General features: G+C 36.7%; 1 protein-coding gene and 1 pseudogene across 4 annotated transcripts; both read right to left on the minus strand.

Annotated features, from left to right (window-relative positions):
* Positions 1–51,468: 51,468 nt before the first annotated feature.
* COL21A1 (collagen type XXI alpha 1 chain) lies at positions 51,469–233,328 on the minus strand. Of its 4 annotated transcripts, none has more exons than XM_059178292.1 (29): positions 232,861–233,322; positions 174,223–174,348; positions 170,132–170,683; positions 155,791–155,959; positions 155,479–155,695; positions 152,936–153,109; positions 151,557–151,643; positions 149,485–149,568; positions 141,343–141,405; positions 129,507–129,560; positions 129,362–129,415; positions 113,734–113,787; positions 112,802–112,857; positions 111,723–111,774; positions 111,547–111,600; positions 91,397–91,450; positions 74,308–74,352; positions 72,014–72,067; positions 70,369–70,422; positions 66,429–66,482; positions 64,760–64,831; positions 62,959–62,994; positions 60,006–60,050; positions 56,789–56,821; positions 56,091–56,237; positions 55,947–56,001; positions 55,269–55,469; positions 54,426–54,503; positions 51,469–52,747 (listed from the first exon to the last, which is right to left on the minus strand). In XM_059178292.1, exons 2-29 carry the CDS (start codon positions 174,308–174,310, stop codon positions 52,560–52,562), a joined length of 2,874 nt encoding a protein of 957 aa, XP_059034275.1. In that variant the 5' UTR covers positions 174,311–174,348; positions 232,861–233,322; the 3' UTR covers positions 51,469–52,559. The 4 variants fall into 4 exon arrangements, with proteins under 4 accessions (XP_059034275.1, XP_059034276.1, XP_059034277.1 ...); XM_059178293.1 differs by lacking the exon at positions 232,861–233,322 and adding an exon at positions 202,718–202,737; XM_059178294.1 differs by lacking the exon at positions 55,269–55,469 and having other exon boundaries at positions 232,861–233,328.
* Positions 142,260–143,210, minus strand: LOC131834125 (proteasome subunit alpha type-5-like; annotated as a pseudogene).
* Positions 233,329–274,277: the final 40,949 nt, after the last annotated feature.

Raw genomic sequence — 274,277 nt, forward strand, 5'->3', positions numbered from 1 at the left:
CTTGGGAAACAACAACTTTTTTTTTTAAATTTTATTTATTTTTTTGGCAGACAGAGATCACAAGTAGTCAGAGAGGCAGGCAGAGAGAGAGGAGGAAGCAGGCTCCCTGCTGAGCAGGGAGCCCGATGTGGGGCTCTATCCCAGGACCCTGGGATCATGTCCTGAGCTGAAGGCAGAGGCTTTAACCCACTGAGCCACCCAGGCGCCCCGAAACAAAAACATTTTAACATAAAAGGAAAGGTGACTGAGAAAGAGTGATCAAAGAAGTGGGAGAAGAATACAGAGTAGAAACCAAGGAAAACTTTGAATAAGCACAGAGCTCGTGCTTATGAACCAAAGCTGAAAAGAATGCAATATATTCTTATAACCACTGTCTGGATTTGATCTTCAAGAAGTCATTTGTGACCTCAGAGACAGTCTTGTTAGTCAGTGGTCCGGGTGACAGCAGAGTGCTGCAGGCTGAACAGTGATGGGAGCTTGGGGAGTAGAGTTTGTGGTGGTGTCCACGTGTTCACCTTCTTTTGAGAAGATAAGGAGAAAAAGAGTGAAATACTTTTAGGTTTGGTGGGAGAGGCTAATCCCAAGAGAAGCTGTGGGTTAATAATAAGAAAAATCTGAAAATTTGTCCTCTGGGAGGCTACCCCCATTGGAAACCCAAACGTGACCTCTAGCTCTTGTCTTTTCTTGTTCCTTCTTGACTCCCACCTGACCGTATCCATCCTTGAGTGGCGTCAGTTAGAAGCCAAACACTAAAAAAAGGACAATTTTCCACCCACTGGTGTAGGTTCTCTTCTACGAAGATTAATGTTAAGTACTGTTTTTATTAATCAACACCAACCATTTTCTTAGAATGTTTATCAAGTAGATAAAGTCTCAATTTAGACAACTTCATCTACTAAGCAGTAAGTACTACACTGATAGGCAAATTTGGTAATAAAGAGTGAAAAGCTAATAGAAGAATCTTTTTAGAAGCAAAAAAAAAAAAAAAAGTAGGCTACCCAAAGTTACTTTGTTTCATTTGGCATGCTCATTTTGGCTTTAATTTCTATTCTTATGATTAGAATTATAAATAATAAAGATTTAGTATTAATTTATGCCAATTTGGACTTGAATAGAGTCATTATTGGTCTAGTTCAAACATCACTTCCCACTCTTCACAGAGTTACCGTCTGTGGGCGCCTACTGCAAGCTCCCCTGTCTTGCTACTCTTTGTTCTCTTCTTTTCATACCCATCTCCAGCCAAGAGCCATTGTTGGTTGAGCTCTTTCTATCCTGTCACTGCCCCCCACCTCCGCCGCAAAGTCCCAGGAGTAGGCGCTGCTGTCTTTATGTGGGAGCCAAAGGAAACAAGATGGCAAACTACATATACTTTTATCGTCCCAGGGGAGAATTCTAAAAAATTAAGCCCTACTCTCTTCCTCATTTTTTTGGTGTACTCTCCAAAATAACTCCTTCTTGGATCCCCTATGAGATTCTCCATCATATTTTTCAAAACACCCAATTTCCTATTCACAATATCTTACCACTCTGCCTACCCATTCTCAACCTAGTAGCACAGGGCCCTAAGTCTGATTCATTCTATCTGCGTAATACTCAAGGAAGGACAGGAATATGGCTAGTGAGAAGCATGGCTCTTCTTTCCCAAACATGGTGCTTATGTGAGTTGGAGCCAAAAGCCAGGTGGTACCCCAAGTCACACAGGGCCCTTATGTCCCAAACAGACTGTTGGAAAAAGGACAATCCTCCCCAGTGCAAAGACAAATTCTCGGACTTTTTTACAGATAGCTTGAATTCATAAAGTAGGTACAAAAGTTTCCCAACTACCTCCTAAGCTGCTTTATAATTTACGTGGTACTTCTGCCCCTTCTGATAGTGACATTATCAAATTATCATATAGAGCATATCACATTATTAAATAGAGCAGTAACTTCTTTGCCAAATACCCTTGTTCTCAACTTCCATCTAGGGGAGAGGAAGAGGGTGGTTTATTCTTCAGTTACTTCTGCTTATTTCATTTTGGAAGAAGACTAAAATCCATTGTAATACCAACCCCAGGATGCCAACCAACCCATTCATTAGCCTTATGGAACTATCTATTTTTATGACCAAAATTGTCTCACAGCATCTCACGATGAGCAAGAATAAGTTTTTCCAAGTTATTCTTGTGTATTTCTGTAGCACTGTGATTCAAGTTTTCCTAAAAGAATTAGCAACATCCATTCAGGTATTCATTCAGGAAAGCTATTCTAGTGTCTTGTGGCAGGTGCAGGTATTGGGACTGACCTTGGGGATGGAAATGGGAACAAGATGAGTCCCTGCCCTTAAGGAGTTTACAGACCATAAGTTGTCAGCCCCAGTAGAATGTGACTAGTGCTATGATCCAAGAGGCACAAGCTGCTATGAGGGAAGTGGAAACCCACTCCAGTCTGAGGAAATCACAGATGGCTTCCTGGAGGAAGTATCACAAAAAGCCGAGCCTTGAAAGATGCGTAGGGTTATTATGGCCCAGAAAAGACAAAAATGTGTTGAGGTAGAGGGATGGACCGAGGATAGTAAGAGCCTAAGATAGCCTGGCACAGTGAGAGAAACTGAAAACAGTTTACCATGACTGTGCTAGAATACAAGGTTTATTTATTTTTTTTTAAGATTTTATTTATCTATTTGACAGACAGAGATCACAAGCAGGCAGATAGACAGGCAGAGAGAGAGGGGGAAAGCAGACTCCCTGCTGAGCAGAGAGCCTGACGCAGAACTTGATCCCAGGACCCTGAGACCATGACCTGAGCCAAAGACAGAAGCTTAACACACTGAGCCACACAGGCGCCCTAGAATACAAGGTTTAAAGTAAGGAATTTTACTTGAATAAGTCAAAATGTGTAGCAAAAGTTTTAGTTTGTTCACATCCTCACATTAATATAATACATTTGTTAAAATTAATGAACAAATACCGATACATTGTTATCCAAAGTCTATATACTGTATTCAGATTTCCTCAGTTTTTACCTTTTTCTGTCCCAGGATCCCAACCAGGATACCATTTTACAGTTCTCTGTTATATCCCCTTAAGCTCCTCTTGGCTCTGACAGTTTCTTAGTTTCTTAGCTGAAGACCTGTGAGAAGCACAGCTGTGATGGGTCATGGTCATTGAACAGTACTTCTTGGTTATTTTTAGAATGTCATTCAATTTGGTTTTGTTTGGTATTTTTCTCATGATTAGACTGAGGTTATGTGTCAGGGGAGGATGTATAAAATTTGTAATAGAAAATCTAATGGATATAAGGTCAAGGCTGACCTCAAATAAAATTGAAAAGTTTTGATCCATTTCCCCACTACAGGTACACACGTTTCCGCCCCACATCCCCAGATTCAGCAATCAGTGGGATCTCTCCTCCACTTCTTCCAGCCTCCTAAGTTCTTCCTGAAAGGAAGCTCCCTCTTCCTCCCTCTCCCTGTCTACTCACATTGCTGTCATAGCTTGCATCTCCCTCACTTCCCAAAGACACTGCACATGTTATTCTCTGCCCAGAAACTTCTCCACACTCTCCACAGCCCTTGATGCCCATCTCACCCCATTCCACACCGCATCCACCTAATAACCTCCCATTTGTACATCTCAGGCAGCTTCCTCAGCAAGGGCGTCTGTCAACCTTGGCCATACCTGGCCTCTCAGAAGATTAAATTCTTTCACTCTGAGAGCAGCCTGAGCTGTTCCCTCCTAGCATGTGTCTCTGATTGTAGCCAGCGGTTCATGTGCTTCTGTGATAAACACCCACTTCCCCCTATCTGGAAGCTACCTGAGGGCAGAAAATAATTCTGTGACTTCTCACCCAATATTGTCAGTGCCTGGCACGAGCCCTGAAGGCCAGTAGATACAGAAGTCTCCAGATCAACATCCTCTCCATATCTTAAGCTATTTCAAGCACTGTTACCTAACCAGGTTCATGGAAACCAAAATATATTAAAGATGACTATTATGATAATAACATTTTCTGATTATCAGAAGCCATTATATACAACCCTCAGCTCTGCCTCTAACCAATAAATTCCCAATTGATGTTCCACCAGAAATCGTAAACTTGAACTCACGCACATGTACAGATGTGTGGGGATGGAGGGGGCTATCTCCGAGGGAAATGATAGCAGCAGGATCCAGCATTAAAGCCTCTTTTAAAATCAAGAAGGATATAAGTAAACAATTAAATAGTAGGGACTAGAATTCAGTTTTCATATTAAAATGTTAACAACCAATAGGACATAAACAAGATTGCCCAGGAAAGGAGTGAATAGCATCTAAATGAATAGTGTATTTTAGATGAAACCCTACAACCATATATTCTATTATGGCTGCTCTCTAGAATATGTGCCAATGCAAGGACTGCATCATTCTTTTCATGTTTTTTCTGTTTTGGGAACAAAATGCCTGAGCTGACCAACAACTCACACCCTCAAAATCATGCATTTTTTCCTTACACGTGCACACCTTCCTAACTGTTGATTGACAAAGGACGTTTTCTGGAACTGAATCACTTAGCGATTGTTTGTTTGCTCACAACTGATACAAACGTGGAAAATGTGACTGCCCCACAGAAGGGAAGGTTATTCATTAGCCATAAAGTAGCAACTTAGATCATTTCATGCATGTCATGAAAAATCTAGCAGGCAAGCCTCTTATATACTTTTTTTTTTTTTAAGTCCTATTTTCTCTCCCTTTTCTCCTCCCAACTGCAGCAGAATGGTTCTCAAATAGGTCAACTGACATAATGTTATCCTTCATTTCTCAGACAACAAACTTTTGTTGAAAGCTTGTTAGGTCCTTTTCACTGTACTAGCAACAAAGAGACAGATGAATACAGACACAATTCCTGCTCTCAGGGAGCTTACACTTTAGAGGCAGAAGACAGACTAAGAGAATATAAATACACAAATATACACCATTACAATTTCAAATCGGAAGAGCCTCTTTAAGCTGGAAGTGATCTTCAATAATAGGAAAAATCCAGCCCTGAAATAGCCCAAGATAAACATATTCAAAGGGAGAGAAGAGAAAGGACATGAGGCCCTAAGTTGGCACCAAGTGAAACTCGTTCAAGAAATGAACCAAAAGCTACTGTAGCTGGAGCATCCAGAGTGGAGGGAAGAATTATAGAAGATAAAGTTAAGAGGAAGTCAGGGCCCAGATCTCCCAGTGATTTCCAGACAGCAAAAGGAAATCAGATTTTTATTCTAAGCAAAGTGAAAGGCTATTGGAAATATTTAGGCAAAAAAGTAGAACCAACAACAATAGCCAAACTATGGAAAGAGCCCAGATGTCCACTGACAGATGAATGGATAAAGAAGATGTGGTATATATATGCAATGGAATATTACACAGCTATCAAAAATTGACATCTTGCCATTTGCAAGGATGTAGATAGAACTAGAGGGTATTGGGACGCCTGGGTGGCTCAGTTGGTTAAGCAGCTGCCTTCGGCTCAGGTCATGATCCCAGCGTCCTGGGATCGAGTCCCACATCGGGCTCCTTGCTCAGCGGGGAGCCTGCTTCTCCCTCTGCCTCTGCCTGCCATTCTGTCTGCCTGTGTTCGCTCTCTCCCCCTCTCTCTCTCTGATAAATAAATAAAAAATCTTAAAAAAAAAAAAAAAAAAAAAAGCTGTCTTTAAGGGCGCCTGGGTGGCTCAGTGGGTTAAGCCGCTGCCTTCGGCTCAGGTCATGATCTCAGGGTCCTGGGATCGAGTCCCGCATCCGGCTTTCTGCTAAGCAGGGAGCCTGCTTCCCTATCTCTCTCTCTCTGCCTGCCTCTCCATCTACTTGTAATTTCTCTGTCAAATTAATAATAAATAAAATCTTTAAAAAAAAAAAAAAAAAAAAGAACTAGAGGGTATTATGCTAAGTGAAATAAGTCAATCAGAGAAAGACTATTATCATATGATCTCACTGATATGTGGCATTTAAGAAACAAAATGGAGGATAGAGGGGAAGAAAGAAAAAAATAAACCAGAGAGGGAGACAAACCATAACAGACTCTTGATCATAGGAAGCAAACTGAGAGTTGCTAGAGGCGAGGGGAGTCAGGAGTTGGGGTAACAGGGTGATGGACGTTGGGCAGGGTATGTGTTGTATTGAGCACTGGGTATTATATAAGACTGATGAGTCACAGACCTGTACCCCTGAAATGAATAATAAATTACATCTTAACTGAATTTAAATTTCTAAAGTTTAAAAAAATTTAAAAAATAATAAAAACAAAAAAAGTGGAACCAATCTATGATTGGCATTTTTAAAATATGATTCTATAAATGAGTCAACACTGTTTTTTTATTATTATTATTATTTATTTATTTATCTGGCAGACAGAGATCACAAGTAGGAGAGAGGCAGGCAGAGAGAGAGAGGAGGAAGCAGGCTCCCTGCCGAAGCACAGAGCCCGATGTGGGACTTGATCCCAGGACCCCAGGATCATGATCTGAGCTGAAAGCAGAGGCTTTAACCCACTGATCCACCCCAGGTGCACCTTAAAATATGATTCTAATCCAATGTGGTGAATGGATTATAAGGGTAAAATTAGAATCAGAGAGGATAATTGCAGTAATCCAAGTAAGAGGTGAGGATCCCATGAACTGGGATTCCAATAGTGGAAACATAGAGAAATTGATAAACCAGAGGTATCATTGGGATGGTCAGCTGGGGGAACATGGTGAGGCCCAGATGTGGAAGATGAGGAAGACAGGAATGAGTGCATGACTGGGTTTCCAGAAGCTTGAAGGTGACACTGTTCCCTAAAAAGAGGCAATGACCAGAAGCACAGGGAGGAGAAGGGAGAAGGAATCGAGTGTTCCTTGCAAAGCATGTTAAGTATGGAACGCCTCATCAAGCGATAAGTTACAGACAAGGAACCCAATGCCAGAGTTTAAGTAACTTGCCCAAGATCACACAAGATACACAGCTGGTCCATGTCCATTTGAAGTTCAGTCCTTCTTATTCCAAAGTGAGTTCAGATTTGGAGGGGACGTCCAAAATTGTGTTATTCATCTTGTACCCACATACAGACTCAACCTGCTGACAAGCCAAATACAGAGTCCATCTTCTCTGTGTCATTCTGGATACTTGCCGAATGGTATTCCAGACAGTAAACACAAAATAATGAAAGCATTATCATAGGCAGTTCTTTCTCAAATCTGCTTAATGTTAAAAATCACTTAACACTTTGCTTGTTCATGACTGACTTAGGCAAGTGAAATTGGATTGCAAGAATTTGCAGATCTTCAGAGAGAAATTCACTAACAAGGATAAATGGTCTAAATATAACTTTGATTGGATCCTGGAACAGAAAAACAACATTAATGGAAAAACTGTTGAAACCCAAAAAGAGTCTGTAATTTAGTTAATAGTACTGTACCAATGTACAGTACATTGGTTTATTTCTGAGTTCTGACAATGTTTATTTCTGAGTTCTGACAATGGAGCATAGTTCTGTGAGACGTGGATGTGAGGAAAGAAGGCTGAAGGGCACACAGGAACTCTCTGTATTATCTTTGCAACTTTTGGGCAAACTGAAAATCATACCAAAGTAAAAGATTAAAACAAACAAATAGACAAAAGGAGATGATGTATCTTATTGATTCCATCCATATTGATGGAATCTGAGTGTTTGGAATGCCACACAAGATATTAAAACCGTAAAAGAAGAATTAAATAGTGCTGATGACTGGGCGCCTGGGTGGCTCAGTGGGTTAAGCCTCTGCCTTCGGCTCAGGTCATGATCTCAGGGTCCTGGGATCCAGCCCCGCATCCAGCTCCCTGCTCAGCGGGGAGCCTGCTTCTCCTCCTCCCCCACTTGTCTCTCTGCCTACTTGTGGTCTCTGTCTGTCAAATAAATAAAATCTTTAAATAAATAAATAAATAAACAGTGCTAATGATCATAAGCAAAATCTTCAACTTCACTTGCAGTTGAAGAACCACAAATCAACAGGAGACATAATGTGCTTCCACTGAAATCAGTGGAATTAATAATTAATAATGACAACCAATGTTGAATGGATTTGGGGAAAATTACCCCCTTATATACTGTGAGGAATATTCATTGTATCAGGATCTTAATATTACAGCTAATAGAAAACTTACCTCATAATGGAATAGTAGAGAATTTGTCAGCTCACAGTAGGCCCAGCTTCAAGTAAGAACTAGACCCACTGTACAAAAATCAGATTCATTCTGACTTGTCTTTGCTTTCTGTGCTGTTAGCTTTCCCTTAAAGCCGACTCCCCATACACAATTCCCATAGCTGCATTCTTCCTCTTTCCATCGGGAAGCCAAGAAATGATTTTCTCAATAGTCCTGAAAATGTAAATATTTCTCACCTCAATGGCCTGAATTAAGCTATAAGTCCATTCCTAGGTCATTCACTGTGGCCCAGAAGAAGCACTTCACAAGTGGGGCCAATTCCTCCAACACCTTTTGGATGAGAATATCAGAGGGAAGGTCCACTAAAGGAAATGAAAAGGGGTATGAGTCAAGAAGATCTTTAAAATGGAGAATTTTAAGGTGCCTGGTTACTTCAGTTATTGAGCATCTGCCCTCAGCTCTGGGTGTGACCTGGGAGTCCTGGGATCAAGTCTCATTTTGGGCTCCCTGCTCAGCAGGGAGTCTGCTTCTCCCTCTGCCCCTGCCCCTGTTGCTCGTGTTCTCTCTCTCTCAAATAAATAAATAAAATCCTTAAAAATAAATAAAAAATAAAATAGAGAATTTCAAATAATTCCATTTTTTGAAATTATTTCAAATAATACAAGAAAAGGAGTCATGAACAAAAGGTGTTCTGGCAATTTTATGCATGCAACAAAAAATTTGAAAAAAATCTGAATTCCCAGCAACAGTATGCTTGCTACAGTTACAATACACTGCCACGCTGCCTTAAATATGATATTTTCAAAGAGTATTTACTTTGAATAAAAAAAGAATATTTACATGAATGAAAGTCATACCATACCAGTGAGTTCAACAAATAATTGTTGATGGCTACTATGTGTCAGGCACTGGAATATGTCAGGGAGCAAAACAAAGATACATGATCTCCTGGAATTAAGAAATAATAATAATAATAATAATATTATTATTATTCTATATTATTATTCTATATTCTTTTTGTAATAATAATATTATTAATAATAATATTATTATTAATATTATTATTAATATTATTATTACAAAAAGAATATAGGTCAATTTTTAAAAGAGCAACAGTCTCAAATGCATACACACACAAGTATCTCCTAAGTACCAACATTTTCATATATACACATTATATACATTATACACACAAATATCTGAAAAGTGATACATCAGTATGTTAATAGAAGTTTTCTCTAGCTGGTGGGTTAAATGAGATATTTTATACCCTTCAGTTGTCTAACATAAACAAATTGTCTATCACAAATATGTGCTTCCTGTTAAACCAGAAAAGAAGTAACAAATTTGTTATTTTTTAAAAGAGTGGATACTGGCTTCTGTTGATATTCTTGGCATTTGCAGAACAATTTACTAAATGTTTAATTCATTTCCTTTCACTCCTACATAGTTGGGGGGTTGGGTAATGAGAAAGGAAGAAAAAGGAGAATGTTGAACTTATTTTTCTACAAGATCTAATTCTATCTAATTGTTTTAAATTAAACCCTTCTTGTAGCAAATCTATAGAAGCAAAACTTCTATAGAAGTATGTTCTATAGAAATGTTGATGCTGAATTTATTTTTCCCAAGACAGAATTGCTGTTTTTAGACTTGTGAAAAATAAAGATTGGATACAAGGAATGGACTTTACCTATTTTTATTATCTAAGATATGATTACAGAGAGAATTATTATTTCACATTTAAGATTTCCCACAGCATGACTTCTGTCATGTGTTAAAAATAATTCTAATGCTGTCCAAGACATTCTGTCTTACCCTGGTGCGTGAATTCCTAAGCCATTCCCAGAACAGAGATGTTTTTAAAGAAATTTCCCATGAGAAAACATAGCATCCGACTTTTGGTGATATGAAAAAAATGTCTCCTCAACCAACTTTTCCGTTTTAACTACCTACTACCATATCATCAGTGGTAACAACCTCCTTGGCATGTACGGGCTAAAAGTAGTTCTTTGAGGAAGTTTGTTCTATAGAATTAGCTGCTATACACAGTTCCTATGACATATGAAGCTGAATGTGTTCAACCTTGACCTTTCAGGATTGAACAGTTGGTCAAACAAGACTACAAAGCTTCCTTGGAATTTGTTCAGTGAGTGATGAGTGAATTCAAATGGATTCTCAGGAGTGTCATAATTAAGTTACTATTCGTTCACATTCTGAACAAAAAATTTCTGAAACCCCTGTATAATCAGGAAAATTTAAAGAAGTCTCATGCATGTGAGGTATTCTCTGAACATGCTGACATCCTGGTCTGAGGAAGAAATGACTCCTTCCTAATTCCCAGAAGAGTCTTTGCAAAAGTGACCTAAGATTTATACCAGAAAGAAACAAGAACAATTTTCTCATTAGATCTTTGGTACTTGTCCTTACATTATTTTTTTGAATACCATTTCAAGAATCTTGATTCATCAGAAGTACTATATCAGGTATATCAATTATTTTCATGGAGAGGCCCCCAATGAAGTTATACAAGTATCAGATACTATCAGATACTTCTCATTTCAAAATGTCTTTGTAGATCTTTGGTAATAACAGATTATTGATCTATAACATATCCAAAATAATTTAGTATAGGTGACTGCTCAAAATACATAGACTGAACCCACCACTTTCCAGAAAGTTGAAGTATTCATTTATAAAAAATCAAAGAAGTCTGATTTTTCCCTAAGAGAAGTAGCCTCTTTGATGAAAAGAATTATTAAGTGACAGAAGCCAATGACAGCCCATTGTGTGTTTGATAGCTGGTATGTTCTGGAAAGAAAAGAAGAGAAGAGAAGAGAAGAGATAAGAGAAGAGAAAAAAGAAGAAAAGGGAAGAGAAGGGAAGGGAAGGGAAGGAAAAAGGAAGGAAAGAAAGAAAGAAACTGAAAGAGAAAGAAGGAGGGAGTGGGGAGAAGGAAGGAAGGAAAAGCAGAGCTAGGGAAGGCACAGGAAGGGAAAGAAAGGGAACCGAGGGAAGAGAGGAATGAATTAGAAACAATATCAGGTATCAACAGATTAACATTATTCCTAGCCAGATTAATATCTTATAAATTTTATTAATATGTTTTATGATTTTCTCAAAAATTTTAAATTTTTAGTAAGCTATAACCTCAAATGAGATTTGGAGAACAAATGTAAAGACTCTTGAGCACTTTCCAAAATCAAAGTCCATAGAATGAGAGCAGTAACAACATCTTAAATGTAGTTTTTAAGTTCTTCTGCAAAATATCCTAATGGTACTGCTCAGCTGTTTCATCTACAGGCAAACATAGAAATACAGAATTGACATTCATGACTCAGTATTAAGAAATTCATTCATCAGAAAACCATGAAGAGTTTCTAATGCCTAATACAAATCACAGCACACAAATGGGAATTAAAACTGGAAAACAAACAAAGTAAAGTGTACTTTGGCAGTAAAAAAATCACAAATCCTCCTTTTACTCCTGTAACAGAATATGTTATTTGACAACAAAATACACAACTGTTTGGCTTTGAGATCAAGAAATAGAATAAACTAATTAAAATAATAATATTAGGTAAATACTTGCTAAGTACCCACCAGAATGAGTACTGTTTCTGCAACTGCCAAGGCTAAACTAAACCACGGTGGCCAGGTTCTTCAGGAAATCACACTCTGGGGCAGTTCATGTTAATCTGCATTTTGCACTTGGAATTATCAAATTCTGCTATTTATAGCTCCCTACCCCAAAATATATTTAATATAACACAGTAAACCTTGAACTTCAGGATCTTTCCTGTACATGGGCCTCTTTCAAGGCCCCTGCAGGGACTCCAGTAACGTACTTATATGGTATATGATTTTGATAATTTAACTGCAACCAGATAACTCCTCTTTCATCCCGCACAGACTCCTCTCCACGGTTTTTCTCTTCACAGTGAGCATTTTGTGGATCTGGCTAGAAGGATTTGCCCTTGGGAATCCTTTTAGTTTTGCTTTGGTGGGCTATATTCATGTAGTTGCAGTTACTCTCATGTAGCGTTAAATACTTGCTAACTATCTCAGTATACCAATGATGTGTCCAGGAACTGCCCTACTGCTCCAACTCACCCAGCCTTGAGGCATAAAGATCAAGACACAAAAGTTAACGATGCAAAATGCCTTATGGCATCTTGCCCTGGAAGTATGTGAGTAATGCAGGAGAAACAGAATTACTCAGTTTACTTGTGATCTGATAAATGGATTTCAGATAAATTCATCCACATCATCTAATCTAATGAAATGGTCATATGGTTTTAAATTATTCCTGCCAAAAAATGTCAAAAGATACACCTTACTAATGCAAACCCAGGAGAACAATAGGAAAGCGTACAGTTCTGTTCCTAGTATGAACTCACAGTCAGCCACATTAAAGGGTAAAATAATGATGCTCTGATGGTGTGTGCCAAGAAGCTATCTACCGTAACAGGTTTACAAACTTGTCCTTGAGCATACGTTATGCCTTCGGATATTAATTAACACTACTTAAGAGACATTCTTCACAACAGGCAAAATATTTAAAAGCAAACATGCAGAATAAGAAGATTAAACTCTACTTCTAAGAGCATGAATGTTTTATGACATTAATAAATTTTAAAATATTTTAGACTATCTTAATGTACTATATCATATGTTTATAAAGTACATAGTATGTTAATATTTGTAGCTAATATTTACATTATACCGGGCACTATTCTAAGTATTTTATATAAATAGAAATAGAAATTTAATTAATTAATTAATAATTCTCAAAGCAAATCTATGAATTCGTATTATTATCTCATTTTACAGGAGAGGAAACTGAGTAACTTACCTTGCCCAACATCATCCAGCTAGTACAAGATGGACTTGAATTTGAACACAACTCCTTTCCTTACTGGCTGGCATTTACCTTCCCCATTCCTATCCACTCTCTCCTTCCACAGCACTTCTCACTTCACAACGTTAGAAACAAAAGTAATAAAGTCATAAAATCAGTAGAAAGCATTCTGACATTGAAAAGGATGGATTTTTTTAATGAATCAAATATAATTTATTTCTAAATGCCAAAAATAAAATAATAGAGCCATAGGAAGAGATTTCATGTTAAAAACATTTTAATTTGTCTTTTTATGAAATTTAGGGGGTTTATTGAATAATTGATATCCAATATTATGAAAAGAAATTTTTAATTTAAAAAAATTAGATCACCCATGGTCTACACTGCTATAGACAAACTTCTTTACCATCTTTTACCCAGTGTGTAAATTTCTTCTTTCTAAGGAATTTGGCTTATCTTGAGATTTTAGTTTCAGCTCCATGCTTGGCATGACCATGATCTCCCATCCTCTCATAGATATAATGACCTAAGCTAGGGAAGGGCAGAATGGCTAGTAGGCAACATGAATTTGGAGGGAGAATAATGAAAAAACACTGCTTTAAAAATGTTAAAATTGTATTCTTTGTGGTAGAGGCTGACTAGATGCTCTCTGATCCTGTTGCTGCTTCCTCGGCAGTCAAGAAAATGACATTTCCCAGTCATCCTTTGCATTAGGCTGAGACCATCTGAGTCATTTCCAGGGAATGAGATGTGGAAGGAGGAGAAGAACAATACTGCCAGGCCTGGACCTAAAACCTCCAGGGCCCAATTGAAGAATGCTGCACTCCTCAATTACTATCTGAAGGAAACCAACAAAAGTGCTACTTGACCCTCATGATATTGGATTTCAGCAGGGAATTAACTTTTATTGTGCTAAGTTACTAAGCTTTGAGGGTTGCTAGCATGAATTATCCAGATAAATATAATCTCATTTTTAAAATAAAACATTTATTTATTTACTTATTTATTTGGGCGGGATGGAGGGAGAGGGAAAGAGAATCCTAAGCAGACTCTGTGCTGAGTGCAGAGCCCAAAGTAGGGCTTTATCTCAGGAGCCTGAGATGACAACCTGAGCCAAAACCAAGAGTTGGACGTTTAACCAACTGCGCCACCTAGATACTTCAAGCATATTCTCTTTATAGCTTTTTGAAACCTATGGTTTTAGGGTGAAATGTGACCTCACCAAAGTAAAAATATGGTCATGATTAAACTGAAAACTAATTTTTCAGTTTAATTTATTGTAGTTTTGTGTATCAATTTTTAATTACCTGATGGTTTATTCTAAGATGTCAAAATATTGATTGTGATGATTTTTGGAAGCTATACATTTATTCATGCATTAGCAATCCCAACATGTTCATTGTTAAAAAATAAGGCTTTTTTGAATCTGAAGTAAATGCTGAAATCCCCGAGTCAATACCAAAGAAAGCAGAGAAGTGAATGCCCACCCATTCCCAACTGGATTTTATGCAGCCCAAGGTATGTGGATAGGTAGACACTTCTCTTTACATTCTTTAGAGAAGAACTGATATAAATGCTGTCGACTGCATGCATATAAGGTCTATTATCTGACTAATGTTTCTAACTAATGTTTATTATCTGTGAATTTACAAATTGAATTGCTGTGTGTTTTTAACAAAAACAAAATGTTTAAAACTGAATTCATCCTTCATTAATATTTTTATATATTACAATATCTAGAATTTATTAGTTCTAGAAATATTTATTCATGGGAAATTTATTTATTTAAGTTTCAATTCAAAATGAAGACTATAAACTTCTCATTTTGGTTTTCTCACATATCACCATGACATGGTAATTGTTTGAAAGTTGTATAACATTTTGACTTTGTTGACAGCTATGTTTTATTCCTTTGCCAAGACTTTTTTTTGCATAATGTTAGAGAATTTTCTAACTGGGAGGGAATTAAAAAATTATCATTTTAAGAATGTAGAAACAAAGGCACAGATAAATTAATGGCCTTACTCCTAAGCCTTAGAGACAGCCAGTGACAAATCTGGGAAGACAATCTACCATTTCTCTCCTGATAACTTCTTATTCCAAAAGAAGTGTTAACCTTTTTTGTTTGTTTGTTTTAAGTTTCAACAACTATAAAATAATTTTGTATTCTGCTTTTTGACACACATAATCATCATGTTTCGAGCAACTTTACACATCAAAATGTCTAGGGGATTTCCTAAATAAAATACCCACTATTATTTCCCTTAAATGTATACTTGTAGAAAGCCATGAGTATCATTTCCTAATAGAATCACAGTCATGAAGTCTTTAATTCAGTGAGAGAGTTCCTGATCTAACCCTTTCCACAACAAAAGTGTCATGATTTAATACTAAGATGAAATGTGACTTTCCAAATGCAGTGCTCATTGTAACAAGAAACAAGCTGGATTTTGTAAGCCAACTCCTCTGGAAATTCTTTTCAAAGGGTTTCAGTTAGAGTCCTCAAAGATCACTCACACTCAGAAGCTGCTTAATTGTCATCTGAATGTAATTTCTTTCTACAGTTCAATAAACTGCATGTTGTTTGGCTGCCAAATGGGTGACTTCCACTGTTTTATCATTAAATCAACATACATTTTAATGACTACCTAGTGGTTATTGATGAGGCTTCCCAAGAAATGAAAATACACTCAATATTAAAGAAAGAAATGTGTTGGGGTTTGAATTGATTATTTCAAGGGCTAAACTAATTTGCAGCTTCAAGTATTAATAGTTTAAGAAATCAGTTGTGGCCCCATAGTGTAATGGTCAGCACTCTGGACTCTGAAATCAGTTGAAGGCTTTTTGTCCGATAGGATACACCTCATCTGTTTCTTATCTCTTGGATCATTGCCTTTTGTTGCCTCTTATCTATGATCTTGAAAATCTTTGTTTTATATATTTTGTCTGTAACTTGTTGCTTTGGGGGAGGACAAATAGGATCTCTATTCCTTCTTCTAGACTAGAAGCAAAGTGTTTGAACTGATTTTAACAAGAAAGGATTTGTGAAAAGTTTTTGGAAGAGAGAAAGTTCTGTTGAGAAAATCATAGAAAATGACATACCAGCCACTGTGGAACAGCATGGAAAATAATGAATAAAAATTTAATTGATTAACTGTTTAACCCAAGCACAGGGAAACTAATTTCGTCTACTCCAGAAAATATGTGGAAATTGACCATCTTAATTTTGGTCAACACAGGGTAATGTTTCCTGCAGAAACAAAGAAATCCCTCCATATTTTAGGTAGTGCTCCATCATAGGACCAGGGCTGGTGGAGTAGCCTGCATCTGGGCTTTCTAGTTTGATGGCAGAAGTTAACCCAATAAGTGCTGAAACCTCAAAATGTTTTATAGCTTCTTCTCAGATATGGCATACATCACATTCACCCATAATTTGGGGGGGTCACATGCTTATGCTTGTCTGGAGAGAGGGCCCTATAAGGAAGGCCCTACATGTAAGGTTCTTAAATATTTTCAGCAATAGTAAAATCTACAACAATCAATAAAAATTAAAAATTAGTTAATTAAAAATATGGATATGAAAAATATTCATATAGAAAAATATTCATATAGAAAAATTTTCTATATTTTTCATATAGTAATATCCTGGGCTCTGTGAACTCCTGTGGTTTACCCAAGGACCAGACTCCATAGATTCTAGGTTAAAAACCTCTGATTATATAGCTTTGATGTTCTAAATATTTGGGGCCAGGAGAAATCTTAGGTTATTATAAATTTTACAGAGTGGAAAGGTCATATGTTGAGAATGGACTCCAATTTTATTGATTATAAATTCAAATCTGCCTATAAAAATATTCCACAGAAGATAAATTAACATATTCAATATTATCATACATGAGAATTAGAAGGTCATTTAATATCCCAGGACTTGTGCTTTATTTTCAGACGTACTCATTGAACCTCTTAACAAAAATATTCTTTAGACTGAAAAAGATTTGCTAAAGTTCATTTGAACTTTTAACTCCCTCACGTGATTGGGCCTGTGAGAGTAACAAAACACCTGTTGGTCAAGCAGAGTTACTTCTGTTTAAGAAGTCTTGCCAGATTTGTCAGGCTGTGAAACTACACATGCTCCATTAAAAGTCAGAGAATACCATAATAACATTGAAATAAGAAATAAAAGAAGTATTGTTTCATTTCTGTTTTGAAGAATGGAAAAGGAATAAATCAAGAACAAGAAATACCAACAAGGCCAAAGAGTGAAGTATTTCTGTTTAGGCACAATTTTACCCCATCTCATTTTGTATGTGAGATCTGTATTTTTGTTTATACTGCTATAATTATAAAACATATGAAAATAGGTCAGAAAATATTTATTGGTTTAAGGAAAGCATATTATTTTTATGTTTGTTTTATTTACTTAAATTCCAATTATTTGAAAATTATAATTGTATATCTAAAAATAGTAAACACAAGCCACAAATTATTTAGGTGTTTTTTGTTTTGTTTTGTTTTTAGAACAAGTCAAGAAGCAAATAAATAATTTTATTAATAAATGAAACACAATAGGGTGACTGAACACTATAATAATCAGGGCCCCAATACTCAAGATAGAAAAATTCTAGGCACATTTATTTACAAACTAATTTTTGTTTGCTCAGTGTTGGACAGACCACAGGAACATTGCAGCACTTAGTGTAACACTAAAGCCTGAGCAGATGGGAGCTCAAAAGACAGAGATGAGAGCACATGATGGAGCCCAGCATCAGAGTCTTGCAGAGAAACCCACCTAGAGAAGAGCCATGACTTTTGGTGGAAGGGCACCACCATCCCAAGATGATCACCTAAGGAGGAAGGAATCAATGTGCTGACTACTTTTCTGCCTCCTTCTGATCTGCTCAGCCTTCCCTTTGGTAAAACCCAGCTGGAAAGGCCAGAAATCGAGGAAACCATTTGACGCTGGCAATGGGTCTTGAGGGGCAAATGAAAGGACTTTGGCCCAAATATATAAATACAATATTGGATGATTTTGAGAAAATTAAATAATATGATCGTGAGTGGATTATACTCCAGATATATCTTTTAATTGCCAAACACCATTAAATTTTGCTTTATCATTATTTTCCTCTACTGCTCCCATAGGGCAGAGGAAGGGATGAAGAGGAAGAACAAGTCTCCTTAGAGAATTATTGTCTCAATGTCTATAAATTGCCACACTTATAAATCTTTTAATCCTAAATAGCTAGCACATATTTAGCACACAATAAGTATTTATTGAATTAATGTAATGAGTAAGTGAATGAATCATGTTTAAATGGGAAGGAACTGATGTAAGTAAGTCCCAACAGTAAAAATGGAAATCTATATAACACAGATTGTTAATTCTAAATGTAACTCCAACGGTGGTTTCTCTTAAATCTATGTGAAACCCACATTCTTTAATTCTCTAACACCCTGGTCTAGGTTTCAAAATTATTCCTTTAGGTACTCTCCTACAAGTCTCTGTGTATCTAAACATATAACGGGCCCTATGTTTTCAATTTATTTTATGGTGCAATGGCTCTTGAAATATATCGTTACTAATTCCTCCAGTTTTCTTTGGGTGTTATATGGTAACATATTAATCCCTAAATGAAAACAGGGTGATTTGTGGGAATGAATCAGTACTCACTTAGGCCACCCCAGAGAAATAAATCTCAACACTTTCAGGAGAGGCAGGGGAGTCTTGTTCTTTTGGCCTCAACGTGGCTCACCCAGAGAGCGATCATCTTTAAATAGCATAAGTAAAATCAAAGTCCCTTAGAGACCTAAAACGTGTAGCTTAATCTATTTTCAAGTCAGTTTTCACTTGACTGAAACACTGTGCCTATGTAATTCACACTCAGAAAGGCTATATCCTCAAGCTAATTATGAAGTCATTCTACTCTGTCCTTTACTTTCCTTCTCTCTTCTTCTATCCCAGGTGTAAAACATTCCCAAGAGATATAAACAATTATATAGAAAAAGAAGGAGGGCCAAAGTATATGCCTAATTTGCCAACTTCTTTATTGACTTTATGATAAAACCTGATGGGCTTTTTGTTCAAATTTTATGCATTCTACCTTGAACATAGATGGCCAAAAAAAAAATTCTGTAGGTGGAGGAAAAAACTGAAAAAATAGGAAAAGAGTAAAGGGAAATAGGAAGAGAAGGAAGGAGAGAGGAAGAGAGAGAAAAATAATTTTCTTCTGCTTACTCATTTGTAATTCTTGAATCAGATGCTTCAGATCACAGTAAGTAACAAAGAAAAAAATGGAAAAAATGTGTAAAAGAAACAATACATGTCACTTCAAGTTTTTCAGAACCTTAAATATATCATGGTCACAATTTGATGGACTATACACTAGAAAAGAAAAGGAGCTATTATAATCCAGAAAGATCTCATTGACTCAGGTGAACTTTGGAGATAAAGACAAAGGAACTGAGGGGAGAAGACATAAACTCCAAATAAAGAAAGACCATGGGTTTTTGAGCTAGAATATGTTGGTTTTAGTGTGTCTATGATTTCAAGTGTGTCTTTTGACAAAGAAAAAAGGATTCTGATAAGTAAGTAGCAATGACATGAGCTAAAAACAAGCTAAAATCAGGAGAACTTCTGTGGTTGCTTTATAAGAAGCCATTATGTGATACAGGAAAGAAAAACACTGAACAATAAATGACATTGGTAAATATAACCTATAAGGATCCTTCCAACTCTTGCACAGTATCCCAGGACTTTGAGGTCTAGTTAAGTTACTTCTGGAAATCAAAACATTCATCTGTGGAAAGCTGTGTTCAGCAATCAGCCAGTGTATAGCTAACAGTCTCATAAAGCAATTCACTGCAGTTCATTATCAAAGGGTACATTTTGACAACTAGTTTATCTTAGTGGTCAAAATATGAAATTATATTGTTTAAAGCTAGACATTCTTTGTATGATTGAGGTTTTAATGGTGGGAATTCAATGACATAATTTTTTAAAGTTTTTTCTAAGTGTTTTCAAACATACACGTGTCCTAGGATTTGTCAGATGCTAATGTGGGAAGAACATAGTGGAAAAGTGGAAGAAACCCAAGGGGAGGATGTCAAAGCAGCTGAGGGCTAGATAATACAGGGTATGCTGAGGTTCGATGAGAAATTGTATTTTAGGCTCAGAGCAACATGAAGCATTTTAAAAAGGCTTAAGAAGAGGAAAACACAGTCTGAACTATTATTTCTATATTATTTCTATATTGTTTTGAGTCTATTGACTAGAGTGGAAGACTACTTATAACAGCCATGGGAAGAATCTTGTCTTTTTCTTAAATCCCCAGTCATTTAACACCTTGCCTTATGTGAGAGATACAGCACTTGCTGATGTAACTAAAATGTCTTTATGGTTGATTAAAAATGCTCATTGTAGACAAGGCTCTCAGTGATCCCTCCTTGCATAATCCTCTCCCTTTGAGCATAGATCGAACCTGTGACTTGTATCTAACCAACAAAATACGCCAAAGGTGATAGAATATCATTTCCATGATTAAGTTAGATAAGATTATGACATCCGTCTTGTTAGCAGACTCTTTATGTAGCCCTCTTGGCTTGTACACTGTGAGGAAGCAAGAGGCCATGTTGGAGAGATCCACATGGTGAGTTATAGCCAATAGCCAGCTAGGAACTGAGACTTTAAATCTAACAGCTCTTCTAAAAAGTGAATTCTGTCAGTTTTTCCATCTGGAAGTAAGCCCTCCCTCAGTCAGGCTTTCAGATTAGACCTCAGCCCTGCCTGACATCTTGACTACTGCCTCATGAGAGACCCTAAAACAGAGAAGCCAGAGAAGCCATGCCCAGACTCTTTAGCCACAGAAGAATACAATAATAAATATGTTGTTTAAGTTACTGCATTTGTAGCAATCATTTACAGAGCAATACATAAATAGTATTATGAGGAGGAGATACTCAATTCACATTAACTCATTCTCTTCTGAGCATGATTTTTGCATACAAGTGTAGGTGTTTGGTCTAAAAGACCAGGCACTCTGGTCACACTATTAATTAATTCATAGGTAGTTTCCTGTCTTGAACCAGGCCATTTGGAATATTTCTCTCAAGAATTTAACACTTGGAAAAGAGAAATAACGGGGTAGAAGTAAGTCACATTACTAGTGCCACTCTAGAAAAAAAGGCTGAAGAACTCCTAATGCTGAGGGTACAATTCAAAAAACCATGTTTATGACAATGACAATGGCAAAATAGGTAGATTCTAAAGAATCTCCTGCAGACTTAGGTTAAAAAAAAAAAAACTAGAATTTATCTATTCAAGCTTTCAAGATCATAATACAAGTTTTGAGAAAATAAGTTCAGAAATTTATAATCCTAAAGCCATAGACCTTCATTTTATATTAGGGGAAGACTGAATTAAATTTGTGGACACCATTTTTTTTGTGTATCAGCAATTTTCATTGTGGACAATAAAATTTAGGAATACAGGATGTACATCCCTAATCACGGCACCGTGGTTAAAAAAAAAAACAAAAAAAAAAAAAACCAAAAAAACAAAACAACTAATTGGTGATAAGAGCTTGAGCTGGAAGTGGAGAATGAATGAAATTATTTATAATTTTGAGAAGGTAATACGCAAAATGCAGAGGTACCATTTTTCTTTCAGGATAGGGAAGATAAGGGAAGGATAACATGTGATAAAATCCATATCTCTATTGGTAAAACAAATACATTAGACAGAATGTATCCTAACCTCCCTTAAAGGTATAAATTTTATGACCCTACAAAGAACTCACTGTAAGAGGGCAGTAAAAAAAAGTGAGAGAATTCTCACATGTATACTGCTGCCATGCCAACCTCTTCCAGAAGAGGACAGTACAAAGGAGTAGACGGAACACAACACAGTAAGGCCTTTTAAGGTCCTGGGAACTCAGTTACATTGACTTTCATAAATAAACCAAGTTAAAAGAAAGAGATGTTTTGATGCAAGAAAAACTCAGATAAAACATTTATAAATATGGTGGCATAACAAAAAGGAATAAGCTTTAATTATTTACCATGATTGATAATTAATACTACATCATCCATCAACACAATTACTAATACACAAAAATCAACAATCTAATGGGAACTTAATATCGGTTTCCTTTATAAAAGAAGCAGTATTTTTGGTTCATACGCATAAACTGATAACTCAAAATGTCAATGTTAATTCAAGGCACCAGGAGGCAGCAGGCTCTCCGAATCTAGAAACTGTAATCTAATTGATGGTGAGTGCATGGAAATTTGAATAGCTACTTTACTTGTCTTAGATGTGTATGCATGATCACAAGAGATGGAGAAACTGACTTGTAAAGTTTGAATAAGATGCAAGATTGTTTTTTTGTGTGGTCTCTCTTCTTGAAGTCTAATTTAAACTATTTACAAAGTCTACCAAAACATAGCAAGAAACAATAGTGGAACTCTGAATTATTCCAAATGCCTTCTTTTTTCACCCCTCAGGCTGTACACAGGCATAAACCACTGAGATCTAAATTCTGCCCTTAACTGCAAAGAGGATGCCTTACAGAAAGTCTCGTGTGTGGATTTATGATAGAACTTGGCCCAAAATCCTGTGGTAGGCAGATCCAGTTTTGTTTGTCACACTTATCTGGTTCAAGAGCCATTAGCCATTATTTGTTAATGTGTCTGTTAGCACGTTCTGAAAAAGACTAAAATTACAGAAAGCATTTTGAAATAGGAGATATTAAGAATTTATACAGTTTGAGGATATTTTTCTATTGTGTAATGGGTGTGTATGTATTTAGCCATCTCATGTTATATAAATCCATTTTACCTGTGGGTAAATGTTTTAGGATATGCACTTATTTAAGTAATCCATTGCTAAAATAACCCAAGAAGAGAAAAATAATTGAGGAACAAACAAAGTAATTCAAGTGTAATATAATTTAAGTATAAAAAGTGTGAGGCAAAATTCTGAACCTTATGACTCCTACCTAAGAAAAAAAGGAGAATTTTTATCAATGAAATTATTATGCTTGGAAAAGTGTGAACGGTTGACTCTATGGACATAACAAAAGTAGTTTGACTTACATAAAAAATTCATTTAGTCTGCTCTAAAATAAAATATCTAAATTATTGGTAGAACAGTGAAAATAGAAGCATAGTAAATATAAAGATACTGGACTAGAATTCAAGAGACAAAGAATTAAACTACGGCTGGCAAATAATTTCAACTCAAGTATGAATTCCAAATTACATCATCCACTTAAAACACTTTGTTGAGAATGAGTTATGGGCCACTGCTGGGTTCAGCAGGAGAAAATGCTTATTAGCAATTTTTAGCATAGGTAGGTATGGAAGGAAGTGTGTTTGGGGTGGAGGGAATGGTGAATGTGTGGGATCTCTGTCCCCGGCAATACTGCTGAAATGATGACTCCAATTTTTTAGCCCCAACTTATTTATAGAATGGGGTTGAGGGGAGGTATGTGCCTCTATCACTTTGATCTCTCTTTTTTTGTTTTCTCTCTTAGTTCTTTTATCTCTGAAAAGAGAAGAGTATGTGAAAACACCACATTTTTCTACTTAAAAACTGTTTTATTCAAAAATGTTTTAATATTCAGAGGGATGACCACAAATATTGAAAGAGAAAAATCTGTGCTGCACAAACTAACTTGTAGAACAGCTGGAATTTTGCTTCAGCAAACCCTTACCTTTATTTAAGCATGGACAGGAATTAGGATTAGTTAATTTTGGGGTGGGGGGGGAATGACACACTGTTGCCATGGTAACCTTTCCCTACTTCTGAGAAGATCTTCACAAGTTCTAACATACAAAGGAAATAATTTTCTCCTCAATCTTTGCTATGAGAAGACAAGTGAGAACATATAATTGAAAGGTGAATTCAAAACCAAGCCAAACAAACAAAAAACAAAAGAAAACCAAGCCAGAGGAGAGAAGGCACTTGTGCAGTGGACCATGAAGTTTCCTCCTGGAGAGCTTTGGTCAATAATGGCAAGAGATGCAATGAAGACTTATGAAAGCTCTTAATCCTTTTTTTTTTTTTTTTTTTTAAGTAGACTGTTAACTCACATGAAGTCCTTAAGCCCACTAGGAGCCAGACACACATACTTTCTGAAGTTGTTCTGTCTCAGATGCAGAATTTACTTCTGAGGTAAGATTAAATGGAAGCCGATAACATTTGTAGATTTGTGAGAAGGAAGAAAATTGCACTTAGGTCTTACTAAATTTTATTTTTCGTACACAGCACTCCTAAAGTCCCTTTCAAAAAGACTGCTAGTTTTTCATCAAAATGCATTCCTCCTTTCTTTCACAGCAAGAAAGTTGTAACTGGGCACCTCATCTGTCTAGGAAGTGCTTGGAGCCTGGTCTGACAATAGATATCAGTTTTTTCTACCAGTAAGTTAGTAGAGGTAATGTGAGCCACTTCCTGGCCTTGGCCTTATTTTAACCTTGCACATTCTTGCTCCCTTTCTAAGAGCTGGGCACACACACACCTGTGACCCAGTTTTTACCATGCAAATGAGGATAATATTCCAGGGGGAAGACAGAATAATAAGGGAGGAAGAGACCTGAGTCACTGAATGACAATATGGAGCAGATCTACTCCCAAAACCTGGATTTTCTCTCTAAGGATTCTTATATGAGGGAGGAGTAAATAAATATTTTTCCTGGAGCTCGACTATTTGGGAAGCTCTGTTGTAGCAGGTTAAGTAAGCACTAAAAGATTTTCTGTAGGTATTTTTACATGTCATGATAAACAAAACATTGTCATATGGTTATGGTCCTGTGTGCTCTTTACCTAGCAAAATTCTTCCTTTCTCCAACCTCTAAAGTAAATATCAGGTAATCTTGAATTTGATGCTTATTATTCCTCAACATATTTTTGTATTTTACTAAATATGTATGTTTCCTTAAACAATATATAGTTTTATAACATTATATAAATTTTGTCTTTAGCAGCTGGGGATCTTAGTTGCAAATACGAAAGAATCTATTTTGATGAGTTTAAACAGAAAAGGATTTTATGACAGAATACTAAATGGTTCACAGAATCTCCTGGATTCTCAAAAAAGCAGTCTGAAGCCTACACAGTCCAACCACATCACAAAAGTTTCTCTAATGAAAACACCAAGGCTTCTAACCAGCAACTGTGATGCCGTGGGATGTAGAGAAAATAGTTCTGTGTTTCTGTACTGTCTGGGCCTTCTGAATAAATTTTTTCTGAAAACTTGGGATCCTGGGGTAACATGCTTAGAGAACTCCAGAGAGATTTACCTAATTCTAGAGGTATGTGTTTACATTTCAAAAGAAAATGAGGCCCATGCCCTTGGAGACATCCGTAGGTCATAAAAAGCCAGAGAGCTGAAGGAGGCCCATATGGTTCCTGGAGACAGGGATGTATATTGCAAAAGGCTCCAATGAGAACCCGGGTCCTTTGCATCCCATCTCCACAGAGCAGAGCTTTCTCTTCTTCCATTCATGGCAGCAGAGGGAAGATAAGAGGGAAGAGAAGTGTCCTTTGTATAAGGATAGAACCCATTTTCTCCTGTCTCTCACCAGGGCTTTCCTACCTGGCTTTCATCACATCACCTCAGGGGTAAGAACTCAGGTAGGGAGGAGTCATATGTTTATTAGTTATAAAGTCACAAATACAAAATCTGTTACTGATCTCGATCACCTCATATATACATTCAGAATAAAATAAAGATGACTATTCAATCCCAACAAGTGCCGGGGCTTAAATGTTAGACATGCCAACACACCGCTTCCCCCCAAAACACTGTACATCACCACTGTACTAACTAGAGGCCCTGATTAGGGGGTTGGGAAACAGCCTCTGAGGCAGAGATTTCTGTAGAGTATATTTATTGGGAATATTCTTAGGAACAATGTCTATAAGAATTAGTGAAAGAAGTAACGTTAGGTAGACAGAGAAACTGAACCATAATACACTTGTAACGGAGGCCTCAGTCAATGACGTAGAGAGCTCTGAACATTTAGTTGTCCTAAATTCAGACTAAGAGTTTAGATCCCTAGAAGTGACCAGTCACTTCACAGAAGCTGTCTCTAGGGAAAGAGCTACGCTCCAAGAGCAATTCGTGGAAACAGACTCAGCTGACAGCTATCAGTAGCAACATCCTGGCAACTTCAAGATGACTCCCTTAACCTTAAAAGGAAGATCTGAGCAGTGAGCCCTCCAACACCTAGCACCAGATCACTTCCTCCAAATACAACTGGCTCTTCAGAGAGCTCACTTCTGAATCTAAGACCTGAATGGATATATCTGATGGGAGAAAACTTTCAGAAGTATGATGCTCAGGAAAAACATACCTACATCCAAGTATGTATTCCGTTAAGGACAAAGCTTCCCTGTCCATGAGAGAAGGTATCCACTGTATACTCAGTCTGACATCGGTTGGCTGCCAGTTCTTTATGGTATGTGATTGCATTTTCACAGGGCAGAGATGGGGGAGCAAGTAAGGGGCAGAGAGAGTTATGTCAGGGTGCTGCTGCTAGAAACCTAAGCACTTAGCAATAGCAGTAGCCTGGTGAGGTTTCATGAAGACACATGCATGTTGAGCTATGAAACCACCACATTAACAATGACCAGTAGTCATTTCAGCAGAAGCAGACACAAACACAGTATTGGTATGTAAAATAAAATTTACTTATCTGAGTAATGTATACTTATCTTACTATAGAAAGAAGTTAGAGGGATCAGAATACTGCAAATCAGAACGTAAGATTTAGAATATTACAAAGATCAGCAACATGATCCTTGAACAGATTTTGTATGAGTTTTCATGTTCTCCTGGAAAAGGGAACAACTGCAGGTGAAACAGCTTATTGAAAGTTATATCAAACTTTCTGGAAGCTCAAATGCTCCCCTTCCAGCCCAATGTCCTTTATTTAAACCTAGAAAAGTTCTTCACACAGGCTCATCTGGCTCTGTGCCAGAAGCAGCTTCCTATAAGGCAGGTTGACTTCATCAATCTAGGTGCTACACAACATAAAAATATAATAATATAGTTCAGTTATAGAGGCCATTATTAAGGGTTCATTGACCACCCCTGGCCTCCCTGGTTTAAGTGCTCTCCTGAAATGAAAGCTAAGAAACTGGAGCAATGATTCTATCTGGGATCATGCTAATAGATCCTATTTCTGTTGAATATGAAGGTGTACAGTCATCTCCACATAGTAAAATCCAACTCTTTAAGATCCAATTACTGAAGTGAGGGGGAGGCAGGATGTGTGTTCCAGATCAATAGTACCCTATCAAGCACCAGGGCTGTGTTGATTGGCTCTAGTAAAAAAAAAAAAAAAAAAAAAAAAAAACTACATCTTCAATGTAGTCATCACTTTATAAATCTGATATTCATAACCCTTATTCTCAAAGGACTCAGTACAACAGGTACCATAAGTGAGCCTGTAATAAGATTAATCACACCTGTATCTTCCAAGTTTTCCATAGAACTAACCTCTGATTTCTTAGGGATACAGTATTTCTATGGCTTATACTTTGGTAGGGAACTAGAATTCCACATCCACCATTTAGCTCTTCTTCCTTGACAGTCTTCTTACCATTTTGGAAATTGCTAAGTATGTCTAATCCAATAATATATTCAGGAAATAAGACAAATAATGGGAAGACTGTGTTTTCATGTCTGAGAGACCTACTGAGACATTGTCTTAGGCCAAAATTCCATGTATCACCTGACCCCAACTCTCCTCAGGCCCACCGTAACCAGTGAACCACAAAAATGTTCTGGCTGGCAGTACTGGTTTTTTCCTGGTGATATAACCAAAAAAAGAAAAACAAAACAAAACACCCCCACATATTTAGAGGCTTAAAACAATGCCATTTATTATCTCACAAATGGTAGGTTAGAATTCTAAGGGTCTCCTCAGGCTAAAATCAAGATGTTGTTGTTTCAAGGATGAACTCAGTTCTTGGCAGATTTTAGTTTCATAGATTTGTTGGACTGAGGTCCCCATTTCTTCACTGGCTTTCATCCAGGGTCATTCCCAGCTTCTAGTAGCCACCAGCATTCTCTGGCTCATGACCTCCTCACCTTCAAACCCAGCAATGGCTGATCATCTCCTGATGCTTTGAATCTTTCTGATTTCCCCTTCTGATACAGCTCTATCTTCCTTTTGTGGTAGCACTGACATGTACTTTGTCTAGGATTCCTGATGTTTTCTCATTTAAAATGGTCTGGGTTTGTAAACCATGGGTTGGGAAATTGGTAAGATGACTTATGTGGCCCAAAAGATGTTAGACTATTGGAAAATGGCTTCATATAAACTTGGTTAAAAGAAATCTCTGATCCTAATGAAGTTTTCAGATACCAGTTTCCTGTCATAAAGTAATATTTCAAGTGCTGTTTATAATTTATAATAATTTAATTACACACTTCAATGTCTTAAATGGGCATTGTATGCATTAAATAGAGATAAGACTATATATAGGCTATTTTACATTTTCATGCATATGTGTGTGATAAGTGCATGATGTGTATATGAGGGTTAATATATAATTAACAAGCCAAAGGTATGAGAGTGGACACAGAAAATGTGTTTAGTGTTATATTTAAACGAAATAATGACCCATGTTTAAAAATGCACACATATTATTTTCATTCTTGTAAAATATACTATGGTTCACATGAAAGAATAGCCACTATTATTTGTGTATTGACAAACCAAATACTTGGTAGTTAATCTGGCATTTATCAGATAGAAATAGATTCAGTAGTATATAATAGATTTCTAAACTAAGCTAGAAAGTTATTTCTCTGTCTTGTAAGAGGCTAGCCATGAATGGTCCAGAGCTGCTATGAAGAATCTCTTCCACCAAGTCACCTTATCTGATGTCCCTATCATACTTCCCTTCTCTACATAGTCTAAGAGGACTTGCTACCGTGTCCACATTCCAAGAGGCAGAATAGGAGAAAGGGACAAGAGAGGACAGTTTCCTTCCTTTTATAGACCAACCCATAAATAGCCCACATCACTCTTACCACATTCCATGTGGCAGAACTGGGTCACATGGCCACACCAAGCTGCAAGGCAGATGTGAAATATAATCAACACTGACATAGTTTGCATTTATTAAGCACCTACTTAGTGACTGTAATAAATCCTAGATGCAGAGTTTTATTTTTTCATTCAATCTTTACAACTATCATTAGGCCCATATTATAACTGACTTGTCTGAAGTCACAGATTTGGAAAATTAGGACTAGAAGTCAAGTTTCACAGTTCCTAGTTCTTTTCCCTTTTCACTCTATTATGCATTAATGACAGCCTGATGACTTTGCAGCCTAGGGCAGAAGGGTCATACACATGTAATATGATGTAATCTTAAGAAACAGATAAGCCAAAAAGAAATCATGTCTTTTCTACCAAGTGCTTTAGCCAGAACACAATTTTAGATATTTTTAGACTCTTGGAGAAGAATAAAAATGGGAGGTCTTTTGATGGGAGGCCATCTATAAATGATGCTGCTCAGTGTGAAGATTTTTGCAACTGAATTCCACACAGGAGAATGAGCATCTCTAAATTTCATGACCCAGTGTAGACATGAAGCCAGCTGCAATTTCCCCTGTGGTGGTACCATTTACCCCGATGATTTCCCTCCTCCATGCAAAACAAGCTTCCACTCAATCAGCTCCATTTTGGTGGCAGATTAGCAAAACATTTAATAACAACAACAAAATACAGTTCTATCATAATACAGAAAGAATTATGGTGCAGAAAGATGGTTTTTGGAATTAATGGTATAGTGCAGGAGTTGAAACAGGTGACAGTTTATAAAAATAATCATAGATTTTTAAGTACTTACATCAAAAATTTGGGATCCCTGGGTGGCTCAGTCAGTTAAGCATCAGACCCTCAATCTCAACTCAGGTCTTAATCTCAGAGTCGTGAGTTCAAGTCCCACACTGGCTCCATTGGCTCCACACTGGGTATGGAGCCCACTTTAAAAAAAAAAATCTAAAACAACAAACAAAAAACCCACCGTGAGCAACAGCACTTTGTCACGTTTGTATCTTTTATAATAAGAACAGAAAATTTAGCTAAACATCAGAATTCACCTAGGAAAACTCAGTAAAATGGAAATGGGAAACTCATGGCTCTGTGTAGAGAGCTGATGTTAGAACTACATGCAAAAGCCCATCTTCCTATTTTTTCTTTCTTTTTTTTTTAAGATTTTTATTTATTTATTTGACAGAGAGAGAGATCACAATAGGCAGAGCAGCAGGCAGAGAGAGAGGGAAAACAGGCACCCTGCTGAGCACAGAGCCTGATGGGGGGCTTGATCCAGGACACTGAGATCATCTTAAAGGCACAGGCTTTAACCCACTGAGCCACCTAACACCCTGCCCACTCTCCTCTTAACAGAACTCTATCACTTTAAATGCCTTTAGATATAGAAATGATTCCACATTTCCAAGTGGCTCCTTCTTCAACTTTAAAAAGGGAAGACAGAGAGGAATAGCAGACTGGGACAAATTATGTTCCAAGGAAGGAACTGTTGCCATGTGACATATCATTGTACTTTGGTAGCCCTAACTCTCATGGCAGAAGGGAACATAACTAGAAGCAAAAACAAGATCTCTCATAACTCCATTTCATGGGAGCATTTCCTTCTTTTACAACACCTTACCTTCAAATAGTAATTATCAAAAGTGGTGAATGCGGTTAAAAATTCATCCAGGGACACAAAAGCCTTCTAGAATGAAATGGAAGATGGAACATTTCATGAGCCTGACTTCTCAGAGTTTATTGGCTTCTTGTGTGAGAGGCATAAAAAGACCAAAGAGATTTTGTGGTCTCTTAACACAAGGTCCAAAAGTGTTTTTTTAAAGAGAAAGAGAAAAACAAATGATTCTGTCATGAGCAGAGCATGCTGGAAAGCTTCAGATACACAAAGGGCTGCTCAAAAGCCTTGTGTATTCTGGTTTTACATCTTGAATTAAAATGTAAGTTCAGAATTCATCTTCAGAGGACCGACATGGTCTTCATCACATAAATGCTTCCATGCCAAAGGCTCTTTAATGGAGAGCAGCTGTGTCAGCAAATGGTAAAGTGGTAGAAACCGAGATGCTGTGACATTATCTTATCTCTGTGCCTCCTTTCTTCTAAGGAAATAGGAGACCCTTTTTTCTCCATGAACCATTTATAGTCTAGGGCAAATACAGATGAGGGAGAGGGAGATGGAGAAAGGGAAGTGCCCCAGGGTGAACAAACCAGTTTAGTCTCCACGATTTTGCCTAAGTGGGGGTAAAGTGGCCAGCATGTAGCTAGGGCCAGCCAGCCCCTCCCCTTGCTTTGAGGCCACTCTGGGCAGCCTTATAAAGCTTAAGTTCTTGGTTATTTTGGAAGCAATGCTTGTGACGGCTGTAAAAATGCCAATACTTACTTAAACAGAACTGTGTTGAGAGAGCTCCATGGTAGTTTGCACACCTCTGTCTTCCACTGCCAGAGGTCATCATGGTCCTACCAGCTGCGCATGCCTGTTCTTGTTTCAGTTTACATAGGCCAATATCCCTCATCAGCTGCTTACACCCCATGACATGGAGATTTCCATATTCCATGGAAGGTGTGGTCAACAACGTTAGCCTCTGTAAAGCCATCCATCTGTCATCCATCTATCCATCCATCCTTCCATCTTCCCAACTTGTATCCCTCCTTTCTTCCCCCCTTCTTTTCATTACTGTCTCAGCTGCCCACCACATGAGTTTGGAGCATCTCCAATCCATCTGTGCTTTCAGGTTCATTTAGGTTCCTTCTGGCAAACCCAGAACACATATTTCTATATCTAAACTTGAAGCTATGTTTGTTGAAGAAGGTCCCAATGGCCTCTTGCATTATGGAAATTTTAAATATACACATAATTAGAAGAGTATAAAGAGTTTCCCTCACATATCTATTATCTATCCATCAATAATTATCAGCATTTATATAATCCATTTTTATTTCATTCATAAATATTTCAGTCTGCATTGTTAAGTACTATTTTAAAAACACAGAAGCCATACCATCATCAAAATTAACAAATTAACAGTATTATATAATACCAATCCATATTTAAATTTCCCAGTTGCCCCAAAGGTATTTTGTTTCAGTCAATATGTCTGAACAAAAGTCCAAAAGGTTTGAAGAAGTGATAATTATTGATTTACCTTTTTATCCTAGCCTTCAACCTTAATTTTATTTAAAAAACCTAATGAATTATAAGAATTTCAGAGCAATTATGAATGCATGTTCTATGAAAGCAAGAAACTGAAGTAAAATTAGTTCCAAATATGATCTTCTTACAATATCATGATTATATAGACTATTTGTTGGAATACAGAACTATAGATGATGTGCCAAGATTCTCATATCTTGAAAATCCAAGTAAAAAAATAGTTATAATCCCCAGAGTGGAGAACTTCACAGTTCATACAAATGTGGTACATTATCAAAAAATGTCAACAAAAATAATCAAGTATGCTGTGCTACTCATATTAAAAAAGAATATAATGAAGTCATAATTGAGAAACAAGATTATTTCAAGAAACCAACTAATATACCTAAAATAAACAAATTCTTATTGTTCAAATCCAGTGACACCAAGATGTGCTCCAGCAATTCAAAGACTATTAAAACTACCATGTTTATTGATACTACCTTGGACTCCAACATCAACATAGATTTAAGCAGAATTTGCTGTTATTTTGCATGGTACAGAGTGAAGCAACAGAGTTGAGCAAAAAATATATTGCCCTGATAATTAAGAGGTAAGAGTTCTGGTATATTTTTTATTCTCAATTAGATACTTGATATTAGGGAAGTCAATAGTTATTTTCCTCAGTGTCTTTCTCTAAAATGAGATAAAAAAAAAAAATACTTGTTCTACTTAATACACAGGGTTATGAGCTTTCTGTGTGCAGTAAGACTACTCTAAAGATACCAATAATATTCTCCTCCCAAACATACCATCCTTTTGACAGGTTGTTTTAAACAAATGTGTCTTAAAGCTTACTCCTTTCCTCTCCTTTGTAAAAAATGGAAGCCCTACAGATTTCATTTTGAACTTAAAATAGGATAATTGTATTCTGAAGCTCATATGGTCGAGTTTTCAAGACATGATGAATTTGGTGGATATGAACATTGAGGGAACCGTGGCCTTCTAAATGGACTAAGGTCATTCTTTCCAGTCCCAGCCACATCGAGTGGATTTCACCGCTCTGTCCACACACTGATTGAAATACAGTGGTACAGTACTTGTAGCAACTTGAGAGACACCACTGTCCTCGTTTCAAAGTTCAGCCTACTTCTCTGTTCCTAACTGAAGTCCACAAATAGGATGGTACTTAACTTGACTTTTAAAAGTACTTCCACATACATGTTATTCTTTTCCCTTTTTCTTTCACAATCAACTTTCTCTTCTCTCTTTTCTTCCCTTCTCTTCTCTTTCCTTCTCTTTTCTCTTTTCTTCCCTCCCTTTCACTTTCCTTCCCTCCCTCCACTCCTCTCCTCTCCCTCTGCCTCCCCTCCCCTGCTTCCTTTTTTTCTCTCTCTCCACCCCCCTCCAATTTTCTCAAAAAACCTGTAGAAGAACAAGCAGCTGGCTCTTATACAGCTCCCTTAGAAGCAGTCCTGAAGAACACTGTTAGAATGTGATGATAGTATCTGACAATCCCAGTGTCCCTTTACAAATCAATCTTTCTCTGAAATTTTGTTTTAATCATGCACCATCATCTGGGATTATACCGTTTGTACATTTATAACCTGCTAGGCAATGTAGTATTGCATTTGTCTTCATACAGCTCAAAACTATCTCTTTTCAACAGTACAAGATGAGATCTGTTGTAAATAGACACAGAAACCATCAGAATATATCCAGGCTTTAATTTGGGGAAGATGAACCGATGCATGCTGGGCTAGAAATAGGATGCAAATTCAAGGGAAAGACGGCAACTGAAAATTCAGCTTCCACTGCTGGCTAATTTGGTGTGAGACTAAAACCTACTCATTCAACAAATCCAGGGATTCTTTCAAAAGAAAATCAGAGAACTTTCCTTCACATTTTTCAAAAAGTCAGACACAAAGTCTCAACTGAGTCTCTCTGCCAGTTTTTTCTTTTTTTAATTATTCCTGACTTCTCATTTTATAAACATGATCACCAAGTAGACTTACTGGATTTGGTATCATATTTCTCATTTTGATACATATAGGTAAAGTTTTCATCATGACCTCTCTTATCTAAGAGAATCTTCTTCCTCATTTCTTTAATTTAGGATTATAACAGCCTTATGCTTTGTGGTGTTCTCTAACCCTTATTAATATAATCTCCATTTAAAGATTCTTTTCATTACTTTTTCATTGTTGCTTTGCTATGTATAAAATATGGAAACCAATTGTGAATATTCAATAACATTTTCAAATAATCTGTAAGCTTGCTGTAGTTTTTTTCAAATATCTACTTTTTAAATTTTCTAAATTAAATAACTATAAAATGAATTTGGCCTTTTTTTATAAACTTTAAATAAGCCAAGACTATTAATTTTTAAAAGAGGTAATACATATACAGAACAAATACATTCTTAAGAAGTACAGATGATTGGATAGATAGATAGATAGATATAGATACAGTAGGCTTTTCTCTGGCTTAACAAAAGAGAAATAGATAGATAGGTACATAGCTAGAAAAAAAGAAAGAAAGAAAAAAAAAAAGAAAGAAAGATCCATGTTCTAAACCCTAGAGGTACTACTATAATAATAAATTACATAATAAGTATAGCCAATAATTCAATAATGGAGATTATATGGAACACCAAAATATGCTAAATCCATTAGAAGATAAAAATAAAGAAAAATGTAATAAAGAATAGATGAAACTGACTGAAAACAAATAAAAAGAGGGTAACTATACACCCAACCAGATGAATAATAACGTTAAATTAAAATAGTCAAAATCAGGGGTCAGCAAACCAGGGCCTATGTGCTAAATTCAGCTTGTTATTTGTTTTGTCAACAAAGTTTTACTGGAACACAGTACTCCTCATTTATTTATCCATTGTCTATGCATTCTTCTGCACTGCAATGATAAAGTTAAGTAGATGCAAGGAAAAAATGTACGACCTGCAAAGCTTAAAATATTTACTATCTGGCTTTTTATAAAGAAAGCTTGCTGAGGGGACCCTGGGTGGTTCAGCTGGTTAGTCATCTAACTTTGGCTCAGGTCGTATCTCCGGGTCCTGGTACAGAGTCCTACCACCATGGCAGTGGGGAGTCTGCTTCTCTCTCTCTCTCTCTCTCTCTCTCTCTGCCCTTCCCTCTATTTATGCTCTCTCTCTCAAATAAAATAATAAATAAAAGAAAATTTACTGACCTCTGATCTAAACACTCTAACTGAAAATAGATTGGATACAAAGCAAGTTCCAATTATATACTGCCTATAGGACATCTTTACATGTCTGATGCAAAGATATAGATAAAAGTCAAAATAAGAAAAAGATATCATTATGCAAATTATTTTCCAAAGAGTACTGAGGGTCTGTATTAACATCAAAGTATATTTTATAACAAGACTATTACCATGAATAAAGGGAAGAAATTATGATAAAAAAGAATCAATGCATCAAGAAAACATAATATTACTAAACGTGTATGCACTATGTAAGAGAGCTACAAAATACATAAAGCAAAAAGTAACAGAACTACAAGGAAAGAAAACCACAGTGGTGGCTGGAAATTTCTAAACTCCTCTTTTAGCATTGAGAGAACAAGTATGCTGAAAATCATTAAAAATAGAGAAAACTTGACCAATGCTAATACCCAATATGGCTTAATTTATGGAATACTCCATCTGAGGACAGCAGAATGCATATTATTTTCAGGATAGATGGTATATTTCCAGAACAGACCACATGCTGCTCAATAAAATAACTCATTAAATTTAAATAATCAAAATTTTCTTCTGAAAATTGAATTTAATTAGAAATCAGTAAGAGACTGAAAAACACCCAAATATGTGGAAACTAAATAACACAATTTTAAATAATCCCTCTATCAAAAAGGAATCACAAGAGGAATTATAAAATATTTTTACTTTGGCCATTCTAACTAGTGTAAGGTATCTCAATGTGGTTTTGATTTGAAATCTCCCTTATGGCTAACGATGATAAACATTTTTTCATGTGTCTGTTAGCCATTTGTATGTCTTCTTTGGAGAAGTGTCTGTTCATGTCTTCTGCCCACTTTTTGATGTGATTATCTGTTTTCTGAATGTTGAGTTTGAGGAATTCTCTATAGATCTTGGATATCAATCCTTTTTCTCTAGTATCACTTGTGAATATCTTCTCCCATTCCATGAGTTGCCTCTCAAAATTAACAAGATAGTAAACAACAAGTGTTAGAGGATATGGAGAAAGGGGAACCTTCTTACACTGTTAGTAGGAATGCAAGTTGGTATAGCCACTTTGGAAAACAGTGTGGAGAGCCCTTAAGAAATTGAAAATAGAGCTACCCTATGACCCTGCAGTTGCACTACTGAGTATTTACCCCAAAAATACAGATGTAGTGAAGAGAAGGGCCATCTGTACCCTAATGTTCATAGTAGCAATGGCCACAGTCGCCAAACTGTGGAAAGAGCCAAGATGCCCTTCAACAGACAAATAGATAAAGAAGATATGGTCCTTATATACAGTGGAGTATTATACCTCCATCAGAAAGGATGAATATCTAACTTTTGTATCAACATGGACAGAACTGGAGGAGATTATCCTGAGTGAAATAAGTCAAGCAGAGAGAGTTATCATATAGTTTCACTTATTTGTAGAACATAAGGAATAACATGGAAGACATTGGGTGAAGGAGAGAAGTGAGTTGGGGGAAACCGAGGGGGAGATGAACCATGAAAGACTGTGGACTCTGAGAAACAAACTGAGGGTTTTGGAGGAGAGGAGGGTGAAGTGTTGGGAGAGTCTCATGGTGGGTATTAAGGAGGGCACGTCTTACATGGAACAATGGATGTGGTGCATAAACAATGAATCTTGGAACACTGAAAAAATAAAATAAAACTTAAAAAAATATTTTGAACTTAATTAAAATGAAAAATAGCATATCAAAATTTTACGATGCCCTTAAAGCAATGCTTAGAGGGAAACTGATAGCTTTTAATGCTTATGGTAGAAAATAAGAAAGATCTAAAATTGATTAAACAGTATCTACTTTAGGCAACTAGTAAACAGGGAGCAAACTGAGTCCAAAGTAAGTCACAGCAAGAAACAATAAAGAGCAGAAATTAATGAAGTAAAAATGGAAAAATAAATAGAAAATTTATGCAACCTACCTCTGAGTTTTTGAAATTCTAACAAATTTTCAAAAAAGCTACTTGAACAAATAATAACAAGTACATTTCATGGGGTCCCAGAATAAAAGGTCAATTTAAGAAAAAATCAACAGTAATTCTATAAATTGTATTAGCAAGGAACAAAGAAAATTGAGGTTTAAAATAATATATTTACAAAAGCATCCAAAAACATGAATTACTTAATGATAAATTTTGCTAAATAATGTGTACAAGACCTATATAATGAAAACTACCAAAAAAGTCTCTGAGAGACATAAAACAGATAAATAAATGAAGAAATATACATGCTCAGGGATGGGAAGATGACTTTTTTTTAAATGTCAGTTTTCCCAAAAATAGCCAATAGATTCACTGAATCCCAGTTATAGTTTCAGCAGGGCTGTTTTTGTAGAAATTGACAAGTTGGTTCTAAAATTTTATGGAAATGCAAAGCGCTTAAAATTGTCCAAACAGGGGCGCCTGCATGGCTCAGTGGGTTAAGCTTCTGCCTTCCACTCAGGTCATGATCTCGGGGTCCTGGGATGAAGTCTACATCTGGCTCTCTGCTCAGCAGGAAACCTGCCCCCCTGTGCCCTCTCCCTGCCTCTCTGCCTACTTGTGATCTCTGCCAAATAAATAAATAAAATCTTTTTTAAAGAAATAGCTGAAACAACTTTGGAAAAGAAAAATAAAGTTGGAAGACTCAACTACCTGATCTCAACACTCACTCATAGAAGTATATAAAGGTAGTGTGATATTGGCATAAGGATAAACATGTTCACTCAAACAGGGAAATACCCTATGTTTATGATAAACTGATTTTTGACAAAAGTGCCAAAGTAATTCATTGGGAAAATGAGAGTCTTTTCAACACACAGGACTTAATAGCTCTTCTGGGAAAAAATGTACTGTGAACCTTACTTCTCATTTTTTTATACAATTTAACTCAAAATAAATGGTAGACCTGCCTGAATACAAAAGCTAAAAAAAAAAATAAAAACTTCTAGACTTATGTTGACCAATATAGTAGCATGAGATACATGGTGGTAATTTAAATTTAAATAAATTCAAATTCATTTAAAAATTCAGTTCCTGGGGTGCCTGGGTGGCTCAGTGGGCTAAGTCTCTGCCTTCAGCTCGGGTCATGATCTTGAGGTCCTGGGATCAAGGCCCGCATCAGGCTCATTGCTCAGAGAGGGACCTGCTTCCCCCTCCCCTCTGCCTTCTTGTGATTTCTCTCTTTCTGTCAAATAAATTAAAAAAAAAATTCAGTTCCTCGGTTGCACTAGGCACATGACTCAGTTGCTAAATGTGGTCAGTGGCCACAGTATAGATACAGAAGTTTTCCAATACCAGAAATATCTATCAGACAATGCTATTCTAGCAGAAAACAAAGGAAAAAAACTTCATGATCTCAGGATATGAAAGATTTCTTAGATGAACACAAAAAGCGCAAACTATATAAGAACAAATTATACATCATAAACATTTTAAAATTCTACTCTTTGAAGGACTTATTAAGAAAATAAAAGTACAAGCCATAGACTTGAAGAAAATATGTGCGTTAGAGAACAAAGGACTTATGTTCACAAAATACAGTTGCTTATAAAGTTAAGAATATACTTATAATTCAAAAATGCTACACCTAACATTCAAGAGTAATGAAAATGCTTCTCCACATAGACTTGCAAATAGGTGTCCATTGCAATGTTACTCACAACTTTCCCAAAGCAGAAATAACCCAACTTTCCACAAACAGGTGAATGAAAAATTGAAATGAAATTGAATCATACCAAGGAATTCTATTCAGCAACAAAAAAGTAATAAATAACTGACAGAGATAAAAGTGAGATGGATCTCAAAGACATGCTGAATCAAAGAAGCCAAAAACGAAGGATTACATAAGTGTGATCCTATGATCTGTTTATACAAACTCTAGAAAATAAAATTTTAATCTTAGAGTGACAGAAAGCAGATCAGGGGTTTCCTAGGAAGAGGAGTAAATTATCTGGGGAAAGGCACAAGAAAACTTTACAGGGATGATAGCAATGTTCTATAAATCCTAACTGTAGTGATAATTTCATGAGCACATACATTTGTCAAAACGTATCAAAATATACACTTAAAAATGGATGTATTATATTATATGTAATTTACACTTCAATAAAGTATCTTCTAAAGATAGCCTATTATATTTATTAAATATACACATTAAAAATCAAATTTTAGATAATATTTTGGATTTTATGTAAGCAAAAAGGAAGAAAAGGAGAGAAAAGAGAAAGGCAGAAGATAGAAAAAATAAAATACAGATCAATTTTAGGCAATTTCAAAACTTTGAAAAGAGGAGAATGGTTATTTGATTTGTTTATTTATTTTCATCTTTTGTGTAAATCAACAATACAAAACTGTTGCAATTATTTTTGCCCTCAGAATATTCTTTCCCCTGAGTAACATGATGCACAGATTTCATTTCCTAGGCATTTATACAGATATTCATGTAAATAATATTATTGGGAAAGAATGTTTCCTTGCCAATTTCCAATGCAGAAATTAGATAATTCTAGGCAAAAAAAGTTATGTGGCTGAATACTTTCTTTAATTTCCATGCCAAAAGACCAGAATCCCTAATATTCAACAAGCTCTTATAATTTCATCGGCAGTTAGCCTTGTGGAATGCAGAATTTGGCACCAGAAAACCACATTATTCCACTGACAATTGGATAATGTGGTCATGTCCTTAGAAAGCACCAATATTAAATTAGTGGATCAGAAAAAAATGAAACCGTAAATTATGATTTTCCTTAGCAACATATGTATTTTTTCCTATTGTCTCCTCCTACTTGCCCCCCTAATTTTCTATCAAGTGCTCAGTATTTTCAAAGCATTAAGTTAGACTGAATGCTTAAAATTCTTCAAAGCCTCATTTTCCCTATTGCTATAAAATGACATGGGATTTGGGGATGTGAAAAAAGACAACACAGTGCTTGTTTTCTACATATCTGAAAATGGAAAAATATGTTGAGTACATTATTTATTATATAGAGTAAACTTCATCAAAATAATAAAAGTCAGTTTTGCCAGAATCACAGAAGAATGTAAATACTTTCATTTCCTTTCAAAGAGTTAGTCAGTGATTGAATTTAATACATGAGTAGATGAAACAGGAGCAATAATTTACAAAGGATACCTTAAAAAGTCCTGAAAATTCAGTTAGTTGCAATTCTCTGCAAAAATGAGGCCTGATTACACAGTATCTTAGTCAGATGAATTTATTCAAGAAAAAGATGGTAGGATATTCCAATGAAGAGGCTTCACTAATTCTAATATAACCTCTGATAATATTCTCCTAATATAAGACTAGAAAAAGATTTAGGATCAAAGTTTGAGGTGAGATCTGGTAACTGTCTACATGGGCCAAATTTATTAGTACTTTGTGGTGATTAACCACACACAACAAGGAAGTAGCTAGCCTGAGAACACCAGCCTCACCGGTAATCATAGTGGCAGCTCACCTCTACAGGGTGCCTACTGGGTGTTGGGTACTTGCTGGGTATTTTAAAGTTAATGATCACATTTAAAAACAAACCTCTGAGATCTCATTGTCCTTCTCATTTCAAAGATGAGACTGCTGGTGCTAATCATGACTAGATTCAAGACCACACAGCCAGGAAATCACATTTCTGTCCAAAACCTGTGCGGCAAAAGAAGTTCCTGGTTCCCCTGTGTTTTCCTTGTCATCACTGCAGAAGTTTAAAAGAGTAAGCCAATCATCAGAAAGTTCTAATAATGATAACCAGTAGTTATGGAGTAGTGTGTCCCAGATACTCTTCTAAGAATTTTACTCAACTCACCAACATTCTAGTTTTCTAGATAACACCATTACCCTTCCTTATATGATCATGATACTAGCAAATATGGTTCAAAAAGAATTTCAAATCAAGCCTTGGCAAGAGGTGTACTTGAAAACATATTTTGAAACAGTGCGGGAAGCTTGCCTTTAACAAGCCCACATACTCATTGGGGAGAGTGACAAAGAAAAGTAGCAAAACAAGGTTAAAAACAAACATGCTACCATGAGGAAATGCACAGAATATTAGGGGAACACCTGGGAGAGGTCTCAAAATTGACCTAGGACCGTCACTCTGAAAGAAACCTGCAAATGACAGTCCAAAGGACAGAATAAAAGCAGTGCAACATCTTCCAACGGAACGAGATAAATTGTAAGGCTGTGCAAACCTGTGCCAGACAAACACTGTTGTAGAATATTAGATGGCCTCCAGTCACCAACGAAACGTTGTATTGCAACACAGACTATATAGTGAACACATTTTAGTTATACCCAGACTGAAAACATGAGACTTGGAGCCTGGCAGATCTGGACTTAATCTTGGATTCATCACTGTCTACTCATACGAAGCTCAGCATTTTCATTTATAAAATGAAAATCATATTACCTAGTTCTAAGGAAGCTATAAATACTAAAGGATGGATGTTTTGAAGTCAATGAATCAATGATAGCTGTTGTTATTAATGTCTCTCTTCTGGCTTCCTAATGTAACTGTCCTTGACAGAACCCAAGAATTCAACAGATCCCTGTTTTTTCCCCTTTTGGCTTCCAGAACTCTAAAACATGCCTGGGGACATTAACATTTCATGGAGACAGACAATAGCATTCATCTTTACTCTGTGGGTGTTACTAGAGACAGTGATCATTCCTTATGTGAGCTAATGCCTCTAAAATTTTAACTAGTTTGCTTTAAAATGAACAATGGAATCATGGTATGATGTGGCATAAAATTCATCAGAGCCAAATGTCTTTTTTTCCTCCCCTTTTTCCTACATGGATACAACTTATTCTTATGAAGGCTTGAAAAGATCTTCCCCATCTCCCATTTCTTTTTTTTTTTTTTTTTAGTATTTTATTTATTCACTTGAGAGAGAGAGAGAGAAAGCCGGAGCAGGGGAGAGGGGCAAAGGGAGAGGGGAAGCAGGCTCTCAGCTAAACAGGGAGCCTGACATAGGGCTCGATCTCAGGACCATGACCTGAGCTGAAGGCAGAAGCCTAACTGACTGAGCTAGCCAGGCACCCTGCATTCCTCCCACCCCCTCACCCCTGCCATCTCCCATTTCTTGGTAAGGTGTGAAGGAGTGTTTGTTAATTAAATGAAAACCAGGACAGCTGCTGATACTTAGGTTCAGAGAATCTTTTAAAAAAGGAAAAGTTTTCTTAAATGGAGATAAATATATTAATATCAAAGAGATCCCTGGACAGATAGATAAAAGAATCTTAGTTGTTTCTGAAATTTTAAAGAAAATAAATTTAAAAAATGTCTGCTCGGTTTTACCATTCTTTCCTTTTATCCTCACAAACACCATCTTTAACCATGGACTTCCTTTCTCTTCTGCATTCCTCATTTGCATAAACAAAATGCTAATTAGCACTAACATTTTGCATCTAAAAATGGTAAGTTAACTCCCAAGATGTGTGATCAAAGCAATCCCTCAACATTATACTCTGTTCTTTACCCTTTTCTACTCTCTTCATTTTTTAGAAGATTTTATTTATTTATTTGTCAGAGAGAGAGAGAGTGAGCACAAGCAGGGGGAGCAGCAAGCAGAGTGGAAAGCAGACTCCTTGCTAAGCAGGGAGCTCAATGCAGGACTCAGTCCTAGGACCCTGGGATTATGACCTGAGCCCAAGGCAGCCGTTTAACCACCTGAGCCACCCAGGTGTCCCTCCCAATTTTTTCTTAACTAAACCTTTTGTTTCCCTGGACCCACACAGAAACACAACATGAGAGAATATTAACTATCTTTCAATCTTTTCACTTCATGTGGTATAAAGGGGTTCGTCCTATGAATACATGTGCACCCACTGCTATGATGAAAACCTATTCTCCATGGCAAGGCCATCTCAGCCCCAATCACTAACATTCTGTGTCCTCACTGTTCCTTTCTGAATAATTTGAATAATTTGAATAATTTGAAGTGAACACTCCCTGGCTATGGTTGATCCTTGCCCGAGCTACCTGAGAGAATATACACTTCCCACTGAGTCATGTGCTACTGAAAGACCAACCCCCCCCCTGTCGTTAACTAATTAACTGCTCTTTTGTTGTGTAAAAGTACCCCTCCTCCCCTTGCAATGAAAAGACCCTTCCCCCAGGGTTGAATTCAATGTAACTGCTCTTTTGCCTTTCTGTAACCGCTTGGCTTTTAGGGCATGACACTTGACTCCTGTTTGAACAAGATACCCTCTCCTAATAGCTGGGGCATGGTCACGTAGGCAAGGGGGCTGCATGGTCACATAGGTCACGTAGGCAAGGGGGCTGCAAGGTCTCGTAGGTCACGTAGACAGGATGTCTTTCTGCTGAGTAATAAGGTCAAACTTCCCCTCTTTGTTTCCCCTTCCCGCCTCTCTCTTCGCGCGAGGGGGTCTTCCAGGGCCAATCCACTAACACCAAGTATGCCTTTTTTCAAATGTTCAAATTGTCAGCCAATCGGCCCCGTCCCATCCGGGACTTGTTTGTACCTGTCTATAAAAATCCTGCACCACCCCAGCCTGGTGTGCTCAGCTAGCAGGAGCTGCTGACCACCCGCAGGCGCGCGCTGACCACCCGCAGGCGCCTGTGTAACAATAAAGAACCTCTTGCTGATTGCATCCAGTGGCAGTGTTGGATTCTTGGATAAGGGGATCCGCGGGTCTTTCATTACCCCTGCCATATTGTGTCTCAGTTGTATAAGGACCAATCTCTTTTTTTTTGCTTTTGTTTTTCCCAAAGCTCTGAGCAATCCTCAAACATTCAACTGTCCAATAAATTCTTTCTTTTACAAAATGTAATGAGTCCTGAGAAAAGGGGATATATTTCTGACAGCATTTTTTAATTACATCTAATATTCCTGATTTTCTTAGTTTCTATCACTTTTTCATTTGTTATTTAGACTGAGTTATTACATTCATTTCTTAATCTCTGGATATGGAAATATTTGTTTGAAATATGGCCAGAGAAAGAAGTTTCCATTAGGAGCCTTATGGGTTAGCCACTGTTAAATTAATTAGACAAAGAGACCATTAGATTGAGATCTAGATTGGTTTCGTAGCCCACATAAGCAAACCAAAATCTAAAAGTGAAATGCCTCAAGATTAAGAAATTGAAACCTAAGGACAACCAGTCACAACGAGCCAACTAACCTTTCTCAAATAACACACCTGGGTCAGCTACAGCCATTTAAATATTTTTCTTGCTTTGCTTCCACCTCTGTCTATAAGTCTTCCTCCAGCTCCTGCCCAGTGGAGAACTGCTAACAACTTTCAGTTAGTTACAGATTACAACGTATTTTTGTTCAAGTCTTATCATTTTTACTATGCCTCAGTTTACTTTTTAACACACCGAAGATCTGCCCAGTCTCTGCCTCTTTTTAATAATTCGTAAGGAAATACAGAGATAAATTTTATTTTAACTATTTCGGTTACCACTAAATTCATCATGAGGAGAATAGGGGAAATCAGTTAAAATAAACAGGTGAGTAAAACACTTCTAACAATTTAGTTTTTAATTCTCATAGGAGTGGACAATATGATGGAACATGGCCTTGTCTTGGAGACAGAAGAATTTAGGATTGAGTCATTACTGTTCTAAATCCTATGTAACTGTGAAAAATCTGCACCTGCGTTTAATATGCAGAAAGCATAAAATTCATAGTTCATAGAGTTAATTCTAAGATTAATAAAGGTATTATTCAAGTTTACAGAATTCAAGTCTGTTTCTGAAAAGTCCCTAAGAGAGGTCAGAGATGGAAAAACAAAAAACAAAAAACCACGGTTTCAAATTGATTTCCCTCTAAATCCAACCCACATGCTCAGATACTCCTTTGTCTACTCCCCAACTCCCTTGACCTTACCACATCAGCCGAAGGCAAGGAAAATCACATCTAAATTAGATTTTGCTTTCCTCCAGGCAATCATTAACAATTGCTGGGATTTGGCTCTAAAAACTTCCATTTCCCATTTCTGGTTTCAGGGCTTTTTTCTCCGCAAGGTGTTTCCTTCTAGAATTTAGGCTGACTGCAGATGACCTGGGGAGACTGGAGTACAACATTTTATCTAATCAGCTCTGTTGATTTATGGAGCATTTCCAGACAAGATGACATCTATTTCATAGACTTTCAGCTCCTCATCAAATAGGCCCCTCTACCTTAGCATCCACATGTTTTGCTTTGAGGCAGCAAATTAATTCTGAGACTGAGTTTGTCTTTGCCAGCAGTTTATTTAACACAAGTTCACTGCAGAAATTCCACAGCCCATAGCATATAGGGTAATGTCCCTTCAAGAGCCAATGAAGAAATAACCTACTTCAAACCAATGACAGGTTAATGGCACTGTTGTCCCACGTAAGGGGAGGTGAAAAGAATAAAGCCTACATTTAGTTGAGGTCGACCCTTGTAGGAGTTAGTGCTTGAGTGAGCCGGCTTAACCAACCGAGAACTTATGTGCAGCTGTCACCTCAAAAAGTTGCTAGAGCACATTGCTAGGGAATGATGGCACCAGTATTGATGCGCAGAGTAAAAGTCCCCTGTTGCTAGAGCACATTGCTAGGCAATGATGACGCCAGTGTTGATGGGCAAAAGAAGTGCTCTATGGTTTTCTGCACTACTAAGACAGTCATCTTTACTGCAGTGGTAGCTAATGGCCCTAAGCTCTTGGGTGAACTATTTAGATCAGCGGTCACCTTACCTGGACTAAATGATCTCAGGAAGTCCTCACAAACACTTTTTATAGTCTACAAGTCCCTTGGCCACAGTTGTACCTTTATATGTTTTTTATTGGTAAACCCCAGTGGGGCCCTCAGCAATTGAGCTCCTGAATGCTTATCAATGACAACAGATGAGATGAAACACCCTGACCCAGTCTACTTCATCAAAACTTTACTTCTAAAATCAACTGCATTTTCTTTTGGTCTTTGTCATCAACACATGGATTTGAAATTATGTCAAACCAGTAGACACCATGCCACTTTGAAATAATGTCAAACCAGTAGACACCATGCCACAGCAGTTATAACATCAGATGTTCCTAAAGGGTCACAGCACAAGTCACCTTTTCTGGAATCCTGAGGCATCAGAGAGAAAAGAAAAACAGAGTTTTTACTCCCGTTGTCAGTGAAAGGCTGGTATGAATAACACATAAGTGTGGAGACTTCTTGTCACAGTCAGAGCCAGTATCAGAAACAGGCTGGCATGTTTTGCCCCAGTGGAAGCCTGAAACAAATACCTTTCCATTCACATTCTAGACCATGGTTCTCAGGCTAACCTTCCCAACGCTTGCAAGAGAGGCCCCTAGAAGATGCAGCTCGAGCTCTACACACAAGCTTGGCCTATGTCAACAGCCAAGTGGAAGTCTGGAAAGTTTGGTTCATACCCTAACTCGCACTGTACCAGCAAGACCTCACTTTCTTGGTGTTACTGGGTGCATTCTGGAAGTTATCCGTGATTACCGTAGAATAAATTAATGGCCTTTTATTTTCCCATCCCCTCTGCTTCTGTCTTATCTTCTTTTATCTTCACCTTTATCCTCAGTGCCATGGTGTTGGCATTTACTTAGCTTCTCCACTTCCAGTCCTGCCTGGTTTCATCCACTCTCACTCTTGTTAGAGTGATCCTTCTGCAATGCAAATCTCTTCCCGCTATTTCATCCTTAAAATCCTGCAAGACACTGTAATATCCTCTCCTTCCCTCTCCATCCCTTTTCCCATTCCCAATATCTCCACCTTTATCTTTTGCCACCTTCTACCATCAGCCTTCTAAAACCCACAAATAGAGACTTACTTCTACTCTGGCCCCGGGCCTCTGTACATCTCCTGCCTCTGCTTGGAAGACAAACCAATTACACCAGAATCTATCCATAAAGCCAAAGTAAGGAAACTTTTTTAAAGTTGCCTAGGTGATTGTGATGTACAGCCCAGGTCAAAAAAACACAGTAATTTAAACCCTTTGTTTCAGAGATAAGAAAACAAATTCAGGGTAATTATCAGATCCGTCCAATATCACATGTCACAGGACTCTACCTTTTTTGTTGTCAAAATGCCTTATTTCAAAATTTTACTTTGAATTTCACTTTGTAAGATCCATAGACACTTTTCAAATTTAATATTTTTCATATTATTTTGAAATGTTAACCAATCTGGGGACATGATGGAAAAACACTATCACTGTGTTTCAGTTCTCCAGATAGGATCCTCCAGTCAGCGATTTCAAAGGGTCCTTTTCATCTAGGACACCAATATGGGACTTTTAAAGTCTGCTTATTCAAAGTTCCTTTGTGAAAACCTACTTTTAGAAAGGCGGAACACAAAAATAATTTAGTGAATAGAAACAGCGATGTTCTTTATTTCAAATGTGTTCCTTGAAGCAAAATATAATTTTTCTACATACCTTTTAAGATAAGGTTTTGTTGAGACATTCTGGAGAAACATTTACAGCTCAATTTAACTAAATTATGGGCTGATTTCTGGTCTTTTCCCTTACTTTTTTTTTTTTTTATTAATGTATAATGTATTATTTGTTTCAGGAGTACAGGTCTGTGAATATCAGTCTTACACAATTCACAGCACTCCCCATAGCACATATCCTCCCCAATGTCCATCACCCAGCCACCCCAAAGTTACTTTTAATTGGACAAACTTTTAATTGAAGTTTCCCTTTTGTGCTACCCATCATGTCCCACAGTCCTTGGAGAGTAGGCTCTTAATGCTTTAGTCACAGTACTGATCATCTCTTGTGCTGACATTTTATAAAATCTACTGTTCCACGATTCTGGGATGTGTGGTTTACCCACCTGTAAACTCTAGATAGTGCTAAGGGCAGCTGTCTGCCCTGGGCACAAAAAAGCTAAAACACCAGCCAGTTGGCCAGATCTGTAACTGAGAAAAACCAAGTCTGAGCTTCAAGCCTCTCCTTTGACAACAGAGTTATCAGACTGAAGTTATAATCAAAGCTCCAAGCCAGAGCACTTTAATTAGATGACCTGTATCATACAAAGATAAAACAGATAAGCAATACATCGGATATAAAGAGCTTCATTAACTGGTTTAGGAGTTCAATTTACAAAAATGTAATAATTTTTTTCTTCTTTGGAAGCACAGTTTTGAGGATATAAATCTAACCAAGCTTGCAAAACTGAGAAAATTTTCACGTTAAATATATGTAGTGATTGTTTATCATGGCTTGGTTCTGTATGAGCAGATATATGTATTTTGCTGCCCTCTACTGGGGATTAAAGAATGATTTTTTTTTTTCATTTCCACCTCAATTAAAAATTTCCTCATGATGAAAATTAAATAATTACCTGGTGAAGTTCTAAGAACTAGGGAAAAAAGAGCTCATAAAAATACAGAATTAATAAAATACAGATAAAACACCCCAAAACTATAACCCCCCAGGGTTTGTTGGGTTTTTCCCCTCAATTGTTCCCACTTTACATTTTTGACCAAGATGGCCAAAATCTGGTGGACAGCTTTTACTGAGAATTATTTTTACCCTTCAGACTGAGAGTTTCATTCTGAATTGCAATGAGGCAGATTAATCAGTTTTAACAGTTTGAGTTACACAGATACAAAATCTTTTGACTAGCTAAAATTTCATCAAAAGATTGCTAACCTCACATTATTTGTATGGTTCTGGTAAATTAGCAGACTTTATTCCATGAAGTAATTTTTCATTTCATCTCTTTTAATCCTCAAAATACTCATTCTTACTATTAGGTAAGTACTATTAATATTCTCCATTTAACATATGAAGAAATCTTGGCATGAAGAACTAGATAAATTTTCTGAAGACTCACTGGAAAACTAAGGTGGGGGGGTTGAACCCAGGCAAACCCACTACAGAAGCTATGCTTCTGTAATGACAATAAAAGGGCTTTGCCTGTAACAGGGTGCTGACACACCATTATAATGCAGAACAAACTCATTCACCTGCTTATTTGTGAAAGTCAGTGTAAAACAGTTAATCTCAAATTTGTCCAACGGATAAATACATTAGGACAAAACATATACCACGATATATTACAGAAATATTTCACCTTGCAATATTAAAGTAAGGATACTAAAAGTAACATGGTTTATTTTTCACAGGTTTTACTCTCTGAATTCTCCACGTTTTTCTAACTCCCCCAGCATTTGCTTGTTTTCATTATCTTGACATGACTTGGTTATGCTAATGCCTCCTAGCCTTTCAAATCTCAGTTTCTAATCTTTGCTTGCTTTAGAGAAGTTTTCCCTACCCTCACCTCTTTCCTATGAGCTTGGGCAGCAAATAACAAAATACTATTTTGTTATGGCAGCATAAGACTGGCAGGCTTAAACAACAGAAAGTGATTTTCTCACAATTCTGGAGACTGGAAGTCCGAGATCAAGGTGGGCTTCCTTCCTGGCTTGTTGACGGTCATCCTATCTCTATGTGCTCCCAGGACCCTTCCTGTATGCATGTAGAAAGAGAGAGACTTCCCTCTTGTTCTTCTTATAAGGCCATCGGTGCTATAGGATTAGTACCCTACCCTTACGACCTCATTTAACCTGCATTGCCATCCATAAACCCTGTTTCCAAATATGGTCACAGGGGAGTTAAGGCTTCTACATATGAATTTAGGTGATACACAATGTAGTCCATAGCATTTTCTCCTTTCTTAGAATGACTGTGTTGGAATTACCTGTTTACTTACCTGCATCTCATTACACAAGAGCAACCTCAGGCCAGAAAGTGCCACTATATTACCATTTTATCCTTGGCACCCTACCTGCCACTTAATGGCCACATAGTGGTTGAATGAATGGTGATATTTACTACCCTGTTCCACTCCTTTACCACTGTCTTAACAGATATTGTCATAATTAGCTGGGGGTTAGGTGTAAGCAGATACCCAGGGCTTTGCTAGAGATAGAACAACAAAACCAGCCTTATGCTATGGCTGGAACATAAAAGTTAAAAAACCAAACCAATACAAACAAACAAACAAACAAACAAACAAAAAATATGTGTTGGCAAGAATGCGGAGAAAAGGTACCCCTCTATACTATTGGTGGGAATGTATACTCGTGCAGCCACTGTACAAAATAGTATGCAGATTCCTCAAAAAATTAAAAATAGAAATACTGTATGATCCAATGATTTCACTATTGGATATTCACCCACGGAAAACAAAAACACTAATTCAAAAAGACATATGCACCCCGATGTTTACTGCAGCATTATTTACGATGACAAAATTATGGAAGCAGCCCAAACATCCGCTGACAAATGAAGGGATCAAGAAGTTGTGGTGTACATATATACAATGGAATATTACCCGGCCATGAAAAAGAAAAGAATGAAAGCTTGTCATCTGCAACAACATGGATGGGCCTAGAGAATATTATGCTAAGTGAACAGACAGAGAACAACAAATACCATATGGCTTCATTTACGTGTGGCATCTAAAAAACAAACAGAAAGCAGAAACATACCCATAATTACAGAGAACAGGCTGATAGTTGCTAGAGGGGAGATGGATAGGAGGATGGGAAGAATGGGTGAAGGAGAGTAGGAGATCCAGGCTTCCAGTTATGGAATGAGTAAGTCGCACCGATTAAAGGCACAGCATAGGGAATATAGCCAATAGTACTGTAATAGCATCGTAGGGTGACCAATGGGAGCCCCCCTTGTGGTGAGCACAGCATAACGTATAGAATCATGATGTTGTACACCTGAAACTAATGGAACACTGGGTGTCAACTCTACTTCAACAACAAAAGCAAAAACAACACAAAACAAGCCTTGCACTAACTCTGCTACTGAACGTTACGAACATCAGTCTCCCCTGAGGTCCTCACCAGAGTGGTAGAATGACATGTCAGTTAAGCTGAACACTGATCAACAACCATTCCTGGGCCAGGAAGCAGGTTGTGCCCCTCTTTATGTGAGTAGCACAGCAACTGAATTTCTAAGTTCTTATTTCAGATGAACAAGTTCATAAAGAATAAAGTAAATAACTCAATAAAGTATATCTATTGAATAAATGACCATGGGACATCATACTATACTCAACTCTCAGTTAAAATTATATATAAAAAAGAAACCACTGCAAACAGGCCTGTACAAAACTTTATTATACTTTGAATAACAAGCATGTAACAAAATATAGAGCACGATTAGAATGAAATATCTCAAATATGTTCCTTACAAAAGCAGTAAGTACAGTACACAAAGACTGTCCATAATATTTTAATGTCTGCTAAAAATATCAAGACATACTAGGAGCTGTAGAGTTACCTTCCCTTTCAACTAGAGCATTTATTCCCATTAGCTTTGCTACAAATGAAAGTTAACATATAGGAACATACACATAAAATAAGTGGAATGGAAAATGAAGGCATACAACAGACGTTCCAATTACTAAGCAAATGTGAAGAATGAAGTCTTTTTAGAATTCCAAAAACTGCATTTCCTTGGAACATACTGACCAGGTATAATGAAACTTTTTTTCTGACATGTTTTTAACATGTTTTTAACAACAATTTTGTCCATGCCCAATGTAATCAATACTCTTTCTTAGCATAATTCAAGGATTTGCAAATGTACTTAAACACATTCGCCTCATTGAGAGGTGATATTCAAAACCCTGAATGCCCACCAGTCAGTCCACTGTCCCTCCCCAGTAAGCACAGACACTGGAGTAAATGACTGGTGTGGCAACACGGTCTGTCCTAGCTGAGTATCAGCCCAATATTCTTTCCAGCGACACCAGACACGTGTTTTGGCTAATGGACAAGCATGTGCTAGGAAATATGAAACATGAAATTCACACAGACATGAAATTGAACTCAATTACTCTGCTGCATGGAGGCTGAATGTGAAATATTTCACAGTGACTGAAATTGACTGGCTAACAGGCAATGGTGGTTTTTTAATATTCAACTTTGATTAAAATAAATGGACTTACAAGAAACCCTTGAGATTTAGTTAATGCTACTAATCTAAAGGCTCTGAATTACTGCAGAGCCTTTAAAATCAGTATATGTGACCTTTTATATAGTTTTCCTTAAGAAAAAAAATAATAATAAGAACACCGAGGTACTTTAGTTTCTTTCAAGGGATTACTGTTGTTATCTTCCTGAGATGCAAAAGACCATAAGAGAAAAGCACCATGCCTAGGTTGCTGAATGAGGCATCAGACACTAATAGTTTGGTCCTTTTCTAAATGGGTCTCTTCCGACAATTACACTAAAACATAGTGATGGATCGCAGATGCCGGGGGGTCCTGGTTGGCCTTGGATTCCGGGTTTTCCATGATCTCCATCTTTGCCTGGGAGACCTGGGTCTCCTGGAGGACCTTCTTTGCTCATTCCAGGAGGACCCTCTGGACCTAAGGTGGGACATGAGCAATATATGAACAGAGGAGTTTGGTTTTTGATGACAGAGCTGATTCTGTTAAAAAACTTAAACTGAAAAAAAAAAATTTAAGTTTTACATATTTGCACCTATGTGAGAAGAGGAGGGACTCTTTTGCTAATCCTGTATACCTTCCATGGGGAAAGGACTATCCAAAAATAATCAGCAATTTTTATAAAACTGGGCTAAGCTTATTAATACAGCAGTCATGCTGCTGATTGAGACACAGAGCTAACATTCTAACATTTCAATTGGTGGGTTGCCCAAACCCATTTCTTCCTTCCAGCGTATCTTCTGCCAATATTATTATAAATTAGCAAGTGAATAGACCAGTAAGCTAAAACTTTACTGATGTCACTTTTGTGCCATATTTGCAGTGAAAGGACTATTTCCATTAGACACATTTCTGAGTTTCCACATTTAAATACACTAAATACACTCATTACCATGCAAAATTACACAATGGTGTAACACCTCTCATTTGTGAACCACTGCAGAATTAGTTCAATGAGCATGCTCAAAGGAAGGAGAGTTAACTTAGGGTTTTGGCCTTCTAAGAAGTTGATGACTCCGGATGCCTGGGTGGCTCAGTGGTTAAGCGGCTTCCTTTGGCTCAGGTCATGATCCCAGGGTCCCTGCTCTGCGGAGAGTCTGCTTCTCCCTTGGCCCCCTGAATCTCTTGTGCTCATTGTGCTCTCTCTCTCTCTCTCTCTCAAGTATTTAAATAAAATCTTTTAAAAATATATATATAAAATAAAATAAAAAGTTGATGACTCAAAAGAACAAAATAATTCAGCTTTTGAAATGGAGCAGAGGGGTCTGAGGTACTTTCTATGAGTAATGATTCCTGCAGCTACTACTCAGAAACATTTATTTAACACTAACTACAGCTGTGGATATACTTCCAAGTATTTTACACAAAGACTGCTGAATCCTTTAACCCACCCAAAAGCTTCTTGAGGTAATAACATCTAGAATGATAACAGGGGCCATCTGGGTGGCTCAGTCATTTGAACGTCTGACTTTGGCTCAGGTCGTGATTTCAGGCTCCTGCGATCGAGCCCTGCATCAGGCTCCTTGCTCACCAGGGAGTCTGCTCTCTCAACTTCTCTCTCTCTCTCTCAAATAAATAAAGTCTTTGAAAATAATAGTACACATTTAATTGAAAACATGATTGTTATGCACTATTCCAAACACACTACAAGTATTAACTCAGGTTATTTTCCAATGTCATGATGCACGTACCATCTCACCACCATTTCACAAATGAGGAAATGGAGGCCTCACAAAGTTAAATCACACAGTAGCTGAGAGTGACTTAAAGAGTCCACTGTTTCAGTTACGTTGCTTCCTTGAGAATCATAAAGATGGAACAGTGATATACACCAGATAAACATGGGTGACTAAGACCAGTAAAAAACTACTCTACAGAGTCGTCTTCTAAGGCTTGCCAAACAAAAAACAAGAGAAAATCCCAAGTGAGTTGTGAATATGACAGAGGAAGAAAAATCTAGGAATTAGAGCTCAATGTGTTGAATGTGATTCATTCAAAAAAGTAAACAAATGTCTTGATTTTCAATTTTTTGACATAGGTTGGTGATCATCTTAAAGCCAAATGTACGGTACACTTATGAGCATATAGCAAGTCTTACCTGGGGGACCAGGAGGACCTTGATCTCCGGGGTACCCAAACCCTTGGTTCCCCTTTGCCCCATTTCTTCCTGGTAGACCTGCAGAGTGTCAAAGACAGGAACATGCTTACTTTTCCTATAAAATCACTTCCTCCTGGATCATTTCTTTCAAATTTGTTAATACACACATTGAAAGAAAAATCTTTTAAAACAGCTTGCCATTTATTATTTCTCATGGGAAACAGAATTTTTGAAGGAAAAATTTCCAAAATTATCACTGATCTAGAAAGATGTAACAAGGATTAAATATTAAAAAGGAAAATGGTTTGGGATTATTAGCCCTTTCTGTTAATCACAGTTGTTTATTTATCACTGTGATTGAACATCTAAATTGTTCATATAATAGGAAATAAAAAGGAAAGTATTATCAAATGACATTTCATATAAACATTCAAAGAGAAGTAAGCTGTGGGCCATTAGTAAGTTAATTTTTCCTATAAGAGGAAAAAACCTTTCCAATAAGGTAACAGAAGTTACTGATGTCAAAACAAAGGAAATAGTGTCTGTGACTACTTAAAGACCTTCTTATTAAAAACTCAGTCCAAATCTCTAAGTACAATGTCAACTTTTTCTAATTTGTCATTTCACAAGCTTCGGACTTCAACCTTGCTTTAGTTTAGAATATTGCTTTAAGATAATAGAAAACTTGCTTTTTAACTAGTTGACAAATTATTTAGAGACTTAGGTATACAAGAGCTTTTTGTCATCCTAAAAACAAAGATGAACCCATGCCTATTAATTTAGAGAATGAACACAAAATATACCCTTTTTTATCGTTTGTTTATGCACATAAAGTTGAAGTACCTTTTAATCCTCTGGCACCTGGACGTCCAGGAGCACCCACTAACCCAGGAATGCCATCTCTTCCCGGCAAACCAGGAAATCCTCGAGGACCCTCTGGGCCTATGGGACCAGGCGGTCCAGGAATGCCAGGGGAACCGTGTTGAGACTGGCAATGATCACAACTTTGAATTCTTCCACTCTGAAGTAAGACTGGTAGCTGAGCTTAAAAACAAAGAAGTCCCACCCCTTATATTTAAATGGCAAATGAGTATTAGTAACATCTTACTCATGTTTTATAACATACAGATGTCAATCTGTTGACCAATAATTTTGCTTCTAGGAATTTAACTCATTGGTCTGTGTCATCATTTTTTTGTAGCAATTGCTTAAAATGGGAAGGAAAAGTGAAAGCAAACCCCAAAAAAGAAACTGGTAAATTATAGACATCTGTATTTATGAATTAAGTTTTCAGAGTTATGTTAGAAAAGAAAATTTAATTCATGGTGAAATAATGATAAACTTCTTTATTAAAACGATTACAAAAGAGTACACATAACTTTCATCTTCATAAGCATACTCACCTAGACAAAAACAGGGATTTACAAATGTCCTTTCTTATTTTATGTCTTTCATAATTTCTACCAAGAATCTGTATCACTTTAGTAATTTTAAAGTTATTAAAATCTGTTTGAGACTTACCTCTTAATACATCGGTGCAAACTTGTCGAATATACTGTTCTGAAAATTCTCTCCCCTGCATCAAATTATTAGGGGTTATAACGTGTACATACCAAGTAAAAAGCAATGAAAATGCAAGAACTAAGGAAGAAGCAGAATACATACGGGCTTCCCATCCAGTCCTGGAGGTCCCTGAGGACCTGCTTCCCCACGCTGTCCCTGGGGACCCACAGGCCCCATTAGGCCGTCCACCCCAGACTCTCCTTTTGGTCCTGTGGCACCTCTGACACCAGGCTCTCCCTTTTCACCTCTCTAAAATCAGAAGAAACCGTTAAAAGTTCTATTTAAATGTTTCGGAAGGCAAAATTGCATCAAAGACTTCCTTAGAGATGTGCATATGACTATATACATACATGTACATATAATGTACATTATACAAGGAAACTTCATGTCATATTCAAGGCCTACTCATCCATCCATCCACCCATCCACCCAACTCCACAAATATCCTCTCTTCATTGAGCGTATTGTGTAGGTAATACGTCTAGTGCCAGGGAAACAGCAAACATGACACAGTCCTGTTCCCAAAGAGTTTGCATTCTAGAGAGACAAATACAGAAACACAGTGTTCTTTGTTGAAACACAGACAGAAGAAAATTAGCTCTTAATCTAGAAGGAGAACCATTGACATTCACAAATATGTAACATTTCTTAATTAATTCAATGAGTCCGCATATTACGAAAATCACTATTTAAGAACTGAAGAACATGAAAGGCATTTTCTGTTTGGGATGCCTATAGCTAGATTTATACAGCACTGAAAACTCAAGCAATAAGGACTGAAAAGAGAGCATATGACATACCTCTCCTTTTGCACCCTCATGGCCTTGAATTCCCTTTGAAAATTAATAGGAGAAAAAACAATAATAACTGTGCAAGGTATACTACTAGAAATGTGGCATGCATCTTTTGCTATATATTTAATTAGACTTTATGTTTTTTAAAAAGATTTATTTATTTATTTGAGAGAGAGAGAGAGAGAGAGCACACAAGTAGGCAGAGAGGCAGGCAGAGAGAGAGGGGGAAGCAGGCTCCCCGCCAAGCAGAAAGCCCAATGTGGGACTCAATCCCAGGACCCTTAGATCATGACCTGAGCTGAAGGCAGATATTTAACCCACTGAGCCACCCAGGCAATACCAAATGTCAGCTTTTAATTTGAAAAGTACTGACAGAATCAGTGAAAGAAGTATTTTTGATACTTTTTTTTGCCATTTCAAAGGAGACTAAGGACAATGCAATATGTTAACTAGATAATAGAAAAATGTGAATTTATGTAACTGTGTCATTCTTAGATATGAGTATTTTTACATGAAGTTCAAATATGTAGGTTAGAAAGGGATTCCAGTTGAATTTTATTTAAATTCTATTCTGAATTTTAAATACACTACTATTTTAATGGAAATTAAGCTCAAATCAGGTAAGATATATTTAGTCTTTTATTGGGGTGATTAAATACTCTATTTTCCCAAGTTTATGTCTTTAAAATTAAATTTCAATTGAGTGCTACTTATAAAAGATGAGTTAAAGCAATGATGCCTTTCAAAGTGATTAACAGGGAAGAAAATACTCATCTGTCCTATGCCTAAACCACTCACGGGTGGTAATTCAGAGATTAGAAAAGCAGTGTGAGGTATAAATGGTATTTTTCCCAAGTGATACGCACACTGCGGAGCCCACACAGGGAATTCACTCACCATTAAAATCATTGAGTGCCTCTGAATGGCTATATTAAATTATTTCCCACTCATCTCTCATGTATTCATTGCAATGACAAATTACAGGTGATAAGAACTTTCAGGAAAGGCATTAAAATTTCCCATTTTTGAAATTCCTCATACACTCACCCAGTACCAGTTCAGGGATCAGGGTAAAGCTTGTACGCACACAGGCAGGATTTCATGATTCAACTTTATAATTAGCAACTGGTATTCCGAAATCCAACACAAAATTTAGTGCGTAACACTTCACACTATGAATTTTGAGTTTGAATATTTATTTAGCATCATCTCTAGGTTTCTTGGACACGGATACCCAGATTAGACAAAGGGGAAGACAAGTTAGGTAAAATTCATGTATGGCACAGAGAAAGGGTGATTCTCAAATTAAAATGAAAGCATAAAAACACTAAATTTTCATACAAAAATATATTAGTGAGTAAAATACTGTAAGACTATTTTTTAAATATTAGGGTTTCTGAAGAAAGGCAGGGGTGTTCCCTACCAGACATAAGCCTACAACTAGAGCTCATACAAGAGGAAAGACAATGGAGTTAAGTTCTCAGGGCTAGAACTGAATTAGAGCTGAAACTGAAAACAGCTGTCCTCTGAGAATCCACCAGGATGATTTCATGAGCAAAACACAACACGAAGGCCAAGAAATCACACACTTGCAGCCCTTGGTAGGATGACAGGTAAACTAGGACTGTTTATTTAAAGAGCTTGGGACAACTATTCAGCTGCTGAAAAGCAATAGTTGCTTTGACCCCCAGGTGCTCCCCAAGGGCTCAGGGTTCCTGGTGGTGAGAAATGCAGCATCTGACAAATTTAGGGCAGAGGCTTTCTAGGGAACTCAAAACCTGCCTGGGGAGATGATTATTATTTTCCTTGAGAAGTGTGGGAAAAAAAAAAAAAAAAAAGACACGTTAGGGGCACCGTGTAAGCCAGTGACTTGGCAAGGTTATGAGCTCAGACTCCACAGGAAATAGCCTTCTTTTCAGACAGTTATTGTAAGAATTTGGGGGTAAGGCCGGGGTTGCAGAGGTTGAATGGATGAAGAGGTGAAGGTCCTCCTATGAGAACAGCTGTTTATATATATTGTGTGATTAACTTAGGGAAATCAAGGGGGAGGTGGTCTGTGCTGCCAGTGCGAAGAATGGGGACAGGGCTGGCTGTGTCATCAAGAGTATTGGAGTCAAGCGGAGGAGCATTAAAATTAAAAGACATGATTTACTGAACATACTTTTATGCAGGCAAACTCGGGCCATTTCTCATTTTAGTTACTTTTGTTCTTCGTGTTAGCTTCTAAATTCTCAACTCTTCCTAATAGCAGCACTGACCTTCCACCTTCTACTATAAACAACCTTTTGACCATATGCTTTCAGATCTCACTCCCATGGTCTCACAGATTTCTCCAGGTGAGGGAAAGAGATCCCTCTCCTCAAAGACATCACTCACGTTTTTCTCCCCCTCTCTCCAGAACCAGTATAATTACTGAATCTCTCTTGAATGTCACATTTGAAAAAGGTCTACCCCACCAAGGGTCTCCCTGTACAGTCTGCCCTTCCAAGGGTGGACCGAGTTGGATCTGAGCTTAATTATTGGCAAAGAAGCAGCACATAAGCTACATTAGGTACAAATCACTTGCATGCCTCTTTTGGTCCAGTTCAGCTCTGACTGAACTTGCAGGCCATATGGCAATCTCACTGGAACACTATTTAATGAGGAGAGTTTAGTCAGGGAAGAAGCAAAACAATTTTATTATGAATCTATTCCATAACACAGTACCTCAAGATAGCATTTAATGAATCTCTATTGTAGGAAATTCTATCTCTGAACACATAAGAGGGAAACAAGTACATTTCTCCACACCTAATAGACTTCACCTACTCACGTTTCGAGAAAAAAAAAAAAAAATCAAGACTGATCAGTAGATAAGGAAATACTGCCACTGTATGGCTGCCTTTGGCCAATAACTATTCTAAGATATAGGTGGAGTTGCCTACCTTTAGCCATTCATTTGACCAGAAAAAAGCATGGGGAAGGAAGTTTCACAGTGTAGAAAAATGAAAACATAAGGCAAAAGATGAAAGCAAACCATTATCAAAAAAATGAAAACATAAGGCAAAAGTTTAAAACAACCCATTATCACCATCATCACCTGACATTTTCTTCCTTAGGTGCTTAGAATGCATACTGTATCTGCCCTCCTTCCTTTTCTTTTCCATATGCAGGTAACCCCCTCCAAACACCATCCAGTTATGTGATTCATTACTTCATCGACTATCAGAGAAAACAAAAATACCTGTTGCCCTGGGATCCCTTGTCTTCCATTTTCTCCCTTTTGGCCCTTTAAAATTTAATAAAAATTACTGATTAGCTCGCACACATAGAATACCACCACATATAAGAAACAAGTGATGTATTAACCTATGGTGAAGAAAAAATGTCACCAAAGCAATGATGCAAATATATAAAATGATATAAGAAAGAAGTTAGTCTCTCAGAGTAAGAAAAAAGAGTCAACCCTCACATTAACAACATGAAAATAATTTAAAAATCCAATGGCTGTGGACATTTGATTAATTTCAGTGACATAACCATGTTCAGGGCTAGCTATAAACATGCAAAGACAAGAAGACATATTTAAAGGAATTTTTAAAAATTAAAAATAGACTGCAAAAGTGGAATACTATTCATACATTTTGAAAAATGGAATCTTGCCATTTGTGACAGACAACATGGATGGAACTCGAGGGCATGACACTAAGTGAAATAAGTCAGAGAAAGACAAATATTGTATGATTTCACTTATATGTGGAGTCTAACAAAATCAAACAAACAAACCAAACCAAAAAATTTAAGATCGTAGATAGAACACAATAATGGTTTCCAGAAACCATAGGGGGTGGGTGAAATAGGTGAAGGGGTTCAAAAGATATAAACTTCCTGTTATAAAATAAAGAGGTCCAGGGGATGGGTGTATAGCAATGGTTACCACAGTGGTAGTATGGTAATACTGTATATTTGAAGTTGCTAAGAGAGTGATTCTTAAAAGTTCTCCTCAAAAGAAAAAAATTTCTAACTATGCACGGTGATAGATGGTAACTAGACTTATTGTGATGATTGTTTCACAGTGTATACAAATTTTGAAGAGATTATGCATAACAAATTTGTACACCTGCAATATAGTTGACTCTTGAACAACGCAGACGTTGAGGGCACCAACCTCCCTCAAAGTCCAAAATCGGTATATAGCTTTTGACTCCCCCCAGATTTAACTACTAATAGATCATGGTTGACTAGGAGCCTTACTAACAATATAAACTATCAATTAACCCATATTTTATATGTTACATGTAATATATTCTATATTCTCATAAGTAAGCTAGAGAAAAGTAAAAGTTAAGAAAGTCATAAAGAAGCAAAATACATTTATGATACTGTACCTTATTTATTGAAAAAAAAACTGCATATAAGTGGAACTGGGGAGTTCAAGCTGACATTGTATAAGGGTCAGCCATATACTGTTATATGCCAGTTATACTTCAACAAAAGAAGTACCATAAAAACATTTTTCATGAAGACATTTAAGTCAGGAAAAATAAGAAGAGAAGAAAAATAGTAAAGACATAAACACATTTGTCCATTTAATAAATATTTTTGGATATCCATCATATACAATGCATGGTCCTAGCCCCTAAAGCCCTACTTCATCCCTATGTTGGACAAGATTATTAGCAATTTCTAGGAAAACCAATACCTAGATAATATAATCAATGAATGATCTAGTGACTTAAATTTTGAATCACTCTTGCATTGTGATTTATTCATTAATTTACCTAAGTGGACTCCCAACATTTATTGAATGACACCTATTTGCTATCCCACAGAGACACTGAAACAAAGATACGCTAACCTGCAAGTTGCTTACTGTGTGGTGGGAAAGATAAGCCATTAAATCAAGAATGATGAAAATGCATACTGAAACATCTGGGCTGGATACCACCAGAACAGGAAGGTGTATCTGAGAGAAAGGGGTCCTGCAGGGTAGGGAAAATAACTCTACCCTAAATGACCAAAAAGAGTTAGTCAAACAAGGAAGGATTTTCCAGGACAGACTTTATCTTGAAACATGTGGGATACCACGGAAGAATTCCTGAGTGGGTCTGTAGTTTCCTTATTGCATGCTGGTAGGAGCATGAGAGGAAGAGAGGACAGTGCACTCAAGGGGACCAGGGAGGAGGACAATGCAGAATTTGAGACCCATGACAATGGGTCATGGGTCTGATCAAGAAATGATCAGGACACTGTGAATAGGAAGAAGGGCCCAAGTTCTAGACAGGCTTAGAAGGGAAACTGCAGGTGAAGAGAGAAGAGAATGGGTTTTAAGATAACTTCCTAGACTTTTTCCTTAGGTTATTACATAGTGCTACCAATTACATAGTGCTACTATGACAAAGAACAGAGTAGGAGATGGTTTATGGGGAAAGGTGACAAGTTCTGTTTTGGACACACAGATGTGCACATGAGTCATCCAAATTCAGTACAAAGAAGGGAATTGGAATATGTGGGTCTAGAGCTCACAGATACTTCCTTAAAATTCACCTCACTCATTTCAAAATTAACTTAAAGAATCATAATAATGCTTGAATATCTCAAGTAAAACAAATGGAATCAACCGTAGAAAAGCAATTTTTGAGACTCTAACATTAATAGATTCTAATTCCACTCTTACTTCAATTTGTAATTTCCTTTTATACCTCCAGAAATTCTAGAGCTCCTCACCTTTGTTTCTAAGACACCCAAATGAAACGTCCTTCTAAATCATTAGATGTCTTCAGCCTGATTTCATTTTTTGGTATAATTCTCCTTCCATCTGTTAGTTTGAACATGTCTTATAATTGGTGTTAATGGTTTCTTATCAAATTTATTTTTGCTATAAGCCATTTCTAATCATTTCTGGAAACATACATACTTTCCATAAATATATAAAGATATTAGAAGTATATAGTAAAATCTGTATCTGTCTTGTTGAACCATTTGGTTCCCAAGTTTTCTACAACACTGGAGTGGAGAAGAATCTTAAAATGAGATTTGACATTGACCAAACAGTTTAGAAGACAAGAAGAGAGCTGGGACTTAACAATTAGAGACTGATGGCAAAACTGGAAGGAGCTGGAAAAGCCATGTGAGAACTAAAAAGAGCAAAGCCCTGATTTTATTGCAAAGCAAAAATAAAAAAGCCAGCAACATACCTGAATGCCTCTTTCACCTTGATTTCCTTTGTCCCCCTGCAAAAAAGCAGTTAAATATCTATCATCAGAAGCTGAGTCCAAAACAGTATTTGGGAAGAGAGTAAAATCATATTATATCAAAATGATGTTCTAAATGAACTCTGTCTTGTGCTCTTACATTTGAGAAGAAAATTGACTACAATTTCTATTTTACCAGGAATAAGACAACTTTTCTATATCAATCACCATCTGACGGTCAACAAACATGAGAAAACTCATTTTGACAACTGCACTTTTACGAAATCAAAGTGAAAATCTTCCATTGAGCCAGTAGCAGCCATGCATTTATAGGATACAGTGAAGTAGAACATAACGTTAAAATGGTATTTTAGAAAACATATGCTTCAAAAATGAATTTGGGGGGAAAAATCCATATTCCAGGATCAAAACGTTCCTAGGATTTTTCAGCTAGAAGAGATATTCCTGACCAACTCCTTTAATGCTCTGGTTCTTACAAGGACCTGAATATTAATATGAATGACTATAATGAATCTGCAAATCAAGGAAGATAAGCACTTGCCCTGAGATGAACTTGGACACTGTTTCCAAATTTCTTTTCTGCCTTACCATGCTCTCTAAACACAGAGAGTTTTGTGTTTACAGCAAATAATATATAGGTGATCTTTAAAAAGGCAACTTTTGGGGCACCTGGGTGGCTCAGTGGGTTTAAAGCCTCTGCCTTTGGCTCAGGTCATGACCCCAGGGTCCAGGGATCAAGCCCCACATCGGGGCTGTCTGCTCAGCAGGGAGCCTCTCTCTCTGCCTGCTTCTCTGCCTACTTTGCAATCTCTGTCAAATAAATAAATAAAATCTTTTAAAAGGTGGGGGGCAACTTTGCACAAGAAATTTCTCCAATTCCAAACATATATTCCACAGGTTTACTTCATGTGCACTAAGTTTCTAATACTTCATTGCTGCTATGAGGGTCATTCCTGTCTCCACAAGTGTTACCGGCTATTCAGTGTAACAAAAAGGTCGAGGATCATACCGGTTCTAATAACCTAGGGAACAAGTATATAATACATGAGAAACAGAAAAATGAAATGGTAGAAAAACTAAAACAACAAGGGATGTGAAGATGAAGACATGTGTCTACCCTTACCAGAATAAAAGCCAGTGTATTTACTTATAGCCTGAAATGTGTATATTTGCAGTGGCATTGACTTCTTTGATGAACAAGCAGTCAGTTGTGACTTAAGATCCCACCCAAAATAATATTTATATAGTTACAGCTTCAGGGTTCCTTTACTTGAGGAGAAAGAGAGAGAGAATATGAATCTTAAGTGTTGCTCTCTTCTCTCACCAAAACATTTATCAGTATACCTGACTTGTATTTTAAACTCAAATTCATTTTAAATGAAATTCTATATAATATCATCTTTTATAAATAGCAACTTCATGGTCAAATTTTTACCTTTTTTAGACTTTTGCCCCAGTTTTGATAAGAGTTATATTCACATTTTGGTAAAAGTGCCTGACATGGAAGACTCTTCCTATAAAATTCCTGTGGAATTTAATCCACTCATGTGGATTGACTGCAAAAAAATCTGAATTTATAGGATATTACTTTTCTGAGCTGCATGTTTCATCCAAGACCTTCATCTAGGAGACCACACCCATGTAGGGACCACAGCTATGGACATGGGGTAGGTCAGCTTATCCTTAAAAATATAATCAGTCCTGCTATAATGCTTTCACAAAAGGAAGACTTACATGCTAAAAGATGATTAAAAGTCAATTATATCTCCTAAACAATGCGTACCTTTTTTCCTTGAATTCCAGGTAAACCCAGGTATCCTGGTTCTCCTGGGGGACCTACTGCTCCTTGTTCTCCCTAGGTAACACAGAAGTTACATAAGATTGCAGACTTATTGCTTATGAAAAACACCACTGTTTTCCTCTACCTATATCTCCAATTTATAATCCATGGTTTCAAAATTAGTTGACACTTAGAATTATTACTTCAGATACAAAAGAATGAAAAATTTACCAGAGTCCTGATAAAACTTCTTATATTTTTCCTATCTTTGCTAGTTAAACTATTCTGATAGCATATGTTTTAAAATTTTATAAATATTTCTCATTTTTATTTTATTTTATAGCTTCAACAATAACGTAGATAGTAAGGTAGTGACAATAATAAACATAGGTTTCTTTTGTTTTCTTTACTAACTTTCCCTTCCTCCTTGAAACTGCTTATTCTTATATTGCTACCTTAAAGAACTGATTGTTAAAAACTGATGAGTAAATAGAACTAAAATCACTGATAATCTCATTACTCACTGCTTTTACTTTGTTACAGATTTTCTGTCTACCTCTCACAAGCACACAATAAACGATTCAGTTACTAAGATTTACTCAGTATGCATGCATCATTTTAGAATGTCTTTTACCACAAAATCTATCAGTACTATGATGTTCTTCACATGCTGTTTTGTTTTTAAAATGTAATTTTAAATTACAAAATAGTACTTAACTGTATTGATTTACCATATTTGTTTTAATAAAATGCCAATTGTTAAACATTCGTTTTCATAGTTTTTACTTTTATCAACAATATTAGGGTGAACATCTTTATAGCTAAATAGTATACATATTTACAGGTTTTATTCCTCATACAAATGGAATACTGTTGTCTTAAAAGTGAATTCTTGAGCTATTTCCAGTACAGGTAATATTCCATGACTTAATTCCTCCACTCTCCATCATCCCATAGAGATTATTCTCTTAATGAAATAAAGATTTCTTAAAAGTCTTACATAAGGGAATTTCTGAAAGTTACAGTAATATAGAATGGAATCCTGAACTTGCTTCATGGTTTTTGGTTTGAGTTTTACCTTTAGTCCCTGATTCTACCACATTAACTAAAGCCTACTCTCTTTTGTAGAAACAGTTTTGTCCTCTTTACTTACTACGCCCATTCCTGAGCTATGGAATATTACTGCAGATTGTTAAAGGCTTGAAGAGAATTGAAAATCCTATTGAAATAAACATCAACCATTTGGTTTGGAGGAAAAATAAAATACAAAAGGCTGTGAGAGCCCACGCTAAAGTCCCATCAATCAGCAAAGAGAAGAATAGCACTACTTGTGTGGGAGCCACACCCACTTTCCCTCAGTTATGGAAGACCATAGAGACCAAAGAGAGGTTCATGTTAGCCTTTGGCTTCTACCATTTCCAGGAAAATCAAGCCAGAGGATATTTTATGTCTGTTACCCAAACTATGATAAAGCATCCAAAAAAAAAAAAAAAAAAAAACAAATGAAACCTTGCATTAGGCATTTTCTTACGTGTTTGTTATATCTGTTACATAGATCATCCTTCATTTCATGTAACTTCTCTTAAGGGATGCAAAACAGTAATCTTAACAAACAACGAAGGAGACTTATAATTCTTTGAATATATTTCCAAATGTCTCAAATGATAATTACCTTTAGTCCAGAAGCCCCAGGCATCCCTTGTAGTCCAGGTTCACCTTTATTTCCCTGTCAATGCATCAAACCATTAAATTTTTTAAAAACGCAGTCACAATATATCTGATATAGACACTTAAGGGAATTAACTTAAAATAATTTTTACATTTTCAACTCTCCAACTGTATGAAACATAGACTCTGTATGTTAAGTCTACTTATTCAGAAAGAATGAATCCTCATATTCATAAAGCTTTCTGAAAGCATGTTTTAAAGCTAGCAGATACAAGTAAGGGACGAGATTCGAAACCTCAGAAACAAGTGCTAATTGGCTGGGACTCCATACTCTATAGGCAAGAGCCATGTATTGTAACAACATCCCATATACCGAGAATCTTCATCTTTGCCCAGTTTCATTTTCTCGGGATGACTCAGTTTCAGCATGCAAGGAAAGAAAATTAGCTTCAAATGTACAGTGGCTTTTAAAAAATACATATATATGAATCAGAAAATGTTTACTTTGTGCTCTTTTTCAGAATTTGAGTGCCATCCTTTCTAACAAAAGCTTGGAGGGCAAAACCAACTTGACAGGGCAAAGAATATAAAAGTATAAAAGGGGTCAGGCATATAGCGAGAGAGCACGTCTGCTGGCTAATAAGGAGTGACTGTCAAAGACAGTCCTGGTTTTCAGAACTACAGGGTATTATGCTAAGTGAAATAAGTCAATCAGACAAAGACAATTATCATATGATCTCACTGATATGTAGAAGTCGAGAAACAAGACAAGAGGATCATAGGGGAAGGGAGGAGAAAATGAAACAAGATCAAACCAGAGGGGGAGACACACCATAAAAGACTCTTAATCTCAGGAAAAAGAGGGTTGCTGGAGAGGAAGTGGGTGAGAGGGATGGGGTTGCTGGGGGATGGACATTGGGGAGGGTATGTGCTATGGGGAGTGTGGTGAATTGTGTAAGACTGATGACTCACAGACCTATACCCCTGAAATAAATAATACATTATATGTTAATAAAATAAAAAAGACAGTGCTGGTTTTCAAATTTACCTTGATATCTAAAATCCCAATCTAGTCAATATCAGACAAAAGCAAGGGCCGAACTGGGTGTACTAATAAGTAAAGGTAAACAACTTCATTTTCAGCTTTTGAAAAGTTTTCTAGGTTACTCATGTTGAGAAACATATGAACACGATACTTGGACATAATTAAAGCATTCAGCACGTAACAGCATTATTAAGCCATAGGACAATGGTTCTTTAAAATTGGGGCACTTGGGTGGTTCAGTGGGTTAAAGCCTCTGCCTTCGGCTCAGGTCATGATCCCCAGGGCCTGGGATTGAGGCCCACATAGGGCTCAGCAGGGAGCTTGCTTCCTCCTCTCTCTCTCTCTCTCTCTCTCTGCCTGCCTCTCCGCCTACTTGTGATATCTCTGTCAAATAAATAAATAAAATCTTTAAAAACATAATAATAATAAATAAATAAATATATTTTTTTAATTCTATAAGTGACTAAGCAGAAATTCACAAAGGTGACAAAACTTGCTGCAAGCTACTTGATTATGTTAACATAGCCTAATGTCATTTAGATAATAATTTTTAAAACTGCAAACTAGTATGGTTTAATGGCTTAAAAAAAAAAAGTATCATAAACCAAGTTAGAAGTTTTCTGAAGATCCACCACAGAGTTTCAGCCTCATCCTTGCCCTATTTAATACAGTTTTTTTTGGTCCCACCCTAAAATTCATACTAATTGACACTGAAAGCATAGTTCACAAACTTATCACAGTTGACAAAACAGGCAGAGAGGGCACCTGGCTGGCTCAGTGGGTTAAGCATCTGCCTTTGGCTCAGGTCAATGTGGGACTGAGTCCCACATTGGACTCTCTGCTCGGCAGGGAGCCTGCTTTCTCCTCTCTCTCTCTCTCTCTACCTGCCTCTCTGCCTACTTATGATCTCTCTCTGCCAAATAAATAAAATCTTTAAAAGAAAAAAAAAAAAAAACAGGGAGAGAGAAACTAACATAGAGCTAGGTAAACTATAGCTCACGGGCTAAATGCAGCCCAGTGCAGAGTCTCGTAAATCAAGTTTTGCCAGAACACAGGCACAACCCACACAGTCCATGGCTGCTTTTGCAATATAATAGCAGAGCTGAGGAGCTGCAACAGAAGCTACATGGCCTCTAAGACTGAAATATTTACTATCTGGCGATGTGTAGAACACCTGAGCTAATATACTACATGAGAAAAGAGTTGAAGTGTCTCACTGAAAAGATTACGTTCAAGAAGTATAATATCAACACTCTGAATCAACTTTTAACAAAATAATTGCACAAGTACAGGATGAGAGAAAACAAACTTTACAGTAATTCATGTAAAAATAAACTGATCCTGGAAACAGCCACCTGCTTTCCCAGCTCTAACAGTAGAAACTACTCAACTGGTGGATGCCATAAGGGATCATTCTAAAACATTTTATGGAAATTCCATCAGATTTAAAGACCCCCAGCTCAGTGTGAGCTAATGATGTGAAACAGCTGATAAAAACAAGGTGAGGAAATCGTAGGCTGAATTCGTAAGAATTAGAACATCCAGAACACCGTGGCGGGAGTCCACTGTACCCCTGTTCCTTAGGAGTATATGACTACTCTGTATCTTCTCAGAAAGTGACTTTGAGGGGCACCTGGGTGGCTCAGTTGGTTAAGCGTCTGCCTTCAGCTCAGGTCATGATCCCAAAGTCATGGGATCCAGCCCTGAATCAGGCTCCCTGCTCAAATGAGAACCTACTCTGCCCCTCACTCCAGCTCATGTTCTCTCTCATTCTATCTCAAATAAATGAATCTTAAGAAAGAAAGAAAGAAAGAAAGAAAGAAAGAAAGAAAGAAAGAAAGAAATTAATTATGCAGAATCTACTTGGTAAAGGTTTTATACCAATTCAGTACTACTAATTCAGTACTAATTACTACTGTAGGACACACAATACTCCAACAATTCACAAGGGTTCACCACTGATGGAAGGGCAGTAGCTACTTTTCTCTGATCACTGGGTTCCCATGATGCTTTATCCTATTTCTTTCTCTAAATAGTTTTGAAACTGAAAGCAGAATAGATTAAGTCATCTCCTCATCCACTCATTTTGTATGCCAGAGTCTATTCCCTTGGGACAATGTCTAGTTAAAGGTTTAATTCTTTCAAACAGGAATTCCATCATTTCCGTTTGGAAGGTTGTCCTACATTCTACTCATTAAATACTTGAGAACAGTCTGAGTCTAGCCAGAACATACTTGATTTGAGCCTCCAATAAACCAAGAAAAAAAAAAAAACCACAATAGTTTTCTTAGCATGGGATTCTATCACCTAGAATATGGTCAAACCATGGTATTCAGAGTTTCAGTTCTATCTTGAGAATAACCTAACCTGACATTCTAAACATATTTGTCAGGCTTGCCTGACATTTCTTAAAAATGAAAGTAAAGATCAAGTACTATCTTACCCACAGTCCTGAAGGAGAAAACACCTAATAAAACTCATGACAAGCATTTTACAATAAAAATTCCATATACATACTACCAAATAAAAATATCAAGACGATGACTTAGGAACTGGTAAAAAGTTATCCTCAATCCTAACTACTAACCCACTCCATTGGTGGGGTTTGGAAGCAAACCCCGTGCAACTCTACACAGTCCTTGGTGCTCCTGGGATGACAAGAGAGGAAGAGGGGGTCAAGTAGTCAGAGATTATGGACACTTTCCAGCTCACACCAGACCTGCTTTACATCATCCTGTTTTTATATGTTTAGTTTCTGTCTAACATTTCATTCTTACAAATGACCATCCATAGAATTAAAACCACATTTTAAGTAAAATCAGTAGAGTTAGGTTTTACTGAGTACATAAGTGGTCATTTTCCACAAAGTTTTCTATCTTATGAATTTCATTTTATTTACCTTAGATCCTGGTGTCCCAGGCTGACCGGGCGAGCCATCACGTCCCATCAAACCCTACATTTTTAAGTGGAAGTTTCGAGAGTAACTTAGAAAACATTATTTAAAAAATATTAAACCCATTTCCAAGGCACACATTCTCATAATAATTAATCTGCTAGAAAATAATACAATATGAAGAAAAGTTCCCCACAGAGATCCAAATAAAGGATAGTGAAAAAAGCAAAGCCCTCCTAACATGGTTGCTCAAATAACTTACAAATAGCAAAAATTCCTGGAATGCTAGTAAAAGACAAATGTAAACACAAGTTGGTTTTCTTTCCTACATTCTTACTTTCTCCCTTTTGTCAAGATGGCTAAGAATTGGGTTTCTTCACAGATGTCATCCTGGTTAACTTTACATTCAATTTCTGTTTTCTTAAACGATATTTTGAAAGAGTTACAACCTAATAAATTCCCTGAATATAACAATCTCTCTTCAAGTTACAAAATGGTCATATTTGTAACTAACCATATAATTCAAAATATGACAATAATTACTCTAGCAACAAGGAACTAACTTAATTTAGATTCTACTTTAAATACCGTTACGTACATTGAAACATTTGCTTTCTCTTAAACATAGCCAAGAATACTTGATGAGCAAAAACTATGCAATTAATATCATCAGAAAACGTTATTCAGTAGGATCATCCTGAAGATTCTATGTCATCACTACTATGCTTTGCTATTAATTTAGGATATTGTTGTAACTATAAAATGTAAAATATACTGGTTCACTGAAGCATGTATGAAATATTAGATATAATAAGTGTACATATTCTCAAAGTTCAGTGAAGCTCTAGCTAACATAGGTCCTGGTAAATAACCAAGTATATTATTTCAATGAACAAATGATGTGGTAGTGACAGTGGAGACAGATTACTCCATTTTAAAGGAAAGAATCTTCTTTCAAAACTCCCCTAAAGTCAAATTCATATCTCATGCATAATATTTTTCTTCCTTACTCTTATGTGCAAAATTCACCAACTCTTTCACCAAACAATGAATAAAATATCTGTGTTTTTAATTGACATAAAGCCTTTAACTGTTAAACATTAAAGATAACCATTTTACTTAAAGTTATTATAGGCAATTTGATTCATAGGTTAAAATCAACATCACTTCTAGCAATTTTTATACAATCTTGCACACATACAATAGGATTTTCATAATTTCTAATACCAAACTCATATGTCCCTTCCACTCTCAAAACTTCCTAAAATTATTTGTTCACTAATTTAGGATCTTGCTATACTATGTGTTCTGAATATATTCTCCATCATTAGTGTAAAAATATGTAGTTTTAAAAAGTGAAAAAAATTATTATATTTTAGACCTTTTTATGGTATGTAGTTTTTTAATGAATAGATAGAATATTTGTTTTCTGATTTATCTACATTATGAATTCTTGATCTTTATTTGGGTGGGAAGAAATGTGGAATCCTCTAGAAAAATGGATATAATTATTTTCATACAAATGGATTTGTGGATCCCCCAAATATCACTGTTGAATTCCCACCCCCAAGTTTTATAAACTCCAAAATAAGAACTCCTGGTACATCAAAACTGTATTTCAAACACCCTGATAATAATGACATTAACATACAGGAATTCCCGGAGCTCCTTTTTTTCCTAGGGGTCCTGGAGGTCCAGTTTCTCCCTAAAAATCAAATACAGATCAAATTTAAAATTTTGAATTATAAATCCATTTCCAGGAATTCCCTACTGAAGCATTATGGAATGAAAATCCACTACCAATCAGCCCAGTCTGCCTTCTCTTTCTCTACTGTAAACCAGAAGCAACATAGGATAGAAAAATCAGGAATAAAACACCTTAAAGATTTGGGCATAGGGTCTGTGAAATCACTAAGTCCTATATCTTTACAAGAAAATCAGGAGTGATACTATCATTGTTTCAAATGAAGACCTGGAAGTTCACAGAGAGTTGGTGAGGTGAGAGAACAGTTGGCGGGGGTGGGGGGTATCACATGAAAAATTTTCTTTTATTTATCATAGATTAAGAAACATGATAGTAAACATAAATTAAGAAAATACAGGACATAGAATAATAGCATTTATACTTCAATTTCTTGGATTGTGGCTAACTAGGTATTCCAAGTGAGTCTTTGAATTCTTAACAACAAGAACAAAAACCTGGAAAGACCATTCTCTGGGATAGAGTGCTGTCTTATAAGAAGTTGGAGAGATCTTCAAAGATCCCTTATTTTAATAAAATATACTTTGTGTTGACACTGTGATTATGAGGATTTGGATTGACACTGTGATTATGAGGATTTGGATCTATGCAGAAACCTTGCCAGAGGTAGAGATGCAGGAGCCAAGAAGGCTGGAGGTGTCTACAGTGCATCAGAAAGTGAATGGTGGACTAGCCATGGAAAGAGGGTGGGAATCCTTAATCCCTATGAACACCCAGGACGGCTGACCTGATATCCATGGTTACTAGTAGGAGGCAGCTCTCCATGGCCTGATTAGGCTGCCAGAACTCACGCCAATTAACATGAAGCAATGAACTCATATTTATCAAGAAAGAAAGAGGCATCAAGCTACAAGACTGAGAGTTAACAGAAATAACAATTGCAGATATTGGAACTGTTAGAAAGAGAATTTAGAACAATATAGGAGGTCTTTACATATTAAAGAATGGAATCATGAATGATGACTAGGACTGTAAGGAACAAGATGCTATCAAGAATAAAAAGATGTAAAAAAAAAAAGAATAAAAAGATGTTATTAAAAAGTTGAACTTTTAGAAATGAAAAGTATGATTGTTTTGTTTTAAATCAATTGCTAGTTTAAAAAACAGCAGACACAGTAAAGGAAGAATAAGTACAATGGGAAATATATCTAAAAAATTTAACCAGAATGTTAGAATCAAGAATATGAAAATAAGAAGCTCTTCAGAAACATGGAGTACAAAATGAGAAGGAATAAAATTCATCTAACTGTAATTTTAATCTTTGTTCCAAAGATTGGAAGAGATATAATTTGGAAATAATAAGCGATATCTTCCAGAATTAATGGAAATAATTCCATAGAGTCAGGAAGGAAAGTGAATTCTCCTCAGAGTAAATAAAGAGAAATACACAACTAGATTCGCAGTAATGAGCTTTAGAACATGAAAGACAAAATACCTTAGAAGAATCCCAAAGAAAGGGGCAGACCACTTACAAAAGAACAATAATTAGAATGAATTATTAGAAGAAAATAGTTTATATAGTAATAAGTTAGTAGGAACCCTGAGGACATAGACGAAAATCCTCCAACGTGTCAGTGTAATCTACCTACAATGATCCCATGATCCCTGAACCAAGAATCAAGAGTCAGATAAAATCTGAAAACTTGTTACCTAGATATGTGTAATAAGAACTGATAAAGAGGGGCATCTGTGTGGCTCAGTGGGTTAAAGCCTCTGCCTTCAGCTCAGGTCATGACCCCAAGGTTCTGGGATCGAGCCACACATCGGGCTCTCTGCTCAGCGGGAAGCCTGCTTCCCTTCCTCTTTCTCTGCCTGCCTCTCTGCCTACTTGTGAACTCTGTCTGTCAAATAAATAAGTAAAAATCTTAAAAATTAAAAAAAAAAAAACTGATAAAGATATAGTTCAGGAAGTAGTAAAATTATCCCAAAAGGATAGTCAAAGGGCATTAGAAAAGTAACCACGTAAAATCAGAAAGCACATGTATAAAACAGAAAGCACATCTGTATAAAACAACAAAAGCTAATTATAAGGATAAAATAATAGCTTCTGAAATTATATAATATTTGAACAATTAACTGTTGCTACAAAAGTGGGAAGAATGTGTTCTATGTGAAGTCATCACCACTTTGCCCTTTTAATAAATAGATCTAGCCCCAAATTTTCAAGTTTCATTAATACTCACCTTTTGTCCCATTAATCCTTGGTTTCCAGGAAATCCTGGCATTCCCTAAAAAGTAATAAAGTAAAATTTCAATTTTAAAAAGTATGGACTGTATCATAAGGAAGAATAAGTCATAACTGGATTTTTTACTTATAAATAATGCATAATTTCAAACTTCTGTCATCCACTTACAACATAACACTGCTACTGATAATCCAATTTGGAAAAGAGAAAATTTATGAGAGCCAATATTATATGAACATCTACTGATAGTTCAAATTTTAAATACAGTCTTCCAAAAAGAAAAACTTACTAAATATTAACCTGGTTCTTCTTTCAAACCAACGTAAGTGATAAAATAAGAAGGATACTTCATTTGAATATATTCCTTTACTATTTAAAATGAATAATGCAAGAAAACCTGTAAAGTCATAGGAGTTCAGATTTAGTACGATTCCAAAGGGCCCCACTGCCTCACAACCATAATTAAAAACTAATAAGATTAACCAATATCCTCCAAACTGAGCCATGAGATACCCAGGAACTTATTTCCTTATCTAAAATACAATCATTCTCCTAATGATTCCCTTATTGATAAAACCACGAAGAATATGCAGGTCACAGTTTCAGGACAGAAGGAGAGAGAACTCTTTCACATGGTTCAACCTAGATGTACAAGTTCTCCAGCAAGATTATAGAATATTAATGTTCATTGTATAAATTTGAGAATAACATTAGCACATTCATTAATGGGCAAGCAGTTCTACTGTTGGTCCTTCAGTGCATTTACCAAAATAATCTTTTACCAGCCAAAGCAAACAGTGATGGTACTAATCAATTTTCATTTTTTATTCATTCTTCTTGGCTTCTTTCTCGATGGCACTTCAGTTAGAATAAGCAACATAGACAGATGGCAGAAAGAGGAATTTGAAAGATGAGGAAACAGGGCCCCATCAGTATTTCTTTGAAAGCCCTCTGCACTATCATGGCACTCAAAGAACAGCAGCACTCCTGAGTAAATCAAGGCAGGTGGTAGAGAGGCCACTGACAATGAGATCAAGTTATCTTCTATTACAGGGAGAGTAGGCCATTATTTTGATTTTCACATCTTGACTTTATTAACACAATACTGGTCAATGTGTTAGCCACAATTATAATGCAAGACACATGCATATAGTTCTGGTTTTAAAATATGAACTTGAATCATAAATTGGATTTCATGTTGATTTTATTTGACTCCATTCATTTTGCCATGGCACTACACCCTTTGCAGAGAACAAAGTTTGTGTGTGAGCAACGACTATCAACGGAGGGATTGTAGTCTAGTTGAAAACACAAGCTTTCATAAACATATGAATTAGAAAATAATAAAAAACCATGTAAATTTTAAAGTAACATTATAAAACATACCATAGTTTTCTTTAAGACATACAGAAAATTAAAATAACTGAGTTCTACATAGAAAGAACACAGAATGATATAAATTGTATCCTTCCAAGGCAGAAAATGCATATTCTCAATGCAATCAATTAAGATCAATAAAGTTCCAAATAAAGCCCTCCAGTTCATAGACCATAACTTGGCATGAAACCATCTGTAATCAGCTCCCATTCAAACACACATATACACAAACTCACTAAATGTCTACATTAAGTCCGGAATTTAAATAAAACCTGCCTGTAAAATCTTAGCAGATACAAGACAGACATACATTGTTCTATGCTGAAAGTGGTGCTAGACACTGGACACTAGTGGACACTAGACAGTGCTGTGGCCATGCAGTGTCCCTTGGGTCCAAGAATCTCTAATCAGGGTCAAACAGTTGCCCATGATACCATCAGACCTGAGAAGCTTGATTTCTTGCTGCATTCTGTCTTTTGTTGCTTAGAGTTTCATCACGATTCAAGTCTCTACGCCCTCACACAATGTGACATTAGTACAAACCAGTTAACAGACATACTGCCTCAACTTCTGTTTCTGAAGCCAATTCCAGTGTCAGATAGGCAGTGTCTTCACTGTGGGGGCAAATAGAGTTATGCCCAGGCACCCTGACATCCACCTCCCAGGAGCCCTTGAGAGCCTCCACAGTTCACTCCCTGGATCTGATGTCTTATTATTTAAATAATTATAATACTGAGCTTGGTCTATATTTGGACATAGTCCAAATCTTATTTCAGCATATCAGATATTCAGAGTGTTTGGGGGGAAATTTCAGATTTGAGAAAAAGAAAAGATTCCTCTTCTTATCATCTTAACATGTTAGTAAAACATGAAAATGTATTTCAGAGATATGAAGTCATATATTCTATGTCTAATTATGCCAAGAACTATTGCTTATTTTATAAATATAAACAGAAATATATAAAACTACATTATATTTAAAAAGAAGATGTAAAACTAATTTATAAAAGCAATTATTGGCAAAACTAACATGATACCATGGGTATGCATGGAATAAAAGACTGCTGAGAAAGAAATTAACCAGAACTGAAGTCAGTCAGTGCTATATTAGTTAATAAAATTCTGCTAGATTTTATTTTTCTGGGCTCCCATTTATTGAAATTCACTAAACTTTGCCAATTTTACACTAGCAGAAGTATTATTCAAAACCATTTGAAATTTACCAGTTTGTCGATCCAAAGTATTTAGTGACAATTACTTCATACAGCAAATGTTTTCCAAGCAAACTATTTTATATTTCACTTTTGGCCTGTGTGGTTTTGGATTCAGTCAACTGTGAGAATGTGTAAATAAAGAAAGAAACAAGCATTTTATCTGGTAAGAGTAAAGGGGTATATTTCCCCCACTTCTGTGATTTCAGTTTGGGTTTGAGAAAGAGCAGAAAGTCAACTGGAAAACCCTGCATAATGTTGTGGTGAAAAAATGTTGACATAAAAATGTTCTAGAATTTTCTCCGTAACCATTAAACCATTGATGTGTAACAAAAAGTCATTAAGAATAGAAATACATAATTTGGTATAAAGGGTTTGGTCTCTATTTCCTAAAGTCCACTTTGCAATGAAGGAAATGTGCCCATGATACATTACTTAGAATACACAAAAAATATTACTTGATACTTTCTCATGTCCAAAGAATTCAGTTATCTTATCCCTGAAATCAGAGCATCTTGGAGCCAATCTGCCTGTATGTAATGCACTATTTTCAATGTACTAAAAACAAATCTAACCCATTAATGGTATTTTTATATCAAAATTTTTAACCTTTCCATACAGTGGTATAGATATTTAATATACAGTTATCACAATATCAGAAGAATGTTACGTTTTCTATTGTATCAAGAAGTGATTTGTTTGTTCCTAAAGATTCATGAAGAAAAAGCACCTATAGGTTGGAAGTACTGTTCTTATTAGCTACAAAAATTACAACTGTTATTATAGTGATTAATAAAAGCCCAATGCAAGCAGTTACAGGTTTAGACAGTGAAGTCAGCCATCTCATTATCCAGGGGCTGATGGACTCCAAACCTGTTATTTAAACTGTGGAATCTCAGTATCTCCATTTTATACGGGGCAAAATAAGAAAATCTACCTCAGAGAGTTGGTACATTATATCAATTAACTCTCACAAGTGCTTAGCTCAGTGCTGGCACTTTAATGAACAAATTTTCATGACTGTCTTTTCACAGCTCCTCCCTGACCTTTGAAAGTTGTGAAATAGATGAAGTCAATTCCCCCCACCCGTCTCAAAATGTGTCCTCCTCCTCCGTTTAAAGGACGTCTTTTTTTTTTTTTTTCTTTGGTGGTGGTTGGGGGTGGGGGGAGGGGTGGGGTCTTTCTACCTTGCATCTCTCTACCCTTGTCTCCAAAACATCCCCTTGCACCCAAGAGGACTCCAGCAATCTAAGGCTTCCCACTAGGCGGCATCATATTGGCAGTGCCCTCATCCACTACCTGTTTTTTCCTATTTGGCTAACTTTAACTACAATGATTTTTGCTTTTTAAACATTCACATGTATTCCATCACAATTCTTTCAGGAAAATATAACCAAAAGTTTCAAATGTACTTTCAGTTGAACCCCACGATGTTTTTCAATTCTTTTTTAAAATTCCACACTAACTGACAGATCATTATGAATGATGTATAAAGATTACGCTGTGGTAAGAGAACGCTAAAGAGAAGTAACTCACAACCACAGCTGCCAAACCTAAACAAACCAATATATAAGTATTTTCAATAAACCCATAATAAGGAAATCCCCAGCTTTACTATTCCCTTTAATATTTTAACACAGTTTTACTACTCCCTTTAATCTTTAAGGGGGAAAAAAGGTAATCTGAGTAACACTGTATGAATTTCTTCTTCCCTAGGCTACAGATCAGGACTCACATGGGACTGGACCCCAAAGTACACAAAGGTAAGTAATTTCAATAGAAAATACTTTGGTAAATATTTCTGTGCTACTTATGTTTATACACAATAGAAAATGTCACCAGTTTGACATAATAAGTTACAGAGAGAGATCAGGGATGGCATCAAAAGGAAAAGCTACCTGCAAGCCCTTACAAAGTTGTTTCAAGTTACTGGCATTTCTCTTCAGCACCTAAAAGCATTTCAACATTTTTTAAAGGCCAAAAAGATACTCTAAACAATTTTGCTGTTGTCAAAGTATCTTTTTCAGGACAAAACAAAAAAAGACAAACGTTTAGCAAATTAAAATAACATACCTGAAAACCCAAAAGAGGAGGGGAAGACAAGATTTCAACCACGGATGGTCTCGCACCACCACATCATGGGACATCATGGTATCATGGCCTCATAATGTGAATTTAAATCATCTCCATCTTTAATGCCCTAGAGATGTTTAAATAACAAAGAACTATCTGGTCCTTGGATATTAGGTAATATTTCTGTGGTGAACCCAGGAATCCAGAAAATAACCTGTCCCTCTATATTAACAAGTGAGATCATGCACAAGAAATATATTAGGGGGATAAAGAAATCTTTTTAAAAATTTTTAAAGAAGATTTTATGTATTTATTTAATAGCGAGAGACACAGCTGGAGAGGGAACACAAGCAGGGGGAGTGGGAGAAAGAGAAGCAGGCTTCCTGTGGAACAGAGAGCTTGATGGGGAGGGGGGCTCTACCCCAAGATCCTGGGATTGTGACCTAAACCTAAGGCAGATGCTTAACAACTGAGCCACCAGGCTCCCCATCAAGGTCAATAATTTTAAGCACATCTGCCAAGTCCCTTTACAATAGTTGATATTCTGAGAACTAGGATGTGGATCTCTTACAGGGCAAGAGAGGAATAATTATTTTGCCTACCACAGAAATATTACCTAATATCCAAGGACCAGATAGTTCTTTGTTATTTAAACATCTCTAGGGCATTAAAGATGGAGATGATTTAAATTCACATTATGAGGCCATGATACCCTAATAACAAATCCAGTCAAGAATAATACCTAAAATGAAATTTATAAACTAATCTAATTTGTCAACACAAATGCAAATGGCTTTACCATAATGTTAGTAAATCAAATACTGCTGTGCATTAGAACAGTAGAGCATGATTAAGAGGACTTGCTTCAGGGTGCAATGAGTGTTTGATGTTAAGAAATATACCCATATAATATGTTCATACAAGTTATTAACAGTTTAGAGGAGGAACTATACAGAGTCATCTCAATATCAGGCAATATTAAAAAGTCATATGATTCTAAATCTAGAACTTTGTAAGCCTGAATCTGAATCCATCAGAAACCAACTGTAAACATAGTTGGTGAAACACTAGACATTTTTGTTTAAAATCAGGAATAAAGCATAAGCTGGATTCTAAAGCAGTAATTTCACTTAGAGGAAAACATCCTTCCCTCCAAATATTGCATAATACATGGAAATATATGTAACTTCAATAAGGGAAGTTAGATGAAATATATCCATAAATATATAAAATGAAATGAGATAGAGGTTATATTCTTTCTTATAACCAGATATGGTAAAACATATATAATACTTTTAAAGTTAAATAGAATTTCAATGGACAAGACTTTTTACTTTAAAAATCTGTATGTGTTCTGTTTATGTATTTGTATATTCAAGAATATGTTTGGAAAGAATCTTAATAAATGAATAATGATTATCTCTAGGGATGGGATTGGGATTCAGGTAAATGAAGGCAGATTTTGAAATTTACAGCACAGCTTCTACTTTTGTCTATTTGAGAGAAGTTAAATAAAATGTATAATAAATTACTACATGAAGTAATATAATAAAATATAATTAAAATATACATAAATAATACATTAAAAAGTTGGCCCATGGGCTTAAGTGGGTATGAGAAGAATAAATGAGGGAAGATGGGATTGGGTGGGAGACAAACTATAGGTGACTCTTAATCTCACAAAACAAGCTGAGGGTTGCTGGGGGGAGGGGGTTTGGGAGAAGGGGGTGGGATTATGGACCTTGGGGAGGGTATGTGCTGTGAAGTGTGTAAACCTGGTGATTCACAGACCTGTACCCCTGGGGATAAAAATATATGTTTATAAAAAATAAAAAATTATTAAAAAAAAAAAGTTGGCCCATGTAGTTTTAGATTTCAAAAATTTCTCAGAAAAAAAATCTTAAGATTTTTCTCCCCACATTTTAGTCATTCAAGAAACTACTGCTAAATACCTGTATTTCAAAATAAAAAAAGTAAAGATATTAATGGTTGTGGCTATTATTTCACTAAAAAAATAAAACAACCCTAAGGGGTGCCTGGATGGCTCAGCTCATTAAGCATCTGACTCTTGATTTTGACTGAGGTCTTGATCTCAGGGTTGTGAGATCAAGCCCCACATCAGGCTCCCAGCTCAGAAGGGAGTCTGCTTGAGAGTCTCTCTCGGTCTCTCCCTCTGTCCCTCCCCCCATTCTCTAAAATAAATAACGAAATCTTAACACACACACACACACACACACACACACACACACCTAAATCAAGAAAGAAATATACTGCAACCTCACAGTTGTTACCTCAGAGGGTTTTGCTTAGTTTTCATGCCTTGGTAGGTTATTCTCACAGATAATTCTTTACACATTGCTAAGGATATACTGTTAGACAAAGGCATCAGTCTTTCCATCTAGAGAAGAACAATACTGTGTTTTAGAACCAATTTCTTTGATAAAATAGCCAGGAATTTGGCATTTGACAAGATTTGCCATACATTTCCCTGTAACAGAAGGAAAATAATAATTTTATTTCTAAAATAAAAATGGTAATAGGTCAGATCTAAAAATTGATTTTAAATGCACTATATATATTTTCAAAGTACATTTCTAGGAAAACTAATAACCTAAAAAATTCAATGAAAATGTAACAAAACGAATAAATTCAGTGACCAAATTCCTATCTTTGTGAGGATTTATTAATCTTCATATAAACAACTTAGTCTTGTTCAACTGTAGATGCACCTTTGTTTTCCACAATAGGTTTGCTTCCAAAATTTTGTCAAAAAATAATACAGTATTTCAAATACACCAAGAACATTGCCTCTATTTGGAAATATAATTTCTTATCATTCATGGCAATATTGAAGTTTATTTAGACAGAGAAAGATACTAAAGCACATACAGTCTTAAAGAATAAGGTAGCTAATAAGATGATAATTCTACTTTCACTTACCAATATCACTAAAATTAATTGTTCTCAAATAGGTAACTTTGTCTTTTTCCTACCTTCATATTCCTCTATTTTGATCAACCTGTATTGTAGTCTCTATGTCACTGGTTATCAAATTTTATATCAGACACATATAAGGGCAGCCATTAAAAACACAGTTTCCTGGGCTTTAGGCCCTAATTCTGATACATTAGCACTGGGATGGACCAGGAAACTGAATTTTATAACCATCTCTGGTGATTCTGGTTAAGGTACTCTGGATCAGAGTTGGAGAAACACTGTTCTATATATAGTAAACCAACCAACCAAGCAACTAACTCTTGAACATTATTTGCATTGGGGTATTAAGCTAGAAAAGTCATCAAGAAGTTTTTATGATTATCTACCAATTAAATTTTCATATAATCCATTTTAAGTCTCTTTACTCAAAAACAACTATAGATCATTTCCCCACCAATTTTTAACCCTTCACCAAAAGTCTTAATACTCAGCTTCTCATGATTAACTTCACTTTGATGGCATTTAAGAATTTTGACCTACCACAGGTTTTTTAAATAAACCTTTGAACAATATGTTTATTGAGTAAATGTTCTATTTCTTCTAACTGCAGAGAAACTACTCTATCTAAAACCACCTGGTACAATATCATATGTTCTAGGATTCTTGGCAAATATTAGCACCTGACTCCACATCTCAGTAAGAATCTGCAATAATCTTAAAGCTCTCTCATGGTAGTTTCTCCTTTTGTCTCATTAGTAATTCCATTCTTAAAATGCATTGTTCATAAGTTTTTCATACTTCACTAAATCCATCAAGTAAGTGCACTCTTTTTATGCAGACATCATAAAATTCCTTTGCCCTTATTAGTATTAGTTCATCAAATCACTAAACTTCACTTGCAAGAAAGAGATCTTCATTGAAAAATACCAAGGCCCTATCTTCTAATAAAATTATTAAAAGAAAGTTATATGCCAATCTCACTTGATCATTTTCAGTAGATTAAATTCATTGTGAACCATTAGAGTCATACATGACTTCTAGAACATTCTCGATACTAGTCTACTCATGATTAATAAACTCTTTTGTTAAAAACGTACTTTTTTCCCCTACAAACTCAGAAGTGTGAATCTATGCCGAAAGAGTTTCAAAGCCACAATCTTTTAAAGAAACCAAAATTAAAACAGCAAAGCAGCTATGACTTAAAGTATATTTGTTTCAAATAACAGTTCAGTATTCAAAATTACAAAAGTAATTTTTATAAACCATCTGACACTATTGACAATTACCTATTAGGTATTTACCTGATTATCAAAAATAAAAATGCATATTGGTATAAACAAATATTTTCAAGTGCTCTTTCTCAGATATTACCCATCTGTATGTACCCATCTGTAACACACCCTAACATACGGAGAACATAAATGATTTTATGATGTTCTCAGAGGCATAAAACATTTGTCTAGTGTTCAATGTGGTAACCACACTCAAGCATCTTGGAAATATTTTTTAAAGACAACAACAAAAAAAGAGCTCATCAGAATGAAAAAATCTCATTACCAAAGTGTGCACTCCAGATCACATAAAAAATATATTAGTTTCCACACTTAAGAAAATAGAACGAATGAAAAACATTCTCATTTCATCTACTAAAATAGCCTTTTTATGGATCATGAACCCAGTATTAAAATAAATATGCCTTGTCTTGAATAACACTGTGAATTCCATATTTTCATGCTCTGAAAATGGAGAATGTATTTGGACTAATTCAAAATGATCATATGATACCTTACAACAAAGATAAAAAGTACACAAAACAACCCCAGCCTCTGTATGACTAAAGAACATAATTTGAAAGTCAAAGTCTTGAAATCTTTGAAATATAAATATCCTTTATAGATGGTGTTTCCTCTCACCCCTTCTCTTCAAAACTGAGGTGGATGTAATCAATCCATATGTCAATGGGAATACCGAGCCTCTATAAGCAACACAAGATTCTCTTTACCCACAGGTCGTGCTACCCATTCTGAGAACTAATCATGCAGCATTTCAAAGTTCAATTACATTCATTGCTCTTATCATTTCAGAGTTCAATAAAGCCTTTTTTGAATTATAAGGAATGAATAAATGAGAAAAATGGAAATAAGTACATTTTGATGCTTATCCAAAACTTTACAATGAACATATTTAAGAGATTTCTTCAGAACAATAAGAAAAATGATCAGTACCATAGACACAGAGTCTCTAAATTTAAAATCTATGATGTGATAAAGGTGTTTGATGGTGGTCTTGTTTACTATGCCAGCGAAATCGTTTGTAAGGAAAGAATTAAACAGATGCTTTCTTAAATCTGGTGGGATTTTATTAACTAACTTATACAGATAATGGGCCAACATTTGCTTTTCATGTGTAAAGAAAAAGATACAATAGTTTCATAGTCATTACAAAACCAAAAGCCCTATTTGAGGAGACCAAAGTGTTGCACACATTGCTTACAAATTCAGTCACTCCTGCAGACAAATCAGATGTGTACATAATTTGATTTAGATAAAACCTATTTCAAAATGTATTCTAAGGATGACTCTCAATCAGGTTTTAAAACATAACCCTGGAATTTAAATAATAAATACAAGTGTTTCAAACATTCTAAGTTGTTTGATATGAGTTGCTTTCACACTGAGAAATGCCATGGGAAATTCTTAGGAGACATCAGGTTAAGGTTGTTCCACTCAACACATACCAAGGATGTGCCACTTCTCATGCCTGAAAGAGGAGTGGGGGGGAAATTGTTACAAATCTGTATAGAAGACCTATACAAAAAGCTTGCCGTTCAGTTGCAAATCAAATAGGAAAAATAATAGAATTCAGGTTTTTCCCCTTTTAACCTTTCTTCTTGATATAAATAAAAAAATATAATCAAGTAGGTAAATAAAGATCTTACCACATTATGAAGATAATGAAGTGAATTATACTTCATGGGAAACCACCATAGCCTTTCAACATGAAATTTTCCCGAGAATTTTATGGATGTCTTTGGCTTTATAAGCATAAAAATGACATGTCAAACAGCCCAGAGAGAAGTTGATGAAACAAAAGGCCTACTTGTCTCTTAAGAACATGATGACTTGGACCAGTTCACCAGCTAACATTACACCACAGACACAAGCACCACATGTGGTTTAGCAAGAATTCGAAAGACATGAAGAAAGGAAACTAAAACCTCTATGAGCCAATGTCCTCAAATACAGTACAGTGACCCCCACATCTTCACCCCTATAAACATGATACAACAGACATTTTCTCTTATTTAAGAAACACATGCTCACCTCCATAGGTCCAGGAAATGTGTCATCCTTTCTCTCATCCTCATGGAGCTCCAGGAATCTTGGCTCAAGTAGTGGAATCCAGCTGCTGCCTACCCATCTTTGCTCTGAGCCACCTGGGGCTGGTCAATTATGAGAGAACTAGCGAGCAAATGGCTCAGACTAAGCAAAAGTTTAGCACTAGATACAGCAGGTCATCAGGATTGAGCACCAGGACAAGTACAGCTGTACTTGTCATAGCTATGACAAAGAAGAGTGAAAACATGGAAACTGCAGATAGTTTGGCCAGCAACAACTGGTTATGGCGAAGTAGTGGGTCAACATAATTTGATCTACAAACTCATTTGGTCAAACATGAATGTTCCAGTTTTCGTTTTTCAACTGCTGGTGAATTCTAGTGTGCAGCTGCCCTGTCACCCCACCTGCCTCAACTGCCCAAGATAAAAGCAAAGTTATTGGTGAGAAGTTCAGAAAACACACTTCCAACAACTAAGGATTCCTTGAAGCAATCAGACTGTTCTTTATCCCTTGGTACAAAACTGAAAATGTAGTCTGACAAGCTTAAGATCTTTTTTAAAAAAAGAAACACTGTAAAACACTCCAAATCCACCCCCTTGTTTGTTTGTTTGTTTTATAATGGATTACAAAACAATGGTACACTTAGGGAAGAAAATAAAGTACTGATAAGTAAAAATGGAACATAACAGACATCAAAAACCACCTTGGAGAAAAAATAAGCAAAGTGATCCAAAACAGGATTAAACCATATGCTTACCATGTAGATTATTTATTATACATACACATTTATAAAGTATCTCATTTTAAACTATGCTTAGGTATGTATACATTTTATACAGTTTATATACATAATATATTTAGTATCAGACATTAAATCTGTTCCAACTTTGCAAGACAATGAAGACTACAGAGAAGACATATGGGCTAAAATTTACTAAGCAGAATGATGTAAAAATGCAGAAAAATAAGAAGTAGATGAAGTAAGTTTTTAAAAACACAGGAGAGGTTAACAAAATTTATGAATCAGAAAATAGGGGTGGCTGAAGAGCCTTTCTTTTAACCAAATTGTCACTTAAACTTGCTGACTTGCTTTAATCCCAAATATGTTTAATCAATACAGGTGCTGCCTAGTGTTTGCGAGATATCAGTATGTGCTTCCATGGCCTTTTTACATGGGTCCATTGCTAAATAAAATATCACTATATTAAAGCCTCAGTGTACTAGTTTCCTGTGACAGTTGTTAAAAAAAAATTTCACCACAAACCTGGTTGTTTAAAACAATGCCATTTTATTTTCTCAAGGTTCTGAAGGCTAGAAGTCTGAAGTCCGGGTCTTGATAGCACTGCACTCCCCACAGAAACTCTAGGGGAGAATCCATACCCTGTCTCCCATCTTGGAGCTGCCAGCACTCCTTGACTTGGGGCCATGTTGCTCCAGTAGCAGCTGCCATGTTCTCAGGGATGCCTCTGAGAAACTTCAGTTCAGCTTTTAGGGCCTTTCAACTGGGATCAGCCCCCCTCCTCAGATAACCCAGAATAATTTCTTCATCACAATATCATAATCACATCTGCAAAGACCCTTTATTCATATGAGATAACATTTACAGGTTGCAGGCATTAGGGTCTGATGACCTAGCGTGGGGGAGGGTAGTATTTTTCAACCTACTACCCACAGTATTTGCAAAATGCTAAAATGTCCTTAGAATCTGACCCACTATTTCTTATTAGAATTTCATTAGCTGTGTCTATCCTTTGTTCATTGCCCAAAGCATAGGCCGCCTATTTAAATGCTTCTGTTATTATCTAGATAGGTTCCATTTGAAAATACCTTAGGGTCACCTCCCCAGGCCAAACTAATGCTTCTTACTCTCTTTCCTGTTTATTGCCTGGTTGTCTGTGTCATCGTCCATGCAGTAGGACTTTGAAAATCAACCTTTTTCATCTTAAGTGCCACATCCAAACAATCCTCAAGCTCTGCTGGTCCTGCTTCAGTTCATTTCAGATCAGTCCCACTCGCCCTGCCCCCTCTCCCATCGGTCCCATCCTGGTTGCAACTGTAGGGGGCAGAACTCAGCTAGAACTCTGCCAGGCTCTGTCCTCTACCTTGGCTCACCTTTATCCATTTTCTATTCTACGATCAGAGTGATCTTTTTCCAACTTTCTGAATCTGATCAACTCACTCATCTAATTGCAACCTTTGAAAAGGTCCCACTATTCTTGGATTTAAGTTTGAGCGGCACAGACCGGCTGCTATCTACACCCACAACTTCATCGCATATTTCTACCCCATTCCTTCTGTGTCTCTTAAGCAGCCTGAACTCGAGTCAGCTTTTTCTAAAATATCATGACTTTGTTTTTACTTCGACATTTGGGAACATACTCCAGGTTCCTGCCTTGCCAGGCCAGACAACCAGCCAACTCCGATTTATCTTCCAGAATATGGCCAAGAGAGTACCTTGTTTAGGAAAGTATCTCTATACACTTTAAACAAGTGAACCATACAGTATACTATAGTTCAATAAGGTTATTACTGAGAAGAAAAGAAGAATGAATCAGGCTCAGTGATAGTCCCGAGTGCATTTAGTGTTGTACACATCTTCTCCAAGACCCCCTGTGCCTACCTAACATTTGTACTATGCTGTCATCTCCTGGCTTGTGTGACTGCTTCAGGACATGGCCGTGACAAATTAATCTCCACATTCTCCTGGAGTAGGATCATGTCTGACAGAATGTGGACACTCTGTAAATGTTTGCTGAGTTAGTGACAAGATTATATAATCCATCAACAGAGCATTACAGGCTTGAAACCAATCATCGTAAGTCCAGCATGTGTTAGAAAGGAGTCTACAGTCACCTGGATGGAAGTTAGTTTTATGTAATTCGCCACTTCGAAAATAAATCACCATTGGGGCTAAATTCCTACTAGGAATGACCAATACTAAAATTCAAGGTGTAGCCATTAGAATATAATAGTACTTTAGACAATATAACCCTTCCCCAAGGAAATAGAGTCTTTGTCCTCAATTTACATTCCAGGCATTAGTGTTCATATTTACCAATCTGCTTACAGGGATGAGTCATCAACCAGCTGCTATAAGCTGTGTTTAATTAGCTTTAAAGCATTTTTCTAAGAGCTTCTGTCCTTCCAACTTAAGCTCCATTAATTTTCTTGGCTGCCACATTATGGAACAAACAAGTGAACATGTCCTTTTTAGTGAGGCCAAATCATTCATTATAAATACTTATACGCAGTATCCACACATAATGGAAGAGTATTCATTTCTTTGCATCACCAAATACAAAAACTTTCATTTTTTTTCCTGTTTCCAAAGCTTTATCTACACATGGTAAAGACCAAAGCCTTATCTACACATGGTAAAGACCAAAGTTTTCATTAATGGCCAAAAGAAGAGAATCATTCTCAATTCCGTTCTTCACTATAAAAGAATACAGACCATAAGAATTCTATCCAGATAATGTGGGCCAATTTTAGATGCTCAATCTATTAACTGCTTTCCTAAGAGAGTATGTCTTCTGACATAGGAAACTTGGCTTCCTCTCCAGCGGCTGGCAGGAAAGAGAGACAGAGGGCCAGAAAGGGCAAGGGACCATTCTTGCCTTCCTTGATTGGTGGGATGGAGTAGGAAAGAGTCTGCAGAGTTTCTCTTGGTAACTCCCGGTTTTCTACCTGATTGGTTTAGAAGAGATCATATTCTAAATACCCCCACTATTGCTTGCCTTTTTTAGAACTCTGTGATTTAGCTTTTGCTTCTTTATCTTTTCACTGTCTCTCTCCACTGCGAGGGTGTAAGCCTCCATGTCCAGTCCCTCTCGCTAAACTCAATGCCTTATGCATTCTGGGAATGCGGTGAATGTTGCAAGGGAGCAGAGAGAGTCAAGTCTGAAATCAGGAGGGCCTGAGATGGAAATTTATACTAGTGAGAAAGTTCTATACAGAGGTCAATCTTGAGTAAAGTGGGGGCAGGCAGGGCAGAAGAAAACACATCAGCCTCTCCTTCTGGCTGCCGTGAGGAACAGGCAGCCTTGGGAGAGGAACACGGCCCCTTGAGCGCTCCTAATTCCCTCTTTATTCTATTTGGTTTCATTAACAGGATAGCAACAGTATTATTTTTCAAGTAAATATATGCTGTTCCTGTCACATTATGGTTCATGTAGACTTGCTGGTCAGTCGGCTTTTTCTAACATTGTTTCTGTGGGAAAATGAGCCACAAATTCCAAATAACTGACTCACCAAGATTTATAATATAACCAGCTCAAATTATAACCTGGTTTTCATTTCAGCTGTCCCCTATTTCCCTCTTCTCTTTCTTTTCATGTTTCTCATTCTCTCAGCTGTCTTCCCTCCCCCGCCTCCCCCCCATGCTCATGTACCTGCACGCCCATGTGCTTACATGCACACACCTTATAGTCTCTAGAAATAAGAACATAAACAAACATACCCGGTCTCAGATCCAGTTACCAGGTCTCAGAATTCTTAATCATAAAAATTATGAGTCAGATATATGGAGCTCACACTCCAGTCCAAATCACATGCTTGTTGAGGCTTTATCAAATAGCCAGTGGGTTAGTGTCCTGATTGCAGTCTCTTCTCCTTTCAGTCTATCGTGAATATACCAGTAGCTCTTCACTGCCTCTACAGCACGGTTCTGCATCAAGTTAGCTCTTTTTCTTCCCATAGCACTTCCATGCCAAGTACAGAGAGTTTCCTCCCTGAATTCAGTCGAGGACTGCTGTGTCACAATCCTATCCCACCTTCCCAACTTCACTTTCTATCACTGCAGCCCCAGGACTGCATTTAGATCATTTCTTTATCTCTTAAGCACACACTTAACCATCGTACCTGGGTGTCTTCACTCATGTTCCTTCTCCCTCTGGTCTTCCTTTCTTCCCCCATCATCCTTTTATGATCCAATCAAGCCCTAGATCCTTGGTAAAAATTTCCCAATCACCCCACGATACAAGGTTCCCTTTCTAAACTCTTTCTGTGTTTCAGAGAACTCTATGCATTTGTGCAACGTTTTCATAGCTTTTTTCCCCATATGTTTCCTAAGACAGCCTCACAACAACACAGCGAAGTGGGTACTGTTAAGGATGTACAATTCACAGATAAGGAGAAAGCTTTTCAGAGATGTGAACTGATTTACCTCAGCTTGCAGAGCTGGAATGTGGCAGGAAATTATCTTTAAACCCTGGCCTTCTGATTTCATGTGAAATCCCCCATTTGGCACTTACTATAAACCTCTTTGGGTTGGTCATTATTTGCGTCATTTTTCCGCAGTCTTCCAAACTAGATTATAAGCTCCATGAAGGCAGTAGCTATGTAGAGAACTTGTCCCAATGCATTATAATACACAAGATGAGAACTCAATAAATATTTGATTGAATGATTCTATGAGTAGGTCAATCCACTCATTCACCCCATTTAAGAAGCTTCTGTGATTCCGCTGTCTTTTGTCCAATATTTGGATTCTGAGTGCTCACCTGAACGCTCTATGAAAAAATGCAATATACGTTGGCTATTTTCAAACTTCTTAACCTACTCATCCCCAAAACAGGCTGCAAATTCCCCTAAATTTAAATTCCCCATAAGACCCTTCGATGAATAAAATGAGACCAGCAGGTGTTTCAATCTTGGCCAATGTTGGCCAGGAGTTGTAGGAAGAAAAGGTGGGGAAAACGGTAAGTGAAGTTGAGTCATCTGGCACACTTGCTGAAAACACATATATCCAGGATTCAGATCCATCACTTTCTCAATCATGTTTCCTTACCCCACGTTATATTGAACACATGACCCCAGGGAGCATATTACCCAACGAGCCAGTGGCAAAGTGATGCTGGCTGAAGGCTCAGCAACAGACTAGGCTGTGTTCGGCATTTGTTTGTGTGGGCAGGAGTACTCATGATTGTAATTCATACTGCTGGTGAATTTTCTGCTCGTGACATTCTCCCCGTTTTGTAAAAAAGGGTTAAATAGTTCAATATCTTATAATGTTCCTCAAAGAGCAGCTGTAGCATGTGAATCTGGAAGTCACTGAACAACAACAGGTTACCTGATAGGTGTATTTAAATAGAGGATTTTAGGAGAGGAAAAGAATTTCAGTATTTAGAGCTGAATTCAGAAGGTACTCACAGGCTCTCCCCGGGATCCATCCTGCCCTGGAGCACCTGGAGGTCCTGCTTCTCCCTTTTGATGATTTAAAAAAAAAAAAATAAGAAAATTACATTTTCAGACATGTTTATAAAATAGTGATATATAACACTGAGTATTAAAGTACCTTAGATACAACATAAACATTACTTCTACATTATTATTATTAATAATGTTATGTGGCCACTATACTTATGAGTACAGCATAACATATAGAATTGTCGAATCACTATGTTGTATGCCTGAGATTATCTACAGCACTTTAACAAAAAAATGTAACACCGTATGCCAACCATACTTCAATAAAAAGTAAATATTCAAAATTTTGTTTGCTATTTTATCATTTACTTAATATCAAAGAAAAATTCTAGTAAGTGTACAGGATTTTTTAGGTATAATTATAGATTCTATTAACAAGTTAGGTAAAAGGCCTAAATAAAAGGAGATATATATCCTATTTATGGGCAGAAGAACTCATTCATAGTCATGAAGCTATAAAGTCTTTGTAGCATAAAGATGTTAGATGTCTCCAAATTAATCAAAATTTAATGCAATTTCAAAAGAAATCCCAAGAAAATATTTGTTGTAATGTGGCAAAATTATTATAGGATTTAAGTAGAAGGAGAAATTACCAAATGGCCAAGACAATTTAGGAGAAGACCAAAACGGTGAAATGAATTTGTTCCTGAACACACATCTAGCTATGGGAGTTAAGAATTTATAGCACCACCCCAGGGAGAGAGAGAAGATCACTGGAACAGAAAAGGGAGTCCAAAACTGCTTTTAATAAGTTCAGTATCTGGAAAGGAATCAAAACTGCAACAAATGGTACTTGGACTATTAAATACCATTTAAAAAATTAAATGATATTTTTTATTTTTTAATTAAATTTTAATTTTTTAATTAATTTTAATTTAATTTTTAAATATCATTTTAAATATCATTTTAAAAAATTAAAACTGAATAATCAAACACATGCACACGCAGAGGAAATAATACCAAGGTATGAAAAGTAGAATTTTAAATACTTTTGAAGGAAACAGAAGAAATTATATTTATAAGCTGGGGGCAGAGAAGAATTTTTAAAGTAAAATGTAATAAAACAAACCATAATAAATTTTGATTATCTGACTGCACTAAAAACATAATGGCTTATCAAAAGATATATCAAAAGTTTAAAGACAGACCACAGAGTAGAATAATAAACTTGCATGTAATAACAAAGGGTTAGCAAATTAGTATCTAGAATGTGAAAGCCTTCTAATACTTAATAAGAGAAATAAAAAATAAAACCATATTATAAAAATAGATATGAAATTTTAAAATTCCTTCTGTATTACTGATTTTAACCCTTCCTGACATCAGATAACTCATTATGAAATTCATGAAGTGACTATATAAATATCCAATCTATTATGGCAGCAGATAATGGAGTTAATTTATAAAATAACTCTGATACTATACACTCATGAGAGTAGGACATTACATTTATTGCCAAGGTAAATGTGACCAAGGTTTATATCAATCCTTCCATATTTATTTTTATTTAACTTTTTACTTTAAAGTTGATCATTCTGTTGGAATGGAGCCACTGGACTGGATCATTCTTCTGGATCTATTTGAACTAATCATTCTAATTTGACCTTGCCTCCCAACAGTTACGTTTTAAAACCAAAATAAAGTTTTCATTAAAAATGGAGTTACTTATAAGTTATTACTTGAAATTATTTGAAAGTTTAAGTTAGTATCCACCTAGTTAAAATTAACACCTAAAATGTTTATTTTTAGGTGACTATAATGACTAGCATAGTTTTTAGTTATATGCCTTTAAAATCCTATGCTTAAATGATTTAAGCATCTTATTTTCTATCCACCCTTTCGCATCCTCAAAACTTTCCCCAAATTGCCAGTGTATATAACAGTATCTGATACCACTTTACAATAAATATTAGTGGAGTTTATTCCTAAAATGTGTAATATTGACAGGTCAGTACAGCTTTAAACTACCAGAGGCAGTGTCATAAAGGGCAGGGGTGGAAAGAAGCCTCTTAAACACACAGACACACCCTCTATGCTTTTTGAAGCCTTCTAGTCATCAGGAGCCATGATTTTGTTTTCTATTCAGCAAAGTGTTGCATCATAACCATGTTCTCTGCAATGATGCCACATTTTGTTTCATACCAGAGAAAACACTTCATTCTACTTGAGATAAAGAAAGCAAAGCAAAAATCATTTTTCTTGTAAATACTTCAAATGCCTGGGTTGAAATCAGTCTAAGGGTGAAAGAGTCTCAGAATACACGTACTGATGCACATGCCAACGTGGTTTTCCACAGTTTCATATTCCAATGAATTTCCCAAAATTGTAGAAAAGGAATCACAGAAGGAAGAGCCAATAAAACCTGGCTAACATAATCAACACTTGGGAAAAAAAATTCAACCATATCACATTATGGAAACACAGATTCTCCCACTTTCATGAATTCTTGCATTTCATAAGGACAGTGAAATACCAACTCAAGCCAAATAGTTCATCTGGTCCAATTTTATTTACAAACACTTGCTGACAAGCTGACAGCGGACAACAGAGGGAGCAAAGCACAATGTTTTCCTGTAAGTTAACCAAACTGGGAGGTGCTGCTGGCCCAATGGTTCTACAGAAAAGCTTATGAAAACACCAAAGAGAAACAAAGATATATGTAGGATTCACTAAGTCTAAAAGCTCTAGGTCAAAAAGTCTGAAAAATTGAAGGGATGTGTCAGGACCTAACACAACAGGGAAACACTGCAATGACTATACCTAAACTTAACATTCATGTTAACATTCAGGAGGATTCACCCAAGCCATTGGTGCTCTTGGACAGCCCCCACGTCAGCCAGCTCAGCTTCAGTTCATGTGGGAACTTCAAAGGGCAAAATTTCAGGCTTTCCTGCAGACCTAATGAATCAGACACACCAAATGGTGGAGCCCAGCATTTGGCTTTAACAGCTGTCCAGCTGATTCTGACGATCTGAGGACCATGGCATATCTGTAAGTCCTCAGGTCACTGACCTTCCCATACCTCCGGGTACTGTCATATGTGACTTGCAAGCAAATCTGCAGTTTAGCTCTTATATATATATAAAGGGAGGAGGGCAATCATCAAATAGTATAGTAAATGCTATTTACTATAAATAAATAGTATTTATTTATCCCAATAAATCTGGGATTACCTAACTATTCTGCCTGGTAAAAATTTCTCCATTTACTTCTCTGATGACCCAATCTTATTTTTTTCTAATTAGCAGGATGTTTTTTAAAATGCAACTAATCATCATCAAGGTTTATCAATAACAAAGTCCCCAAATTATTTGAGGATTTATTTTTATTCCTACTTTATGGACATGATGATACATAATAATATGAATAAAATATCTAGTCTTTATCATCTACAGCAGTAGTTCTTATACTAGCTGCATCAGAATCTTTGGGAGAATTTGTTAGACTGAAAATTGTGGACTCCACTCCAGAGTTTCTGATCCAACAGGTATGGGGCAGATGCTAGGAATTAGCATTTCCAATGGGTTCCTGAAAAGTGCTGATACAGTAGACTTTGGGACCACTGCTCTAGCCCAGATATCCAGATGCTTACACATCCTTTCTGTTCTTACCAACACCTCTCTACAATGACACTGTTTATTTATTTATTTATTTATTTATTTATTTTAAGATTTTATTTATTTATTTGACAGAGAGAGATCACAAGTAGGCAGAGAGGCAGGCAGAGAGAGAGAGGAGGAAGCAGGCTCCCTGCTGAGCAGAGAGCCCGATACGGGACTCGATCCCAGTACCCTGAGATCATGACCTGAGCCAAAGGCAGCGGCTTAACCCACTGAGCCACCCAGGCGCCCGACACTGTATATTTAGCTTCACACTTGGCACCGAGTTTTAGGATGGTCAAGCTATTCAACAGGTATCTTGTTAATATAGGTGCTATTTTCCTGACACGCACATTCTTTAAAGGCAAGAAATATCTTTTTTGCTTTGTTTTTTTTTTTTTCATTACCTAGAATACTTACAGTAACGCTGAACAGAATGTAAAACTATATATAAGGTTATATGTCCCCTTCTTCATTAAACACTAAAACATATCAAGGAAGGAGGAATGGGTTGTTTATTCTTAAATGTTTAATTTCAAGGGGATAGAGGAAATGGTGAAAAACACTGACAGATGAGGCGACAGCATTTGCTGTTGTAAAATTATGCACACTGGTTATGAAAAGATTCTACCTCAAAGTGTCCTCTTGATAGCCTGAATAATGTTTCACAGGGAAATGAAGAATGGTTTTTTTGGGGTCATTTTCCATAAAATAATTAAATGCAATACACAACCTGTGAAATTCAGTATTATGATCAGAACCTAATCTGATTATTTGATTGCTTTCATGGTCTGGAGAACCTGGTGCATATATATTTGTTTGGCTGGTAGATAAAGGCACACAGCATGCCCCCGGCTCTAATTTATCATTTTGCTACCCTATTATTAATTTCTTTTTTGATATAAAAGAATTGAAAAAAATGGTACGCTAAACATTATTTCTAAATCCAGTTTCTACAGCTAATGTCAAAGATGATTTACTCCACAAAAAGCAGCTATTTTTAAGAAGGAAATTTAACCAAAAACAGACATGTAAAACTTGCATTGCATGTGTATTTCCTTTCATGCTATGGTCTCTGGTACTTACCCGCAAGAAATTAAAGAACGAAGAGTAATTTAATTTGTGGCCATAGCAACCCTCAAAGTCAGGAGGGTGACCATTAAAACATAATTTAATTTTGAGGAGATTATTTTATTGTTAAATGAGTAAAAAATACAGTTAATATTTTAATATTTTAAAATGTCATAAAAACAGTAGAGTCAATAGTTTCATCATCATGTTCTATAATTGAGAAAGATTATTTGGGTGTAACCTGATTTTTCAACAATTTGGTGAAAGAAATTTTCATTGGTTATTAAATTATGTCTATGTGATCTTGGACAAGCTATTAATTTTCTCCATTCCTTAGGTTCTTCATCTGTAAAAGGATAATTTTTTTTTTTTTTTACTTATAGTTCAGTGACTTACGAGATTTAATGTGAGAATGCATATAAAGCGCTGGGAAAAGAGCCAGGCCTGTAGTAAGTATCCAATAAATTATGTCTCTTGCTATCATGTGTCCTGTCCTGTGTTCACTTCTCACACACCCAGTTTAAACACCATTTTACAGTATTTTAACTGCTAACTGGAATTCTTATCCCTCTACCTCACTGTTATCTGCCACACTTGCCTAGGCAAACCTCAATATTCAGTAAATCAAACTGAAAGCTTCCTCGGACCCACACTTAGGCTTTGAAGTATAGCCTCAGGAGGGGGAAGTACTATCATACTACAGTATTACAGTCATCCAGGCTGTAACTTTCAGCTTCAGTGAGACATCAACGCATCTTCTCTATTTCCTTAATCTCCTCTGGGCCACATTTTCCACACAGCTAAATAAGAGGTGCTCCAATCAACAAAAACTACCTCTTCCTTGTCTCTTTCCTGTCTCTCAACTGGTAACAACTTCATAAGAGAGAACGGAAGTCAACCATCTTGTCACCAAACCAACACACTCACCTGAATTTTCATCCACCCACTTTTTTTTTTTTTTTAACCTTTCTCTCTGTCTTCAAAGATTTTATTTATTTGGCAGAGAGAGAGAGATCATGTCCATGACAGCACAAGCAAGGGGAGCGGCAGGCAGAGGGAGAAGCAGGCTCTGTACCTTAAAGGACCCTGGGATCCTGATTTAAGCCCGAGGCAGACGCTTAAAGGTCTGAGCCACCCAGGTGCCCCTCTCCCCTGACTTTTGCTTTTAACAAAAATAGGTATCCCTCCTACAATGTAAGATAATCCTTTCCAGTTCTGTTCACTCTCCCATTCCTCTCCCACTCCTTCTCTCTAAATGAGACAGAGCTCCTTATCAGGATTTAACTACTTGCTGGACATCTACTCTTAAATGTGTCACAGAAATTATATATGCACACACTGTACTTCTCACTTCCCCACCTCTGAACAGAAGACATAGTTAACCCATCCCAATAAATAATTCCATTAAAATAAACATCAAACTTCACTATACATTAAAAGGAGATGCTCAAGAAATTAGAAGCCTAGTAAGCCACTCCAACTTTTATACTCCTATTAGTAGAGGTCTAAATACATACAAAACATTTCAAATTGAGAAAATTTGCAGACAATATCCAAACAAAACTACTAAATGAAAAACATAAAATGAAAATCCAAACATTTCAGTAAATTTCCCTCACACAAAAACAAACATGAAGCAGGAAAAAAAAAAAAAAACCTGCAAAAAATGTCATAACCTGGATTAATATTAAACAAGCAGTTTTAGATGTAAACAAGGATGATATAAAAATAAGAATCCAGGAAATAAACTGAAAATACAAAATAATCTCAGATATTACAATTAAATTACTAGAAACTAAGGGAGAAAATATTTAACTTTAAATTTTTAAAGCTACCGAGGAAAAAAACTAAACATAGCCAATAAAAATGACATTTTTAAAAAGATAAAAAGGATCAGAGAAGTGGTAGAAGACAGTCAAAGAAGTTGCAACAGATCTAAAATTAGAGTTCTCAGATATAAATTCAAACAACGTAACAGAACTTCTTATTTATTTATTTATTTTTATTTAATTGTATTTTTTTTTCAGTGTTCCAACATTCATTGTTTATGTGCCACACTCAGTGCTCCTATTTATAACTATATTCCAAGGGGCGCCTGAGTGGCTCAGTCAGTTAAGCAGCCAGCTCTTGATTTCGGCTCAGTGATCTCAGGGTTATGAGATCAAGTCCAGAATCAGGCATTGTGCTCAGCATGGAAATTCTCTCTCCCTCTCCTTCTGCCCGTTCCACTCATGTTTTTTCTTTCTCTAAAATAAATCAATAAAAATTTTTAAAATATATATTTATTTTAAAAACTATAATCCAAGATAATACTCCAGAATTACAATAAGCCTTGAATCTACTTATTCAAAGGATTCTGGGATAAGTGGAATTCTTAAATCTGAGACATAAGTTATGCTCTTAGACTTCCCACAGAAAGGTTTTTGTTTTGTTCTGCTTTAACTCTCCAGGCTTCCATACAAAAAGAAAAAGCCACTTACAAAGGAAAGACAATCAGGTTGACATCAGCAGCACATATGAGAGCCCTACAGCAACATCTCAAAGAAATTCAAAGAAAAACAGTGATAAGACAAGAAGTCTTAATGCTATAATGACAGCAACAAGACAGTGACAGCCAAATTGTCATTCAAGTAGCAAGAACAAAGAAAACATGCTAAAACACAAGAATTCAGAGAATACTGTATTCAAAAACACTTCCTAAGCAATACACAATAGAAGAAGTTTCATAAACCAAAATGATGGCTAGGAATTATTGGTTAAAGGGGCTGATGAGAAACACCATACTTAACTGCAAATTTGAAACAAAGGTGGAGAAAGTGTAGAAAATAGTTTATAAATATTACATAATCTGACCAAGTAGAAGTAATAGCATTAAACAAACAAGAAGAAAAGGAGGAAGGAAAGGAAATAGAATAAATTCATTAACTGACACAGAAATGATAAAGTATCATTTGAAGCTGCAATGCAAAGCATATGTCTAAGGGAGGCAAAGGGTTGCTAAAAGAATTCTAAACTGTATTTGTACAGACTACTAGAGGTATTTGTATAAAGACCATTAGTAGTTAACACTGCTGTACTGTGTATTTGAAAGTTGCTGAGAGACTAGAGATCTGAGTTCTCATAACAAGAAAAAAAATTTTGGACCTATATGAGATGATGGATGTTAACTAGAGTTTTTGTGGTAATCATTTCACAATAAAAGTAGGTCAAATCATTACAATGTACAACTTAAATTTATACAGGGCTGTATGTCAATTATTTCAATAAAACTGGAAGGAAAAAGAGTACTGGAAAAACATAAACTTTCCTAAGTCCTAAAGAAAGAAAAAGTAGAAAGACATTAAAAACTGACCACAATGAGGAAAAAAAAATAAAAAAGCATAGTAAATAGAACATAATGTACATAGTAATATAACAAAATTATAACATAAGCATTATGATAAATGTAAGACCAAACCTATTAGTGAATAAAAACAGACTCAATCTCTTAAAAGGAAAAAAATTCAGATTGCTTTTAAAAGCAAAAACCAACTCTATGCCTCAGATAAAAGAAACAACTAAAAATTATTGAAAAAGCAAACAACAGAAAAATGTGCAAAGGTTTAGCAAGCAAATAAGAATAATCAAAATGAAGAAATGCAATTCTTCTAAATAAGGCAAAGCAAACTTCCAACTAAAAATTATTAGGGAAGACAAAAAAGTGATAGTTGATAATGTCAAAAGCCACAATTCAAAATGAAGATGTAATAGTTATGAATATCCATGCAATAAATTAAAACCACATTCATGAAACAGAGGATAGAAGAAGCATAGATGAAAATGACTAGAGTTCACAAGATAGGTAAAACAAAACAAAAATTAAGTATATAGAATATTTAAAGAAGACATTCAATAAGAAAATTTTACAAATGTATACTGAGTTTCACATTCTCAAAATAGAAATTTACCTTCTTATATGACAGGAAACAGTTGAACATATAATAAGTATAAGAAAGAATTTCAACAAATCCCATTAAGAAATGAAACAAGATGGGATCAGGTGGGAGACAAACCATAAAAGACTCTTAATTTCAGGAAACAAATGGAGAGTTGCCGGGGGGGGGGGGGGGGAGGTGAGGAGGAGGGATAGGGTGGCTGGGTAATGGACATAGAAGATATGTGCTATGGTGAGTGTTGTGAAATGTGTAACCCTGACAATTCACACACCTGTACCCTTGGGGCAAACAATACATTATATGTTAATTAAAATTAAAAATAAATAAATAAATAATAAATTATACAAATAATATTTTCTGATACAGTATAATAAAGCCAGAAATTGACAAGAGAATCACATCCTCGGTCCTAAATCAGGACTCAACCGGTATCAAAAGATTGGGATCATTCCCTGCATATTTTCAGACCACAATGCTCTAAAGCTAGAACTCAACCACAAAAGGAAGTTTGAAAAGAACCCAAATACATGGAGACTAAACAGCATCCTTCTAAAGAATGAATGGGTCAACCGGGAAATTAAAGAAGAATTGAAAAAAGTCATGGAAACAAATGATAATGAAAATACAACGGTTCAAAATCTGTGGGACACAACAAAGGCAGTCCTGAGAGGAAAATATATAGCAGTACAAGCCTTTCTCAAGAAACAAGAAAGGTCTCAGGTACACAACCTAACCCTAAACCTAAAGGAACTGGAGAAAGAACAAGAAAGAAACCCTAAGCCCAGCAGGAGAAGAGAAATCATAAAGATCAGAGCAGAAATCAATGAAATAGAAACCAAAAAAACAATAGAACAAATCAATGAAAGTAGGAGCTGGTTCTTTGAAAGAATTAATAAAATTGATAAGCCCCTGGCTCGACTTATCAAAAAGAAAATAGAAAGGACCCAAATAAATAAAATCATGAATGAAAGAGGAGAGATCACAACTAACACCAAAGAAATACAAACTATTATAAGAACATACTATGAGCAACACTACGGCAATAAATTTGACAATCTGGAAGAAATGGATGCATTCCTAGAAACATATAAACTACCACAACTGAACCAGGAAGAAATAGAAAGCCTGAACAGACCCATAACCAGTAAGGAGATTGAAACAGTCATTAAAAATCTCCAAACAAACAAAAGCCCAGGGCCAGACGGCTTCCCGGGGGAATTCTACCAAACATTTAAAGAAGAACTAATTCCTATTCTCCTGAAACTGTTCCAAAAAATAGAAATGGAAGGAAAACTTCCAAACTCATTTTATGAGGCCAGCATCACCTTGATCCCAAAACCAGACAAGGATCCCACCAAAAAAGAGAGCTATAGACCAATATCCTTGATGAACACAGATGCGAAAATACTCAAGAAAATACTAGCCAATAGGATTCAACAGTACATTAAAAAGATTATTCACCACGACCAAGTGGGATTTATTCCAGGGCTGCAAGGTTGGTTCAACATCCGCAAATCAGTCAATGTGATACAACACATCAATAAAAGAAAGAACAAGAACCATATGATACTCTCAATAGATGCTGAAAAAGCATTTGATAAAGTACAGCATCCCTTCCTGATCAAAACTCTTCAAAGTGTAGGGATAGAGGGCACATACCTCAATATCATCAAAGCCATCTATGAAAAACCCACCGCAAATATCATTCTCAATGGAGAAAAACTGAAAGCTTTTCCGCTAAGGTCAGGAACACGGCAGGAATGTCCATTATCACCACTGCTATTCAACATCGTACTAGAGGTCCTAGCCTCAGCAATCAGACAACAAAAGGAAATTAAAGGCATCCAAATCGGCAAAGAAGAAGTCAAATTATCACTCTTCGCAGATGATATGATACTATATGTGGAAAACCCAAAAGACTCCACTCCAAAACTGCTAGAACTTATACAGGAATTCAGTAAAGTGTCAGGATATAAAATCAATGCACAGAAATCAGTTGCATTTCTCTACACCAACAGCAAGACAGAAGAAAGAGATATTAAGGAGTCAATCCCATTTACAATTGCATCCAAAACCATAAGATACCTAGGAATAAACCTAACCAAAGAGACACAGAATCTATACTCAGAAAACTATAAAATACTCATGAAAGAAATTGAGGAAGACACAAAGAAATGGAAAAATGTTCCATGCTCCTGGATTGGAAGAATAAATATTGTGAAAATGTCTATGCTACCTAAAGCAATCTACACATTTAATGCAATTCCTATCAAAGTACCATCCATCTTTTTCAAAGAAATGGAACAAATAATGCTAAAATTTATATGGAACCAGAAAAGACCTCGAATAGCCAAAGGGATATTGAAAAAGAAAGCCAACGTTGGTGGCATCACAATTCCGGACTTCAAGCTCTATTACAAAGCTGTCATCATCAAGACAGCATGGTACTGGCACAAAAACAGACACATAGATCAATGGAACAGAACAGAGAGCCCAGAAATAGACCCTGAACTCTATGGTCAACTAATCTTCGACAAAGCAGGAAAGAATGTCCAATGGAAAAAAGGCAGCCTCTTCAATAAATGGTGCTGGGAAAATTGGACAGCCACATGCAGAAAAATGAAATTGGACCATTTCCTTACACCACACACAAAAATAGACTCAAAATGGATGAAGGACCTCAATGTGCGAAAGGAATCCATCAAAATCCTTGAGGAGAACACAGGTAACAACCTCTTCGACCTCTGCCGCAGCAACATCTTCCTAGGAACAACGCAAAAGGCAAGGGAAGCAAGGGAAAAAATGAACTATTGGGATTTCATCAAGATCAAAAGCTTTTGCACAGCAAAGGAAACAGTTAACAAAATCAAAAGACAACTGACAGAATGGGAGAAGATATTTGCAAACAACATATCAGATAAAGGACTAGTGTCCAGAATCTATAAAGAACTTAGCAAACTCAACACCCAAAGAACAAATAATCCAATCAAGAAATGGGCAGAGGACATGAACAGACATTTCTGCAAAGAAGACATCCAGATGGCCAACAGACACATGAAAAAGTGCTCCATATCACTCGGCATCAGGGAAATACAAATCAAAACCACAATGAGATATCACCTCATACCAGTCAGAATGGCTAAAATCAACAAGTCAGGAAATGACAGATGCTGGCGAGGATGCGGAGAAAGGGGAACCCTCCTACCCTGTTGGTGGGAATGCAAGCTGGTGCAGCCACTCTGGAAAACAGCATGGAGGTTCCTCAGAATGTTGAAAATAGAACTGCCCTATGACCCAGCAATTGCACTATTGGGTATTTACCCTAAAGATACAAACGTAGTGATCCAAAGGGGCACGTGCACCCGAATGTTTATAGCAGCAATGTCCACAATAGCCAAACTATGGAAAGAACCTAGATGTCCATCAACAGATGAATGGATTAAGAAGATGTGGGATATATACACAATGGAATACTATGCAGCCATCAAAAGAAATGAAATCTTGCCATTTGCGACAACATGGATGGAACTAGAGCGTATCATGCTTAGCGAAATAAGTCAAGCAGAGAAAGACAACAGAATCAAAATAAAAGGATTTTCAACCTAAATTTTTTTAAACTTTCAAACAATTTCTAGGAAAAAGAAAAATATAATAAAAAATTACAGAATTTCTGAAAAGTAATAGTTTGAAAACATTGCACATTAAAATCAAGGTGACACAATTGAAGCAAAAATTTAAAAATATATATAATTTAAATACTAAAAAATAAATAGTAATGCAATGAAAATAAATGAATTCACTTCCCAATTGTAAAATCTAGAAAAATGTGAGAAAAAAGGAAGTAAATAGTACAAAAATAAAAACAGAACAAAACCCAGAAATGGAAAAAAAAATAAATAAAGTTAATAATTAACTTACAATATTGGATCTTTGGGGGAAAAACAAAAAGAACATAATAGAGAAGCCAGAACCTCATTTATAATCAAGAAAAAAAAAAAAAAGTAGAAAGCAAAAGCATAAATAGTCTAAGAAACAACAAAGGGAGAATAATCACTGAAACCAAGAAAACTTTTTTTAAAAAAACAAAAAAGGACTGGCACCTGAGTGGCTCAGCTCTGCCATTCGATCAGGTCATGATCCCAGGATCCTGGGATGGAGCCCTGCATCCGGCTCCCCGCTCAGTGGGGAGCCTGCTTCTCCCTCTCCCTAGGCAACTCCCCCGCTACTTGTGCTTTCACTTACTCTCCCACTCTCTATCAAATAAATAAATAAAGTCTTTTTAAAAAAATGAAAGGAATTTGCACAATTCTGTATAAGTTATTTGAAAAATGTAGATGGAATGACTGATTTTCTAAGAAAATGAAGTATACTATTATTGGCCCCGTGAGAGACAGACTGCTTCAGCCAACCAATTTCCATGTAAGAAATAAAAGCTATCAAGAAGCTTTTCAACACAAAGAATATCAGGCCCAGATGATAATGGAGAAGAGAAGGAAAAATGCTCTGGTGCATGAATTCAATTGTAACCACCAATAATAAATGATTATTATGTAATATAGAAAATCAAAAATGAAAAACATTAAAAATGGTACATTAAAAAGACAAGAATACAGCATAAAAATAGGCAAGAGATCAATGTAATAGAATAGAAAACCCAGAAATAAACCCACATGTATATGGTCAATTAATCTTTGACAAAACAGTAAAGAATAGCCAATGGGAAAAAGACAATCTTTTCAACAAATGGTGTTGGAAAAACTGGACATGAAAAAGAAAGAAAACTGGACTGCTGGCATACACCAAACACAAAGATAAATTCAAAATGGATTAAGAACTTAACTGTGAGACCGGAAACTATAAAAATCCTAGAAGAGAGCACAGGCAGTAATTTCTCCCACATTAGCCATGACAACTTTTACCTAGATATGTTTCCTGAAGCAAGGGAAACAAAAGCAAAAATAAATGATTGGGACCATATCAAACTAAAAAGCTTCTGCACAGCGAAGGAAACAATCAACAAAACTAAAAGATAACCTTCTGAATGGGAGAATGTATTTGCAAATGACATCTCTGATAAAAGATTAGTATACAAAATAAAGAATTTATACAACTCAACAACCAAAGAACAAATAATCCAACTTAAAATATGGGCAGAAGACATGAACAGAAATTTTCCAAAGAAGACATACAGATAGCCAACATACCCATGAAAAGATGCTCATCATCATTTATCATCAGGGAATGCAAATCAAAACTACAATTAGATATCTCCTCACACTTGTCAGAGTGGCTAAAATAATGAAACACAAGAAACAAATGTTGGAGAGGAAGTGCATAAAAAGGAATACTTTTGCACTTTTGGTGGGAGTGCAAACTGGGACAGCCACTGTGGAAAACAGTATGGAGGTTCCTCAATAAGTTAGAAATGGAACTATCGTATGATCCATAATTTCACTACTAGGTATTTACCCCAAGAATACAAAAACACTAATTCAAAGGGATACATGCACCCCTCTGTTTATTGCAACACTATTTACAATAGCTAAATTATGAAAGCAGCCCAAGTGCCCATCAATAGATGAATGGATAAAGATGTGGCATATATATACACAACTGATTATTATTCAGCCAAAAAATGAAATCTTGCCATTTGCAACAACATGGATAGAGCCGGAGAGTATAATGCTAAGTGAAATCGTCAGAAAAGGACAAATACTACATGATTTCATTCATATGTGAAATTTAAGAAACAAAATAAAAACAAAAACAAAAAAAGAAAAGGGAGAGACAAACCAAGAAACAGACTCTTAACAATAGAGAACAAACTGATGGTTACCAGAGGAGAGGTGCATGGGGGGGGATGGGTGAGCTAAGTAAAGAGGACTAAAGAGTACACTATTCATATGTACATTATTCAGTGAGCAATGAGTAATGGATAGAATTGTTGAATCACTATACTGTATACCTAAAATTAATATAACACTGTATGTTAACTACACTGAAATTAAATTTTAAAACAATAAAATAAATTAATAAATAATTTTAAAAGGACAAGAAAAATGCAATGTTATAAATAAAATATGCCAACAAACTGAAAATGAAATGAAATGAATAAATCCCTGCAAATGCACAAATTACCAAAATGTACTCAAGAAGAAAGAGAAACACTAAAGAGCCCAAAATGTAGTAAAAGAATTTAAATAGTAATTAGAATTTTCCTTACACTTACAAAACTGAAGTCCAAATGGTTTCACCGGTAAATTCTACCAAACAAGGAAAAAATGAGACCAATCTACACAAACTCTTTCAGAAAAGAAAAGCTAGTATTACCTTGATACAAAAGCCACACACACACAAAAAATCACGAGAGAACTACTGACCATTATCTCTTGTAAACACAGAAACAAAAGTCCTTAATAAAATATTTTCAATTGAATCTAGCAGTATAAAAGAATAATATAAATGGCTAATTGGCATTTATCTGAATAAAGCATGATTAGTGTAATCATGATTAGTGTATAAAAAGTCAATGTTATACAACATACTAAATAAAAGAGGAAAACAATATAAATCAAGAAATGCTGAAATTTTTTTATAAATTCAACACCTAATCATAATTAAAGGGAAAAACTCTCAAGAAACTACAAATAAAAAGGAACTTCCCAACTTAATGAAGGAATTTCAACTAACAGTTACTGGTAAAAGACTACCTATGATTAGAAACAAGGCAAAAAATGTCACTACTTCTATTTGAGATTGTACTGGAGGGCCTGTACAGTGCAATAAAATTATTACAATAAATTTAAGTCATATCGATTAGTATAGAAGAAGAAAACAGACTTTACCTCTAAATAATATGATCTATGCAGAAAAATCTAGGGAATTTACAAAGAAAGTTGCAGGAATCAATAAGTGAGTCTAGCAATATTGCAGGATATATGATAAACCAAACTAGTTCTTTTTTTTTTTTTTTAGGTTTTTTAAAATTTATTTGACAGAAAAAGAGAGATCACAAGTGGCAGAGAGGCAGGCAGAGAGAGAGGGGGAAGCAGGCTTCCCGCTGAGCAGAGAGCCAGATTCAGACCTCAATCCCAGGACCCTGAGATCATGACCTGAGCCAAAGACAGAAGCTTAACCCACTGAGCCACCCAGGTGCCCCAAACTAAACTAGTTCTATTTTCACAGGTTAGCAAAAAAAATTTAAAAATCTTCAAAAATATCTTCACAAGAGTATTTTTAAAAAACATAATATTTGGGTATGAATTTTACAAAAGACATAAAAGATCTGTACACTGAAAACTACAAAACATTGCTGAGATAAAGAAAAACTATTAGTGGAACATTATACCATATTTATGGATTGGAAGATTCATTGTTACAACCATAACTCTCCTCAAATAAATGTAAAGATATGTATATATTCTCCTGTCTAAAAGTTTAAGCTTAATCTCAGCCCTTCTGCCCCATCTTGAATAGAAGCTGAACTTGGTAACTCAATTCCAAAAACAAATGTGCCAAGAAAAAAGCAGTAACTTCACAGTGAAGAAACATGACAAATATTACCATAACCAAATCATAAAATTTAATATAATCAGTGATTAGTTATATGGATAGTATATAATCTGATATGATAAGATGGGCACTTCACCTTTGTGTTATCCTTCCCTCCCCACCAAATAAACAAGCAAACAAAAAAACGAAAAAACAAAAACAAAAACAAAAAACCCAAACCTGTAATTCCAGCCTAATCATGAGGAAAACATCAGAAAAACCCACACCAAGTGACATTCTACAAAATACCTAACCAAAGCTCTTTAAAGCTGTGAAAGTCATGAAAAACAAGAAAAGAATGAAATTATCATAGATTACAAGAGACTAAGGAGGCATAATAAAATAATGCTATGTGGTATCCTCAATTAGGTCATAGAACAGAAAAAGGACAGTCCTGATAAACTAATAAAATCCAAATACAGTATGGAGTTCAATTTACAACAGTGTATTGCTACTGATTTCTTAGTTTCGACAAATGTGCCATAGTAATATGTTAACATCAGGAGAAACTGGATAAAGTGTGTAAAGGAACTCTGTATACTGTATCTGCAACTTTCCTATAAATCTAAAATTGTTACCAACTAAAAAGTCTACTTCATAAAACTCGGGAGGCTTCTCTGTAAAATTTTTCAAGCTGACATTTATGCTTATATGGGATTTGCTACACTTAGTATATTCATTACAATTTTAAAATGAAAAACAAATTTAGATACACTGTCAGATTTCAAGACTTTACAGCTATGATAATCAAGACAGTGCATTGTTTACAAAAGGATGGAGATAGATTACTGGTACAGAATCAAGAGTCCAAAAATAGTTTCACATGTATCGGTGAAATCTTATTCAGCAAAAATGCTCATATAATTTGGTGGGATATGATAGTCTTCTTAATAAATGATGCTGAAAGAATTGGGTGTATTAATGGAAAAAAATCAATCGACTTTTTCCTCATGTCATACATAGAAATTAAAATCATCAAAAATGATTATAGGCCTAAATTGATAGGCTAAGATGATAAAGTTTTAGAAAATATTATGTTCTAAATCTAAGTATTTAGAAAAAATTGACTTTTTTTCTCTTTTAGAAGAAAAGACAAGAGAAAATCTTATAACCTTAAGTTAGGTAAATATTCATAAATATGACATAAAAGGCATGAACCACAAAAGAATTTAAGAAGTTGGACTTCATCTAGATTAAAAACTTTTCTTATCAAAGATACAGTAAGTGAGAAAGCAACCCAAAGATGGCAAGAAAGTATTTTCAAACATAGATCTGATCAGTGATTATTGAATAACTATGTAAATATACTCAAAACCACTGAATTATGTATACAATAAATTAAATAGGTAAACTGTATAATGTGTGGCTCATTTATGAATAAAGTTGTTAAAAAGTAAAGTAAGGTTTACACATTTAGGTATGTCCATGCAAACATGCTACCCAGATTAATATCAAAAAGGGAAATAAACTAGAAGTGCCTGGGTGGCAAAGTCAGTTAAGCACCTGCATTGGGCTCAGGTCATGATCCCAGGATCCTGGGATCAAGCTCTGTGTAGGGCTCCTTGCTCAGTGGTGAGACTGCTTCTCCTTCTATCTCTGCCTCTCCCCCCTCACGTGTGCTCTCTTTGTCTCTCTCTCTCTCTCTCAAATAAATTTTTTAAAAATCTTTTTTATTTTTCAATAAAAAGGGGGGCAAAAATTAGGAAAAGAAAAACTAAGCCCAAAATTAGGTGGAGGAAGGCTATAATTAATATTAGAACAAGAATAAATGACATACAGAATATAAAAACAAAAGAAAAAATAATTAAAGCTAGAGTTGATCTAAAAAATTTTGGATTTTTTTTTAAAGATCTAAAATATGGACAAATCCTTAGCTTAACTAAGGAAAAAAGGTAAGACTCTAATAAAATCAGAAACAAAAGAAGAGACATTACAATTGATGCCACCGGAAAAAAAAAAAAACAAAAACACAAGGGACCATTCTGAATAATTATATGCCAACAAATTGGACAAACTAGAAGAAATGGATAAATTCCTAGAAACGTAAAACCTAACAAGACTGAATTAAGATGAAAGAGAAAGCCTAAACAGATCAATAACAAGTAAGGACACTGAATCAGTAATCAAAAATTTCCTAGAATAAAGAAAGTCCCAGGACAGGCAGAATTCACAGGTAAATTCCACTAACCGTTTAAAGAATTGATATGGATCCTTAAAATCTTCCAAAAAATAAAAAAGGGAACAGTCACCAAATCATTTTATGAAGCTAATATTAGCCTGATACTAGAGCCAAATAAAACACCACAAGGAAAGAAAACTACAGGCCAACATCCTTGATGAACATACATGTAAAAGTCCTGAACAAATAGTATCAAACTGAATTTAACAGTACATTGAAAGGATCATCCACCACAATCAAATGGGGTTTATCCCTGGGATGCAAAGATAGCAGTATATGCAAATCAATGTGATATACCAGATTAACAGAAAAAAAGATAAAAATCATATGATCATCTCAAGAAATGTAGAAATAAAAAATTAACAAAACTCAATGTCATTTCACGATTAAAACTCTAAAAATCTAGGTATAGAAGGGATTAAACACAACACAATAAAGATCATACACACACGTGTGTGTGTATAGATATATATGAAAAACCCAAAGTGAACATATTTAATGATGAAAACTGAAAGCTTTTCCTTTCAGATCAAGAACAAGACAAAGATGCCCTGTCTTGCCACTTCTTTTCAACAAAGTACTAGAAGTACTAGCCAGATAAATTAGGTAAGAAAAAGAAATAAATAACATCCAAATTGTAAAAGAAGTAAAATTGTCTCTGTAGATGACATGATCTCACATATGGAAAAACCTAAGAACTCCATCAAAAAACTGTCAAAAATAATAAATTCAGCAATGTTGCAGGATATAAAATTAACATATGAAAATCAGTTGCATTTTTATACTCTAACAGCAAACTATACAAAACAGAAATTAAGAAAGCAAACATATTTCTAATAGCATCAAAATAATAAAATACTTTGAAATAAACTAAACCAAGGAAGAGAAAGACTTAAACACTAAAAACTAAAAAACACTGATGAAAGAAATTAATGAAGACTCAGATAAATGAAAATCCCTAGGTTTATGGATTGGAACATTTTTTATTGTTAAAATATTCACACTACCACAAATGACCTACACATTCAATGTGATCCCTAGGAACATGATGACATCTCTAAATCAAATTTTGACCAAGTGACCTCACTGGTTGATGGATTACACAAATCCTCTCCTTAGGTATTCAAAAAACTTACAGCAGAACAATTACGTGGGCTGCTGGCACATTCCAGATAGACTGACAATATATTCATAGGATTGATACCCATTTATTTAACAAACTACAACAGAGGAAGTCCATTTCTACTTGATTATTAGTGAAAAAAGTTTCTCTCAGTAAGAATATGAGGTGCAAACCCATCATCATAAGGGCATGTGCCTTTTGAGTTTTTTAGGGGTGTGAATGACAGGCACCTTGCAGTTCCTCTTGCTCTAATTCTCTCATACTAATACCACCACACAACTAATAAAGAAGTTGTTGAGGTTAAGGATGAAGTCCCCCTACCTCCCACCCATGTACCTCCCTTATTGGGAGATAAGAGCATGGTACCTCTTCTTCTAACCCACCAAACAAATCCATTTGAATGACTTAGCAAAGAAGTTCAAACTTCTGATATCCAGGGATTTTATTTCTAACTCCTAAGAATTCTCAATAGACTCAAAAGAACTTCACTACCATTTTTAAATTACAGTAAAATAACTTTCAGCTCATTATTTTATGCCATTGTCATAGTGTAAAAAAAAAAGTCATATATCAGTACATTTTTCTAATGTTCACTCACAAGTTACAGAAATCTTTTGAGTTTTTTATGTAAATACCTTGTAACCAGGACTACCCATTAATCCATCCTTTCCATGTCTTCCCGGTTCACCCTAAAAAATAAATACAGATATTATAATACATTTTTGTACTACTTTTTCTTTCTAAAAGAAGACAGTACAAGATAATTTTTATTTAGTGTAAAATACTCAAAAGCTTCTTCTGTCAAACTCACAGCACGTCCAGGAAGGCCAGGAAAACCAGCATTCCCTTTTTCACCTTTTGCACCCTATATTAAAAACAAACACTTAGAAAACAATCCATGCAATAATTTAAATTTTTGTTTTTATTACTCAAAAAGAGCTTCATTTTTTGTTTGTTTGTTTAGCTTTCTGAATCTGTGTTTGTGCCTTTGACACTTCCACAGTGATTTTCTGCTCAATAAAGAAAGCATGCTTGACCTTGGTATGGGCATATTTAGCACACATGGAACCACCATGGGCCCTGTTGACATGTTTTTCCATTTTAGGCAAATTCCTAAGACTTTAGGTCTCACAGCACAAATTCTTTGAAGTTGGCTTGGGCACACACATGTGGATCTTGATGGTTTCTCAACTTTCTTGGTATAAAGGTAAACAATTCTTTTACTAGAGTTTTTGGACAGCCTAGTTTTGCTAGCGAGTTTTGTAGGCTAGCCTATGATGATAGCTGGACGATTGGGAATGCCCCAGATACCATCCCTAGAGGAAGTACAACAAGGATTTAAAAATTCCAACTCAAACTTCTGTTAAAAAGTAAGTCAACATCTTTATGTAGTGACAGAATTCATGAAACGACGGCTAGTGTTGGCTCTACAACTCCTGGCAAAACATTATTTTACCAGGCCAGCCGACACAAAGACATTAAAAAAAAAAAAAAATGGTGAATGCAGGATTATTACAAATGTCTAAACACAGAACCACATCTTGGCAAAATTAAAAGGCAGAGAAGGTATAATCTTCCTACAATGTGAAGAAATTAGAAGGCCCAGAACAGTGATTCTCCATGGACATGATGTCAAGCAGCTCCCACTTCCTCCCAAGGAATCTCTCTCTATAAATACTTTAAAAAATCAGAATGATCAATAACATGATGCTTTCTTATCGAATACCACATACCAGGTATTATTCTATATTTTCATTATTCTAAATAAATTTCCTGAGAAAGGTAAACAAAGCTAATTGCTATAATGGAGAGCTGGGACTGAAACATGAGTTTTCTACTTCCATGACATTCAAAGTTCCATACGGATATTTTGTTTTATAACTCATACTTCCCTTTTTGCCATAAAATCCAGTTGATCCTTTATCTCCTTTGGGGCCCATTTCACCCTAAAAGCGAAAATACAAACACTGAATTTTATTTTTATTTATTTTTTAAAATCTTTATTTCAATTCCAGTATTTGTTATGTCTCTTTTTATGTGATTTAACCAGGGAATTCTGTGTGTACCTGAAGAACATGTGTATTCTATTTCTCATGTTTTATATACACCTTTTCAAACCATGTATTCTGAATTATGCTTCAAGTAAAAAATGTTCTTGTTGAAAAAAAAAAAGAACTTTAACTGAGGGTATTCGTTGAAAATAAAGTCTATCAGACGGGAGGTGGGGGATGGATGAAATAGGTGAAGGGAATTAAGAGTAAAATTTTGATGAGAACCAAGTAATGAGGTATAGAATTGCTGAATCACTGTATTGTGCACCTGAAACTAATATAACACTGTATGTCCAGTAACTGGAATTAAAATAATTGACTTTTAGAGAAATACAAAAATGTCTCTTTAAGTTTAAAGGAAATAAACACCAATTATAAACAAGGTTTAATGGCCAACATAAAATAAAATAGGAATAAAATAATTTAAATTTTATTTACAAAAGCCCTACATTTGAGGCTTTATGAAGAAAAACAGGAAAAATAAGGATAGCTGGAACTTTCACAGGGCCTAAAGTACAGGGCTTAGAATTAAAAGAATTTCCATATATTAAAACATACTTGTCAGTGTTTAAGTACCATAAAATTTGTGACTGGAAATTTTAAAGAAAATTTGTAAAAAGCTTTATGTAACTATGGTAGCAATCCAATCATTTACTTTATTATACTGCATATTTGAGCATTTACTTATAACACATTTGTAACATAAAGGACTTCTAATTTCAAATAAAATGCAAAATTAGTGAATATTAAAAGACTAGATTTTTTTTCAACCTTTAATCCTGGCATTCCATGAAGCCCAGGAAAACCAGGAAGTCCACGGTCACCCTGAAAATGAAACTAAAATTAATGGAAGAAAATATATTTCAGCCTAAAATATAACAAATTCTTTAGCTTCACCTTTGTCAAAATCTACTGGAAAAAAAAATCTTCGAACAGTTAAACACATATCTACATTAAAACCTTATCTCTATGAAAGATCAATCCTCATTTATCAGGGTTTCCTTTAGGATTAGAAAAAGAAAGTATTTTTGAGACTTAGGTGAAGTTTTTCCAGTTCTGTGAAAAATATTGTTGGTGTATATATATTTATATTTATATATTACTTATATATAAATATATTTATATATTTATTTAGATATCATTTATTTATTTATTTTGCTGTGCTTGGGGAGTGCAAGCATGAGCAGGAGGGAGAGGAGTAGAATGAGAGAGAGAGAGAGAGAGAGAGAGAGAGAGAATCCTAAGTAGGCTCAGGCTCAGTTTGGAGCCTAATGCAGAGCTCCATCTCAGGACCCTGAAATCATGATCTGAGTGATCAAGATCAAAATCAAGAGTTAATTGCTTAACCAACTAAGGTACCCTGTGCCCCAAATGCTCTTGGTATTTTAAGGAATTCTACTGAACCTGTAGATTGCTTTGGGTAATGTGGGCATTTTAACATTAATTCTTCTAGTCCTTGACTATAAAATATCTTTCCATTGTGTCATTATGAATTTATTTTATCAGTGTCTTATAGTTGTCAGAGTAAAGGTCTTTTATTTCCTAGGTTAAATCAAAAAACTTGAAAACAAATGAAAATGAAAACACAATGATCTAAAATTTTGGAGATGCAGCAAAAAAACTAGTAGTAGTACATGAACTCAATAGTGTTGTAGAATATAAAATTAATACCCAGAAATAAGTAGCATTTCTGTGCACTAATAATGAAGTAACAGAAAGAGAATTAAGAAAAGAATCACACAGTTGGACCAAAAAGAATGAAATACCTAGGTATAAACTTAACCAATGAAGTAAAAAAATCTATACTTTGAAAACTGTAATTCAATGTAATCCTTATCAAAATACCATCAACACTTTTTCAGAACTAGAAGAAATAATGCTAAAATTTGTATGAAACCACAAAAGACCCCAAAGATCCAAAGAAATCCTGAGATAGAAGAAAAAACCTGAAGATATCATACTTCCAGATTTCAAGATATACTACAAAGCTACAGTACTCAAAACTGTATGGTAGTGGCACAAAATAGAGAGCCAAGAAATAAACCCATTCTTATATGGTCAATTTATCTATAACAATGAAAGCAAGAATATACAATGGGGAAAAGAGAGTTTATTCAATAAATGGGGAAACCAAATAATTAACATGCAAAATAACGAAACTAGAATCCTTTTCAACACCATACACAAAAAATAAGCTCAAAGGATTAGAGACCTAAATGTGAAACCTGAGACCAGAAAAATTCTAGGAGAGCACAGGCAATAATGTCTCTGACACTTGTCATCACAACATTTTTCTGGATATGTCTGCTAAAGCAAAGGACAAAAAAGCAAAAATAAACTATTGGGACTTCATCAAAATAAAAAGGTTCTGCACAGCAAAGGAATTATCAATAAAACAAAAAGGCAACCTACTTAATGGGAGAAGATACTTGCAAATGATATATCCAATAAGGGGTTAATACTTTAAAAATATGAAGAACTTCAACAACTCAACACCAAAAAAAAATATGATTTTAAAATAGGTAGAGGACTTGAACATACATTTTTCCAAAGACATCCAGATGGCCAGCTGACACATGAAAGGATGCTAAACATCACTCATCATCAAGGAAATGCAAATCAAAACCACAATGAGGTATCACCACATACCTGTCAAAATGGCTAAAATCAAAAAGGTAAGAAATTAAAAGTATTGGCAAGGAAGTAAAAAAAAAAAAAAAAAGGTGGGGAGTGGAAATTGGCACAGTCACTGTGAAAAGCTTCCTCAAAAATTTAAAAAGAGAAATACAATATGATCTAAAATTCCACTACTAGGTATTTGCAGAAAGAAAACAAAAATGTAAAACAAAAAGATATACAGACCCTATGTTTATTTCAGCATAATTTATAACACCCAATATAGGGAAACAGCCCAAGTGTTCATCAATTAATGAATAGATGAAAAAAATGTGGCATGTACATATATGTACATACAATGGAATATTATACAGCCATAAAAAGAATATCTTGCCTTTTACAACAATATGGATGGACCTAGAGAGTATTATGCTAAGTGAAATAAGACTGAGAAAGACAGATACCATATGACTTCACTCAGATGTGGAATCTAAAACAAAACAAATCAACAGAAAGATGAAAGAGACCTATAAATTACAGAGAACAAACTGATGGCTGCCAAAGGGAAGAGGAATGAAGAGATGGTCAAGTGGGTGAAAGGCAGTTGTAGATATAGGATTCTAGTTATGAAATGAAAATGTCAAGGGAATAAAAGGCACAGCATAGGGAACAGAGTCAATGATATTATAATAATGACGGATGACAGCTATGCTTGTGGTGAGCACAGCATATCATACACAGACACCAAATTACTATATTGTACACCTGAAATTACTGTAGCAGCTATACTTAAGTAAAAATTTTTTAAATCTAAAATCTTATTTTTTTTAATTATTCACATATTTTAAAGAATGACCGAGTTATTGAATGGATAAAATCCTCCAAAGGCAGCTTTTTTCATTCTAAGCTTCCATATCTCTATAAACTCAAATCACCAGACCCCATGGTTACATTGCTACTGCATTTTCAGTTTCCAGCATTATCTACTGGCCTCCCACTGTGAAAGAAGGGATCGACCTCTAAAACCAACCAGCACCCTCTCCCCATCTCCACTTCTAGGAAACACAAATTCCCTTAGCTTTCTATGACAACATTGATTAAATCAATTGTTATCATTTCTGATACTAAGATTGACAACTAAACCATAAATATGCTGATTGTTTGCCTTTTCTTGCCCTACAAGTTAAAAATTGCCTGTTTTGGAAGGTGCAGGAGGTTGACTACTTATTTTCTTATAAATTTATTACAACATTGATCTCCAATCTCCAACTGTCAAAATCACTGAGAAATATACTCATATACGTTGAAACTTTGATATTCTTTGCCTTTTCTAGAGGCTTCTCATTTGTTTCAGTATACATTTGTTCTCCTGTTTATTTCCTTGTTAGGGTAATACATCATCCCATAGCTTCCTGAAAACGAATTCATGGAAGACCACTTTCTGAAATTTAAATTTCTGAAAACATCTTTATTCTGTTCACTTATGTAATTAATAATTCATAGACCTTTGAAGGCTCTGCTCCATTCCCTTCTTGACTTTAGTGATACTAGTGAGATATCTGAAGCCTTTCTGATTCTGATCACTTGTATATGACATTTTCTTTTGGTGGTTGTAGGGTTCTTCCCTCTCAGAAAGCATGTAGGATCTTCTGTTTTTAGTGTCTTACAATGTAAAATTGTACAATATTAAGCATAAATATGGTCATAATCATCCACTATGCTAAAACTATGGAAGACTTTTCATCCCTATGACCCCATGCTTACACATGTAGACTCCCACCACACACCCAAACTCCATCCACTTTTCACATACACAACCTTCCCTTAGCTACCTCTAAGCTACCTCTAAGTGCCTCTTTATTGGCTCTGAAGTCCCATCACTTCCTACCAACGAACACAATGGAAGCACCATCTATCAGGGGTTCTCCCTCCCTGAGGGCACTAATGACACTTTGTCCAAGTCTTCTGCTCAGGTCTTTTGCCAGTTTCTTCTGAGATTTTTTGCTGATCTTTAATTTTCCTAAGATCATTTTCTGGTTCTTGATGATCAGTTCATATGGAAGCTGATGATAAACTCTCAGCGAGTACAGTTCAATGACTGAAATTCTCCATATATGGTGTGGTTGGGTCATTTACCTAAATAGCTCTGGCTATCAGTGGATTCCCCATAGAAGGATCTTCTTTGCCTATAGTTGTAGTACAACTCCACCCTTTCTTTCCAGTCTAGAGACGTTCAGCTTTATACTCTCCAGATAGTAAACCTGTGTATCTTGCCAGGGTAGAAGAAAAGAGACTAACTTAACCACACAGAGGTTAGGAAGGAATAACAGGATCTCACTATTCTTAAAGAAATATTCAACCATGTTTCCATTTTTAATTTTTTTAAAGATTTCATTTATTTATTTATTTGTCAGAGAGAGAGACAGAGAGACAGGGAACACACAAGCAGAGGGAGTGGCAGGCTCCCTGCTGAGCATGGAGCCCAATGCTGGCCTAGATCCCAGGATTCTGGAATCGTGAACTGAGCCAAAGGCAGATGCTTAACTGACTGAACCACCCAGATATCCCCATGCTTCCATTTTTAGCTCTACCTTCTACTCACTTCCATTTTCAGAAATACTTGTATTACCATTTCCTAAGCCTTAGGGATGTGTGCACATGTGCACACATGCAAAAGGGATTCTCTCTCATATGAGTCATATCACTTTTTATTTTAAGATAGAGCTTCCTTGGGTCCTTTCAGATTCCAAAAATGTAGAGCTATTATCTTCTTTTTTTTATTCTGTCATTTAAGTTTTATTATTATAATTACTATTTCATGATTGTGGCTTTATGGGAGTTTAAGAGCAGAGAAAGTTAATGTGTATATTCTGCCCTTCACCTTCATCAAGAAGCTGCAGTAATTTATTGATGCTTAAACAGTAATATCCAGAGCACCTTCCACTGGGAGGCTTTAAACCTCCTGGACAGGGTTATTTCTATGACCTCTTGTGTAGGAGCGCTAATATTCATTCACTTATTCTGTTTTATCCTAAACCAATTTCATTCTTTATCCACTCTGGTTAATTGTAGGAAAATCTGGAAAGGTACTTATCTAACTAGACCAATACATTATTGACCTTCTTAATTTAAAAAAAAAAAAAACTTAATTTTAACAACTGATCTATTCCACATTGAGATATTCCTTTCCATTAGTGAAAGAATGGGAGGTATTATAAAATAAATTTTTACAGAGAGGGAACTGGGGCTGTGAGCCCAGGAATTCCCTCATCTTCTCCTATGATAACTGATGTCAAATAAGGAGTAAAAATGACATTATATTTTAGATTTATCTGTATTATGTTTGGTTCCTTTAATTTATCTATAAGTGTATGTAATATAAAAAGTATGCTAGGCTCACGGTTATATCCAAAAATCTGTTCACCTTATACTACCACAGAGAATTTTTTCTGGGCACACAGCTTCCCAAGTAGAGACTCTACTTCCCAGACTACTTTGCAGTTAAGCATGGCCACCTAACCAAGTCCTTGCTAACAGAATGTGTGTGTAGAGGACTGCAGCCCACAACTTCCACAGAATTTATTAAAGGGAGAGTTACTGCTACGACTTCTCTTTCCTCCTTCCCATCAGATTAGAATGGAAGAGAACACTCTAAGGGAGATCAGACCAACAAGAAGGAAAAACGAGAGTCTCTGGATAAGTACATAAATAACATGACGGGAGAAATAGACACTTCTTTCTCATTTACACCAGTGAGTTTTGGGGTTTGTTTCTGGTCTAAATAGGAAGAGTATGTTTTGTCTTGTAAAGAATGTCCTTCTCATGGGTAATAACTTTCCCTTGACCATCTTAATTTTCCACTAAGGATTAATAACAATCTGTGTATATATGAGGGAGACGGACAGAAGATCCACTAAAAGCCCTAACATTCTAGAGTTTATTAATCCCAAAATTCAGTAGTTTAACCCAAGAATATGAAAAAATAAAATAAAATTCAGGGGGAGATCAAGAGGTGCAATAAGAAACTGAATCATATTCTTTCCCCTACATGTAGACTCCCAATATGAGAACAAAAACCACTTCTTGATTTTTTTTTTTCCTTTTTGCTTGGGGCAGGAAGGAGTGGTAACCGTTTCTATAGAGAGAAAAGATTAAGTTAAGAAGACTACCTGAGCTAACTTTTTAGAAGCTGTGCTAAAATAACCTATTGATGGTGGGACTAGACAAAGATATACTCTTAATAAAATGGAATGTAGCTGGACAGTAAATACTTGATAGAAATACAGAAGGAAGAGGACAAACCAGGATTCCTTATTAAGGCTGAACAAAGTCTAAGAACTCCACTTTCTGGGTACATAGTACAGAAAACAGAATCTTCACATTTTAATTTACCAGAGATAACAAATCTCAGATGAAGTGAGAAGACTGGGAGCATTCATTCACACTGGAACAGAAAAATAAAAACCTGGACAAAGCTATCCTTACGTGCATAAGCAAGATTTCTAAGTAAAATACAAAAGCATGGAATAGATATTAACATGGAGAAAACTTTAGTTAGAAAATTTTTGAGGAATACTGAAACAATATCTACAAAATACAGAACACAAGAAAGTGTTACCCAAATACAGTAAACCTCTGAAGAATTCAGGGGTTGGGGGCTGACCTCCATGCAATTGAAAATCCACATGTAACTTCTCCATCTCCAAAAACTTAACAACTAATACTCTACTGTTAACTAGAAGTCTTATGAATAACACAAATGATTAACACATAAATTTTATGATATGTGTATTATATTGTCTTCTTATAATGAAGGAAGCTAAAGAAAAGAAAATGTTATTAGGAAAGTAAAGAAAATATGTTTACAGTATTATGCTGTATTTTGTTGAAAAAAATCCAGATATAAGTGGACCTGTGAACTTCAAACTCATGTTGTTCACTCAAGTTATATCCAAGGTTTAAAACAAAGAAGTGGTAAAGTTAAGCCAAAATCTCCACAATGAGTATATAAGGCAAAAGGCAAATAAACACTCCTGTGTTGGTCATCTGCTACTGTAATATAGCTTCAACTATGTTAATTAACACAAAAACTGGTATGCTAGAAAAAGGAGGCTGCCAAAACAACAGTATTAAAAATTATATATGGCAGTGGCTTTGGGGCTAGGTAGTGAACAGGGAAAACAATAATTAGATGTTTGAAAAATGATGATTCATTTAATAAATGGTAAATATCTTAAAAAAAAAAAAACTTTGCTGGTAATACTTGCAAAGGCAAATAATGCATCAAATGGACTTAGACCTAGAGGTAAAGAACTGAGAAAACAGAATGTTGGTATCATGAATTGGTTACTATCATGAATTGATTGGTATTGGCTGCTTGCAAAAGGCACTATAAAAGAAAGAAGCCCAGAAAAGAATCATTTGATTTTCAAGTAGTAACTAAAAGGAACAGACGAAGTACAAAAGTCCTGGGATTGGAAGACACAACTTTTTTTTTTCCTCATCTTTAACAGATAAATGATGAAACTGGAGAAGACATTTAAAAGAAGTTCAATTAAAACAACCTCTGGGAAGAACCAAATCAAAGATGTGGCCACAAATACTATTTTTTTTTTTCACAAATACTGTTCTTAAATCCTCTGAATCAATGATGGTCGGTCCAAAAATCCTTTCAAGATGGACAGAATGGCTCAAGGAAAAAAAAAAAAAAAAACCCACACAACAACAACTAAGAGTGCAATGGATGTCTGATAAGTTTAAGTCACCTATCATTAATTATTAGTAGTTAATAAATTAGTGTATAGAGGGCCATAACTAAAACAAAGGCTATGGGTGCTGCTATTGGCTGGAATCAAAAGTCAAAGATACAAAATCACAAATATCCACCTGCTGTTGAGAGAGTTGTACTACCAAAGCAGCCATAAACCTGTAGCTACAAGAGACTGTGCTTGAAACTTAAAAAAAAAAAAAGTCACCCAACAGCACCACTACTTTTCATGTTTTTCTAGCCAGTTTTGACTAGCCAATGAATTTAGACAAAATGTAGAAATAAGAAGTTAAAAACTAGAAGGAAGAAAAAGGACAATCTTATGTATGTTCATACATCTACTATGCCAATATACCTAATACCCTAAATCATAGATTATGTAGTCAATTCCTGCTTTAAAAAAAAAAAAGATAATATGCAAAAATGTTTTATATATAAATAATAACCAATATGAAAATATATTAAAGAAAAGTTTCCATTTATAATAGAAACAAAGGAGATAAAAATTCCCAGATATAAACTTAGGTAATATTAGAAGACTATGTGAAAAAAAAATCAATGCTATTTCACTGAGTTTCAAGACTGAAATAAAAAGGTAAATAAATCATGATCTTAAATGGAAAAACTCAGTATTGAAATTATGTCAATGATTCTATAACAAATCCATAAAAGGAGTCCTAATCAAAATATGAGTAGGAATTTCTTAAAAACTAAAGAAAAGATACTGAGCTTTATCTGGAAAAATAAGCATATAAGAATAGCCAGGAAAATTTTGATTCTAAAGAATAATGAGGAACTACTAGGCCTGCCAACATTAAATCATATTATGAAGTGACAACAATTAAGAACAATTTGGTGTTGGAGAGGATGTAGACAGATAAATGGAACAAAATGGAAAGCCAAAAACACAAACCCATATGAAAATGGAAATTTAGGGGTAACGAGGAGATTCCAAATATATGGAGAAAAAAGTGATGATTCCATAAATATTGTTGTGGCAACTGACTATCCATTTGGGAAAAGAGAGGGAAAAATATAAATGCTCATATAACTTCACTCCAAATACCAAAGTTATAAAGATTAAAACATAAAATAACAAAAGTCTAAAAGTAGAGTTATTACCTACAAAATGTTGGAATGTGGAACCCTTTTACATAGACACAGAAAAGAAAAAATGAAAAAATCTACACATACATAAAAATTTAAACCTTATGTATGGCTAAAATTTCCAAGACCAAGTCAAAACACATAATAAAAACCAGGAAAAAATATTTTCATACCATATAGGAAATCTATAAAAATCGATTTTTAAAAAGATTAATAGCCCAATACAAAGCCATAAAAAGATATGACTAAAAAGGAAATGATAGAGAATTAACAAAATGCCCAAAACTCACATAACAAGGTACTTTACCTTACTAATAAAGAAATGCAAACCAAACCAATACTATTTTTAACTGGTACTGGTAAAAATTAGAAACTTTAATGAAACTCAGTGCTGATAAGAGTGTGAGGAAAGACATTTTCACATGCTTGTTGGGAGAGTACAAACTTACTGGAAGTTAAATAGGCAATTTGTATCAGAGTTAATTATGCATTTTACCCTTTGATCCTATAATCAATTCCAGTTCCAGAAAATATTCCTATGGATATACTTAGAAAAATTTACTAACACATACACACACACACACACACACACACAGTGCAACATCTTAAGAACCACAGCATCCCTAAATTATAGATTTCTTAAATTGGTTAGGGACAGCCCATATAGTATATAGATGTGATTAACCTGCTGAAGGTTACTTTCTTGAGGCCTCTTTCAATTTTGCACGGCCCTACAGCTTAGAGAGAATTTTATTCAACTTCCTTGGCACTTAACAGCTATGTTTTTTGTTGTTGTTGTTGTTGTCGTTGTAGTATTTAAGATTTATTTATTTATTTGACAGAGAGATAGAGAGATAGAGCACAAGTAAGTAGAGCAGCAGGCAGAAGGAGAAGCAGTCTCTCCACTGAGCAGGGAATCTGACGAGGGGCTCAATTCCAGGACCCTGGGATGGTGATCTGAGCCGAAGGCAGGCACTTAATGGACTGAGCAACGCAGGCACCCCAACAACTGACTCTCTTGACAACACTGTGTACATGTTATGTGTTTTATTAGATCCCAACTTCTTGGAGGAAAAATCCATTCTGATTTTTTTCCAATTTTTATTTAGTAGATATGACCACCATTTACCAATACCCCAATTCTCTCCACTTCCAAGCATATAGGGGAATCATACATTGCTGACTCTTGAACTTGGTGTGGTTTATAAAATTTGCCCTGGCTAATTAAAGATGAATAGAAGTAGTTTAAAAACCACTGTCTGATTCTCCACATACCTGCTCCTATAAGTAGTTATGATCTAGATGGTGGAACTTCTATCAGCCTAAGTCTCCATGTGAGGAAAAGAGGGACCTGTCACTGCTGCTAATAAATGCGTAGCCTGATGAGCAATAAACTTTTCTTTATTTTGAGATACAGGCATTTGGAATTTATTTGTTACTGCAGAATATACTACTCTATCTTCAGCCGGTGCCTTGCTTGTGATTAATGATAACTTGCTGAATATGCAAAATATTTTCATTTTCTAAAATACAGTAAACACTTTTGAGTCTTCCAAAATATTTCAACTAAACAGTTATTTTGAGGAGTCACACTCCTGGATCCATCTGACCTCACAAGAGATTAGAAGCAAAGCTAATCCAAGATTTACAGGGAGATGGTTTCATTTCCACAGATGCCTCCAAAGCTTTCATGACTGATGAATATCCTTTACCAGCTTATCTATCCCATGATTTGGTCTAGAATCATAGTCTCCAAAGTAAGGTCAAGTCAGGACAGTTGGGTGGCTCAGCTGGTTAAATGACCGACTCTTGATTTCAGCTCAGGTCATGATCTCAGGATCATGAGATCAAGCCCTGCATGGGGCTCCCCACTCAGCAAAGAGTCTGCTTGAGATTCTCCCTCTCCTTCTGCTCCTCCCCTTAACTGGTGCATGTATGCTCTCTCTCTCTCCCTCTAAAATAAATAAATCTCTGAGAAGCAAACTAAGGGTTTTGGAGGGGAGGTGGGGGTTAGGTAAGCCTGGTGGTGGGTACTATGGAGGGCATGTATTGCATGGAGCACTGGGTGTGCTGCATAAACAATGAATGCTGGAACACTGAAAAGAAATAAAATCAAATGGAAAAAAATAAATACACGCCTAGAAGACTTTTACTACAACGATTCTACAATTCAAATTCACCTAACACATCTTAGTTGTTCTTTCTCCTTTCATTTTGAAACAAATATTAAGTCTTTCGAGGCTCAGGCAATGATTTATTGGGAATTATTTCAATTTACTAAAATGTTTCCTCTCTTTAATGCAATGATGGGCAATCCCCTTGGGTTTGGAGATCATCGCTGAATTATTCAGGCCTAGAAAACAGGTAGATTCCTGAGCTTCCAGAACAGGGTCACTCCCATAGCTTCTTAGTGACCACAGACAGAGTCTATCCAAAGTGAAGATGAGAAGTGGAATTTAGAACCAACAAAATATGAAGCACTCTCTAAAAATTCAATGAAAGTTTTAAGTTTTCCAGTGATGCCAGTAGAGAAAAAGATAACAGGACAGAAAAAGGCATAGCAGCCAACAAATGAGTCAGGACATGGAATTAATGTTTCTTTTCCATAGGCTAAGATGCTGAATCCATTACAGATCCTTAAAAGAAAAGAAGTTGAAAGATCAGTGGTTACCAAGACATTGTAAAAGTACTCACCGAAGTAATAAGCACTTGGGTACACATAGGTCAGCACCCCATGGACAGAATAGACACTTAACAAAACTTGACTTCAGAGACTATTCAGGGAAGGCACAATTAGTGCTGCTTTGGAAGAAAAGCCTCTGAGAAAAGGGTAGAGGAAAGAAGGAAAATGTGGTACTACCCCTTCCATAAAAAGTAGAAGTTCTTCTGAAAATCCCTGGCTTCAACAACAATTCCACAGTTTCTTCAGATTCAAATGCAGCGAAATATTTCATCAGAAAACAGAATGTATATGTATGTGTCTGTATTTAATATTTTTATTCTATTAACTATAACTGGTTATATCAATATACTACTATTTTTAAAGATGCCTTTTACTTGTTTGTGAGAGAGAGAGAGCATGTGCACGCGCCATGTGGGAGCCAGCACAAGTGGAGGGAGAGGCAGAGGGAAAGAATCCCAAGCAGAGTCTGTGCTGAGGAGGCGCAGAGCCAACACGGGGCTGAGGCAGGGCTTGATCCCATGACCCTGAGATCATGACCTGAGCTGAAACCAAGAGTCCGATGCTTAACAGACTGAGCTACCCAGGTGCCCCTCAATATATTAATAGGCTTAACACCAATATTTGTATTTATATATTTAACACATAAATTTATATTCATGTAAGTTTATATTTAATAATATAACAAATAGACTCTATTAAGGAAGGAAAAGAAGGCATAGGACTGACTGAACCCTGAAATACTCCAACATGTAGAGAACGGATAGAGAAGATATAAGTAAAAGGTGAATTCAAAGGCCAACCAATAACCTGTAACTTTATTAAGTCTCCCTTTCTTGTGCCCCTTAAACTCCAAGCACACCCACACCAGCATTTGGGCCTTTGCGCTGCGGTGTTATCAGAAAACTACATTACCCTCCCTTTTTGAGAAGGAAGATAAAAGTGGCCACTTTACTAAGCCAATTCTATTTCTTCCTCCCATGTCATTCTTGGCTTTGTTTTAATTTTTTAAGGTTGTTTTGTTGTTGTTGTTGTTTGTTTGTTTTTGTCTTCAGACACTATGGAAATAAAACCACTGATACTAAGTTTAATAAGTTAATAAGTTAATACTAATATATATAATACATATAATTTTATATATAAGTTAATACTAATATATATGATATATGTTATATATAATATATAAGTTAATACTAATATGTATAATATAATATATATAATTATATATAATATAAGTTAATACTAATATACTAAGTTTTAGCATATTCCCTAATAAAACTTTCAGCTTGGTCTTTTATTACTGTTCTCTCAGCATGTACACTGGAATTCCCTAATTATAACTGACTATATAAATCACTGTCATACCACTTAATCTTTGGACTTCAGAAGTGCAACAATGAAAATAAAGGATTTACTTCAGTGAGGAAGCCTCATTTATCACATCATACTCTTGTATGTATGCCAAAGACAATGGGAAACAGATCTTGAAGGAACAATTTAAATGGTAAATGATCTAATGAGGAAATTAAACAAAATGTGTAGTTTGCTCCATAATGAGACCTTGGATATATTAGCGTATTTTATTTCTTAATCCCAGAAAAACCAAGTGATAAATTTGTACAAAGTCTAAAAAAAAATTATTACTACCTCCCATGTGTTCAGAATTGAATTTCCTATAAAAAAGGTTTCATAATCAACTCAAAAACCCATAAATGCATGCCAGTTATTCAACTCAGCCTAAGTAAATTTTAACAAAATATATTTCTTTCAGTGATTTAAATATATGGGTTTCCTTAAAGCTGAAGAAGTGTTTTGAAGTACTTTTTCTTAAATTCCAAATAACTTTAAAACATATTATAAAATGAGTTACCAACTGAAGACCATTTGGTGAATAAGTGCTCCTTTTTAATTTTGTAAATTCAGGAGGGGGGGGAACCTGCGAAACCTATACACATTTTATTGTCTGATACGTAGGAACAAATGTTGAAGTCAGCAAGAAAGTGCATGTAGTTTTAATTATCTTAAGTGGAAACTCCTACAATGGGAGTGTTCAGAAGAAATCCACAAGATGGAAATGATTCTGGGAAAAGATCCTAATGGAGAACAGCGTGTGGAACCATCTCTGAGAGGCCACTGTGTGATGCCTGGAAAAAATGTCCTGCATTGCCCCAAGTCAAAGTCTCCTCAGGGGTCTACTTTTCAACCCTCCTATTTCTGAATATGAAGAAACTATATCCTAGAGGAAGAACTGAGGAAACATCTCTAACTTATTCAGTGATTGCAATCCAGGTAAGGAACGTTCTAAAGCCGCATGGAATGTGAGGAGGAAATGTAGATGGCACAGCGCATAGTGATTCTGGGCTCACAGTGACTCTGCCAGATCAGACTTTATGCACTAAGAACAAATTTCAGAGAAAAAGCAACTCTGGGTGAAACTAGACTGAAAACAGAAACCTTCATAGAAACATACACTTTATTTTATTCAACAAAATGTATGCCTTTGTAAAACTTAGGCACTTCTGTTCTGGAGAGAGTACAACGACCCCAAAACAAGAGAGCAATTAAAGATGTGACTAAGCAAATTGCTGTTATTCCTTTACTTTCAAAGAGACACTTTACTCTTATTCTTTTTAAGGTGAATAAAAACCCTCCTTTTTATAACTGGTCTCTAAAACCCAAGTAAAAGGGAAAAATAGATAAATGTATTCATTTATCCATTCATAGATATATTCACTCATATACACATACTTTTATGAAACCCCTGCCATCCCCCAATCAGGGTAAGTGAGAATGTTAAACAGCAGTGATCCAGGGTGCCTGGGTGGCTCACTGAGTTAAGTACCTGTCTTTGGCTCAAGATGCAAGGGTCCTGGCATGCCCACATCAGTCTCCCTGTGCAGGGGGGAGCCTGCTTCCCCCTCTTCCTCTGCGCCTCCCCCTGCTCATGCTCTCCTCTCCTCTCTTTCTTGCTCTGCACACTCTCTCTCCAATAAATGAATAAAATCTTAGAAAGAAAGAAAAAGAAAAGAGCAGTGGTCCCGTAGACTAGAATTTAGGTGAGGTGTCTGACACATGGTCTCCTCAGGACAGATATCCTCATGCTCCCAGGGACATCCCCAGTTCACCTGGCAGAGGTCAGGCAATCTCTCTCAACATCCCCACAGCATGAAAATATAAGACGTCTGCCATTCCTGCATATGGGGCAAGCTCCCTATCAACTCTCAAGAGGTATCTCCATCATTTAAAATAGGCAGATTTCTCTGTGGCTAAAAAAAGACTCCTTCACAAGAAACCAATGAAGGAATCACCATTGTGTCGATGAAAAAAATAAGACTCAAAGACATTAAGCAACCTGCCCAAGAACAAGTAACTTCAAAGTGGCAGATACATCATTAGATCTGCCAGAGATCCAACCTTTCAAGATTACTTTACCAGCTACAATTTTCTGCAAACAACGTAAGCAGCCACAAAAACCTAAAATGGATACAGGTTAGGATCAGAACTTCTCAGATGTGAAAATAGTGCACACTATCTTAAAAAGGTAATATTTAGCAAGGATTAATTAGAAAATTAGTACAGGCTTTTATCAGGAGCAAACACCAGAATGCCTTCACAGACCTTATAAACACAACTGTGCTTTAAGCTAACAAATCAACATGGGATCTGAGCAAACAGAGTTGGGCATCTTGGATGTGGACCAGCTACCAGGGCCAGTAGGTCTTGATGGCTCTGGATCCTTGGGGAGGTACTGATATATTGAACATATTTAAAGATGATGTACTTCAATAGGAAGCTTGCCAAATCTCAGAGTTGTGAAAAAGGAGAGTCAGCAGTAAATATACCCACTGAAGCCCTAAGGAAAAAGCGCAGTAAGACTAAGCCAATAGACCACCTGCCAGATGAGTATCCATTATGGAGAAGGACACATGGGTATGGGGCTACCCGTGGCTAATAGGAACACATTTCATCCACAAGGGAGAGAACATAGCATCAGAGCAATGTCAATACCTGTTCTGTGTCACGGTGGTCATCCAGTGACAATCAATTTCATCTAGTGATAAAAGCCCCGCTATGAGCTTTATTGGCCAATGACCACCGACCATGAGCCCACAAATCTTGGAATTCTCCAAGGTGAATGCTACTGAATGGGAGTCACCATAGGTGACATTCTTGGTTTTCCTTGAATGAACCAAAGCCAATTGGACACATTTTTGTTTGTATGCATTTACCTTTTCACCATCTCTCCCTGGTTCTCCTTTGTAACCTGGTGGTCCTGGAACTCCCTAAATCAAACACAGAATAAAATTCTGTTAATTATGTTTTTTGGTTCACTAGAAATGGTGATTCTTTAGTGTGTGTCTATGAATCACATACTTGTATTCCTGGAGATCCTGGGACACCTGGTGATCCTGCAACTCCCTGATATCCCTAAAGAAAAGCAAACACAAAATAATTAGTATTTCAACATACAAAAAGCAGTCTTCCGTTTCAGGATTCACCCTTGACTGTCTTACACTTAAGACTTCACTGGGTGACCGCTTAAGAAACAAAAATAACAAAGTTTCAAATGTTGAATGTGGAATTAATATCTTCGGTCTTTAGGAAAAGGTCTTAAATATCTCCAGATTAATAAAAATACCCAGATATGTTTCAGTGACAAGGAAGGCTCTGGGATGCAAATACAGAGCCAATATTCTCAGCTCCTAAAAAAATGTTTTGCACATAGAAACATATTCAACATAGTCAAGAGAAAAACATGCAAGATTGGAGGATTACACTAATGTAATCCATTTTTAAACTACCAGACTAATGGCCATTTGAGTTAATCTCTGGAATAAATTAAAACTTGATAAATGTTATTCTTCAGGGTAAGTCTATAACAGCCTTTGGGACTGCTCCTTTTGGAAAGCAGCTGCTGTTAACCCCACGAGCGTGGTTTGACATGTCTCCTCCACCTCCCAATGCTGAGCTGTCTGCTGAAGTGAGGGTCCCTTTCAACTTCACTGCTTCTTACATATCCCTCCAGACAGTGGACCTGTGGTACAATAGCAAGGCTTCTTCAGACAAGGCAAGCTATTCATTCTTCACTCAGCATATGGCAATTAAACTCCCAAACAAACTTGCAGGCCCAGAACATTTGTCTAGGTTACTCAGGGTCATGTCAAATTGACTTGAACCACCTGGCACCTGCAAATACATTTCTCTCTCTTATTTAGATTCCCCCCGTCTCAGATCTTACTGCTTGGATATGGCTTTCTGTTGTCAGCCGTATAAAACAGATCTCGTTAGTGTTTCCAATTACATCTTCATTGTTAAATCCAAAAGCTTAATTTCCATGTGGCTATTTATGGCTGGTTTTTGTATTCACCCACTTGCTTGTCAGCACATTTTTAGCTGTCATTTTAGACACAGCACAACTCCCTGCTTTCCCACTCCCATTTTCAAATACTTCTTTTACTATTCTTTGCTAGCTCTAATAACACCAGTAACAATAATCGTGTTTGTCTCCGCAACAGCAGTCCTAGATTGTTTTTCTCCTTTTACACTCACTCGTATTTCTTTCTTTTTTTTTTTTTTTTAAAGATTCTATTTATTTATTTGACAGGGAGAGATCACAAGTAGGCAGAGAGGCAGATAACGAGAGAGGAGGAAGCAGGCTCCCGGCTGAGCAGAGAGCCCGACGCAGGGCTCAATCTCAGGACTCCGGGATCATGACCTGAGCCGAAGGCAGAGGCTTTAACCCACTGAGCCACCCAGGCGCCCCCACACTCGTATTTCTTATTCTGTAAAATGTTCCCAGTTACTCTCCATATGAGAGACTATATAAGTTCCAGCACCAACTACGATGCTTTCCTTCATACCCCATTCAGTTTTTCACAGAGTGTATCATTACCCTTTCTCCAGGATTTCTCACACAAATACTCCTGAGTCCATTGCAAATGTTAAACACTTTATTTCATCTGTGAATGAGTCTCAAAATGAATCCCTCCATACACCACATGCCATACAAAACCACCTGCAGTATTCAGACCCAAAATCTGTCTCTGGGCAGCCACTGTCTCTGTGTCCTGGGATTAGGTGATAGGAAAAACCCAGTCCGATTCATTTCTATATTTCCAACACTGAACAGAGCATTCGGCAATTTTTTGTTAATCAAACTTTGGACAAATTTACCTTTGAGTCATGCACACTGCACTGAGAAAAATCTCTTTCCCCAAGGAACCAGGTTATGTTTATGCTGCTACCAGTAGCAAACTGAAGCTTTTAGTAATGCCATGTGGTTCCTGTTCTCAAGATCAAAGTCAACACGGTTTGCTCAGCCTTTTATCTTTATGACTCCAGTAACCACTGAATCTCTTTCCTTCAACCACTTCGCGATCAGATAGGTCTGGAATTAAATGGCAATTCTGTCGCTGCTAGGATATTGCCCAAATGGAGTATGGTTACTTATAATTGCCACCCCTTAGGAATACACTGGGTCTTTTGAAACCCTGTAGGCACTCTCTTGATAGTCTGACATGATACACAACAGGCTATTGTAATTGGGAGAAATAATAAGAGCAATGATTTATACAGTATTTGTCATGTTCCAGATTAAGTACTTCACATATATTAATTCACTTAACCCTCACAACCACCCTAATGCAGGGTCTATATTATCCCTATTTTCAGATGAGAAGTTACTTAATCACATAAGATTAAGTAACTTGCCCAAAGATAGACAGCTAGGAAGTTGACAGAGCCAATGGGAATACCCTCTATCAGAAAATGCTTCATGGTAGATCCTATCTTATGATTCTAGAATAATTAATGAGATCTTTCAAAGCACAAAATGCAAGGCTTTTAAATTGCTTAGAATCCTGAGTGCCCAAAGAAAAGGAATGTTCATCTAATTCCTCAAAAGAAAGTTACCATGGAGATTGGCTATTTACCAAAATGACCGGTCATCTGCAAAGTTCACTGTAATGAATTGTTCTTTTTCACAATTTTTCAAAAGTTAAGCCAAATGTCATATCAGCTTTATTACTTTGTTCACAAAACGAATCTTTTGTAGAAGATCAAAAACTGTACTCTTCTTCGAAGTTAATATGATCCATTTGTTAGAGAGGACACATCACATTTCAATGGATTAAAGCAACGTGGAGATACCCCAGACTGTGTTCCCAGCTCACCTCTGACTCATAATGTGACCTCAGGCAGAGTGATCAAATCCCCAAATCCTGGGAGGCAACTCAATAAAGTGGAAAGACAATGAATTTTGAAATTGGAAGACCCTGGGCTGAATTTTTGCTCCTCCCTTTACTTTCTACAGAATTTTGGCTAAGTGACTTTGCCTAGTTAAGCCTCAGTTTCTTACCATAGACCAGGATAACAGTGCCCACTTCACTTCTGAAAACAAACAAATGAGAGTCACAGGTGAAAATGCCTGTCAGAGGCTAGGAACTCATATGTGAGCCTCTTTGTATCTTCTTCAGACTCAATGACTTTCGTACAAAACCATGAGAACTCTCCTGCAAACTCTTATTCTGTAGCCTTAATGGGCACCATTAGTACCTGAGGAATGGCAGATCCAGTCATCAAGATTTTGATTTAACTCTTTTTCAACATTCATATAGATCTAATGGCGTATATGTGAACAAGTCTTCAGTGTGCTTTAAAAAGGCCATATTTGTTTGTCTTTGGAAGAACTGCAATAATAAATGCTTCTCACAATCAACCAGGTTGATTTTTTTTTTAACTTACAATGAGATGCATTCTTGAAAACTTAGTTATATATAGAAATTCAAAGATTTTTTTTAGAAGCTAGGGGAAGCATGATTAGCAACAAAATAAAGAAAAACCAAAACCACATCCAAGCTGGGGGATCCCAGGGCAAATCACCAGAAGAAACTGGATGAAATTCAGAAAAACAAATTTTGGACTAAAAATCAGGAAAATAAAGGTTAATAGGGAGGAATATTACAGCACAGAACAATTTCCAAGAGGTGCAAAAACTAAACACTGGCTGACTCATAGCAGGGTACACTTAAACAAGAAAAATGCCCTGAAACAGGAAAAATGATAAGCTTTCCTTACAACTTACTGAGTTTTTATTTTTCTTAATACACATGCTTCTGTGTTTTCCAGTAGGAGTGCCATTTTCACATGATCTTTGATCAATACTGTCTAACACTGATTTTGCTATTTTGCAATTATTAGCAGATCCAAATACCCACCCTACCCCCATGTGCAAGACTTCTGACAGTAAAGTCTTTTCCATGTTCACAGAAAGTTTCTTTGTAAATGAGTCATTTTTTAGGAAAAAAATATTCTCACTGCCAAATTGTAGGGTTGAAGAATACAGAATCAATTTAATTTTCCTCCATGATTCATAGTTACAATGCTCCAGGAAAGATGTATAGCATTGAAATGGAAATTAAAGAAATAAAACTTATCCTGTGAGCAAGGGTCACAGTCTCTTCTGAGCCCAATTCTAATCAGACCATAAATTATCCTGCCAACCTCAGTATATAGATCTTCTTAAGTAGCAAGGAAGATAAAGTAATTGATTTCCTTTAAGTATTCTAAACTCTAAAAATGATTATAAAATCCAGAGAAATCAGTTTGGATGTCACTCTTCTTTTTGAAATTTAAGAATGTGATTCAAAATTTATTCTATTACATAATTTTCTTTTAAGTTTTCCAAAATTCCCACAGATACCCTTCAAACACAGCCAGGGTAACTAAGTAACCAAAATCCAGTGTATATTTTTAATGTTCACTGTGGATTCTTCTTGCCATTGGCACTCTTTATAGCCCTACACAACCAAATCCCCAAAATATTCTTAAATCTCAGTCTTTTCATGTATAGCTAATATAGAAACTAGTTTATTTACCCCTAACCCAACTGTTAATCAAGTAGTGTGTGTGTCTGAACTGACTGCTCAAATTACTTGACTAATAATAGATCCCAGTAACAGAGGTAAAATTATACCTGAGCTAAGTTCTAAGAAAGACACTATGGGAGGCAAAGAGCAGACAGGGAAGCTTTCTGGAACGACAAGCACAAAGGAACACTCAGGAAGCACAGTGCAGAACAATTCCTTGAAGAATTTAATGTACAAATAGTACTATGTAATATCTACACACACACCATTATTATATATACTATCTATACTATATTTTAAAAAATAAGTAGTCTATTTAAGAGGCCCATGAGGAAAACATGGAGAAATTCATACATGAGATTTACACATAGGGAGGGTTGGGGGAAAAAAATTAGTCAACTAAGCTTTGTCTAGGAAAGCTTTACAGGAAAGTTTTAAATTATACTTTGTTATAGAAAAGATAAAATGCCCAAGTATAAGATGATTCATTTGAGGCAAATGGCCCATATTTCAGTCTACCAGTGAGCCTCTCATGAGGGATGTATGCGTCCGTTTGTGTAAGTTTTATGGTACTGGGAGACAATAAGACAATGAAGCTTTCTGCTAAAGGAATCCAAAATGAGGTGAAGTGAGAGCTCAGGTAGAAACTGTTTTCTCTAGACAAATGTTTCATACACTTCATCATTAAGCCACCTCTTATAATTCTATTTTCCAAGTTAAATAACAGCCATTCCTTTGGCTTGTAACCTCATGTACCCCATTTTCCAGGTCTTAATCTTCATGGCACTCAGCCCCAAACTCCCCACAGCTCTTAAACTGTTGAGTCCACAACTGGCACCATATTCAGTTAAGAGTCTGAAGGAGAAAAACATAAAAACTTGTCCCATGAGTCCTATTGGTCTACTATTAATTATTCACCTCCTGTCAAGCTTACTCTGCAAGCCTAAATTCTAGTTTTCTTCCCCTTCTTCTTTTTCTCTACCATCATTCTCAACCATTTTGAAACAGCATCTTTCACTTGGCTTACACCTAAGATTTAGTCAATTCTCCCCCCACAGACATTCTTTTGAGTTCTTACTCTTGTCCCCATTTCTCTCTTCTAAATGAAATCCAAGTCCTACAAATCCCTAAGGTATAGCAGGTTAAACCAAATCTAACACTTCAGAAGAACGACTGTCATCTTGCTTAATATAGATGTTATATATTTACTAACAATGCCAAAAATTGCATCAGCCCTTCAGGCAGCCCCATTAAAAATGCTGGTCCCTTTTCACCAATGTTAAACTTAAATAACATGTCCCAGACAAGTAAGAACCATACGTTCATTTGGGTTGAATTTCACTATATTAGAGTAGCCATTCTCCAACTTTGCCAAATCCGTTTGGATCTTCATGTCACCCCAAATGCCAAAATAAATTTCAGAAGTGAAATCGAGAATTAAAAATTCTTAAAAATCATATTAAAGTAAATGAATAGAGTAATAGTAAAAAAAAAAAAAAAAGAAAAAAGAAAAAAAAGAAAAGAAAAGAAAAAAAACACTAGAAAAAATAACCAAGCATTTAACTGTAAGAAAATTTTACATTGCTACAAGTTAAAAACTATAAACCAAATAAATAATTAGAAGAAACATTTACAACATATATGTCAAAGGATTAATTCTTTTAATCCTTTAGTGTAGGAAGCTCTTACTAATCAACTGATTAACATTCAAAATACTATCACTCATATAGAAAATGGGTAAAGGACAAGAAAGGACACTTTATAAAAAAGGAACTCACCCTGAATGTCAGACTTCTATATTCAACTACCACCTAAAATTTCTACCTGAACAGGGGCACTGGGATGGCTCAGTGAATGTTGCATGCAACTCTTAATCTTAGGGTTGTGGATTTGAGTCCTACATTGGGTGTAGAGATTACTTTAAAAAAAAAAAAAATCTTAAAAAAATTTCTCTGCTTAGCCATCTGACAAAAATTTAACATATCCTAAACCAAACTCTTGATTTCCCTTGCCCAAGTTTTTCTATTCTTCCTTCCACAACTCACTGAGTCTCCTTTGACTCCTCTCCTATAAACTCGTGCATTACATCATCAAACCCTATCATATCTAACTTCAAAATACCCCCAGGAAGTCAGCAGTTCTCTTTACCTCACTACTTACCATCCTGATTCTAGCTGCAATCATCTTGTTCCTGGATTATTTCAAGAGCTTCTGGACTCATCTCTCTGGTTTTTGTCCTCATCGCCCCAAAATCTATTCTCAACTAAGAAGTCAGAGTAATCATTTAAAAAATATAAGTTACATCACTTCAATTCAGACCCTCCAGTGGCTTCTGAGTTCACTCCAACCAAAAGCCAAAGTCATCACAATGGCCTAAAGAATTCTACTCCATCTCCCTTCCTTTCTCCCTCTTACCTACCCAACTTCACCTCCTACTAACCTGCCCCACCCCTCTCTCTTTGTGTTTGATAAAATCATCTACCTTTGAAATTCTCCCATCTGTACTGACTACCACTTTTGTATGGTTTAACCATCCACAGAGAAAGCTAGCCACTTTCTGGAATCTCTAGACTAGACGGGGTACACCAAGGGGTGTGGGAACAAAGAGAGTCACTGCATCACAGAGTGTGGCCCACTGACCAATCTACACTTCTATCTATCCTATCAGTAGCAGTGTGGTATCAGTCTTCCAGAATCACTTAAGGGCAATAACATGAAAATTCACCTCCAGAATCTGACAGTTTTAATCTAGCTTACCTTTCTCCCTTAGCAAATATGATGGCTTTAATGGAATCTTAGAAAATTAGCACTGGAGAGAACATGGGCCTCATCTGGCACCATCTTCTCATTTCCCAGACAAAAAAACTGAGACCCTTGAAAACAAAGCAATTTTTAAAAACAAAGCAGAAGGCAAAACAACCCCTGATCTCTCTAACAACCAGTGAGGCCTTTGGTTTGAGAAAAGTAATTTAGTTCATGAAGACTAATTAATAATGACTAAAAACAGAAATAAGCACTACAAAAATATAATCTTCTACAAAATCATAAAATAGTTCTAGTATATGTTTTCATATACTAGATGGCCTTTAAAAAAAAAAATCAATGCCATAACAGTGCAATGCTTTTACTAATAGTACTTTCTCCAAATTACCTGCGGGATATATGAATATTTCCCCTGCCTCTCTCTCTCTATAACGATATAATAGCAAAACAGTAATATTCTCAGACAGTGCTGTTAGAAATCATTTCACTGATAAAGAAATGAGAAAGGACAGGAAGAATTTGAAACTAGCTCTTTAATTTTGTTTGAAGGCATTTTCCTTGTGAAAATTAGTATTTCTCCAGAATGGAATAATTTCCTATTTAAAGCTTCAGTTGACTTGGCCTGGTTATAATGTGAAAGAGATTCAAACTGCTTATTGAAGGGGATTGCACAGAACCAAATCCAAACAAAGCAGAATTCCCTTCGAATTGTTCCATCCAAGTTTCCCTGGTCCAGATGGCTTCAATAGCCAGCCAGAGACTCCACCCACACCTTCCCACTCCCGCTGTGCACTGGCCCTGGACACACACTAATGACCCTCAGCTGTTCTGGCTCCCAGACTCATTTTCTTTTCCTGCCTGGCCACCCAACCTCCTATCTCCTACAGAGACAAAGGAAAGAGGGAAAGGGAGACACTTAGGAAAAATCATATCTTTGGGTAAATGGGATTTGCACTAATGAATCAGTTTCTTATTGCTGCTGTAAGAAATTATCCCAAACATAATGGCTTAAAACGACACACACATTCTGCTGGTCAGAAAGGCAACACAGCCTTAGGGAGCTAAACTCATGATGTCAATGGGACTGCATTCCTTCTGGAGGTTCTAGAAGATGTGTTCCTTCCATTTACCAGCTTCTGGATACTGCAGACATTCCTTGGCTCATGGTCACCTCATCCTGATCTCTGCTTCTGTCATTACATCTCCTCCTCTGACTCTGATGCTCCTGCCTCCCTCTTATAAGGATCCTTGTGATTATACCAGGCCACTCAGATAAATTTCTACACAGTAATTTCTGTATCTCAAGATCCTTGATTTTAGCATATATGCAAAATTCCTAGTCTAACATATTCACAGGTGTTAAGATTAGGAGGTGGACATTCTCTTTGCTCTTTCTCTCACATCAGGTATGCCTAATAGCATCTAACATCTAATATCAGGTACTACAAAGCTATACCTATGTCAACAGGTAAAATCATATACACAAACACATATATATGTAGTGAATACGATGAGATAACAAGTCTATTATAGATGAAATAAAAGTCATAGAGTAATATCCATGATTATTATATCAGGCTTATTACAACTAAATTCCAGTACTTTGTTCAGGCAAAATATTTAAGGAGGAAAAAAAAAAAAAAAAAAGCACATTAGAGCCAATGGCCTATGAAGGGCTTGCTCACTACTCACTGCCATATACTGCCCAAAACTTTTCACCTCCAAGACACCCAAAGCCTAAATAATTTAGTAGTGCTGTCAGAGGAGGTCTTCAGGCAGGCAAGGGCTCACACTCGTAAAACTCCTCCCACCCAGAGTGATTAGGGGAGAACCCACACAGGGCCTCAGGCAGTGTCTTCAGTGGGAGGAAGGAGGTGCAGTGAGAGAGTCTAACCAAGTCACATGACACTTCAAGTTAAAGTGAGAAAAGGATGAGATATAAGGAACCACGAGGAAAATGCTGGCAGGAACAGGAAGTTAAAGATAAAGGCAAAGAGGAGATGTTAGTTTAGAACCTATTTGTTTCATTCAATTCAAATAGAAGTAGTCTGATAATAAATTTTTCTTCTTCTTTCCTGCAAATCACTACCTGGCCACTTCCACCCTTATCCGCTTGGCCTTTTACCCCACATAAAGGTCCATATTATACCAATGCCCTCCAACCTGCCCCAGGATTTTCTTCCTGAAAATGCCCCTAATCTCCCAAATTACTGATTTTTTTCCCTTCTGCCTCATTGTCACCATCATAAAACCGTGTTATAACATCTCCCATTTCTTAAAAGACCCTCCTTTTATCCCACATCCAAATCATGCAACTGCTCCATATAGCTGATCCACATTCTACCCCTCAGAGAAAGCTTCCATATTGACAGTCATCATTTTATCTCATACTCTCCCTTGAACCTATTTCAATCTGGTTTTTGTACCCACCCTCCCTACCCCATTTGTCAATGGCTTCAATACCTCCATAAAGCAAATCCAGTGGTCTATGCATAGAGCTCATTTTTCTCAATGTCTTGGCAACAATGACACAACTGAGCACTCTCTTCTTGAAATGCATACTTTACCTGGCTTCACGGATGCAGCTCTCTGTTGGTTTACCTCCTACTTCACTGGTCTTTCTTTCCCAGCTTTTTTGGCTGCATTCTCACCCTCCTTTTCTCTTTTTCCTCTGAAGACAGCCTGAAGTTCAGTCCACTGCCCCCTTCTCTTCTCCACTTTTCTGTGGTTGCTCTCTAAAGGATCTCATTCACTCTGGTGGCTCAGATAGTATGATCTACACACTAGGAAGTCCCAACTATGTATTTTCATTCTCAAACATATTCCTGAACTCAAGATTCCTTTCTCTAGAATCCCAGGAGATACTAGGGGCACTCCAGGAGACAACAAGGGCTCACACTCGTAAAACTCTGTCTAGCTCAGTAAGCTGTTCACACAGAGATGTCTAGCTCACTGCTGTCTAGCTCAGTAAGCTGTTCACACAGAGATCCTCTGAGTCTTCCCTGACTCTTTCTCTCGTGCCTCACATCTAATTTGACAGCTAACTCTGGCCAGCTTTACATTAAAAAAATAATCCAGAATACGACCTCCTATTTTCCCTTTCATATCTCTCTAGTCCAAGCCACTTTTACTTCTCCCTTAGAATCCTAAAATAACCTGCTTCCACTCTTGCCCTACATAATCTACTCTCTGATATTTATATGTATCTTTCTAAAACATAACCCAGGTCAAGTCCCTTCCTATCCCCAAATTCCCAAAAGTACTGCCATCACACATAGACTGCACTGTCTCAGGGACTAACAAGCTCCTGTATCATGATGGTTGGCGTACTGATGGTTTAACATTAGTCTGTGGTTCCTTCATTCCTTAAACTTTACTGCCTCAGAATACAAACCTTTCCATATTTTATAGCAAGAGGTTAAATGTCTCATGATAAAGAAAATTCCTTAGTGGTGCCTGGGGTGTTCAGTCAGTTAAGCATCCAACTCTTGATTTTGCCTCAGGTCATGAGTCCAGAGTTGTGAGATCAAGCCCTGCATCTGTCTCCACACTGGGCATGGAGCCTGCTTAAGATTCTCTCTCTCTCTGCCCCTCCCCACTTTCTCTCTTGAAAAAAAATATCTTAGGAGATACTTTTGTGGTGACCATTATTTAGCATTTAAAGGCAAACTCCTAATGTTTATTTACTGTTATAAACATGTTGAGAGCTAACCTGAAAATATTCACCTAGAAAGCCCTAAAGTGTATGTGCTTTATGTTTCCTTAATTCAAAACTGTTCCTAAAGTTCTCTTGAAACTTAGAGGATACTATTTTTGTTCAGATTATAAGCATATATGTCCTCACAAAATATCTTTCAAAAAGAATTTTTTGAAAACTTCCATAGACATGAAGGGAAAAGGTAAAAGATTCCTGAACCTAGCTATTCAGCAACACTCACTGGACAATCTTTAAATGTAACAAAGATGTATGCAATTTTGGAGTAACTCACCTTTTAAGTGACTAGAACACTGATTCTATTGACCAAGCTAGGCTTAATGTTCCCTTCTGCTTAACTAAACTTCAGTCTTCTTCCTGATTCTAGGTGCCTGATTTCCCTTCCCTTAGAACATTTACTCTAGAAAATTTCTAATTATAAATTCTTTCTCTGACCCTTTGAGTGGCAAACCTTTTTAAAAGCTTGTTAGTTTTACAACTAGCAGGGTATGTCTTTCTCCAGGACCTAGGAGCCATCCCTTTGAAAAAACATCCAGAAAAATAAGTACCCAGACCTTCCAGGCTCTGTGGGATGGTAGTGCCCTATCTGTCATGAGCGCCAATTAGCAAAGACAGATGGCCTAATCACAGACGACAACATGTGTCAAACTCAGGATGACTCAATTTGCTCCATCCCATTGATCAACCACCCAAGTCCGCCAGGACGTTTCCACTAGCTCCATTTCTGTTTCAGTGGTGGAGTTCAATCTCTCTCCTTATTATGGTAATCTTAAAGTCATTCTTGCCTGTATAACTTTGCCCAGTGCAATTTCAACTTTGACACCATAATCCCAGTACTGGAGATGACTAAGCTTTCTGTACTCACAGGCTTACCATCTTGACCAGATTGTCCAGGGTAGCCAGGGTTCCCAGGCTGTCCAGGTTCACCCTAGAAAGGGAAAAAAAGAAAAAAACTTCTCAGTACAAAACAACCAACCACACTGTTGCTGTCAGAGACCTTCAAGGTTCAAGCCAATTCCATGATTTGTAGATCTTTGTATATTTTTTAAAAATAAGAAGAACAACAACAGACATCTCAAAACAAGGTTAGAAAAACAATGGCATATTTTAAAAGCTAACTTTACCAAAAAAAGGCTTTTTATTACATAAATTTTTCAGTGATTTATTTCTATGATCACACCAGGTATAACAACTAAAGTACTCTTCACCAATGTAAAATGTCAATATTTATGTCAGGATACATTTTTAGAATTCTGAACAAGCTGAAGTGTCATAGCAATATGGTCTCAATGATAGCTATCTTTCTCTCATAATTCTATTTAGACTTAATTCTATTCTCAGTATTACACTATAGATATCAATGACCTATGATGTAATAATTTGATTTGCAATTATTTATTTAAAAAAAAAGTTTGGGGCACCTGGGTGGCTCAGTGGGTTAAAGCCTCTGCCTTTGGCTTGGGTCATGATCCTAGGGTCCTGAGATCAAGCCCCGCATGGGGCTCTCTGCTCAGCAGGGAGCCTGCTTCCCCTTCTCTCTCTCTGCCTGCCTCTCTGCCTGCCTGTGATCTCTATCTGTCAAATAAATGAATAAAAATCTTAAAAAAAATTTTTTTAATAAAAAAATTTTTAAAAAGTCCACAGGCTATACAATCTTTCACACAAGATTCAAGTTTAAAGCAGCATGACAGTCATTTCTTTTATTCTAGTCAATGTGTTTCTTTGCCTATATTTGTAACTTCATTTTAACATAATGTTAAAAATTTTTTTTTCTGTTAACAAATTTTAAAGTTTTCTTTATTTCAGAACTGTCTTTATGTACAGACATCATTTAAAAAAATGCACATATAATGGAGATCTTCCAAGAACAGGAACTGAAATTAAAAGTTAAAAGCATTTAGGAGAACTGAAATTGTCCCAGAGAAGTTCTGAGGCTCATGCTTCTTTAAATGACCTTGATAACCTCTTCAAGTTCTTCCTTTGTGAACATGTGGAAATTCTGGCCGGGCTGCACCGTGGCCAGCTCTATATTAATTGCATTCAGCTTCTCCTCCATTACTTGTTTGAGGATGATGAGTGAAGACTTGATGGCTTCTTTCAATGTCATAGACTGGTGGTAAACTTCAAGGAGCTCTGGGCACCCTCTGAAGCAGAGCCAATTGCTCGAGCATCACACTGTACAAAGGTCCCAGATGGGTCCATGTGAAACAGCAGGGGTCCTTTCTCATCAACTCCTCCAAATAACAGTGCTACTCCAAAGGGACAAGACATGACACCTGGATCTGCATCTTCTTCTCCAAACTGAAGAGCTAGATTAGACACAGCCTGAGTCACACTCTCCACAGTCATTGTCTCATTGTAGGTGAACCAATAGTTCTGTGTCTCCACTCTGGCTTTATCAATTAAAGTTTTAGCATCAGCAATTAGCCCACTCATGGCACAACCTATGTGAGCATCAATCTCTACAATTTTCTCAATGCTGCTTGGCTCCATGAGTGAGGAGGTAATTCTCTTCTCCACAGCTAGGCATACACCCTCTGATGTCTGGATCCCAATGGCTGTAGAACCAAGCTTGATAGCTTCAATGGCATATTCCACTTGAAATAATCTTCCTTTAGGAGAAAAAGTATTCACGCCCCTGTCGTACTCAGACCGGGCGAGGAACATGGCGAGGGCAGGAGAGGGCGGCAGTGGCTACGTGGGGTTTTCAAGGGCCAACACCTTAACATAATGTTAAAATTTTTAAATCTGAATATTTACATGAGAGCGAGGCCCAAGCCAAACAACTCTACCCAACCCCCATAGTCCTTGAACACAAGGACTAATAAATGAAGAAATGACCTTTGCCCCCACAAACCAAGGATCTCCAAAGAATATTATTCCATACAATATGACAATGAGCTCAGGCACATTCTAGGAAACTCTAGTTTGTTGCCCAATGGCCAGTACTGACCATTTGATTAGTCACCACCCATGAAAAAAACCAATGAGAGTAACACTTTTTGTGAGTTGAGGATGTTGCATAATCTAATTCTAAAAAAACCTTCAAAATTAGTATCATATTAATCTATTGCTGAATCCATGAGAGCCACATGGGCCATCTTACTTAAAAACATGAAGTCTCAACGATCAGTATCAGTAAACTCCTGCACAGAGGCAAGGCAGCTGATTTCAGTTCATTAAGTCATTATTTACATTAAGAACTCATTCACACAGGACCCCAATAATTTTAAATTAACTAAACACCAATACTAAGGTTACTTTCACAAAGCCAAATCTGCAGATCTGAAATACTACTTCAGGCTACTGGCTACAGAGAGTTGTTCCTGAAACATAACAGGAAAACTGGAAAGAACTATGTGAACTCTATTAATTAATAGTGGCCAATGGAGAAGGGTTGGGCTTTTCACATAGGAGCTGCCCAAGAGACATAGCATGAGGAAGGGTTGAGAAGAATGGAAATGTTATTTTTAAAAGAGAGAAAGAGAAAGAATAACTGTAAATACAGGGAGAAACATATCCTGTCTTGCTGAAGAGACAGAATTTATAATTCTAACCCAAAGACTTCCAGTGTTAGCTGGGCATTAAGGAGTAACATTCTGGTTCTCTAGGAAGTTAGTTTTTCTCTTCTTATTTTGAGAGGATCGACATTAATCTCTAGCCTCTCTACCGTCCTTTAACCCTGTTCAAACTGAACTTGTTATGCTTTCAACAAACTCCATCTTTTCTTCTCCTGACAAGCTGACAAGAAGTTTTTCTTCCTTTTCCACTTAAGAATCCATCATTCCTTTTTTCCTTACTGTCTTTTTCTATTGAAAGGCTAAGCAGCTTCTATCACTTATCCCTTACTCATAAGCAGAGTTTTCTCAGTCTTCCCTTGATTAGTCTTCATTTATCATTTGGATTGAAAACAGAGTCTTTATTTTCTCCCTTTTTTTGAATGGTTGGGAGGGTTGATAATGCTGGGTATCAAGCAGAGATTCAATAACTATTTGCGGATTTACTATAAATCTTTTTTCCTGTTAATGACCCCATTTACTTGCAGAGTACTATTATCAGCAAAATCTAGGATATCAAGGACCTGGGATTTATCCTCTACTGTGATAAAGCTGGAATACAGCTTTGATAAAAGAAGAAATTAAATTTGTTTTTAGCACTGTGTCAAAGTATAAAACATATTAACATTTTAAATAAATAAAAACTAAGTTTCCAAGACAAAAAAAAAAAAAATCATTCACAAGATAAATCCAATGCGACTTTAAAAGGACCATAACACTGGTGAAGAGCCCCAAGAGAGAACATAATCTTTTGCAGGTTCTATTATTGCTGGTAAATCTTACTGGTTATTTTGCCTATTGCTCTATTGATTTATTTGCAAAAACCAGGAAGATTTCGTGGTGTTTCCATTAAATTGGAAAAATAAGGACAGACACTAATTTTGGAGAGAAATCCAATCAGAATAAAAATTCAATTGTATTACTGTAATAAAAGTTGATGCTCTACCTGGATTGTTTATTATATGCTAAGCATGGCTGTAAGAGATTTACATATACTAAATTACTTAATCCTCATAATAATCCCATGAAGCAAGTAATTTTATTATTCTCATTTTTTATATAGGAAAACTGAGGCGCCAAAAGGTTAAGTCACTTGCTCAAGGTCACACAGCCCTAGCGGAGATGACACTTGAACTCAGCCAATTCAGCTCCAGAGTCCCTGCTCCTAAACACTACTATCCCTGCCCATAATTAACATGTTAATTAGAACCAGACCTGGGGACTGGTAGTAAACTTAACATAGGGAACAATTTCCAAATACATTAAATGAGACATAGGAGCTATTATTATACAACTGTGACTAAATTCCCAATCCACTTTCTTCTAATTTAGTTGAAACATTTGCACATTTTGAATTTTTAAAAAGTATGTGTTCAGCTGAAAAGCAGGACTTATTTATATTCAACTGAACTTGTGCCACAGGATTTTTGAGTTGTTGACAGGAGTGGAAATGTCATGGACTAAGCTGAAACATCTCTGAATATGGCCTCTCAAGTCGTATAAATATGAATAATCAAAGTAAGAAACAGTTGTGCTTGCAAAAGCAAGCTAGTATTTTCAGTTGCTCATCTAAAACAAATGTCTTTGGAACTCTTCGCCTAGGCCCAAATCCTGTATGTTCAAGCCCTCTTCTCAAAACTCCTTGTGGCTTCATGCAACTCTCCAGACTCCACAGGAGTATCTGACCTAAAACCTGTCCTCTTTTCCTAAACCAACTCTTCCCTCCCTCAAAACTCAAACACCCACACTCTCAGGCTAGAAGGAATCCACTTAGTCTGGGAAAATTAACATAAAAATGTGAATGCCCAGTGGCCCCTGAAATTTTCCGAAGGCTTTTGTATTTTAAACAGAGGATACTTTGATAGCCTGAATGAATCTCTAATGGTGGTATCTGGAGGGTGAAACAAAGGAAATCAACAGAAATACAGTGGTATAGAGGGTGGTATTTCAGAGAAAAGGATTAGTAAGAAATTGTTCCTTCCTAAAAAGAAAAAATGACTTCTTTCCACTTCTGAAACAAAAGACCTAACATCAAGGTTAGATCAAATGTGGGGAGTTTGGCCTCACAAATGTTCCTACGACTGAAGTGGGGGAAGAAGTTGCCATTTATATGGAAAAGTTTTTTGCAAAGGGGGGTTGTAAGTTGGGGATTGCCTGGATCTTTCATATCACAACAAAGCCATCCCATATAGGTTAACTGGGAAGAGGGGTGAATCTTATTTTTTCAACGACTTCCTAACTCATTAAATAAAAACTATTACCATTAAGCACTGTGTTAGACACTAAAATTCCAAGGGAGAATTTATTTGTATTAACCTTCATTATGAAGTGCTTGCATATAAAAAGTATTCCAACAGATTTATTAATTTGATCACTCCCTATGTTTGACATTAAGAATACAAAATGAATTAGCTATTCTTCAAGGAACTCATACTACAGTAACATAAATATATTTCTATGACTATAGAGTTATAATGCCATGGTGAGTCTAAGATACCATAGTTAATTTGACCTGGTTTTTCCAATAGGGCTGTCATGTCTTTTGGAAACTCAGACAATTTTAAACAGATGAGTTTATCTTTGAATAAGCACTGACCCACCTATCCACACAAGAATTTCTCCTGTTTCAGTCTGAGAACTCAACTCTCAGTTCCCACAACTCTATTTCTGGCTAACAAGAAGATGAGATCTGTTCTTCACAGGTAACTCTGTTTGATGGACATCTGCAAAACCTTCCAGAGAACATCTAACAAAAATGGCCAATAAGTCTCAGTTGGAGCTACAGAAAATGGCTTTCTCTATTTTAGTTCCAGTTCTGTTAATCTAATTAAAACCCTCTTAATTCCCCAAACCAGAAATTCTCTGAAGGAAATACAACTCAGAGTGTTGCTAGGGTTTCTGTTTTTCACATACAGGTCCCTGATGTGAGTAAGGAACCACCTCCAGGGGAAAGAGCCCTAAAAGTATGGAAGAGTGTGTGTGTGTTCCTGTCCTCTGGCCAGATTTTCTGAAGAAAATGGAAAGCAGATCAAGAAGGCACGCCAACTTAAAAGATTGGTGGAAAACTGCAATTTCACTTAAAGAAGTAGGTGGCAATAGCATGAGATTATGACTAAGAAAAGAAAATGAAAATGAGGAACACATGAAACTTGGAAATACTTGGTATCAGAGGCTTGACCAGATAAGACAAAGGGTGTACTAAAAATCTGCTGCAGGAACATACACGAATAAGAATTGATGTCACTTCAAGACACCTAATAGACCACTAGTAAAGATTCAGAAAACAACAGAGATATCTCATGCCTCCCCAAAAGTAGACAGCCCTTTTAGAGATCCTGAGGGTGGCCTGAACCTCCCTGGGAGTCAGAAAAGCAAAGGAGGTTTTGAGAGGTCAAACATTATACACATCTGATTTCCATATTTTATCTCTTACAGATTAAATCACTTTTATGTGTAATATTTCAAGTTGAATAAACTCTATATGTGTGTGTGTGTGTTTATGTGTGTATATAAATATATATGCTTTAAAAGAAGTCTGCTGGTAGGTCACACCAAGTTGTCTTACAAGTTATATTCTCCCAGGAGTATCCTATAGGCATTTCTTCTTTATGTCAAGGCACCCTAAATAACATGCAGTTGCTTTAACTAAAGAACAAAGAACACCTGGATTAACTTTCCTAAATGCAATCTAAAAATAGTTTGTAACAGTAAATTGTTTATAATATACTAAAGCCAAATTCCAAGCCAAACAGATTTACTGTGAACGAAATAGTGAATGTACACTTTATTCTTAAATTGCATTTCTTTCTTGATTTTTTTGAAGATAATTTATTTGACAGAGAGATCACAAGTAGGCAGAGAGGCAGAGGCGGGGGGGGGGGGGGAGCAGGCTCCCTACTGAGCAGAGATCCTGATGTGGGGCTCAATCCCAGGACTCTGGGATCATGACCTGAGCCGAAGGCAGAGGCTTTTAACCCTCTGAGCCACCCAGGCGCCCCTCTTTCTTGATTTTAATGTGAGGCCTGAAGTAGGCCATGAGCTACCAAATAAAAATGGGATGAGCACTGGGTATTACATGCAACTGATGAGTCACTGAATGTTACATTAGAAACTAATGGTGTACTATATGTTGGCTAATTGAATTTAAATTTTAAAAGTGGATGGGAGAAACATGCATAAAAGATGGTAGGAAACAAATTAGATGAACAGTTTAAAAGCTAAAATTTTCAGTCATGGTGACTGAAACACTAAGGAAATTCCATCTAAATGAACATTACAATTCATATTCAACAAAAATTAATAAATGTTGTGTGGACACCTAAAGCAATAAATGATCAATACTCTTTTTGGCTAGGCAGCCATATCCAATTCCAAGTTAGGCATTATTTTTATTTAAGTGATATTTTAAGATGATATCAAATGAATAAGATTTAGTGGTGCCTGAGTGGCTCAGCTGGTTAACTGAACAACTCTTGATTCTGGCTCAGGTCATGATCTCAGGGTCGTGAGATCAAGCCCCGTGTTGGGCTAAGTACTTGGCACAGAGCCTGCTTAAGATTCTCACTTCCTCTCTGCCCCTCCCCCCACACTCATTTGCAGGCTCTCTAAAATAAATAATTAAATAAATCCTAAAAAAAAATGAGCAAGATTTATATATAGTAGACAAACCACTTACTATCTCGGTATCAAGCTAAGTCTAAGTGATCCCACAGTAAGTATTAACTTAAAAATAGTCATTCATACTTAATAGCACAGAAGCATATTCAGACTTTTTAGTTATATAAAAAGTAGCTGGTTATAAAATGGTATGCACATCAAGGCTTCAATCATATAAAGATGTATACACAAATAAATACGTAAATGTTTATATACACATACACACAAACTCTATTCACACACAAATCAACAGATGGAAGCAGAACATGTGCATATATGAACATGACTAACAGAACATACACCCCAAAAGCAATTACTACATGATTAAGTAAAATTAACTAATATATATGCCTCAGTTTTTAGAATTAGACATCAAACATAACACTGAAATCAACTTTAACACTTCTACTCTTCTTTTCTACCTGGAAATCATTTTGAGAAAATAAGGATTTAGAAACATAACTTAATAAGTGCCATTTCTTCATTTTTTATGAGGTTGTAAGGAGATACCATTCTGGGAATCTGGCAGCAGTGTTTGGAAAAAAACAGACCAGCAAATAAACTACTAATACTGCCTCACTGTACTGTGGCTAGGTGGTATCAGTTCTAGGTTCGAAGGCAGTATAGATTAGAATACACTCTTAAAAAAAAGTCACTAAAACTTGGGTTTTAAACTGTTCCAAAGCATTAGGTAGAAATTTCACAACAGCGTCAGTGGTGACTAGGAATTCTGTGCATTTGCTCACCTCTAGTTTGTGTGTATTAACAAAAAAAGCAAGTTCGGTATTACTCACTTTGGGGCCTTGCAGTCCTGGTTTTCCCGGAGGACAAACACAGGGAGCTGGAGTTGAACCTACATCACTGGGACCATTGAGGCACTACAGAGACAAAAATGGAAATCAGCAACAAACATGGAAAGACACATGTATATCTGTATTATGCTAGTATGTATAGGTGTCTGTACATATGTGTGAAGCTGGAAAGATATCTTACGTCTACTTTCCAATATTACTTAGCATAATCCATTAAGAAATTCTGAATCACAAAAAGCTATGAAAACTAAATGCACTCAAAATACATAAAAATAAGTTCTATTTATCTAATATACTTACAGTTGATAGAAGGAAGCAAAACAACCCACAATACAAATATTACCGTAAGGAGAATAATAGCTTCCAGGCCTACCTCACCATTCTGAAAGAAAAACAATGAATGTGTTTTAAAGGACACTTTTAAATTTCTAAATTATCATCCTAATTTATAGTTATTTCATTGTCCAGGTTCTAGATACATGAAGTATCAAAACCAGCAAAACCTAAAACATGTACGTGCAACTCCCCTAAAGAAAATGACATTAATATATGTTATGATGACATTTACAGTAGGATAAAGTAAGAGCATGAACAACAATGAAGAGTGGAAGAAGAAAATGGAAATGCCAAAGCTGCTTGGTATCATGGCCACACAGGAGCAAAAATACTTCAGGGTGAGATTTATATGTTCTCTTGAACTTTCTGGAAGTCATTTGAAAACCAAAGGAAAAAGTCAAAACACATCTAAGAAAGTCACAAAGCTCGTGCATTAAATTTTCTGCATTTTATTTTAGGAGACCTCCTCACCAAAAAATATGCTTCTTACTGAATAATACACAATTTTTAAAAGGTTAATAATCTTTCCAGATAATAACAAATTAGATCAAAAAAGGAGAAAATGGGAATAAACATGCAAAAGGTAAGCTACATGAAGTCACACCTGAGAGTAAGTAAGGAGACATAAAAACTCAGAAAAGTGAATGTGAGAACTCAAAATCTACCATCTATGCCTGTGCTTTTATGATGTGGGAGGGAAATGGTCATAACATCGATGCAGAAATACCAACAAATAGAGTATACAGAATGGACTCTCAGAATGTAATCATGTATTAAGACTTTTAGGAGAGACTAGAGGTCTGTATTTCAAGTTATAAGTATCTAATATAAAAGTTACAGTGTACAATTACCTCTCTAAAAAACAAAGAATGAATCATTTCTAAAAGGTTCCATGGTTGATATTATTAGAGAGCCTTGAAATGCACTACTCTACGTCCTCAAGGTTTAGGATTTGTAGGTTATCCAGTTTTTTAGGAAAAAAAGATAATGGTAGCATGACTCTACAAAATAAAAGAATTATGACATGAGCTCAAATGTTACTGTGAATCCTCACTGCAAAAAGTTTAAAACATTCTTATTTGCATTATAAAAATATGGCTTTTTATTTTTTTGCCCAAGGGAGAAAGGATTACACACACACAAACACACAAGCACACATATGTCATCAGACTCAAGAAATAAACATTTTAGCTTATAATTTTTGCCTCCTAACACAGTAATGAAAATAGCCACATAAAGAAAAGTTACTTATATCTTCGAAATACAAGAAAGTCTTCCTTAGGTAACAACAAAAAGAAACCTGTATATTCATTATGGTTTGAGAAAACGTGCTGTGAACAGGAAAATTCATCACTTCCTATTCTTTAGAACTGTGCTATGTAGGATATTCTGTCCACACATTTAATTAAGTATAGAAATGTATTTTATGCTCTGGATATTCAAAGAATCCTAGATTTTCCTAGAGCAGATCCAGCTCTGTTTCACTTGAGTGCCAGAAACATCACACTCCGAGGGGTGAAAAAAACATTTCCTTGTGCTCTTCCATTTACACTTGCACAGTGAGACATTATCATTTCACTTCAATTATGAACCTCAAAATAGGTTTTAATCGATGTAACTTTAACTGCACTGACAACAAACAAATTAACTCTGTAATTAAATTAAGGCTCACATATTATCTTTTATTTACTGCTCTGAAAGTACTGAAGGGAATTCACCCTACTCACAAATCCAGGAATCTCACATGCTGTCTCCCGGTTGTTTTGTTCTGGGTCACAGTAGATTCGCAACTTCTGGACATCAAACTAGGAACATAAACCCCATCATGTTAAAATTGAGACCCAAGTTAACTGCTTCATAAGAGTGACCCAACTACATGAGCGGTCACGGAAGGCTTACATCATAGCACTTAGCTAAAAAATAACAATACGGAATTTAAATACCTATCATACAGTTTAAAAATGTGATAAAACATAATTCATAAGGAAAACTCTAGCACCAAAAACAAATGTCTAATTTCCTTTAGGAACCCACTGGAGCTTTTTTAGTATCTCTATACTAAGAGCTAGCCTAGAGAGCATTTCCTGGGACACTTCAAAGCTTTCTCAGGCCTTCTGTGTTTATCCTATATCTTTACATTTCTGATTACAAAAGAGTGGCCTTAAGAAGTCATCTATGGGGACGCCTGGGTGGCTCAGTTGGTTAAGCAGCTGCCTTCGGCTCAGGTCATGATCCCAGCGTCCTGGGATGGAGTCCCACATCGGGCTCCTTGCTCCACAGGGAGCCTGCTTCTCCCTCTGACTCTTCCTTCCACTCTGTCTACCTGTGCTCGCTCTCACTCACTCTCTCTCTGACAAATAAATAAATAAAATCTTTAAAAAAAAAAAAAAAAAAAGAAGTCATCTATGGTTTCAGAGATTTAGTTGCTGGCATTGCAGATTGTGTGATGAGTAGTCCAAGCACCTGCTGTTGTTAAAATATTTACTATACTCTGACAGGTAACATGAATGTAAGAGAGCATGGTGTAATTTGAATATGAAAGTCTTCCCTTCACAGAAACAGAGCAGAAAAGTATAACTTTTCAAATAAGGACTGTCCAAGACATGGCTATCCTTTTATATACACATTTCTCAACCCACACAGATACACCAGTTTTTTAAAAAAATCAAAAAAATAACAGTTTTGTTTAAGAAGAAAGCGTCTTGAAACACATTAATCTGATTGTAACCTCACAGCTGCAGGGAAATTTTATAGTTCCCAACTCACAGCTCTAACACAGTCTCTTTTCCAAGTTGTTATTTAATCTATGCTTCTCCTGGGAAATATGAAATTAATGTTTCATAAGAATGCAGAATTCTACCCTGAACCCAGGGGAACAGTTTTCTAAGAATTCTTATAAGATCTATTAAGCCTAATTTTGCATTTTCATCCACACACTCAAACACACAATTCCACAAATAAACTGACCACATTTGGTTTAAGTGTCTTAAAGGAACTAATAATTAAGTTAAATACAGTTAAATGTGAGAAATACTGCCACAAAGGACTGCGAAAGCTTGCTTTATACAATGCAAAAAGCAAATGATTTTTTATCTACCTGAACAGTTTCTTCTTTCCCAGAATACTTTCCAATTTGAGTTTGCCCACTGACGAAGATCCCTAAAACTGGATGTAAGGGCTTGGTTTCAATTTGTTGATCATCGATATACAGAGTTACATCTTGTTCTGTTACTAAGAGACGAATTTGATGCCAGCCTTCATCAAATAATGTCTACAGGAAGAAAGTATGAAAGATTTCATAAATAAAATTCCTAACAATCTTTCATTTTTTTTTGTTCCCGTTCCTTTGTCACCAGTCATAAATCCACACCATACAGATTTGATACGTTATATACTAATTCACCCTGACCCAAGTTGGGTCTCAAATTCTACCTACCAATTAATTTCTGAAGCCCTAAATTTTACCCACCAATTAATTCATCTACTTACACATTACAAGTAAGTAGATGTATCAAACAATTTACCGAAGCAACTCCCTCAAGGCCACAAACTCCTAATCTCTGAATCCTAATGGCTTCTCCCATTCCTCATCCTATTTACTTCATTGCAACTTTAGATCTTTACCAGTTCATCTTCCTTGATATCCTCATTCAACTTCCATAACTCAAACCATCTTGATCTTCATTTCTTCTTCTCCAATTGCTCATTCTCTATTTCTTTGAGGGCTTCTCTTCCTCATCTGTCTTTTAATAAGTTCATTAACCCAGAGATCTGTCACTGACCTTTCTCAGTCTCCCCTTTGATTATCTATTCCTACAGGTCAGTCATTAGGCTATGGAATAACTCCCATATCTCCAACAGCCTGGACCTCTTTCCTATTATATGGGATCTGTAATTCTAATATTGGCTAGTATAGTTTTACCAGGATATTTCACAATCAGCCTGAGGGAGAGTATAGCAAAATGAATTTGAACTATCCCCAAAACTTTCTTCCTCTCAGTTTCCCTTGGATAATGAAATCCTTAGTTTCTAAACTGCAACAAGTGTCTTTACTTCTTGCCCTTCCCTCAGTTGCAATAATCACCATATGCAAAGCTCTACTAAATATGTCTCTTAAATATGACTCAAATTCACTTCACCATTTCCACTTTCATTGCCATGGTTTATATGTTTATGCACAACTTGCTTTATCTGAATAATTTTCAAACATATCTCTAACTCTTCCCTTTCTAAGCCATCCTTCATACCACCACTATAATTAATTTCTCTCACTATAATTCTGTCAGAAAAGATGCCATATCTTATTAATTTCTGGATTCCCAGGACCTAACCCAATTCCAGAACATGGAAGAAAAAAGTTTTTGAAAGAAGACAGAGCTGCTTTGACCACAACACACCTATGACTCAAGACCTTTTGATGAAATCCTGTGACCCACTGGATGAAGCCCAAAACCCTTTGTGTGGTTTCCAGATCCCCACAAATTGAACTCACACCTTAATGTAATCTTTCATGTATCTTATACTCCAAACACAGGGGACACCACTTTCTCTTCTTAAAATAAAAAACCTGCATTTTATTATACATGAGTACTCAACACTGAACCACTGACGCATATGTCCTTAGCTTTCTTCACCAAAATCCTGTATGTTCTTCAAGGTCCAGTCCAAAAAGTATCTCATTAATAAGACTTTCCCACATTCTGTGTTACAATCTACTTTTTCCTCTACACTCCATTAATACCTTGTACTTCCATTAGATACCAGAGGGCTTTAACCTTCCATTATAAATAAGTTCCTTGAAAGTGTGAAACATGCTTTATTTGTGATTTCTTATAGAACCCAGAACATTGACTTTAATAAAAACGGCAGCCCAAATTTCAAGAAATTTAATCTGCTTACCAAACGAAGAAATTGTACAGATGGCATAATTTTATATACAACCTTATACATTTCCTAAAATTAATACAATATTCTCTTAGATTGTAATTATAATAATAATCAAAACATAACTGTGTCTATCATTCCATCTGTATTCTGACCACATTTGACTTGGAAAATACACTTTTATTTTTAGTTTACCTATTTTATTAAATATAGGTTCCTTTGGGGAAAACAAAGCCTTCTCCTAATAAATATAAATTCTGTACCCATTATCTATCTGTATTTAAGTTTCTAACAAATGTCTTTTTCTCAGTATCTTGTTGGACATGGCAGTGTGAGATGGACCAACATGACTTTGAAACAGATGAGACTTAACTTCAATTCCTGATGTCACCATTTATTAGCTGTGTTAATTTGATATGGAACCTAATATACTTGAATTTTTTTTTTTTTTTTTTTTTTTTTTTTTTTTTTTTTGTCTATATAGTGAGAGCAATAGCTTCTGCATTGGGTGATACAATTAAATGTTCCTGGCATCTAGGAGCAGGCACTCAAAAAATGTGAGTTCCCTCCACTCCGTAATCCCATCTAAGAAACAATTTTCCTTCATTTGTTGCTTTTATTCAGTAAACCAACACTAAAACTAGGAAATCAGAATCTTTTCCGCCATGTTAAAACTACGACTCTCTTTCTCCAACACACACAAACCTGGTGGTGACTCCCATGAATACCATCATAATCATACCTAGGCATCTTTACCTTAACTTGAGAGCCAGCAAAAGTGACCACTTGTGAGCCATTAATTATGCTGGTTGTTGTAAACAGTAATGTTTTATCCACACCATTTAAGGTAACTGCTATTTGTGGCCTTCCATCAATGGTTAAAATTCTCCATAGATCCCACATTTTCTTGACCTTAAATCTCTGAGTGGAGACAAATACATATGATGGAGGAAGACCTTCTGGGAAAACATTGCTAGGAAAAGGAAAATACACATAAGCTTAAAAAATTCTCAATACATCTATAAACACGTCAAAAACAAAAAGGTGGTATCAACACATAACATATACCTTGTGAATTCTGATAAGTCAACTTTTGATGTTACTTCATATCCTTTTATTTTTGTTGGTGAAAGTGGGATTCTTTTCTTAACCTTTTTCTTTACACCCAAGCCTAAAAGAATATCAAACCCTTTCTCATCGCGAGCTGCCACTGGAATTCGTGTTGGACAGACAGATTCTATAAATCCAAACCAAAAGCAGTAAACATTGATTAATCATGGATTACTTCAACAAGAAAATGAGAAATATTAGAGAAAACAATTATAAAATCTATATATGCACACAAATATACATAAATGGATGTAAATGCATTTTCTGAGAAAACATGCAAGAGTCTCAAATGTCGTTTTTCCCCTAAGAGGGGAAAAAAGTAAAACAGAAATAGGAGAGAAACATTTGTTAATAGATTGTCTTAAGAACACTATGCTGACATTTATAAATCACTATTTTGAATGCAGGGCAACCTAATACCTGGGGGGTAGCATACTGGAATGGCATTGATGATTCTCATCCAGGATTTGCTATTAACTAGTCACGTGACTTTTCATAACTCTTAAATCTCTTGGATCTGGGAGGTGAACTCCAAGATTCCTTTCTTTCATTTCCAGCATTTGAGGAGTAAAAAAATAAAAGTGTCATTCTTGACATTCTTTCCAGGTTCAGCAATTGATAACTCTATAGTTCAAATATCATTGGTTCTATTACTCTGGAAAAAAACTGTAGGTCTTTTCTTTCATGAAAGTTCTTGAAATAGGCTGATTATCTAATCTATGATTAATAATATTATAAATAAAGACTATTTCCTTAAGAAGAATCATTAAAGATGCCTGGGTGGCTCATATGGTTAAGTATTTGCCTTCAACTCAGGTCATAATCTCGGGGTCCTGAGATCGAGACCCACATCAGGCTCTCTGCTCAGAGAGGAGTCTGCTTCTCTCTCTCACTCTACCTCTGTGTTCTCTCTCTCTCTTGCTACCTCTCTCTCAAATAAGTAAAAGTCTTTTAAAAAGAATCATTAAGATTTGTATTATACAGTCATCTGTATAAATTATAAAAAATATGGCATGCTTTTCATTTGATGGGAAACTAGTATCTGAAATTATGTGGAAAATTTTATATGGCTGAAATGCTATAAAGCTGTTATATTGTAGAAATGTTGCAATATTTTCAGATTCTTCCAAGACCCTCATAATATATACTTTGAGCATGACTGTTTATATTTTATAGAGCAGCTAAGAAAATAAAACAAGAACAAACTCCACTGAACTTCTTTAAGATAATCACTCTCTTACAAAACATTAAGAAGATGGAAAAGTATCGTATTTATGATACAATAAAAAGTAATGAGATGGATTTTATTAGCCCAACATGTACAGTCATAACTCATACTACAGAATATTGGAAATAAAATAAAGGTTTGATATAAATAAAATTACAAAAATTCCTGGAAAAGGAGGGGCATTTTTCTCTGCAGGTCTTAAATCTTAAGTTTTGAAGTAACCCAATGAATTACATCCTTCTCTGGTAAGTCTGGAACCAAGTGAGGAGGAGATATAGGAATGAGGCAAACAGATGTTGGTTAGACTCATGATCTAGTGAGTTTCGTGAGATGCACACCATAACGAAACCCCTCACACCATCCCAACAGCACAGGGCTGACTTATTCCCCTTTCCCACCTTAGAAGCAGGGCTTGCCCCCTAAGCTCACACCTGGTCTACAGAGGAAACCAGAACACCCTAGCTCCACAGACACACTGAGCCAAGGAGAAGAAACCCTTGCCAACCATGACCAGCTACTTTTATCAAACTCACTCATCTGAAAACTGATTTTCTCATTCAGTGGTAAGGAGCTAAAAAAAGGGTGGGAGAGAGATCAGAAGAGCTAGCCTAGCTGAAATCCCTCCACATGAAAACACGAGAAGCAGAATGTAAGAGTTTCTAATAACACTATGTTATACAGTTTAAATCATAAATCAATTAATAAAACTAAATATTTCCTGTCATGAAGCAGGGTTTCTTTTTTGGCAGGTGAGGAGGGGGGAAGTATGCAGACCAATACATGAAGCCTCATGTTAGATGCCTTTGATTTAAAACTGCAAAAGTTCAGCTGAAAGGAAAACATTACATCATAAAAATATTCAGATTTGAACTGCTCCTTTGATTTGCTTTACAAATGAGAAATTATAAATGTTGGATTAAGATCTCAGACTTAAGAACAGGAGGTTTAGACTTAAGTCTCTCTCTTAACCTCTCCTGAACCTCTGGACTCTCATCTGTGAAGGGAAAATAATAATCTCCTTCACAGGGTTTGTCTGAGGATCAAATGTGATGATGGATGTGAAAGTGCTTTGTAATTCCAATGTGGAATGGAAGCACAGGGGATAAAGCAAGTATTATGTCCATCATTTTGCTCTAACAAAGCCCTTTACACTGTCTTGTAATACCCCAGATTTTACGGGGAAACAGTGTGGCACAGCTTGTGAAATCAAGAATGAGCAATATAGCCGTGTTTTCTTTACTACCTAGTACATCTAATTAAGAAGTATGGATTTAAATAATTATGTTTTCTTGAAGGTCATTTTTATTTCCAGTTCATTCACTTGCAAGAACAGTATCTTAATACATGGGAAGTGAAAAAAAATGTAGGAAAAATGCTCAAATACAGCTTTTATGTTTGTATATATGTAGCTATAGGAAACAGGTAAAAGAAGTTTCTGTATATAAAATGTTACTTTGATAACCAACCAACAATTTCTGCACAAAAGAGAGATAAATAATTTCCCCATTGTGTAGAAAAAAGAAATGCATGTTTAACTATACAAAGCACATCCAGACCAAAGTATGGAAACTCAAAATAAAAACTGAAATGTGGAAATTATAATTTTAAGTACCAGAAAAATCAAATGTTGAGAGACTCAGTTGGAAGCTTGTTACCATCCTTACAAAAGGTAATTAGAACAATCTAGGTAAATAATTTATTTTAAAGGAATGCATTCAGGAGGAAGGGTAAACAAAACAGAAGACCAAAGTTCACAAAGATTTCTATACCAACTACACAGTTCTAATTTCATTCTACTCCAATATGTTCGGAGTATTCAGGGTAGGAATGCTTTCTCAGATGAGCAAAGATAACTCTATTTTAAACCTATGGGACCAGTAATACCTGCCTTTCAGTTTGGATGATTTATTTTTGCTTTTGTTTCCCTTCCTTGCCTTTGGAGGTAAGAAATATCTAGAAAAATTCTCCTGTGACTAAAATCACTGCCTATATTCTCTTCTAGGATGTTTACAATTTCCAGTTCCACATTCAGTGTGGAAATCCACTTTCAGTTTAGTGTGGAATGGGAGAAGATATTTGCAAATGATATATACAATAAGAGGGGTTAATATCCAAAATATATAAAGAACTTAAAACTCAATACCAAAGAAACAAACAATTCAGTTAAAAAGTAGAGAATATGTATAGACATTTTCCAAAGAAGATATAGACATATGGAAAGATGCTCAATATTACTAGTCATCAGAGACAAATCAAAACCACAATGAGAAGGAAGTGATCTGAAGGGGCACATGAACCTGACTGTTTATACCAGCAATGTCCACAATAGACAAACTATGGATAGAACCTAGATGTCCATCAACAGATGAATGGATAAAGAAAATGTGGTATATATACACAATGGAATACTATGCATCCATCAAAAGAAATGAAATCTTGCCATTTGCAATGACATGGATGGAACTAGAGGGTATTATGCTGACTGAAATAAGTTAATCAGAGAAAGATAATTATCATACAATCTCTCTGACATGAGGATTTTCAGAGGCAGGGCAGGTGGTCTGGGGGGTAGGGAAAGAAAAAATGAAACAAGAAGGGATCGAGGGGGTGACAAACCATAAGAGACTCTTAATCTCACAAACAAACTGAGGGTTGCTGGGGAGTGGGGGTAGGGAGAGGGTAGTTGGGTTATGGACATTGGGGAGGGTATGTGCTATGGTGAGTGCTGTGAAATGTGTAAGCCTGATAATTCACAGACCTGTACCCCTGGGGCAAATAATATATGTTAATATAAATAATTTTTAAGAAAACACAATGAGATATCACCTTACACCTGTCAGAAAGACTAAAACCAAAAAGACAAGAAAGAACAAGTGTTGGCAAGGATGTGGAGAAAAAGGAACCCTTATGCACTGCTGGTAGGAATGTAATTTGGTGCATCCACTGTGGAAAATGGTATGGAGGATCCTCAGAAAATTAAAAATAAATATGCCATATGATCCAACAATTCCACTACTAGGTAGTTACCCAAAAAAAAAAAAAAAAAAAAAAACCAAAAGCACTAATTCAAAAAGATACATATACCCCTATGTTTGTTGCATCATTGTTTATAATAGCCAAGATACAAAAGCAACCTAAACATCCACTGAAAGACAATAGATATACACATGCACAACAGAATCTTTTTTTTTTTTTTGCACAACAGAATCTTAAACTGCCATAAAAAAGGATGAGATTTAAAAAGAAAAAAAAAAAAAAAGGATGCAATCATGCCATTTGCAACAACATAGATATACCTAAAAGGTAGTATGCTAAGTAAACTAAGACAAAGAAAGACAAATACCACATGATTTTTCACTCACATGTGTAACGGAAAAAAAAAAAAAAACAGGAAAAAAAAAAAAAACCAAAGGAATAAACAAACAAAAAGCAGAAACACACCTGTAAATATGGAGGACAAACTGATAATTGACAGAGGACAGGGAGATAGGGAGATGGGCAATATAGGTGAAGGAGAGTGGGAGATAGGTTAATGAAACTTCAATAGTTTAGTATGATGGTAGATGATAGATACACTTGTGAGCATAGCATAATGTATAAACTTGTTCAATCACATGTTGTACACCTGAAATTAATGTAATGTTGTATGTTGACTATATTAAAAATTGTCTGAATTTGCTTTTCTATTAAGTAATCCAGTATTACCAAGGTAATAAAAACATGTTTTATTTAAAATTCTGCCATGGACATGGACACAAAATCCATATAAATCTCTAGCTTAACTAGAGCAACCAAATTCCAACTACACCATTCCAGCTCTAAGTTAACATCACAAGATAACTGATGAACCCATTATTCCAGAACACATCTAGCCTACTTTATAAGTGCCTATTTAATTCAATTCCACATGCCAAGTGGTTTGAATGTCACCTCTCTCCAGATGTCATTTTTTTTTTTTTTTTTCAGATCAAGGGAATTCTATCAAGGAGATCTGTGGTCAGAAACCGAAAGTAATTTTACTGATCGAGACCTGATAGTCCAATAAAACAAGAGTTGTCTGGTGCCAACCTGTGCAAGCCAGCTTCTTCAAATTTTCCTGGATTGAACTTGGTTTTGATGGTAAGGCCCAATCTGAGCAAGTCAACATCATATACTTTTTTTTAAAAAAAAAAAACAGATAAATTTCCTGCCTCATCTAAAAGTCAAGATGGTGGAAATTAAACAGTAAGAATACACAGGCAGTTTTCTAGATCCTGCTCTTTACCCACACCTGTGTATAGCAAGCTCAACATACCTGAATTAAAATATGGGTCCTAAAGCCCAGTAATTCAAGCCATTGGCTTCTGCAAGCCCTTAAAGATTCCTAAGGATGGTATCTTCCAGGGCACAAGGGGAGATTTCTTTCTCCCTCCTTTCTCTCCTCTTTGTTGTGTTAATCCCATTCCAATTTACTCAAAAAAGAAACATAAGAATGATGTCAGCAAAATAGTGGAATAGAAAGTCACAGGCCATATTCTCTCACTGAAACACTAATTTAACAATAATAAATGGACAAAAATACCTTTATGAAAATTCCAGATTTGGATTAGGAAGTTGAAGTACCCCAGGTGAACACAAAGCCAAGAAGAGCCTCACTGAAACAAGTAATAAGAATAATTTCACTTTATCCACATCATTCCCTCCCCCAAGCCTGTACAAGTAAGTGCCAGGAGAGGACACCCTCGTTTGTGATACTGCCCTTCAGTGGAAAAAATAAGAGTGGAGCACATATCCACAGGACTGCCCAAGAGACTGGTTTCAGTGTCACCTCATCTGGAGCACTGAAGGAACTGGAATCATTTGGATTCCTGGGAAATGCTGAAAACAAAGAGTCTTGGAGCTGGGGGAAGGAGCTTGTTGGGGCTGGCAACATGTGGCTCAGCATGATCAAGAGAAGACACATAACTCGAGCTTTCTCCCTCTGGAGGAAGAGAAAAGAATGGTTTATGTATCTAGCATTCTAGCTTTCCCAAGTGCTACCTGAGGAAATAATATTGGTCCCACCTGACTATGGATCCTGACAGGGAACCAGAATATTTTTGATGCCTAATGCCCACTAAGAACAAGGTGAGGAAGCTTACAGCTAAGACTTTGGCTAGACAAAACTAGAGAACTTAAAAAGCTACTGCGGCGGGCGGGGAGGGGGGGGTGTGGGGGGTGTGGACCAAGCAAGCCTCTCTAAGTAAGAAACTGCGCACTCGGGCCCTAAGTAAGAAATTGCGCACTCCTTCCATAAAAAAGGCCTCAAAGATCCCCAGAATATCTAGACAAATTAAGAGATGTGACTGTTTTTTCAAATGTGTGGATCCAAAAAAAAAGCTGTAGGGTACACAAAGAAACAAGGAAACATGACCCAATCAAAGGAATAGAATAATTCTCCAGCCATCAACCCTAAAGAAAGGTAGATATATTATCTGAAAAAGAATTTAAAACAGCCATAATAATGATGCCCTGTGAGCTTAATAAAATGATGGTATAAACAAAATAAGAGTATCAATAGGGAGATAAAATATGAAAGAGAACCAAAAAGAAATTTTGTACCTGAGGAACATAATAACTCAAATGGGGGGAAAAAAAAAGACTGGAGGGGCTCCAAATCATACTTGATCAGTTAGAAGAAAAAATCAACAAACTTAAAGAAGGTGATTTGAAATATCTGGACAGAAGAACAGAAATTTAAAAGAATGAGAAAGACTGAAGAAAGCCTAAATGACTTATGAGACACCATGATGTATACCAATATACATATTATAGGCATTTCAGGAGAGAGAGAGAGTTTAGTTAAAGAAGTAATATCCCCAAACTTCTCAAATCTAGGAAAGGAAATGTACATCCTAATTAAAGAACCCAAAGAAATCCACATCAAGACATATTATAATCAAATTATTGGGAAAAAAGAGAGAGAGAGTTTTGAAACCAGCAAAAGAAAAGCCACTCATTATGCACAAAAGAATTCCCCCACCCCCACCATATGGCAGATATCTCAACAGAAACCTTGCAGACTACAAGCGAATGGGATGATATACTCAAAGCACTTGCTGAAAGAAAAAGATTGTCAACTGAAAAAAATAACTGGTAAAAATATTCTTCAGAAATGGAAGAGAAATAAACACTTTCCCAGATTAAAAAATGCTGAGGGCGTCCATCACCGTGCCTTATAAGAAATACTGAGGGAGTCCTTTAGGTTGAAATTAAAGGGCATTAAACAACAACACAAAAGCACTCAAAGTATAAAACTCTGTGGTTAGGGACACCTGGGTGGTGCAGTCAGTTAGGCATCCAATTCCTGGCTTCAGCTCAGATCATGATCTCAGGGTTGTGAGACTAAGCCCCATGTCAGGCTCTGTGCTCAGCATGGAGTCTGCTTAAGACTCTCCTCCTCTCCTCCTACCCCTCCCCATCATGCATGCACAAACTCTCTCACTGTCTCACTCTAAAATAAAAATAAATAAATCTTTAAAAAAAAAAAACTCACTGGTTAAATATATAGACAAGTTCAGAATACTATAGAACTTTAACAATGGTGTGTAAATCACTTTTAATTCTTATAGAGAAGTTAGAAGAAATTATAAATAACTATAACTATAAAAATATGGTAATGAATACCCAATGTAAGACGATGTAATTTGTAACATTAATAAGAAAGTGTGAGGAGACAGGGAGAAGCAAAACTAAAGAGTATGTATATGTGATTGAAATTAACTTTTCAGCTTAAAATAGGCTGCTATAACTATATGATGTTTTATGTAACCCTCATAGTAACCACAAAGGAAATACCTATAAAAGATATACAAAAGCAAATGAGAGAAAAATCAAAACATGTCAAAAAAGATGTTAATGAAACACAAAGGAAAAAAACACAAAGCAAGAGAGAAAAGAGGGACCAAAAAAGGCATAAGACAGAAAATAATTAACAAAATGGTGATATTAAATCCTTCCCTATTGCCATTTCAGATATAAATGAATTAACCTCCCAAATAAATAGACACAGAGTGACTAAATGGACAAAAAAAAAAAAAAAAAAAAAAAAAAAAGGAAGGCAGGAAGGAAGAGAAAAAAAGAAAAGAAACAAGATCCAAGTACATATTTTCTATAAAATATATACTCTAAGATTACAGACACACACAGGCTAAAAGTAAGGGGACAGAAAAAGACACTTCATGCAGATGGTAACCAAAATAGAGCAAAGGTGGTACTACTTAGACAAAATAGACAAGTCAAAAACTCAATGGAGACAAAGAAGGACATGATATGATGATAAAAGGGTCAATTCACCAGCAAGACATAACAATTATAAATATATATATGCACCCAACATCATAGCACCCAATTATATGAAGCAAATGCTGACAGAATTGAGCAGAGAAATAGTAGATATAGAAACAGAATACACAATTATAGTAAGGGATTTCAATATTCCACTTCCAGTAATGAATAGAATATCCAGACAAAAGACAAAAGAGGGAACACAAAACTTGAACAACACTGTAGACCAAACAGAACTAACAGATATACAGAACATTCCACCACCAGAATACACATTCTTTTAAGTGCAAATGAAACATTCTCCAGGATAGATCACATGTTAGGTCAAAAAACAAGTCTTAATAAATTTAAGAAGACTGAAATCATACCAAATACATCTCCCAACCACAACATAATGAAACTAGAAATTAATGGTAGAAGGAAAACTGGAAAATTCACAAATATGTGGAAATTGAACATGCTTTTGAACAACCATTTGTTCAACAACTGACTCAAAAAAAAATTAAAAGAGAAATTAGAAAATACCTAGAGGTAAACAAAAACTAAAATACAACATACCAAAATTTATGAGATGTGGCAAAATACTAAGTATTTTGGAATAAAGGATCTCAAATAAACTAAATTTATTCATTAAAAACTAGAAAAAGGGGGCGCCTGGGTGGCTCAGTGGGTTAAGCCGGTGCCTTCGGCTCAGGTCATGATCTCGGAGTCCTGGGATCGAGTCCCACATCGGGCTCTCTGCTGAGAGCCTGCTTCCCTCTCTCTCTCTCTCTGCCTGCCTCTCCATCTACTTGTGATTTCTCTCTGTCAAATAAATAAATAAAATCTTTAAAAAAAAAAAAAAAAAAAAAAAAACTAGAAAAAGAACAAACTGAGCCCAAAACTAATAGGAACAAGAGAATAATTTTAATTTCAATAATCTTTAAGATAATTAAGATTATCTTTATTTCTTATATCTTTTTTTATTATTTTTTTATTTTTTATAAACATATATTTTTATCCCCAGGGGTACAGGTCTGTGAATCACCAGGCTTACACACTTCACAGCACTCACCAAAGCACATACCCTCCCCAATGTCCATAATCCCACCCCCTTCTCTCAAACCCCCTCCCCCCAGCAACCCTCAGTTTCTTTTGTGAGATCAAGAGTCACTTATGGTTTGTCTCCCTCCCAATCCCATCTTGTTTCATTGATTCTTCTCCTACCCACTTAAGCCCCCATGTTGCATCACTACTTCCTCATATCAGGGAGATCATATGATAGTTGTCTTTCTCTGCTTGACTTAATCTAAATTCATAAATAAATGAAATAAGAGTAAAATTAAAAAATCAAGAAATTAAGAGTTGATTTTTTTTAAAAAATCAACAAAACTAAAATAACTTCAGCTAGATTAACTAAAAAAAAGGAAGATTGAAATAAATAAAACTAGGAATGAAAGAGGAGACATTACAACTAATATCACAAAAATACAGTCATAAGAGACTGTAATAATACAATTCTGATAACCTAGAAGAAATGGATAAATTTCTACACTATAAAACCTACCAAGACTGAATCATGAAGAAATAGAAAATGTAAACAGATCCATAAGGATATTGAATCAGGAATCAAAAACATCCCAACAAGGAAAAGCCCAGAACCAGGTATTTTCACCAGTGAATTCTACAAAACACTTAAAAAATTAATGTCAATCCTTCTCAAACTCTCACAAATATCTGAAGAGTAGGGAATACTTCCAAACTCTTTTTATAAGACCAGCATTGCCCTGATACAGGCCAGAAAAAGACTCTACAAGAAAAGAAAACTGATGCAAAATCCTCCACAAATTACTAACAAATTGAATTCAACAGCATTATAAAAAAGATCCCAAAAAATCAAACATCACGATCCAGTGGAATTTATCCTTGAGATGCAAAGATGGTTAAACCTAGGAGATTAATCAATGCAATACACCACATTAAGAGAATAAAGAATAAAAGTCACATGATCATCTCAATATTTGCAGGAAAATATTTTGACACAATTTAATATTATTTCATAATAAAAACACTCATCAAATAAAGAAGGAATTTACCTCAACATAATCGAGGTCATATATGAAAAGCTCACAGTTAATGGTGAAAAACAAAAAGCTCTTCCTTTAAGATCAGGAACAAGACAAGGATGCCCACTCTTGCCACTTCTATTCAACATAATATTGGAAATACTAGCCAGAGCATCAAAAGTAATAAAATACTAAGGATTAAACTTAGCCAAGGAGGTGAAACACTGAAATGCTAAAAACTACAAAAGACCGCTAAAAAAAAAAAAAAAAAAAAAAAAAAGCCTAAAGAAATCACCAACAAGTAGATACATCTCATATTAATAGACTGGAAAATTCAATAATGCAAAAATTTCTCTAGCACCCAAAGTGACCTATAGTTTCAATGCAATCCCTATCAAAATCCCAACAGCCAGTCACAGAAGGACAAATACTGCATGAATCCACCTTTATGAAATATGTAAAGTAGTCAAACTCATAACAACAGAAAGCAGAATGATGGCTGCCAGAATGGGAAGAAGAGGGATATGGGGAGTAGCTATTCAATGGGCCCAAAGTTTCTGTCAGGCAACATGAGGAAGTTCTAGGTATCTACAGTATAACACTGTCACTGCACTTGTAGTTAACTATACTGTACTGTACACTTAAAATATTTAAGAGGTTAGCTCTCATGTGTTTTTTACAATAAAAAAAGAAAAGAATAGAAAGAAAAAGAAAAAACTAAACTCCCAGTCAGATAAATAAAGAAACCATCGTCCATCACAAAAAGATCATCCTGAAATAAGAAATGTACTGCAGAATACTCCTTTAAGCAAATGGTAGGTTTATGAAGTTTAAATAATCCATGTGGGACCAAAGAAGTAAATAATATTTTGTTCATTGTGGGTCAGTCACAACAGGAATATAAAAGTGAACAACATGATAAGCAATCCAAGGTAGAATTTAACCATTTATCAAAACAACAAAAAATAGGAACTTTGTCAAACAATGCAAATACAAATTGCATGATTTGAGGCTTCTGCAAAACAACAATGCACTAATCATAATCTAATAGTTATAAAAAGTCAAATGCAAAAAAGCCCTTATATTCCCCTAAGTACAATTTCAAAAACTACATTTTAAAAGATGGCTATTGTACCGCATATTTGTGAACTGAATAGACACAGACATTACTTACATTCTTTCTTTGAGTGTGCATGAAAAAATATTTGGAAAGCTTTCAAATTTAATTTTTTTTACAGACTGGACATTTTTGCCAAAAGAATTTTTTATCCTTTTAAACAAATCTTTCACATGTAATTAGAATTTTTTAATAGAATGCATTTACCAAAATACGTATCTACACAAAGTCTCTGAAACAAGTACTGCCCAGACATACTTTATCAAATTTATATTTTAGAATATAAAGGAATGGTAGGTAAAACATCACCATGAAAAGTCTGTTTTAATAATGAAATATATCTAGCTACAAAACCAAAGAATTCTAATTCTAATCTTATAACATATTTGAAAATCTATGTAGGTCAATTATTTTTCAGTAAAATTGGAAAATAAATATAAATTCTCTGATCAAGATGAGAAAAGTCAACACAGTCTTACTGTTAGGAACATGAAAAGAATAATTATGATAATCATTTGTACTTGCTATAGTGACTTTTTAAAAGTTTGATTAAAGAAAATGCTTAATTTTTTTAAGATCTTATTTATTTATTTGACACAGAGAGAGAGAGAGAGATCACAAATAGAGAGGCAGGCAGAGACAGAGAGGGGGTTAGCAGGCTCCCCACTGAACAGAGAGCCCAATGAGGGGCTCGATACCAGGACCCTGGGATCATGACCTGAGCTGAGGGCAGAGGCTTAACCCACTGAGCCACCCAGATGCCCCAGAAAATGCTTAACTTCCATCCCTTCTTAAATAATCTAAAAATAAATTTAAATGTTTTTCTGTGCTATAGCTCCCAAACAAATATGAAGAAAATAGAGAAATCTTTTTTCTACACCACATTTAGAAAAAAAAATTTTTTTTTAAGATTTATCTGAGACACAGAGAGAGAGAGAAAGCAAAAAGAGTAAGAGGAGAAGCAGACTCCCTGCTGAGCAGGAAGCCTGAAGCAGGCTTTATCCCAGGACCCTGAGATCATGACCTCAGATGTTTAATCAACTGAACCACGTAGGCACCCCAGAAATGTTTCTATCAAATGTGAACCAACATATTTTTGGAGCATTTTTAGGCAAACTAGAAAAAATAGTCTTTTGATTTTACATCAATTTTATTTTTTAGATATAGTATTAAATGCTTGTAGTATTACAAACAAATTACTCTCTCCAAAAAAATATATGAATGTCAATATCCTAATACAATTAATATTTGCCAAAAAATGGCATACTATGGACTATAGTGTCCATACTATGGACTTATCATAAACACAGAGTTAGATTTCATGGAATGATGTAAAAATGATTGACTAATAAATACTATATTTTCAAATATTCTCTCACTGATGGTAGAAATTTAAGTCTCTCAAGTGCAATTTTTAGCATTTTTACAGAGCTCTAACAACGTTAGTAATTTCACCTATGTTTTTGAAAAAAATCAGACATTCCCATTCAGAATTCTGTATAAGAATATTTTATAGCAGAAAACTTAGAAATGAACAAAAAACATCAACTGATAAATGGATAAAAAAGATACACACACACATGAACACAATGGAATAGTAGTCATCAAAAAGAATGAGAATCTTTGAGAGAATGATTTCATGATTTCATGAGAATGAAATCTTGCCATTTCCAACGACATGGATGGAGCTAGAGTATATTATGCTAGGCAAAATAAGTCAGAAAATAAAAAATACTGTATGATTTCACTCATACATGGAATTTAAAAAATAGATGAACAGAAAGGGAGAAAAAGAGAGAGGCAAACCATAAAACAGACTCTTTACTATAGAGATCAAATTGAGGGTTGATGGAGGGAAGATGGGTGGGGGATGGACTAAGTGGGTGATGGGTATTAAAGAGGGCACTTGTGAGCACTAGGTATTATGTGTAAGTGAAGAATCATTAAATTCTACAAGTGAAACCAATACTACACTATATGTAAACTAACTAGAATTTAGATAAAAATTTTAAAAAAGAGAAAGAAACTAAACACACAAAAAAAGGGGAATTATTAAATAAATTATCTTAGGAGACTGAGACTGTCTGCTATTATGTTAATAGAGGATGAAAATTATACATAAAAATAATAGAATATACAATAGTATGAAAATAGAGGATGAAATTATATATACGCTATACTTATTTAGGCACATGAATAAGCTCTCAGAGACAATAAAAAAAAAGAAAGACTGGAATGAAAAAGACAAAACACTAACAAGAGTAATAGCGATCATGTGTAATTTATATATTCTTATGTTTTATGTGTCTTTATTTTCTTCCATCTCCACAATGGACATGCTGCAATTGTAAAAAAAAAAAAAAAAAAAAAAAAAAAAAAGGCAACAAAAAAGGATATTTTCTAACTATAGATTTGCTTATGTGACTGTTTCTAAAAACAAAATTTATCCAAAATAAATGAAACACAAAAATACATGTACACCTCCATTCTAACATGATAGATAACTTGACACTAAATATAACTACAGTGGTATAGATAAGCAGGTTATACCAAAGTGTGAGAAAATGCAATTATTAATTGTTTCCAAATTCCATTAAGGCTTACCTTCACAAAGTTTCTGCTTCATCACCTCCCTTATTTTGGATATCGCAATATAGTCTTCCACATAAAACACATAAGTAGATGAAGGCTTATTGGCAATTGCTCTAAGTTCTGCATCTTCTGTTTCTGAACCAACACCAATAGCAAATAATGTTATTTTATTGTCCCTTGCTGCTTCTGCTGCATCTTTAACTTCATCTTGGGATTTACCATCTGTGAGTACTACTGCTATCTTTGTCAGAAACCGTGAGGACTTGGCAAAAAGGTAATCAAGTGCAAACTGGATGGCCTTTCCAGTCCTTGTGTTTCCACCCAGGTAATGTATGGATTCCATTGCTGCAATCAAATTCTCTCCAGAATCATGACTTCCAAGAGGAATCTCCAACACAGGATAATCACTATACTGGACGACTCCAACCTGAATAAACTTTGGTCCTATGTCAAAGTTTTTCGTGATATTAACAAGCCACTTTTTCACTATTTCAAAGTTTTCTGGGCCAACACTGTAAGAGCCATCTAAGATGAAAACTAAATCTGTTGGAGCAGTACGACAACCTAAGTGAAGAAGAAAACCATCAGAACACATTTGTGGTATAAAAAGCAAATATGGGAGGTTTTTATTGCACAATCTTTAAGTAAGCAGATGCAGGGGATGCTTTCACAACATATATGGGTATCAAATCACCATGAGGCACACATTAAATATAATACAATTTGTATGTCCATTAAATCTCAATAAAGCTAAAATTTTAAAATGTAACCAGCTCATAGGACCTTTGTGAGGGTTAAATAAGATAAATTGCCTAATTCATGAAAATTCTTTCTAAATCAGAGCTATTATTTTTGTTGACATTTTTAAATTCTGTTGTCTTAATTTAAAGATTAATGATTCAGCTTTAAAAGTAGGGAATAAAAAAAGGATACTATATTTGACATGATATCTAGATAGCTCTGTGTAGGGGCAGGTACTGCCATAAAGCAACGTTTAATTCCTTTTCCCCACTGACTAAATGAAACCACAAAAATAAATGATTTTCAGATATATGCTAAAAGCATTCTTTTAAGTTATCCCTGAAATATGTTTAGTTTAATGTTAATCTAAAGTATTTACAAAAATATCCATAAGTCAATAAATGGGAGAAAAATTTTAAAAAGAAAAAAGCTTTCTGCCAACTTCAGAATTCAACTAGCATATTCTTTGATAGAGTTGATAAAAGTTTAATGAACTAAGATCACCAATGTAATATCTACTCTTGCACTACACACAAGATCAATGTTTAAAGATCTGATCTCTCATTTTCAGCCAGAGAGAGACTTGTGCTAAGTGAATCTTTGTTCACAAGTAGTATAAATTATTCTTTCTCCACAGAGATAAAGATTCTTGTTTCAACATACCAGGAAACACGAGATCAGCACACCTGAGAGTTCTATTGGAGAACAAAAACCATCTTTGGTGCAAGTTACACCTAGACAAGTTCTAAGCACTTGTAGAAAGAAAAAATCTTAACTCTCTTTTCCACAGTACCCAGCATGCCTCCAGGCCTATTTTAGCCTTTCAGTATATGTATATTGAATACCTGCTCTGTGCTTGACTATCTTGCTAGGTACCAGCTTCAAAGATATATAAGATATCTCAAACAGATATCACAGTCTATTAAGACAGATGACTGGCTGGTTAGGCAAAATACAAAATATTATGAGAACATTTAGGAGAGGGTAAAAACTAATTGTGCAAAGTCAGAACAGATCCTGTGGGAAAGCTGACAGGGAACCTGAGATCTAAAAAGAGAATGTTAGCCAGGTGAAGAGAAGGACCTTCTAATCAGAAGGAACAGTAAGTACAAAGGTCCAGAGGTAAGAATCAAAGAGCCCAAATGACAAACTGGTTGGAGTAATTCCAACAGTGCAAAACAGCTAATAGAGTACACTGAAAGGAATGGCTACACCTCCTGTTTCTCTCAATTCTTCATTCAAATCAGTAAAAATACTACCATTTATGGCCCATACAATAAAGATCACATGTCCTTGGAGATAGTAAGTTTAAAGAGGGTGAGATGAGTCAAGGTAATACAGTAACAAATTTTAAGTTCTGTGTTTTTACACATATTAATAGCCTCTCTTAGTAGTGATCAGAAGCCCAATATAATGATTTATTTTCTGTAGACATTACAAATAAGGTATCATAACTGTAAAGGACCGTCCTGGAGGAAAAAACAAAGCTCAGTGACTACTAGCATTTGTATTTCTTTATTTGTATTTTTGCATTTCCTTACATGTAAAATCAATTAATCAATCAATCACTCTTTCTCTTTCCCTCTCCTTTCCTTTCTATTCTTTTCCTCATATTTGTCTATTTCCATATCTGGGATGATGACAAGGTCACACAAAGATGCCTCAATTTTAAAGGTAATTCACTCAAAGTAACTGGTAAAAATAAACTACTCTCAGGTGAACATATAGCCCAGAAGTTTAAAAAAAAAATTTTTTTTAACTGCCAAAACATGGATTTACCTCAAAAATGTAACTGTGATTATGATGTCACTCTTAAGATGGTGTGAAGTCCAAAAAATCATGAGGAACACTATTCCAACATCCTTTGGCATGGTAAACACTGCCAGAGTTCAGGCCAGGGACAGCAGAAATGGAATTCTGCCTCAGAGGCAAATTTTCTAATGCAAGGGAATGTAGTTCTGGGTTTTTCTGGAAGCTAGACTGGGATTAGAGACATATGCTTTTGTGGGGCTTTTGCGGGAGAGACAAAAGGACAGACAAGTCATGTTTGCAGAGTTCTTCAGGGTAGTCCTTCCTCAATACTATGAGACTCATTGTCTAGACCTGCTAGTGTTTGTGTGCCACTTGATTCAGTATTTATAAACTCTTACAACGTTATTCTTGGCCCTTCCTATCCCTTTTCAGAGCCATGGACCATATATTTCATAACTGCAAGGTTAGCCAAGAGCATGGGTACAAAAGCAAGTACTGCCATTTATAAAAACTAGACAAAATACCACTCCAAGAAACCTCTTCCTGAGAAAGATGAATCATCAGTGTCACAGAAAAAAAAAAAATGGACTAAAGATCAAAGGCATACTTCAAATACTAGTTATACCTCTAACCAGCTGTATGATATTAGGTAAGCCCCTTAAATTTTGTGAATTTCTTTCCTACTCAAAAAAAAACAGAGAAAATAATATATACTTTGTATAGTATGTGAGTGGATTAAACTCTGAGAGTATTATACAAACATTAAATTCACTATTAATAAATTCTGGGGAGCCTGGGTGGCTCAGTGGGTCAAAGCCCCTGCCTTCAGCTCAGGTCATGATCCCAGGGTCCTGGGATCGAAACCCGCGTCGGGCTCTCTGCTCAGCAGGGAGCCTGCTTCCTCTTCTCTCTACCTGCCTCTCTGCCTACTTGTGATCTCTGTCTGTCAAATAAATAAAATCTTTAAAAAAAAATAAATTCACTATTAATAAATTCTAATCAAGCTGAATCAAGTTGTCAAACTTACAAATTTAAGTGCTGTAGAAACCATAATTTATAGTAGGTTGTATATGAGTTTCAAAATATGATTATAAGCCAACTTTTTTTCAAGACGCATGATATCTGTAAATAACGGCCTGGGTAGTAAAAATGCAATTAATATAGCTCTCCTTCTCTAATGCAAGCTCTCCTATACACAACCAGAATAATAGTCACCATCTACTGAGATGTCACTGAGCTAAGCCATTGATAGGAGTTACCCTGTTTACATGAATTATCTCGTTATCTCTATGAGATAACCTCATAAAATGGTCCTAGGTACTTTATCTCCCTATCACTAAGTTCTAAATGGCTGAGTATAAACTGAATACCATACCATTTATTCCAAAGCCTAATGGGTAAAAGAATAAACAATTACCATGGAATTCTCTCAAAATTACCTCTGATAAAAGCTTTTCCCTCAGTTAATATGTAACACAGCAATTCATTTCATTTTAGGGAGTTAAAGCATCAAAAACAGTAAGAATAAGGTCCTAAAAAGGATTGCTTGAGCCCCCCAATTATATTTCCACATTCAATTTGTTGATAACAAAAACGTTGATAATTCTTACTTGATCTTATTTCCCCATCTTCAGCTAATACAGAATTCCAAAGAGGCAAGACCAAAATTATCCAAAGTAATGAAATATGGTGAGCCATGTTTCTGTTTTCGTTCTACTATTTTGGTTTTAGGATTCCTAAAGAGAAAAAAGGGGGAAAAAAAACACATTAGAAAAGTAAAGACAGTACCATGCAAACGACATATCAGATAAAGGACTAGTGTCCAGAATCTATAAAGAACTTAGCAAACTCAACACCCAAAGAACAAATAATCCAATCAAGAAATGGGCAGAGGACATGAACAGACATTTCTGCAAAGAAGACATCCAGATGGCCAACAGACACATGAAAAAGTGCTCCATATCACTCGGCATCAGGGAAATACAAATCAAAACCACAATGAGATATCACCTCACACCAGTCAGAATGGCTAAAATCAACAAGTCAGGAAATGACAGATGCTGGCGAGGATGCGGAGAAAGGGGAACCCTCCTACCCTGTTGGTGGGAATGCAAGCTGGTGCAGCCACTCTGGAAAACAGCATGGAGGTTCCTCAGAATGTTGAAAATAGAACTGCCCTATGACCCAGCAATTGCACTATTGGGTATTTACCCTAAAGATACAAACGTAGTGATCCAAAGGGGCACGTGCACCCGAATGTTTATAGCAGCAATGTCCACAATAGCCAAACTATGGAAAGAACCTAGATGTCCATCAACAGATGAATGGATCAAGAAGATGTGGTATATATACACAATGGAATACTATGCAGCCATCAAAAGAAATGAAATCTTGCCATTTGCGACAACATGGATGGAACTAGAGCATATCATGCTTAGCGAAATAAGTCAAGCAGAGAAAGACAACTATCATATGATCTCCCTGATATGAGGAAGTGGTGATGCAACATGGGGGCTTAAGTGGGTAGGAGAAGAATCAATGAAACAAGATGGGATTGGGAGGGAGACAAACCATAAGTGACTCTTAATCTCACAAAAGAAACTGAGGGTTGCTGGGGGGAGGGGGTTTGGGAGAAGGGGGTGGGATTATGGACATTGGGGAGGGTATGTGCTTTGGTGAGTGCTGTGAAGTGTGTAAGCCTGGTGATTCACAGACCTGTACCCTGGGGATAAAAATATATGTTTATAAAAAATAAAAAATTTAAAAAAAAAAGTAAAGACAAATACCTAGCCATTGTAAGTTCAAATTTTTTCATTGTAATACTCAGAGTAGTTCTTACTAGCCTTAAAATAATTTATCTGTCTAAAATAGCCATATTTTAATAAAAGAAAGGATAAGAATCATATGATCCTCTCAACTGATAAAGAAAAAGCATTGACAAAATACAGTATCCTTTCTTAATTAAAACACTCCACAGTAGGGGTGGTGAACCATGAGAGACTATGGACTCTGAAAAACAATCTGAGGGGTTTGAAGGGGCGAGGGGGGGGATGGGAGGTTGGGGGAGGAGGTGGGAGGTGAAAGGTGGTGGGTATTAGAGAGGGCACGGATTGCATGGAGCACTGGGTGTGGTGCAAAAACAATGAATACTGTTACCCTGAAAATAAATAAATTAACTAGTTAATTAAAAAAATGCTGACAATATGAATTTTACCAGATTTCAAAAAAGAATGATTTAAAAAAAAAAAAAAAAAAAAAAAACCACAGGATAGAGGGAACATCCCTCAATATCATAAAAGCCATATATGGAAAGCCCAGACAGAATATCATTCTCAAGCTATTCTTGGGAATGAGAGCTTCTCCCCTAAGGTCAGGAACACAACAAGGACGTCCACTCCCACCACTGCTGTTCAACATAGTACTAGAAGTCCTACCTTCAGCAATCAGACAACAAGAACAAAAAATAAAAGGCAACCAAATTGGCAAGGAAGTAAAGCTTTCACTCTTTGCAGATGACATAATACTTTATTTATATGGAAAACCCAAAAGACTCCACCCCAAAATTGCTAGATCTTATATAGGAATTCAGCAAAGTGGCAGGATATAAAATCAATGCACACAAATCATTTGCATTTCTATATACTAACAATGAGACAGAAGAAAGAGAAATTAAAAAATCAATCCCATTTACAATTTTACCAAAAACCATAAGATAGGGGCGCCTGGGTAGCTCAGTAGGTTAAAGCCTCTGCCTTCAGCTCAGGTCATGATCCCAGGGTCCTGGGATCGAGTTCCGCATTGGGTTCTCTGCTCAGGAGGGAGCCTACTTCCTGCTCTCTCTCTGCATGCTTTTCTGCCTATTTGTGATCTCTGTCTGTCAAATAAATAAATAAAATCTTTAAAAAAAAAAAGATATCAAGGAATAAACCTAACTAAAGAGGTAAAGGATCTGTACTCTGAAAACTATAAAACATTCAGGAAAGAAATTGAGGAAGACATAAAGAAATAGAAAAACATTCCATGCTCACAAATCAGAAGAACAAATATTGTTAAAATGTCTATACTACCCAGAGAAATATACAAATTCAATGCAATCCCTATCACAATACCACTGGTATTTTTCACAAAGCCAGAACAAGTAACCCTAAAATTTGTATGGAACCAGACAACACCCTGAGTAGCCAGTAGAAAGAAATGTTGAAAAAGAAAACCAAAGCCAGTGGCATCACAATTCTGGACTTCAAAGTATATTACAAAGCTGTGATCATCAAGATAGCATGGTACTGGCACAAAAACAAACACATAGATCAATGGAACAGAATAGAGAACTATAAATGGATCCCCAACTCTATGGTTAACTAATATTCAACAAAGCAGGAAAGAATATCCAATGTAAAAAAGACAGCCTCAACAAATGGCATTGGGAAAATTGGACAGTCACAGGCAGAAGAATGAAACTGGAGCAATTTCTTACACCATACACAAAGATAAAATCAAAATGGATGAAAGAACTAAAGATGAGACAGGAATCTATCAAAATCCTAGAGGAAAACACAGGCACAACCTCTTGAAATTTAGCCACAGCAACTTCTTGCTAAACACTGTCTCCAAAGGCAAGGGAAACAAAGCAAAAATGAATTTTGGGACTTCATCAAGATAAAAACTTTTGCATAGCAAAGGAAACAATCAACAAAACTAAAAGGCAACCTATAGAAAGTGAGAATATATTTGCCAATGACATATCAGATAAAGGGCTAGTATCTAAGAGCTATAAAGAATCTGTCAAACTCAAAAACCCTAAAAACAAATGATCCAGTCAAGAAATGGGCAGAAGACATGAACAGATATTTCTCCAAAGAAGACATATAAATGGCCAAGAGACACATGAAAAAATGCTCCATGTCACTTGGCATCAGGGAAATACAAAATAAAACCACAATAAGTATCACCTTACACCAGTAAGAATGGCTAAAATTAACAAGCAGGAAACAAATTTTGGTGAGGATATGGAGAAAGGGGAACCCTCTTACACGGTTGGTAGAAATGCAAGTTGGTGCAGCTACTTTGGAAAACAATATGGAGGTGACATTAAAATAGAGCTACCCTAAGACTCAGCAATTTACTACTAGGTATGTACTCCACAGATACAAATGTAGTGATCCAAAGGGGCACCTGTACCCCAATGTTTATAGTAGCAATGTCCACAACAGCCAAACTCTGGGAAGAGCCCAGATATCCATTGACACAGGAATGGATAAAGAAGATGTGATATATAGATACAATGGAATATTACTCAGCCATCAGAAAGGATGAAATCTTACCTATTTACACTGACATGGATGGAACTGAAGGATATTATGCTGAGTGAAATGAGTCAATCAGAGAAAAACAATTATCACATGGCTTCGCTCATATGTGGAATTTAGGAAACAAAACAGAAGACCATAGGGGAAGGGAGGTAAAAATAAAATAAGATGAAATCAGAGAGGGAGACAAACCATAAAAGACTCATAACTATAGGAAACTGAGAGTTGCTGGAGGGAAAGTGGAGGGATGGGGCAAGTGGGTAATGGATATTAAAAAGGGCACATGATGAGGCACCTGGGTGGCTCAGTCAGTTAAGTGTCTCTCTTTGGCTTGGTCATGATTCCAAGGTGCTGGGATTGGACCCTACATCAGGCTTCTTGCTCCGTGGAAAGCCTGCTTCTCCCTCTCCCTCTGCTGCCCCCTCTACTTGTGGTCTCTCTCTCCATCAAATAAATTGATAAAATCTTTAAATAAATAAATAAATACAAGTTTAAAAAAAAAAGAGGGAACATGATGTAATGAACACTGGGTATCATATGCAACTGATGGATTACTAAAATCTACATGTGAAACTAATGATACACCATATGTTAAAAAATTGAATTTAAATGAGTAAAAAATAAAATAAAATAGCTGTATTTTAAATATATTAATGGATGAATAGGAGTTGAAGAAAACTGTAAGTTTTTTAATTCATAATTATCTTGGAAAAGTACAAACTTTTCTAGAACGTTTTGCTTTACTCAAAATATTTACTAGAATTCCTTCTTCAAGCATGACCTGTAGAGCTTTATCACATTCTTTTCATTATCTCAGTAGTAGCAAACATTTTTCTCTTAAAAATGGATTTGCGTTTTAAGAAACATTTAAAGGGTATCTGGTTAAAATATTTATATAATAAAGCTAAGTGATAAGATTTAATTTTAAATGTGGTATAATTATAAGCATTAGAATCTATTTTATTTGATTCATAAACACTCAGTTACATGACTTTAATATGTCTTCTAAGTTAGACCAAGGTCTTTACTTCTGGTTAGAATGTGGAAAGTGGCAAGAGACTATCACTCCCACTAATGAAAACATGCCAGATAAACTATAAAACTATAGTCTTTTAAACCCAGCAGAAAAGACAGGATTTAAAATATCTAAATAAGCAAAATACCAAAAGTTATTAATCCTTTATAAGATAGAGGAGATTCTGGGCTGTTTTCATCCCTAGCAGAAAGGGAATCCTCCTCAGGAATAGGAATTTGCACAGCATGAGAGAAACCAGCCAAAACTGATGTGACACACTACAGTCCTGCACACAGAATGAGTATGCCTGCATCCAGTAATTCTTCCCCATGAGCCTTAACAAAGTACATGGAATAGAGAAGTAACACAGAGAAAGCTGAGAGCAATACAGAATAGCAAGAGAGATCTACCTTCCTCCTGCTGTTCAGGTAGCCAGAGAATTGCTCAAATACAAATCTTTGGCTTGCTGAAGCCTAGGGAAGAGGCAACAAAACTGAGTAAAGTCCCTCTAAGGCAGGCACTCTAGTCCTTCACTACTGTGGAGAGAGATATCTCAAAAAGCAGAAAGGCAAATGAAGGACAAGAGAGAAAAATAAAATTTGGAAATACAAAAAGGTAGAAACCATATTGACAAGCTGAAACAAATCTCCCAAGGTTCTCTCAAGGTATGAGAAGAAGTAAGAAAAATCTGATATCTGATCAGGATTAAAATATTCAGTATAAGGAGATCCAGAGATGGTCTAAATATCAGAAATATCAAACAGGGTTTGTAAAATGATTATCATATACAAAGGATCTAGTGAATAAGATAAAGAATGGGCAAATACATGAGAAATTTCACAAGAGATGGAAAACTTAAAGATACAAGCTGAAATGATTGCTGTCAAAAAATATTTCAAACATATAATTCATACAATGGTTATCTCCATACATCAGAGGAAAAGATTAGTAAACTTGAAAATGTCAGCAGAAATTACCCAAAATGAATCTTAAAATGGGGTGGGGAGAGAATGATAAAAGGAAGAGAGCATCTGAAATCTATGGAACAATACCAAGTGGTCTTGATTTAGCATACAAGCAATTAGCTTTTCAGATGGAAAGGAGAAAGTGAATATTTGAAATACTTGAATATATAGCAGCCAAAGATTTTTCTAAATTGTCAAAAGCTACCAACAATCAGATCAAAGAAGTTCAGCAAACCCCAAGCAAAATAAAAAGTGAGTCAGACCTAGGTACTTTACATTCAATTAGTATCAAAACAAAAGAAAATTCTTAAAATGAGCCAGAGGAAAAAGACATTGCATACAGAGGGACAAAAATTTGAATTTTAGGTGGAAATTTCATAGTAATAGAAAAGGCAGATCAGAAAGATATAAAAATTGTAAATCTGTACACATCTAATAATAAAGCTACAGAATACATGAAGCAAAAAATGGGAACTTAAAAAAAATTCAAATCAAAATGCTACATTTTTACACCCACTTTTCAGTAATTACTGAATTAGACAAAATTAGTAAAGGTACAGGTTTTAAAAACATCAAACAACTTCAACATCTATAGAACATTCCATGTAACAACAGAATATACATTCTTTTTGTAGTGTAAATGAAATAGACACCTACATAAACCATATGCTGAAGAAAAAATAAGCCTCAAACTCCAAAGAAATGAAATTATGTTAATTATTTTCTTTGACCAAATGGTATTAAATTAGAAAAGGAAAAAGGAGAAAATACCAAAATATTGCTAAATTTAGGAACATATTTCTAAATAATTCATAAGTTTAAAAAATCAGAAGGGAAATTTTAAAATATTTCAAATTGATCAATAACTTTTTTTTAAAAAATGAAAATTTTATGATGCAGATAAAGCACTGTTTAGGGAGGACGTTTAGCTTTAAAAAAGTATATATTAGAAAAGAATAAAAATTTAAAAATCAGTATCTAAACTTCCATTTTAAGAAGCTAGGGAAAGCAGAGGCACCTGGCTGGCTTAGTCAGAGGAGCATTCAACTCTTAATCTCAGAATTGTGAGTTCAAATCCCCACTGGGATGCAGAGATTACTTAAACAAAAGCTTTAAAAAAGTCTACTTCAAAGAATGTAGGGACCATAAAACAAAGCCAAAATAAAAAAATAATTGATGAGATAGAAAATTGAAAAATAAAAAAGAGTTAATTCTTTGAACAAATGAACATTCTTAGAAATCCTAGCAAGAATAACCAAGAAATAAAACAGAAAACACAAATTACATGAGTCGATATTGAGATAGGGGATGTCACTACAGACCCTACAGACATTAAAAAAATAGTAAATAGACAGATGAATTAAACAAAATTCCAGAACATACTACGTATAGAAACTGACCTAAATTGAAATTCTCTATTAGAAAAATCAATGTTTAAACAAAAAATTTCCCACAAAACAAAACAAAACTCCAGATCCAGATAGTTTCACCAGTAATTTCTACCAAATAATTAAGGGAAAAAAATAATAATAATCAAATTATTTCATGAAATGAAATGAAATAAAAATAGAGGTGAAATGAACTTTCCCCAACATTTTGTATCAGGCCAACATAACCCTAATAGAAAATTAGACAAAGATTTTACAAGTTAAGAAAACTATAGTCCGGGGGAGCCTGGGTGGCTCAGTGGGTTAAAGCCTCTGCCTTCGGCCTGGGTCATGGTCCCGTGGTCCTGGGATGGAGCCCCACATCAGGCTCTCTGCTCAGCAAGGAGCATGCTTCCTCCTCTCTCTCTGCCTGCCTCTCTGCCTACTTGTGATCTCTGTCTGTCAAATAAATAATAAATAATTTAAAAGAAAGAAAACTATAGTCCATTATCCTTCATTAACAAGGATGTAAAAATGCACAAAATATTAACAAATCAAATCTAATAATATATAAAAAAGACCATGACAAGTAATGTTTATCCAGAAATTGCAAGATGGGTTTAATGTTCAGCTGACACAACCTACTATAAGAGACTGAAAAAGAAAAATAAATGAACATCTCAATTTATACAACAAAGGGATTTAACAAAATTTAACACCCATTCATGATAAAATTCTCAGAAAACTAAAAAAAGAAGAGAACTTTTTCAACCTAATGAATGCCATGTACGAAAAATCAACAGCTAACATCATAACCAAATGGTGAAAACTGAACAATTTCTCCCCCACATAGGTAAGACGTTAGACATATTCTCACATCACTTCTATTCAAAAATGTATGGGGAGTTCTAGCCACTGTCATATTCAAAATGAAAAATAAAAGATATAAAGCCTATAAAGGAAGAAATAAAACTATAATTATTTATAGACAAGATTTTAGAGAGCTCATGCTCTCTAAATAAATATCAATTCATAAATAAATAATAGCTCAATCTTTGTTGGGGGGGGAAGACTCTGTATTGGTTACATGTTCATCTTTATCAAATTGATCTATACATTCAAAAAAATCCCAATCAAAATCCTAGCATATTTTTAAAAAGAGTGATGAATTTATTCTAAAATTATATAAAATCCAAATGATTTTGAATTAGAAAAGCAATCTTAAATGAAGAACAGTCTTCAATAGAAGACAATCTTGATTAAGAAGAACTAAACTGAAGAATTTACACTACCTGATTTTTGCCTTACTATAAAGATCCAATGATCAAGAAAGTATGTTATTGGTGAAGGGATAAACAAAGAACAAAACCCAAAAGAATTCAGAAATAGACCCACATTTACATGGTCAACTGATTTTCAATAAAAGTGTCAAGGTAATTGAATAGGAAAGTCTTTCCAATAAATGGTGCTAGATCAACTGGATAAACACAACAAAATGATCCTTGACCCTACCTCATTTCACATACAAAAATTAGATAAAGTGTAGATCTAAATGTAAAAGCTGAAACTATTAAGCCTCTAAAAAAAAAATTTAAGAGAATATCTTCATGACCTTGGGAGTAGGCAAAAACCACTAGCAATTTTAAACATGGATACATCAGATTTCACCAAAATTAAAGATTTCTGTTCCTCAAAAAAATATCATTAAAAATACAAGCCAATAGGGACACCTGGATGGCTCAGCTGGTTAAGCGGCTGCCATTAGCTCAGGTCATGATCCTGAGGCCCTGGGATGCAACCAGGCTCCTTGCTCAGGGGGGGGCCTGCTTCTCCCTCTGTCTGCCACTCCCCCTGCTTGTACTCACTCTCCAATTAAAAAAAAAAAAAAAAAGCAAAGAATACAAGCCAATATTCACAACAAAATACTTATAAAAAATGACCCACACCAGAATATATAATTTTTTAAAATTCTCACAATAGTACTCAGCCATAAAAAAATAAAATAAAATCTTCCATTTATGATAACATGAATGACACTACAGGGTATTATGCTAAGTGAAATAAGTCAGTCAGAGAAAGACAAATACCATATATTCCATTTATATATGGAATCTAAAAAACAAAACAGAAACAGACTCATAGATACAGGAAATAAACTGCTGATAACCAGATGAGGATGGGGTTGAGGGGCAGATGAAATAGAAGGAGATTAAGAGGTACAAACTTCCAGTTACAAAATAAGTAAGTCACAGAATGTAACAGCATAGGGAATATAGTCAATAATAAAGTAATCACTGTGTATGGTGATGAATGGTAACTATACTCACCATGGAGATCATTTTATAATGTATAAAAATATTGAATTCCTGTGATATATACCTAAAACTAATAGGATATTTATGTCAATTATAGCTTAACAAAATAAAAATATTTTTTAAAAATATTTTTTTAAAAAGTAAAATAATTCTTCACAAAAAAAAACTTCCTAAAAATCAACAATAAAAAAAATCCAATTTTTTTTTAAATGGGTAAAAGTCGTGGACACACACAGGAAGATACAGAAATGCCCAATAAACATTTTAAATAGTACTCATCATTAGTCATCAGAGAAATGAATGCTAAGACCTTGATAAGATAACATTTCATATCCACTAAAATAGCTAAAATTGAAAAACTGACAATATCAAATGCTTTTGAGACTATGTGGAAAAATTGGAACTCAGACATTGCTGGTGAGAGTGGGAATATGATATAACCACTTTAGAGAACTAGAGTCAGTCTCTTAGAAAGTTAAACTATTGGGGCAACTGGGTGGCTCAGTGGGTTAAGCCTCTGCCTTCGGCTCAAGTCATGATCCCAGGGTACTGAAATCGAGCCCCACATCGGGTTCTCTGCTCTGCTCTCTCTGAAGAAGCCCTGCTTCTTCCTCTCTCTCTCTCTCTCTGCCTGCCTCTCTGCCTACTTGTGATGTCTGTCAAATCTGTCAAATAAATAAATAAATAAAATCTTTAAAAAATAAAAAAGAAAGAAATTTAAACTATGTCCAGGAATTCTCCCACTAGATATATAACCTAAAGAAATGAAAACTTGTGCCTATAAAAAGGTTTTAATGATGTTTGTATAGTAGTTCTATTCATAATCGTCCCAAATTAAAAATGACTCAAATGCTAACAACAGGGGAACAGATAAGTTGTGTAGCATATTCACATAATGAAATAACACATAGCAACCAGAACAAGAAAATGAACTGTTACACCCAACACGTGAACAAATTTTAGATATGTTCTACTTAATGAAAGGAGCCAAACACAAAAAAACACATAAAACATGATTCCAGTTTCATGAAGTACCAAATCACAAAACCAATCTGTGGTGGTAGAAATCAGGAAACGTTTGCCTTAGATGAAAGAATTCAACTACAAAGTAGCAAAAGTCAATGGGCTGGGTCAGAGAAATAGGCTACATTTGCAGTGATGATGTTCAGGTGTCTGAATTTGTCTAAGATCATTAAACTTAAGGCTTGATAACTATACAATTTGTTGTATATAAATTATACCCCAAGGTTAAAAAAAAAAAATCTCGTATCATCACTGTCATTTTTCAAATTAGGCTATCCCCTGTGGACAAAATGCTATAAAGGCCAAAAATGTCAGTGAGAGGCATTTTTGGTGAGTCATCACCAGGATGTGCTGTTTTATGGCAATAATGTGTGCTAATAAATATTGGCTAACTTCCTTCCCAAAAGCCTCAAAGTTATTCTGCCCCTCTACCATAATCATCCTCATTATTTCTATGTAGTATCTAATTCCTTCAGAATTCTTATAGAGTTAGTTGTCTTAATTTTATTAAATTCTATGTCAGCAACCATAAAAGTAGACTACAGGAAAAGGGCATTATTTACTGTCATGTTATTTAACCTTGGAAACATAACTGGTATGTTTCATAAATATATGTTAGAACTATTTCATTGTACCTATGCTTAAGTGCAATGAGTATAAACTGAGGCATAACAAACTTTAACATTCACTTCAATCACCCGGGGAATCTAAGCATATGGATGCCCCTAGCGCTACCAAATAGCTTCAGGTTGTAGAGCAAGAGACCAAACATTTTAAAAAATAATAAAAATAAGAAGCTTCCCATACCCATATGCTGATGTTTACCAAAGTTCTAGAAATCTGGTATAAGGTAATGCAAAAATGATACATAAGGAAAAAAAGCTGTAAAGTTCCTAGAGTTCCTATTCTCCTGGCAGAGAAATAAATTAGCAATCCCCAATAGGATAGCATTATTCAAACAATCTCTATAAGCAAAAATGTGTAAAGATGTGCTACTCAAAGAGTGGCTCATATGCCACCTTTACACATGGAAAATTCTGCCTTAGAAAATGTAACCTTTTAATTCTATATAAATAATTCTCAATGGATAAAGAGAAAAGCAGGAATTACTCTTTTTTTAAAAGATTTTATTTACTTATTTGACAGACAGAGATCACAAGTAGGCAGGGAAGCAGGCAGAGAGAGAGGGGGAAGCAGGCTCCCCATTGAGCAGAGAGCCTGATGCGGGGCTCGATCCCAGGACCCTGAGATCGTGACCTGAGCCGAAGGCAGAGGCTTAAACCACTGAGCCCCCAGGTGCGCCAAAAGTGGGAATCACTCTTTTTAATTCTTTTTTTTTTTAAAGATGCTATTTATTTATTTGTCAGAGAGAGAGAGTGTGAGCACAGGCAGACAGAGTGGCAGAGGGAGAAGCAGTCTCCCTGCGGAGCAAGGAGCCCGAGAACCACCCTTAACAGAATGTAGGAATGTAGGAATTTAAACTCTACTGCTCTGTTAACATGGATATACATAGCTAAATGCACACCAAGCAATCTAGCTTATAGATTCAACACTGTCACTAACTACAACATAGTATCTTTCTTATAATATTCAAAAAAATCAATTACAGAAAAAAATAATCCATATTCTCTGACCTCCCATAATTGTGATAAGGAAAATATAGAGTTTACAGTGTTGAGACACTTCATTTCATCTCAGGAAGTGGTGAAGAGAACAAGGCTTGCTTAGGTAAAACATGGCTTGTCTACCACATGCACTCCAATAAGCTGCAGACCCAAAGGTTCTGGGAATTCAGAAGTAACCAAACTAGTTAAGGAATCAGTTTTCACGTAGTTCCTGTTCCAGACGCTAAATAACCGAATGAGAAAATTTCATATAATGTTAAGTGCTAGGAAGAAATACAAACAATAATGTAGAACTTGGGGCCAGGAGAGAAAGGGCTCCTTTAGATCTTAAAGTCAAAACAGGCCTATGAAAAGATGCCCTTGCAGCTGACAGTTAAGTCCCGTGAAGAGCCACCCTTGCCCTGAACGGAAAACAAAGTTTCCCTTCCATGGAGGGAGTAAGTTTGGCTAGTTGTATGAACAGAAGAGAGCTCGGGGAAGCATGAGTGTAAAAGCACGAGAAAAAGACAGCAGGAGCTAAAATGAAGTATCAAGGACTACATGTGGTATGTTAACTTTAGAACTGTCAGCCCTAAATGCAAAGTGAATCCAACAGAGGGTTTTAAGCACGGGTGCCTCATGATCAAACTTTTCACATTTAATGTGTTTCATCCCACTTCCCAAATCAAAGAGCTCTATAGACTTTCAACAGTTGATTCTTCAGAGAAAGCAGGAGAGAGATCAATTGTTCAATTATCACTCTTTATTACTTTTCATAGCTCTTCCATTTCTTTACTCTTTGTGTTGTATCATACCCTACTATCACAGTCTCTGATACTTTACTAAAATCAAAATAACTACTGTGGGGGGCCGCCTAGGTGGCTCAGTGCGTTAAAGCCTCTGCCTACCGCTCAGGTCATGATCCCAGGGTGCTGGGGTTGAGCCCCGCATCCGGCTCTCTGCAGCAGGGAGCCTGCTTCCTCCTCTCTCTGCCTGCCTCTCTGCCTACTTGTGATCTCTGTCTGTCAAATAAATAAAAAATAATAATAATAACAACTACTGGGGAGCCTGGGCGGCTCAGTGGGTTAAGCATCAGACTTTTGATTTTAGCTCAGGTCACGATCTCAAGTCGCCCAGTGAGGAGCCTGCTTAAGATTCTCTCTTTCCCAAAAAAAAAAAAAAAAAAAAAAAAAGATTCTCTCTTTCCCTCTGCCTCTGCCCCTCTCCCCCTAAAAAATTAAAATTAAAATTAAAATTAAAATAACTACTTATAGTAAATTTCTGTAAGCAGTGGATACAAATGAAAACAAATTCCTTGCCTCCTGCCTCCTTGCAATTAATGTCCCTTGCAGTGAGTCAGTGGTAAAGGCTGGGAATCAGCATGAGGAGCCATCAGGAATGTAATAAAAACTTTCAAAATAAGGGACTGAGGAAAGATGCCATCTCAAAATTTGGTTGCTGCTTGGCTATAAAACCTTCAGATGACACTGATGACTAAAAATAGTTCCCTCCTGAGACACTAACACTCATGCTTATTTATAGGCTCTGTCTTTTAACTAAATTGTAAGACAGGAAAAGGTGGAGAAATGAGCTCAGGTCCTCACACTTTTATGCACACAAACACATACACATCTATTGTGTTCTATATTTCTGACATTATGATAGAAGGAATCATTAAGTGGGACAGATAAATTTAGAAGAGCAAACTGCTGGCAACCCAGAAAAAGAATTAAGAATTAATTCATGTATATATGTAAACATGTAGGGTTTGGTTTGAGTTATAATTAAAACAACAGAACTATAGTTACAACTTTTGGAATTGCATAGATCCAATCAAGCCCCCCTCCACCAAAATATATAATTAATCAATGCCACCTTGATTGTGTGTAACAATTTGTGGATGTCTAAACAAATGACATTTGTTACATTTCTCTAAACGACCATCTGGAGTGGTAGGGCAGACAGGTAATCATAAATCCCCACCTTATAAACAGGTTAAGATATTCAAAGATGCTATTAGTATATACATAGCAGAGTTTGCTTTCACACAGGTGACTACTTTCTTGATTCATGTGTAGAGTACATTCCATAGCATCCATTAAAGCCACACAAGACAAAACAAAGGGCAGTAACTTGGTTGTCAGTAGTTTGGTGGAATGGTTTAAAATCCCATCTGATTAAGCAACAAAATATATGGTCTATGTGATCATTCAAAATGAGACCAGTAAAAGATAGACAAGGAATATGAAGAACAGTATATTTTACTTGCCTATTACAATAAATCCACAGAAATCAGGCCACAGGCTTCTGTTGGTAATTTAAGCTGTGCTTAAAAATGTAACCCTCTTTTCTATCCCTAAATTCCTCTTGTATTAATATCGATTAGCCTAATTTTTGTTTTCTAATTCACCTCTAAAACACAGTATTAGAAAACTAAAGACATCAATTCCCAAGGAGATAGTTAATAACATGTTTTAAAAGATTTTATGTATTTATTTATCTGGGGGAGGGGTCAGGCAGAGAGAGAAGCAGGCTCCCTACTGAGTAAGGAGCCTGATGTGGGACCCCATCCCAGGGCCCTGGGATTAGGACCTGAGCCGAAGGCAGCCACTTAATGACTGAGCCATGCAGGCATCCCTGTTACTAATATTTTTAACATCTACCTCAGGTCAAATTGTTCTCTTGCCACTTAATCTTCCAATTCATCCACAATACACCAAAAAGAATGATGTAAAACAAGTCATAAGGTGTGAGTTCTAGTCCTGGATATCCTATTTGCCTCCTTAGAAAATAAAACTCAAGCATATGCAAGGTTAAATAACAATACAGGATAATAAATACAAAATGAATGGCATAGACAAAAGAGGGGCCAGGGTAAAGGAAATAGGTGGAAATAAGCATTTTATGTTCATCCTAATTGTGGTTTCTAAATACCATTTTCCATTAAAAGGAACCAGGGCTCTTTGGAAAAACAGCAGGTTCTAAACTGAGGTACCTGAGACTTGAGACAGAAATCTTGTCATTTAATACAAAGAAGAATCTCAAAAACTACTGAGATTAGAGCAAAAGGACTGACAAGCTGAACTGAGAGTTCCTTTCAGGTAACAATGAAACCATCTGATCTTTAAAAATAATCATAACTACAATGGACTAAAGTATAACAAACTGCTGAATCTAGGAGTTCATAATGATAAATGCAAAAAACACCATGGATCACTTTTGGAGGTTGACAGTATACAAATAAAGAGAATCAAGCATTTTCTTAATTTTCCTACATGTATGATATTTCAGAGTAAGAAAACAGTTGATGAAGCCACCATTACTAATGCCAGAAGAATGAGAGAAAGAGAAAATCAAATCTTGCAACCCCTAGTGAAATAATAGATCTAGGCAAGGATCACCAGGGCTACTAATATTATTAGGTGAAAAGTCAGAGAGAAAATCAGGACAGATGCCTTAGGCTTGATTACCCCTGAACCCACTCAACTACCTTAGCATCATTACAGCAGAGAAAGACATGTTCCTCCCAAAATGACATAACAAACAGCAGAAGCACATTTATTTTCACTTGTGAATTGTTTTTTTGGCCAATAAAAAGTAAAACCTGAATCTATTCAACTCTCTATATCTACTCAATTCTAAGAAATATCGGACTATGTTACATATGTTAGGATAAACGCAGCAAAATCTATAAAGTAACAGGCTGTATAACCAACAAATAAGCAGTATGAACACAAAAGTAAGAGGACTTTAGAGATACATCAATTACAATGTAGTTGAGGACTTTGTTGGAATCCTGATACAAGCAACAAACTGTGTGCATTTTTGAGACAATCAGAGAAAACTGAAGATGGTCTGAATTTTAGAAGATATTCACCATTTTAAGAAATACATTGGATGTGGGCACCTGGGTGGCTCAGTGGGTTAAAGCCTCTGCCTTCAGCTCAGGTCATGATCCTAGAGTCCTGGGATCGAGCCCCGCATTGGGCTTTCTGCTCTGCGGGTAGCCTGCTTCCCCCTCTCTCTCTGCCTGCCTCTCTGCAAACTTGTGATCTCTGTCTGTCAAATAAATAAATAAAATCTTTAAAAAAAAACAAACAAATGAACAACTCTTTAGGGCGCCTGGGTGGCTCAGTGGGTTAAGCCGCTGCCTTCGGCTCAGGTCATGATCTCAGGGTCCTGGGATCGAGTCCCGCATCGGGCTCTCTGCTCAGCAGGGAGCCTGCTTCCGTCTCTCTCTCTCTGCCTGCCTCTCCGACTACTTGTGATTTCTCTCTGTCAAATAAATAAATAAAATCTTTAAAAAAAAAAAAAAAAGAAATACATTGGATGTGATAGTAGCATGGTAATTATGTTTGCTTTACCTCCTTAAATATTCAAAGAAAAAATATAGATAAAAATAATAAAAGTACAAGCCATGCAGTTGGCCAACATATTTGTAACACATAATCAGCAGAGAATTTGTATCCAGAACATATATTAAACTAATTTAAAGCTGCTTATGTAATAAAATACCTCACTCTATGCCACTTTTATCAAAATCCAATGAATGCTTATGCCTATATCAGCTATTCCAAATATGATGCTATATGAGGAGTTTTCTGAGTTTTCTAACCAAGTTTGAAGCATTTCAAATATTGTGAAATAGTCAAGTGGGCACTGTTTAAAAAGATGGCACCAATTCAAATTTCCTGGAGAACTTAAGAGACTTGGTCTAACCTGAGTTAATTTACCCCTAAATAAGTATCAATCCTAAGAGAGCAAATAAAATTAGTGCTAAGCATAACATTAACATTTCTTACATTCAAACTATAGCTATGAAATCCTAGAGGGTTTCCTAAAAATGCTTTATAATACCTTGGAGCCTCATATAATTGACACATACTGCATACTTGGTTCCATTTTTAAAGGTGTAGATCATTATTCTTTTGTTTTGAAGTATCATTGTGATAGTCATCTGTGATTTCTTTTCAGAGATTACCATTGATTCTAAACTTAATTGCGAGTCAGGAACATAGCCCCTCCTCAAATATTATTCCTTTAGTTAATATGAACTTAATAAGACATTTTATAGCATAGCTTTGTTAAAAATACAATAACTTTTCCTATTCTAAGACATTCCAGGTTTACAGGAAAAATTCTAGATTTATTAGACTAATAATACATCAATAAAGACTTGACATTTAAGTGGAATAATGATAATCATCTTTCCAAACCTGTAACTTTTCCCTTTCAAGAACTAATCTCAGAAAATAAATGCATGGTGCTTATGGAACCCAAGAGAAGACCTGGGGAAAAAGTAAAATTTGGAGTCACTGACGAAGAAACAAAATACCACCAAGGAAAGTCACCAAAAAAAAGCAAAGGATAGATGCAAAGCATCATTATCACCTAATTTAATAATATACTTAGAGTTCTCAGTGATCTCTAAGAATATTTGGTATAAGGATGTGAAATACCTGGTTTCCATAGTAAAATGTTTTTCTAATAGCTTAGTGAAGCATTAGAAAATGATATATATTCAAAAATTAGAATTCTTAATTTCTTGAGGAATCTCCACACTGCTTTCCAAAGAGGCTACGCCAACTTGCATTCCCACCAACAGTGTAAGAGGGTTCCCCTTTCTCCACATCCCTTCCAACACATGTTGTTTCCTGTCTTGTTAATTTTGGCCATTCTAACTGGTGTAAGGTGATATCTCAATGTGGTTTTAATTTGAATCTCCCTGAGGGCTAGTGATGATGAACATTTTTTCATGTGTCTGATAGCCATTTGTATGTCTTCATTGGAGAAGTGTCTGTTCATATCTTCTGCCCATTTTTTGATATGATTGTCTGTTTTGTGTGTGTTGAGTTTGAGGAGTTCATTATAGATCCTGGATATCAACCTTTTGTCTGTACTGTCATTTGCAAATATCTTCTCCCATTCCGTGGGTTGCCTCTTTGTTTTGTTGACTGTTTCCTTTGCTGTGCAGAAGCTTTTGATTTTGATGAAGTCCCAAAAGTATATTTTCCCTTTTGTTTCCTTTGCCTTTGGAGATATAGAATTCTTTCTATGCATTAATGATGTGTACCTATCTGCTAAAAATCAAAGAGCATAAGCATTATGTGGCTTAGAAAATAGTAGACTGGGTTTTGCAAAATTGTATTTAGCCTGATTCTACTATCATGTGAATTTAAGCATGAGATGAAGAAAGAAATCAGCTGGGACTTCTCCATGGGACTTGGTTTTCTTTTCCATAAAAAGAAAAGGGTTGACCAGTCTGTGTATCTATGATAATCAGCAAAATCAATTTACATGAAGTCTTCTTGGTTTTTTTTAAACAAAAGTGTAATTACACTATTGTGTAATCTACTTTTTTTCCCCCCAGTGGCTGCATTTATTTTTTTTTATAATTAAATTTATTTATTTTCAGCATAACAGTATTCATTATTTTTGCACCACACCCAGTGCTCCATGCAATCCGTGCCCTCTATAATACCCACCACCTGGTACCCCAACCTCCCACCCCCCCCACCACTTCATTCCCCTCAGATTGTTTTTCAGAGTCATAGTCTCTCATGGTTCACCTCCTACTTTTAAAAAATCATAGACATTAAAGAAACAAGTCTAAGAACAAAGATATTTTATTCTACTGTATAAAAAGCCAAACATATAGTGTTCGACAGATTTACTACATAGAGCTCATCATGTAATAGATAGTGCTTTCATTTACATTACTGCTCTCATCCACATAACCATTCCTTGTCTGAACTCCTCACAACCAATAACATCTACTACTTCACTACTGATTTATGTTTAGAAGAATCATCTCCCCAACCTGTAAGTGTACTTGTCCATGCAGGATTGGTATTCAAACCCTGGTCAGCAATCACTAGCCTGGGCAAGTTCTCCAACATTGCTGAAACATAGCTTTTTAATCTGAAAAATTAGTATAATACCACAGTCCTTCTAGGACTATTAGAAAGATTAAATAAGATAGTTAAAGGTCTGATTTTTGTGAGGTTAAACAGTAATAGGCACTGACATTTCAATCTTTATCCTCACTAAATCCTTAATCACAAACAGGAAAGTATCTTGAATATGTCTTTTGTATTCCACAGAGCCGTTACTGACTCTAAGCCCACAGAAGGCAATGCAATACCTGTGCCATCAACTGACTCAATAAACATTTATTGAGAACCTGTTTGTAACAGGTATTGGGGTAGGCATGGGAGAAAATAAAAATGAAGAAGAATATCACAACTCTTTCACTAAAGATTTCTAACTCAGCTTGACACTCAATAATAAGGATATTAGAAGTATGAAGTAATTTTAACATAACTTGGCATAATTGTGACTGGACATTGACCAAAGTATTTAAAAATACAAAACACAAATAACAAAAATGCATAGTCATTGTCATAACTAAACAGGAAAGAGTTGAGGCTATGGCCATTGTTTATCTCCCTAAATAAAAATGTCCCTTGGGGTTACATTTTAATGGGCAAATATGAATATTTGTCTAATTGGAAACCTGTTTTCTTTTTCTTGGAGCAGGAATTACAGGAAAAACATTGCAGAGATTCAAGTTCCATGATAAAGAAGAAAAAACAAAATGGGTTTTCATAGATGGGATGAAATCATGTTTCCATGGAAACCCTGAACTGGTTTGTTGCAGTCCAACTTAAGTTGGCAATTTTGGCTAATTTCAACTATAAAAATAAATCTGGCAACTTGAAAAATTTCCCCATACTATCCAAAGAGAATTTTCAAATGATAGCTAAATACATAGACAGCATCTTACTGGATTAAAGACATAGTTTTAAATTTATTTAATCATTACCAACTTCACCTGGCAAAGATATAATTTAAATTGGAAACAAATCCAATGAACTAAGTGGTGCCAGAATAAACAGAATCTAGAATATGGTTGTCCTTTGATTCTAATGTTGGAATAAGAACAGGGACAAGAACTTCCTCTATTACAGACTAGCAGAGTCTGTGGGATTAATAATTTTACTGAATCATGATAACCAAAATAGACCCAACATCTGATCCCAAACAGACAAGGCTACTTTTTTTTTAATTTAGATTTTTTTTTCCCCCATATTAGAAATCTAGTTGATCACTGGCACATGTTGGGCCAAAGAAGACATCAAAGTGTTTGTTTTATTGTAATAATTTTTTAAAGTATTTTTGTCCTATGTTTTACATTTACTAAAAGTTTTACCCTTATTTACAGACCTCATTGTTATACAGGGATTGGCTCCAGCCCCTGAATTTGTTTCATATGAATTTCTTTTGCATGATCTGGAGTCTGGATAAACCAAGTAAGAGCCAAAAGGCAGGCAAACATAGACCTTATCAACTCTGAACTAAAACTATCCAGTCACACAACCTTGATCAGCTCTTCCCCACAGCCAGTAACTATCTCACAACCACATTTAAGTGAAATGTAACCTCCTATGCTTCATCCACGTGACAATTTCAACACTGGGAAACCTACAACTAATTCTTAATGGATCATTCTTCTCTTCACTCTTTTACTTGCATGTTCCTCTCTCTCCTTGCTTTCACTGCCAAGCTTCCTTGAGAGGTGGGTCTTCATTTTTCCCCTCCAATCCCTCCCTTCCTGCTGAAGCTTCATCCCACTGCAATCCAGTGTTTGATTCCCGCACAGTGTTTGACTTCCTAATTGCCAAATTAGGTCAACTTTTTTTTTTTTTTAAGATTTTATTTATTTATTTGACAGATCAAAAGTAGGCAGAGAGGCAGGCAGAGAGAGAGAGAGGAGGAAGCAGGCTCCCTGCTGAGCAGAGAGTCCGATGCGGGGCTTGATCCCAGGCAGAGGCTTTAACCCACTAAGCCACCCAAGCACCCCTGGTCAACTTTTTATTTTTTTAAATTTTATTTCTTTTCAGTGTTCCAAAATTCACTGTTTATGTGTCACACCCAGTGCTGCATGCAATACGTGCCCTCCTTAATACCCACCACCAGGCTCACCCAACCCCCCACCACCCTCCCCTCCAAAACCCTCAGTCTGTTTCTCAGAGTCCACAGTCTCTCATGGTTTGTCTCCCCCTCCGATTTCCCCCATCTCACTTCTCTCCATCTCCCCACGTCCTCCATGTTATTCCTTATGCTCCACAAGTAAGTGAAACCATATGATAAGTGACTCTCTCTGCTTGACTTATTTCACTCAGCATAATCTCCTCCAGTCCCATCCATGTTGATACAAAAGCTGGGTATTCATCCTTTCTGATGGAGCCATAATACTCCATTGTATAAATGGATCATATCTTCTTTATCCATTTGTCTGTTGAAGGGCATCTTGGCTCTTTCCACAGTTTGGCAACTGTGGCCATTGCTGCTATGAACACTGGGGTACAGATGGCCCTTCTTTTCACTACATCTGTATCTTTGGGTAAATACCCAGTAGTGCAATTGCAGGGTCATAGTGTAGCTCTATTTTTAATTTCTTAAGGAATCTCTATACTGTTTCTTAAAATGGCTGTACCAACCTGCATTCTCACCTACAGTGTAAGAGGGTTCCCCTTTCTCCACATCTTTTCCAACACTTGTTGTTTACTGTCTTGTTGATTTTGGCCCTTCTGACTGGTGTAAGGTAGTATCTCAATGTGGTTTTGATTTGAATCTTCCTGAAGGTTAATGATGATGAACATTTTTTCCTGTGTCTCTTAGCCATTTGTATGTCTTCATTGGAGAAGTGTCTGTTCATTTCTTCTGCCCATATTTTGATGTGATTATCTGTTTTGTGTGTGTTGAGTTTGCGAAGTTCTTTATAGATCTTGGCTATCAGCCCTTTGTCTGTAGTGTCATTTGAGAATATTTTCTCCCATTCTGTGGGTTGCCTCTTTGTTTTGTTGACTGTTTCCCCTGCTGTGAGAAACTTTTGATCTTGATGAAGTCCCAAAAGTTCATTTTCACTTTTGTTTCTTTTGTCTTTGGAGACATGTCTTGAAAGAAGTTGTTGTGACCGATGTTGAAGAGGTTACTGCTTGTGTTCTTCTCTAGGATTTTGATAGATTCCTGCCTCACATTTAGGTCTTTTATCCATTTCAAGTTTATCTTTCGTATGGTGTAAGAGAATGGTCGAGTTTCATTCTTCTATACATAGGTGTCCAATTTTCCCAGCACCATTTATTAAAGAGACTGTCCTTTTTCCTCTGGATATTTTTTCCTGCTTTGTTGAAGATTATTTGATCACAGCATTGAGGGTCCATATCTGGGCTCTCTACTCTGTTCCACTGGTCTATGTGTCTGTTTTTGTGCCAGTACCATGTTGTCTTGGTGATCACAGCTTTGTAGTAAAGCTTAAAATCAGACAACGTGATGTCCCCAGTTTTTTTCTTTTTCAACATTTCCTTAGCAATTCGGGATCTCTTCTGGTTCCATACAAATTTTAGGATTATTTGTTCCAGCTCTTTGGAAAATGCCAGTGAAATTGTGATCGGGATGGCATCGAAAGTATAGATTGCCCTAGGCAAGGTCAGTTCTTTCTAACCATCTTTCTTTACTTGCCTGCATTTGGTTCATATACATGGGGTTTTGTTTTGTTTTGTTTTGTTTTGTTTTGTTTTGTTTTGTTTTGTTTTTCACTGATACCTTTCCCTTTTCCTTCCTTGACATCACACTCCCTAGGAGTAACTTAATTTCAGACTTCTCTGAGAGTCCCTCCTATACCATCCTTTATGCGTTTAGGTTCCTGGGGTTTAAAGAGAGCCTCTACTTTTCTGATTCTTCAAACTCTCACTTCATCCTCCCCTACAGCTTTAACTACCACTTTGATATCAACAAATCACAATTTTTTATCTCCAGAGCATACTTATTTTTAAATAAGAGTCCATTTCTTAATAATCATATTCAAAATTCTGAACGTCAACTTTTCAACAACCAAAATATATCTCCCTTTCAACAAATCTTGAAATAAGCTCAAAGCCTACTCCTAAAAAAATTGCTATTCTCTTTCTATTCCCTATTCAAGGAATGATCCTACCATTTAACCGGATATCCTAAGTCAACATCATGAGTGTCTTTCAAAAGCTCTTTTCTGCCCATCTTCTCTCACAACTAATAACAAAGTCCTCGAGATTCTATTTGCTCTATATCCACTACCATAGTCAGCGGCCAGGACTTCTATAATTTCATATCCATCCATGCTATTGAGATAGATGCAGAAGAAACATTTGATAATTTCAATACTCATTATCTTGAAATACGACACACCCATTTACCACTTCAAAGTAAAAAGACAAGTTTTTTAATACGGTAAAACCAAAGACTTTCAAGAAACAAAAATTAATGGTGAAATGGGTTAGAAGGATTATCTTTGAATAAAGCCATAAATAATACAAAGATGCCTGCAATCACTTCTACTTGGCACTGTAAGAGACATTATCTAAGAAGACAACAAAAATAGGCATAAGATCAAGAAAGGAATAAAATTATCAATATTCTTAGGGAAAATATCTAAATTTTAAACACCACACAAAAAATAACAATTACAGATTTCAGCAAAGTTATTACTTGCTGAATAAGTAATAAGTACTTGAGTACTTACATATAAAGATTCAGTACTGACCAAAGTTTAGTCCAGAATAGTGGGTCTCAGTAAAGATCCTAGAAACAAATCCACCTACATATGCGAAACTGTTATGAGAAAGAAGTGGCATAACAAATGAGTTCTGAAGAGATAGCTATTGAATAAATGTCCTTGATAACTGGGAATCATAGGGAAAGGGGAATTATAGATAAAATTGTACCCCTATTCACACCATATATCAAAACCAAGTACTGATGGATTAAAGATGTAAATGTATAAAACAAAACTTCAAAACTCTTAGAATAGTATAAAGTATATTTTTTTAACAGCAGGTAAGGAAGAAATTTATATTTTTATAACAAAAGACAACATAAAGTTAAAAGACAAATTTAATCTGGAATAAAATATCTGCCATGTGCTTTCTAACAAAGAATGATGGCTTGGCTATATAAAGAAGGCCTACATTCAGTAAGAAAAATAGAAATAATCCAATAAAACAATAGGTAAAAATTATGAACAAGAATTCAAATAAGAGGAATCCTAAATGTCCATTATAAAAATATGAGCAAACTTAATAATAGGAAAATACAATATAGAATAAAATACTATTCACATCCACAAAAATCAATTAACAACAAAAGTTAAAGAGGATTTAGGAAAACAGGAATTCATGCTTTTAAAAATAAGAGTCAATTTGAAGGGCAATTTACAATGCTTACTGAAGTCGGAAAAAAATGCAAATGCTGGGGCACCTGGGTGGCTAAATCCTTAGGCCTTTGGCTCAGGTCAGGATTCCAGGGCCCTGGGATTGAGCCCCTAATTGGGCTTCCTGCTCAGCAGGAAGTGTGCTTCTCCCTCTTCCACTCCCCCTTCTTATGTTCCCTCTCTGTGTCTCTCTCTGTCAAATAAATAAAAATTTTTAAAAAACGCAAATGTTATCATCTTATGATTTATTACAAGGAGCACCTTCTGAAAAAATATATCTATGTATAAAAGGAGACATAAGGAGATCTATCTATCCCTGCAGCATTATGTGTAACCAGAAAAAAATGAAAAAAGCCTGGTTGTCCATTCATAAGAGCATGAAAACTTATTTCAAGACAGTAAAAATGGGTGCTCTAGACATCTGTGTACCAAAAACAGAATGTTCCAAGAGGAAATAAACAGTACAATGCCATCTACATAAATTTCAAAATTTACAAAATAACAATATATGTTGTTTGGGGGTACATACTCATATAGAAGAAGTTCAAATATTTATGTTAGAATAACACACAGTAACCACCAAACAGCAGTTATTCTGGGGTTTGTCTGAATAGATCAAAGGCAAAAAGATCTGCAATTTTCTTACCTTAAAAAAGACAGAACGATCTGATGTAAGTAAATATGGGTGATAAGTTCATTGGTGTTTGCATTATTTTTCCATTTAAAATACTCTCTAATTAATTTCTTTTAATTAAAATCGCTTCAGGGCTTCTTCTTGCTTTCAGGACACAGCTCTGGCCCTTCTCAAAGAAGCCCTTTCATGACTTTGTCCCCATCTAACATCCAAGAACTATCTTACTCCTGGTAAACATCACAAACCCTGTGGTACCATGAAGATCCCTTTCCCATCCTCAGATAGCCTTGGGATTTTGTCTTACACTGCGACTTCAGAGAACCTTTGATGTAACAAGTGTTTGTATACATGCCCATCTCCCACCACCAAAATGGGAATTACTTGAGGACAGGAATATCTGAATTTTCTCTCCCTTCTGCTGTGTTTCATTGTGCATTCACATACTAGAAAGTCACTTAATGGGTGGATGGATGGATATATACAAACAAACATCCATTGCTGAAGGCCAGCCTTGTTTCCTACCAGCTTTCCATTCTTTAAGAAACAGGCATAAACACTTGTTAAACCTTAAGTGACTGTAAGAGTTTGGGTGGCCTCTAACTCTTCTCCTACATCCTCACTTATCCCAGATTTCTAGTTTTCAAAGACAGGTGGTGCTATTTCCACTGTACCCATACTTTCTTTGGGCCCCCCACTCCTGACCCACACCCCTGATCTGCAAAAGTGTCCACCATCACTTCCCAGCAGTGCAATTTACCTACAGATCAAGATGGAAAGGTTTTGGAAGATTTGCTCATATCAAGGCACTTCTGTATCTTCCTGCACATACTGCACTGGGCATAGTTCAAAGATCAGAGGCTTTCCATTAAAACAGATTTAAATTCTTCATCTACAACTTACTTGCTTACACTTAGGTGTGATTTCATCTCTTCAAATTTTACTTTCCTGTTCTTTAAAATGAGGAATAAATGTATCTATTTGATACATTTGAAGGGTTATCGTGAATGCTAAATGAAATGGCATAAAAAGCACCTTGTGAAGTCTCTCACCCATTATAAGAACTCAATGAATAATTTTTTTTATTCCTTCTCCTTAAATTTTTTAACTCCATGATTTCTATCTACAGAAAAAAAAAAAAAAAAGAAAGAAAGAAAAAGAAAAAATAGGAGTGGAAAAACAACTAATTGCTCTAGTTGAAAACAATTCTTCCTTCTTTCCTGAATATTATAGTGTATTATATACAAATTTTAAGCAGGTATCCATCACTTTGCTGTAAGGTAATAAACACTCATGCGCATGTGTGTATCTCCTAGTTGTCTGACCAGTGGATTTCCAGAAGGCAGGATTTAAAACCACTTATTTCCTAAGCCAAATTATGCTTAAAAGTTATAAGCAATCAGGTAACTATTTTGATATCACACCCACCACTGGCAAGATATTTAGTTTTATTTTTTTCATGAATGGTGATAGATTTATGCTGATTCATCTGCATGTTCAGACATGATTTCTTTGGGGTTCAAACATCAGTTGAATGACTGGCTAGGACAAAGTGTACAGAATGCTGTTGTTGAACCCTGAAAGTCAACTGGCACACGGGACTTACTGCTGCACTAGTGACCACGTTCCAATCAACAACTAAAAAACCAGTCCAGATACCATTCAACCCATACAGAAGACCAACATAACTCATTTTGGAGAAGAGTTTATTTTTAGAAAATTCATACTTTAGCTTTGAAATTGTGAACCAAGTAGAGCCAAAAGATGATACAACCAAACATAAAAACAACAAAAAAATATCCATCCCCTATTCACACACGCATAAATTTCTTCTTGGCCATGGATGGATGTCTTTTAAAGCCCAATCCACACTAGGATGACTCAAAGATGTGCTAAAAATCCCATCCTCTCTCCTTCAACTTTCTTCTGTTATCCAAATAATACCCATCGGAATCATCAACAGAGCACTCGATTATAATCAACCTCACGCAGATGTGAAAGGCTTCATATTTGTATAGAGCCAATGCTATGTCAGCATTATTCAATGCCTCTGACCAAGGCATGTACCAAGGAAAGATTCCAGTTGAACTCCTGTTCTTAACCACCTGTACTGTCTTAGGGCTGCATTTTCTTAATATGTGTCTTTTTACTCAGGCTAAAACTTAACACATAGTCTAAGTGGCATTTTTCTACACATTTATATTTTTAAAACAATGAAAAATTTGAGGTCCTCTACCTCAACATCTCTCATATTTCTAAGTAACAAGATAATTAGTCATTCCTTCCTGGAAATTAAGTACATAAGATAGTAAATTTGTATACTTAGAAGGTGAGTCCTCATTACATTTTCCAAAGCAACTTACAAGTATTTCCTGTAAGAAGTAAACATATCAAATTCAGTGGTATACATATTCTTCAAATCTTTTGAGTTCTTACAAAATATGTGGCCAGTCCTTATTTTTAAGAGGTATAGAGTTTAGAGTTTAGAGGTATAGAGTTTAAGTGCAAGTTCTTAAGGTGTAGAGTTTAGTGCTAATTATAAAATATATTGTTTCAAAATAAGAAATAGTGTTTGAGAGTAATACTCTCAAATGTCATAAATGCGTGATGTTAATTTTTTAATTAAAATAAGATTTCTATGAAAGGACAATTTATGAGTTTCACTGAATGTCCTCTGCCTGAATAATTGGGCCAGTATACAGAGGGGATTTCATTTTATAGAGTCCAACTTCTGGCTCATCTGAAGCCAAACTATCAATAAAGTCAAGGCTTTCTCTCAGTTAACACTCAACCACTGAAGTAGAACAGAAGTTCAGCCCAACTATGGAATCCACAGCATCAACAACTAAGGACTGGCTTTGCTATGAGACTCAGAATAGCATACATTAAATACACTGAACAAACAAGAAACTCCCTATTAAGAGAAAAGTAAAGGGAATAGCCCTTAAGATTAATGAACCAAATGACTGAGAGGTACCAGAAAGACCTTCCAACCAATTTCATTGTTTAGCAGATAAGAAGCTGGAGCTCATTAAGGTTATTCTAACCAATATCAAATGCAGTCACAAAGCCAATATTGGAACCATGGCCCACTGGTTTCCAAAACAGTGTTCTCCCCCCTGCCTCCCTTACCTGGGTAAAGATTTAATGTCACTGCCCTAGAAGTAACCTGCAGATATCAGCCCGTGCCTTGAACACAAAGAAGGCTTCTATCTACAGACAGTATCCCAGAAGCTTCAAAACTACTCTATCTGGTCTTTAACACTAAGCAAAACAATCCCACTCCAATACAGACTCTACAAAGCAACAGATGCATGATTCCCCTGGTCACTGGACTCCTCTGAGAGCTGGAGGTCGCAGTATGTGTACAGAGATAGGAAGCCAATTCTGTTCCATCTCACTGTCAGGAGCACTAAATGTGCTCAAGAATGTCACTGACTGTGACATGCAATACAAGTATTAAAAATTCTATGTCCCCAAACAAGAAGCTAACCCATTCCTTGAACTTTACTACAGAGTTATCTGAATATAATTTACCACTTCTCTCTTTAAAGTGGAATGCATTAAAACCATTTATACAACACTAGCTTGATACAAAATATGAGGAAGATCCTCAAACTTTAAAGTACCTTGCTTTCAAAGTGGAGAACACATACTTGATGAATATGAATATTTGATAGTCTCATGCTCCAAATTGTCCTCCAACATTATTCTTAGGCATAGAAGGAGCTTACTTTGAAAAAAAGAAAAAGAAAAAGAAAACACAAAACTGTAAGAAACACGTCATGAGTAACTTCATGAAAGTTGTTAATTATATCATTATTTTGTTCTTAACACACCTCATAACACTTAAGACCAAAGGCTCTTCCTTAACTGTGTAAAAAAGTCACCACATGGGTTATCGCTGTGCTATATCCACAGACAGCAGCTTCCTCTTATATGGAAATAACACATTCCTCATTCATTTTAGTTATGGAGAAAAAGCCTGATACCCAATACTGTGTAGTTCCTACCCCATGAGCACTTTAAAATAATATCTGTTTTCCTTGTGTGAAGTGAGGGCTATTGCATAACTTCCTGAAATGCCTTTTAATTCTGGAAGTTTTGTGTCTCCTGTCTTTACATTGAATACATTATAAAATACTGAACATGTTTGAGGTTTTTGAACTAGTATTTACTATTTCATACTTTCTTAAATTTTGGAATCACTTTATATTCTGAAGCAAAATTAAAGGTGCTGTCTTTGTCTCATATCTAATTTTGGCACTTCTACCTGCCCACAGAAAGCAGGAAGAAAAAAAGTAAACTGGTTAGTATGTATTTTAAGTTCTTGGAGTGACTGAGTTAGTGCCAGGATCATAAAACTGACACTTCACTTGCAGAGAAAAATTATTCTAGAGGAAGGAAGGCTGTCTCCATTATAATTCTGCACTGAAAAGCCAGTTTACATGGGACGAGTAATGCAAAACCAAAGTGGTGAAACCTGTTACAAATTCAAATTATTGAAAACAAAGAAACCTGATTCAGTTTACAGAAAAGTAATTAGCAAAAATTACATCTATTACATCTATTGCTCTAGTGAAGCATACCTATCTTTTGTGGTATCCTCAAGATAAATTCCATTTACATAGTTAATATAGTATTTTGTCAAACAGTTGACTTCTGCTCAGATTAAAATTTTGCTGCTGTAGTCACTCAACTTGTGATTTTTTAAATCAAATGTGTATTAAGTACCTGACTTATTGCACGCCTGATAAGCACTGAAGCATTATGAAGATGTTGTAATCAAAGCACCTGTGTAGAAGTTTATTATATATATATATATATATATATATATATATATATATATATATTTATTTTTCAACAAAACTATGAGCTTTTACAGGGTAGGTGCTTTTTTTATTTTTAATGAAAACTGTATCACTACATAATACATAGTAGAAGCTCAATTAACATTACTTTTATGGTTAATATATTGGTTCATTTACTCATTCAGTGGACACTTATTACCTGTCAAATGCTATAATACATGCACAGAACATTGCATGGGGTACCTGGTATACAGGAGGTACTTAATAAATGTCACATTAGATGGAGAGATAAATAGCTAGCTAGTCATGACTCGTATCAGGTAATGAGCATACAATGGATATACAAAGAATTCTGATATTACAGAAACACAGAAAATAGCCTAGGGAATCCAAGCAATTAGCTAATACTAGTTAGCAGAGAAATCTAAGGGAATATTATGCAAAAAAAAAAAGTACAATCAACATCTCAGTATCAAAATACAAGGCAAGTTTAATATCACTGAAGATGTCAACACTACCTTTGTTTACCTGACCTAACCTAACCTAAAATTTTTTATTTACTAAAGACTCAAGAAAAATCATCAGTCATTATATGTTGTATTTAGGAATGTTTTTTATAACTAAGGAAGATAGAAGGCCATTTAAACACATAAAGAGTCAGAAGAAAACCAAGATGTTATCCACAGTGTGCTTGAACTCATCAAAGAAAAGGATGCTACCACCTAAATGCTACAAGGTTCTTCCTGATAGTACTCTGAATAACAGCTCATTTTTACTGACATCCTATATGGACCAGACAATGGAGTAAACAATTACATACATTATTTCATTCAATTCTATGAGCCCTTACAGTAGCAACTCTACTATTAATTCTACTTTATAATAGCACCATGAGGTTCAGAGAGATTTAAAGGAAGGTAGTTACCCAAAGGCAGAGCCGGAAGTCTTCACAAAGTCCCTCTGAGGCCATATGACCTCTGCTTTCTACCACAATTCAATGATAGTCTTAAGGCAAAAATCTGTGCTTATTAACTGATATTCCATAGTTCTAGGTCTTTTTGCATTAAATGCAATACTGTGTATTTAGTCCAGACTTTGTCAACTTAGGTTGAAATTTGGAACCAGTTAAGTCTTTACCTTGGGGTCTAGCCTATGCATTTTAGGATGTTTGCAGCATCCCTGACCTCCACCATACTAGATGTCATTAGTTCTCCCTTCTAGTTGTGACAATCAAAAATATTCGCAGATGTGACTGGGGAACAAAATCAAGCCCTTGAAAATCACCAATGTAGTCAAAAGAGACTTGTCTCAAGGATTAGCAATTAGAGGCCTTGATAAAACTGTTTTTGTTCTCAGCTTTCATATTAGAAATCAACCATGTTTATACTCCTTCACCCAAAGAATAAGGCATTATGGTAAAAAAGCATCAGTTTGTTTAAAATATTAAAAAGACTTCCATTTGTTGGTTAGCCTTTCAGTTTCAGACCTGACATAAGCTCTATTCTCATATTATCAGTGTTTTGGGGATTTTCCTTCTATCAGAAGCAAATGTTTTTATAAGACCAGATATTTCATCCAAAAAAAAAAAATTAGGCAAATAAAAAACTCACCACACACAATTCATGGCTTGTACTTGCTTTTTATTTTTGTTGTTGTTGTTGTTGTTTTGTTTTATCTGACAGAGAGAGAGGCCACAAGTAGCCAGAGATGCAGGCAGAGAGAGGGGGGAAGCAGGCTCCCTGCTGAGCAGAGAGCCCCAGAACCCTGAGATCATGACCTGAGTCAAAGGTAAAGGCTCAACCCACTGAGTCACCCAGACACCCATGCTTTTTGTTTTTTTAAAGTAACCTCTACCCCCAACATGGCGAGCAAACTCACAACCTCAAGATAGTCACGTGCTCTACCAATGGAATCAGCCAGGTATGCCTGCTTTTTACTTTGGCCATGAGCAGAATCCTTCTAAAATTGGGAGTGTTTTTCTTCTATTTTATTCTGGGGTCACATACAACTAACTCTAAAACAGCATAATCATGTTGCCCGTGAGGACTTTCATTAAATTCCACTCACTCACATGGTAAAGGTGATTATATTTTTCATGTTTTTCAATCTATACAACTACAAAGCTCAAAATCTCATACCTATGAAACTGTTATACAATCTGAGTCTTTAGTGCATTCAAAGAATATAATACAAAAGAAATACTGTTTCTCTAGGGACAAAAGTTTAAGGCATGTAATCCATCTCTCTGATGAAATGCAGATTTCCTACTAGAAGACAAATCATTCATTTAAATCAGTTGAATAGGATAGTACAAAAAGAAAATCCATCTGGTTACATTTAAGGCTCAGAAAAAATCATGTACAAAAAAGATTCTTTGGCTTTCGGCCTAGAGGATTTTTGTGTGATTGTCAATTGGATATATTTTCATTCAGTTTAAGATCATACTCTTCAAAAACAGGGACTCCCCAGGAGGTAGTAAGAAAATTTCAAAGTGGATCACACAGATCAGAACTCTCAGATTCCAAAAAAAAAAAACTAAACCTCCTTGATGACTTTGGCAAAGGTAGGCAAGTGGCCTAATTCTATGCCCTTTATTTTTCTCCCATCCTTTACATTCTCGTTCATACCAAAGAGATTGCATGTGAGTGGTTCATATATTTATTTTTTATTAAATGCTGAGAAGGTACATATTGGGAAGAGGGAAGAGATATCCTTGGTCTATTCGGAATAAAACTTTTGCAATCCCTGGCTAAACTGCAGCTGGGTCGCTCACTTCTGAGATAAACGGCACACCTACCAATACTGCGTTCATGATTATCAGTCCATGAATTAGCTGCATTCATTTGAAGAAAGGCTGCCGGTAACTGACAGTAACATCAGTAGAATGGAGGACAATGACATGTTTTTTTCCTATATTCTTTGCTTCTTTAATTATTGTCTAGATTTTATCTGTTCCTTTCCACTGAAGAATAAAAGTGTCCTCTATGAAGGCAATGTGAAGGAAAAGGTCTGTACTCTCTCTCTCTTTTTTTTTTTTTAAGATTTTATTTGACAGAGATCACAAGTAGGCAGAGAGGCAGGTAGAGAGAGAGGGAGGGAAGCCGGCTCCCCGCTGAGCAGAGAGCCAAATGCAGGGCTCGATCCCAGGACCCTGAGATCATGACCTGAGCTGAGGGCAGAGGCTTTTACCCACTGAGCCACCCAGGCGCCCCAGGTCTGTACTCCTTATCACACTTTTCTATTCATGCTTTATTTAGATACCTAAGCAATGTTCTTCATTCGTAACGTGCCTTGCAGAAACACCAATTTTTTTTTTTTTTGCTTTTCCAGATAACCATTGAATTTTAAAAATAAAAATATATATGAAATTCTTCTAAAAATTTAGGTGTTAAGTTTATGTCATTTTTCCATATATGGACGCAAACAATTAAAATTTCCTGGGGGCGCCTGGGTGGCTCAGTGGTTTCAAGCCTCTGCCTTCAGCTCAGGTCATGATCTCAGGGTCCTGGGATCGAGCCCCGTATCGGGCTCTCTGCTCAGCAAGGAGCCTGCCTCCTCTCTCTCTGCCTGCCTCACTGCCTACTTGTGATCTCTCTCTGTCAAATAAATAAAATTTTAAAAAAAAATTTCCTGGAGGCCACCAGTAAGTGGTTTTTGATAAGTAAAGTTATTAACTGGTCTTTCAACAGTGAAGGAATAATTCTAAGTTAAACTATATAAAAATTTTAATCTGTGTAAAACTATATTTGCACAATGCATTCATGGCAAACTACCCTTAAATCAAAGATGCTCAGAAATGTGATATCATTAGCTATTTCCAGAGTAACAAAATGCACCATAGCTCCTCTTGACAATCACTGAAAACATTTCCACCTGATAAGAACTAAATTAACTGATATGCGAAAAAATATTAAAATCTTGCATTTTAACTGATTTTTCCACTGTAAAGTGTTGGGAGACAATTCTGCATGGTATTTCTGCACCTTTTGAACCATCTTTTGTTCTGAACTATTTCCAAGGATGGTGGAAGAGCTCCCCAACAGCCTTGGGAGATAGCGTCTCCCTCCTGGGATGAAGCCAGAATTTGATTCCTGACTCATATAATAACTATGAGTTCCCCTCCAGTACAAACGCTGGACACGTCTGCTAGCACCCTTTTTATAACAGGGATTTCTTAAGCTCAGAATTCCTCAGCTGTGACATTAACCTCCATGTATGCTAGTAGCCACCTGCATCCCTCCACACGGCTCTCGTGGGACTTGAGGGGCAAGAAGAACCAGTGCAGATATGGAATTCATGCTGTCTGCTGTGTTGTAATAAAATGCTTTACCTCTGACCCAAGAGTCTCCTCTCTTCCAACCTAAAACTGTAGCAGACTAGCTTGTTAAGATTGCACTTAGGGTAAAATCTCAGACTCTTCACAGTTTTTTGTTTTGTTTTGTTTTGTTTTTGCTGGGTTTGTTGGTTTTTTTCAAGATTTTTATTTGTTTATTTGACACAGAGAGAAATCACAAGTAGGCAGAGAGGCAGGCAAAGAGAGAGGGGTAAGCAGGCTCCCTGCTGAGCAGAAATCCCAATGCAGGGCTTGATCCCAGGACCCTGAGATCATGACCTGAGCCAAAGGCAGAGACTTTAACCCACTGAGCCACCCAGGCAACCGTCTTCACAATTCTTGATAAACACAGTAGGTGCACAATAATTACAAATGTTAAATGAAGAGCACAAATCACTATTTATAACCAAACTCCATGATTATACAGATTTATAATTTTCTTTAACAAAAGTGTACATTACAGTCTATACTTTGTGTTAGACACAGTTAACACAAAAAATACTGATTATTTTAATATTTTCCATTCTGATACCTATACCTAATTTCAGTAAGTGACTACTGCTTAACAAGTCCCAATCTCTTTGGAACAGGGTGGACATAAACAAAAAAATCATATTTATATATCAAAAAAATTGGATTGTTTCTAAGAATCAATAGATTTGACCAAATCAAAACATAGAAACAGTGACACTATGGGACTGTTGTTTTCCTGACATTGCTCTATTTTACCATTACTGGAAAAAACACATCAATATGAGCCATTTGATTAAAATAATGACAGATTTCATTTGGACAGCCAGCCTGAAATATTATTGTTGGACAGTATCCCTTTCTATGTTACTGTATTATATAAATGTATTTAACAAAAAGTACTGCTTTAACTATCACAACCAGTGAACCAAATCATACCAACCACTTTTCCTAACTTTCTCAAAACTGATGATGATGAAGAACAGTAAGGCCCTTAAGCTACCATGCAAAGTAAATCTCAGCATTAAAAAAAAAAAAAAAAAAAAAAAAAAACCCACAATTAAGACAATAAACAGGGAAAGACATAATCCCAACCCTTGGGGGAGAAAAAAAATCAAGAAGAGATTTCCCTTTTGTCAAATACTAAAAATAAAATCACTCTAACCACTAAATTAGTCTAAACACCACTGACTCCTTAAAAGCCACAATTTAAATTCCCCCCCTCAAAACCCTTAAAATATTCCATTTTCCTTCAACATCATGCAAGTTACAATAAGGCTTCTATTAAAGCTAACGACCTCCTCTGTATGAAATGGCCAGTTTTTTAAATCATTTTGAGACTCAGAGTTCCCAAGAAACTAAGCACTAGACCAACCCATCCTCATTGGTTCAGAACACCTGCTGCTGAGTGAGGCAAGGACTCAATAACTCAACCGCCTGAAACACTTTACAGAACTTTCCCTGTCCTGGTCGCCACTGGTTCATAGTAAAGAAACTTGAAACTGTTAAGTTAGCCAGGCTCTCTGCTCAAGTACAGCGGGAACCTACCATAACAGGTGAAATGAGAGCCAAAAAGACCTACTCTCATAGTGGTGACCTGGTATTTGGAGGCCTAAAGGTTGCCCCTTGAGTGAATTCTCAGCTTGTCCCCGGCCAAAGGAGCTGTGGTTTTCAGAGACTCAATGAAAAGAAAACACATTGGGGCACCTGGGTGGCTCAGATGGTTAAGCATCTGCCTTTGGCTCAGGTCATGATCCCAGGGTCCTGGGATTGAGCCCCACGTTGGGCTCCTTGATCAGCGGGGAGTCTGCTTCTTCCTCTCCCTCTGCCTCTCTCTCTGCTCATGCTCTCTCTGTATCAAATGATTTTTTAAAAAAAGAAAGCAAGAAAGAAACCACATCGTAAAAGAATCTGGTGAGGGCCTTGACACTAGAAGATCATTTTAATGGAAAGAACCTCAAAGGGTAAGAATATATCACTGATAGGATCACAGGTAAAATTTTGAAATTTAATTATGGCCTTTACCTTTTCAATATATTAATCACTAAGAGAGTGTCTTACATTGGAAGATGGAGAGGAGAAGGGAGTTGGGAGAAATCGGAGGGGGAGACAAACCATGAGAGACTGTGGACTCTGAGAAACAAACTGAGGGTTTTGGAGGGGAGGAGTGTGGGGGGTTGGTGAGCCTGGTAGTGGGTATTAAGGAGGGGGCTTATTGCATGGAGCGCTGGGTGTGGTGCATAAACAATGAATTCTGGAACACTGAAAAAATAAAATAAAAATTTTTAAAAGGTATCTTATCTTTAATTTTTTTTCTTTTTTTAATTTTAAATCTCTAAAACATATTTTTAGAAGTTATAAGTATTATGCCTGCTATTTTGTGATCTTTTTTCTACTTATTTCAAATAGCCTTCCCAAGAATCAACAAAGTACAAATACTAAACAGAACTATTTACAGAATACAAATACTAAATGGAATTGTTTAAAGAATCTATAGGTCTTGAATTTTACTTTTCATTTTTTTAATTTAAACTTTATTTTATTTTTTTTCAGTGTTCCAAGATTTGTTGTTTATGCATCACTCCCAGGGCTCCAGGCAGTACGTCCCCTCCTTAATACCCACCACCCACTCACCCAACCCTCTACACCCCTCCCCTCCAAAACCCTCAGTTTGTTTCTCAGAGTCCACAGTCTCTCATGGTTCATGTCTCCCTCTGATTTCCCCCAATTCCCTACTCCTCTCTTCCCAATGTCCTCTATGTTATTCCTTATGCTCCACAAGTAAGTGAAACCATATGATAATTGGCTTTCTCTGCTTGACTTATTTCACTCAGCATAATCTCCTCCAGCCCCATCTATGTTGAATTTTACTTTTTAAACCCTAGATCAGAAATATTACCAATGGTTAATTCATTCATGAAGCTACCAGGCATAGAGACCCTAACCTGTTATATTTTACAGTCAACAATGTACCAAGATAAGTCACTTTGATTTCCTCACCTAGAATAACAGGAATTTAATATTATTTCTTTCTTGGAACCAGAGAAAGGTAACTTTTTACCAAATGCCCCATTACATAGTTATTCAACTATATTAATGTTACCTGGCTTTTTAGGACAGAATTCATTGGCGATGTTGACCATATAAACACACCAAAATGTCAGACTTCCAGTCTTAACTGGCAAACTTGCTAACTAGCTGGTCTGGTTTGAGTCACATTGTATTCAGGAAACCCCATTTTCCTAACTTAATTTAAGTTGAATTGTTTTTGTGATGGTGCTCTTTGGTTTGCTTTGCTTTTATGGGACAGTGTACTGCTCAGTAACTCCAGTATTGCAGTTTATATGAAAAATCAGATGCTCTTCACTTCCACAAAGAACAGAAAAAGGTGACACAACTAAATTAGGCAAGATTTAAGTTAGTTTGAGAATGAAACTTTGGATGAAACTTATGAGACATGATCATGAGTCACTGAGAAACACTGGGGAATACTTTCTGTGGAGATTTTTTTTTTTTTTTAAGTATATAAGAGTCTCATCCCTGTGGGATGGCTTCTATACGGGGAGCCCACCAACAGTTGAATGGACTTGGACTCACCCAAGTGCTTTTCCAAGCTTACAACAGTGACACGGAGGGTCTTCAAAGGGACAAAAAGAGTAACTCTTTCTCAATAACTAAAAGCAGAATGCAGTTCCAGACCACCAAAACTCTGCAAAGCTGGTTTGTGACCCTGACTCAGAGTCACTGGGATGCACTAGGAAACCACAGTTCTTGGCAGATGCCCATTTTATGTGCAAAGGCTTACCAGATGTGAAGTTCTATGTGCAATAGAAACAAAAATGAATCTGCTGTGTAATCTGGCATGCCAATTTATTCTGTGAACCAGCAGGTAAGAGGCTTGGTCTCATGTTTAAGCAAAGCCTATGGTGTTTGAATTTGAGCAGGAAAAAACTTCTTAAGCCCCATGCCCACCCCCCCAAATTAAAACCAATCCTATATGCTTGTTAAGCCTGAAATCCCACCAAGATTTATTTCTTTCAATTAAGAATTCCATCCCTGCTAAAATGGAAATTCCCTTGGGAGACATAAACTGTTATCAGTTATTTATACTTCAGTGTAAATGAATTTCAAATCCTGTCTTGACAGCTGGTTTTGATAAAAAGAATACATGAAGCTTGGTTGTTTAGATTATAAAAGAGAGGGGAAAATATTCAAGAGATAAAAGTTAACAAATGAATAACTACCACTATTATTTGTCTATTCATTCACCAATATTTATGAGCACCTAATACTTTTCAGGCAATGTGCTAAGCATGGAGGATCCAAAGATGAAAAAGCATAGTTAAGGGCCTCAAAAAATGTAGGATGTGGAAGAAGGACATCAAATATGCAGTTACCATAGAAGAGCAAGGAAGTTAATGAAGGTGTGGGCAAGATGTAAAGGGAGGCTCTGAGAAATAAATACTAAATCTGCCTGGCAGAGAGGAGATGGGAAAGTTTTCCAGGAAGAGCTAGAGTTTGCCCTGTGACTGGAAGGAGAACCAGGATGGTACCTGGGAACATTAAGGAGCAAGGTGCAATCAGTGAAACAGCATTCCTGAAATAAAGGTGTTTGGACTAAGGTACCAGTGAGGGGTGGGAGGCGGTGTCTTAGTCTTCTCAGGCTGCCATAACAAAATACCATAGCCTAGGTGGTCTAAACAACAGCCTTTTATTTTCTCACAGTTCTGGAGACTGTAAGTCTGAGATCCAGATGCCAGCATGCTCTGGTGAGACCTTGCTACAGCTGGGTGCCATCTTGCTGGCTGTGTCTTCACTAGGCCTCTACTTTGTGGGGGAAGAAGGGAGGGAGCAGGGTAAGTTCTCTGGTGTCTCTTCCTGTAAGAACACTATTCCTATCAGATCCAAGTCCCACCCTTAAGTCCCACAATTCAGAGCCTAGCAGGAGGTGAGGGAAATGAATCACAATGATGGGGAGGGTACTCAGGAACCAAATCATGAAGGGCCTTTTAAATCAAATAAAGAAGAATCAATTTTGTCTGTAAAGCTCATTCTAGGATTCCAGAAGGATTTTAAGCAGGGAGTGACATAATCTGGTTCACATTTTAGAAAGCTCACTATGGCAGCAGAAGGAAAATCAGAAGGGACACAGAGAGGCAGTGGGGGCCTGATGCACAACAGAGGGAGCAAGAAGAGGGGTGAGAGATATTCAGGAGTAAAAAACAGGCCGTTTGATTGATTATATCAATATGATCAATGTGGGGAGGTGAAATGAGAATGACCCTAGCCTCTGGCTTATGCATGTAGTGGACTGCAATGTGCTTTCCTGAAAGAAAGACCTCAAAAGGAAAACTGAATTTGTTTGCTGGGAGATATAGGAGAGAAAATTAAAAGCTTATTAGCTTTTTAAAAAAATAAAGTATAAGCTTCATACACAGCATGTACACTGTTTACTTGGCAGCTGAGTACACTAACTTACCGTGTCCCAGGAGTGCAGTTATGGGAGATACAACTGATGCTAAACAGGGTGAATGGATATGGACCCACTCTGGCTTACGATTTGCTTATGAGTGCAAGGGGCCAAGATTTTTGTCCTTTAAAATTCTTTAGATTGAACAAAACTTAAACATGTAACAACAGTACAAGACTAATTTTGAAAATACTGGTTCATCTTTATGATGAAGTGTTATAGAGGTATGAAATTCATTTGTTCCAAGAATATTTAATGACATAAAAAATAAGAAAAAAACAAAATATAAAACTCTATTTACTAAGCTAATGGCAAAAAACTATTTTTTACATAGAAATGTCAAAAATTCATCCCTCCAGATAGTAGCATTATAAATATATAATTTTTTTCATTGTTTTCCCAATCTTTCTATGAAGAACATAGGTTTTAAAATCAGAAATCATAAACTTGTTTTTAATCTTGTATATGTTTTGGGGCAAAGCTAATATTTTGGAAAAGAGGCTCTCTCCCACCACTAGCAGACACATAATTATCCTCTACCAAACAGGAGATGTTAGGCTATGCTAAATAGCAAGTATTTCCAAAAACTGTAATGCCTTGTAACAACAAAGGTTTGGTTTTTGCTCATACTATGTGTCCACTATGGGCTGGCTGGGGGTTCTGCTCCACATTCGTTTTAGGATCCATTCTGAGGAGCATGGTCACTTGCCATGGCAGAGGTAAAGAGCCCTAGAATGTCTCTGACTGGCAATTATATGCTCCAGTCCAGAAACACATGTCAATTTCCACTGAACTAATTGGTCAGAATGAACGTGGAGCCAGGAAATGTAAACCTACTATGTACCTGAAATATATTTGGCCAACAGAGATTATGATGATCACATATAACTACTATTCAGCAGTCCTGCCCCCCCCCGGAAAAATTATGGAGTTATTTCTAGAGTAGTGTTCAAAACTGAAAACCATGACCCCCATGAGTAGATTGTGAAATCCATTTAGATGAGCAGTGTTTTTAATATAATGGAATTTAAGGGGAATTGTCAGAACATAACACATGTAGAAAGGGTAGATATTTACCATGAAACAATATTTGGTACACATCTATCAAATAAATACAGATGTGTCACAATGTGAAATATCTTCCTGTAGGTTCTGTGAAAAAATGTGGGAAACCATCATTCTGTGGGTGCCCTTAACTCAGCGAGATAGACAGAAACATAATAATTTCCATGTTGGGCTCTTCAAAGCTAATGTTTCAGACTACTGCAAAAGATTGGGGAAACCTGATATTCCTCCATGGTATAGGTCTCAAAGAACCATCCAATTTTTACTCTTTAGTATAATGCTCTCTCAGTAATAAATCAATTAAGAAATATCATGAAGCAACATATTTTTACCACCTTCTAAATATTAGTTTCATTATTTTTTATTTCTAACAGATTTCAAGCTTCAAAACCTTTCCCTTAACTATACAGATCCTCACTTTATTGGTTAAGAAGACACAAAATTCTTACATTAATTTAAAGGGCATCCGTGACGAAGATGAATGGTAATACAACTTTTTTCAATTTGTATTGCTATTAACTTATAAAACATTGTCATGAATGATTTTAACAGGCTTATGTTTTAATGTTTAAGAATGCATTTTAAGGGGCGCCTGGGTGGCTCAGTGGTTAAAGCCGCCGGCTCAGGTCATGATCCCAGGGTCCTGGGATCGAGCCTCACATCGGGCTCTCTGCTCAGCAGGGAGCCTGCCTCCTCCTCCTCTCTCTTTCTGCCTGCCTCTCTGCCTACTGTGGTCTGTCTGCCAAATAAATAAAAATCTTTAATAAACAACAAAAAAAAAAAGAATGCATTTTAAAACTGCAAAATACCTACTGTATCTAACTTTCATCACAGACTTAATATTCCCAATTTTCCATATCCCACTTTTTATTTTCAAATAAGAAAATACAAATTCAGGGATGCCTGAGTGGCTCAATTGGTTAAGCGGCTGCCTTCTGCTCAGGTCATGATCCCAGGGTCCTGGGATGGAGTCCCACATAGGGCTCCTTGCTCAGCAGGAAGCCTGCTTCTCCCTCTGCCTCTGCCTGCCACTCTGTCTGCCCGTGCTCGCTCTTTCTGACAAAAAAAAAAAAAAAAAGAAGAAGAAGAAGAAGAAGATACAAATTCGAACTATGCACTCTAGCTCTCTCTGTTAGTCTATGAAGAAAGTACAATGTCTATCAATTTAATTTCAAATTTCTCATTTCCAAAATGAATTCTCACTCTTACTTTCTGTCATCCATGTGAAATGTTTTTAAGTGCTTACTTAAATGCAAGAGTTTCAACCAGTTTCAGTATTTTCAGCCCTGCCCCCACAGACCCTCCCATACTTGTTCCTAGCTACCCTCCACATAGCACTGCCAGTTAGTTCAAAAGCCAGCCTTTGTTTCTACAGGGAAAATACTGGTTAAACTGCCAAGAACAACACAATGCCTCGTGTGGTACAATCTTCTTTTACCTCCCAGATGGCTCCACTGCCACTCACTAGGTATGCCAGAGAGATTTCCTGAGGAAAAAAGGAGTCAATGTGAACTAATATCATCTACCATCCTGACATTCAAAGACACCAAAGAAAACATGACTAAGTGCATTTTAAAGAACGGAAAGTGGAAAGACCATCCTCAAAAATAAACTAGTGGGCAATTTTTGTAGCATATAAGAGGAAGCTCTGGTATGGAAAAATGATGAACATCCTGTGTTTGTTAATTAAGGAAGCGTTATATTCAGTTCAGTAACAGTAACTAGTTTAGAAGTGATGAGTCACAATATTCTTTTCCTTCCTGGCCTGATTCAGCAAGGTGTGGGGAAAAGAGGTTCCTACTGGCAGTGGGACCATCTATACCGCAACAAGGCCTCTAAGACACTGCAAGAATCTGAGCAAGGAAACGAAGCTGACAGGATTTCAGCCTCTCCTCTAAACAAATCCATGGAGTGAGGAGATAGAGTACGTTGGAGGCTCTCCTCCATTTCAAATTTGCTGCAGTTCCATTCTCTTAAGTAATTTACCTAATTATTCCATTCAGTGCAATGTTAATAATTAGCTTCTTTAAACAAACCAAAAAAGGTCATTTCTTTTCATTATTCCAAACTGGATATCCTATTATGAGTTGTCTATCAATTAACTTCTTATAAACAAAATTACCACACCCAGAACATTTCTATTACATCCAAAGAGCTCCAAAAATATGCACAGTATCATTCTGGTCATTCTCATTTTTCATGGGAGCTTCTCTTTTTATTGCTATCAGACAAAAACAATTCCCTGAAAATCCTCCTCCTTTTTAACAAATGAAAACCACTGTATAAATCCAACTAAATGCTGATGGTATGGTTTTGAATCCTAAAATGTGGAATTTCTTAAACTAGCATTGTTCTCCCCAATACACACATACACAGACACACACACAATGTCAACAAATAAATACCAGTCAAATTTGGATTATCAGCCAACTGGATGGCAAGAAACAACTAGCACAGATATTCTTAAGTGGTGGAGAGTTGGGGAAAATGCATTGGAATGTGTTTTATTCTTCTACTTGAATAAAACAATGCCTGGCACTCTGGAAATTGGCAATAACGTACTTCAAACTGAGTAAACAATGAAACTTTCCTAGGAGTAAAAAAACAAACTCAAGAGAACTAGAAAACATTTTTGTTTGTAAATACATTGATTCATACCTTAGCAAATGAGAAGACTATGTTTTGTTTAAAACAGCATTTTTAAACTCCTGCTATATAAGACTAGTGTGAAAAAGAGAATGAATTATAGGAGGTGACAATGTCATTAAATATTTATAAAAATTCTTGCAGAAAGGAGCCCTAAAAGGGCTCACAATACACAAACTCAAGATTGTATTATTATTACCAAATTTGCCATCTACAATGCAAGAAATTCATGAGGTGGGAAATTCTCATAACTCACTGCTCCCTCCAAAGTTGGTTGGTTACACTCTATTATAGAGATTTTTCTAATTCAATGGTCGAAAGCATAAACAGCTGCACTGGACTTGGTTCATGCTGGAAAACTGACATTTCTCTAGCAAGTGCCAAGTATAGTCTCAGAATTACAATATGTCAGACCTTATCCAAATGGAGATGCTCTTATTTTCCTACATCATCCAAATGCTGCTCAGGAGAAATTACAAACAAGATCCCTAAAGCCTTATTACCCAATGGCCCTAAGGAACAATTATGACTATCCACATACTTCCTGGTGCAAAATGCTCATTTCATAGCAGAAGTAATAGAGCAGGTACCAAAATGACTTCTGCTCCCAATTACAGGTGTTTTAGAATATTATTGGATTAACACTGAACATGATGCCTTCACAACTCCATGCCCTCTATTTCTGGTAAGGTCAGAAGAACCATATTAGTCAGAGCTAGAAGAAAAAGTATTCTCAGATCAGGAGTAAAGAAAGTTCCAAGATAGAGTTGGAAGTGGTTTGCACAAATGAGGAAGAACAAGTGGCCTCTTAGAGATTATACAATTCTTTTCTATTTGTAGCTACAGGAAGCCATGAGTATGGGTTCTTAGACTGGTTTAGCAAAGCAGGTTTCAGGTAGGTGTGCCACTAGAAAACCCAAAAGAAACAGCAAATAGCCATGTCCAGAAGACATTAGACACTACCCAACTCCACAATCATTTGGGGCAAGCTATGGAAATGGGAAAAAAATCCATCTGGCAGTAAACATGAAATTGCAAACATAAAGATATGAACAAATATTCAATAAAAACTACCATCATGGAAGAAGACACAAAAATAGCAAATACAGGGGCGCCTGGATGGCTCAGTGGGTTAGGCTTCTGCCTTCAGCTCAGGTCATAATCTCAGGGTCCTGGGATCAAGCCCCACATGGAGCTCCTTTCTCAGCAGGGAGTCTACTTCCCCATCTCTCTCTGTCTGTCTCTGTGCCTACTTATGATCTCTCTCTCTGTCAAGTAAGTAAATAAAATCTTTTGAAAAAAAATAGCAAATACAGTAACTAACATCAACAGAAACAGAGTTAATTCACTAAAAAGATAAGCAGCTTAAAGGTACTTAATATATTCAGAGACACATTTGAGAATATTTGAATATATACATTAACATATTGAGAGACATATGAGAATAACTGAAGAGGGAAGTAGTGAGATGGAAAATCAAGTTGAAGAATTCTATCAGATTACAATTCAAAAGGATACTAATCTTACAAAATATTTAAAAAGTTTTCAGAAGGAAAAAAAATAAAACATATGAGGAAATAATGGAAGAAAAGTATTCAAAGCTAAATAAAGATCTGAATCTTCAGACCGAAAGGATCTCCCAAGTTACAAACTGCTTGAATGTGGGGGGGGGTGAGGGGAAATACATGCCTTTTTAGATACATATTGGTGAAAATATACTAACTCAAAGGAAAAAGAAAAAAAAAATCCTAAGTGTTTCCAGAGGGTGGAAGGAGAGAGGAGACAGAAAGGATACCAATTAGTGTCTCCAAAAAAATTACCCTAAGATACACAAAACTAAGAGTTAGTTATGAGATAGAATTAATTAACAAAACCTTCCACCTACCCTTAACATTCCTCCAAAATAAACTTCCCTCTACTGGAGGGACGCCTGGGTGGCTCAGTCAGTTAAGTGACTGCTTCAGCTCAGGTCATCCTCCTGAGGTCCTGGGATCAAGTCCCGTATGGGGCTCCTTGCTCAGCGGGGAGCCTACTTCTCCCTCTGCCTGTTCTGCCTGCCGCTCCCCCTGCTTGTGTTCTCCCTCTGACAAATAAAATCTTAAAATAATAAAAAATAAAAGTGTTATTGGAAAAAAAGTTAATAACATTCTAGCAATAAAACACAAGCTCTCACACTGGAAGCTGATGGGAAGAGAGAGATGGAGGGTGGTAAGAGTGATAAAAATCATGTAAATAGGACAAATTATCTGGGAAGGGGAATAGTTACCAACTAGCTATTACTAGGAAACTAGGTTTTAATTTATACATAGAAATATGATGATGGCAATCATTATGTAAACAGGAATATAATTTCCAGGGAAGAAAAAGAAACAATTCCAAACAAAGATAGAAAACGTAATAGTAATAATTATAATGAAGAACAAGAAAGCATGATAAAAAGAGAAAACAATGCAAAGAAAGAGTCCAAACATATTAACAATCATAATAAAGTTTTCTGGTATTTAGAATTTAGAAATTTCAAATGGTAGGGTTTTTGTTTTAAGATTTTATTTATTTATTTGAGAGAAAGAGATAGCAAGAAAGGGAACACAAGCAGGGGGAGTGGGAGAGGGAGAAACAGGCTCCCCACCGAGCAAGGAGCCCGCCATGGGGTTCAATCCCAGGACCCAGGGATCATGACTTGAGCTGAAGGCAGACATTTAACAACTGAACTACCCAGGCACCCTGTAGGGTTGGGTTTTGTTTGTTTGTTTGTTTTTAAGATTTTACTTATTTAGAGAGATAGAGAGTGCAAGCAGACGGAGGTACAGAGAAAGAGAATCTCAGGCAGACTCCAAGCTGAGAGCTGAGTGCAGAGCCTGAGATTGGGGCTTGATCCCAGGACCTTGAGACCATGACCCGAGCAGAAGCCAAGAGTCTGACACTCAACTTCCTGAATTACTTAGGTGCCCCAGTGTGGATTTTTTTTTTTTTGGGGGGGGGGATGGGTTGTTTTTTTATTGTTTTTTTAAGTCTACCCACATGCTGCTTACAAGAAACCCACCTACAACACTTGTTAAGTGCCAAGAGTAAGTCATATCAGACTGACCTGGACTTCTCTGATGGGCATACTAAGATGTCATCAGATGAATACTCTGCTCAAGAGATTTCAAAATGAGAACAGATGAAATGTAAGCTTAATATAAAACTAAATGGCTCCCCAGTGGAGAGTTAAGACCTGATGCCAACATGGTGGGAGATTTCTAGTGATGTTTTTAGAATACTGACACTTGCCCTGTCCAGTTAACTGGTTACTCTTCATTTGGGTAAGGGCAACCATGACCTGCAAATCACAACTCCACACAAAGCAGAGCTAAGAATGATCTCTGACTGAATGAAAGACCTTACTGAAAGATCTCACCTGGATAAATAATGGGCCAACTGCCACAAGATAAAATTCAATGGAAACACACGAAAGTCCTGGGAGCCAAAATCTGGATTATAGAATGCTCAATAGGAAGCTGCTGGCTTCACAGCAGGAGATCTGAGGAGTCTACAAGGTCTTAGCTAATGGTAAACTGCAGTCATTATTGTCAACTGGACGCCCAACAATTCGTTTGCTTCTGGGCTACACCCTCTCCATTCAGCAACCCTATGATCAGGAAGAATCAAACCTCAGTGGATCTAGACAAGGCTGACCAGACTGGAGACATAAATGCAAACCACTGCAAAAAAAAAAAAAAAAAGCAGCAGTTTTAGAATATGATGTCCCACTTGTCTTCAAATACTGGCAAGACTGCCACGAGGAAAAGATATTAGGCTTCTCCCCATCACTCCCAGAGTACAGAATTAGGACTGATGCCTGGAAACTCCAGGAAGGAAGTTTTCAGTTTAATTTCATTTTAAAAAGGTTTTAATAGATGGGGATATCCCTCAAACTGAAAGTTTCCCATCACTGGAGGTGTCTGGAATAGGGCAATATGTTCATTAAGTACGCTATTGCGATAAGCATTATTGGTATCAACAATATTTATACAGTAAACAATAATTATTCATAAAATAACTTCCAGCCCTATGACTTACATTGACTAGAGTGTTTAAACCAATCATTTGTCCAAACTGAACCCAGGCTTCAAGAAGCAGATTTAGAGCACCTGGGTGGCTCAGTAGTCAAGCATCTGCCTTCGGCTCAGGTCAGGATCCCAGGGTCCTGGGGTTGAACCCCTCATTGGGCTCCTTACTCAGTGGGAATCTTGCTTCTCTTGCTCCCAGTCCCCTGCTTGTGTTCCCTCTCTGACCACCTCTCTGTCAAATAAATAAATAAATAAATTTTTAAAAAAGCAAGTTTAATCTCCACCTCTTCTACAAAGCATAGCATGACAAAAAACAAGACCACACCTCCCACAGTGCCCATCTCCAGTATTAGACCATTTAGAGCTCCATTACATTCTTATTTTGCCTCCTAAAAATTATATTTGAAATAGTCCATCTCCCAATGGTACCACAAGCAACCTGGGGTCATAACCAACCTCAATCTGCCAGGCACCCTGGTAGACACTGAATTAAAACTTGCTGACTCATCATTTCTCTCTCTCTCTCTCTCTCTCTCTCTCTCTCTTCTTTTTCCCCTTCATATAGCACACAGCCAGTGTTTTTGTAATCACCAACATCTGCTCATTGTGAAAATAATGAAATACACAATAATGCCTTCCTTGGGAGAATATCTCCCTTCCTGCTTGATATACCAAAATTCTTGCATTTTTCCATTTAAAACTTCCCAACTCCCTAGTGAAAACAATGCTAGAAACTAACTGATACCAGGGCACCTGGGTGACTCAGTAGGTTGAACATCTGCCCTCGATTCAGGTTATAACCCAGAGTCCTGGGATCAAGCCGTCTTTGCTCCTCGGAGCTCTTTGCTCCACAGGGAATTTGCCCCCTCTCCCTGCCACTCAGCCTGCTCGCACTCACGTCCTCTCTGTCAAACAAATAAAAATCTTAAAAAAAAAAAAAAATTAAGAAACTGACTGAAACCCATTCCTGCATATTTTGAAGGTAGTAAAACATGCCTTCTTCCTTTCCCCTTTTACCACAGAACATATCATATCAATAGATGCCTCTAGGAAAACAGAGATCCCAGATTTTGAAGGGAAAAAGTCAAAATATGAAATTCTCTACAGAGTAGTAAAGATTAGCAAAGTCTTACACTGTAGACAAGCAAGGCTACACATTCCTCTTCCCTGCAGCCTAAAAATACTATAGCTCTGTACAAGTGCACTCCTTGAGGATACTGGGTTGGGTGCAACAGTCCAGCCTTATCGAAAGACTGGCAGTACTAAGACAGTGAAAGAAAGGAATAGAAGGAAAAAAATTTCTTCTCCAGCTCATGATAAATGCTCATCTTTGAGGATAAACTGGAAGAGGGGATAAAACAGAAAGCGTACACATATTTATTTTTTAAATTTAAGTTGTTAGAATTTAAGTTAAATTCGAAAATGTGAAATTATCATTGCTTCTCTAGTCTTATGCTGCTTTAGGCTCAAGGTCCAAAAAGATGGCAGGTTACTAGAAGGGAAATTTCAAATTCAACTTGGCAGCCATATCCAAGATGATGCAGAAACATTTAAAATGCACAAACTTGTTGCATTACTCAAGCTTAGCATTTAATAATGGGATGAGTCTGGCTAAAAGTTGTCCAATGTGAAATTACACTCCTGAGCTAAAAATTAAAAATATTTAGAGACATAGCTAAGGAAACACAGATGCACAAATGGCTCTAACTATCCTGTATCGGTAATTGGCCAGACATTCATTTAACTAATTTAGAATGAAACAGAGATCAAAAATAATCACATTTTTTTTCCCCAGGGTTCTGACATGTGTAGTCTAAAAAGAATTGATTCTGATTTCCCAGTGCCTCCATAACTTCCCTCTGTCAAGCGTCAGTCAATTGAATTCAATTCAACATAGTTTTTGTTTGGTTCAGTTTTTTATTTAATAGACTATGTATTAAGTCCAAACACTCTGTAGTAACTTACTTACATACGTCATGTATGTAGAACTCACCACAATTTTGAGAACATAGATCTAACCACAGACACAAATAATAGACCTTCAGACTACTAGATGTGGGGGCAACTGACCAGATTACAAACACAACAACCTCCTTAAAGCACCTACTACACATAGCAATAAAAGAGGTTTAGGACCTACATGGTAATGCAACTGACCCTGACAAGGGGAGCATCCACGGAGAAATTTGCTAAGCGATTATGAGTCCTTGAGGACAAGGATCATAATTAATTTATCACTGCATCACCAGGATCTAGTTTAAACCACAGAAAGAACTAAGACATATTTGTGGGATGGATGGATTCATGCATACCCTACACAAATGCACCAAAGTGCGGGCTGCAACTGCACAGGGAAACCTAGCTGATGAAGCAAATCGATACTGAAACCCAGGGCTGCATCTGCCCATTGACACAGCTATGTTCTAATTTTCGCAAAGCTGTCCTAATGGGCTATCGGTGGCCCTGACCAAAAAGATCTCTGCAATTGCTAAACCCAGGAGCTCAAGACAAACCACCGATAGCTGCAAACAAGACTGGAAGATAGCCTCAATCCCACCAAACCATCACAGTGACCTTCTGGGACTATGCCATATGGCAGAGGAGGATCATCTTGCAGACTCCACAGCAACACTTACAGTCACAAGGTATTCCTCCCAAAGGCCAATGTTACTGCCAGCTCTAAGAGAGACCATCCCCAGCATCCACACTTTCTTCTCCCTCAGCCCAGTGTGAACAATGGTGAAAATCTGGATGTGCCTCTTCATGACCCAGGCTGTACAGAGGATACCTCACCTAAAGTAGTAAGGTGGGGCACATGGGTGGCTCAGTCAGATAACCATCTGACTCTTCAATTCACCTCAGGTCATGATCTCAGGGTTGGGGGATCAAGCCCCATGTGGGGCTCCAGGCTCAGCACAGAGTCTCCTTACGACTCTTTCTCTCTCCTTCTCCCTCTGCCCCCACCCCTGCTCACATGTGCGTGCTCTCTCTCCCTCTAAATAAATCCAAAACATAAAGTAGTGATGTGTTTTCCAAAAGACAGACATCCAAGTCTCAAGTGTAAAAAAGCTTAGAAATAGGGAGAATAGTATACTTATGATAATAACAAAGTTAAGTGGAGTACTTCTGTCAGGCACTATGCTGAGGGGTTTGAGTTATTCTACTTAACCTTCCTGACCACACAAAGAAGTAGGTCCTATGATCCCCACTTGACAGATGGACAAACTAAGCTTTAAAAAGTTAAATACTAGGCCCAAAAATCACACAGGTGCTAAGTGTCAGGGCCATGACTACAAAATACCCATGATCTTAGTTAGCTATCATCGTACATGGCCTCAAGGTCTTAGAGTACAGAATACTCTTTTGGCACTCACAAGGAGTAATAAACTGATTTTCTGCTTTTACAAAAATATTTTGTATCATTTTAGCCATATTTTACTATCTGTAATTAGTGTCTGGTATTTAAAAGCACATCTGGCACAATAAATACTTGATGAATTAAAGGAAGATAAATTAATTACACTGTAACATCATTATCTCTCATTGGAATGGAATTCAAAATTAAAATTTCAAATGTTTCCATCTACATAGCATGTAGTTAGGCATTCATTTTTGCATTATGAAAGTAAAACATGTATATTAAAAAACAGACAAAACAAAGAAAAGCAGAAAGAAAATATCTATCATTCTACAAACCAAAGACAACTGTTAACATTTTGAGAAACATGCAATTCAGAGCTCAAAAATATAATTTGATTACTCATGTAAGCCTGATTTCTACCACAAAAGCCATAATTCAGAATCAGAAAAAAAATTTTTCAAGTGTTGAAAAGACCAATGAACTGTTTTTATGTAATTTCCACATGGAGGCCAAAGAAAATTTTGTTTAACCATCATGAAAAGATATTTACAATTTTCTTAAGATAAAAAGATCTGTTATTTCATTATTCTTCATTCACTACTGTCCATTTTCAGTGAACATTCAAAAAGGATATTAATAGGAATTTGAGAAATGTGTCCTACATTTCCCAGTAGACTAATTTCCTAAAGGGTTTTACCCTACATTGACCTAAACTGTCTGTATATATGTTCTAAGCTGCAATTCTTTACACGGCCCATGATGGCTCCAAGCAGTGCGTGCAACCAAGGAAAAGAAAAACATACAAACAGCAAAATGAAAAAGGACTTTGCAATCACACCTGCCCAACTACCCCCTTCCTACAGGCTTTTCTAAGCTACTAGCTTTCATTCAGTTGGTGGCAGGCTGGTGAGAATCCAAGTTTCGTATTTCCTAGTCCAGAGCCTTTTAGGAAACAATGAGAGCATCTATGTATTTAGTATTTGACATATATTATTATTATTACTATTTAAATGGTAGTTGAGAAATGACACACAGACAGTAGGGACCTACTCAGTCACACTGCACACACTATAGGCTTGCTGCCACTAAATATACACAGAGTTTGAAGAAGGGTCCATGTACTTCCACTTCCTGGAGAGAGGATGAACGTCACCTTCTCTTTTCATTCCCACCCCAACCCCATTCCAAAGGAAGCCAAGTAGGAGCTCTGCTTACAGCATTCTAGAGAAGACAGTTAGGCATGTCATCCCTGCCGCCCACATTGTTGATATCATTCTCTCTCATTTCAAACCTCAGTCCAGAGGTGTTAGCTCACAAGTGATCTGAACAGGAAGGGGACAGTAAAAGGAGCTGTAAAATGATGAAAAGGCAGACTGCCCAAGGCAACAGAAATTTCTCCAGATAAGTGGTGGAGCTGTCCACGTTCTCAGGAACTTGAGTGTGTGTTGACCTTCTCCACACTGCCTCTCTCTGGGATAAACGCTCCACTTCTTGCTAAGATCTGCCTTCAAATCATACTCAACCCTTTCTAAAGACTGATCACTTACCAAACTGAACCTAGCAACTTCTCTGAATCCCCATACAGTAGCCAAGCTCATGGTTGGCACTTAGGCACTATTTGGTGAATGGCTGAACACTTACAAAGAGTGTTCTGGTCTTATCTCTAATATTCTACCTAATTCTGGATACTACTGAAAATCACAGGCCTAGACACACCCCATGAGGTGGAATAAAACTCTCTCTCCCTAATAAAGTAGCAAAATTCAGATATACAAGGTTTAGAATTTTTGAAAATTTGTATTTCGAAAAGTTGTTTCAAACACTGAACGACCTTTGAATTTGAAAGTTACCATGAAAATATAATACCCATGTTCTGAGTGTTTGTATTTGTCCCTATACCACTTTAAAAACTAAATTTCCAAAGAATATTCTTAAAAGTACAAAATTGCTCTAAAGCTCAAACTTCACTGGAACCTCTTTTTATTTGAATTTTCAAATTGCACTATTGGGTATTTACCCTAAAGATACAAACGTAGTGATCCAAAGGGGCACGTGCACCCAAATGTTTATAGCAGCAATGTCCACAATAGCCAAACTATGGAAAGAACCTAGATGTCCATCAACAAATGAATGGATCAAGAAGATGTGGTATATATACACAATGGAATACTATGCAGCCATCAAAAGAAATGAAATCTTGCCATTTGCGACAACATGGATGGAACTAGAGCGTATCATGCTTAGCGAAATAAGTCAAGCGGAGAAAGACAACTATCATATGATCTCCCTGATATGAGGAAGTGGTGATGCAACATGGGGGCTTAAGTGGGTACGAGAAGAATCAATGAAACAAGATGGGATTGGGAGGGAGAGAAACCATAAGTGACTCTTAATCTCACAAAAGAAACTGAGGGTTGCTGGGGGGAGGGGGTTTGGGAGAAGGGAATGGGATTATGGACATTGGGGAGGGTATGTGCTTTGGTGAGTGCTGTGAAGTGTGTAAACCTGGTGATTCACAGACCTGTACCTCTGGGGATAAAAATATATGTTTATAAAAAATAAAAAATTATTAAAAAAAAAAAAAAGAAAATTTTATTGGTCCTTAATCTTTTCTTGACACCAATAACTGTAAAAACAAATAGTTAACAAACAGCATAACATTGCAATCATGGCTAAATTGACCAAGATCAAAACAACACAAGTCAAAACCAAAACTAAACACTGAATCAAACACAAGCAACTGGCAGGATTCCCAGAAGGTCACTAAACTTGGACTTGAGAAAACTATCAACGTTTCCTGAAATTTTCAAAGATATCTCTAAGTTTTTTCATTAGTAAAAACCAAAATGCCAGAGAAACAACAAAGAGAAAAAACTAAACTGAATCCTTAGAAAAGACAAACCTAGTAGGAAAAAATATCCCTTTCAAAATTGACAGCTATAAATTTATTTTCTTGGCATTGTGGACATATTGTTTGCAAAGGAAATCTTTTGAATAGATAACTCTGAAAGCAAACTGGGTTAAGCAGGACAGGTAGATCTAGAGCATTCCAGTAGCACTGTCTTTGATTATGTGCCTCCCTCATATTATCTGATTTTCCAGAAGGCAAGGTAGTTGAATGAAAAATATTGAGTTGAACACAGGAACCCTGATTTGTCATCCAGTCCTACAACTAACTCTGCATAAGCCTTTAGCCTAGAATGATACCTCTAAGCCTCTGTCTCCTCATTTATATTAGATCAATTATAATATCCACTAGCACTCTAAAAATTCTAGGAGTACATGGGAATCCCACAGATAATAATGTATAGTGTTACAGGGCCTCTCTTTATAAAGGACATGATTACTCCTTTTCACAATAAATTAACCAAATTAACTCTTTTAATCAGCTTGGGTATCAGCATTCTAAAGAACTGTGCTGGGTGCTTGGGTGGCTCAGTCGTTAAGCACCTACCTTTGGCTCAGATCATGATCCCAGGGTCCTGGAATCAAGCCCCACACTGGGCTCCCTGCTCAGCAGGGAGTCTGCTTCTCCTGCTACCACCCCCCAACCCCTGTCTCCCATTTGCTGTGACCCCCTGCACCCCCTTCCACTCTCTCTCTCAGATAAACAAATAAAATCTTTTAAAATAATAATAATAAAGATAATAAAGAAAGAAAGAACTGTGCTTGGTGATACTGATGTTCAGTCAAGTTTGAGAACCAGTAGGTCAAAGCAGTGATTCTCCGTGTGGTCTCTGGCCAGCAGCAGCATCTGGGAACTTTTATAAATGGTATTCAAAAGGTTGTACTATTTTCTGAGAAACTTGAAATACTTCACTTATCCTGAAACAAATTCTCCCACTATCTAAAACAGAAAAACCATCAAATGAACATAGCTTAAGCTACATTTTTTAGGATTCCATTTTTAAGAGATGAAAACAGAAAAGAGAGCCTCAGCTTAAACCATTCATTAAGTCCAAAGTAAAATAACAGCAAATTCTTATTAAGCATTTACTATGAGTCAGGCAGTGTTAAAAGAACTTTATGTACATTAACACATTTACTCCATATAACAACCCTGCTGAGATAGGTACTGTTTTCCCAATTTTCTAATGAGGATACAGAAGTAAAAAGATATATGCAACTTGTCCAACTTCAAACAATTCATAAGTGACAGAGTCAGATACAAGACAAGACTAGATAGTCTGGGGGCGTCTGGGTGGCCCAGTGGGTTAAAGCCTCTGTCTTCGGCTTAGGTCATGATTCTAGGGTCCTGGAATCAAGTCCTGGGATCGAGCCCCCGTGTCAGGCTCTCTGCTCAGCAGGGAGCCTGCTTCCCTTCCTCTCTCTGCCTGCCTCTCTGCCTACTTGCAGAGTAGTCAAATAAATACAGTCTTTAAAAAGATTGTATCTGTCAAATAAATACAATCTTTTAAAAAAAAAAAAAAAAAAAAAAAAGACTAGGCAGTCTGACTGTAGAGTGTCCCCAACCATAATATGGAAAAGAAAGTTAGGAAATTTGGCCTCCATGGCTGATCTTGTTTGCATGAGACTAGACCACATGCCAAAAATAAACATTTCTACTTTGTTTCTCTCAAGAATGATAATGACTCTAGCTAAGGAATTACTATTGCATGCTAAGAAATATAATCCAAAAACAATAAATACAAAATAAAAACATGTATCCATTTCCACTGATGTGTTTTACTCACAAGACTTCCAAGATTGGCCTTAATAGTAAAACCATCCACTTTGGAACAAACTAGGGCCCTCAAAATGAACTAAATGAATGCCAGGTAATGCTCATCAAAACCTTTTTAAGTGAGCCAGGTTATGTAAATCAAGTGCAATTAGGCTAGCTCCTCTAACACTATCTCTGCTCCAATCCTTATGCATGTAAGTGGAGAATTATAAAATCATTTTTTATTTTATGCATTGCAGTACTGATCATTCCTAATTGGCCACTCACTGCAACAGAGCTGCCACATCCTGTCACTGACAATTGCAACATCGCGGACTCTCTTAGCTCTCCAGATAAATTATCCAAAACACGTGATTTGATTCCTGAGAGTTTGAATTTGCTTCCACATGCCTTCATTTTTCCCATCAAGAGATGTACCTCTGATCTTTCCTTTTCATCGCCAAAGCTACTCTTCATTTCATACATAGTGAGTTAAACAGAAAACCCTACTCAAATTAAATTGTAACGGCATTTAGTAACATTAAATTCTAATCATATTCATTTTAATAACATTCACTTGTAAGGTCAAAAGTATCCTAAAAGAGACTGATTGCCCGAATAAAGGAGTTTACATGCTCGAGAATGCTCATATGCTGGAAGCTGCATTACGTTTAGTCTCCAGGAAGTAACAGAAGATTAGTAATAGGCAGGTGTAACATTGAATTCCAAGAGTCAAGATGAGTTATAAAAAGGTGCTCTAAGTTAGAAATCTAATATTCAACTTATCATTGAAATCAAAGGATAATCAAGACTACATTCAAAATTACAGAATAATTTGGCATCCTTTTTGAAATTGATACCATGTTTTTTCACCAGAACTATTTGGTCCTAAGATGATCATTCAAATAAGTTCCAATCAAACGATATGCACAGAATTGCTTTTTGGGTATGTGGTTTGAAGCATTTTGAAATTATCACAGTTAAGCAGAAAAAGAACTCTTAAATTACGTCACCTAACCCTTTTTGCCAGTTTAGGCCTACCCTTGCTCTGTATCCTCATTTTCCCTTCTCTTATATCCTCTTCAACAAACCTTCACGTAGCTGGATAAGGTTTCAGTCTGTGCTCACTCTCAAGAACCTAAGAAATACCAGATCGTATTTCCCAAGTGCCTCTCTTGGATACCACAGCATGCCACCTTTAGATGCTCTCTTCCCATCTGAATTGTCTAAGGACTGATATTAAGGAGAACCAGACTTTAAGACTATTTAAATGTGAATGTTAATGGATTATAAAATCCACCAGATAGGGAATGAAATACTTTACCACAGAGAGTGAATAAAAATCAAATGATTTGAAGCTAATCAAGTAAAAAAAAAAAAAAAATTCTAGAAAGTTCCATATAAAACATGCAATAAAATTATGAAGAGAATTTGAAAATATTCTTGTGTTCACATTCTGGTTAAGAAGCAAAAGCTATAAATTCTAAGGGTTAGATTTAATACAAAATCTGCAAAATCTGACCCTTATATCAACATACTTTTCATTTCAAGGCATTTGGGGATTAGAGTTTTTTGTTCTTAGTGTGAGTGTGGTGTGTGTATATTATTTTACTATTTTAAACACTTTAGAAGCATTATTTCACTTTAACAACAATGTGAGAACTATGAAGGATGCATTGTATTACTACAGTCCTCCTTTACAGATGGGGAAACTGAGGCTCAGAGAAGTTATGCAACTCTCCCAGAGCAAATTTTGAATATGTTCCCATAGCATATTTTGAACCTGAGTCTTGAGCCCCAACAAAGGCTCCTGTTCCTTAACACTACCCGTATTTTCCCCAGTTCTCTAAACACAAGCTTAGTACCTGCCCCTCAAGAAGTCTATATATTGCAATCACAAACTGGCACAGAAAATGCCAGTTTGGGAAATGAACGTTTCCTGTACAGAAAGTCTTGCTAGGGGTAGCACTGTGTTCACCAGGCACACATGTGGTGGGACTGGAGTCATGCCTATTCTAGTTTTTTATCCAGCATCAGATTTTCTAATCCATTTAAGCCTATTTGCAAAGTCATTCTATTTCTGTACTAATGACTTAGAAACAGCTGGAATTTTTTTTAGCCAAAATTTTGAAATCTCAGATCTCTATTAAAAGAAGGGGGGGAGGAGTCACTTCAGATAATCCAGAGACCTGCAATGCTGAACTTCCCTTTCACTCTGGAGAACTGGCATGAATCCCTTAAACCTCTGCTTTAAAAAAAAAAAAAAAAGTCCTGTAATGTACACTGATGACAGAGATGATCTGGTATCATCTCATTGGGAGCCAAAGACTCATGTTATTACAACTAGAAGACTTATGTATATTTCTTCTTCGGCTTCATTTCGACTCAAAAAAAAAAAAAAAAAAAAAAAAAAAAAAAAAAAAAAACCTAAACCTATTCTTTCCTAAAGTACACAGATTCTACCATGTAAAAATTGCTCAAGATGATAGCTAATTCTCTACCCTTTGCAGGATCCTCCAATGTTCCCAGTGTGTTTTTTGGGGGAGAGGGTTTGTTTTGGATAGGGTAAAACCCTACTGATGCACACCTAGGATTTTCTGAAAAGTGTTCCCTTTACTCCTGCCCCTGTGGAGGGGAATTTGCAGGTGTTTGCCCTTACCTTAACTGAGATCCAACCCAGTAGTTCTCAAAAGTAGGTAAATGCAACCATCACCTGGAGGGCTCATGGAAACAGCTAAACCTTACTCCCAGAGTTTCGGCCTGGGCTCTAGATCGTCCCTTAAAGTTCCCAGGTGATGCTCATACCGCTGGCCAGAGATGACATTCTGAGAACCACTCCTTTAACTCACTGGTTCCCAAGCTGTTCTGCATGGAAATCACCCTGGAGGAGCTGTTTTTAAACGTGGATGCCCCCAAGTCCCATTCCTACAGATTCTCATTTAATTGGTTTAGGGTGCTGCTCAACTACAGAGTTTTTTAAAGTTCCCCCAAGCTCCTGTCCTGTGCAGCACCATTAAAGAACCTTCTGGGCCAAATACACCGCCCACCGCCCTGTGCGCTCGCCCACGCTCCCGGCGCGCCACGTGTGGACGCCACTGCCCCTTCCAAGGGGACGATGGGTTCAGGGGCATACATTGCCACACAATAAGAATTCCCGGGGCCAAAGACCCCGCGGCACAAACCAGCTCCCAACGAACCTCCTGTGATTCAGGAACACCCAGTAACTTTGTAGGACAAATCCTGTCATCCCAGCCTCCAGCCTGGGTGCAGGGTTGATCTCTGGATTCACCAAGCGCTTCAGCGCGGGGAGAAAATGTCAAACTGCAGCCCCGGGACAGCTAGCCTTGGACCCCCTATTTGTTACTCTAGCAGAGAGAGGGGAGAAGGCGTTGTCACCTTACCTGACGCGGCGTCCAGGGTCAGGGTGGCGGTCGCAGCCAGCAGCGTCTTGTACCAGGGCTTCGGGGGGCGTCCCAGGCAGCGACCAGCCCCAACCCGGGCAGAATCTGGGCTGAAGAGGGTTGGCTCCCCTCCGTCCCGAGCCCGGTCGCCCCGTCGCCCCGTCCGCCGGCAGTGGCCAGTGCAGAGCGCCTCGGCTCCGAAGCTCGCTCTCGGCCCCCTGGAGGCGGAGCCCCGGAGATAAGGTTAGCACTCCCGCCCCCTTTCCGGTGGGCCAGGCCAGAGGGTGGGTTTTGGATCGCGATCTGCAAGTGCGAACTGCTAATTAACCCTGGTGGAAACACGCTCCGCTCGAATCCTGCCAGGACCAGAGGCTGCGCGACGGGAGAGGCGGCAGAGGAGCTACCCCGGAAGCGGGAAAGATAAAGGAGCGCCGAGGGCGAAAGGGAGAGACCGGGGAGGCGAGCACCTGGGGCGCGTGGCAGCACGGAGGAGAGGGGCTACCTTCCGTAGCCCGTGAGAACGGCCCCCAGGGGGCGCCAGGGTCTGTCACCCTGGTCCGCCCCGCCGCTGGGTGTTGTACCTGCCCTTAACCTAAGGGAATAGCTGCCCAAAAACCTGAGAGGAGTTCACTTTCAAATAGGTAGGCAGTTACCTGTGAGGACCTGGAAGTTACAGAAGTTCTGGAATAAGGCGACGGCCTCTGAAATAAAGGAGTACTCTGTTGCTCTGCCCTTAACTCACAGAGCACCAGAAAGTTCCTTAACCTTCACGTGCTTAGACCTCCCATGTGCCCTGGACCCCCCCTTACCACCCCTCACCTGTCACTTTCTCCACTTCTCACTCTGCTTTACCCCCTCACCCCCTCCCCCGTATGGCCTGCTTGTCCTTCCTTATACACCCCAGTGTGGTGTTCTCTCCCTACTTCATCTACCTCCAAAGCTCTGTCTCCCACCTTATCACAGTTGCCTGCTTCCCTTTATTCAGGTCTCAAATGCCCCTTCCAGAGCGTCCTTCCTGCATACTCCATCCAAATGGAACTCCCACAACCATTCACATCCCCTAACCCCACTTCATTTTCAACACATTACTTATCATTCCTTGAAAGTGTATTATTTGTTCTGTTGCTTTGCATCCATCTCAAGAGAAGCGTCCTGAGGAAAAAGAATTGGTCTTATGCCTAGCTTTACTTTCTACATCTAGAACAATACCTGGAATATAGTAGGTGCTCAATAAATATGGGCTGAGTGAATGTGTGACTCAGTTTCTCCCCAGAAGAGAGCCTTCACAAAGAAATGTCTGCCTGCCTTCAACAACTAAATCCTACTAAGTTCAGGTCAAATACATTCATCTTGGGATGATTATCATTTTCTGCGTTTCCTCATTCATTCATTCATTTCTGCATTTCCTTATTCATTCATGTTATAGTCCATTAGTATTCAGAAATGTTTCTTCCTGATCAGATCAATGAAAATATGACCACAACTTCCCAATATGGAGATATAGATAGCAGCCATATATATACAATACTTTTCTGGGAAGAGAGGTACCCTAGCCATACCTCAGCTTGTGCTGCCTCAGACCCTCCATGCTCAGACTTCTGACCTACAGAAACTCAGACATAATTCATTTATGTCATTTTAAGCTGTGTCATATCTGTGTCGTGTGTCATAAGTGTCATATCTATTGCTCACTATTATATTCCCATGTGAACAATAAACAAATATTTATTGAATGAACAAATTTGCTAATGTGACAAGACCAAGGGAGAACCACCTTAGTGTATATATATACTGAATGCACTGATGCTGTTCCAGGCAACAGGCTAGACTTTGGGGACAGAGCTGTGAACAAAACAAGCCCCTGTCCTCCCTCTCAAGAAGCTAAAATCATCCTCAAATAATACACTATTCACAAAGGCAGGCAGTTCTCAAATGCTCTCTCTAGGATAGGATTGTGGGTAGAATCATCCCAAGCCTATCTTATTGTATCCTTCCTCACCCTTTAAATCAAGGGTATGTGTGAAGGGAATGAGAAGTTTCAAAAGTACAATAGGAGGCCTGGGAAAGAAAAGGGTGCATTACCTGATGGTGTTGGGGCTCCAAGTCACAGAAACCAACTCTGGTTGAGTTCAACAGCAAAAGGAATTTAGGCCATAGAAATGATAGGAAGGCTGGAAAACCAGGCTTAGAGAAAGATAGTCTGTGAAGGACCAGATTCTGTGTAGCAATTACTGCCCAACAGTCTTGTAAAGGCAACACAGCTTGAGAAAATAGACTGCATCTGTTTTTCCTGCCCTTGCTGTACTCTGTCCAAGACCCAAAGTCCAGAGAGAGAGTCCATTTAGCTTGGCTTGGTTTACATGCACACTCCCTTAGCTAGAGGACTGACAGACCAAAGACCACTAGTGGGGAAATGTCTAAACCTTGTATACCAGCTGACAATCAGGAATTAGATATTATCTGATCGATCTGACCATAAATTCAGCTCTGTGCCAGTGGCACTCTTTAAAATAAGGGGTGGACTTATGTAGTTCCCAAAGTCATGAGGACATTGCTTTACAAGGTGGCCAACTTTGAAGCAGTCAGCACCCTGGATATTCCTCACATGGGAACTGCTGACCAGGACACTCACTTCTCTTCCATGGAACAGTCTTGGCTATTTCTGTTTTGCAGGATATAGTGACAATCATGGTGGGATGCATGGAATGATCGTCAGCCCACTGGTAGCCCCTAAATCTGCCCTCTAGGAGGATCTCCTTTGACCACTGAGCATAGGACATTGTTGTCAAGGTTGAGGTCTACCTGGGAAGACAAGTCCTTTTAAGCTCTAAGAGGCTTCTGGTCAATTTCAGAGACTAGAAACTAAAGGTCAGTAATGTGACTAGTCATTTCCTTCAATCTAAACAGCTACTGAGGATTCTGGTTTCCAGGCAGTAACTTCAGTGTTCTAACCATCTCCCTAGCCTCTAACTAAAGCATTTATAAACAGGGATGTGGGATGGAGAGACTTGCCCATTCTGACCTTGGACTCCAAACTATAGCCCAAATGCATTTTTGCAGTAAATGTCATTATCTCCTCTGACAATGAGGCACTTCATAACAAGAGGTATATGCAAGGGTCCCAGAGAGCCAGCTTCTTATTTCCTTCTGTGGTTCTTACCTTCCTCCTAGTATTGATCATACTAGCTTTATTACTAGGCAGAGAACTTGGCTTTTTCAACTATCCAAGGCTCTAGAACACCAGAGCACCAGAGTACCAGGCTTTCTACCATTTCATTTTGCAGACTGCAACCAGTCTGGAAACAGGCACTGTTTCCAATCTACATGGAAAACGAATCCTTTGGAAATATATGAGTAGCTCACAGAAGGGCTGTAAAACTACTTTTGGGAAAAGAAGAACCAGATAAAGTTGCAGAGATAACAGGAACTCTTCAGCATTTTTAGAAGGATATCACCAGTGGTAGAAGTGAACAACATTTTTTTCACATTCATATATTAATCTACTCAGTGTATAAGGATAGTGAGTTTCACTGGCCTAGCTAGCATGGGTCACCAGCCAATACCTTACATTAGGAGAGAACAAGGCATCTAATTGTACTGGCCTACTGAAACACATTTGACAAAGCCTTTAAGTCTGAATTCAAAAAGCCTGAAGAAGAAGAAACACTCAAATGAAATCAGGATGCTGGTACCATAAAAAGTAGGAATGAGTGCTAGGTGGAACAAAATAAAACATCTACTACAGAGAAAGGAAAGTGATGCCATTTCCTTAGGACTTCTTCAGAACCAACTATGGAGGCCACTTCCTGTTCTTTTCAACACCTACATTCTTGGATTGTAGACACATTTCCAGTTTGATGGTTAAATCCAAGGGACTAATATATACTAGTTGTATTCTATCTAAAAAGATATGGCTTATGATAGCCCTACTGTGGAAATAATTGGAAAATACTTCACAGGCCTGAGGTCCATGATTTTTCAGTAATGATTCTAATAGTCCCTGGTGATGCCCCATGATAACATCCCTGGATCAAAGAATCCACAGAAGGAATCATTCACACGGATTGGTTTAGGATGGGCAAATGACCCAAATTAGGCCAGTCAGACCTCTTTCTGGAACTTTGGAAGGGTGGGAAAGAGGAGTTTTTGTTGTTGTTTTTTCTTGGATTTTGAACCCGAAAGACCATGTAAGCCTAAATCCACCTAGAAGAAGCTGACTGAAAATTAAGCCAACACAGAGAATGGCAGAACTATAGGAAAACGAGAACAAGCAACAGACACCAGCGACAGACAACAGACACCAGAATATCTACATCCAGCCACTACTGAAACAAGGCCTCCTTCTAGATGTTTTTCCCTTGAGTCAATAAATCCCTTTTTTGTCTAAGCTAATTTGAATCAGGTTTCTCTTCCTTTCTATGAGAAGGGCCCTAAATTGAACACCCAAAAGCAATTTCAAAGCTGAAAGAAACTTAAGAAAACAGAATGTCAGTATAAAATCATTTTGTGTCTTAAATCCTTCTTAAATTCATAGCTTGAAATGCTAAACAGCAAATCATTTCTTAATATCAGAGTTTGACATCAATAATGAATATTTTTATAAGTCCCCTTAAAAGTCCGAAAGTCTAAGACAAAATGACTCATTCTAATTTGGTTGGATGATCTTTAGTTCTTATTTCTGAGGGCATGTTCTTAAATCCAAATGTGAGACACACAAATTAGCAGGTAAAGATGCAAAAAAAAACCACACAAATATACCCAAATGTGCAGTCAGAAAAAGCTTAGAGATAATTCTTCCATTTCATAGTTCTTCTTTTTCTCACTATCAAAGTCCCAATTTCTTCTGGCCAAGAGAATACTGAATGAATTCACATTCCCCGAGGTTTGGGTCACATTTCTTACATTTTTTTCTTAGGGCTGAAAGGCAAATTCAACTTTCCTTGCCTTGAACCATAACACAGAAATGAGGAACTACCCTATTTTTAACCAGCCATGGCAATGGTTTCTTGTTAGGCTCCTACCTTCAGAAACTCTTTAAAACATGCTTCATTATGGTAGTTACAGTGAGGAAGGAAGAGGCAAATGGCCTTTGTGTTGAAGTCATTTATATACAGGCATCATCAGAAGTAAAAAGAAAATAAATTCTTTGTTGGTTTATTCATTTGTGATTGAAATGTTGTATCTAAAGTGAAAACACAGATTCAGTACTGGTTTTCCTTTAATTTACAGTTAAAAATTGGAAATAGAGACCTGTCAACAAGGATTTTCAAGTCCCTGAGTTCTTTTTAGACATGGTTAGTAATGGGCTGGGATAGATTTAAAAAAAAAAAAAAAGTCCAAGTCCCATTAACTTCCAAGTTAACAAATATATATATAAAGCTAATTACTTCAAGTTCCAATGGATCTGTGTGCACACATGCACATGCATATAGGGAGGGGGGACTGAAAAATATTTGAAGATATTGAAGTTATTTAATATAGTTTTCTAAAAACTATAACCATCCCAATTCCTTACTTTTCTAAAGTTATTCCTCTAAGAGCTTTCTTAACACTTCAAGATTGCTTCAAGTGCAGCCTAGTTCCCTGGATAATAGTTCATGTAGGAAATTATCAGTGATGACCACCTGGAGAAGACATCCCATAGTGTACTGCCTACATTAAAAAAGGAAAGACAATCCTATATTTTTGGCTTCCCAATTCATGGTAGTAATCCTAGGTTTTTTCTGTCATAGTAAGTCATTTATTATCCAAGTTGCATGTTTTCCCCAGGTAAATGATTCAGCACTCATTCCCTTCTATTTCAATTCTGTTTAATTCCCAATACTTTGGTTTTATTAAAGTTGCTTTGACCAGATTTAAGAGATACTTCACCATATGTCATATGAAAAATTAGGATGGTTGCTGAAATTATGTCCGTGGTCCCTTTCCAGATGTAAAGTGCTTGAACCTCTGTGGGACAGGCAAGCCACAGTTACTGTCATACATTATAACCTGCATTTTGTTTTCTTATTTCCTACATTCTTTAAATCAGAGCTAATTGAATCAAGTGTCCTCTAGATTCATTACCTTCTTTTTCAATTCTGGGTATAAAAATCTTTCCTTTTGAACCTTCTAGATTGATCATGGTTCCTAAAAGGGAGAGTGTGTGTGTACTTAGTGTTTTCTATGGATATTTCCCCCCCCCCCGGTCTAACTGCACAGAGCCTTGTAAAACTAATCTTTTCTTAAGGATATACATGCTTCTTTTTTTCTTAGAGGCTATCTCTAGAACCTACCATCATAAATTGGGCCACCTGCCTGCATGACATCTTGTTGTAAGGAAGAGGAAGGGAAATATCTCCCCAGCTCTGCCAAGGTTTTTCCCAGCCAAAAGCATACTCGGGAAGCCTCAGTGCTGCAGTAAAGGGTGGGGATGAACGCCTTGGCTTGCTGCATGCCGACCTCGCAGAGATGCCAAGTTATTCAAAAGAGAAGTCCCTTAGCTGTAACAGAGTCATCTGCTAGAATCTGTGTACAGGACAGATGTGGCTTTCCCCTCAGCCCTCTGGGAGCTCACATTGGATAAAGCCCTTAAGCCTGAATTCAAGAACCCCACAACATACCTGACTTAAAAAAAAAAAAAAAAAAAAAAAAAAAAAAACGGTATATAGAGAGAATACCAGCCTACCTCTCATCATGGCTGATCTCTGGGAGAAGGGCAGCACAGGGTAATCATTGCACACTTCCAAATGTGAACAGTGACCATTCTGGGAGGTCTGCTTGGCTCAGCTGAAGATCCTCACCCAAGGTTCTCTTCTAGTGACTGATGAATTCTAAAGATGGGAGGATTATAGAATCTCTCTACTAGTTTTTCTGATTTTTTTTCCTAAAAAAAACAAAAATGGATTCTAGAGTATTTTTAGACTTTTTTTTTTTTTTTTTTTTTTTTTTAAGTGAGAGAAAGAGAAAGAGCACAAGCAGGGGGTGGGGGTGCAAAGAGAGAGAGGGACAAGCAGACTCCGCCCTGAGCATGGAGCCCCACACAGGGCTCAGTCCCGTGACTCTGAGATCAAGACCTGAGCTGAGATCAAGAGTCAGAGGCTTAACTGACTGAGCCATCCAGGCACCCCTAGAGTATTTTCAGGTGGGACTTTAACCTATTAGATGATTGCAGAAGAAAAGCATAAAGTTTTCTAGATGCCAAGTAACCTAACACCAGGCTAAATTAAAAGTAATTCAACACTCTCATATCACTTTTCTGCCCCAGTCCCTCTCACCTTGCTCTTCCTTAAGGATCTGGAAAGCTTAGACTGAGGATGACTTACGGGGCTTCAGATCCAGCCCTTTTATTTCTGGTGGAGGCAGGAACGTGGACAGAGATGGGAAGTACTCATAAGCAACCACTGTATTTTCCCTTAAACCCTAATAGAATGAAACTTACTTCTTGCACTTCCAAGTTTAGTGTCAGGAAAAGTTTCTTACTTAAAAAAAAATGTATTTTCCCTAAGAGTAGAAAAAAAAAATGAAAAGTTTTAGCGTCCAATTAGATCTTTGAAAACTTAACAAACAAATATTCAGAATCAGAACCAAGACATCGCTTTGGTGCAGTGTCAGAAGTAAAGCCTCAAACAGGAAGAGATTCAAAAAGATATCCTCCCTAACATAAATTCGTTTCACACTAGGGAGGAGCAAAATCTAGACTTAAGATTTTGAAGCCTTAAATATCTATTTTCCAACTCCACCAACCAAATAACATTAAAACAACAGTTTCAAGGCTCTTTTGAAGTGCAAATCTATACCCTTTTTAGTCTCACATGGGACTGAAACCAACAATGCTTCCCCATTCAGGAGGAAAATATATTGATTAGCTGATGGTGAAATGAGTGTGGCAGGTTCAATTAGAATTTGTAAAGTCTATAATCGGACATTCAAAATACAACTCATGTAGGTAAGCAAGTGAGCCCTATTCTCAGATTTATAAAGAATCAGGTACAAACTCTGATGAATCTTCTATTTCTCATACTAAAGAGAGGTATTTCTCCATGACATACTCCTATTTACAATGACTTGAGGAGCAGGATTGTTCTACGAGGTCTCACGACAGGAGGTGTCAAGAACAGAAGCTGTAAGAATCAGGGCAGTTTTAAAAGGACAGATAAAAATTATAGAGCCTGGGTGGCTCAGGGGATTAAGCCTTCTGCTCAGGTCATAATCTCCAGGTCCTGGGATCAAGCCCTGCATCTGGCTCTCTGCTCAGCAGGGAGCCTGCTTCTTCCCCCACTCTCTACCTGACTCTCTGCCTACTTGTGATCTTTCTCTGTCAAATAAATAAATGAAATCCAAAAAAAAAAAAATTATAGAGCGTATGAAACTTACTCCCCCAGCAAATCCTTATTGCTAGCAAGGTTGGATTTGATTAACACTGTTCTATTATTGAATTTAAAATAGTTAAGGCAGGGTAGTATAGAGATTGTATTGCTCAAAAGAAAATCTCTATAGTTCTTGTATGCTTGTGGGGGAGTGGAACTTAGTTTGAACTTTCTAGAAAGAAATTTGGCATTATGAATCAGAGGCCTTAAAATATTCACACCCTTTGACACAGCAATTTTAGTTTTAGGAAAATACCCAAATAGAATAATCTGAAAAGTAGGCAAAGATTTATGACCAAAGTTACTGGTTAAAACATGATTTAAAATGGACAAAAACAACAACAACAAAAATGGTCCAAAACTGTGGATCTGTTAAATAAGAAGTCACCAAACATTTTCTGCAAAAGTCCCAATAGTAACTATTTTAGGCTTTGTAGACCATGTTTTCTCTGTCACAACTACTGCTCTGCATTGTCAATGTGAAAGCAACACAGACAATAGTTAAGTAAGTGGGTGCGGCTGGGTTCCAATAAAACTTTATTAATCGACATTGAAATTTGAATTCATATAATTTTCAGATGTCATGAAATATTATTGTTTTGATTCTTTTCAAATATTTGAAAATGTCAAAAACGTTCTTAGCTCATGGGTTTTAAAAGACAGGTGACAGGCCAGATTTTCCAACCCCTGGCTTTAATTATAGTATCCTCATTAAAATTTTATGTTCAGTATTTATGATCAGTCAAAATTACACAATTTGGGGAAAAAATTACACAATTTGGGAGGGAGGGGAAGAGGAAGGAATAAGGGGAGGCCAGGGAGACTGGAAGATAATATGCTAAAACAGACATAGTAGTTATTTCTAGATTGAGAAATGGTGGGTAAAATGGATGATTTTTCTTTCATTCTTTATTTTGTATTTTTTTGGATTTTCCACAATAAGTATATGATATTCCATGATTAAAGTGATATCTTAAGAATAACTTTTCTGGCTAAAAGGATTCATATCTTTCTTTTATTTTTTTTTTTTGTTTTTTCTTTGTTTTTATTTATTTATTTATTTATTTTTCATCCTTTTTTAAAATTTTTTTATTTTTTATTTTTTTTTAAAGATTTTATTTATTTATTTGACAGAGAGAGATCACAAGCAGGCAGAGAGGCAGGCAGAGAGAGACAGAGGAGGAGGAAGCAGTCTCCCTGCTGAGCAGAGAGCCAGATGCGGGACTCGATCCCAGGACCCTGAGATCATGACCTGAGCCGAAGGCAGTGGCTTAACCCACTGAGCCACCCAGGCGCCCTCATCCTTTTTTTTAAAAAATTTTTTTATTTTTTTATAAAAATATATTTTTATCCTCAGGGGTACAGGTCTGTGAATCACCAGGTTTACACACTTCACAGCACTCACCAAAGCACATACCCTTCCCAATGTCCATAATCCCACCCCCTTCTCCCAAACCCCCTCCCCCAGCAACCCAAGGCAGGGATGTCCATTATCACCACTGCTATTCAACATAGTACTAGAGGTCCTAGCCGCAGCAATCAGATAACAAAAGGAAATTAAAGGCATCCAAATCGGCAAAGAAGATTCACATCTTTCTTATTCTTTAAATATTCCTGAGAAATTTTGGACTTTCTGAGATTCTTGACAAAGCTCACCCTGGTTTTCAGCAATTACATTTAAAAAGCACTGTTTTTGCAAACAGAAGCTCTCAAGTCATTTATTTTTAAGGGCATATAATTTTTAAACTTAAGTACTTAGATCTTAGCCTCAAAGTCAGCGTCAGTCTCCCCCACTCTTTCATTCCCCTCCCCCCCGGGTGCACCCTTCAGCTCTTCTCCACTATTTAGCAAGTGCAGGCTGCCCCAGCTTTCCATACTGATGTGGTAATAATACCTCCAACCACTTCCCTCTACCTGCGTCTCAAATACACCTGCTCTAATCTCAGAGGCTCATCACTTAAAGTCCACATGCATGCGCCCCATTCCCTCATCTCTTGTTTACCTGCTATTGGCTCCTGGTCAGTTAACAAGCAACCCATCGGGTGCCCGAGTGGCTCATTGAGTTAAAGTCTCTGCCTTCAGCTCAGGTCATGATCTCAGGGTCCTGGGATTGAGTCTGAATCGAGATCTCTCCTCAGCAGGGAGCCTGCTTCTCCCTCCCTCTCTGCCTGCCTCTCTGCCTACTTGTGATCTCTGTGTGTGTGTGTCAAATAAATAAATAAAATCTTTAAAAAAAAAAAAAAAAAAAAAACAAGCAACCCATCACCTCCTGTGTCAGTGTTACGGTATATGTACTAGATAATGGCTCACACTGTAGAACCTCCAAAAGTATCTTTATATTTATTTTAAAAGGGGGGTTCATATCTTAATATCTTAACTCGAATGAATAATTAGCTGACAGACAAATTTCAGGCATCCCCAGCCAGCATTTCCCAAGCATATTTCACAAACACTTGTCTTATGAGAGGTTGCAGAGGGAAAAATAAGATGTGTGTTCAGGTCATTTGGAGAGCTGCTGTTTTCCCCTTATGAGACTTCCAATTCCTATTAGCATGTGTGTATTAAAAGCTTTACAAAGTCCAAAAGTAAAGACAACCCATTTAACTTGTTTAATTCATTGTACCCCCAACTTTACCTGAAGCTTCCCTCTGTGTCACCTCCTCCCTGTCTTTGCACCTTGTTTAAATAGAAACGCATAAATATCAAAAACATTGAGCAGAAGCAGTATTCCCAAGGAACACTCTTGGAAGCCAAAGGGAAGAGCTGACAAGCGGGGTCAGGGAGAGTGATGCGCTCTAGTGTCCCTCAAATCATTTTGCATTGGAAGGTAATGGTCTCGGACTCTGAATCTGGCCCCTTCTGGCCAATGTTCCACCACATTCTCCCGCTGCTACCGCACGGCCAACATGTGCATTTCTCCTCAGACTTCTGAGTGTCGTCAACTCCCTCCTTCGCCACTTGCTGCTCCTCTCTCTCTCGGTCTCCCTGACTCCACAGCACACGCACTATCACTCTAGTGCATCCCCATCATTGTTGAGTGTTCACTCACAAACTGTGTACTAAAATTTAAATTAGAAGCACCATAGCTTCCCTTGGCTGCTGCCAAAAATTAGCATATGTTTTCAGTATCTATGAGACACACACAACTGACATTTTTAGAAAATTACATTCCATTTGCAAAAACATATGTATCCAACTGTCATGAGATTAGATGTTCCCACATTTATTTTTCTAAGAATTGAGCACATCCAATATACAATCTTCTCTGAATGCATCTCACTGTTTCTCTTTTGACAATATCTTTCAAATATCCTATCACCATGGACAGTTATGCATTAAATTTTCATTCATCTAATAGCTTCTTAGAAAAACATGTACTTTTTCCAAAGCAAATAGAATATTGCTGCTGGTTAGGACACCCTTCATGAAACCTATTATTTCAGATTATAGATACGTGCCCCTTATAACTGGAGCTTAAAGAAACACATGGCCAGTTCAGCATTTATTGGTTTCCAAACCGCATTATGGTATTCTGGATTTGTTCTGGCCATTTTCAGATAAGTCATTTTATCAAGGAAGAAAAGCATGACATTCCTTTTCACATTACAATTTGGATTCTAACCCAGGAGGAGCAACCCACTGCCACTCCACCACATACACACATAGCGTGTTTCAAATTCAACAGCAGTGTGAAAAGACAGAGTTAGAACCAAATAAGAAGCTTGGTTTAACAAGAGACTATTATTTAAGAACCTAAGCTTAAGCTGAATTATTTTTTATCCTCCCTCAAGAAATGACTCTAAACCCAATACAGTGGTCCTCCTGTAACCATGGATTTCACTCAAAAGAAAGTCTCAGGGGGTGCCGAGGTGGCTCAGTCTTTTTAAGCTTCTACCTCAGCTCCTGGGATCTGGCCGTGCATCAGGCTCTCCACTCAGTAGGCAGTCTGCTTGTTCCTCTCTCTCTTTCCCTCCCCCGCTTCCCATGCTCTCTCTCTCTCAAATAAATAAATAAAATCTTAAAAAAAAAAAAAAAGAAAAAAAGGGATACCTGGGTGGCTCAGTTAAGTGTCTCCCTTTGTCGCAGGTCATGATCTCGGGATTTTTTGTCAATTTTGTCTTAAATAATGAAAGCAAGTTTTCATTGTCTAAATGAATTCCTCTATCTTTTGGTTTTTTTGAAATTTCCTTGCCTTACTTTATAGAAAATAAGGAGTTAACCATAATTCCACTACAGGGAGCATCTCTCTTCTTGCTGGATAAGATGCTGCCTGATTCATGAATCATTTAGTGAAGCCAATTAGATTTTTTAAGGAAAAAAAAAATAATTCCACTACAAATCCAAAGATATGCCAATGGTCTTCAAAGCCACAACCTCTCAGACCTCCTCTCTTACCACTCTCCCTCCCACTCATCCTGCTTTGTTCATAATGTCACCACTTGCATAAACCTAAAAGTGAGCGCCTCTTTCAACTTTGTACCTCAGGCATCTCTCTTGCCTATCCCTAGGCATGGCCCTAATCCAGGGCCATTGTAGTTAGGAAGATTAACATTGTAGTCAGGAAGATTAACATTGTAATTAAAATTATATTTAGGAAGATTAATCGCTGTATTAGTCAGGTTAAACTAAGTTATGCTGCAGTAACAAACCAATCCCAAGTTCTGGTGGGCTTAGCCCAACAAAGAATTATTTCTTGCTCTCAGTACAGGCAGATCAGCAGGAACCTCTGCTTTGCCCAGGAATTACTCAGGGAACTGAGTGATGGCAGCTTTATCATGTTGTATTCCATCTATCTAGAACATGTGGTCTCTGATCACTGTAGCAGAGGAAGAATGTAGACTTTACCCTGGCTCAGTCCTGGAGTGACTCATGTCACTTCCTTCACATTTCATTATCCAGAACTGCAAGAGGACTGGGAAAGATAGGGAAGAGAGTAGAATATTTGATAAATTTTACTGTTTCCACCACACACACACACACACACACACACATATGTAGCTACAACTGAATGCAACAGATATGAATTTTAGTTATCAATGCATCCAATCCTTTAAATCTGTGCTCTTTCTTATTTCTAGGATTTAAAACATTAGGTCCCCTCTGCCTGGCATATTCACCACAAACACACCCTACTGTCAAATCCTACACTTGGCTGCTCAACCTCCAGGTTTTGGCATAAATTTCTTCCAAGAATCCAAGAGAGATAACTTTCCCTCTCTTAACCTAGACCCCCCTCTGTGCTCTCATTTACTTTTGTCACATTAATAATGGCTAGCATTTTATTATCTATTCTGTTCCAGGTACTGTCCTGAGCACTTCCCACTTAATCCTCACAATAGGCCAATGAGGTAGTGTCATAGTCCAAGCTCCCTAGAAAATAGAGCCTGAACCAAAAGCATGTACGCTAGCTCTGTATTTGGTGGGCAATCCCAGGGAAGCTGGAGGGCAAGAAGAGGGCAATCAGGCAGGAAATAAGGGGAACCTGGGTAAGGAACTGAGATATAGAGCTGGCCACGGCTTTGTGACATACTAGGTGCTCACAGGAAATCAAGAGATAGAGAGGCAGAAAAGCACTACTCTCTGAAAAGTTCATCCCATCTCCAATTAGACCAGACACAGCTGTTCTATAGACAGTGGGTCTGTTGTAGGAGGTGCAGCCTAGTTTCATGACCAAGAGAAGAAGACAAGAACTGTTCCAGCTAGAAAGAAAGGGAAAGACAGGGACACCTGGGTGGCTCAGTTGGTTAAGCAGCTGCCTTCGGCTCAGGTCATGATCCCAGTGTCCTGGGATCGAGTCCCGCATCGGGCTCCTTGCTCAGCAGGGAGCCTGCTTCTCCCTCTGCCTCTGCCTGCTATTCTATCTGCCTATGCTTGCTCTCCCCCCCCTCTCTGATAAATAAATAAAATCTTAAAAAAAAAAAAAAAAGAAAAAAGAAAGGGAAAGACATTGGTCTGGGCTGATCTACAAATCCAAGCCAAAAACATTTGGTTTAGGTAGTTGTGTTTTATTTCCAGCTTTTAGTTGGAGCTCTTAATGCTCAGAAACTTAACAATTAAACAAGATTACACAGCTAGAAAGTAATCTAACCAGGATGTAAACCCAGGAAAACTAGCCCCAGAATATGTGGTCTCGACCACTATACTGCCTCAAGAACGCAAACTCCATAAAAACAAGAAATGCTTTATTCCCAGCACCTATCACAAATATAGAGTCTAACATACAGTAAACACTCAATAAATATTTATTGAATGAATAAGTTTATTTTAAATAAGTGGCATTTCACGAAGAGCTAAAGAAATCAGTAGGAAAGACAGATTGTATTTTATTGGGGTGCTGTGGAAGGTTCCATGATAAAAGTGACATCTGAGCTGGATTTTTTAAAGATTTAGAAAAAAAATCTGACCCAGTAGCACAAAGGCCATATTTAGAGACTATAGCTTTACTGAAATGGAGAGTCAAAATAAGGGAATGGTGGGAAATAAGGCTTAAAAAGTACACTGGTATCAAATTGTGAAAATTTGTCATATTCAATCACAAGATGCTTCAATCAGAGAGAAATTGAAAACTGTACATTCTAAAAGACATTTCCACTTGTAGCAATGCCCACGACCAAGGAAGCCAAGACCATGCCCCAGAATATCTCCAATTTGTGGTTTACTTAAGCCAGTTTTAATCTGTTCTCTAGGAACCAACCATTGTTCATTCTTTATAGACAGAAGTTCCATTTTGTTGTTACCCACATCTCAATGGCTAAAGATGAAGCAGTGTTCTTGTTTTCTATCATGATAAATGGAAAACAGCTGTGTAACATTCTCTTTATAATAAGCTTCATACAATTCAAGCAGTTATTTAAACATTTTCCTGATACTCGAGCATTAACCTAGCATACAGCATAAGAGATACTATAAGAAATCGTAGAAGAAAGAACAGATAATAACATTGCCTTTAGACACAAACTCTTAAAAATCTGTAAGGAATGAAATTATATTCCTTTATGGGAAACCCTTTAGTTTATAATGTTTACCTTGCAATACATAAAGCATTGCCTTTACGATAAATGAAGTCTCTCTGGAACTGATTATAACACACATGGGAAGCAAATTACCGAGATAAATTTTTATTTAGCAACATGAACATTCCAAATCCATCTATGAGAGTTTCATAATGCTTTCATTTGCATTCGCATTTCCATTTGGTTAATGTCTTCATGCATCAGTAGGAGCAACATAAATAGAATAACCCACAAGTCACCCTTCTGCCGCTCACTCGTTATCTCATCACTTCCCTTGGACTTAAGCATTTTATGCACTTCGGAAACCGCCTCTTTGTTTTCCTTTTACTTCTATGGCTGCTGCTTCTCAGCAGTCCTTGGAATGTGTATTCCTATCCACCCTACCATTAAACATCAGCATTCCTCAAAGATCAATCCTAAACACCTCCTTCTTTTCATCCTCCACTATCTCCCTAGAAGATTTTATTCAGAAGACTCACAAATTTAGAGGTGCCTGGGTGGCTGATTGGTTAAGTGTCTGCCTTTGGCTCAGGTCATGATCCTGGGGTCCTGGGATCAAGCCCTACATCGGGCCCCCTGCTCAGCAGGGAGCCTGCTTCTCCCTCCTCCTCTTTCTGCCACTTTGCCTACTTGTGCTTTCTATCTCTCTGTCAAGTAAATAAATAAAAATAAAAAATCTTAAAAAAAAAAAAAAAAAGACTCACAAATTTACATTTGTTTCAAGACCTAGCTGTTGAAGTACAGCTGACCCTTGAATAATGTTGGGGTTCAGGATGTCAACCCCCCACACACACACAGTGGAAAATCTGCTTATAACTTTTGACTCCCCAAAAACATAACTATTAATGGCCTCCTGTTGACCAGAAGATTTACTATTATATATAGTCACTTAAAACACCATGTATGATATATGTATATGTGTATATATATATATATATATAATTTACTATATTCTTATAAAGTAAGCTAGATGAAAGAAAATGTTTTTAAAAACTTAAGAAAGAGAAAATGCATTTATAGTACTCTACTGTTTTTATTGGAAAAAAAATCCACATATAAGTGGACCCACATAGTTCAAACCCATATCGTTCAAGGGTCCACTGTACATGTAACTAATTTCCCATATGACATTGACATCTGAATAGCATCTAGAACTCAACTTACCAAAACCTGAATATGTGATACATGAACTCCCAAACTGATTCTACTCTAATGTTTTCCTTGCATCTATTTTTCCCTTTAATCCCTGTATCCAATCAAATATAATCAAATTGCCAAGTCCTGTAAATAGTATCTCCTCAATATTTCTAATCTCTCTACATTTGTCCTTCACCATCACCATTTGCCTAGCACAAGATCTTGAAGCAGGATGTTGATTGGGACTTTTTTGCTGCCCAGGAGCCATCAGTGGTTCTTGATGAAACCTTTTCCCTTCTCTACCCACAGGAAAGAAAAGGTGCCTCTTACAATCCGATGATGAGGAAACTATAAAAGAGTCGTTCAGAGGATTGAGGTACCTACAGAAAGGGGAGACTGGCGTCTCAGTCTACAGTGGCTATCTGCTCACTTAGAGGTCTTATGGATTTGCCCACTGTGCTTATTTGAGCAAGCGGAGAGGGCAGTTGGAGTGACATGGCAGGGCTGAGACAGGGCTGGCAGTGAAGCAGTCCATTTGCTACTTGGAAAAATCAGGAATGTGTGCCTTTGCCATGCATCAAGAGAATGTCCCACAACTCTTGATGGGGATCCCAGGCAGAAGAGCCTCTGGAGGAGACTGTCAGGGCAAATGCTAAGTTGAAAGAGGTGATGCAAATTCTTCTTGAAGAGCCAGAATTCGGATGCCTTTTGCCTATGCGTCACCAAAGGTTAGTCAGTGTTAGTCCGGAAAAAAAAAGCAGGAACTAGCAACTCAAAGACTGTAACGGAGCCCACCAAGAAAGAGACACTGTTCTTTTCCCTTCTTCCCTCCCTACCCCATCTACCAGAAGGGCCTGATCCAAGGACAAACAATTACACTCCCCACCCCCAGTGCAAAGGGAGTCTAAATCCTACTTCAAAAGCACTTGTTTCATAGACAAATGCCGGAGGTATCATCACTCCAAATCCTTGTACTTAGAGAAGACTCTACATCTCATGGTTCTCATATGTGACACATCACATCTTAATTCAGTGAACAGGAGGCCTGCTTCCCTCCCTATCACTTAATTAGGTCTCTTTATGTGCTTCTGCTTGGTACTCAGGATTGTTGTTTATATTTGCACTCTACTTGCTGATGACATTTTAGGAAACAATCCTCTCCTAGTTTAAAAATACTAAGTACAATTATTGATGCTAGTTGGAGTCTCATAGTGCAAAGCTTTTGAGGTACAAAAATTAAATTCCATCTACTGAGAAGAAAAATTAAGGAAATACGCACAACAGAACTTTCATTAAAGACAAAGGCCTTATGAATTCTTTTTTTGTAGTCGCCAAAGCCTGTCTCCAAGTGCTTTTAATGAAGCAGTTTTGCGGGGGGGGGGGGGGGGGGGGTTGTTGTTTTCCCTGGGTCACCAATAGCTTTCATAGGCCCGTTGTCTAATAAAATATGCCAACGCAATTATGATTTACAGCTTCATTCATGCTGACAACAAAAGACATAGTGAATTTAGTTAATGATATCTTAAGTCACAGTTACTCTTCCCACCGAAAATTAAACTGAAAGTAAAATTTGAAACTCTGTAGAGAGAAATCAGCTTCATAAATATCACAAACACCTAATATAAAATTAGAGAATGTACCCTTTTTAGAAGGTACTGAACATTCTAGACTGGGAGTCAGAAAAATACAGCCCTTGGACCAAATCCAGGTCGCTGCCTATGTTTGTAAATAAAGTTTTATGGAAGACAACGCCATTCTGTCAACAGGGGCCTTCACACCAAAAAAGAACAATTGAGTAGTTGTGACAGAGACTGTATAGCATACAAAGGCTAAAATATTTACTACCTGACATTTTACAGAAAACATGTGCTAAGTCCTGCTTCAGTGGCAATCCATTATCTCCAGTTATGCTAAAAAGGCTGCTTTTCTTTGAAAGAAAAGTCCTGAGTACCTGAACCTTTTCTGGTAGGATTCACTTAGATGATGATGATGATCATGATCATAATAATAATAATAATAAATAATGATAGATGATAGGGAAGTTTCTACTTACATGTAATATTTTCGATCATAGCATCTAAAGGAAATGAAAAAAAAAAAAAGGACACTGAAAGTGCTTTCCTAATCTTATTTTAAGAATTATCTTCCTCTTTAGAGAACATGTTTCACAAAGATTATCTACTTCAAACTAAGTCAAGAAAAGGAAATAATTTTACCATTCTTTTCCTTTGTTCAGCTAATTATTAATAGTACATATTTGACTCTGTCACATCTATATATTTTCTTTAGCATTTCGTACAGGCTGAATGTACATAGTTTCTTTAAAATTCAGTTAATTTAAGCTTGACTTAAGTCTGAGGAACAGATTCTAAACATCTTCTTTGGCTTCCCTTCCAAACAAGGGTCTATGGGTCTAGATTACTAATCTTGAGTCTCAATACAATACACATTAACAACAACAACAAAAAAATTACCTTTCATATCACCTAAAATACAAAGGGGTTATGAGAGCTGTATATTGACATTCAATATGATAATATTAATAGCCAATGCTTCTTGAGGGCTAACTATGTGCTCGTGTAGCCAAGACTGTCTGGCTCTTCATCAACCCTGCTTCCTTCTCTAGGGACATGGGCTGAGGTTCAACTAATGCATTGTTCCTGGTGCACCATCCTCCATTCTCTTTCCCTTTTCATTGATTTGAAGGAGATGAGCCCAGCAACCTGAAAAACCACTGTTAAGGAGGGGAAGATGGACGATGGGAGAAATGTGGGTCCCCAATCGCAGTATGCAGGAGACCCTTCAGTCAATCAATATTCCCTATTTTGGACTTTGTATGAGTGAGAAATTAACCTCCATAATTCTTGCTCCATTAGACATTGGAGACTTGCTTGATAGCACAGCTAGCATGACTCTAACGGGTATTGTTACTTAATCAAAAGGTATTTGTATTGGTACTACTATGTATATGTAATGCCTACCATACACACTATAATTTTAAGATCAGCACATTAGGGCACCTGGGTTGCTCAGTGGGTTAAGCCTCTGCCTTCAGCTCAGGTCATGATCTCAGGGTCCTGGGATCTAGTCCCATGTCGGGCTCTCTGCTTGGCAGGGAGCCTGCTTCCTCCTTTCTCTCTGCCTGACTCTCTGCCTACTTGTGATCTCTCTCTGTCAAATAAATAAATAAAATCTTTAAAAAAAAAAAAAAGATCGGCACATTAATTTATAAAAATATGCTAACCCAGCTAGATATTTTATAAATGTGTAGGAGATTCTTAAGAATGTCCTGAAACTCCTTGATCTTAGAAATCCCCATAAAATTTTTTTATCACATTTTAGGTAAGTCATTTCAGATAGTAAACATTCTTGTTAAAACCAGAGGAACTGGGAGCGCCTTGGTGGTACAGTCAGTTAAACACCAAACTCTTGGTTTGGGCTCAGGTCACGATTTCAGGGTCACAAGATTAAGCCCTGTGCTGGGCTCAGCAGTCAGCATGGAGTCTTCCTGGGGTTCTCTCTCTCTCTCTTTGCCCCTCCCACGTGTGTGCTCATTCTTTCTCTCCCTCTTCCTCTCTCTCACTCAAATAAATAAATCTAAAAATATATATACAATAAAAACCAAAGAGTACTGAATAAGTTACAGACAAGCATGTGAACTACAACAATGCTAGTAATGGTTTGTGAATTCAGATGAGATATGAAGTGTTAATAAGCCACAGACTTCTATTTCTACTCCTGACAGAAAAGTGATCAAAAAGTGGGATGTACACTAATTATAAAAACACAACGACATCCTATTCAAATTATTATTTGTTAATTTCCATAAGCTTTTAAAAATTCTGGTCAAAATTAAAGACCTCTGGGCATCTTTTATTTGTTGGAACATGAAATAATTATGTTGTTAAAAGTGGCAAATTACGTCCTTCAAATCTGGACTTTATTTCAAAACAATTTTGGATATTGTGTGCCACTTACGTTGCAATTTTCTTTTGTATATTTTCTACTTGGCAAGCACAGAATTAAACAAGCACTAGAAACTTTCATCTTCTCTTCCCCATAAGAACTCCCACCACCACTATCCTCTCCCTTGAGCATTAGATAGGCCCTATTTAGTTTATGGAACTAGGCTAGAACAGCGGTGGGATGTTTGAGAAACTGTGAAATGACTGCCTGGGGGTTACACTTAATGATCTCAACAAGTATTCCAGCTGACACATCCCTACATAAAAGCCAAAAGAGAGCAGGAGGTTTGATAGCAGGGGGTTGGAGATGGGGAGGAAAAGCAGCTCCTTTTTCTAAGAATGTCCTTCTTTGTCTTCTCGTTCTCTCCATATGTGGCTGTTGAGGAGTCTATAAACACTGCCACGCCCACCATTCCCCACAGGGAGCCAAACTCCTGATAACAGGCTGAAAAGCTCCCTCTCCCCTTTCCCTTTTCCTCTTCCTTCGGATATGCACAATATAAACCACACATTGGTGCATGCATACAACATTGTACAGTTTACAAAGCCTGCCCAAATCACTTTTCCCTGATCTCTAGTACAACAAGACCCCCTCCCTGCTGGCTGACTAGGAGCATGGTCACAACCCAAATGAAGAAACTGAGGCTCAGTTAGGAATGACAGCAATCACACTCCACACCAAATCTGGCGACTCACTCAGCCTGCCTCGAATCTCCACCAGTCTCCTTAAACTCCTCCCTCAGCACCTTCTCTCTCTCATTTCTTCTCTTTCTTTCTCTGGAAAGAGTCATCAAATTCTTTAACCTCCTAGTCCTGAAATAAATGATGCTCATGGCTGAGAAGGAAGTTGCCCAGCCCTGAACTAGGAATTAGTTGGCTGTAGAATGAGGCTGACATGGACTCAGTAACTTGCTTGTAGCCTTGGGTGGCTCCTTTGTCTTTGCCTCAGCCCCCTGCTGGTCCTGGATCACAGCAGCAGAGGCCAGGAGTGTCTTTTTCCTTGGCAACAAAGCTGAGACCACTCCTTTCTGATGCAGCTCTCTGAAGAACCATCCTGTTCCTATTCCCAGATTTGATAAACCCAGGATTGTGCAGGAAAATTACTGGAAACACTCAAGTGTGACTCACACACCTCAGGTGCAAGATAAAGCTATGTTCATGTAACTGCTTAAAAAAAAAAAAAAATCAAAGGAGGTTCTTTTCTGAGTCTTAGATTATGCTAGTGAACAATACAATCTGCAAATGAGAAGTGAACCAGCAGAAGGTATGAGCCAGGACACCAAGATGCCCTTGGCTCCAGCAAAGTCAAATAGCCTTGTATTTTGCCTATATGAGTCAGATGAGAATCTCCCCTCTATCTATCTCTAAGACTGCCAAACTTCTCCACTAATTAATGTTTAATAGCAATGAAAGGAAACTAAGCCTGATAAACCGCTCAATCCCTCAGATGTTCATCTGAACACATTTTATTTTCCCTGCTCTTCTCTCCCCTTCTTCTTCTCAACCTTTTTCTCTGTCCCTCCTTCTCTCTCTGTCATTTGGGGACATATGCACACACCCAAACACACATGCATAATGTAGATGGCATCCAAATGGTTACCACCTTCCATTACCTTCGTTACCTTTCAAATACTCTATCTTAATTAACTACCATCTATGAGTTACCATCATGCATGTCTTCTTTCACTTGATTACTTTTTTCATTGATTCAGTGAATTCTTATTCAGTGTCCAGTACATACCAAGTTCTTGGCTAGGTCAGCTCATCTCAATCCACATACCTTCCCTGTGGGGTTCACTTACAAATGCTCTCATTAGTATCATTCGTTGAACAGGTATTGACTAAGCCCCAACATCAAGAGATAAGTTTAGGGGCGCCTGGGTGGCTCAGTGGGTTAAGCCGCTGCCTTCGGCTCAGGTCATGATCTCAGGGTCCTGGGATCAAGCCACGCATCGGACTCTCTGCTCAGCAGGGAGCTTGCTTCCTCCTCTCTCTCTGCCTGCCTCTCTGCCTGCTTGTGATCTCTCTCTGTCAAATAAATAAATAAAATCTTAAAATAAAAGAGAGAGATAAGTTTAGTAGGTGGCACAGGATGAGGTTTTTATTAGTTCATTCTACGTCCTTCCAAGTTTCTCAGCTCTTCTCCAAACTCCTGGTGTTATAGTGGATTCCTTCGCAGGGCTGAATGCAGCTCGGCATGACTGCCACTTATGGAGCCTCCAGTCTCCAAGGCACTTAAGACCCATGATCTTGCCTCTGCACAAGATTTTATGATCACCATTCTATGGGGAAGGAAACGGAGGCTCGGAAGGGTAAAGAACTTACCCGAGTGTGTCTGACCATAAGGCCCATGTTCATTCCTCCACCCTGGACTTTCCCATGGTCCTTGTGCCTTAACATCCCTGTTTCTCTAGTCCCTGAGGTTTCAGATTCCAGGCACTCCTGGATGGGAAGACTTCAGACACAGGACCATACGCTGTCACATTAGTTTTGACAGGAAGGAAGAAAATGGGAGGTTTCATACGTCTTGAAGATAGTTACCCTTGTAAGGATAATCACAAGATCAAATCACAGTGACAAAGTTACAGTTTACACAGTTATTTATCATTTAAAGCACACATGGTGAATACTATGGGAATATACTTAGAGATTCTGATTTTGGGGGTGGCCACCTGGGTGGCTCAGTCAGTTAAGCATCTGCCTTCAGCTCAGGTCATGAAACCAGGGTCCTAGGATCAAGTTGGGCTCTTTGCTCAGCAGGGAGTCTGTTTCTCTCTCTACCTCACTCGTTCTCGTTCTCTCTCTCTCTCTCTCCAGAAAATAAATAAATAAATAAATAAAATCTTTGAAAGAAACTCTTTATGAGAGAAAAAGAAAGAAACTTCACCCCCAAACACCACCAATGTTATCATCATTAACCTAAACAAGCACCCATTATGTGATCTTTAGACTTCAAGAACACGTTCAGAATTTTATAAAAATAAAAAGTCCAAGTCTGCTAATATTCTTCTTCCTCATGGGTCAAGAGAAGGCTTTACCACTGCTCCATTAACTGACCTGTCTCCTTCTTTACCCCTGTTACCTTCATGCAGCTAATCTGAAGGAGCCCCTCCAGGGCCTGTGAGTTGACGGGTGGCCTCCAGAAATCAGATGGAAAAGTGAAAAAACAAAATCTTTACCCAGTCCTCTTGGATTTCTTGATCACGAACCTCTGGGAGGCTGAGCACAGGTGTGAGTCGAAGGCACCTAGACTTGACAGATAAAGCCTCTAATTAAATAACTCCAATACTCCAAGAAAGAGCCAATTGTCATGAAGAAGGAGGGGGTAAAAATAAGAATAACAATCTGGGAGTTCAATGAGGAGACATATTGAATTCTAGAGAGTCTTAGAAAATCTTTAAAACTGAGTAACTTCACTGTTGTTTTGGAAGATGACGTGAGTGGGTTTTTTAGAATTGCTGTTTTCTAAGTGGTAAGTTTCCATTCTAAGTATTTTTGGAGGAATTCTAAAAGCCCTGGTGCCTTCAAATTACAGTTCCAGGCATGCCAAATAAGCAACTGTTGATTGGGGTCACACACAAAAAGTCTGTGTTCCCAGATTGGAGAGAAGCACCTCAGAAAGCCTTCATATCAGTTACCCTAGAGATTGTATTACAATTATAGGTATCAATGAAGATTTTGATGGGACCCTGAAGGAAAAAAGAAGAAAAAAATGGAAAATTTTTGGCTGGAAAGGGTAAACAAGACATTAGCTCCTGCTGGGGGGTTGGTGGTAAATTTCATTTTAAAATAGGATTTTACCATCTCTTACACACATGGTTTTTCCATACTAAGAGAAAATAATTTTAGAACAAGTATTCCCAGAGAAAAAAAGAAAATTACAAAGGTACAAAGACTAGAGCCATTATTCCACTCTTCTATTATTATGAAACATGTGCAGAGAGAAGGGCTCTGGATGCCAGATACATGATCTAAATGGTTCAAAGTGTGTCCAGCACAAACTTAGGATGGGAAAGATCCTCTGTGGTCAGACCAGCATGCAGAACATTGCACAGCATGAAGCCTTCTTCCAGATGCATTGATTGTGTGTTAAATTAAATAAATCAAATCCAGAAACTTGTTAACCTCACACAATGCTCCACAGCAGGAAATGTATAGGTTGGTTTTAATTATCTTGCAAAGAAAGTTATTGTCTGTGCACAAGCTACCTGGGTGATAATGTTCCTCCGACAAAAATGATCATTCCTTACTCAGTGAATAATAAGACTCCTTGCCACCTAAAACCATATTGCAGACCTACTCCAGGGCCACTGAGCTCATGAATTCTGGTTCTTAAAAATTATTTATGTCAATGATCTCCTTCATTACTATAAAAAACAAGAATATGCTGTATCCACTTAGCAGTCTACATAATAGCCTATTCATGTAAACTTTCTTCCCATGGCTTTCTCTGTAAAGATGTACTTTTTTGAATAAACCCTTCTTATTTAAAAAACTTTCCATGTAGGTCAAGAGAAACTCCTATTTCAATCAATTGTAAAGTTAAACAATTTATTTTAAGCTCAGTGAATATACTCAAAAATTTTATAGCAATCTGCATAAAGTAATAAATAATATATGTATTACAATAAAATAATTTAGCAATCTGCATAAAAGATCTTCAAAGATAAAATATTTGAGCCTGGTAAAATCCTCCTACGTATCTGTCCCAGGGTAGTCAGAATGTACATAAAGATTTATGGGCAAGGTTCTCAGCGTTGCATCATTTATGAAAGTGAAGAAAACAAAGTCCATAGGACCATAGTCAAAAAGTCACTATGAATCCATGTGTTGGAACAATACATGGTCATTAGAATGATTTTTAACAAATAATTTAATCATGTGGAGAAATTCTTATAATCTAAGATTATGAGAAAAAAAACTCAAGAGGAAGAATAAAAACACTGGTAAGCCATTTCCTAATTTCACAAGTAAGTATAGGCATGAACCAAATGCATCCTTGAAATATACCAAGATACTAATAGTGTAAGAGCTCTATTATGAATAATTCTTAATTTCTCCTTCAACTTTCCTATATTTTACAAGTATTTACAATGAACATGTATGATTTTTTAAAGGAAGACATGGACCAAAATTGTTTCTGTCATGCTTGCTCAGTGATGGGAAAAGAGGCATGATTGCTGGTGGTGTGTGAGGGGACCACAAATTAGCAAAGAAGTCCAGTCTCCAAAAGACAAATGAAAACCATACAAAAATATGAGTAGCCATTTGTAGCAGGAACCAATGTTTTAAATAAAGAAGGCTTGCTAAAGAGTGTGCCGAAACTCAAAAATTCCAATAAGAGATCTAGTCTCAGGGAGGCAGAACAGGGACACACACCCATACAGGACCTCTCCAGCTAGGAAGAGAGAGGGAGGGAGATCAAACAGTAAAAAGAACAAGAGTGGCCCTAACTCCTCAGCTTTCAATGGTTACCGAATAAAACCCATCTCATGACTCTGGCAACCCAGGTCTTTCAGGAACTGAACGTCAACAACCTATTTATATTCTATCCAAAATTTCCATCTTCTGGCTAAGATCAGTTTACCCTACATTTTACCATTCCAAAACACTTACCGTTTTCCATAGTATGCCCTACTTTTCCAAGGTCTGCGGTCCAAGGGCAGGGTGTTCTCTCCTCCCCCTTTTCTTTGCCTTCGAAGCAAGTCAGACTCACTTACAGTGGCATCTGGTCATTAGAATTGTTTCAAGTTCCCAGGCGATTTGAATGTGCTGCACATGTTGAAACCATTTATCTCGCCTCTGTTCATTTCTATTTTTGTGGCTCTCCCCCTAGAGCCACCCCTCACCATCTCCAACAAACTGAATTGATAAATAACAGGGACTTGTCCATTCATTCATTCCTTCATCCAGTGGATGTTTACTATGTGTCTTCCTGTGCCAGGCGTTCTTAATTTTTATATCTGACCTCCTCCTTCTTCTTCCTGCCCCCCCCAGCGCCTAGCATATACCCTGGCACAGGATAAAAACTCAGCAAAAATGTGTTCTAGTTCACTGAAATCACCACAAGTGTTTTCCAGCTCTTATTCATGATCTTAAATAGCTTCTTCTTTAAGAGCATCAATTAGCTAAGGTGTCAAGCTCTTCTTTTTAACATGACACTAAGTTTGCATTTTTAGATGTGGAAAGGATCTTAAGATTCAGTTGTCTTTAGGACACAACTCTGAAGATAAAGTTTCTTTTGAGCAGTCTACCTCACACAACACAAAGAATCCATAGTTTTAAAATGTAAGTACAACATCTCCTTCAAAGAAGGAAAAAATTACATATATATATATATATATATATATATATATATATATATATATATGGAGAAAATCTTCTCATTTCTGTTAGAACAAGAAGGAAGCACATGCTAAAAAAGTAACATCTATTAAATTAGTGTAAAGTCTTCTCAAGTACTCATGTGATGTGGTATTTAACTGAAAACCCCTGAAGTTTCCTATTCTCTATTGCACAAACCCAAGCACTCTTCCTACCCTTCAAACCTTCCCTCCACAGCCATGCTTGCCCGCAACCCCACTCTCCTCCTCAAAACCAAAACCAAAAGCACTATTTGCAATAAAGTTTGTTAATCTCCCAAACACAGTTTGATTACTCTTTCTTCCTGTCAAAAACATTGTTCCCCTCCTGACTCTCACATGAGAAGGGAACAGCAATGCTGATTTTGGGGGACTTTCCCTAAGGCTTTTATACTGACAGCTTAAATGTGGATTTCCACTAGCTCAGTCTGTTTCAGAAAACAGAAAAGTCAAAAAGAGCAAAGGACTTAAATCTCCCTTGATAAGTCCTAATTAATTGGCCAATCAGAAATTATCCTAGTGTTTATGCTAATAACCATGCCAAGGTATGATTTCATGCAAAGTTTAAACTGGACATATTCAAAACAAGTTAGAGATGAGGATATCCATAAAAGATGAATTGAGGAGAGGTCAATTTGATTCAAAGATGCATTCATTTGAGCACTGGGCTACCACTGAAGGTCTGTCACATGCACACACACTAGCATGTGCGCACACAAACACATGTGCACACATGCATACATACGCCCATACACATGGAGGCACATAGACATGTACTTGCACACACTTGCAAAGACACACACACACATATACTACTCATATATAACTGCACATGCCATACACACACACATGCACACACATGCACACATTTGCACACTCATATCTTATCACCCAAACAAAATTTGAAGTTCCATGAGGCTGTCCTCTATGCGTGTTCTTCCACAGTACTTGGCACTGGGCTAAGCCCATATTACATACTAAACAGATAACCAGTTAATTCAAAATGTTTACATAATTTTCTACATTGGTATGTCTAAATTTACTAATCATTTGGCCTACTTTATACAAGTTAATATTTTGTTTTTCCTAAATGAAAACTGTGAGTAACCCCTACTTTTCTCATAGTTACAAGGGTGCTCAAGGCTGATGATCCTTGAGCTCATGCACTTTTGTAAAGGGAAATGCAAATCTGGTAAGTGTTCACAATCTCTGCGTAAAATAAGACAAGAGATGAAAATGATGTTCAGGGAGAGAGACGGAACAATCTCAGAAGCAGGAAGTTTAGATTTTCTTTTCTGAAAAGATTAGGCTTCCCTTGTTTCTTTTTTGGCTTTTATATGTTTAAAGATGATGCTGACTAGACTTTACTGTTCTGTGTTACAGTATCATGTTAATTGTTCTTAGGGAAAGAATAAATAGTAAGTGGCAGAATTATTGCAGACATTTCAAGTCTGTGAATGGATTTCTATGTTAATAGGAACCAAAAAATGATCCTCAGATGGAAGCCTAAAGACATGGGAGACACAACATTAAACCTGATCCGCCACCACATGTAAGCTCTTTGAGGCTACTTGATATAGTTGAAGCATATATATATATATATATATATATATATATATATATATATATATATATATATAGCATAAAGCTGCATTTTTCAAACTTTTCATTTTTCAAACTCTTTTCCATTATGGCCCCATCGTAGGAAGAATAATGCCCCCCCCAATGTCTGCACTCTAACATTCAGACCTTGGATACATGAAGCTAAATTCAGGACTTATAGTAAGTGACAAACTTAGTGTAAAGTTTGTCACTTTCACCCAAAAAGCACATTATAGGACTATCTTAGGGTTTTCCTAATAGTCTCCCTGAGAATATGTGGTTCTCAAATCTTTCTATAGTCTCCACACCCAGGGAAGCCCACAGTAGATGCTCAATAAATATATTTGAATGAATAAATGAATGAGCAAAAACAGATAAAGAGAGATGAACTGGGTTGACCTTGTCACACACTTTAGATCAGGATTTTTTTTTTTTTTACTTCAGCCCTACTGATATCTTGGGTGAATAATCCTTTCTTGTAGGCGACTGTGTGTGCAACATTCCTGGCCTCTCCCCACCAGATCCCAATAGCACCCACCAATTGTGAAAATAAAAAATGTCTCCTAGATGGGGGTGGGGGGGGGGGCAAAATTGCCTCTGGCTAAGAACCACCACTCTGAAACAAAGGTCCTCAATTCTAGCTGTACTTTAAAATAACTTAGGATGACTTTAACAAGCAGAGAAAGTCAATCATCATATGGTTTCACTTATTTGTAGAACATAAGGAACAGCATGGAGGACATTAGGAGAAGGAAGGGAAAAGGTGGGGGGATTGGAGGGGGGGATGAACCATGAGAGACTATGGACTCCAAGAAACAAACCGAGGGTGTTAGAGGGGAGGGGTCAGGGGGATGGGTTCGCCCAGTGATGGGTATTAAGGAAGGCACGGATTCCATGGAGCACTGGGTGTTATATGCAAACAACAAATCATGGAACGCTACATCAAAAACTAATGATGTACTGTATGGTGAATAACATAACACAATAAATAATAATAATAAATAAATAAATAATAAATACCCAATGGTTAGGCCGCATCATTGATGATCTAAGTCAGACTCACTCAGGGTGGCATTTAGTCATTGGTAGTTTCCCAAAGCTCTCAGGTGATTTGAATATGCAGCCAAACACTGAGAATCACTTCTCTAGCTGCTTGCTATTAAAACTGTGGTCCATGACAAGCAACTGGGCATTATCTTGAAGTTTGTCAGAAATGCAAAATCTTGGGCTCTATCCCAGACCTACTGCACTGGTCAAAGTCCAGGCAGGAGACAGAAACCACACCAATTACTGCAACAGTGAGAATTTGATGTAAGGAATTGTTAATTAGCAACAAGGTGAGGATGGCCGAGTTGGAAGGTCCTGAGCTCACCTCCTCCCACAGACAAACCAGAACTACAACTACATACAAAACAGCTATCTCTGAAAACTGAAGACCAACAGAAAAGATTTCACACAACTCAGGATATAAAGAAAATTCCCACTGAGATAGGCAGGAGAGGCAGAGACACAGTCTAATCAGGACCCACACTGCTGGCGCAGCAACATACAAATGAGGGGCCATCACAATGGTAGAGGCCATCCCTGACAAACAAGAGGTCTGAGCCCAACACGGGGTTTTCCAGTTCAGGGAAGCTGCACCGGGAAGATGAGACCCCACGATGTCTGGCTTTGAAGACTAGCAGCGCTTATGTCCAGGAGTGCCAGAGAGTAGTGGAAAACCAAGACTCTGCTCTGCAAGGGCACACGCACAATTTCACTCAGTCCAAGCCCCAGTGCAGAGGCAGTGGTTTGAAAAGTACTTAGATACACATGAAGGAGAATCACTGACAAATTTTAGAGCACATGCCAAAGAGGCAGGGATCTGTTCTAACATTTTCTTAGGATAGAAGGTCTGGTAGGTACCTTTTTTTGTTGTTTTTTTAAACTCCCCTTCCATCTACCTGACCTGGCACCGGTGTGCTGGTGGAAGCCATGTCTGACACTATCCATGTGCCCTTCTAGCATCTCTGGCTCCGCCCACCGAGTTCCTCAGGCCACTCATCCTGCCCAACCCACCTGCTTCAGTCAGAGCCCTTCTCCAGCAGCTCTCTGCCTCATCACGCCTGGAGGAAATAAATGAAATAAAGACTAAATGAATAAATAAAAAGATCAAGGAAACTAAGAGTTGGTTCTTAGAAAAGGTATGCAGAAGAGATAAGCCTTTAGCCAGAGTCATTAAGAAAAAAAGAGAAAGACCCGAAATAAACAAAATCAGAAATGAAAGAGAAATTACAATGTATACCACAGAAATAAAAATGATCATCAGAGACTACTATAAATAATTATATACCAACAATTAAGACAACCCAAAAGAAATGGAAAGATTCCCAGAACTGTACAGTTTACTAAGACTGAATCAGGAATAGAAAAGTGAATAAATTGATCACTATTAATAAAGTTGAATCCATAATCAAAAACTCCAAACAAACAGGAGATTAGCACCAGACAGCTTGACAAGTGAATTCTACCAAATATTTAAAGAGTTAATGACTATCCTTCTCAAAGTACTCCAAAAAATTGAAAAGGAAGGAATGCTTTCAAAGTCATTCTTTGAGGCCAGCATTATCCTGATATCAAACACAGACAAAAATTCCACAAAAAAAGAAAATTGTAGGCCAATATTTCTGATGAACACAGATGCAAAATCCTCAACAAAATATTAGCAAACCACACTCAACAATACATTAAAAGGATCATACACCACAGTCAAGAGGGGTTTACTCCAAGGATGCAAGGATGGTTTGATATCTGCAAATGAACCAACATGATTAATAAAAAGAAGGGTAAAAATCATAAATCATAGGGCCATCTCAATAGCTGTAGAAAAGGTATTTGATAAAATGCAATATTTATGATACAAACTCATAAATGCCGTATATGACAAACCCACAGCTAACCTCAGACTCAACAATGAAAAGCTAAAAGTTTTTCCTCTAAAATCAGGAACAAAACAAGGATGCCCATTCTCACTACTTTTATTCAACATGGTGTGTGAAGTCCAAGCCCAGCAAGCAGATAAGAAAAAGAAATAAGGCAACCAAACTGGAAAAGAAGAAGTAAAACTGTCACTATTTGCAGATGACATGATACTATATATAGAAATATCCCCACCAAAAAACTACTTGGACTAATAAATGAATTCAGTAAAGTCACAGGATGCAAAATTAGTATATAGAAATCTGTTGCATTTCAGTGTACTGATAATGAAGTACCAGGAAGAGAAATTAAGAAAACAATCCCATTTATAACTTATTAAAGAATAAAATATCTAAGAATAAATTTAACCAAGGAAGTGAAAGACTTAAACTCTGAAAACTTGGTAAGATATTAATGAAAAAAATTAAAGACACAAATAAATGGAAAGATACACTCTGCTCATGGCTTGGACGAATTAATATTGTTAAAATATTGCAATCTACAGAATCAGTGCAATCCCTATCAAAGTACCAGTGGCATTTTGGGTGTCACCTGGATGGCACAGTTGGTTGAGCATCCAATTCTTGGTTTCAGCTCAGGTTGTGATCTCAGGGTTGTGAGACTGAACTCCATGTCTGGCTCTGGGCTCAGCATGGAGTCTGCTTAAGACTCTCTCTCCTGCTTCCTTTGCCCCTCCCCCTGTACTTGTGCACTCACTCTCTCCCTCTCTCTCTCTCCAAAATAAATAAATCTTTTAAAAAAATGCCAGCGGCATTTTTCACAGAGCTATAACAAATAATCTAAAACTTCATACAGAACCACAAAAAACTGTCAGTAGCCAAAACAGTCTTGAGAAGGAAAAACAGAAGTTAGAAGCATCACACACCTGATTTCAAACTATATTACAAAGCTGTAGCAATCAAAACAGTATGGTACAGGCTCAGACACAGACACATAGATCAATAGAATGGAAAAGAGGGGGGAAAAAAAGAATGGAAAAGAGAACACAGAGAGAAATGCATCCTTATATGGTCAACTAATTTTCAACAAAGGAGGCAAGAATATACAATGGGGAAAAGACAATCTCTTTAATAAATGATGCTGGGAAACCTGAACAAATATATGCAAAGCAATGGAACTGAACCACTTTTCTTATACCAAAATGAATTTTGAATTTATTTTTGTATATGGTATAAGATATTTGCACCCCTGTGTTCATTACTTACAATAGTCAAGATAAAGAAGTAACCTAAGAACCCACCAGTGGATGGATGGACCAAGAAACTATGACACATACACATACACACATACCACAGAATATTACTCGGCCGTAAAAAGAAGAATAAAATCTTGCCATTCGCAACAACATGGATGTATCTGAAGGGTATTCTGCTAAGTGAAATAAATCAGACAGAAAAAAAATTACCATATGACTTCACTTAAATGCAGAATCTAAACAACAAAACAAGTAAACAAAACAAAATAGAAACAAACTCGTAGATAGAGAATAATCTGGAGATTATCAGAGGGTAGGGGATTATGGGGGCAGAATGGGAAAAATAGACAAAAAGGAGATTAAAAGGTACAAACTTCCAGTCAGAAAATAATTAAACCGCAGAACCTACTGTACTGCAGTAGGGATACAGTTACTATTGTAGCAACTTTGTATGATGACGGGTAATAGCTAGACTTAGTGGTGATCCCTTCACGAGGTATATAAATGTTGAAGGACTGGGTTATAAACCTGAGACTGACATAATAGTGTATGTCAACTACACTTCAATTAAAAATGTTTTAAAATTACTGGGGATAAAAATACATTATATGTTTATAATTTTTTTAATTTAATAAAAAATGTTTTAAAATTAGTAATCAAGTAAAGTTATTAAAGTAATCAACTAGGTCATTGAAAGAGTAAAAATAAAGCTCTACTATTAGGGTGATGATAATGGCAGAGAGCAGCTCCCACCATTGGGGTCAGGAAAGAAAGGAAAGAGGTTGGAATCCCTGACAGGGGCGTTGCTTGGCCCAGGGTGCCTAAGGGGCATAATGAAGTTCATCTTGACAGTGTTGGAAAAGCTGAAAACTGGAAGTTGCCTCAAGTGGGAGGGACTGCTGTTGCGGGATGGAAGGAGCATTGCACGGGGCATGCCCACTGGGCCACAAGCGGGCGGGTCGTCCTCCGTCCTCCGGCTTCGCAGTCGCCCCCTAGCGCCCCATCGGGGAAAGCCTAGCGCGGAGCCCGCCGGCAAAGCACAAGGGCGGTTGCTGAGTCCAGCCCCTGCAGCTCCCGGCAGAACCTGAAAGGGTGGGTTTGGAGCTGAGAGCCGGTGACAGTTTAACCACAGACACCGCACGTCCACTGATGGAGCATCTGCACTTTAGCAGGACCTCCAGGGGATTCCCGTGCACGTTGCCGTGTAGGAAGCCCTGCTTTCGAGCCTGTCGCGTCTTTGATCCATCCAAGCTCCCTCGAGTTGGCCCGCAGCTTGGCAGCACCCTCCACTGGAGACACCCCCAGTCCGCTCCCGAATGCCAGTGACACAAACCACTGCTTTATGGTGGTTTGTCGCCTTAGATGTCAAGGGAGAAAGAAATGAATTCGGTCTCTGTGTTCTCTTCAAAGTTAAGTATTTCCTTGTCTGTTGCCCGCTCCCCCCGCCCCCACTTCTGTTTCAAAGGATTACAAACAAAAGCAAATTGGCATTCTTTGGTTTCTTAATACTTCCTTAAATGGCTAAGTAGAATCCAAAACTTCAACTGTGCAATTAATATCAACAAAACAGGACCCCTCGAGGAGACTCTGGACGCTTTCACTCTCCAGGGGACCAGTAATTCTGAGAACTGAGTATTTCCTTCCCACACAGCCGTCTCAGCAGCCTCCCTCAGAGAAAGCCCTAGTAGCCAGAGAGGCTGGGGTAGGAGGGTCTCACTCCAGCAGGCATCTGGCAAATGTGCCTTGCTCACCACCAGAGAGAGCAGGTGGGAGTGCACGGCGGCGCGGTGCCCACCCATGGACACAGCTGAAGAAAATAACTGGTCAGCAAATGTCCTCCTTCGGAGCATCAGCATTTTCTGCTCGCCAGCATCACCTTGGCATTGCGGGCGCAGGCCCAGGGCGGGGGGCCGGTTCGGGGAGGAGGGCTGTTTGCGAACGTGTCTTGTCCGCTCCTGCCACCCAGTGGACGTTCCTAACTCCTACGCTTAGAATCCAAAAGTCCAGCGTTTGAAATTTATTCAAAGCTTAAGTACAATTGTCTCTAAAAACTGCCAATCCTTTTAATGAACGTATTAGAAACTCACTTAAAATGGAATATGTGGGTAAGTGTAAACTACATGTGAATACATATTCAATTTTACATAAATGGAAATGTGCCGTATGCTTTGATAATAAGAGCTCAGCTCATAGGAAAGTGTGAATGAAAACAAAATGACCTGTTTTCACAGGTGGGAAGATTCTTCATAGTTTAAAAATATACTAAGAGGATCACAGTTCCATATATATGTACTTGCTCAGTTTTTAGTTCCAACATTATAAATTCTTTTTTGAGAATTTCACATGAAATAAAAAAAAATTAGTAACACAAAAAGTGTCAATTACTTTGATTCAAAGGTTCACATGTGTGTTACAGGACTGCCAAAACAACTTTATAAGATTGCTTTGGTTTATGTATAGGGTGGTTTGTCTCATATGCTTTATCAACCATGGATTCTAAGTTTTTTAAGTCCTTTAAAACAACCCATGACATGTGACATTTAGGGATTACTCTATTTGAGTGTGGATGAGTAAATTGATGAGTAAATAGGTTGATAAAAGTATTATAGGACATTCTTCAAAGAACAATAAAGAAGTGTAACTCCTAAGAATCACATATTTACTATGTAGAAACTAAAAGACCAGATGTCTTTTATTAAAAGGGAAACAAAAATCCCAGTGTTGAATGACTGAATTTTATGAATTTATTATTGATTTTGATGATTAATGAAATAAAACATGATATCACAAGGACTCTCTGAAAAATCCCATTTTCTTAGGCAGCTCTGACTCAATTGCTAGCAAACATATGATAGAAATTCTGCACTTGATTAAAAAACCTATCACAGAAATCTAAGAATCATTGAGAGAAGTTTCAGAAGATAGAGAACACATGTGAAAACTGGCTATTTGGATTCTCTAAATTTCATTAAGATAAAGGAGAAGTTACATGACAATTTCCAAATGGCTGGCTAATTATAACAAAATGCATACAGGCATTAGAAACTATTATGAAAAGATGGAAAGCTTATTGTGTGTGTTTCAACTGAACTTGAACTGTAACAGCTGAGATGCACCAGCTCCTTTTGGTATTTATCCTGGTTCTTTGCAAAGCGCATACAGCAAAAACTGCATGTGGTCAGTCAAACTCAATTACAGTAAGACTAGAAAATTGATTTGAAATGGCAATTTAGTTGAACCAGAACTGGACCCGAATTGTTTTGTTACTCTCCCAATCAAGATCATTCCAAACTCCTATCTTCACTTTACTGAACTAAATAAGGTTATCATTACAATTGCATTTTGATGTTGAATCATATAAAAAGGCAAGATTGAATTAGATAGTGATCCTCTGCTACTTTTTTGAGTTCACTACAATGTTTGAGGGCTTTTTTGGCTATTTCAGTCAAAAGGAAAAATCAATCAATAATCCATAGAACAAGATTTTGTGAAGGGTCTGATGCATATCTGATATATGGTTTGTGAATATTTTTTCCCACTCCATAGGTTCCATTTGTTTTGTTCTGTGCTGTTTTTGCTGTGGAGTTGTAGGAGTTCCTTATATATTTTGGACAACAACAGGGCACTGTTCCATAGTATAAAGTTTCAGTTATGTTAAATGAGTAAGTCCCAGGGATGCCTGGGTGGCTCAGGCCATGATCCCAGGATCCTGGGATCGAGTCCCACATTGGGCTCCTTGCCCTGCAGGGATCCTGCTTCTCTCTATGTCTTTGCCTGCCTTTGCCTGTGCTCTCACTCTCTCTGACAAATAAATTTAAAATCTTTAAAAATTTTTTTTAAATAAATAAATGAGTATGTTCCAGAAACCTGCTGTACATCATAGTGCCCAACGTAGTTAACAACATGGTATTGTGCACTTCAAAACCTAGTAAGAAGCCAGATTTCATGTCAAGTGTTCTTACTGTACACACAAAAAAATTTAGAACACAAGGAAGATCTGGGAAGCATTGGATAGGTCTATTACTTTGACGATGGTGATGGTATGATGGGTGTTTGATATGTCCAAACTCATCAGATTATACTTATGCTAATTATACAATTAAGCATTGTATGTCAATTTTACCTCAATAAGGTTGTTTTTTTAAAAAGAAACAATATATAATATTCAAAAATTACATTATGCATCTTCAAATAAAAAGTAATTTCTCACTCTTTCTTTTTAGGTTAATAGGAAATTGAGCAGAAAGTAGTTTCCCCTGTTATTAACATCTTCCATTAGCATGCTACATTTGTTACAATTGATGCATTATTCATACATCATTACTAACTGAAGTCCAAAGTTTATATTAGCATTCACTCCTTGTGTTGTACATTCTATGGGTTTGGAAAAGTGTTTAAAGAACATGTATCCACCAATACAGTATCACACAGATGAGTTTCACTGCCCTAAAAATCCTCTGTACTCTGCCTATTCATCCCTCCCTCCCTCTCCTTGAGCCCCTAAAATACCATGATCCTTGTTCTGTCTGTGTAGCTTTTCCTTTTCCAGAATGTCTTATGGCTGTAATCATGCAGTACGCAACCTTTTTAAGTTGGTTTCTTTTTCTTATGATAAGCATTTTTATATCTTTTGTAGCCAGATAGCTCATTTCTTCCTATCACTACACAATATTTTATTACCTGGCTATACCAGTTTATTTATACATTCACCTACTAAAGGATCTTAGCACTTCTAAGTTTTTGCAACTATGAAAAAAGCTGCCATAAGTATTTATGTGTAGGCTTATGCGTAGACATAAATTTTCAACTCCTTTGTGTAAATAATGAAAAGCACAATTGCTGAATCATATGATTACCACTGTGTTTAGTTTTCTAAGGAACTGCTGAACTATCTTCCAAGGAGGTTGTATTATTTTGCATCTCCATCACCTGTTCTCCACATCCTCATCAGCATTTGATGTTAATGTGTTTTGAATTTAACCATTCTGATAGTAGATGGTGGTAGCTCATTGTTTTAATTTATAATTCCCTAAATGACAAATGATGTTGGTAATCTCCCTGTTTATCTTCTTTAGTGAAGTGTTTGCTCAGATCTTCTGCTCATTTTAAAAATTAAACTGTTGGTTTTCTTATTATTGAATTTTAAAGTTCTTTGTATATTTTGGATACCAGCCCTTTATCAAATATATGTTTTGTGAAGAATTTTTCCCAGTTGGTGATTTATCTTTGAATTCTCTTAAAAAATCTTTTACAGAGCAGAAGTTTTTAATGTTCATGAAGTCCAACTTCTGTTTGTTTGTTTGTTTGTTTGTTTTATGGACCATGCCTTGGTGCAATATTTAAAAAGTCATCACCAAAGCTATGATAACCTAGATTTCTCCTATGTTATCTTCTGAAGGTTTTATAGCTTTTCCTTTTACATCTAGTTCTATGATCTATTTTGAGTTAGTTTTTGTGAAGCTCTGTGTCTAAAATCCTTTTTTTTTTTTTTTTACATATGGATATCTAATTGTTCCAGCAACATTTGTTGAAATCTTAAAGTTTAGTTGTGTTAATCCTCCAACTTTGTATTTCTCCTTCAATATTTTACTGGCATTCTGGGCCTTTAGCCTTTTTACATAAACTTTAGCATCAGTTTGTCAATATCTACAAAATAATAGATTTCAACTGGTCTTGCATTGGATCTATAGATCAACTCAGGAAAAAGAGACAATAATACTGAGTTTTCCAATCCATCTACATGGAATATCTATTTATTTAAATCTTTGATTTTGGGACACCTGGGTGGCTCAGTCATTTAGCATCTGCCTTTAGCTCAAGTCATGATCCCAGAATCCTGGGATTGAGTCTCATATCGGGCTCCTTGCTCAGTGGGGATCCTGCTTCTCTGCCTGCCATTCCCCCTGCTTGTGCTCTCTTTCTGACAAACAATTAAAAATCTTTAAAAAAAAATCTTTGGTTTTGTTCATCACAATTTTCTAGTTATCTTCTTACAGATCTTAGATACATTTTGTCACACCTATTTTCCTTTTCTTCTTCTGTGTTAATGTAAATGGTATTGTGTTTTCAGTTTCAAATTCCAATTGTTCATTGTTGGTATATATGAAAGTAAATGCCTTTTGTTCATTAACAATGCATCTTGTAACCTTGCTATAATTGCTAATTAATTCTGGGAAATTTTGTTATTCTTTAGGATTTTCTACATAGACAACCCTGTCATCTATGGACAATGAGTTTTATTTCTTCCCTCTTAAATGGTATACCTTTGAGTCTCTTTTTAAAATTCTTTGATTTTTTTATTGTTCTTAACAAGGACTCACAGCACAATGTTGAATAGGAGTAGTGAGAAGGACATCCTTGCCTTGCCCCTGAGCTTAGTGGGAAAACATCTACTTTCTCACCACCAAGTACAATGTTAGCTATAGGCTTTTTGTAGATTTTTTTTTTATCAAGTTGAACATGTTCTTTTCTATTCCCAGTTTGCTAAGATCTTGATTTATTTTAATGTAAATTTTAATATGTTTCAGGATTAAACTAAGTAAAAAAAAAGTCGGCCTTAAAGCAACAGTGGGTAATATGTTATCTCTTCTTTTCTAACCTAAAACTTCTAAAATAAGATTATATCCAACATAATCATATTCTCACATGAAGATAAAAACAATCAATCCAAGTAACTTCCAGTGAGTGTAGGTAAAAGCAATGGCATTTTCCAGTCTTGAATCAAAACTATATTTAAACAAAATAACCCTTCAATCCTCCTGGTCAAAATCACTTCTTTAAACCATTATGGAAAAAAAAGAGAGAGAGAGAAAAAGAAAATAAACCATTATGTATACTAATGATTTTACAATTTTGTCTGTGACACCAGCTATGTCTCCAATTACCTCAACACATATAATGGTATTTTAAAACTATTATTATGTTCCCTCTAATTTTCTTCATACAATCATAGGTGCCATGGGCAATAAACATCCAAAGGCAGTTTTGTAATTTGTGTCACTGGCTCTGGATTGTTTATAGATACACTGTATATTGTGCCAAACTTCTCCCTGAGACAATATCTGGACTGTTTCTATTATGGTAAACCAACATTTGGGAAAGAATATACCAACACATGGATGGCCAGAATGAAAATTTCTTGTGAAATTCCCACAATACTAACCACCAAGAGGAACTCTCTAGAACAATAAGCCACTTTTACATTTTATTCTCACATAAGTATTCATAAGTATCTGTAGAACACTTGAGAGATGCTTTACCGCAGGCACTAAATATATGAAACATTTAATGGGAATGAAAATATGGCACATTTTATCAAATCATGGATAGGTTTCCAAAATTACCATCCTTAGGTTCTTGGTCACTAATATGTCTAGAAACTTGAATAAGGCTCAGTGTAGGCTGTTATCATCCATGATATATCTGAGACCCCCTTTGACCATGTACTCACTTCTTGAATTTTCACAGTCAACCGAACTCTCCGGGCAGCTTTGCAACACAGCCTACTGCTATATTAAATTGCTATTCTCCCATAGAGACCCAATATGGAGCCCAGGTATTTTCTAATTTTTAAAGAGAGTGGGGCATTAAGTCAAAATGATAATATATATTGATAGAAAAATGACTGAATACAGATCAAGTTACAAGAAACCTGCATTATGCAGAATGAAAACCAACCTTGGACAAGTGAAAACTAGTTCCTGTCATTCTCTACCCTTCAAAGTCATCTCAGTAAACCCCTCCTCCAAACCTTCATATTTCATAGTTTCCTTCTACTTACTCATTGTTCTGTTTATTCTCTTCAGCTTAAGTCAGGTGAAACTTGAGATTACTTTCCACTGACCTTAAAATGTGATCAGTAGCCATCTGGACTTACAAAGACAGGCAGGGCCCTGTATGTGAGCCAATATACATATTTTTACTTTGCTTAACATTCTGTCATATTGTGAAATGATTCTAATCTTGGGAAAGAGTAATCAAGAATAGTTAAGATATTTACTATGCTCTTTCATTGACTATAATTTCTTTTTATTTGACTTCATGGGCAACTGGTTGTTATAACTCCAAAAAATAGATCCTTTTTGTTGTTCTTTTTTTTTTATGGCAACCTGAAAATTAAAGTCCTCAAAAAATGCACATGATTTATAATGATAATAAAATGAGATGCTGGAAAGTAGGAACAAGTTACACACAATAAAGCTATGGTTCTCAAAAGGTTACAACGCAGTACACTGATGGTCTCCAAATGTCATTATTATGACTCAGAATGTGTCCTTTGAACAGCAGAACATTATGTTACAGTTAGGGCTTACAAGTTGAGAGCCTTCTATTATTTTACCCTTGAGGAAGCCTCAGTTCTGCACTGCGTGTTCTGCAGTAATGCACATATCTCCAGACCTGCATAAAGGGCACCCAGAAGTTAGTAAGACCCTACCTGGTAAGGAGTCAGAGTATCTGGTTCTAACACTCGAGAGTTGTGCTGTGTGAGCCAACTGTTTGGTTTTCCTGAGGTTTGGTTTCTGTCCTGGAGGCAATATGAATGCTAACAGAAAAAAATACCTCACACACGGTTGTCATTAAGCCCGAACACATCAGAAGGGGCCGAGTCTAACGAGGGAGGCTGTGGCCACAATTCAGGAAGGAGATGATGGTGAGTAGAACTACTGTTAAGTCAACAGGTTTGGAGAACAGCAAATAGACTGGAGATGTATTTAACGGATAACATCAACAGAAACTGACTTCTAACTGGGGGAAGTATGGAGGGGTCCAATATTGTTCCCAGGTGTCTGTTGTGGGCAGTTGTAAACTTCAGGTGT

Source organism: Mustela lutreola, chromosome 6 (genome assembly GCF_030435805.1).
Source record: "Mustela lutreola isolate mMusLut2 chromosome 6, mMusLut2.pri, whole genome shotgun sequence".
Lineage (NCBI taxonomy): Eukaryota > Metazoa > Chordata > Mammalia > Carnivora > Mustelidae > Mustela > Mustela lutreola.

What these genes read in the sequence shown, in the direction of transcription:
- COL21A1 (XM_059178292.1), bottom strand. Translation starts at nt 174,310, where the DNA reads ATGGCTCACCATATTTCATTACTTTGGATAATTTTGGTCTTGCCTCTT. An exon ending in TGGGTAGTCCTGGTTACAAG is followed by an intron (nt 91,451 to 111,546) that starts GTATTTACATAA and finishes AATCATCAAAAG; the next exon opens with GGAGAAGCAGGACCTCCAGG. An exon ending in AGGTGCCAGAGGATTAAAAG is followed by an intron (nt 54,504 to 55,268) that starts GTACTTCAACTT and finishes GACACTCTGCAG; the next exon opens with GTCTACCAGGAAGAAATGGG.